At 39.9% G+C, this 288,358-nt stretch overlaps 4 protein-coding genes, 2 non-coding genes and 1 pseudogene across 9 annotated transcripts; 6 read left to right on the top strand and 1 right to left on the bottom strand.

The window, feature by feature from the left end:
* Window positions 1-29,259: 29,259 nt before the first annotated feature.
* STAC2 (SH3 and cysteine rich domain 2) lies at window positions 29,260-41,273 on the top strand. 2 transcript variants are annotated; one of them, XM_031966178.1, is made up of 11 exons: window positions 29,260-29,881; window positions 35,602-35,908; window positions 36,312-36,409; window positions 36,595-36,679; window positions 37,150-37,262; window positions 37,473-37,545; window positions 37,629-37,693; window positions 37,987-38,084; window positions 38,265-38,316; window positions 38,772-38,909; window positions 39,354-41,273. In XM_031966178.1, exons 1-11 carry the CDS (start codon window positions 29,792-29,794, stop codon window positions 39,456-39,458), a joined length of 1,224 nt encoding a protein of 407 aa, XP_031822038.1. In that variant the 5' UTR covers window positions 29,260-29,791; the 3' UTR covers window positions 39,459-41,273. The 2 variants fall into 2 exon arrangements, with proteins under 2 accessions (XP_031822038.1, XP_023358143.1); XM_023502375.2 differs by lacking the exon at window positions 29,260-29,881 and adding an exon at window positions 32,104-32,885.
* A 12,943-nt stretch (window positions 41,274-54,216) lies between these two features.
* Window positions 54,217-58,892, bottom strand: RPL19 (ribosomal protein L19). The gene is made up of 6 exons (XM_003768273.3): window positions 58,640-58,892; window positions 57,358-57,464; window positions 55,870-55,992; window positions 55,267-55,387; window positions 54,812-54,922; window positions 54,217-54,410 (listed from the first exon to the last, which is right to left on the bottom strand). The coding sequence occupies exons 1-6, from the start codon at window positions 58,642-58,644 to the stop codon at window positions 54,287-54,289; spliced, it is 591 nt and encodes a 196-aa protein (XP_003768321.1). The 5' UTR covers window positions 58,645-58,892; the 3' UTR covers window positions 54,217-54,286.
* Window positions 58,893-65,792: 6,900 nt separating this feature from the next.
* Window positions 65,793-87,432, top strand: CACNB1 (calcium voltage-gated channel auxiliary subunit beta 1). 2 transcript variants are annotated; one of them, XM_031966172.1, is made up of 14 exons: window positions 65,793-66,016; window positions 69,343-69,432; window positions 73,069-73,188; window positions 73,370-73,492; window positions 73,853-73,989; window positions 75,457-75,533; window positions 76,089-76,243; window positions 77,398-77,478; window positions 78,863-78,921; window positions 79,139-79,248; window positions 80,109-80,260; window positions 81,954-82,049; window positions 82,791-82,976; window positions 85,016-87,432. In XM_031966172.1, the coding sequence occupies exons 1-14, from the start codon at window positions 65,933-65,935 to the stop codon at window positions 85,484-85,486; spliced, it is 1,941 nt and encodes a 646-aa protein (XP_031822032.1). In that variant the 5' UTR covers window positions 65,793-65,932; the 3' UTR covers window positions 85,487-87,432. The 2 variants fall into 2 exon arrangements, with proteins under 2 accessions (XP_031822032.1, XP_031822031.1); XM_031966171.1 differs by lacking the exon at window positions 76,089-76,243 and adding an exon at window positions 77,080-77,099 and having other exon boundaries at window positions 65,795-66,016.
* A 23,253-nt stretch (window positions 87,433-110,685) lies between these two features.
* Window positions 110,686-110,757, top strand: TRNAC-GCA. Its single transcript has one exon. It is a non-coding gene; the product is annotated as a tRNA-Cys (tRNA).
* An 825-nt stretch (window positions 110,758-111,582) lies between these two features.
* On the top strand, window positions 111,583-111,654 carry TRNAC-GCA. The gene has a single exon. It is a non-coding gene; the product is annotated as a tRNA-Cys (tRNA).
* A 3,072-nt stretch (window positions 111,655-114,726) lies between these two features.
* PLXDC1 (plexin domain containing 1) lies at window positions 114,727-264,557 on the top strand. Of its 2 annotated transcripts, none has more exons than XM_031966170.1 (14): window positions 114,727-115,094; window positions 129,226-129,410; window positions 148,100-148,243; window positions 151,372-151,441; window positions 153,900-154,022; window positions 154,807-154,925; window positions 168,530-168,629; window positions 186,785-186,880; window positions 193,067-193,148; window positions 200,871-200,931; window positions 203,159-203,294; window positions 207,590-207,625; window positions 210,415-210,575; window positions 212,071-216,711. In XM_031966170.1, exons 1-14 carry the CDS (start codon window positions 115,019-115,021, stop codon window positions 212,188-212,190), a joined length of 1,509 nt encoding a protein of 502 aa, XP_031822030.1. In that variant the 5' UTR covers window positions 114,727-115,018; the 3' UTR covers window positions 212,191-216,711. The 2 variants fall into 2 exon arrangements, with proteins under 2 accessions (XP_031822030.1, XP_031822029.1); XM_031966169.1 differs by lacking the exon at window positions 212,071-216,711 and adding an exon at window positions 263,974-264,557 and having other exon boundaries at window positions 114,737-115,094.
* Window positions 264,558-276,355: 11,798 nt separating this feature from the next.
* On the top strand, window positions 276,356-281,694 carry LOC100917334 (annotated as a pseudogene).
* The last annotated feature ends 6,664 nt before the right edge of the window (window positions 281,695-288,358 follow it).

The following is a 288,358-nucleotide window of genomic DNA, read 5'->3' as shown; positions in this document are numbered from 1 at the left end:
CATTTCTTTAAGAACAATAATATTCCATTATATTCATATACCATAACTTAATTCAGCCATTCCCCAATTGATGGATGTCCACTCAGTTTCCAATTCTTTGCCACCACAAAAAGAAGGGCTACAAACATTTTTGCATATGAGGTTCTTTTTTCCCTCTCACCCCTGTCCTTCTGTCTGAAGGTTCAAGGTGCTTCTGCTTTGTGCTAAGGTGATGAGGAAGCGATGTCAAGATTCTCAACCTTTATTCTCCTAAGTCAACCAAATATTATGGAATGTCTTATTTTTAAAGGAAAAACTAGCCTAACCTGCATGGAGAAGAATTAGATTGTGGTCATACTCCAAGACTGTGGTCACACTCCACCATTGGGTGATTAAAGTGCTTAAGGACTTTTAAAGGACATTTCATCACTCAACTGACTGGATCTGTTATTGTTCTATCTTGACCTTTGGAATTCAAGAAACTGGTTATAAGTATCACTAAAAGAGAAAGAGAAAAACAAAAACAAATAGTTTGTAACTTCTCTAAAAAAAGTGATTGGAGGAAAGAAAGGAAGGACTGAATCCTGGGTCTAAACGATTAGATTACAAGTTATGATATATGAATGTAATGGAATATTATTGTTCTATACAAAATGATGAGCAGGCTGATTTTAGAAAAGCCTGGAAAGACTTAATTAACTGATGATAAGTGAAATGAGCAGAACCAAGAGAACATTGTACATGACAACAATAAGATTATGTGATGATCAACTGTGATGGACTTGGCTCTTTTCAACAATGAGATGATTTAAGGTAATTTCAATAGACTTGTGATGGAAATAGCTATCTGCATCAGAGGCAGAATTATGGAGACTGAATGTGGATAAAAATATAGTATTTTCATCTTTTTTGTTGTTGTTCTTATTTTTGCTTGCCTTTTTTTCTGTCTCATTGTTTTTGTTTTTTTTTTCCTAATGGTTTGATTTTTCTAATGGAGCACGACAAATGTGGAAATATGTTTAGAACTGCATGTGTTTAGCCTATTTGGATTACATGCTGTCTAGGAGGAGGGGAAGAAGAGGAAGGAGGAAGAAAAAAATTGGAACACAAGATTTGCAAAGATGAATGTTGAAAACTAAATTTGCATGTATTTTTTAAAAGCTATTATTATTATTATTATAAATAATTATACTATTTGGAGGGTGATAAGAGTTCTTTGCAGTTTAAAATGAGTCTCAATGTGAAAAAATAACCATAAGCAGGAACACAATCAGGAACATCAGGGCTATGACAAAGATGATTGATTCTTGCTTCATAGTTAATGATCATCACTAGGGGTCAGAAAAAATTGCCCTGTACTGTCACCCATTTAACAATCCCTGATCCACCACTCAGGACCTTCTTTTCCTTAGTACCCCACCTAGAAGGAATGAAATACAAATTTTTTGCCTATCAGAGGCTTTGAGAGACTGTCCCTTCCCACTTTTCTGCAGGGACTGGTTAGACATTTTCATCTCTCCCTTGTCACTATAAAGCAAACTACTTTTCCAACAATCTCATTTCTCAGATCCTTTAGTTTAATCCTTCCCTAGAGAGGAATTTGCAACACAACTAAAGAAATAATGAGGAAAAAGGAAATCAATTAATCTATCAACATTTATTAAGCACCTACTATCTTTAGATATTGTGCTAAGCTTTGGGGATAAAAAAAAGTTTACAATCCAATGGTTAGCTCACAACTATATGTATATACTACATGTATGCTTTTGTGTGAATATATACATACTGGCAAGATATTGGGAGATACTCTGTTTTCTAGAGTTAAGGTCCAGCAAGCAAATTTGTTGACTTTGGTATAACAACAATCCTTTGCATTTTTTTCCCTGATGATCTCAACCACAGCAAAACCCCAGAATTGTTTCTGGTCGTGAAGTTTGAATCAAGCTTGTCACATTGTTGCTGTTAACCCTCATTGTTAGGGCTACAGCTCACTATGTAACCATTGTTTAAAGTATTTGAGATCTCTTCACTCTGCTTTAGGTTCTCTTCTTCAACATCTCAAACACCCCTACACACATACACATACTCACGCACACACACTTATACACACATTTACACACTCATACACTCACAGACACACACATATGCTTACACACACTCACACTTATACACATACTTACACACGTTCACACACTCACTTATCCACTCCCTCATACCCACACACTTAAACACACTCACAATTATACACACTCACACACACACTTATCCACACTCACACCCACCTACTCACACTTACACACACACACACACACACACACACACACACACACACACACACAGAGGCTCAGGCACGTGTTCCTAGTTTACCCTCACTTTGAAATTAAATTTCAGTTTGATTCCTGACTCCTGTCTCCAGCCTGTTCAGCTCCTGCCACCCAGAGTTTAGAGGCTGGTTCTGATGCAGTTGATAATACATGGACATACATACATATATATTAGGAAATATAGGATAAATAGGAAATTATTAATGTGGGAAAGGCAGTAGAATTAAGAGGATTTGGGGAAGGCTTCCAGTGAAAGACGGGATTTTAGTTAGCAAGGCAGGGAGGCTAGTAGTATCAATAAGGGAGGAAGAACATTTCAGATATGGAAGATAGCCAGATAGAATGGAGCCCAGAGATGGAATGTTGTTGTTGTTGTTGTTGTTTTTGTGGAACAATCATGAAGTCATTGTCATTAAATATGAATCCACATCAGAGAGTAAAGTATAAGAAGGTAGGAGGGCGTGGACTTTAAATGAAAGATTTTGAATGCCAAATAGAGCATTTTATATTTGATCCCAAAAGTGATAGGGATCCATTGGAGTTTATTGAATAAACCGGTGACAAAGTTGGATTTCACCCTTTGGGTAATTGAATGGAAAATGAATTGGAGTAGGGAGAAACTCAAAGCTTGCAAATCCACACCAGCAGACTACTGCTATAATAGTAGATCTCAAGATTAGAATATGAAAAAAAAAATCACATAGAAGCACTTGGATAGAAAAAGTTGAGAGATTTTTTAAACCTCTTAGCACAACACCACTGCCTTTTCTCAGTTGATTAAATGGAGGTGGAATTGGCACATTTGATGATATCCCCAGTTCCAGAAATGTCTCTAGCTCCTGAGGAGAATTTAGCATTTTTTAAGCACCTCCCCCAATGGCTTGCACTAAAGAATCACAACAAAAAAAATTTTTTGGCAAAATTGGTATTGTCCTCTTAAATTCCAAATTTAAAAAAAAAAAAAAAGAAAAATTATATGTTTTCTTTAGCATAGTTGATAGATAATCCTAAAATTACAGGAATCTGCCTTGAGATTGCATTTTTTCACTTCTAAGGTTTCTCAATAACTGGCCCTGTTCTTGTGCATGTGGAAGTCATATCAGTAAGCATTTATTAAATACTTACTATATGTCAGGCTTGTTAAGTGTTAACTTGTTAACTTGTTAAGTGCCAGGATTGCAAATATCAGCAGAAAACCAGTTCTTGCCCTCAAGGAGATTATATTTTCTTTTTAAAAATTATTATAGCTTTTTATTTACAAAACATATGCATGGGTAAATTTTCAACATTGACCCTTGCAAAACCTTCTGTTCCAACTTTTCCCCTCCTGCCCCCAAGCCCCTCCCCTAACTAGTAGGTAGTCCAATACATGTTAAATATGTTAAAATATATGTCAAATACAATATATGTATACATATTTATACAGTTATCTTGCTGCACAAGAAAAATCGGATCTAGGAAAAAAAGAAAAAACCCGAGAAGGAAAACAAAAAAGCAAGCAAACAATAACAGAAAGAGTGGAAATGCTATGTTGTGGTCCACACTCATTTCCCATAGTTCTCTCTCTAGGTAGCTGGTTCTCTTCTTACTGAACAACTGGAACTCGTTTGCATCATCTCATTGTTGAAGAGAGCCACGTTCATCAGAATTGATCCTTGTAGTTTTGTTGTTGCCATATATAATAATCTCCTGGTTCTGCTCATTTCACTTAGTATCAGTTCCTGTAAATCTCTCCAAGCTTCTCTGAAATCATCCTGTTGGTCATTTCTTATAGAACAATAATATTCCATAACATTCATATACCACAATTTATTCAGCTATTCTCCAATTGATGGGCATCTGCTCAGTTTCCAGTTTCTGGCCACCACAAAAAGGGTTACCACAAATATTTTTGCACATTCAGGTCCCTTTCCTTCCTTTAAGATCTCTCTGGGTTATATCCTAGTAGTAATAACACTGCTGGATCAAAGGGTAAGTGCACTTTGATAACTTTTTGAGCATAGTTGCTCTCTAGAATGGCTGGATCCATTCACAATTCCACCAACAATGTATCAGTGTCCCAGTTTTTCCACATCCCCTCCAACATTCATTATCTTTTCCTGTCATCTTAGTCAATCTGAGAGGTGTGTAGTAGTATCTCAGGGTTGTCTTAATTTGCATTTCTTTGATCAATAGTGATTTGGAACACCTTTTCATATGACTAGAAATAGTTTCAATTTCTTCATCTGAAAATTGTCTATTCATTTTCTTTGACCATTTATCAATTGGAGAATGGCTTGATTTCTTATAAATTTGAGTCAATTCTCTATAAAATTTGGAAATGATTCCTTTATCAGAATCTTTGACTGTAAAAATGTTTTCCCAGTTTATTGCTTCCTTTCTAATCTTGTCTGTATTAGTTTTATTTGTACAAAACCTTTTTAATTTAATATAACCAAAATTATCTATTTTGTGATCAATAATAATTTCTAGTTCTTCTTTGGTCACAAATTCCTTTCAAGGAGATTATATTTTAATAAGAAAAGACAACACATAATGAGAATCTAAAGGAAGAGGAGAAGAGAGAAGCAAAGAAAAGGACATAATAGAGAAAGCAATGTAACCCAGAGAAGTATGAACATATGGCTGGCCTGGGTAGCCTTTTTTTTTTTTTTTTTTTTTTTTAAAGGCATGTCTAGGAGGAACCAGCCAATCAGAGGAAGATGCCACAAGGAAGGAAGGTACTTCTAGTAGGAGAGGACCAGGAATAAAATGAGTTTCTAGGTTGAAAAAGTTTCTGGAACATAAATAGAGAAAGCCCAGAGAATTAGAAGTTCAGCCTTGAGACTGAGGATGGCTGGTTCATCTACATGTCATTAAAAAAAAATTCAAAATCAAACAAGCTTACACAAAGATGATGGCTGCCTTAAGGCTGGGAAAGACCCTCATTTTCAGGAGACCCTCCTCACATCATTAGCAATACAAAAGTAAACATTCCCAGCAAAGTCTGAGCATTAGTTCTTCTTAATTTGTCTTTTTAAAAGGAGAGGAACATTTCTTTCACCATCCCCCCAAAAAAGTCAGTCTTTCTGGGGTGTTTTGAAGGTAAACTAAGGTCTGACGAGATTCCGTAGTAGAACTTGGAGGAGGCTTGGAACTCAGTCTGGAAGGCAATGAAGACTGAGGTCCTAAAATACAGTTTACCAGAATTATCTTCAAGGCATAGTTCTTAAGGGAAATAAAGCACACTCATATTATTCTTTTCCTGTTGAATGGGCAGAGGCATTTACTTTTTAATCTTTCCAGGAGTGGGATGTACTTCTCAACTAGGAGTCACTATTTCTAGAGGCAGTATCAAAAATAATGCCAGATGCATGAAGGCCAGTCTAGGTTCAGCTTCCTCAGCAGTAAACTAATTATATTCCAATCCTACAAGACTACAATTGTTCTGGGCTGGGCCTGTCTCAGGCCAGTCCTTGGTAATTTAAATGGTTTGATACTGGAACAAAATGAGATTCTTGTTATTTATCGGCTAACAAAAGATTTACTTAGTCACAGCAAGAGAAAGATTTTCAACAAGGACAAGCATTGAGAACATCTTGAGATGATTCAGCTGAGCAAAGTTCCCTGGACTTCCCTACTCATCTTGATTCATCAAGCTTCACCTCTTCTGAGACTCACCCTTCCCCCTTTCCACCTTCCATTCCCCCAAGTTTTCGTAGCTGCTTTATATTCAGTAATGAGGACATTGACAGCCTGAGCCAAACAATCCTTGAGTCAACCAAATCTCAAGGAATGTCTCAATAACTTGTTAAGGAAAAACTAACCTAACCTGAACTGCAGGGGAGAGGTTATAGATCCTCACATCCTGGGTTTAAAGGCTTCAGCAACCAAACCTCCACTTTATGGAACAAAGAACTCAGACTGAGTCTGGTATTCTTTTAAGAATTGAAAAAAAACTATGAAAAGATTTTACCAACCCTCCAACTTTCTCCACCAAAGTGCTTCAAGCAAGTATTCCTACATAATTTTTCGCTAATTATTATTGTATATTTGTTTTATTTTCCCTCTTTTCTTTTAGTTGTTTTTAGTTCCAAGTTTTGTTGCACTTAAAAAAAAAATCTATATCACAACTTGTATATTACTTCTGCTCCAGAGAGTTCAAAATGAAGGATGTTTCAATGACTAGCTAGAAATACAGAGAATTTAACTAAGTGAGAGACTTAAATGTTTTTTAAAGACAAAAATTTCAAGGAGTCTCTCTAGTAAAGATTCTACAAGCTACAGGTATAATGTGGGGGTGGATCTTATGGTGATGATTTCTAATTAACAACTTTTTATAAGCTTTTAACAAAGTAATGGGACTGATATTGATTCATCCCAGGCTTAAACTGGGTCATTTATGTTGTACCCAGGAAGGCACTTCAGACAAAATATTGTCTCTGAACATGGAAAACAGAGTAGGGATTAGATTCACACACTCTCTATGTGTGTCTTTCTCTCTCTGTTTCTGTCTCTGTCTCTGTTTCTCTCTCTTTCTTTTTCTGTCTCTGTCTTCCTCTCTCCCTCTCCCTCTCTCTCCCTCATCTCCCGTCCCTCCCCCTGTCTCTTTGGGAGGATGGAGTGAAGTCAGTGTCCAAATGAATCTTGCCCCATAGTGACACCTGCTGGTCATCCTTCCATAACTGGCAACTAAACCAAAATTATCTTGGCATATTATTATTAAAAGGATGAGTCTTCACAGGGAGCAAGAGCATTTGTGGGATAGCATGACTGGGGACCCTAGCCAAAAGCTGCAGAAGAGTGTCTGAGGTTGGGCCTCTGAACAGAGCTCAGAAAAAAATGAGGCTTGGGGCATCATTCCCCATAACCTGGACTTGAGCCAATTATGATATTACTGTTTAGAAATAAAATAAATCAAAATTAAAATGAGTAAGTAAAGGAGAAAGAACACAACTATTGACAGCTATTATGGGAATAGAAAAGATCTTCAGAGGAAGATAGTGAAGTATTTTTTAAAAGCCACTCTAACTCAATGAAAAATGTTAAATGGTCAAAAGTGCAAAAAGAGTTTTTGGAAGAACTTTTAAAGGACTTCAAAAGTCAGATAAGAGAAAATGAGGAAATATTAAAAAGAAAAAGAACAACTCAAGTCGAGAAAATTATGAGAAGTCAAAAAATTGGAAAAAGGGATCCAAAAACCCAAGGAAGAAAGTAACTCCTTGAAAACTAGAATTGAGCAAGAGGAGGCTAATAATGTTATAAGACACCAAGAAATAATAAAACAAAAAACAAAATCAAAAGAATGAAAAATAGAAGAAAATGTGAAACATCTTATTAGAAAAAACAATTGATCTGGAAAACAGATTGTAGAAAGACTATATAAGAATTGTTGGACAACCTGAATGTTATGACCAAAAAAAGTCTTGATACAATAGTACAAGAAATTATTAAGGAATATTGCCCTGAAATTTTAGAACAAGCCAACATAAACAAATGACAATTTTACCTAACAAGTCTATTTATTTAATGTGATCCCAATTAAATTACTAAAAAGAAAAGAGTATTTTGCTGAATTAGAAAAAACAATAAAATCCATTTAGAAGAACAAAAGGTCAAGAATTTCAAAGAAACTAATGAAAATAAATGTAAAGGAAGGAGGTTCAACAGTATCAAACATCAAACTATAAGGCAGTAAATATCAAAACTATCTGATACTGGCTAAGGAATAGAAAAGTAGATCAGTGGAACAGAACAGACATATAATATAATAAGATTATAGTAACTTTGTCATAAAGAGTTAAGTTTTGGGGATAAGAATCCATTATTTAGTTATATATATAAAGCTGGAAAGCAGTTTGGCAGAAAATGGGCATAGACAAATATCTTAAACCATGTCAAGATAAGGTCAAAATGGATACAGGACCTAGATGTAAAGGAAGATACAAGAAAATTAGAAAATAAAACATTATCTATCAAACTCATGGATAAGAGAACAACTTATGAATAACTAATGAGCACTGTGAGGTAAAAAACGGATAATTTCAATTATATTAAATTTAAAAGTTCTTGTACATATATAACCAATGTAGCCAAGAGTAGAAGGGAAGCAGACAATTGTGGGGAAGGGAGAATTTTTCACTCCCCAAATGATAAATCTTCAAAGGATATGAACAGGTAGTTTTTCAATGAAGAAATCAAAACTATATGAAAAAAGTCATGAAAAAATGCTCTAAATCATTATTGATGAAAAAAATGAAAATTAATACAACTTTGAGATATTATCTTACGCCTATCATTCTGGTTAAAATGATAAATGCCCTTCAATTGAGGAATGGCTAAACAAGTTGTGACATACAATTATGATGAAATACTATGGCCTTATAATAAATAATAAGCTGGTTGATTTTAGAAAAACACAGAAAGACTTGGACCCATGAAGGAAGATGCTATCCACCTCAAGAGAAAGAACTTATAATTAAACATATGTATGATGGGTTTTACATGTATGTGTATGTGTCTATATATATATATATGTACATAGGTATACATATATGTGTATATATATATGCATATATATATATATTTGGTTTAATTGTAGTCTTCTCTATGGCAAGGTAGGGAGGGAAGAAGTAAAACAATAAATACACAGCAGAGACCAAATGAAAACTTAGAAGGAAGAACAGAAAAGCTGGGTAACTGAAAAAAAGTGTATTTATTACATAATTTTTCCTAAAAATGTAAGTAGTCTAAAATGGAATTCCATGGTTTTATATTGAATTCTTTCTTTATATTCTGTTATGTACATGGAAATGTTATTTTTTTGTATTGAAATTTGAAATGAATAATTTAAAAATAAAATAAAATATTAAAAACTAAAAAGATGATTATTATAAAAAAGAATAAAAGGTATCAAGAAAAATTTTTTTAAAAATTGGTCTTAGTTTCAGAAAGAGGATTGAGATATTTAAGAACTTAATTTCCCAAAGGCAATCCAGCATGCTTTTCCCCCTCCTGTACTCAATCCATTCACTTGCAGAGTCTGTCCAAAATATATGTACTGATGGATGAGCTCTACAGGTTGTGCATTGAACTGCATGCCATAATCTGGGCAACAGACATTTTTTATCCTTGCCTTCTTCCCCCCTCACTGCACCATCAAAGGTAACATTTACATAATACTTTACAAATATTCTCTCATTTGGTCCTCACCAATAACAGCATGGTTAAATACAACAGATTATTTTTCGTCTTTTTAAAGATGAGAAAAATGAGAAAAAGAAAGATTAAGTCATTTTGCCCATGGTCACACAAATCATCAAGAACCAGAGCAAGGCTTTCTCCTCAGTCAGAGCCAACGCTCCTTCTCTTAAACCATTTTCATGGTGACCCAGAAAGTACTCAAAGTGAGACTTAATCCAAGTCTCTTGAGTTCATTCCCACCAATAATCTTACGTGAGCTCAAGGTAGGAAATGAGCTTAGAAGATGTGGAATAACAACACTGAGCTCTTACACTTGTAAGAAACCCCCTAAAATCTAGAGGATGGTATCCCATAAATGGAATAAGCTTAGACTAGGTCTGAATTATAATATACTCAAAATATATGTAGTATTTCCCTTTGGATTCCCATCCAACTCCACTTGTACTGGCAGGTTCAGTCCACTAGAGGGAGGCTGCCATGTTTAGCTTTTAGGGGTTCTGGGGTTACCCATTTCTACCATACAGCTTTTGAACCTCCGCCAGAATGTTAGCAAAGGCAGCATAGGAATAGTTGTAATAAAACATCCTTGCCCTTTCAAATGTGCTCTACATTTTCGCAAAATACACAGAGGATTAGCGAGACAAGTGGACTCAAACTCATATGGTACAAGACAAGTCACAGCTCCTGAACTGCAGGTCCCCAGCACCCTTTTTTCTTTTCAGGGAGTTCTCACAAAACTCCCCTTTCCAACTGCAATGTCTCAGATTGCCCACTCAAGTTCCCAGGGAGGCTATTGTGCTTCAAGACCGACTTTAGATTGCCAAGCTAGTCCTCTCTGGAACTCCCTTTTCTGCTGCTGGACCTCACACCCCTTTGAGCAGCTATTTCTGGGCTCAAGTGACTGTCTCTCTGTATCTATGTCTGTCTGGCAAGTATTTCTCTCTGCTTTTTCTACGGAATTGTGGATTCTTGAGCTGACTCTCTTAACAACTGAATAGGGTATCCCTTGGGTGAGTGAGTAACTCCTGCTAAAGAAACCTTTTGACTGATGGGGAATGAGGGAAATAAATCCTTTTCTCCCACCCAAGAGGGTGAAGATCTGGCTTCTTCCCCAGCTGCTAAATCCTTCCTGCAATTGGGCCAACTGACTGGACGGTGTGTTTTGAGGGTCACCTGGGGACAAATCCAATCATTGTTCATCCAATGGCATTTCACCACCTCTGATTCAATCATACTTCCAAAAGGGATAATAGGATACAAATGCAAATCTAGTTAGCATATTAGTTAACTCTGAAGGTTCAGGTGGTGGTTAGCATTTTTTTTTTTTTAGTAAAAAGGTATTTTTAATTACAGTATGTGCTTTGTTTTTTGACTTAAAACTATTGCATACTTAACAGATTATAGTATAGTGTAAACATCACTTTTATATGCACTAGAAAATTAAAAATTTAATTCACTTTATTATGATAGCTGCCTTATTGTGGTGGTCTGAAATTGAACTCTCAATATCTTTTGAGGTATGCTTGTAAATATTAAATAGCTAAGTCCTCGATTAGTGTGAATAATGAATTCTTTGAAGGTAACACAATATTATAATTCAAACTGCATATTTTCATTGGGCTAGAATCAATGACCATATTTTACATAATTAAAACTTCAAATAGTACGAATTTGAATACATGAATACAATCCCCTGCTTCAGGGGATTCATGAATCACACTCTCCAGGACGTGACTGGATTATTATTATTAATATATTCTTTTTAAAAATTTTCCATTTAAAGTTTTTTTTTATTCTGAACTTGACAAACAATTTTAAACTGTCCCTTTCAACACTGACACTTTATATTCTAAAGTTCCTTCTATCACTGATATTCTGCTTTCTAAGCTCCTTTATACTTCCAACATTCTGTTTTCTATTTAATTTGGGTTTTTTTCGGGAGTTGGGGAGGGGCTTGGTGAGGCAATTGGAATTAAGTGACTTGTCCAGGGTCACACAGTTAGTAAGTATTAAGTATCTGAGGTTGGTTTTGAATTCAGGTCCTCTTGACTCCCAGTGCTCTATCCATTGTACTATCTAGCTGCCCCATAATATTCTGTATTCTAAAGTCACTTTCAGATCTGATAGTTAATGTTCTAAAATCCTTCTAGCTCTAAAATTCTATATTCTATATAGACTATATATACTAAAACTATAAAACTATATATTGTGAATATCTATATCTATATTCTATATAAACTATCTTCTAGAACTAACATGTTATATCTAAAGTCTCTTCCATCACTAATATTCTATATTCTAAGCTCTGTTCTGGCTCTGATATTTTAATGTCTCTTTTGACTTTGATATTTTATATTCTAAACTCTTAAAGGTCTAACGTTCTATGTTTTAAAACCCATTCTATCACTTATAATCTATATTCTAAGCTCCATTCTAGCTCTGATATTCTATATTCTAAACTCTCTTCAAGACTGAACATTCTAGGTTCTAAGAACTCTTCCAGCTCTAATGTTCTATGTGCTAAGCTTTCTTCTAGTTTTAATATTCTATATTCTAAAATCCCTTTCAGCTCTCATATTCCATGTACTAAGGTTCCTCCTAGCTTTTTTGTTTTCCCATAAACTATCTAGTTCAGTAATAGGTATATGTATATATATATATATATATATATATATATATATATTTATATATATATTAGGATTTCAGTTTCAGGAATGATTAATTGATTTTTAAAAGGACAGCTTCATTCATTCTCCAGTGGCTTAAATTCCTGGCTATAATCCAAACTGCAAACAAATTATCCCCAATCACCCCTCTAAGAATCAGAGAAGGGAGAAGTAGAAAGAGAGGCTCTTGAGAAAGGTCCACATTTCTACAAGGATGGAGATTGTTGGACAGTAGCTACATGTTAAAGATATAGCTGGCAAATTGTTCAGAATATGACCAAGCAGAATTATTTCTAAATATCAACAAAAGAGATATATTTCTTTTAGTAATGAGGCTCTTCCTTCCCAAAGTGCAGTAGCAGGAAGGATACTTGGCAAAATCACAAAATCTCTGAATTAGATGGGACCTACTGGGTAGCTTACTTGAATAGGAATCCTCTATACATTATTCTCCACAACTGCTTAATCAAATTATATTTGAAGACAGGAAACTCTCAACATTTTGATGCAGTCCATTTAATTTTCGGATTGTAAGGAGGGCAGCTGGGTGGCTCCCTGAACAGATTACCAGGCCTAGATGCCCAAGTTCAAATCCAGCCTCAGACACTTACTAGCTGTATGATCCTAATCAAATCACTCAAACCTGTTTGTCTCAATTTCCTCATATGTAAAATGAGCTGGAGAAGGCAATGAATGGCAAATCATTTCAGTAGCTTTGTCAAGAAAACTCAAAATGGCATCACGAAGAGTTGGACATGACTGGGTAATAACAACACATTATTATTATTACTAACTGTTGTCTAGCCAAACTGTTGAAATTGGGAAGGAGGAACCCCAAAAGTTCACCAGACCAGTGTCATGAGGTGTTTCAAAAGAATTAGCAGGCTTGAACCCATCTCCTAGTCAAGGGACAAAGTTTATTGAAAGTAATGTGACAGCATTACAAAATGGACTGAATTCTGAGGGAATCCAGTAAAGAAACAGAACCAAGGAGAGTCATTTTAAGCAGCTTCTACCATAGATATACTAATTCTATGGCTCAAGGGCTAGGGAGTCTATCACTGGCATGTTAATTCTGCAGCCCAAGGATAGTAGGAAGTAATCTCCAGATTGAGGGGGTGATCTTCAAAATTTGATTATCATTAACCAGATCATCAGTCAGCAAGGAACTCAGAAATAGTCTATTCAGAATCAGACAGATTGAGCATAGGAGTTTCCTGAGACAGTCTTCAAAACCAAAAGTTTTAGGGTTTCATATTACATCAAAACCTACCCAACCCTATACTTATGCAATTGATTTCTTGAACCTCAAGGACATTTTGCATTTATCCCTAAAAATTCAAGAGGAAGCAGGGTAGAATGAAATGAATTCTAGATCCAAAATAAAGCAAATACAGGTTTACATCTCTGACTCTGACACTAAATACATGACTTTGGGCAGTCACTCAGTCAGATTTCTCTGAATCTCTGGTTCCTTATCTGTAAAATGGATACAGTAATACTTATACTACCGACTTTACAGGATTATTAGGAGATATAAGAGATAAAATATGTAAAATGCTTTGGATAATAACACATAATATCAAATAAATATCTCTGATAGTTAAATTTCATTTTAGGTTTAACCCATTATTCTAACCTCCAGACATATTTTTAGATTCTGATTGTTGCCTAGTCGTTTAGCTCTCCTTCCTAATTTTGTGGCATCTGGTAAATGTGCATCTGCCCTTTTATCTAAGTCATTAGTAAACATGATGAGTAGCACAAAACAAAGGAACAAAAAGCACAAAATTAAGAAGACTTCCCTTTGGATGGAAATCCATTCATAACCAGTTTTAGGTTGTCATTTAAGCAGTTTGAAACTTACCTAAATTGTAAATTGGATTTGCCATACCACACAGTAGATATTCCTTCAATAAGGGATATATTCCATCAGTATAGCCTATTCTACAGTTTTTAGCCTCCCCCACCCCCACCCTGGGGGAAAGGGGTTAATATCTGTTCACAAGATGAATGTCTTACTGAAATATCAGTAAATTACTAGCATTTCTTTCTCTACCCTGTTGTCTAGTAAGCCAGTCATAAAAGGAAATGAGGTTAATCTGTCATGACTTGCTCTTGAAGAAGCCATGCTGGTCTTAATGATTCCTGCTTCCCTTTCTAAATACTGATGTGGAGTCCCTCTGGGCTAACCCTTGATAATTGAGTCTCCTAGGGATAACTCCCCCAGGTGCAAGTAGTCCCAGGGTATGGGACAGATGTCCTGTTGCTCGTTCAAAAGATGCCTTTAAACTAATTGCTATAAGATTAAACGCACTGCAAGGTACAGTTTTAGGAGGATTAAAGTCTGGATAGATACAGATTCTCTGCAACACTTCCCCTCCCAAGACTTCAGGTCAAATATCTATACTCATTAAGATAGGGTCCTAAATGTCCTTTCCCAGAGGGCCATTCATGACACTCAGCATAGGGCTATCTCTAGGTGAGGAAGGATTTAAAAGCGTCTGAAAGATTATGCACACTGAACCAAATTTCTTCTGGGGCTAACATTCTATGTTTTAAAACCCATTCTATCACTTATAATCTATATTCTAAGCTCCATTCTAGCTCTAGTAATTTTATGACACCCACAATCAGTTACATGAACCCATATGGGCTCACGACCTACAGTTTTAGAAGCTGGGCAATAGAGTGATCAGTTTTCAAGTACTTATCTACTGTGTGCCAGCCATGCACCAGGAATATAAGTACAAATAATGAAACAATTCCAACTCCCAAGTGGCTTACATTTTGATGAGAGAGACAACAAGTACATATAAAAATACAAACAGCATAAATATAAAGTGAATAAATAGAAACATAGAGAGGAATTAAATGTGAGATTGTGTGGGAAGCAGGGCAATAGCAATTGGAGGAAAGTTTTCATAAAAATGCTGACTGAACTGCATCTTGAAAGAAGAGGGCTCCATTTATCAGAGAGAAGGAAGAAATCCATTTTTGGCACTTTCAAAGGCACAGAAATGGAAGGTAGAGGGGTATGGGTGAGTAACATAAAGAAGGCCAGTTAGACCACATCACAGAATATGGAAAAATATTCAATATGGCTGGAAAAAATGGGTTGAGACCAAAAGCTAAACAGAAAAGTTTCTATTTTATCCTAGAGACAATAGGAAACCAGTAGAGTCAATTCAGTAGGAAAGTCATGGTCAAATCTGCACTTGTAGAAAATTACTTAGCAGCAATGTGTAAGATGGAGGAGATTTCATAGAGACTTGAATCAGAGAGGACAATTAGAAAAGTGATGCAATCATCCAATCGACAGGTGATGAGTCAATGAGAGAGGACAGGGATTATTAGACTCTCTGCAGGGAAGTGACTGGGCAATTTACTGTGGAAATTTGTGGAAAAGTGTTTTCTGTTGTAAATGGATAGAACTTCCTGATTGTCTTGTCTTGATGAGTTAGTCAATTAAATGTCTTTTGCTTTGAACAGTATTTTCTGTTTTGTTTAGTAAAAGAAACATCAGTGGGGGCTCATAACAGCATTTATATGATGCTTTAAGGATGGTTAGGCACATGAGCAGGACCAGGAGATCATTATATACTTCAACAACAATACTAGATGATGACCAGTCCTGATGGATCAGGCCATCCTCAGCAACGAGATCAACCAAATCATTTCTAATGGAGCAGTAATGAACTGAACTAGCTATACCCAGAAAAAGAACTCTGGGAGATGACTAAAAACCACTACATTGAATTCCCAGTCCCTATATTTATGCACACCTGCATCTTTGATTTCCTTCACAAGCTAATTGTACAATAATTCAGAGTCTGATTCTTTTTGTACAGCAAAATAATGTTGTGGTCATGTATACTTATTGTGTATCTAAGTTATATTTTAATATATTTAACATCTACTGGTCATCCTGCCATTTAGGGGAGGGGGTGGGGGGGGTGGGGTAAGAGGTGAAAAATTGGAACAAGAGGTTTGGCAATTGTTAATGCTGTAAAGTTACCCATGTATATATATCCTGTAAATTAAAGGCTATTAAATAAAAAAAAAAAAAAAAAAAAAAAAAAAAAAAGGATGGTTAGGCACTTTGCATATATTATCTCATCTTATTCTCACCACAACTCTTGAGAGATAGGTGTTATCATTATCCACAATTTACAGATGAGATGCTATTATTATCCCCAATTTATAGATGCCCTGGGTCACATAGTAACTGTCTGAGATTGGGTTTTTCTGAATTCAGTGCTCCTTCCACTGTGCCTATGGTTTGCCCAAAAGCATGCTTTGACCTCGAGATTGCTTTCAGGGAACCTATTTAGTGGGACCTGGGCTGTAAATAACATATTCAGAAATTCTAAAATGACATTCACTAGCATGCGGTTTGCAAAACCCACTCTTCTTTTTTTTTTTTTGAAAACCAGAACAAATTGCCTATAATACACCTAGAATATGAGTGTATATATTATATCAAACACGTATCTAGAGTATTAAAGTTGACAAATCACTTTATATACATAGTCTCATAAAAACTCTCATCTTTCACAGTAGACCACTGTTATTGTGTATTCTTTTGGCTCTGTTCATTTCACTTTGCATCAGATCATATCATTCTTTTCAGCTTTTCTGAAAGCATTCCCTTCGTCATTTTTTAAGCACAATAGTATTCCATCACAATCATATGCCACAATTTGTTCAGTCATTCCCTAGGAAAACTTGTATGTATTGATGCAGAGGGAAGTGAGCAAAACTAGAACAATTTGTACATGAAAAACCATACCATAAAGACTTTTTATAACTTTGATCTGATACAGAGACCCCCCATAATTCCAGAGAATTGGTGATGAGACATTGAAACCCACCTCCTGGGACAAAGGTGACAGAATAGGAATAAGGATGATGATATAATTATAATAATAATAATAATAAAAGCTGCCCCCAAAGTAAAGGCAGTTTAGTGGCTTAAAATTACACTACGACTTTTAGTGACTGTATAATAATACACATAAACATATTCATTACATATTGAAAGAAAATCAATATGTACAAAATACAGATTTGCAGTTTAATTAACGATCCTCCTCTTCTGTTATACTACTAGGTGGCACCATAAGCGCCAGGCCTGGAGTCAGGAAGACCTGAGTTCAAATCCCACGTCAGACACATACTAGCTGTATGACTTTGGACAAGTCACTTAACCCTTTGGACAAGGACTTAACAAGTCTCAGTTTCCTCATCTGTAAAATGAGATGAAGAAGGAAATGACAAACCACTCCAGTACTTCTGCCGAGAAAACCCCAAATGGAGTCACCAAGAGTCAGATGCGACTGAAATAAATGAACAAGAGTTAAGAGTGCTTTAGCAATGTCTATTATTGTTGTTATTATTATTTTATAAGAGAGGCCACTAAAACTTTGGGTTTTTTATTTTTATTTTTTATTTAATAGCCTTTTATTTACAGGTTATATGTATGGGTAACTTTACAGCATTGACAATTGCCAAACCTCTTGTTTCAGTTTTTCCCCTCTTATCCTTCACCCCCTCCCCCAGATGGCAGGATGACCAGTAGATGTTAAATATATTAAAATATAAATTCCACTAAAACTTTGAAAGGAACAGTGCCTTCTTCAAGTTAGTTTGCAGCTAATTAGTGGCAGAAGAAAATAGAATAAACAGCTCTTTTTCCCAGTATAATTCTCTTTGTAAGATACAGTTCCTCCTCTGGATTATTGCAGATGAAAAAGAAAATAAAAGACAGCCAATGGTTAAGTGTTAAAGATGCATGAACCAGTTCCACTTGTTCAGTAAAAAAGAGAATCAGCTACACCTAGAGAGAGAACTATGGGAACTGAGTGTGGACCACAACATAGCATTTCTACTCTTTCTGTTGTTGTTTGCTTGCATTTTTGTTTTCCTTTTCAGGTTTTTTTCTTTCTTTCTAGATACAATTTTTCTTGTGCAGCAAGGTAACTGTATCAATATGTATACATATATTGGATTTAACATATAATTTAACATATTTAACATGTATTGGACTACCTGCCATCTAGGGGAGAGGAGGGGGGAAGTAAGGGAAAAGTTGGAACAGAAGTTTTTGTGAAGGTCAATGTTGAAATATCACCCATGTATGTGTTTTGTAAAGAAACAGCTATAATAATAATTTTTAAAAAGATGCTCATTGCAGGACCAGGAGATCATTATATACTTCAACAACAATACTAGATGATGACCAGTTCTGATGGATCAGGCCATCCTCAGCAACGAGATCAACCAAATCATTTCTAATGGAGCAGTAATGAACTGAACTAGCTATGCCCAGAAAAAGAACTCTGGGAGATGACTAGAAACCATTACATTAAATTCCCAATCCCTATATTTATGCACACATGCATTTTTGATTTCCTTCACAAGCTAATTGTACAATAATTCAGAGTCTGATTCTTTTTGTACAGCAAAATAATGTTTTGGTCATGTATACTTATTGTGTATCTAAGTTATATTTTAATATATTTAACATCTACTGGTCATCCTGCCATCTAGGGGAGGGGGTGGGGGGGGTAAGAGGTGAAAAATTGGAACAAGAGGTTTGGCAATTGTTAATGCTGTAAAGTTACCCATGTATATATCCTGTAAATAAAAGGCTATTAAATTAAAAAAAAAAAAAAAAAAAGATGCTCATTGCCTTAGAAACTGAGAGAAGGCTAAAATAATCAAGGACACTTCCTGGAGATGGCCAGCCTTGATCTAAGACTTGAAAGATGGGTAGTTTTAGATAGGTGAGTTATAACCTGAGTTATATCTTGGATGCAGGAGTAAACACTGGAGACCATGTTCATGGGCAGTGGGAAGAGCGGTCTAAATAGAGATAAAAGGATAGTTGGCAAAAAAAAAAAAAGTTGGAAATGAAAGAAGTCATATGGGAGGATGTCCTGAAAATCAGGTAGAAGAGGTTAAGTTTGGCCCAGCTGAAAAGAGAAAGGAAGTCAGAACAAGGAAACTAATAATTATAATGATTAGGATAATGAATATCTAGGTAATGTGATGGATGACCAGCTAGATTTGAAGTCAGGAAGACCAGTTTGGCATGTAATGTCCTTCACAACTTGGCCCTCCCTACCTTTTCAGTCTTTTTTATTTCACTCCATGCACTCTATGATCTAGCAACACCTGACTTCTTGTTCCTCCCACACTCCACCCCACCTCCAGACTCCAAGTCTTTGCTCAGGCTGTCCCCCATGCCTGGAATGCCCTCTCCTCACCTCTGCTTCCTGGATTCCCTGACTTCCTTTTAAATTTCAACTCAAATCCTACTTTCTATAGGAAATATTCCTCAGTATCATCCCCCTTTTCCCATGCTTCTTCCAGGTTATGTTCTACTTATTCTATCTCTCTGCCCCAGTCTCTCTTTCTCTCTCTGTCTCTTTGTCTTTCTCTCTGCCTCTGTCTCTGTCTCTGTGTGTATCTGCCATCTGTCTCTATCTCTATCTCTGTATGTATTCATACAAACATACATATACATATATACAATTAAGTGTCAGAGCTTTGCATCTGCTGCTCTGCCTGGTTTCCACTCCAGGAAACGAAATGCTCTCTGGTATTCCGTCCCCCACTACTTCCTCCTTTTCTGGATCCTTTTCTGAGTTGTCTCTCAGTTTAAATTGTAAGCTCTTTGAGGGCAGGAACTTTCTTTTTATAAATTATATCCTTAGCACTTAGCATAGTGCCTGACACATAGCAAGCATTTAATATATAGTATATAGTACATGGAATATTGGACTTAGAAGACTTTGGGCAAATCATAATTCTCTGAATCTTAGTTTCCTCATCTATAAAATGGGATATTGTACAAGATGTCATCCAGGATGCCTTTAAGCTCTAAATCTATGATCCTATGATCTTTTCAGTATAAAGGTGGGGGACTAAGGAAGCAGAATGAAGCATATACTGTCAGATTTGATGACAAAGTAAGTATCATTTTTTTGATAACAAAGTATCATTTTTTTTTCTTTTGTTACAAGGGACCTTTCTGTTGGGCTGGTGTATGTTGGGAAGTGATTGTGGTGTAAAAATAAAAAGTATCTTCCAAACATAAATAGAATTCTTTAAAATTTTAAGGAAAAGAAAATAGAGAGTCCTAAGCAGGGGGACAGTTATGACTTAATGAAATCAGCGTTAATAGAGGATGAAGCCAACTGTGAAATGCAGAGTGGATTAGAAAGGTAGAAATCAGACAGGAAACTATTGTTTCAATTGAAACTAGACACAATTGTTATAATTTCTTTTTGTTCAGGCTTTTAGATTTCACTGAAATGGGAAGTTCCTTATGAGAAAACATGGTCGACCAAAATTCAGATAATCCTCTGGGCATCAGCTTTGCAATTTATATTTTTAAGGAAAGCCATTGTGGGTGGTTAGGTGGTGCTTTGGAGAGAAAACAGGACTTCACTTACCTGAGCTCAAATCTTGGAGAGAGCAATCAGGAAACTATCACATCAATGTAGTCATGAGATGGTGAGACCTGGACTAAATTAATAATGATGGGAATGATGAGAAGGGGACAGATTTAATCCATAGAATCTAAGGAAAATCATAAATGAAGATGGGAAGGAACTTGATAATTTATTGTGTATAAAGGATGAATCAGAGGCATATCAAAAATGACACAGGTTTTATGGGAAGTCTTTTATGAATTGATGCAAAGTGAAATGAGCAGAACCTGAAGGACACTGTATATGGTAACACCAATACTATACTGATGTTCAAATTTGAAAGACTTGAAAGATCAAGACAGTTATCCAAGATAGTTGTCAAGGACTCCTGATAAAAAATGCCATCTACCTCTAAGAGAGAAAATGGGTGAACTCTGAAAGCAGAATGAAGTATACTTATTTCCCTTTGTTTTACTTGGGGATTTTTGTGGGTTTTCTTTTGCAACACAGCTAATGTGAAAATATATTTTGCATAACTTCCCATGTATAACTGATATTATATTGTTTGTCTTCTCAGGGGTGGGAGAAAAGTAGAAGTGAGATAATTTGGAACTAAATTTTTAAAAAAATAATAGCTTTTTATTTTCAAAATACATGCAAAGATAGTTTTCAACATTCACCCTTGCAAAATCTTGTTACAAATTTTTCTCCTTTCCTTCCCCTCCCGCCTGCCCTAGACAGCAAGTAATCCATTATATATTAAACATGTGCAATTCTTCCATGCATATTTCCACATTTATCATGCCTCATAAGAAAAACCAGATCAAAAAAGGAAAAAAATGAGAAAGAAAAAAAAAGCAAGCAAGCAAAAAAAAAAAAAAAAAAAGGTGAAAATACTATATTGTGATCTACACTCAGTCCCCACAATTCTGGGTACAGATGACTCTCTCCATGACAAGTCTATTAGAAGTGGCTTAAATCACTTTGCTATTGAAAAGAGCCACGTCCATTAGAGTTGATAATCACATAATGTTGTTGCTGTGTACAGTGTTCTCTTAGGAACTCAAAAATTTTTTAAATGTATGTTAATTTTTAAAAATGTAACTGAAAAATATTTAATGAATTAAAAACTCTTTTTGTTAATGACACAGATTTTACAACTCAGTGATGAGGAAAACAATGTTACTGACAGAGACAGAGAAATTGGAATGGGGAGCTGTTCTGAAAGGTAAGAGAAGTTCAACTTTGAATGTACAGAGTTTGAGGGGATGTTGAAGGAGCTAAATAGAAATATCCAACAGGATACTGAAAATTTGGGGTTGGACATTCTGGAGAGTAGTTTGGAACTATGCTCAAAAAGTTATCAAACTGTGCATACCCTTTGATCCAGCAGTGTTACTACTGGGCTTATATCCCAAAGAGATCATAAAGAAGGGAAAGGGACCTGTATGTGCACGAATGTTTGTGGCAGCCCTCTTTGTAGTGGCTAGAAACTGGAAACTGAGTGGATGCCCATCAGTTGGAGAATGGCTGAATAAATTGTGGTAAATGAATATTATGGAATATTATTGTTCTGTAAGAAATGACCAACAGGATGATTTCAGAAAGGCCTGGAGAGACTTACACGAACTGATGCTTTGTGAAATGAGCAGGACCAGGAGATCATTATGTACTTCAACAACAATACTATATGATGACCAGTTCTGATGGACCTGGCCATCCTCAGCAATGAGATCAACCAAATCATTTCCAGTGGAGCAGTAATGAACTGAACCAGCTATGCCCAGAAAAAGAACTCTGGGAGATGACTAAAAATCATTACATTGAATTCCCAATCCCTATATTTATGCCCACCTGCATTTTTTATTTCCTTCACAAGCTAGTTGTACAATATTTCAGAGTCTGATTTTTTTTGTACAGCAAAATAACGGTTTGGTCATGGATACTTATTGTGTATCTAATTTATATTTTAATATATTTAATAACTACTGGTCATCCTGCCATCTGGGGGAGGGAGTGGGGGGTAAGAGGTGAAAAATTGGAACAAGAGGTTTGGCAATTGTTAATGCTGTAAAGTTACCCATACATATAACCTGTAAATAAAAGGCTATTAAATTAAAAAAAAAAAAAAAAAGAAAAGAAAAGAAAAGAAAATTTGGGGTTGGAGCTCCTGATACATGGGAAGACCAGAGAGGTAAATTTGAGAGTTAGTTCCATATAGGAGATAATTGGAGCCATTGGAGCCAATGGGATTTCTTGGAAAGACATAGAGAGATCATAGAGTAGAGGCCTGAGCTTTAATGAATACTAACCTTTATGGGATAGGAAGAGGAAGAGGAATGGGACCCAGTGAAAGCACCAGAAAAATGATCAGAACAATAGAACCAAATGAGACATCAGTATATCCAGTAGAGCATGGTGTTTCTTTCTTTTTTAATATTAATTTACTTTTTCCCAATTACAAGTAAAGAAAATTTTTTAAAATTATTTTTTCTAAACGTTGAGTTTCAAATTTTCTCTCTCCTTCCTTTTCTCTCCCTTCCCTAAGATGGTAAACAACTTGATATGTTATATATGTGTAATCATGTAAAACATAATTCCATATTAGTCATGCTGTAAAAGAAGAACCAGACCAAAAGAACATATAAAAATAAAGAAAGTGAAAATTATATGCTTCAATCTGCATTCAGACTCTCAGTTCTTTCTCTGGATGAGGAGAGCATTTTTTCGTCATGAATCCTTTGGAATTGTCTTGGATCTTTATATTACTGAGAACAGTTTAGTCATTCAGAGTTGATCATCACACAATGTTGCTCTTACTATGTACAGTTCTCCTGGGTCTGATCACTTCTCTTTACATTAATTCATACAAGTCTTTCCAGGTTTTTCTGAAATCTGCCTGCTCCTCATTTTTTACAGCAGAATAGTATTATATTACATTCATATATCACAACTTGTTTAGTCATTCTCCAATTGATGGGCATACCCTCAATTTCCAATTCTTTGCCATCACAAAAAGAGCTATTAAAAATGTTTTTGTACAAATAGGTCCTTTCCCTTTTTAAAAAATCTCTTTGGGATTCAGACCAAGTAGTGTTATTACTGGATCAAAGGGTATGCAGAGTTTGATTTTTCTTTGGGCATAGTTCCAAATTGCACTCCAAAATGGTTGGATCAGTTCATAACTGAGAGGATAGAGTTTCAAAGAAAGGAAAACACATTCTGTATTCTTAAAAAAAAAATGATAGAAATGAGGAATCTAAAGAAGTATGGAAGGTCTTATGTGAACTGATGTTGAATAAAGTAAGCAGAAATGAGAAAACAAAAGACACAGTGGCTAAAATGATATAAATAGAAAGTATAAAAAAATAGAATTCTGTGTCTTGATAGTGATCCAGGCTGACTCCAAAAAGGAGATGAGAAAATGCACCAACTTTTCTTTATTGAAGGGGTGAGGAATTATGGGCATGGACCACATTGCATCAGCCTTGGTTGATGAGTTGGTTAGTTTTTCTGAAGTACTTTTTGCTCTATCTTTGGGAAAAGAGTCAAACTAGATTTTGAAAAAATTCTTTGTTTCTAGGAATGACTCACTGGTCAGGGAAGGAATGAAAGATATATTTAGTAATGAAAGTTCATGCAAAAGAAGAAGATATCAATGACATAAATCAATGAAAATGTTTCAAAAGAGGGAGCAGTTTCTGTGATTTATCACTTTGTAGGAACTGAGACCCAGAGAAAAATGCATCTTATCAAATGAGAATATTTATAATACATTTAGAACAGTACCTTTAGCATTTATAAAGCATTTAGAATAGCACCCAGTAGTTACTACATAAAAGCATATTCCTTCCCCTACCCCCAATTTCCCTTCTCTTATTCAAGATCACATAGGCATCAGTGGCTGAATTAAGACAGATTTAATTCCATTTCATTCAACAAGCATTATTAAGTACCTACTATACATAAGCCATTACAAGAATACAAATCTCCTGATTTTCAGTGGTTGACTAGTTCCTATGATTGGGCCATACCCTGTGTTCTTCTGTGAAACTGAGAGCTTCCTGAGAACAGGGATTGTCATTTACCTCACTTTATATGTCAAAGCTTAGCACAGTACCTGGCACACAATAGGAGCTTAATAAATGGATATCAACTGACAAGTTGGCAGTGGATCCTTGATGTGGGCATAGATATCTCTCCTTGGCTGGTCTCAGTGGGCACTCTTTCAAGATGGAAGGGTGGGATTGCTCAACTAACAAAGCTTCTTAAATAGAGACAGAGAAGAGTTAGGGACTGGACCTGTGATTCATTTATATAGGGAACTTCCAGATGATAAAACTCCCTCTATGATAACAGATTAGCATCCTCTCTATAATATATAGGCTTAAAGAATTGCCTAGAGCACCGAGAGGTTAATTTTCTTATCCAGAGTTAAATTTACCTAGTTTATTAGAAGCAGCACTTGAACTCAGATCTTCCTGACTATGAAACCAACTTTTCTCCTATGTTATAGAGTAGGAATATTGTGGTAAACTAGGTGATGCCATCATACACAGAGTGCTGAGGCTGGAGCCAGGAGACTTATCTTTTTGAGTTCAAATATGGCCTCAGACATTTACTAGCTATGTGACCTTGGGCAAGTCACTTAGCCCTGTTTGCCTCAGTTTCCTCGTCTGCAAAATAGGCTGAAGAAAAATGGCGAACCACTGTAGTGAGAAGACTTTTATCAGATTTTCCTGACTTCAGGAGTGCTGCTCTAGCTACTGTACCACCTGATTGCCCTCTTCTCCCCTGGCATCTCCCTGACACAGTAATCCTATGTGTGTGCATGTATACACACACACACACACACACACACACACACACAGAGCCTATGGCTACCGGGTCTGCATGTACTTCTCACACAGGGTCTTAGCCTAGCCCTTAACACTCCTAGCTCCCCTAGGTGCCTCAGGGCACTGGACGAGCTTAAATGGCATGAATAATAGAAGAATGAAGACCTTTCTCCTTCCATGCTGAGGAGATGGGGAAATTCAGTATTTGGCATAAATGTACTCTCCCAATCCAGTTTTATCCCCTCCAGCTGCCCAACCTCCCAAGTCACCCCTTTCCAAAACCGAACTAACAAAAAACAGGAGACAGACCCTCATATCGACATTCAGGGAAACAACCAATATCTTCCTTCTCTACTCCACGACAACCCTAGATCCAATCAGCATTTTTCTCCTTCACCCCAGAAAAACCAATCCTATGGCTCTTACCATGACAGCAGGTGCCTAGTAGGTAGGGTGAGGGGATGAGAGGAGACAGAAGACTTTAGGGACAGATCAGGACCAAGGAGGGACAGTCAGGCTACCATACTCATAGGGCTCTCCCCTCCATTTATACCCCATGTTTCCCACTCAATATCTGTTTTCTCAGCATCCGGCCTCTGTTTGCACAGGAGAAAGGGGGAAAGAGTATTTTCCTGGAAATTTGAAAGAAATCCCTTTTTTGAAACTGGGAGACATGGGGGTATCCCTCATATCATACTTCCTTTCATATAAGCCCCTTCTGCCAATAAAGGTATCCCACAAAAGTACTAGATTTGGAGTGAGAGAGGCAAGAAGCATTTATCCCCTCTTGGGAAAGGGAAGGAGAGAAACAAAGAAAAAAGAGACGAATACAACCGAAGATACGACACATGTGGAGACAGGCAGCCTTAGAAAACAGAACTGAATATCCATCTCTTTGCCAGTTACCTGAGGCTCCAGGAAGCTGATGATAAGGTAAGGGCCCATTGCTTGGCTTCTTGTCCGTTCTACCAGCCCCTGGGGACCTGGCTGTCCCAGATGCTGGGAGCTGGGAAGTGTGTCAGAGACTTGCGTAAGCTCTCTTCATATTTCCATAAAGTCATAATTACTGATGGCTGCTATGGCAGTTAGCTCATTAAAGTGGTGTCTGCCTCCAGGGGCCCAGGAGCACAAGTCCTGTCGGGATGCAGGAAAGGCTGAGACATGGGCTGGGTTCTTGGCCAACCCCAATGCCTTCCTTCCAGAGTCAGTGCCCCCACTTTGTGACCCCATTTGAGTAGAATTGCTGACTACCACTGCCCTTCTTCTCAGTACAGAGACCAAGAAAATCAGGAAAAATGAACCACTCAACCCCATTCCCATAGGATCTCAAAATTATTCCAGCCAAAGAATTTTCAGCCTGTTCAGAAGAGGTCAGAGACACTAGGAGGAAGTGTTTGGACTTAAAAATCTCTCCATCAAGGCCCAGATTTAAGATTATTTCATCCATCTCCCTAACTTGTTCAAATCAATCTCAGCATCTGTTCCCTCAGTTCTCCCCCAGGGGAAAAAAAAATCTTAGATAATTCTAATTCTCTCTTTTCTGGCAACCTTGGTCCTCTGGGGTCTGGAAGCATTAAAATTATGACAGAAGCAAGAGACCTGAACCCAATACTTGTTAGACTTGTGGTGTTGAGCAACTTCTTTTAGACTGTTTTCTCATCTTCAAAACGGAGATATTTGATCTACCTACTTCACAGGGGTGTTATGGGGAAAACCCTCTGTTGACCTGAAAGCACTCTGAAAATGTGAGCTGTTATCATTAACAGGGTCAGACACAAGATTGGGGAGTGGCCTGCCATTAGGCAGTAGCAGCACGGGCCATGACTCAGACGCTATTAAAGAAAGACTATTCTGGTCAGGAGCAGGGATGCTTCAGGAAGTCATCCAGTTCTCAAAGGACCTCCAGAGGTCATAGCCTCCAACCCCCTGCCTCAGCTAAGAAGGATACCTGGAGCCTGGGTGAGATCTGTTTTTAGAAGTCTCCAGAGATAGAAATCTCACAGCCTCTCCTTTGACCATCTGCCCCATCTCCATCTGAGAAGTTCATCATAAGATCTAAGTAGAATCTTCCTGAATGGCTAATAATCAACCCCATTTTCTCTCTTCCTCTCTTTAGTCACTGTCCCACTGGCAGTCCAGGAGATTCTAGGGAGATCTTTCTCCCTGTCTGGAGAAATAGGAGAGGCAGGAAATTTTTTTAGAAAAGAGAAAATGAGATAATAGAGTAACTATCCCTGACAAGAAAGCCATAACATCTTCCCAACTGATCACCAAACCCTGGACCACAATCTTACATTGCCCCTTTGTCTGGACCAAGATTTTGCCTCAAGCAGGTGGAACACATAAATGACCTGCCTGAGAATGTTCAAGTATCTGAAAATCTGGAACTGCAGAAGGGAACGTTAGTCTGGACAGGCAGAAAATCTCTTGGAGATATGGGAAAAGGGAGTGATTTTCAAGGATAAATAGCTTGAGGGTTGGGGGTAAGATTAAGTCCTGTTACCCATTCCCTGATTAATGTGTTTTAGAAAAACAGAAATGGAGGGTACAGTTCTAGATGAAGGGATGTGTGTGTGTGTGTGTGTGTGTGTGTAGTATAGGATTGTCTAGAGCCTCATAGATGTAATTCTCACGTCTGTCCTTGTTCTACTTCCACAGCTTGCAAATAAATCTCCTGGCCTGGAACTTGATAACCTGAGTGGGCTGATAGGATAAGCAATGAGATCATCATGGATTGGACAGGAAGGGTAGGGGGATGGCAAAGAAACCCTGAGAATGGGAGGGGAAAATAAGCATCCAGTGATCCCGTTACTGTATTGTCCTCAGTTGCCGCATGAAGATAAATAAAGGGCTCCCCTTTATCCTATACCTAATCAAGGGCTTCTCAACATCACATCACAAGATAGTGGGGAAGGAATTGGGTGAGAGCAACTGGAGTCCATCCTGCCTGGGGTTCTCTGCTCATTCAAAAGAGACTCTCCTCCCCACACCCCACCTAGGGAAAGGTCCAGGGTAAGGAACTAAGCAATGGGAGAAAGGGAGCTAGAGAATCTCCACTCTCAAGATGACAATGAAAGGGAAAATTGTGAGAGAAGGACTGGGGAAAACTGGTCTCTAGACAAGTGACAGTCACAGGAATCTGCAGACGTCAGACATCGCCATAGGAGGGAGCCCAGGAAAGTGCTGGCCCAATCCTTGCTTAATTCAACCTCCAGAAAAGACTTGGGATGAGGTTTTCCAGATGGATTTGGGGACGCTGCGGACAGGGGGCTAACAGAACTTGACTGCCCCGGCCCGAAGAGGCAACGTGAATTTCAAAATCACAAAACGACAAGCCGGACAGGAACCCAGGCTTCCTCTCTGTTCACAAGGCGTTTTGTGGCCTGGCAAGTTCTATTTCTCAGGGAAAGGACTCGTCTATCTAGTCCAGGAGTAGATGGAAGTGGCATAGGGTCTGTCTTGACCTTGAGATGAGGTAGCCCTAGAGATTCCCTACTTTTCAGTAATTCCCTCGCTTCTCTATGGGAAAGTCCTTCCTTCCGTCTAACCTTCATCTCTCCTGCTGTGTCTTCAACCCATCGTTGGTTAACTCTCCTCCCAATCCCTTACCCTCGAGCAGGTTGGAAGCCCCTACTCACCCCTTCCCTAGCCCTCCCTCTCTTTCCTCGAGGCCCCCCCAAATTCCCTCGCACTTTTTCTGGTCCCTTCAGGCCCCACCTATCCTACCCCCCCTTACACACCTCCGTCAGAAAGGCAGCCAATGGCTATTTGCCTAATTTGCATAGCGGAGCGGGGGAGCAGGGAAGAGAAGGGGGTGGGGCCAAGCGACCTCTTAAATCAAAGTTGGGAGGCGAGGACTGGGCAGAGGGGATGCCAAGTGCCCAGGCAGGGGCTGGGGGGAGGGGGTCGGGGGGCGGGCTCAGAGGACAGTGGGGCCCGACCGGACACGGCCCTGAGCTCTCTCCCTCCGTCCCTCCGTCCCTCCATTCCCTCATTCCTCCTTCCCTCTCTCTTCTGCACAGCATCCTCCGCAAGCCCTCCCTGCCCGGGGGTCCTCTCTCCCCAATCTGACTTTAATTACTCATTCATTTAATTGTCTCCCTCCTTGCGGGGCAGCCCCAGAACTTTCCCTTCCTGCAGAGCAAATTAGGGGATTTGCTCGGCGTTTTTAGGAAGGGGGGACAAGGGTTCTTCTTGGGTCGGTTGGGGGGGGGTCAGGAAGAAGAGACTATAGGACCCTCAGGGAGGGTCTCTTTCACGGCCTCGGCCTCCCTCGCCTCTACCCCGACCCTTCTGCCCGGCCTTTGCCCTCCGCCCCCGCGACCCCCTTCACGCAGCGCCCCAGCTGCGGGACCGCGACCATGACCGAAATGAGCGAGAAGGAAAATGAGCCCGAGGACGCTGCCACTCAGCCCTCCCCTGGGACTGCTTGCACGCTGCAGGAAACCAAGGTAACTTGGGGAGGGGTCCCGAGTTGCTCCTTTCCCGCCCTGCGGCTCTCCCCGCCTCAGCCCGCGGTCCCCGCCTCCGTCCTACCCTCTCCTTGGCCCGGGCTTGTCCGGTCCCCGCACTGCCGCGATACGGCCGACACGCACGGGCGGCCGGGGCCGGGAGCGGGTCGCGACGGCGCGCCCCCTCCCCCAGCCCCGTGAGGCGGGCGCTGTCCAGCACAATCTGGGAAGCTCTCCGCCTCGGGAGGACGGGGCTGGGAGCGGGCGGGGCGGGGAGGGAGTAACTGACCGCGCGCGCGCGCCCGCGCGCACACACACACACACACACACACACACACACACACACACGTGTGCGCGCGCTCCCGCGCAGACACACGGAGCCCGGGGCGGCCGCCGGGAGGCGGCAACTCCCCTTTGTCCGAGGGGACCGACGCAGAGCCGGGGGAGCGGCGGCGCGCGCGCGCGTTTGCGCAGCGCCGGGCGGCCGGGGTGGGGGTCGCCGCGTCCCCGGGCCTGAGTGCGGGGCCTGGGACCGCCCCCTCTCTGTCCGGCTGCAGTCCCGGGAGAGCGCGCCCCGGAGGGAGGCTGCGGGGGGTCCCGGGCTCGGGTCCCGCGGCCGGGCTCCGGGGGCTGCGGCAGCCGCTGTTCTCTGGGGGAGCGGGCAGGAAGGGTGAGGGGTACGGGGCCGCCGCTCCCGCCCGCCCCCCCTTTCCCCCTCGGGAGGGAGGCCGGGAAGGCGCGTAGTTAGCGCCGTGATTAACCCTCATGGTTCTGCGTTATTACTCGCGGGAATTGCCGGCCAGTTGAACAATGAGCGAGTCACGGCCCAGGGAAGGAGGGCGGGGTCCGCGGGAGCTGAGACTGGGTCCCGGGAGGTCGCTCCGCGTCGAAGCTCCCGGCCCAGAGCCGCGGAAATTTAGCCGCAGGGACGCCCTGACAGCGCTTGGACGGAAATCCCGAGCAGAGTAGCGATGCTCGGCTTAAGCGACTCCTCTGGCCCACGAGCCCCGCTTCTTTCCGCCTGCGTGTGTAAGCGTCTGGGCCCCCCAGCTTCAGTTCCCCCAGACTCCTCTTGGGGTCTGTCGGAGTACTGAGGGAAGGGAGGGAGAAAAGAAATCGGGGAAAGCGCCGGAGGAAAGAGGGGAGGGTGCCTGATGCCTTGGATCCCCGCCCTGGATCCTGAAGTCCACCCTGGGGGGGGGGGGTAACTCTTTACCTGAACATCTTATCGCCTCTCTTCAACCCCCCCTCTACACCGCCCCCCGAGAGGTTAATTCAAGGTCAAAGTCATCCAGAGCTAAGTGCACTTAGGGGAGGCAGGCAATGTCAGTTGGCTGAGAACGGAGAGACCCCCCCCAAGAACCAGGAGCACCCTAAATTAGTGAGCCAGGGGGACCTGTGTCCAGGCCTCCCAGCTCTTAGAGCCCCCCATATCTTTGCTTTCTTATCCATCTCCAAACCCCATCTCCAGGGGTGGAGATTGGTAACCCACCACTCTAACAAAGGGTTAACTCAGCCTGGGGAGAGATAGATGGCTATTAGATTGGAGATATTGGGAAAAGGGTCAATTCCGCTATTAAAATATTTGTGAGAGCATCTTAGAGATGAAGGGAATAAACCTGGGGAGGAGGGAGGAGGGATAGATAAATTCAATCAGAGGTAATACACCAGGGTACCAATCCTCTCCTCCAGCCCACCCCCCTCTCTCATTCTCCTCCCTAATCACCTGGGAGATACCCATTCACAGGTACTCTGTCTCACCAAATCTCAGAGTACTTCTTTGTGGCCATCACCCAGTTCCAGCCATTTTCCCTCATCTAGAATGTCTCCCCACTCCCCTCCTTTCTCTCAGCAACCCTGGGGCTGGGGTGGGCGGGGATGCTCCTGCAGTATCAGTGCTACCTCAGCAAGTTGGCTAACCTGCAAGCTCAGCTTAGGGGGAGGGGAGGGAGAAGAGTCAGCCGATTCAGGCTATTATCCTTCCCCCCCCTCCCATCCTAAGGATCCTTCCGAAAATAGTTCTGCCTCGGGATAGGGAGAAGGTCTAGAGGTCCGGTCCCGGCAATGTTCCCTTCCCCCATCTTGTCTCTGAGGCTGCCTCCTCCAGGCCCCTCCTCTCATCTCATTACTCTAGTGAAAGACCCTAGTGAAAGTCATGAGAAGATCGTGCTTATCATCACCTTTTACTATGATTGCCCAAGATAAATAATCCTTCTTCCTTAGTGGAAGTGGGCAAAGAGGATAGAGAAAATTACTAAAATTTGCCCTCCAAATATTTGTCCCAATCTAGCCTTGAGAGAGTGGGCGATGACTTGAGAGAGGACCATAAAAGGCTCATTTATGTCCCTAGGGGAAGAGGGTCTGGTTACTGCCCACGATGCTCTTTTTTCATGTCTGGTACTTGGAGTTATGCAGGTACAACAGAGGGGGCTGAGTAACTGGCAGACACTGATGCAAATATTTAAAGTCCTATTTGTCATCAATTCATGGTCCACATAGGTACAAAGTACCAACCTGGGCATCTTTTCCCTGGGCAATCCCCCAGATGATAGACCTAACCCATGGTGATTTCCCACCTACCCAGTTTGCCCTGTCAATCTGCCCACTTAGGGCTGGTGTGAGTTTCAGACATGTCTCCTCTTCTTATTCTCACTCCTAGAGCCACGCAGTTGAAAAAGGAACTTGCCTTCCACATGGGACATCCCCACCCCCTCACCCCACCATCCTTTGGCTCCATCCTTCTCAGGGAAAGGGGACCCTTCTATGCCAGCACACCATCTGAGTCAGCTGGCACCGGTGCCCACTGCCGCCTACCCCACAGCTGCTTCGTGCCCTTTCAGGAACTGGGGAAAGGGGAGGAGTGCCTCAGATGGTAAAAGAAAGAGATGGACAGGGAGATGTGAAAAAGGAAAGAGGTGGAAAGAGCCCTATGCTGGGATTTGGGAGGATGAGGCTCTTCCCTGAGCTGCATACTGAGTGATTTGAAGTAGTAATCAAAATGATGGTAAGCATCTATAATGATCAGCATCGAAGGTTTGCAAAGGGCTTTTTAGTTATGATCTCACTGATCTACTTCCCCATAATGAACCTCAGTTTCCTCCTCTGGGAAAAAAAAGTCTATATGATCTATAAGCTCTCTAAGAGGCAGCTTAGTATAGTGAAAAGAACATCTGGCTTTGAAGTCAAGGGACCTGGGCTCCAGTTCCAACTCTTACTATCTTGTGACGTTGACCAGTTAAATTAATCTCTCTCTAGGCTTGGTTACCTCATCTGTGAAAAGAAAGAACTGAATTATCCGGCAGCTGAAATCCCTTCAGCCTGAAGGTCTTTGCTCATGTCAAGTCTTAACATTTTACACTTCTCTTTTCTAAGATCTCTTCCAGCTCTCACAGTCTGTGATCTATGGCCAGTTCCAGCTCTCACATCTCTACTGGTCTCAGCCTGGAAGGGTGGAGTGGGTGGGCAGAAGAAGCAGACCAGCTATTTTCAGTCCTCTGGTCACTTGGTTGGAAAGAGCCTGGGAAATGCTTGAAAGGTTCCAAGATGCCTGATAGGCAGGTCTGCCAACTCCTTCAAAGTAGCCTCTCCCCCATGCTAGGGATCAGGTCCAAGGGGCAGTAAGGGGACAAAAGAAACAAGTTTTGACCTTATGCCTCTTGGCTGCCTTTACTCAAAGCTTCTACCCTCCTGCCTCTCCATGGTGAAAGGAAGAGAGGAGAAAGTGCTTTTATGGCAATAGGGATGTGGTGAGTCACATCCAGATATGTCATTCCCACCTAGACTGGACTGAAAATATGGGTCTTGCTTTGGAACCCAAAAAATGCCTGTTTGGGCAATGGGATCAGATGCTTCTGGAGCTGGCGGGCACTAGTCCAACTGACAGAGAGGCTGCCTCCTGCCCTCCAGCAAATCCACTCTGCATTGGGTTGCCATCAGTTCCTCCCTGAGAGTCATAAGGCATGAGCTGCCTCCTCATCTCAATGGCCCTTCTTCCTGCTCCCCCTGGGAGACGGTGCCAATGGTCTGGAATTGGGACAGTCCCTTCCAGAAAAGGAATATTTTGTTCAGGAAGCTTTCCTCCAGGGACCAGGAAGAAGCAACTTCTGACAGAATTGTCCTAGGGGCAGAAGGAGCTGGGCACAAGCGCCAGGGTTGGGAGTGACAAGTCACTTTCTCCCTCTTTGCCTCAGGGCTTAGCTTGACAAGCAAGACATATGGTGAAATTCCAGGATAATTCAGAACAATTATGGACATAAAAATTGGGTACACCAGTTCCTCCAAAAAATTCCAAGGCATGAGGAAGAGGGACTCTCAAGCATTCTTGGGCATCTCACCAGAAAAAGGTCCTAGGGCTTAAGATGATCTCAGATGGTTCCATATACTGCTACTACCCTATCCCATTTCCACCGGAACCTTGGGGACCCCAGACTCTATTATCTACCTTGTCTGAAACCTGTAGAGGGAGAGACCAACAGTGCTCTCCAGGAAGCCAGGATTTGGAAGATGTTTCCTTGATCCAGTAAAGCCGGCCACTGGGGAAGCCAGACATCCTGCCGAGCTCAGGCTCCACAGTTGGCAGACCTGGATCCATCATGTACATCTTCCTAGACCCCCACCTTTACTTCCTGTTGTTCTCCAGAGTCTGGGATGGCAGGAGAAGCTGTGTCTGTGTTCTCTGAACCAGCAGCTGCATCTACTCCTTCTCTGGCAGGGCTGGGAGGTTGGCAGCTGGGGTGCCTTATGCTGTCCAGCTCTTCATCTGGGAGCCTTGGCCAAGGGTTACACAGACTCTGTGCCCATTTCCTCAGTCTGCTGCTTCCTTCTCCATGAGCTCTCTGGACAGACTGAATCTGCAGAGCATTGCCAGGAATGGGACTGTGAGATAGATATAGGACAGTGAGGGTTCTGGACTTCTCACTAGGAGTGGGAGGGAAATAAAGGATAACTTTCTGGTTGTTGATGCTGGAAGGGAGGAATGTGTGGAATCGTGAGCTTTGAAAATCAACTGGGTTTAGAACGCCAGGTCCTGATCTAGAACCTACAACATCAGGTCCTGATCTAGAAGCTATCTGCCTTCTTTTCTTGGGACTTTATCAGCCTAGACAGGTGAGGAAACTGAGACAAATCAGGTTAAGTGACTTGCCCAGGGTCACACAGCTAGTACGTGTCTCAGTTCTTCCTGATTCCAAACCCTGTGCACTATCCACTGTGCTACCCTGTGACATTGATTGGGATTACCCATTTGGGTTTTGGTGCTTTTGGTTACGGAAAGTGTTACTAAATATAGTATATATATATATATATATATATATATATATATATATATATGTATATATGTGTGTATAGAGACAGAGACAGATAGAGATAAAGAAGCAGAGAGAGAGAGAAGAGAGAGGGAGAGGAGAGAGAAAGAGAGAGAGAGAGAGAAGGAGGAAGGGAAAAAGGGAAGGAGAGAGAGGGAGGGTGAGAGGGAGAAAATGAGAGAGAGAGACAGACAGAGAGAGAAGGAGGGAGGGTGGGAGGGAGAAAACGAGAGAGAATGAGAGAGAGAGAGAAGGAGGGAGGGAGAGAAAGGGAGAGTGGGAGGGTGAAAACGAGAGAATGAGAGAGAGAGACAGAGAGATAGAGGAGAAAGAGAAGGGGAGAGACAGAGACAGAGACAGAGACACTACTCTTCTATGGGCTTTAGTTCCCTATGACCATGGACTCCTCTCTTTCAGCTTCAACGTTTCAAGCGTTCCCTGTCCCTTAAGACCATCCTTCGAAGCAAAAGTGTGGAGAATTTCTTCCTTCGCTCAGGCACTGAACTCAAGTGCCCAACGGAGGTGCTGCTGACCCCCCCAACCCCATTACCACCCCCCTCACCTCCACCTGTGTCAACTGACCCAGGCCTACCCACCTCTGCCCGTTCCCCTTGTCCAGTCCCACGTTCTTTGGCACCTCTCAAGCCCTTGAGGACCCACAGCTTCCAAGATCATGTCTTCAAACGTGCCAGCCCCTGTGAGCTCTGCCACCAGGTTATTGTGGGTAGGTGTCTGAGCCCTGAGGTGGGCGTAGGTGGGAGTGCCAAGGTGACATGGGGGGGGAGGGGGCACAGCATGGATCTGTCTGTTTTTTTATACCCAATTCTCCCTGGCCCTCCAATGCCAACATTACCTGTATGGGACACTGGTGGGGAATTCTTTCCCTATTTTGCAGAGTTATTCTCTATAATGTTAACTTTGGTCCCAAGTAGCTCATAGATACGTTCCATCCACCTGGGAGGACAGACATGAAAAGAAGCTTCCTTTTGCCAATTCCTCGGAACTTTATTTCCATCTCCCTCCCAGCTCCCTGAACCCTTCCTCCACTCCCAACCGGTGTGTGCATGGAGGGAGAGGAGGGGGAGAGACCTTCTTCCTTGTCCTCCAGACTCCAAATTACTCTCTAGGCAACTCCAAGCAGGGCTTACGATGTAAGACATGCAAAGCCAGCGTCCACCTCTGGTGCTCTGAGGAAATCTCCCACCAGCAGTGCCCAGGCAAAACGGTGAGCCTCGCCCATCTAGATGTTTTCCAGGGGGCTGCTGCCACATGCCCGCCGGTGCCTTGGACAGTACTGCTTCTCCCCCCTCTGAAAAGAGCTGATTCCTTGCAGTAGCAGACACAAGGAGATCAGGCTCTCGGAAAGCCCTCGTTACGGCACTGACACCTCCCTGCTCTTTCCTCCCCTAGTCCACCTCTTTCCGACGTAACTTCAGCTCCCCTCTCCTGGTGCATGAGCCACCCCCAGCCTGTACCCGGGAGTCTCCACCAGCTGGTAAGGAAGCCTCCGATTCCCATCCCCCCCCGACATCAGTGAGCCAAGCTGCCTCAAACTCAGGTTGGGAGACTGGGGGCTGGCAGCTGTGGCACCTTATGCTGTCCAGCTCTTCATCCAGGATGTGGGGTCACTGCCTCGGGAACAGTGGCCGCTGGCACTGCCCACCCAGAGCACTGGGCCAGCTTTTTAAAAAGTGCCCATGGGTCTAGAGTTTAGGGGAGTGGTTCTCAAATTATGGTCCAGAGAATCCCAGGGGTTCTCTGAAATCCTTTCAGAGAGTCTACAAATTCAAAGTTATTTTTTATTTCTAATATGGTGAATTACTATTAAAATAATCCATAAAACAAAAACTCTTTGGGCAGATCCTAAATAATTGTTAACAGTATAAAGATACTGAGAACAAACGTTTGAAAATCACTGGTTTAGGGAATAAGATTCCCAGGTTTCTGAAGGTGCAGCCTTTGTAGGTGCCAGTGGGAAGGTGGATCCTGTTTATGAGACCCTCCGCTATGGTACCTCCTTGGCATTGATGAACCGGTCGAGCTTCAGCAGCACCTCGGAGTCCCCTACCCGAAGCCTGGTACAGACTTTGACCCAGGGATGGGGGGGAAGCCCGATGGGGAAGAGGGACGGGGGAGGAGGTCCACTGGGGGCTGGAAGGCACACGGAAAAGAGGGGGAGAGCGGGAGAACCTGGGGAAGGGATCGGGGTTGGGAGACTCTAGGGAAGGAAGGATAAGGACCCAGTGAGGGCCGGAGATTGCACCTCAGCTGAATTGTCTGTTTCCCAGAGTGAGCGTGATGAATTGGCAGAGGATGGAGAAGGTAGCATCCGTAGCTCAGAGGAGGGTACCAGTGACAGTGGTGAGTGTGAAGAGGGCACTCAGTGCCAGAGGTGGGCCTGCCCAACTCCCAAGCCCTTACACCCTCCCCTTCCACTCTTACAGTCTTCACATCACCGCCTGAGAATGAAGTGCCAGGCCCTGAGGAGAAAAGCCCCGGGCAGCAGCAGGTAAGGCCCCGTGCCCTTGGGGAGGGATAGGGGCAGGGAGCAGTGCCAGGGTAGGGACATCTGAAGGCCGAGGGGGTGGGACAGGTGATGTCTGATTCCTTTTTAACTCTAAAATGTCAGACCTTGGTCACTAATTCACTGCACGCCCCTAAGCAAGCACCTTCCCTTTTGGGGGCCTCTGCAAAATGGGTAGAGTCCCTTCTAGTTCTGACTCGGTGCAGTTCTAACAGATGTTCCCTGGGAAATGCCGGATCCCTGCTCTGAGGGTCCCTCTCTCTCCCATGACCCCCCAGGCTTCCAAGGGCACCATTCGGAAGGACGTGGGCCCCATGTATTCCTATGTCGCTCTCTACAAGTTCTTGCCTCAGGAGCATAATGACCTGGCCTTGCAGTAAGTGTCTTCCCCTTCCCGGCCCAGGACTGGCTTTCCCTGATTGGGGCCTGTTGCTCTTGGCGGTACCAAGGCACGGACAGTGCCTCCAGGAGGCCGAACAAGCTCCGTCCTTGGGGAGGGCGGGTGGGCCACAGCTGGGTCTGGGCAGGGACCGCCCTGAGTCTGTGCTTCCCCCAGGCCCGGAGATCGCATCATGCTGGTGGATGACTCCAACGAGGACTGGTGGAAGGTGAGTAGGCCCCTTGGCAGCGGGGAAGGGGATGTTGGAGGTGGGGAGATCGTTATGCTCTTCTCCAAGCCCAGCCTGGGGGGAATGGAACTGTCTCTGACAGAGCCCCCTGCAGCAGACACCCTCTGCTGGATCAGCTTCGGGCAGCGCCCGCCTGGCAGCCAGACCCAATTAGGCTCCACTCCCACCCACCCCCCAGCCTGGCGTCTCCCACCCTCCCAAGAACCAGCCACTTCTTCTCCCTTCTGGGAAGCCCTCCTGCCCACTCCTGCCTCAAGCACCAAAGCAGCCAAAGTTTATTTAGAAAATAAAAGGGAAGCGTGAGCTCCCCCGGAGCCCCGGGCTTGGTGCCCCGGGATGGAGACTCCCAAGGAGAGCTGGAGGCCGGCTGACCGGGCGGGAGCAGAGGGGGCTGAAGCTCTGCCCCCACCAACCTGGCCGAACTTGTCCCGCAGGGCAAGATCGGGGACCGCGTTGGCTTCTTCCCCGCCAATTTCGTGCAGCGCGTGAGGCCGGGAGAAAGTGTATGGCGGTGCTGCCAGCCCTTTTCTGGGAATAAGGAGCAGGGCTACATGAGCCTCAAGGAGAGCCAGGCAAGTGGTCTCCCCAGGCTGAAAAAGGGAGGGAGGGCAGGAGTGAGCTCAGGGGGCCAGCAAGGGAATTCTACCAGCCCAACACAAGAAGGGCACCTGGCGGGCCCACAACAGAACTCCTGCCTCAAAGACTGGGGGAGGGAGGAAGCAGAGGAAAACAGTGGCATTCTGGGAGCCAGGGCAGGGAGGGAAGAGGTAGCCCCAGAAGTAACCAGCAGGGGAAAGGGGGGGGTATCTATACTTATCCAGGCTCTGTCCCCGCCAGGGCCTTGCCAGTTCAGCGGTCAGTGCCCCCCCCCACCTGGCTGGTCCTGGACACTCAGCAGGAAAGGGGTGTCTATACTTATCTGGGCTCTGTCCCCACCAGGGCCTTGCCAGTGCAGTGGGCAGTGCTCCCCTGTGTGGCTGGTCCTGGACACTCAGCCCTACCCCTTTCTTGCTCAGATCTGTGTGGGCGTGGGCAGAAGCAAGGATGCTGAGGGCTACATTCGAGTCAGTAGCGGCAAGAAGAGGGGCCTGGTACCCGCCGACGCTCTGACCGAGATCTGAAATTGGGCATGGAAGGCACAGAAGAAATGAGTGCCCATGCCCCTGCCCCTGGAGATGGCCCAGACACCGGCTCTGCCCCCTTGTTCCCAGGGAATGGAGCAGGGTCTCCTTACCCGCCTCCTTGCTCACTTGCTGCCACGCTGCTGGGCACCCCCTGACAGACACGGAAGCTCCATGATGACGAAGGTGTTGTTTTTCCTCTGGGGACCCTCTGGAGGGCAAGTTAAGGGTGGGGATCAGCTACCACAGGCAGGTCTGGCCCATGCCGAGGTGCCAACTCCTGTGCCCACCAGTGCCCTGCTGCCACAATGAATCGAGCTCTGGGCAGATCTGCCTCCAGGGCTTGCCGTGGCTTCTCCCCAGAACTCTACCTTCCCAGTTGTTGCATGCCTTGTGCCGCCTTCTTCCTCAGCCCAGGCTATATATGTCTTTCTGTCTGTCCATTGGGCGTGGGGGAGGTCTCAAGGGAGGGAAAATGTCCCCTTTCCCCGAGGCCCTCTCAATGCCTGCTCCCCCTCAGGGTTTAAAAGGGGTGGGAGATATGGGAGGGCCTTTTCTGCTTCTGTGGTTCTGACTGCTGCCTCCCCAATATCACCATCCCTCTCTAGCTCAATTCTCAGGAAAGTTTCACTGGTCTCTCCCATAACTTGCAACCTGGGCTGGCAGAGGAGAGGAGGGATCAAGGAGAAAGGACAGGGATTGTTTTCTTATTTGGGGGGAGAGAGAATCATGGCCAGGACAACCACAATGGAGTCTTTCTCCATTCCACCCCTACCCCCCTTACAGTTGGGGAAAGAATAGTCCAACTGGGATGTGAACTCCATCCAGGGCCAGAGCATCCAAGAACTGTCCCCCTAAAGCCACAGCCACCCCAGTGAAAAGAAATCCCCCTGAAGTCAGGAGTTCAAATCTGCCCTCAGACACTTAACCCTTCCTGGCTGTGTGACCCTGGGCAAGTCACTTAACCCCGACTGCCTCAGCAAAAAAAAAGAAAGAAAAGAAATCCGGATGTAGCAAGAAGAGTGAGCCATGCAAGATTGTTCCTAACTGGGGATGTTTCTGGAGCAGTCAGGTCCATGTGAATCTACCTGTTGTCTGGGGCCTGACTTCCAGAAACTACCCAGGTCAGGAAGCTGACTCCAAGCAGTTTTGTTTTCCTGCCCCCTTTTGTTCTCGCCGCCCCCCCCCCCTTCCATGATCTGGACAGCCCTGGAAGAGCTGGAAAAATCCTCTCACTAGATTAAGCCCAGGTCACAGCAGGGGCAGACACAGAGAGCAGGACGGCACTTTAAAAATAGTCCTGTCCTAGGACCAGGTTTCAGGTTTTTCCACCCCTTTTCAAGACCCCTGTATTTCAGGAGCCATTCTCTGATTATCCCTGCTGAATCCTTTGCAGGCCCCTGGGGTAGGGATGGAGAACTGGAGACAAGTTGAAACCCCCGAGGAAGGGAGGGAGGGTGAACGTCCCAGCCTGGAGGAGACAGACTGTAAGGTCTCCCTTGGGAAGATGGCTCCTTGTTGGTCCAAACCCCCAGCCCCCACCATGCCAGCCAATGCCTCCCCTACTCTGGGCACAGACCCCCCCCCAGGCCCTTGCCTCCCCCTCTGCCGTTTCCACACTCGGGGTGGGCAGAGGCTGACACCACACTGCCCTGTCTGCTGCCACGAGGCTGCCCCAGCAGTACCCCTTGGGGCAGGCCCGATGCCCACTGTACATAGAGGCTGCATGACGGGTCAGGCTCGGCGCTGCCGGGCCCCTAGACCCACCAAATAAATGTTCCCCTGACCCAGAGGGGCCTCTGGTGTTTCTGATTGGTTGAGTGGGAGCGGAACTGGGATGGAAAGGAGGAGGTGGCATCTGAGGGAAGGTGGTCAGATATACAGTGAGAGGAGAAGCAGAGAGGCAGGGAGGAGGCGGAAGAAGAGGGGCTGGGTGCAGGAGCAGCACTGGGGCAGAGAGGTGGGATGGGGAGAGAAGGGGAGGGATAACACACCCGAGGGATGCTCTCTCATATCTTCCCCTGCCTGCCGGACCCTAACCTCTCCCAGAAAAAGAAGGACACAGAGTATTAGTGAGGACCTCGGGCAGGGGCCAGAGGCGGAGAATGGAGTGAGGGGGTATGGGAAAATGGGAATTTTGTCAGGCAGCTAGTCCGGCTGCTTCAGTGCTAATTAAATGCAATTATTGGGGGCACCTGTGAACTCGGCAGAAAGGGCAAAGTACGAAATGTCCCAGGCGGTGCCCAAGGCCAGCTCCCTGAAAAGGCAGGGCAGCTGCCCCCTAAGGCCTGTCATAGCTGACTCCTACTGCCCAGGTCGCTCTCATCCCTCTCTCAGCCCCTTACACTCTCCTCCCCACTGGCACTGGGCCAGTCCTGCCACTCAAACCCTACCTATGAATCATGAGGAAGAAGAGCCGGGAGAGGCTGACAGTGACGTGGGGCAGCTGGGCCCCAAGAGATGACTCAATCATGCCCATCATTAGGCCCCTGGCACAGCAGGGGGAAGGGTGCCCCCTCCCCCAGGCCTAGCCCGCCCACCAGCTCTGCAAAACTGACTCCCCTCCCGCCTTCCCGAGCCACGTCATCACTCAGGCGAGTGCAGGGAGCTATTTATAGTCTGGAGTTGTGGGGAGGGGGAAGGGCAAGCTGCCTGGGCTGGGGGCAGAAGTGGGGGACTGCCAGGATCCAAGCTGCCAAGGTTAGGGTTGGCAAGGGGTAACAACCACCCCTCCTCCCTTCCCCCACGTACCCCTTTGTCGCTGGTGCCAGTCTGACCCTGGGCTCTGGAGACCAGGCAGGGCCGGGGTGACCCCCGTCTGACCCTAGGACTAGTCCCCGAGGGACCCTTCATCCCTGAGAGTAACCCTTTTCCTCCTCAGGGAGGCACCCATTAGTCTGGCACCGAGCTCCCTTCTTTCATCCATCCCTCCCGCCTGCAGGCCATCACAACAGCTGCCCTGGAGTGTCTGTGGAAGGGGAGGAGAAGGGATACTCAGGGAAGGCCCCGGCAGGTGCCTATGGCTGTGAGCAGAGAAGGGCTGCCCTCTGGGACTGGGGGCTCATCCTGAGCCCATGTCTCCTCCTGCTGTGGGGCTGTGCCTGGAGAAAGGGGGTCCTTCAACCCAGTGAGGACCTTAAACACTCGGGATGTCCAAAGGTAACCAGGAGGCAAACGGACGTGCCCAAATACCGACAGGTAGGCAGACAGATAAAAGACAGTCACACCTGGACTGACAGACTCAGAGACAGTCCTGGACAGACAGACAGACACAGATGATCCTGTACAGACAGAAAAACAGACTCAGAGACAGTCCTGGACACATAGATAGACCTGGACAGACAGACACACAGATAATCTTGGATAGAAAGAGATGAGTTGAACAGACAGACCTAAACAGACAGACACAGAGACAGTCTTGGACAGACAGACAGACTCAGAGACAGTTCTGGACACACAGACATAGACGTGGACAGACAGGCACAAAGACAATCTTGGATAGAAAAAGACAGACTCGAACAGACAGACAGACAGATATACCTAGACAGACACAGAGACAATCCTGGATAGACAGACAAACAGAAAAACATAGACAATCCTGGACAGACAGACATAGACCTGGACAGACAGACAGACAGATTTAGACAGACAGACACAATCCTGGATAGAGACAGACCTGGACAGACAGACTGACTCAGAGACACAGAGATAGACCTGAATAGAAAGATAGACTTAAGACACAGACACACCTGGACAAATAGACCCAGAGACAATCCTGAACAGGGAGACAGACAGACTTGAACAGACAGACACAGAGCAACCCTGGATAGACAGAAAAACACAGTCCTGGATAGACAGCCAGACCAGAAATAGTCTTGGACAGGCAGTAGACAATGCTGGACAGTCAGATACAGAGACAGACCTGGACAGACAGACAGGCAGACAAATTGAGAGACAGATGGACGCAGATAGACAATCATCAGAGTGGTTTGGGGGCCTCCTGGGACTTCAGTTTCTCTCTTCATTCCTTCCACTATGTGGCATTCCTCCAGCTTAGCTTTAGGTGCATCTACTGCCCGGCTGCCTGCCCTGAAAGGCGGGGGAGGGGGAGGGCCAGCTGGACTCTCTGTCCCTTCTCCCTGCCTCCCCACCCCCAGCTTCCACCCCACTGAGCCCAGCAGTTTTTCCAAGAGGCTGAGCGGCTGACTTTGCTTTCCCAGCTGGTGGGAGGTAAGGACGCCAAGGGGGGAGGGAAGACAATCCTGGGCCCCATGTAAGGCCGTTCCTTCCCCTCAGGCCCTTTTGCCTAATCTTGGGCAGGTCCCGTGGGCAAGGAGAAGGGGATAAGCACCGTACCACGGAGACCAGTCTAGCATGGCATCCCCTCTCAGCTTCTCCTGCTTCCCTCTGCCGACTTAACCCAACAGGGACAGGGCTGCAGATAATAGACAGGTACACACAAGCAGAGGGAGACACATACAGAGAGGAACGGCCAAGCCCTGACATGGGCCCGGGGGGCCCAGACACCCTTCCCCGTCCCCAGGAAGGGCCCTGTGGGTGTATTCTTTAAGGAGAGGCAAAGAGGGAGGGGACAGAAGTGGAGACCAAGAGGAAGCAGGGGAAAAAGAGACAGGCAGGGATGTATGGGAAAGGCCAGAAGGAAGGAGACATGAAACAGTAGGAAGAGGGAGAGAGGAAGATGACAGACAGAATCAGAAACAGAAAGGTGTGGAGTGAGAAAGAGGCGGTGGGGGTGGGGAGGAGATACAGAGAGGTACCTGAGGGCTGCCCCATCCACTCCCCAATTGCCTTCTTTCTCCTTATTTTGCTTTTCTCTCCTCAGCTAGCTTCTCCATAGCCAGCCGTCCCCCTACTTTATCCCACGAGTTAGATTGACTTGGGTGGGGGGGCGCTGTACTGAGGTCAAACCTGATTGCCTAATGCCCCATTTCTCAGAGCGTTTGATCACTCTGTTGCTTTGGCATTGGGTAGTGGGCTGGAGTGGGTCTGGAGGCGTGAGAAGAAACTGTGGCCTGTAAATGAATCTGGCCTGGGAAGGAAATGAGCATTTATTAAGCACTTACTATGTGCTAAGCTCTTTACAAATATTATCTTATTTGATCTTCACAACAATCCTGGGAGATAAGTACTATTATTATTTCCATTTTACAGTAGAAGAAACTGAGGCAGATGGGGTTAAATGATCTCCCCAGGATTATACAAACTGCTCCAAATTGTGGCAGAGCTGGGAATAGACTCTTCAGCAATACTGGAGTAGTTAAATGTGGAAGTGGGTAGAGTATTAGATCTCAGGAAGATGTGAGTTCAAATTTAATAAATAGTGAAATGGATAAAGCACCAGTCTTGGAGATCCTGAGTTCAAATCCTGCATCAGACACCTAATACTCTGTAACTATGTGATGTTGGGCAAGTCACTTAACCCCAGTTGCCTTGCAAAAAACAACAACAACAACAACAAAAAAATTTTGGTCTCAGACACTAGCTGTGTGGCATTGGACAAGTCAGTTAATCCTGTCTGCCTCAGTTTCTTCATCTGTAAAACGAGCTCTAGAAGAAAATGCAAATTACTCTAGCATCTCTGCCAAGAAAACCTCAAATGGGTCACACTCTTTGTGAGCCTAAACACAACTGAAAACAGCTGAACAACCACAAAAATGAAGCCTCAGCCTCCTGGTCCAAATGAGGAGTTCTCTGACTGAGAGCGTCCTGCTTTGGACAGGGAAGTGGACGAAGGGAGATGTTAAGTTCGATCCCCATGGGGAAGACTTCAGATGGGGACAATAGTTATATAAAGTGAGGGTATGAAAGCTAAACCTACCCATCACGGGCATTGAATACTCTAAATATAATATACCACAAGATGGATTAAGACAGAGGTGGATGGGTGAAGAGAGACTTAAGATGAAATGTAATGGCAGAGCAAAAAGGGCATTGAATTTGGAGTCAGCAGACCCGGATTTTAGTCTAAATTCTAGCTATGTTATTTGCACCAGGATGATGTAGGAAAGTGATGTGATTTCTCTGCTGCTCAGTTTCCTTATCTGTTAAAAGAATGCAACCTCTGAGGTAATTTTCCTAGTTCTAACCTATGAATTCCCATGTCAACAGGACTAGTTAAAGAACAGAAAATAGGGGCAGCTAGGTGGTGCAGTGGATAGAGCACCAGCCCTGATGTCAGGAGGACCTGAGTTCAGATTTAACCTCAGGCACTTAACACTTCCTAGCTGTGTGGCCTTGGGCAAGTCACTTAACCCCAATTGCCTCAGCAAAAAAAGAAAAAAGAAAAAAAAAAAAAGAAAATCGAGGGCCAGCTGGGTGGCCAAATGCAGTGTTAGCCCTGAAATCAGCAGGACCTGAATTCAAATCAAACCCGAGACATTTACTCTGGGTGATCCTAAGCAAGACATTTAGCCACTCCTAGCCTCAGTTTCACTATCTGTAATACCGGGAGAAAATAGCATCTATACCCTATAGAGCCATTATGCAAAGGTGAGAAAATATGTTTAGTGTTTTGCTAACCATAAACTATTATATAAATGCTAGCTAATTATTAGGAGCAAGAGAACAAGGGTAGAAGTGGCCACTAGCATGGGCCAGTGAGGGAGCACTGCCACCTCCTGGCGTCAGTGGGAACCCCATTTCTGCATCTCCCTGCCCAGAATGAGAGGGGCGGGGGAAGGAGGCAATGAGCCCTGGCTTGGTGGTAGGTGTTCCTAGAAAGACATCTCCCCTCTATAGCTTATAGGAAGAAAGGGCAATAAGCCTTTAGTGAGGTGAGCATCTACCACTGTGCTCCATGCTTATTATAAATATTGGTTCTCAGAGGGAGGTGGGATTATTCTTCTCGTTTTTCCAGATGAGGAAACAAGGCAGAGATTAAGAGGCTTGCTCAAGGCCACACAGTGAGTGTCTAATAGCAGATTTGAACTCAGTTCTTCCCCACTCCAGGTCCATTGTTCCCCCAGCTGCTTCAAAGGGAAATGAGTTAACATAAAAGACAGAAAAAGACATTCCACTTACAGAATACATGAATGAGCTTTGGTATCACAATACAGATGTTTTCATTCATTTTCTTTTTTAAAGAGGTGAGAGAAAGGGAAAGACATAATTAAATAGTTGATAATGTCACTAGTGCTTAACAACCCAACTCTTCCCCTCAAAGACAGAGACCTCAAATATGGCAGAGACTTCTTCTATCCCAGACCCACCTTCCCACTTTTTTTAAAACAAGACTGGAAAAAATTTGATAAAGATAAATATGGTTAAAAGACACAAAGATAAAGAGAAATAAAGATGAAAATCAAAGATAAATGGAGGATTCTGGGAAGATGGTGGAGCAAGTAAATTTCAAGCTCTCCCTGATTTCTCCTACAAATAGAACAAATTTGTCTCTCAGGGCAAATATAGACTCATGGAAAATGTAGAAGACTTGGGGTAGAACTGGGGTCCTCCAGATACAATCCAAGAAGGTCCGAAGAAGGGCCCTGGGCTGGGGATTAACCTGTCTGAAGTGCAAATATCTCCAGACTAGCTCCAGAGAAAGATCCAGCCAGGATCCCTGGGAAAAGCTGGGTGTAGCTGAAGCTTCAGCAGGAGCCACAGACACTTTCACCTCCTGGGACAGTTTGTGGAGTCAGGAAAGATGGAATGAACTTCAGCTGATTGGGAATGCCAGGCCCAGGTCTGCTGCTGAGCCGAGGCCTTGGATGGAGGAACCAGCATCTCTGGGCACTTGGGGAAGGGGGGAGCTCTTAGTTTGGGGTTCGTGGTCCAAGTGGTGAGCTGAAGGGAAGCTCGAGGCACCATCCCCCAACCTCACTATTAAACATGATTAAAATACCTCTTATTTAAAAAAAAAAATGAACCACCAAATAACAAAGAACCCCACCATTGAAACATATTATGGGAACAGGGTTCATCTTCAAAGCAGGACACTTTAGATTAAAAAAAAAAAAACTTCTACCCCAAAATGTAATAGGAAATGGCTACCTACCCAAAGAAAATTTGTAGAAGAATTCAAAAAATAATTCAAAAATCAAATGAGAGATATTGAGGAAAAACTAAAGAAAAAAAATTAAAAACATCCAAGAAAAACAAAAAGTTTATTTAAAAAATAGTTAACCAACTAGAAAATGAGTTACAGTCTCAAAGATGAAAATAATGCTTCGAAAATTAGAATTTGGCAAGAAAAAGCTAGTGAAGCTATGAGAGAACAAGAAATAAGAAAAAGATTATAAAGAATGAGAAAATAGAACCGAATGTAAAACATTTTCTAATATCTGGAGAACAGATCAAGAAGAGAAAATATAAGAATAATTGAACTTCCAGAAAGTTCTGACCAAAAAGACATAGTGACACAGTAATACAAAAAATAATCCAAGAAAATTGTCCTGAAGTGATAGAACATGAAGGAAAAGTAGAAATAGAAAAAATCTAGTGATTAACACCTCAAGGAGAACCTGTGTGGAAAACACATAGGAATATTATTGCTAAATTTCAATTTAGCAGATCAAAGAGAAAATTTTGCAAAAAAACAAGAAAAAAATAATTCAAATATGTTGGAGCTAGAATTGTACAAGATTTATCAGCAGCTATGATAAAAGACCACTGGTCCTGGAATCATATCTATCAACAATCAAAAGAACTAGGCCTGCAGCCAAAAATATCATATTCAGCAAAATTATCTATAATCCTAAATGAGAAAAACGGAACATTCAATGCACTTGCAGATTTTCAGGACTTTCTATCAACCAAACCTGAACTTCATTTGAGAGCCAATATGAAAGATCAATTTTAAGAACCTTAATATGCACAAACTGTTTAAATATGGATAAATTATTTTTATATATGTGTATATATACATATATGTATACATATAAGATTCATATCAACAACAAGATAGATCAAAAAATAGCAGAGTTAAGGTAAAAATAACAATTATATTATACAAATGAGGTGCAGAGGAAAAATAGACACAGAATGGGGGAGGGATTGTAGTTCTGAAAACCTACTCAGGAATGGGTTCAATAGGCAACACTGCATATCTACTATGAAAGGTATATATAGCATGGTCCAAAATTTATAAAGAAATAAGCGGAAGAAAAAAAAAAAAAAAAGAAATAAGCGGGGAGGGATCGGTGGATGGGGAAGCAAAGGGTGAGGGAAGAAGACAAAAGATGGATCCTTGAGTGGGGGGAGGTTAAATAATAGCAAGGCAAGTTATGGAGCAGAATTTAATTAAAGAGGTAGCAATGATAGGAAAGATTGTGTGTATGTGGGTTATGCGTGTGAGTGTGTAAACACATCTACATATCTACATATGTATACATAAATATATCTTTTCTTAAATGTAGATTGCTTGGGAATCGTGGCGGGGAGGAGATGAAAGGGGGAAAAAAGAGTAAAATAAATAAGGTGTGCCGCAGAGAAGCAAAGAACAATTTGCAAGGAAATAAAAAAAAAGGTCATTCATGAATACAATTTCTTCTACTAATACACATATATACTTTCTTGATCTGGTAATTTGTTGTTATATAGTTTGAATCCTCTCTGATGTTCTGTTGGGAACATGACAATATTCTCTTTGGTTTTGCTTTATTTTGCTTTGTATTTCTTTTGTTTTCCTTTTTTTCTTACTGTTTCAAATTAATAAAAAAAAAAAAAAAGGAAAAGATAAAGAATGAAAACTCCAAAGTGAAACTCCTGTTTAGTCCAGTGCTTAAGAATTGGCTCACCCACTCAAGCTAAACCCTGTATGCTGTTGCAAAGATTTCTGTCCTTTCCATAAAAAGGCTGACAGCATTGGTATCCTGGGACAGGGAAGAGAGTCAAAGGGGAGATTTAAAGAACAGAGATATGCCAGCCTCACACCTTACCAGGAAAATGTCTTTTTTGGAGTACTTTTTGATTGGTAGTAGTGGCAAGGGTCAGGGAACATCTGGCATCTGAGGCAGCAAGAAATGTCAAGATATGGGAGAGTGAAGATAAGCGGTTAAACGTCTCCCATGCTGAGTAATGGAAATGAGGTTCTCTCTCTCTCTCTCTTCCCGCCAGCCGTCATTTCTCTTTCTCTGCAATCAATGCTTCTCTTTCTCTCCCTTTCCCTCTCTTCCCCTCCCTCCCTTCTCTTTCTCTCTTTGTCTCTCTTTCTGTCTTTGTTTCTCTCTTTCTCTCTCTCTCTCTCTCTCTCTCTCTCTCTCTCTCTCTCTCTCTCTCTCTCTCTCTTTTTCTGTCTCTGTCTCTCTGTCTCTCTGTCTCTCTCTCTCTCTCTCTCTTTCTCTTCCTCTCCCTCTCCCTCTCCTTCTCCCCTTACCCCTACCCCCCCTCTCTTTCCCCTCCCCCTTATCTCCTTCTCTTTCCCCTCCCCCATGTCTCCTTTGAGCTCTTAGAAAGGGCCAGATGCCAGGACTATGTCGACTCCAATGTACTCAGACTTCTTTTCTTAAGGCTGATCTGTTCACAGCCTGGTTACTCACCCTGGGTTGGGGAAAAGATGCTAGAATTCTTGTCATGTTCTGACCTTTCCTAGCTCCTGCAGCCCTATTCATAACTGTAGACACCTATATTTATCCTTTATTAAGGAGGGGGAATGGATAGTATCTCATTTTTTCCTTCCTTCTAATCCCTAATGTAATGTAATGGGGTGAAACTCAAATAGAAATATACATCAGGATCCCTGGAGGCATTTATAGACTTAGAAAAGCACATATTAACATCACCTATGTTTTATTGTATTTTTTTTATTTTGTTAAATATTTCCCTATTATATTTTAATTGGGGTCAGACCCCACCCAGGCCTGTTGACTCAAAGTGTTCGATACCTCAGGTGTATTGGATATAGCCCTAGACTTAAGAGTTAGGACAATGAAAATTTAAATCCTCCCTCAGCATTTCACATTATGATCCTGAGCAAGATGACCCATCTCTCAGAGCTTCACTGGTAAATGGGGAGAATAATAAAATCTTTTATATAGGATTGTGAGGATCAAATAAGATAATATGTGTAAGTGCTACATAGCAGATAGCTATTAGTACTAGGAGGTTCTGAGAGCCTTTTCCAATGGGAATCCTGAGGGACTGAGCTCCCTAGAGTGGGGAGAATTAGAAGGTAGAGAAGGGGAATAGGCTGATATTGGAATACAGATTTGAGGATATCTGAAAGGAATGGGGTGGATACATACTGAATCTTCAGTTTGTTTAGAATGGGACAATTCTAAAAGGTCTTTTTATAGACTTCTTTCCCTCACCATTTTTGCTGTAGTATTCCAGTATATCTCCATTTTGTCCATATTCTTTCCTACTGATGCTCTTAGCACATGACAACCTCTTCAAAGTGGGCTGGGGGAAGGGATAAGGAAGAATAATTGGTTGAATATGTGTCATTCTCCAAAAAGGGAAAGGCAATATGAATTCCCACCTTACTTGGACCAAGGGCTCCATCTCCTCCAGGAGGGTTGAGGAGCCCAGTAGAGATCTAGGCTAAGAAAAGTGGAATGATAAAGCCCTGGTTGACTGATGGCCTTCATCACTAAAAAAAAAAAACAGGCCTTTTTGCTCATCCTCCTCAAAACTGCTGTAAATCCATTACTTTTCATTGGTCCTGTTCACCATTTGACCCAACACCTCCACCTTCCTGCTTCCCTTAATGAAAGAGACAAACCATGTCTAGTTTGGGAAAACTTAGTTATCCCAAGATATAGAGCATCAGTATCCACAGGAAAGTGTTGAAAATAGAAGATAATATATGGGATGGCCCTTGAGGCTGTCACTATGTGATTTGGCATAAATCCAGGTGTGGGTCTACTTCCTCAAAGCAGAATAGATTTATAGCTAGAAAGGACCTTAGAGGTCAAGTCTAAATGCCTCATTTTATAAATAAGGAATTGTGGGTCATTCGTTTTCAGTGATGGCCAAGTCTTCATGACCCCGTTTGGGGTTTTCTTAGCAGAGATACAGGTTTGTCATTCTCTTTTCCAGCTCATTTTACAGATGAGGAAACTGAGGCAGGCAGCGTTAAGTGACTTGCACAGGATTAATAGCTATTGTGTCTGAGGCAGATTTGAATTCAGGAAAATGAGTTTTCCTGACTCCAGGCCCAGAACTCTATCCATTGTGCCCACCTAGTGGCACCATGGACAAGGAACCAAATAAGCTATATATCAGCTAGTATGATAGCAGAATTCAAACCCAGGCAATATTCTTGCCCTCGATTCTCTGATTAAAACAGAGATATGGATGGGAACTGAGGGATGCAGTGCACAGATCATAGCAGCAAAGGATCTGAAAGGCTACCTAGATCAGTGCCTTCATTTTCCAAATGAGATTATCCAGGTAGTAAACAACATAGGATTTAAAATCTTTCCATTCATCCATGTCTTATTCAAATTTTTCACCTACTCTAATTTAAGGTGGTTACTATATATTGATTTCCCCTTTATTCCATTCCTCTTGATCATTTCTCCTTTTTCCAAGTATTTCATCACTGGGTACACCCATCTTCCTTTCCCCCTGATCCCAAACTCCTGCCATTATTCTAGGAGCTGTACCAGAAATATAAGCCCATTGACCTCTCAATTCCTCAGCCTCCTTAAAAAAAAAAAAAAGGTATGACTTCACTCCATCTCAATCACATGTCATCATTAACCAGAAGCATTCCATTTCCCCAATTAGAAATTCTTGACGTTCCACTATCTGATCATAACCTGTCATTTCACTTCTCCCTGTTTTGTTGCCAAGTTGCTTCAGTTATGACTCTGTGACTTCATTTGAGATTTTTTTGGCAAAGATACTGATTTGCAATTTCCTCTCCAGCTCATTTTATAGAGAAAACCAGGTTAAGTGACTTGTCCAGGGTTATACAGCTAGTGTCTGAGATAAGATTTGAACTCATGAGGATGTCTGTTTCCAAGCTCTCTATTGTTTTTGCTTCACCCTTCCTAAACCACTTCTTTTGCTTTCAAATCCTCCATTCACTCCATTCTACTCTGGATTCTTCAACCTTTAACCCCTATTTTTTTCTTCTCCAATAAGCAACCCAAAAGTTAATCATTTCAACTCTACATAGTCCCCTGCTCTCAAAATCTCTTACCTAATCTAAGCCTGGATTACCCACTCCATTATCTATCCTCCCTGCTAATGAAGTTTTAAAATTGTGATAGTTGGTTATATTAAAATTCATGTTATTCAATTTGAAATGGAATGCAGCAAGGCAGTCCTTTCATTCCTTCCACCACAGAAGCTATTCCAAGTCTTCTTTCCTTGAGCTTCTCATAAATTTCTCCATGTTTTTTGAGGACCTTACTTCACTGAAAAAATTGAGGCTTTCTTCCATTCTCATTTCAAAACCTCTGAAATCTCCCACTTTTTTCTCAATCTGACATAGATTTTCAAGGACAACCTCCCTTCACCTGCACTCATTACTTTCCATAATCTCCCTAAGTTTGCATCCTGTCACTAACATCTTCAAACTCTGCTGGTCCTTCCCCATCTTTAAAAAGCTGATTTTTCTAATACTTAAAAATCTTTTATTAGACACTGTCCCCTTTAAGCTAGCATCTTAATTCTCTGCTCCCTTTCTGAGGCAAACTTCTTGAAACAACTGTCTCCATTCACTAACTCCTCTTCCTCTTTGACCCATCTGGCTTCCATCACTGAATTTAAACAGAAAGTTACTGATTGTCTTAATTGCCAGATCTATCTTTTTAGTAGTTGTCCTTACCTTTTCTGCTACATTTGACACTCAATCCTGACCTCTTGAGTTTTCATTACACTACTCTTAGTTTTCTTTTAGACTTTTCTCCTTTGCTGGTTTATCATCCCTATTGTCCCCCGAATTGTGGGTATTCCCCAAGTTTGTCCTAGGTCTGTTTTTTTTCCTCCCAATACACCTCTTAGTAACCTCAACGTTCCTCATTGTTTTAACATCTCCACGAACATTACTTGCATGTAGACCTCAGTTGATTACTTTAGCTTTACATCAACAGCCTGTTGGACATCTTAAGTGCATCATGTCCAAAATCAAACTAATTACTCTTTTCCCCAAAACTCTCACCATTAAAGGTATCACAATCCTAGTCACCCAGATTTGAATTCTTTCTGTCATCCTAGACTCATCACCCTACATATGGATTCAGTTGCCAGGTCTTAGCATTTTTAACTTATGCAATAGTTCAAATTCAACACTTTCCACTCAAAATACCATAGTTCAAACCCTTATCACCCCTTATCTAGGTTGTAACAACTTCTTAAATCTTCCCTTCCACCACTCTATTCTGAACATTGCTATTAAAATTATTTCCTTTTAGTACAGAACTGGAGAAAAAAAAATTCTTCTCAATCAACTTCTGTAGCATCCATTTGCTTCTAGGTTAAAATACAAATTCATCTAATTTTTAAAGCCTCTCACATGTTGGCCTCAATGAAAATTATTCTTCATCCTCCACTCTTTAATCAAATTTAATTGATCCTCACAAAACATTTTGCATTAGCAAAACAAAACAAAACCCTACAAAATGGTCTTTCTCTGTTCTAACACTTAAAGATTGGGACTGGCTCAAAAACAGATTGCTAAAACTGTCAGGCTATCACAGAAGCAAATATAAAAACATTGAAATTAAACACAAGGGGCAGTTAGGCGGCCCTTTGTTAAAAAACAACCCTACAAATACTATGGTTGTTCCCAACACTAAAATAAAATCAAGAGTCTTGGTCAAGATTAAGAGACAGGATCACCCAAGGCTGACAGTGTGTTAAATTTTATTGCATGAGCCAAATATAAGGGTACTATGTACAGAGGAGATAGGGGAGAATCATTTCTTAGTCTCCTCCTCCTTGGACAAAGTCTTGATGATCTCCTCTTTCTTAGCCTGTAGACGCTCTTCCCGACGCTTTCGTGCTTCCTTAGTCTTGGATCGGCGAGCTTCAGCCTGGTCACTGAAGTGAAAGGAAGAAAAAACAGTTAGTGGAAGGCATTTTGAGATACTAGAGATGCCCACTGACTCCAACCTTCCCTTTCCTGCAAATACAGGAGGCACTGCTCGGGTTATGCGAGGTCCAAACCATAGGCTCCATAGTTAGGCATTTAAGTATATGTAATTCATAAATAACCAACAGATGTTTCAAAAATTTCTTAAGCCTGGAGTGAATTTTTTTTTAAAAGCTCCAAGAGGTTCATTATAATTATCTGCTTGGATTAACAAATTCATAAGTCAAGTTACTTAAATATTTAAAAAACTCAAGAACCTGTGTGTTATACACAAGTGACTTTCAGCATTTAGAAATTCTATTCCAAAGGATGAGCAGGGCTCAGGAAGCCAAATCTGGAAGAAACTTACGCCAAAAGCTTCTTGCGGGCCTTGTCTGCCTTCAGTTTATGAATGTGCTCCATGAGGATCCGCTTATTCTTGAACACATTTCCCTTTACCTTCAAGTACAAGCTGTGGTACCTGAAAATAAAAAGAAGCAAGTAGATTCAGCAAGGCCGTCAGCCTACTTATTGCCCTGCATTTCCATTAACATTTATGAAGCTGCTACCCTGTGCAAGCACTGTCATACAAAGACAAAATAAAAATTAATTCTGGCCTAACTCGCCAGAACAAGGGTTTGGCTTCCTTCCTTTCCCTTCTCACTCATCTTGTGTTAAGAAAGAACACAGCTCATCCAATCAAGGGGAATTTACATGAACCAACTGTAATGGAAGGTATTGAATCAATCCAAGGCAAACTGGATGCAGACCTGGTTTTATGTACTTAGAACAAAAGTGGGACAAGATGAGGGCAGATATGCTTACATATGGCGGTCAATCTTTTTGGATTCACGGTATCTCCGGAGCAGACGGCGCAGAATCCTCATTCGCCTCATCCAGGTCACTTTCTCAGGCATACGAGCATTGGCAGTACCCTTTCTCTTACCTGGGAGAAAATTTAGAATGTCAGCCAGATTTTTGGAGAGTGCAATAATTTTCCCTTGGATCCACAATGATATTCTCCCAACCCAACAGAAAAAGAAAAAAAAAAGTATCTCAAGACACATAATTCAGACCAGTCGCTTATAAAAGGCAAGTGAGCAGGGTCCAGAATGAGAATGCTTCTGCTCAATTACCCTCAAATTCCCAAGAAAAAAAAAAAAAACTAGATTATTTCCTTATTCAGGAGACAGTGTAGTATATAATGGACAAGGAACCAACCTTGGAGTCAGGATGATTTAGATTTAAATCCTGCTCATGAGATTAGCTCATAAGATGGGCCAGTCACTCAACTGTGTCTCAATTTCCCCATGTCATAAAAAAGATTGGGTTAATACCCCGAGTCTTCCAATAAAAAAATTTAAGGCTCCAAGAGTTAGGATGACTTGTGTTCAAGATCCACCTAATTTGACACATCATAGTACTTACCAATGCCCATGTGCCTGCCCTTCCGTCGAGCAAGAGTATTTTTCCGACATCTGGCACGAGAATGCACAGTAACAGGCTTCCGGATGATCAGCCCATCTTTAATGAGCTTCCTGATCTGCTGACCTAAGGATACAATTAAAGATTAGAATTTGGGGAAGGGTACTAGAATGTGGGATATAGACAATGTTTTTTTTTTTTTTTTAAACAAATCCATCCCTTCCTCAACCACATATACATAGACCCCAGCTATGTTATCACAGATTAAAAAAAAAAAAAATCAGATACTTAAGGGTTTTTTGAGTATACTAGCACCACAAACTCCACTAGAAAAAAGTTCAGTTAAATAGCACCCAGGATCAAAGGCATCAATTTTACATTGAAACATTACTTTCCAATTCAGTATTCTTATTCTACTTGCTTTTCTGATTATCTTGAGCCAAAGAATTTGTGTAATGGCATATCTATGTCTTATATCCTCATTAGACTGGTTTCCCAAAGGTAGATATGTACTTGTAATGGTTATCTTCCCTATCTTTAGGCACTCTACAGTATAATCCCATTATATAATCTTTCTGACACGGAGCAATATTCCAGTAAGTATATACTAAAAATCCAAATTGCCCTGATTTTTCCTTACAGTTGGCACTTTTTAATTGCTTTAGTTACTATTTTCTTTTGCCTTTTCACCTGAACTCCTCAATACCCGCACCAAAGTATAGATTTTTCCAATTACCCAGTTTACTGAATCAACTAGAATTTATTAAACACATGCAAGGTTTCAAGGTACTGAAAACTTGGGGTGGGGAAAGAAGAGGTCCCAGATTGCTTTCTGTAAGAGATGCACACAAAATAAAAATATACAAGCTATTTGGATTAGGGGGAGAAAGAGATATCAGTTAAGGTCACTTTTAAGTAGTGTTTGAGGTTTATTTATGTTCCAGGCATAGTAAAGTAATTTATGTAAAGGATAGAAAAGGGAAATGGAATACTTGTGTACTAACAGCAAAAGCTGAATGAAGACAGAAAAGTCTAGTCCATAAAGGTAAAACAAGGCTATAAAGGGCTTCATAAGTCAAACATAGGTGTTTGTTATTTGGAGGAGCCACTGACATATGAACAGGAGAATGCCCATGGCAATTATATGGAGAATGAATTGGAAAATAAATGTAAGTTATGAAAACCAATTAAAAGACAAGATGAAGTTAATGCCTTGAATTTTACTTCTTTTCAATATTCACTATAAAATCCAGATTTCTTCTTGAACAAAGAATATCATGTACTTGATATCAGGCAGTTCCATTTTACACAGTAGAAGGAAATGAAGAGAGCCTAAGGATTCAATATTTTTGTTACATTCTTCTCCAATCCTAATTAAAACGAGCAATTCCAAGTCCTAAAGAAATGTCCAGGTTTGAAGATAGAGAATGTGGAACTAACTCAACCACTCTGAAAAATAATCAGTCCATCAATACCCAAAGGGTTACTTACGAGAATTGGCGTTGGCAATTTCATTGGTTTCATTGGGGTCAAGCCATACTTTCTTTTTTCCACATCGAAGGACACTAGAGGCAAGCCTCTTCTGAAGCCTGAGCATACTGAAAATTGGGTGGGAAGAAAGCATAAAAAGTCAAAAAAAGGACAATCCTATTTTTCATACTAAATCCCCTTCTCACAAGAGCAAACCAGCACACCTACCAGTCTTTATTCGGAAAGTATATCATTTAAACTACACTACAAATCCAGACACAATTTTCCTAACTAGAAAAAAATGGCACAGGCACTACCTAGGTAAAACTAATTATATAAAGGTCCCAAGAATCTCAGGTATGTTGTTACTTTTCTTTTTTCCAAGGAAAGCCAGCTTTGATCAGAGGGTTTTGGGGGAGAGCTAACAAGCTTTTCTGAATAATTCAGAAGACAAAAATAGCGCTTTAAAGAACTTAATATGTATGCTGCATTGTCAATCTGTTATCTAGAGATCTTTGGAACCCCTTCCTGCTACGAGATAGTTTACTAGGACTGAGTACCAGTGTCCCCATTTTAAAGAGATTTCTATTAAGGCAACTTGTTTATGGTCATTGGACTTGGAACTTTAAAATACAAAATAATCTCTAGGTATAATGCAAAGAACACTGGATTTGAAGTAAAAGGCTCTGAATTTTAATTCTATCTTTGCCACGGGCAAGAAAATGACTTTAAAAAGCTGCACCTCGGTTCCCAAATGTACTATGAGGCAAATAGATGGAATGCTTTTAAATCGATGACCACATGACCTAGGTCCATCCCCCTCAGCATGAGGACGAGCCCTTAGCAGGATTCAGGCTTGCGCCTGCACTCGAAAGTGCTCAGGGTTAGTTGCACATAGTTGGGTACGCTGCAGCAGCCTTGCGAAACTACCTCGTGGGGCGGAAAGGAAGCCACCGCATTACCCATAGCAGAGAGGTGAAGCCCGAGGATCGGGGAGAAAAAAAGTTCTAGAGACTCATTCAGGACTGGCCGGCAGCACGCAGCCCTCCCCGAGACCGTCCGCCCCTAGGATTCCCCCCTTTCCCTTTCAGGAGAGGCCTAGGCCTTGGCGGAGGCCTCCGCCAAGGCCTGCTCTATCTCCGCTCTTGGCGCCGCCCGACCCCGGTCCCGCACGTCCCGAGCCTCCCCCCGCGGCCAACCCCTCTTGGAGCAGAGCCCCAAGCCGGTGCTCCGAGCCCAGCCATCCTGGGCTAGGCGGGCAAAGGGGCTGGAAATCAGGGGCAGAACCGGGCGCGAAGCTCACCTCATGGCTGCAGCCGCAGCGCCGAGAAGGAAAGGAAAGAGAACGTTACCGCTCGGGCCCCTCCCATTTTCAGCGTAGGGGAGAGCCCATTCAACGCCCCTCCCAGCCTGCCAGCCTCGCCCCTCTCTCGCTGTTCTCGCAACCCAAGTACTATTTTTCCTTAGTATTCATCCGGAAACTGAGGCCTAGCTAAAATCAGTCTCTTTTTGATTGAAGAATAACAAAAATGTACTCCTCCCCGCTTAGGAAAATGGTACGGTCTAAATAGGGAGCGTAGTGCGCTTGCGCAAAAAGGGGACCATCTCTGCGTGTTGGAGTAGTGGGTGGCACGGAAGTGGCGTCAAAAACCGGAAGTAGGCGGAAATAAGATCTGGTGAACTGCGCAGGCGTCCCAGGGAGTGGGATAGAAGTGGGGGTAGGGATCGTTGAGGGCTTATACTACTCCCAGAAGCTGTTGAATTCAGTGGAAGGAAGTTCCAGGCGTCCCAGATTAAAACCTCCCCAATACTTTTAGGGCATTCTGGATAACGTCTGAGGCTCTTTGATGAAATGCTTATCTTTTCCAATTTCTACTCTTCTTTGTCTTAATTGCTACCCTTCTCCCCTCCCCCCTGACCCGGGATTTGCACTTAGCTGTATCAGAAGCTAGGTTCCTGAAACAGAAAAATGAAATAAACAGACCTTGTCCTCAAACGAGTTACATTCTATCAGTAGGGAACAAAACACATGCATCAAAGTAAACTCAGAAACAAAATACATGCATCAAAGTAAACTCAGAAACAAAATACATGCATCAAAGTAAACTCAGAAACAAAATACATGCATCAAAGTAAACTCAGAAACAAAACACATGCATCAAAGTAAACTCAGAAACAAAATACATGCATCAAAGTAAACTCAGAAACAAAATACATGCATCAAAGTAAATTCTAAACGAATTTCTGGAAAGAGGGAGGGTAATTTGCTAACAGAACATTGTTCCAGAGGATTCGAAGGAAGGTTGGGGAAGAGAGTTGGGATTTACAAGTGCCCGGGGAGCAAGGAAAGGAGCTTATCGTTAGAAACACAGGTGCTGAATGGAACCTTAGGGTAGTTTTTTAGAGCAGGAGCATGGGGGTTTTCAATTTCTGAGAAAACGCTAAAGACACAGATGGGCGCTCCCTGATTCCGCCTGAGAATCTAGGCGAAGGAATGGATGCTAGAGAGGGCTAGATGAGTTATAGTGGGGTAAGACATACTTTGACGATCGAATGACATATTTATAAATGGATTAATACAGTTCCTGACGCTAGATAGGTGCTTAATAAATGCTCCTTCCCTCCTTCCCCTCCCTACTCACCCTCAAGCACCTAATAGATTATCTTCTCAGAGAAGGAGGGGATTGTGAGTTCCTTGATTGATGGACAGTATGTTCTCTCATTAGAGGACAATGATCTATGTTTGTCAAAGGAATCATAGTGCTCTAAGGCAGCAACTCTCTAAGACTATAAAGAAAAGAAAACTACATTAACAGAGAGAGGTTCCATACTGGGAATTCACCCACATTGGTGAAATGACAGATCTTGACTATATCCTATCTTGAGAGCAGGAACTTTATTGGGGGTTTTTAATTGTTGTGTCCCCACAGTTCCAAAAGGCTTGTGATAGAAAATGCCATCCACATCCAAAGAAAGAACTATGAAGTTTGAATGTAATCCAACATATTTTACTATTTAGTATTTACTGTTTTTTTTACTATACTAGTATATACTAAATAGTATTTACTATTTTTCCCTCCTGGTTTTCTTTTTTTTTTTTTTTTTGTTCTGATAATTCTTTCACAACATGACTAATATGAAAATATATTTAATGTGATCGTAAATGTATAGTGTATAATGGATTGTTTCATGTCCTGAGAAGAGAGGAGAAAATTTTGGAACTCAAAATTTTACAAAAATGAATGTTGAAAACTATCTTTACATATTAGGTGGAAAAACCAAAAATATTAATAAGTGTAAAAAAAAAAAAAACTCAACCATGTTGTGTCCCCAGAGTGTAGCAGTGGAAACCTGGAGATACCAAGCTGAAAAATGACACAGAGTTTATCTTGTGATTCCAACAACTTGGGGAATTCTCAGTATGGAAACTCCCTCCATTGATGGAAATAGGCAGTTTGTCTATAAATATAGTCCTAGAGAATTACCTGGGGCACTTAGAGGTTAAGTACTTATATTGATATAAAGGATGTAGTCTTATCTCTTATTAGACTCTAAGGCAGCCTTCCTCTGCTTACTACTGCATACTATCCTTTTTATGAATTACATGAGGGCTGAGACCCAATGTTTTACCTGAAGTGTTCAAGATTTTTCTCTTCCCTATATCCTTTGTACATGACAAAAACTTAATAAATGTTTACTAAACTGAAGGGGAAGAATAAAATAATCCTTATCAGGAAGGAGCAACAAATAGCCAATTCTTGAAGCATGGAAATTAAATAAACAGAAATAATACCTATCTGACCTCTCTTTGGAGGCTACTGTGAAGATGACTTGAATCATTGTTAAAATTGTTTAAGATACAAAAGGACTAAAAATAAGCAACATACCAACAATGTAGAAGTACAGTAGAAAATGCAGGAGGGCTGGTTCCAATCCCAGATCTACCCTATGAAATCTAGGTAGGTTGCTTTTTTTTCTCTATCAGCTTCTTTACAGGTTATTTGACTTCATCTATCTCTCTCACTTCTAAATCTTTAATCATATGCTTTCTGGTTAAGAATCTGAAGCCTTTATTTGTTGTTTTTTTTTAAATTTTATTTTATTTTCAGATTCACATTCTCTTCCCCCTACCTACCTATTCCACCATCAAAAAATCAAAATGTTATTACAAACAAGAAGCATCAAACAAACAAAATTCCCACATTGGTCATATTCTATTCCTCTTACTTCCTTCCCTCCCAAAAAGGTCTTAATCTGTTCCTTCTATCAAGAGGTGGGTAACATATTTCATCTGGAATCCTCTGAGATTATGGTTGGTCATTGTACTGATGGAAGTATCTAAGGTTTTTCAAAGTTGTTTATCTTTACAATATTGCTGTAATTATAAAAATTGTTCTCCTGGTTCTGCTTACTTCACTCTATAGCACTTCATATAAGTCTTCCCAAGTTTCTTCAAAATTGTTCCCTTCATCATTTCTTATAGCATGACAGTAGTCTGACCACTTACATATGCCATAATCTCTTCAGCCATTCCACATTAGTTTCCAGTTCTTACTACCATACCAAAAAAAAGTCTCTATGCTTCCACTTGTGACAATAGTTCTTCCAAGTCATTCCCCTTAAATGTTTACTTGGCAAGAGTTCTCCAGTAGATTTATTGTTTAACTTTTTTAATGACTTAGATAAAGACATGAATGGCACATTCATCAGATTTACATATGACATGAAGCTGGGAATGAGGAATACTTTGGGTGATAAGAGTAAAAATCCAAAGAGATCTTGACAAGTTCTTTCACTTGGCTGAGTCTGATAAGATGATATTCATTAGGGATAAATGTAAAGTCTCATACTTTGGTTCAAAGAATCAATTTCACAGTAGAAAATAGAGTTAGGGAAGGCAGGGCTAGCCAGCAGTTTGGGAAAGATCTGGGAACTTTAATAGATTCTAAATTCAACCTGAGTTCAGTTTCAGGTGCCACGTTTTGAAAGAATATTAACAAACTGAAGAACCTTGAGTTCATGTCATTTAGCTAGCAATTGGGGATATTCAGCCTAGAGAAAAGAAGATTCCAGGAAAAGCTCCAGTTCAAGATCTGAAAAGGCTTTTGTGGAAGAATGAATGAAAAAACATTTATTCACTATTTACTAAGGGCTAAGCATTATTCTAGAAGACAGAATAGACATGTTGCGTTTGGCTTCAAAGGGATGAACCAGGATTAATGGGTAGAATTTGCAAAAAAAGTAAATTTAGGCTTGATAACTTTTCCCAATTGGTAAATTGTCAAAGGATATGAATTGACAGTTTTCAGATGAAGAAATTAAAGTGATCATCATAAGAAAAAATGTTCTAAATCACTATTGATTAGAAAAATGCAAATTAAAACAACTCTGAGGTATTACCTCATACCTATCAGATTGACTAATATAGCATATAAGGAAAATAATAAATGTTGAGGAAGATCTGGAAAAATTGGAAACACTAATGCATTATTGGTAGAGTTGTAAACTGACCCAACTATTCTACAGAGCAATGCCCAAAGGGCTATAAAACAGTACATACCCTTTTATCAGCAATACCACTTCAAGGTCTGTGTCCCAAAGAAATCATACACAAAAAGTGGGAAATGACCCACATGTACCAAAATATTTGTAGTAACTCTTTTTGTGGTGGCAAGGAATTGGAAAATGAAGAGATGCCCATCAATTTGGAAATGGCTGAACAAGTTGTAGTATATGAATGTAAGAGAATATTATTGTTCTGTTTAAAAAAAAAAAAAAAAAGATGAACAACCTGTTTATAGAAAGGCCTGGAAAGATTAACATGAACTGATGCTAAGACAAACAAGCAGAACCAGGAAAACATTGTACACAGCAATAGCGAGACTGTGAATTGATCAACTATGACAGACTTGGTCCTTCCTGCAGTGATCCAAGGCATCCCAATAAACTTTGGCTGAAAAACAACATCTGTATTCAGAGATAGAACTATGGAGATTGAATGTAAATCAACATATGCTATGTTCCCTTTTATTCTTTTTCTTCCATTTTTTTTTCTCTTGTGGTTTTTCAGATTTCAGAAAAACCTGAAAAGACTTAACATGAATTGATGCTAAGTGAAGTGAGCAGAACCAGGAAGACATTGGCCATGGTAACAGTAATATTGTGCATTGATCAACTATGATAGATTTAGCTCTTCTCAGCAATCCAATTATCTAAGATAATTTTTAAAAATCTCATGATGGAAAATGCTATCTACATCCAGAGAAAGAACTGTGGAGTCTGAATGCAGATTAAAGTATACTTTTTTTCACTTTTTTGGGCTGTTTTTAATTTCTTGTGTTTTTTCTCCCTTTGTTCTGATTCTTTTTTCACAACATGACTAATGTGGACATATGTTTAATATGATTGTAAATGAATAACCTATATGAGGTTGCTTTGAAGGGAAGAAGGGAAAATGGAAATCAGCCTTTTATTTTCAAAATACACACAAAGATAGTTTTCAACATTTACTCTTGTAAAACCTTGTGTTCCAGGTTTTTCTACCTCCCTCCCCACCACCCTCTTCCCCTAGACAGCAAGAAATCCAATATAAGTTAAATATGTGCGATTCTTCTAACTATATTTCCACGTTTATCATGCTGTACATGAAAAATCAGATCAAAAGGGGAAAAAATGAGTAAGAAAAAAACAACCAGGCAAAAAATAACAACAACAAAGGTGAAAATACTATGTTGTGATTCACATTCAGTTCCCCCAGTCCTCTCTCTGGATGCAGATGGCTCTCTCCATCACAAGTCAATTGGAATTGGCCTGAATCACTTCATTGTTGAAAAGAGCCACTTCATCAGAGTTGATCATCACATAATCTTGTTTCTGTGTACAATATTGTCTTGATTCTATTCATTTCGATTAGCTTCAGTTCATGTAAGACTCTCCAGGTCTTTCTGAAAATCATCCTGTGGATCATTTCTTATAGAACAATAACATTCCATAACATTCATATACCATAACTTAATCAGCCATTCTCCAGCTGATGGGCATCCATTCAGTTTCCAATTCCTTGCCACTACAAAAAGGGCTGTTACAAACATTTTTGCACGTGTGCGTCCTTTTCCCTTTGGAAATCAAAATCTCATAAAAATAAATGTTGAAAACTAATAAATGAAATTTTTTTAAAAAAGAAAAAAAATTTATATTCTCCAATTCCCTCCCCCCAACCCAACATAATTGAACCCTGTTTAGGGCAAAATGGTCCTTCAAACTACAACCTATCTTTCTCATCCCCTAGCCCTCTGGCCCCATATTCTATAATAACAATCCTTAATATGATTTTCACCTACATAAGACTTTAAAATTTATGAAACTTTCTGTGAGGCAGGTAGGCTATTGTTTCCCTTTCAACCTTATTTCAAGTGGAATGTAGGTTAGGCTGCTCTGAAATCTGTAGCCCATGTCAAAGATCCTCAGATCATAAGATTCAGAGCTGGAAAGGACCTTAGTAATCATTTAGTGTAACCCTCATTTTCAGTTATTCTCTTAGAGTCTTCCTCTCTCCTGCCATCATCTTCAAACCTCTCTCCCTCTCTTGTCCTCTACTCAGTCTTGAAGAGAACCTTGCTCTGCCCTCGCCTTGGTGCTTTCAGTTCAGTCCCAATAGGTTAAACCGGCTCAGTAGACAGGAGAGATGCCTGGATTTCAGGGGTTTGCCGTTTGCAGTCGAGGCAGTCATTCCTAAACCACCTCCAGCCCCTGCTTCTTTTAAGCTCAGTTCCGTTGCTTTCCCCATCCTCAGATCCTTCCAAAGGGAACTCCCCCCACAAACTCTTTCGCCTTCAGACTGCAGTCTGTTAGGGTAGAATCATTAACGCAGTATTTGTGGAAACTGAGGCCCCAGGAAGGAAAGTAAGATTAGAACTCAGATCTCTGGAGAGATTTGGAATTAACAGCCTTCCAATTCCTAATGTAAGGACTGGGTGAGAAAGTCGGGGGCTTAAAAACGGCAGCCGGGTGCAGGAGAGAGTACAGCGAAGGCGGGGCGAGGGCAGCGGCGTAGGTAGAGCTGCAGGGCATAACGTGAATCTGAAATTTCCCTGGGAGGCTCCGGGCTCAGATCTGAGCCTCTGCTTACCCTGAGCCCAGGCAGAAGGAGCGCCCCCCCACCCGCAGAGGCTACCCTAGCCTCCTTCCCACCTGCCCCTCCCCATCCTCCCCAGGCTGGACGCGGGGGAGGGGGGCGGACGGGAAGATTGGCCCGGGGCCCTCTTGGGGAGCTCGGCCCCGCCAGCGCCAGGAGGGGCGTGCCTGCCTCGGGCTGCCTGCTCATTGTCTGCGAGCCGAGCTGGGGGTGGAGGGGCGGAGGGGGGAGTCAAGGGGAGGGGCCAGGAAGGAGGAGCAAGCTGGGTTGGGGCGGGGGAGATGCTGAGGCTCCCGAGGCGGAGGAGAAGGAGGAGGCGTTGGAGGGAGGGAGGGAACGGGGCATCTGGAGGCTGGGTGTCTCTTCTCTCCCCTGGATTTCCCCCTGAGCTGTGAGTGAGCCGCCTCGGGCCGGGCCGGGCTAGGCTGAAGCTGGGGCTGGGGCGGGGTGGGGGGCCTCTCCATGGTACAAAAGACCAGTATGTCTCGGGCCTCTTATCCACCCACCCAGGACATCCCGATGGAGGTCTTCGACCCCAGCTTACAGGTGAGCTACGAGGTGGGGGGTGGCTGGCTGGCGCAGAACGGGGAGGGCGCGGGGCGGGGGGAGACGCCAAGAGAAAGGCAGGGAAGGTCCGAAGGGACCTCCGGCTTGAAAGGTCTCGGGAGCGCCGGCCAACCCCGGGGAGGGTGCCAGGGAGCAAGGAGTTAAGCCCTCGGTAGCTACGGGAGGGGGTGCTGTTTGCTGCCTCCCCCGGACTGATGGGTTAATGATTGATGGGTGATTGGCACTGAAGCAGATAGATGCAGAGGTGGGGAAGAAGACAGGGGGCCGGTGTCTGCGCCCCTTTTCTCCCGGTGCCCTGGCCATTCTGGATACAGGGTGTGTGTCCCTGGCCGTGCGGCCGTCTCTGTGCGGGGTGCTTCTTGCTATAGGGCCCCAAGAGCTGGTTTATAAATCTGAGGAATTGACTTTGGGGGTGGGGCGGAGTGGGGGCTTAGGAAGGGAGACTGGAGAAGCCGTTGGTGTGGAGGGAGGTAGCTTTCTGGCAGCATCTGGGGGAACCAGGCAGGGGGATGAAGAGGATGCTCTGAAGACGGCAGAAGCAGTGGGTAAGGTTTAAGAACTGAGGATGGCTATCACGGCCTGGGCACCAATTCTCTAGGGTGTTTCTAGCGTAGGGGCAGACTAGGGAATAAGTTGTTGTCAAGAGACAGGCTCTCAGGGTGATGGAGGCCCCAAACCTGGGCTCCGGGGTAGGAGTCACACTCCCAGGCCATTTCAGCTCCTGCCTAGGGATTGCTCTGGTCTTCCCATTACTTCCCAGGGCTCTGCCCCTACCTCCTTTCACCCCGCACCCTGCCCCTGGACATAGATTACTCCCATCTAGACTTAGGATTTCCTAGAGCCATGGAAGGCACCCCAAAGTTTGGAAAGTTGGGAAAATGCCAACCCGTTATGGGGACTAGGAGGAACAATGCCACCTGAGAGGGTTACTTCTGGTTCTCCCCATGGCACATACATGTGCATTTCCCAAGTTTGCTAGGCAAGTCGCCCCCCCCAAAGCAAGGCATTCCTCGGTGCGATGTAGCCCCACAAGCTGGACAGTGGGGCACAAGGGGCAGTGCCAACTGAGCAGCTACCAGGACTGGGAATTTCCATATTTCAACCCTGAATTCAGAGAGTCTCTTCCCATCTTTTCCCCCAGCTCCCCAAGTCTCTAAAACTGAACTGGGGGGAGGGGAAAGAGGTCACATTAACCTTTCCTTTGCTGATGGCCTGCAGGAAGCATTTTGTGGGAATGTGGCTCAATGGGTGTGAGACCTAAAAATATCCCCCACCTCCCACCCCAGGCCCCTCGGAGCCAGGAGGCAGCTGGCTGGGGCCTTCTCCTCAGCTGTCCCCTGTCTTTCCTCCTTGCCACTCCCTGCTTCCTTTGCCTGTGGTGGGGGTGGGGAATAAGTCCAGGAGAAGGTGAGGGCTCCCTCCTAGTAACTCACTGTGTGATCTTGGACACATCATTTTTCCTGTCTGGTCCTCATTTTCCTACCTGTCACATGATACTGTTTAAGGTTCCTTCCAATTCTGAAACTCCATGAGTATGATTCCTTCCACCTCCCTAGCTCTCTAGGCTTATCCCTGGAGAGAGACCTCATTGGACTGGTGGTGGTTGTTGGGGGTAGGGGAGGACTCTGAGTCCCAGGACTTACCTAGGGAGTGTCTCAAGGCTCCCTTCCCCCAAATGTCCACCCCCTTCCTTGGGACTTGCTATCTTGACACTTGGCCCTTCCCCTTTTAAATGCCAGAGTTAAGGTTATCATAGAATCCTAGATTTAAAGCCCAGGGGACCTTAGAGTTCAGTGAGCCCTATTTCAAAATTTTACTTATATAGAAATGGAGACCCAGAGATGACATGATGTACCCAGGGTATACATCTAGAGGGTTCCTGAGGTACCTCAGACCTGGTTCTTCCTGACTCCAGCTAAGTTTACACAACCTTAGACAGGTTCAGCTATAGGGGGTATTGTATGGTCTACTCTTTGGACAAGCCTTGCTGCCTTACCCACTGAAAATAGAGCAGGTATTGGTGTGGTTTTATTGAAGGTAGGTCAGGAGAAGATAGAGTAGTCCTGGTTTGGGAATCGGGGAGAGAGAAGCTCATCCTACCCAAAGGAGTCATGTCTCCCACACTAAGTTTGTGACTGTGGGGGAAAGTCTTAGCCCCCACTGGGCTATCTTGTGCCCTTCCACAGCAATGTAATGGGATTTGTTCTGTTTTCCAATTGGTCCAGATCTGGATAAAGGACCAAGGGGAAAGGGGACCTTTTGCATGACATGAGAGAGGATGACATATTAGACAAAATGAAAGGTGGAATGAAATATTATTTGGAATGATGGTATTAGAGGTGGTATGAGGTGTAGGGGGATTTTTTTCTTCTGGAAAGAGGTGAGTCCAGGTTATGGGTTAGAAATGGCTGGAATTGGACTGAGGACTTGTCATTGCCACTGGATGAAGGACCTGGCAAATGAGGATGAGGGAGGGGATAAGCTACCTATGGAGGGTGAAATCCCAGTTAACTTGTTTACATTCTCAGTAGCTTTAGCTTTCCTTTATCTCCTCTGCTTCTAGTCTCTTTTTTCAGTAGTGATTGGAACTTTCCATGTCCCCCCATTCCCTGTCTTCTTCCAGAATCAGATGCCTACTTCTCTCTTACCCCTTCCTCCCCAAGTCCCCAGTTGCATCTCTAAGGATTTCTTTAGGTCTGCTTCCCTCTTTCCTAAACCTTTCCTATCTGAGTCTCATCTTCCCAACTCTGGCTCCCAGGAAGAACTGGGAGAAGGGGATGGAGAGGAGCCTGGTGGTGAATCTGCACACTGGGTTTTTAATTTCTCCTTTCTCAGGGAGCGGGGGGGGGGGGACACTAATACAGAGCATTCCCACTGCACAGGGAATTGTGGGGGAGATCCCTATTCTCCATCTCTCTCCACTCCCCCATAACCACAGGCCAGAGTTCCCATCTTCCCAAAGGCTGCTGAAGTCTGCCCAGCATCTTAATTAGCTTTTTCAGCTAACTAGACACTGGCTCCAGCTCTGGAGAGTTGGGGCGGCTCCTCTGCTCCTTCCTCTTGATCTCCCCAGCATGCATGTGTTATGTTTCATTAGTATCCTTCATCCCTACCTCTATGTCCCAGCAAATGGCTGTGGCCTGGTCCATGCCTTTGGGAAGAAGGGGGACCCTCTTAGGCCATACCACCTGGGAAAGAGGATATGGGTGGGAAGTAGAGGGAATTTGCAATTTCAAATCTTGGTCAGGTCTAGGGGATAGGTGAGTGGACTCTCCTCTGACTTTGCCCTTATTGCCCTCCATTAGCAGGGCAAATACAGCAAAAGGAAGGGACGGTTTAAACGTTCGGATGGCAGCACCTCATCTGACACCACTTCTAACAGCTTTGTCCGCCAGGTAAGTGGGGGAGATGAGCGGATGGGAGTGGAGGGAGTCTGAGAGTCCTGGAGGAGAAATTTGGCTTTATATCAGGACTACCCCCAGTCCTGTGCTTCTAGAGATGCCATTTGTTACTAGTCTGGGAGCTTCTTCCTATCACCAACACTTTCCCTCTTCACTCAAGGTATACTATTGACTGTTCCTAGACTCTTGGGGTCACATTTGTGGCATTAATTTATAACCCCCCATCCGGAAGTCAGTTCCACTGATATCTACCCCTGGACATCCGGGTTTCCTAGATTTAGGGATATCTTGCCTGAACAAGCTTTTACCTCTGCCTCTTGCTGCCACCTCACTGGTAATTTTTTTAGATTAAGGGCAGATATAGGGGGTGAGGTCATTAGGGCTCCCTGAGACCAAGGGGAATAGGTGGCTCTCACCTTAGGACACCCAAGAAAACTCTGGTCTGAAAATATCAAGAGGATATCTGTTTACACTGCTTCTTTAAGAAGAGATTGATTGGGGCTGGGGGGAGACAGTGTTGAGATGGAAGAGAAACAGTGAAATTGGAGGCAGAGGGCTTTAAACCAGAAATCCTAGATATGGTGTGATGAGAAACATTAGGAAAGCTAGTTTATGGGTCTCCTTTTCACTTTGCTCCCCTTCCTCACACTCTACTTCATTCCACCCCCAACCCCAACCAACTAAACCCGGGCCCCAGTGAGAAGCAGTAAGAAAGGCGATGCAGTTGTCATAGCAACCATGCATCTTGACAAGGACCTGGTACCCAGAATAGATGGTGCTCCAATGGCAGAGTTCCTGGTGCTGGGGGTGGGGGGTGGGGGGCGGGGCACTGCTGGAGAACAGCGAGGGGGTGAATGGCCGGAAGGAACAGATAAGAAGGGGCGGGATATATTTCCAGAGGTCACTCCCTCCTGAATCCAGGAAAGGATTAAACCCAGTCAGGTTTACTCCTGTCATTATAACAAGTTGTCCTCTTGTGGACTCGGAACAAGAGAGACTAGATTGGGAAGTAAACCTTCATTCCAGGGTTTTCTATCTCCTCAGCAATGAGGAAGTCCTTTCGTTGATCTCTTTTGCTACTGCCAAGCTAGATCAGTGCTGAGATATAAGGTGAAGCTGTGCCCACTGCTGTGCCTTTTGATAGAAAAAGAACTCCCTGGTTTTACAGAATTTGCTAAACTAGGGGAATCAGGATTGTCTCTACACGCCCCCACACGCCTTATCCCCAGTTCTCCAGCTCCTCCCCATTCCCTGACCCCACTCATAGTAGGAGAGGGTGCCCAGTTCCTGCTGTGTCTCTGGGCTAAATATACCCCAGCAGTTTGCAAATGTAGCAACTCTGCCTGTAACTTGAGCCCCCTGGTGGGGAGCAGGCAGCTAGGGCAGCCCCTGCCCACCCTTGGGGATGGACACAGAGGGCGCCAACATGGAGACACCCGGCCGGACCAGACAGGCCGCGGTGGTGAGCACTGGGGTGTGTGGGTGCATGCAGCCCCTCTGAGGGGCTTGGAGGGAGATGAGGGATTGGTGTGGATGGCCTGCCTCCTTTAAGCCCATTCCTTTCACCCTGGTCTGCCCATTTTCTTTCCTCCCATCTGTCAGTTTCTAAGTGTGTCTTCCTATGTCTTTGCTCTCCCCTCAAAACTGGTTCTCTTTTTGTCTCTCTCCCATTTGGAGTAGACCCAGTCTGGAGGGGAGTGTTCAGGAAGAGGAGGGTGAAGGGAGCTATCTGGAATTACCCCTATCCTGTCTTCTTGTCTGCCTTTTCCCCTCCTTAGTCCTCCCCCTTACCCAGTTCCCTCCACTTTTGCTGTCTGTGTGGGAAGGGTTGATTGATGAAGTAGTTTATTGACTGGATGTGAAGAGAGGGGGTCTTTTTATTCCTTCCACTCTCTTCCTCTTTCATGCTTATCTCTTACATTCCCTCAGTTCCTGGACCCATTCTACTCCTCACTTAAGTTAATTCACTGCCTGAACCTCTTGTCTAGGACTGGCTTGGCTCTTTCCTCCTAGTCTCCTACTCCTACTCTCTCCTCTTCCCAGACCCATAAGTCTTCTCCAGAAAGACCAAAGGACCATCTTGGGCAGGTAGAACCTCTTCCTGCTTTCTGAGACAGACAGAAAAGGTTTCTTCCAGCTCTGACCACCTTCGCAGCAATATACCCAGCCTTGTTCAAACACCCCCTCACAGACGGGCACAAAACCAACCCTCCCTGCTCCCCTCACTTACACACCCACAAGCAGTAACACAATCGGGCACACACTGTCAAAGGCACACGCAGGCTGCAAGCATCCAGAGAGCTAACTCTCCCTCCTCCCCTTCCTCTTTCTCTCTTTCAGTCTTTCTCATTTTCTTTCATAATACATGTTCATATATGTATTCACACATGTATACATAGAATCATTCATTCAGTCACATTTATGCAAAGCTAAATCATCATGGGTACGCGCAGAAAAAATATGCTGATTTGGGCTGAGCATCCTAATCATTACCAACACCTAGTTGGGCACAGCCTCCAGGGCAGCTACATCTGAACTTGGACATCCTTGTGCCCTCAAACCTATCCTTAGGAGTGTTCAATGTTTTCCATCTTAGGCTCCAAGGCAAAAAGCAAGAAATCCTCCCATAAGTGGGAGGCTGCCACAGACATCTATTCCAGACTTGCTTCTTCAATGGGCATTTTCTAGGAAGCCCTCATGACTTTACAATGCTAATAAGGGGATGAGGGTTATGATGAAAGACCCAGTCTGTGAGGTCAGCACCTTCAAAGGAGGCCTTGGGTCTGTGGGACAGTACCTGACAATGCCAACCAGAAAAGTGACTTCAGGGTGCACAAGGGTCTGGTCATGGTGGGGGTGGCAAGTTGGGGAAGAGGGAGCAAGGAGGAACTCTGATTTTGCCCCTCAAATAAACAGGAAACAGTACAACTTTGCTTTTTGGCATCTGTTGCAACCAGGTTCCCCATGCCAGGCTGGGGCACCCACTTCCCACAGTGCAGAGCCCAATTCCAGAGATGGGCAAGCTGAAGTTGGCTGACAGGGATGCCATGGGTGGTATGAATCAGTCAGACGCAACTGAAGGGGAGATGTAGAGAAGGGAGGAGGTCTAAGAGGCTGCTGTGGCACTCATGTTGGCATTGCTCTCCTGAGCTTGTGTCCCTATCAAGTTCCCTTCCCCTCCCTTGGCCCCCAGAACAGCTGTTCCTCACCTTAATCTCGTCCAGGCGAGTACCACCCCTTTCCCTCAGTGACCCTGACCCCCCACACCCTTTCTCCCCATCTCTATCCCAGTCTTTGTTCCTTCTCCCCAAAGTGTTCAAAATTGCTGCCCTAGTGATTCCCTTCTGCCCTCACGTCACCCCAGCTTCTGGCCTTCTCTTGTGTCGTCAACTCTTCCCGACTTTCTCCCTATTCAGCTCCCTCCTTCTTGCCTCCCCACATGTTCCAGTAGAGCTCAGAAGGCTGTCCCCCCATCCTCAGCAGGCCCCCAGCCCCCATTTGGCCCCTTGGGCCCTCCCTCCCTCTGTTCTTGGACCTCTCTGTGTGGGCTGCTTGTGGTCTTCTTAGCCACTTCCAGTGCAGCTCTGACCCCGGCCAGAGGTGGGCCTGATGTCTTCCCTTCACTTGCAGGGCTCGGCAGAGTCCTACACCAGTCGGCCCTCTGACTCAGACGTGTCCCTGGAGGAGGACAGGGAAGCCCTGAGGAAGGAGGCTGAGCGCCAGGCCCTGGCCCAGCTTGAGAAAGCCAAGGTAGGCTCGGGGTGGAGGTGATGTTGACTGCTTTATGCTCACAGGTTTAACCTTCTCCTTGACTAAGCCCTGGCTCCCTCTAATCCTGCTCTCCCTTCAGCCTTCTCTCCAGAGTGGGGTGCTTCGGCCAGAGGAAGGGGGGCTCACGCTTTGCTTGTTGTGCTTTCTTCACTTTGCCCAGACCAAGCCAGTGGCATTTGCGGTGAGGACGAATGTGGGCTACAACCCATCACGGGCGGATGAGGCCCCTGTCCAGGGCCTGGCCATCACCTTTGAACCCAAGGACTTCCTGCACATCAAGGAGGTAGGGGCACACCTGCAGATGAGGCGGCCCCAGGTGGCATGGAGTCACAGGGAAGGGGGAAAGCTCTCCAAAACGGAGCGTTGGAGGGCAAAGGGGGAGCTCAGATTGACGCCCTGGTGGGACCGAGGGCAGAGCCCTCGGTATTAAACCAGAGAATCAGCTCCTCCGATACTCAGATGGGTCAGAGGTACTGAAGCTGGAAGTGGGAGTTGGAGAGATTTCCTAGCTCCATCTTTCCCCCTCATGCAGTGGGGAGGAGGGACAGGCAGGGGCTTTTCATCTGTCCGGGGAGGGCTCTTAGGTCAGTCTCTCCTCCCCATTCCTGCCTCAGCCTCCCCTGCTCTCCCCTTTCATGGACAGAAATACAACAATGACTGGTGGATAGGACGGCTGGTGAAGGAGGGCTGTGAGGTCGGCTTCATCCCCAGTCCAGTCAAACTGGACAGCCTGCGGATGGTACAAGAGCAGAAGATGCGGCAGAACCGGCTCAGCTCCAGGTACCTTCCCAGATTGGGGAGAACGTGGTGGTGGTTGTGCATCCGGGGGTCCTGCCCACAGCTTGGCCCCAGGGTAACATCCCAATGGCTGCTCCTTCCAGCTTGGATGTTATCCCGGGGTATTGGGCTCGGGGAACTGCAGGAGTAGCTGGAAACTAACCCCTGGACAGATAGATCCAAAATATGGAGGTTTAGTGTGCTCAAAACAGAGGGAACAATATGATATCATGGAGCTAGTCTAAGGCTCCTCGACGTTGGGCAGCTGTGACCATGGATGAGTCCCCACCTCTGTTTTCCAACAAATAAGCTAATGTCTGTAAATCAGTCTGCAGCCTTTCCGATGTCATACACCAGCTATTGAGAGGTAACGTAACTTACTGGTGAGAGGACTGGCCTAGAGAGTCAGACTCTTTGATACATGCGAGCTATGTGACTGTGCACAGGACCCTTCCTCTCTGAGTGCCCCAGGCAGTTCTCCAGGTCTGCGAGCTACTAATAAATTTCTGATCCATATCAATGGAGGTAGTTTTCTTCTTCTTTTTTTAATGGAGGTAGAAGGGTAGACCCTTCTACATCTTTAAAAATTATTAAGGACTTCAAAGAGCTACTGTTTATGCAGATTTTTATGATGACACATTAGTAATTAAAAGTGATACATTTAAAATATGTATTTATTGGTTCATTGAAACTAATAAAGCCATTACATATTAATATAATATATATAATATACTTTTATGAAAAATAATTATTTTTCCAAAACAAAAAATTTGGTGAGAATGAGTTTCACATATTTTTCAAATCTCTTTAGTATCTAACTTAATAGGAGACTACTATATCTTCTTGTCTACTTCTGCATGCAATTGAATTAGCAAAGGGAAGACTATTTTAATAGCCTATTTAATCAGCATCTTAAGTATTATTATAGTTTTGACCAAAATCATATTGGCCTGGCAGACCCTTTGAAAGGGTCTCAAGGGTCCCCAAGAGTTCACAGACTACTGCATCAGTGAAATCTCAAGTCCAGACTACCCAAAAATCAGCCATTCTTCTTCTCACTCTTGTCATAATAATAATTACTATTCCCATTCTTTTCATCTGTTACACTATCTAATCTTTTAGATGGGTTTAGAGAGAAACAGTTCTGAACAAAGTGACAGCCTGCTATTATTTCTTTTTTTTTCAAAGTCCCATCTGATAATTTAAAAGAACAATCATGGTATAGTGAAGAGAGAGCTGACCTTTAAGTCAGAAGGACCTAGATTCAGATCTTTCCACGCCACATGCTGCTCAAATTATTTAACCTCTCAGTGTTTGGGGTAACCCTGAAACCAAGAATTGTACAGAAGTTGCTGATCTGCATTGTTAGAGTTTATTGTATGAGTAAAACCCGCATTATTTATTATTAACAGATGGTTCCCTGAATTCTTTACTCATGAGTTCATTCCCTTCATCTCTCTTCCCTTGCAGCAAATCGGGTGACAACTCCAGCTCCAGTCTGGGCGATGTCGTGACTGGCACCCGAAGACCTACTCCGCCAGCCAGCGGTAAGAGTGCCTTCCCCTTCCTCCGGGCACCAGGGGTGACAGGGGGGAGCTTTCCTGGAGAGATGAATCTTAGTCTGGAGCTCCATAATATAATTCCCTTTCCTCATACCCACTCCACCCTTTGGCACCTAGACAATGGAAAGGCCAACCAGTGCCCTCTGGCCCTGCCCCCCATTCTCCTCATCCCCTTAAGGGTCTCCCCTTTCCATTAGCGGGTAAGACCCCAGCAGGCTGGGCATCTTAGCTCCCTCCCCCGCCTGCCCCCATCCCTCCCCCTTCATGTCTCTCCTCCCATTTCTTTGGTGGCTCCATTTCTCTCACCCTCCCCCCACCCCGTGTTCATTCTCCCTAGCACCTTTCATTCACCTCTTCTTTCTCTTTTTTTCCCCTTTCCCCATCCCTGTTTTCTGTTCTGTTCTGCCCATGACCTGCTGTGTCTGTGCGGGTGTGTGTGCGGGGTGTGCCCGGCGGCGCGGGTGGCCATGCTCCTGCTCCCGCCTCCCCCTCCTGTCTGTCCGTCTCCCCCTCTCCCCCTTTTCTCCTTCTCGGACCCAGGTAATGACATGACTAACTTAGCTTTTGAGTTAGATCCCCTAGACTTAGAGGAGGAAGAAGCCGAGTTCTGCGACCATACAGGCTCCCCTAAGCCTAGTGTTAGCAGTATCACCACCCCGTCTCCCCATGGAAAGCGAATCCCCTTCTTTAAGAAGGTAATCCTCCTGTTCATTTTCTGTGTTCATCCTGGGTCTTTTGGTGGAGAGTAGCAGAGCCTGGGAGGGAGTAGGAAACAGAGGTCTGGGGGAGGGCCGGCAGGAAAAGCTGCACTTGACTCTCCTGGGCCCCTGCCCAACGCTCTGCCAGCCTGACCCTTTGAGAGGACGAGGTAAGGAGTGAGGGGTGTGTGAGAAGGGGCCTCTGAAGGGGGGTGTAGTGAATTCAGGTCCATCTACACCTGTCATGTCCAGGAAGTAATTCCAAGCCCCTATTTCTGTGCATGGAACATTTTGAACCTTTGAGAGGATGGGACCATGATGTTGACAGTCCATAATTCTCTCCCCTCTCCTCAACTTTTGTGTGGCAATGAGACTTTCCAATTCCATTCCTTCCCCCCTGTAGTACAGAAGATAAAACATTCCCGTTTTTCCTAGGGACCCATTTCAGAGAACACTGATTGACTTTGCCTGATTACTAACCAGTAGCTCCCCAAAAGGATAGGAACATTTCCTTCCTCCTCATCTTCATTTCAGAGCCCCAGGTTGGGGAAAAAGGAGTGGAGTTGGTGGTAGGGGATGTTGAATCCTTCCACCATTCCCTGGGTCTCAGTTGGGGGCCAGTGGCAGGCAGGGCCTTGCCTTCATGTGGGGTCCCTGCCCCTCTCCCTCAGCTGCTTGTCACTAACACGCATGCCTTGTTATTTCTTCTCATCCACCCTGCTCTCTACAACCCTCCTGTTTCCCCTGGTTCCTTGTCCTTTGCCCCCTGTGCCTGGGTACTCTCCCTTTTCCCCTCCCTATTCCCACCCTATGCTGGCAATCACTGGACCCAGCCAAACAGAAGCAGAAATCGGTAAGTAATATGGCTTTCTGTGTCTCCTCCCACACTCCCTTACCCCCCCCCCCCCACTTCCCTGGCTGGGACAAAGCAAGGAGGGTGGGGCTCCTTAAACCCCTGATTCTCTCCTGTTCCATCCCAACCCATTCCAGTGGATGGGCACTCCTGCCTCCTTCTCCTCCCTTTGCAATATCTGGACCCTGGGACTAAGGGATGGGATTGGGAAAGGGAAAGATCACTGAGGGAGGCCCCTGAGGATGGTGGAGAAGGGGCTAATGCTGCCCCCCACCATAGGGCCTTTCCTTTTCCTTAGGCGGAACATGTTCCCCCTTATGATGTGGTACCTTCCATGAGGCCCATTATCCTGGTGGGACCATCACTCAAGGGTTATGAGGTGAGTGTCCCCTCTGTCCTGAACTTCAGACCAGGATCCTAGAAGTTGGAGCCCTATAGAGAGACAGATTTCCTATGAGATCTCACAGATGGGACCTCAGGAAAGACTGGACAGAGGATCCCCTTATCACCTGACATCACTTTGATTCAGGGAGTTCATCTTTCTTTAAAATTCAATTAATTAACATTTACTTTTTTTCTCCCTTCTACTTCCCTAATTGAAAACAAGAAAAGCCAAACCCTTGTAACAAATATGCATAGTTAAGCAAAACAAATTTCTACATTGAACTTGTCCAGAAATATGTCTGGTTCCGTGTGTTGAGTCTGTCGCCCCTCTATTGGAGATGGGGACAGGGATTGCTTCATTTAAAGGCCTCCAAAAGTGTGATTGGTCTTTGCATTGATTGGTCAGAAGTCAGAAGTCTTTAAAGTTGTTTCTCTTAACTGTGTTATTATTGTACAAATTGTTCTCCTGGTCTTTTCATTTTAAATCAATTTATGCAAGTTTTCTCAAGCTTCTCTGAGGGCAGCTAGGTAGCACAGTGAATAGGAAGGCAGGCCCAGAGTCAGGAAGGCTCATCTTCCTCAGTTTAAATCCAGCCTCAGACATTTACTGTGTGACCCTGAGCAAGTCACTTAACTCTGCTTGCCTCAGTCTCTTCATCTATCAAATGAGCTGGAGAAGGAAATGGCAAAGCTCTTCATTATCTCTGCCAAGAAAACCCCAAATGGGGTCACAGGGCATTTGAAACACCAGAACAACAAAAAAGCTTCTCTGAAGCCATCCTTTTCAACATGTATTATGAATACAATGTATTCTGTATTTACTATGTAATAATAAAATAAATAGTATTCTACTACTTCCCTAAACCGTAATTTGTTGTTCTACTCCCCAAGTGATGGGTACTCTTAGTTTAGTTCTTTGCTTTTATAAAAAGAGATGCTATAAACATTTTTGTATATGTGAGCCTTTTCTTTTTTCTTTGATCCTTTTAGGCTACAGTTAATAGTATATAATATAACTATAGTTAATAGTATATATGTTGTCAAAGGTGCACAAATATAGTGAGTTTGGGGGCATTGTTCCAAATTACTTTCCAGAGTAATTGGACCAATTCACAGCAGTATGTTTATGTGCAGCCCCTCCTACTTTGTTATTTTGCATTTTTATCATCTTTATCATCGTTGCCCATTTGGTATGGAACCTATGAGTTGGTTTCATTTTCATTTTTTCTAATTATTAGTGATTTGGAGCATTTGTTTTTCAAATGGGTGTCAAGCTTTTTTAAAAAGAATTGTCAGGAGCCAGGCAAGAGACAGTCAGAACAGCAGCTAAAATCCTCTCCCTTTCATTGCTCTTGTTCCCATTTCCTTCTCTTCCCCAGGTCACAGATATGATGCAGAAGGCTTTATTTGATTTCTTAAAGCATCGATTTGATGGCAGGTGAGACCTTGGATGTTCTTTCCCTATCCTCAAAGACCACCTGGTCTTCGCCGACTCTGGAGGGGGTTAGGTTAGAATTGCTGAGTAACCCAGTCCAGGAATGGAAGGTTAACCAGGGGAAGAGAAATGTGGTGGAAGGACCTAGAATTGGGGGGAGAGGAGGAAGAAGTAGAAAGGAGGGCCAGCTACTGACCACTTCCTCCTTCCCTGCTCCCAGGATCTCCATCACTCGAGTAACAGCTGACATCTCTCTTGCCAAACGTTCTGTCCTCAACAACCCTAGCAAACACATCATTGTTGAGCGCTCCAACACTCGCTCCAGTCTAGGTAAGGAGAGAGGGGTCGCCTGCCTAATGTAGACAGCAGGGTCTGGAAGGATTCATTCACAATAGCAGTGAAACAGGGCTTACAGTCTGGGTTGGGGTGGAGCTTGTTTCCCCCACTGTCCCTCCAGCATACTGATTTTTTGCCTGCTTTTAAGATGCTAGATGCCAGTTTTGCTACTCACTCACTGAGGTGGGTCAACAGCTCATCTTTCTATCTGTATCAGAGCTGCTTTCTACAACCAGTGTCTGGACACTTTCATCTGACCTCAATCTTTTTATTCCTCCCTCCCATCTTTGGTTTCTCAGCATATAATCCCTGAGCCCCTCCTCTGTTCACACACACCCCCCCCACCCCTCCCCTCGTCCCTCTTTGTTTCTCCTTTCTCTGTCTCTGTGTGCCTTTCTGTTTCTCTCTCCCTCCCTCCCTCCCTCTGTCTTGGTCTGTCTCTTTTTCTTTTTTTTCTTCTTTCCCTCCTACCTTCAAATTCCTTCCTCCAATTGTCTGTAAATAGTCTTCTATGATCTTTGTATACCTTTCTCCCATTAGGACATACTAGAAAGACCCTTGGGCTTGGAGTCAGAACTAAGTTTTGAGGATTTATGTCAGGGCTCATTTGCTATGGGCAAATCATTAGTTTCTTTGAGCTTAAGTTTCCCTCTGTATAAAATGGGAATAATAATATTGACATTACCTCTCATAGGGTTGTTTGGGGGAAAGAATTTTGTAAATTTTACATCACTACAAAAGGTGGCCCATTCCTTATCAAAGCCTGTGTCTCCCTTCCCCAGTGTCCTTGTCTTCTCACTCCCTGTACATAACCTTTAATTTTTTTTTTTTTTTCATGATCTCTCTGATCTCAGCTGAGGTACAGAGTGAGATTGAACGGATCTTTGAGCTGGCCCGGACACTGCAGCTGGTAGCCCTGGATGCTGATACCATCAACCATCCTGCCCAGCTGGCCAAGACATCATTGGCCCCCATCATCGTTTACATCAAGATTACCTCCCCCAAGGTGTGTTCCCCCTCATTCCAGCTGTACTCTCAGGTTTACTCTTAAACCAGCCCTGTTAGACAGGAAGTCTCTACTCATATCTCAGGCAGATGGGAGATTCTGGGGACAGACATCTTGGCCTCTCCTCCCTTCTGTGACCTTGCATAACCTTTTCTTGCTTAAATCCAATTTAGTTGTATGTCATAGCATCCTGTCCCTGAAGTCATGGTCCTCTTCATTTGCCCTTCAGAAGGCAAACAACAACTACAACAAGAATCCTAGAATCTCCCACTTGATTCTTGTTTATCTATCAGTAAAGAAGTAAAGGAGGAGGAATGTTGGTTTAGTTCCCCATCAACTCCTTTGCCTGTTTCTCATAGATGTTTTTAAAATTAAAAATCTATCTTCATTATATTTCTTCAGAGCATAGACTCAGGGCTTCTAAAAATGGCCAGTGAATACAAAATAAAAAATTTCTCAAAGTCTATATAGTTTCTAGTTATATCAGAGAAAAAGAAAGATGCAATCAGTCCAAAAAGGAAAAGTAAAAATTTGCATTTCAAAGATAATACTTGTAAGATTTACATTTCAAAGATTACAGAATTAGGTCAAGTTGTAAATTGATCAAGAAACCCAGAAAAAAAAAATTAAAAAAAAAAGAAACACAAAAGCTTCTAACAAATGATTATCTTAAAACAAGAGGATTATAATAATAATATCATTATAAAATAATAATATTCCTTTCTTTCTAAGAGGAAGGTAGAGAACCTTTATCAATCTTCCTGTCCTCTTATAATCCTTACCCCTTTCTACTACCCATCCTACTTTTTTGTTGGGTAACAGATTTCTATACCAAATTGAGTGTGCATTTTTCTCATTTTGATTCAGTTCATAATACAATAAGGATCCCCTTATTTTCCCTTCCACTTCTTAGAGGGATTTTGATATAGATAGATATATGTATCATAGTCTCCTGTTAAACTATAAATGCCATAAGGACCGGGATAATGTCTTTTCTGATCTTTGTATCTCCTCCAGAGTCTAGTGTAGTGATATGCACACAGTAAATGATCCATAATTCTGGAATTGAATTCAAAATGGCTGGCCTAGGGAAAAGGGGGAGTGGTAGAAATGAGACCTGTAGATCAGTGTTAAAGGAAGTGGATGCTTCATTCTGAAAGAGATGAAGTGAGAAGGTAGCGTAATTATATCCTGTAAGTCCTTGAAGGTTTGTCATCATCACAAGAAGATAAGGACTTTGCAGTTTCCCATTGCCATGGAGAATACCGCGGAGAAGAGGGTTATAGCCACAGTAAGAGAAATTGGTTAATCCCAAGCAGTTCCTGAGTTGCCCAAAAGATCCTGTGACTTCTTGAGTCTTTTCCAAATCTGATTAGAAGTTGGGAATGGAAGGGGGTGTTGAAAAAAAAAAAATCTCTTTTGCTTCCTCTCTATCATAAGTTTTAATGAGCATCTTTGTATTTGAAGAGCACTATTTGTAAGTACTTAACAACATTCCTAGCACATAGTAGGCATGATATAAATGCTTATTTCCTTCCTCTACCCTTCTACTCTTGTCCTAACTCTGGCCCCTCTCCCAAGTACCTGACATTCCTTCCAATCAGGGTACCTAACCCCCCAGGGATTTCCTCTCCTATGTCCTGCCTTATCTCCTGTTTCTCTTTCCCTGTTTTCCTCCCATCCCCAAATACAGGTACTCCAGCGCCTCATTAAATCCCGAGGGAAGTCTCAGTCCAAACACCTCAATGTTCAGATAGCAGCATCAGAAAAATTGGCACAATGCCCACCTGTGAGTATTACTTCTCTCCTCTTCCCTTTTCTCTCCCCCCCCCCACCGCCCAATGGAGGTAATAGATAGGAGGCAGAAGTTTGGATGGAAAGATTTGTCTCTCTGGGAGGTCACAGTAGCCCAGCTGGGCCAAGTATTTTGATATTTTTGGGGGATAGGTGCCAGTTAGATTGACTATGGCTCTACCTTCTGCAAGAATCCTTTTGGATTCCCTTTAATATCCATCCCTTTCCTCTGAGATTATCTCTGATTTATCTTGTATCCAGCTTATTTTTACATAGTTATTTGCATATTGTCTTCCTTGAAGGAAAGGGCTGTTTTTGCTTTTCATAATATCCACAGAGATTAGCTTAGTCCCTAGCACATAGTAGGCACTTAGTGACTTGTTGATGGGCACAGTATGCTTCTTCTGGTTCAGAATAGTCAGTCGATGCTCCCTTGGATTTCTCCTTCTGGGTTCACCATGGACCTTCTGTGTCCTTTCCCTTTCCTCTTTCCCCCTCCCTACCATATCCCATCCTTTGTCACATCAGTATGATTCACTTGGAAGAAGGGCTTGGGCTCCAATCCAAGTTTTGTTATTTACTCTCTGTGTGACCTTAGGTAAGGAATTTGATCTCTCTTGGAGCCTCCGTTTCCTCACCTGTAAAGTGATGGGTTTTGGTGAGCCCTATTTCTAAGCTTTTTCCTTCTTGGCTCTACTCCCAACTAACCCTAGCCAACTCCTCCTCTTATCTACAGGAAATGTTTGACATCATCTTGGATGAGAACCAATTGGAGGATGCTTGTGAGCATCTGGCAGAGTACCTGGAGGCCTACTGGAAAGCTACCCACCCACCTAGTAGCACACCACCCAACCCGCTGCTTAACCGTACCATGGCCACTGCAGCCCTGGCCGCCAGCCCTGCCCCAGTCTCCAACCTCCAGGTACAAGTGCTCACCTCCCTCAAGCGCAACCTCAGCTTCTGGGGTGGGCAGGATGCCTCCCAACCAAGCACTGGTGCATCCCCACTGCAAGAGCATGCTCTCTAGTGGGATTCATTGCCCAGCTACCCACCCATTCCAGCAGCAGCAGCAATATGGGATCTGAGAGCAGTGGACATGGGGACAGGGAGGATTTTGTTTTGTAAAAAAGTGGTAAGCAGCTGATATTGTCTTTGTGGTCTTTGTTAGTCATGGCCCACCAAGTAAGCTAATTCTTGGGCTATATTCCTGACCTTGGTACCTACTCCTAGGCTACTTTGGAGCATGGAACCATCCAAAGCCAGAAAAGGACTATAGAGTTTATTAGATCGTAAAGTTTAGAGTTGGAAAGGACTTTAAAGATCATTTAATCCAACCATCTAATTTTATCAATGAGAAACCCAGTGCTGTTGTGTCTTACCCAAGGAAATGAGTAACAGCTCAAATCCAGGCTCTCTTTTACTTTGAATCCATGCTTTTTTCCATTATATCATTGGCCCTCACCCCTTGTAGAGATAGACATTGAATCCTAGAGAGGGAATATGACTTGATTTAGATGCCCAATTCTACTGTCTGGCACCAACACCAAGTAGAGAAAGGTTTCATCTAGGAATCTCATTGGAAAGACCCTTCTGAGAAATATTAAATCAAGAGTCTTCCATATTGGCTTCTCAAGATCCAGAGAGGTTGTACAATAGGATCCTCAGAGACACCACAGAGCAGGAGTTCTTAACCTGGGATCTATAGATCTCCAAAAGGTCCATGGATAGATTTCAAGATGTTTCTGAATTTGGAAGAGGGAAAATGCATCATTATTTCTACATCCATAGACTTCAACAGACCAAAAGGGGGATGTCCATGACACAAAAAAGTTAAGAACCCTTGCAGTAGAGATTTCCTGGGCTCCCTGAGTGGATGAATTACATGAACTGATACTACTCCATCTCTTTCTCCCCTCAATTGCATTCCTCACCTTCAGCTCTCCCATGCATTAACACCCAGCTCCTCAGATTATGAAAGCTCTCTCTCCATGGGATCTCTCCAGTGGATCTCCTTGTTAGGGTCATACCTTTCTCAGACACAGCACTGGATCTTCATTCCTTTCCATTTGGGGAAGAAGCATGAGAACTTTCCCAACCTCATGTTCTGAGGTCTTTGGGTGGAGTTGGCTTTAGTATTAACTTGTGTCCCTTAACCCTGGCATGTGAATGGATGGATGTGATCCGATGTGATGTGAACAGAGCATGGGGACTCTGATGGGGAGGGGACTGTTGGGAATGTGATGTAGGCCTGATAGAAGGGGACTTGTAGCCCAGGGGTGGGTGGGAGGTAAAGGAGTCCAGATTACTCTTTAGTCCCTTAAGAGGAAACAAGCATTTCTAAATAAGAAGCTCATTAGGCTGTAGTTGTAAAGATGGAGCAATTAGTCACTCTAAATGGAGCAATTATTAACCCCGACTAAGTATTAATGAGTGGTGATTCTAATGAGATTTTTTTTAATGATTACTAACATAAGTGGGGCATTAATGCTGGGTAATGCTAAGAGAGAATTAATGATTATTCATGGTCACCAAGCTTGATGTCTCTAGCTCACTGGCTATGCCCATGAATGCCCAATAATTTATACGTGACATTGATGAACAAGTTTTAAACACCTCAGGTTGGACACCTCCCCTTTCTTATCTAGCAAAAGGCCCAAATCTCTAGGAACATCCCCTAGACCTTCCGGAGGTCTGGATCTTGGGCTTTTGCTTTGCCTATTTTATATAGAGCATATAGAGGACCTCCTGCCGCTAGCCGGCGAGCCAGTGCCCCACAGATGTGCCCACCTTTCCTGGAGGCCTTCCAGGCTCCCTCGATGCAGTCACCACTCCGTCCCTGCTGGTGAGGAGCCCCTCTGCCAGTCTGGGTGCTTTGGCGGGGCCACTAACTTTGCCTTGCTTTTGTGTTTCTCTCACCCCTTGCCTGTTCTGCATGGTGTGTGCCGACTTACTGCTAACCAGGGAGCGTACCGAATGCCTGGGGACCAAGCGCCTGAGCGGGCAGCGGGGGAGCGAGCCAGCTTACATGAGTACCAGGGGGAGCTGGGCCCGGCGCAGGGCCTCCACGCCGGCGGCCACCCTCCGGCCCGGGCAGGCACCCTCCGGGCGCTGTCCCGCCAGGACACTTTCGATGCTGACGCCTCGGGCAACCGTAACTCTGCCTACATTGAGCTTGGGGACTCTTGTGTGGACATGGAGACTGACCCCTCGGAGGGCCCCGGGCCCGGAGACCCTGCGGGGAGCAGCTCGCCTCCGGCCCGACAAGGCTCCTGGGAGGAGGAAGACGAAGAGGAGGAGCTGCCCGACAACCGCAATCGGGCCACGCCCCGGGGCCCGGCCAAAGCCCAGTACTGTCCGGAGGGGGGTGGGGCCGTGCTGGGCCGGAACAAGAACGAGCTGGAGGGCTGGGGCAGGGCCGTCTACAACCGCTGAGGTTGCAGGGCCGGGCCAGGGAGGAAAGAGGTTTTAGGGTAAGGAAAGAGGGCGAATACTGACCAACCTGAGGAGCTAGGAGAAGCGCGGGTGTCTCATCTCCTGGGGCATTTCGTCACCCCCACATAAGGAGTCACCTCACCTAAGGAGCAATAGCTTCCCCTCTGGGGGAGGGTACCTCACCCTTCTGTGGGAGGTTACCGCACCTGGGGGGCTAGCTCACCCTTGGGGGCCTATCTCACCCCTCTGGGATGCCTTTACTTCACTCTTTTTTAGAAGAGTATAGGTATAGAGTATTCTCCAACTACTCTCTGGGGTGTGGTCTCACTCCCCAAAGGGGGAAATGACCCTTCTGTGGGTGGGGTCTCATTTCTAGGGGATAGTCCTGCCCTTCTTGGATGCCTTTGCTCACTCTTGTGGGATATCATCTCACCTCCTGGGAAGTGGGGGGAGGGGTTTAGCGCCCCCCTGCAGAGTGTTATCCTTCTTGGGGGGCAGATAGATCACCTGAGGGAATGAGGTAATTGCCCTTCTCCATCTAGGCTATTTACCTTCTTCTCTTTAGGGCGTTTTCTCCCCAAAGTTCGTTAACCTTTTCAGCCCCAGGTCCTAAGCAAAAGTCCTAATAGGGTTGGCCTCTCCCCCTCCTACTCTTGGGGAACTGGGAAGGGTAGAGAAGAAGGATTCTTCCTGGATTGAGACTTGCACAGAACATCCTTTCCATGAGACCTATCTCCTCCCTTGAGCCGTAGACCCAGCTCCCTCCTCATTCTCCAGTTTCTTGGCAGCTTTGTTAGGAGTGGGGGGGTAAAGGGCTGAGCCTTTAGCTCTGTCCCATTCACATTGGTGGGGAGGGGGGTTCCAGGTGTGAGTGAGTAACCACCATCAAGTTCATGATCACAGATCCCAAGGGAGGGGTCTGGGCCCAGTGCCTCAATCGCTTGAGGGAGGAGGAAGATGGGAACCTCCCCCTTTGTTGGGGTCCGCCTGTCCACCCCCACGCTTCAGCCCCTGTCCCTGCTCCCCTGACCTTTGCTTCCAATCGCCACTACACTGTACTCTTGCCAAGCCTAAACAGGAGGAGTCTTTCTCCTCTTCTCACACCCTTAACTCCATGCCTCTGTGGTAGGGTACCCATCGTAGGCTGTTCCCTGTCTCTTTTGGAAACCAAAAATTGTTTTCCCTGTTCTTGCCCTGGAGACCAGTCCCTGCCCAGGCTTAGCAAGGAAAGAGGCCAGGGCCTTGGCTGGCATTGGGGCAGTGCCCTCACCCGGTGGGCACCGTCCGTACTGACCTCAGTTTCTCCCTTTGGAATCCCTGCTCGCTGCTGCTGTGTCTGCCTCTCGTGTTATGAACTCCATCTCCGGATCCCCAGTGCTCTGAGGAGAGGCTGCCGGCCTCCCTGAGACCACCCTCCTCTCCCATCCCACTTAGGGTTGCCATCTTGACTTGGTGTTTGTAATCCCCCCAGCTCTCTCCGGGGAAGAGAACCATTTGTGCCAATGAGGTCTGGGCCCTGCCTGCCTCAGGGATGGGCCATCATGCCTGTCTCACCACCTCCTGTGCCAACTTCACCCCCGACCCCTCACTCACTTTGGGGGGGATAGGTGACAACTCACTGGTCGGAAGACACCACTGCCCGGCCTCCGTCCCACCTCCCCCTTCTGTCTCCTCCTGGACGGCTTTCCCTCCCATCTCTCGGTTGAGTACTTTGCCAGATAGATAGTAAAAAAAAAAAAAAAAAGCCCCCTTCCCCCCTCCCCCCCAGTCCTTTCCCCAAGCCTGGTCCTTTCCCCCGCCATGCATGTAGGAGCAGGTGCGCGCATGGACATACTCGTGAGCTGACATGCATGGGAGAGGGAGGGGTGCGGGGGAACAGCGTTGGCAGGGGGAGGGGGGAGCTATGAATAAAAAGTGCCGGAGCTGTTGACTCAGAGAGAAAGTCACCTCATTTACATCTTGTTGTGCAACTCGGTTCCCCCAGGTTTTCTCCTAGAAGTCCAGAAACCGCATGGGCCTGAAGGCTCCATTTGCCTGCGATCCCTATTTTTCTCCCAAGTCTGTGGGCACCCAGGGAGGAAAAACAGTGGGGGGGGGGGGGGAGCGGTGCCACACGCGGAGGAAACCAGACTCGTCTTTGCCATTCTGAAACGGCCCTCTGGTTTTTCCCCCTCCTGGGAACACAGTCGGATCTTGCTGCTCCCTCTGAATTATCTGACTTAGGTCCAAATCCTTGACCACTGCCATCCCTCACTGACTGACTAAACTCTATGCTTTATTTTCTCATCTCCTTCCTCTTCCCCAGTTGTAAAATATTGTTGGGGGAAAAGGGCTCAGTTCTGGCTATGGGAGTTCTAGGGAGCACAACTGGGTGTTCGATCACATTTTATAATGTTTGGAAATATAGGGACACCCTTCCCCATGAGAACTAGCAAGATGACAGCTGCCTGTTCAGTCCCTGCCTCACTGTCCGTACCTGACAAAATGGGGCAGGAGGTGAAAGCTTTTGACACGTGTTACCACAGGACCTCCCCTTCATTTCCCCCCATCCCAACACACACGTTCTCTTTTCTGCTCCCAAGTCCCTGTTAGGTTGAATGCCTGGGCTTTCCTCTATTAAGAATGGGAAATATATATTATTTTTTAAAAATCTAGTTACTGAACCCAGGGTGTTTATATTCTATTGGGGGGTGGAAAGAGGGGGAATCCAATATGTACCCAGAAAAGTAAATCTAAAATAACTTCAGGCAGGTGAGACTGCTAAGAGCATGTCAGATCTGGTGTCTAAACTTAGTCTTGAAAGAAACTAAGGATTGATCCTAAAAGATAAGACAGAAAAATATCCCCCCATATGTAGGAAAGCCTGTAAAAGAACAGAATTAGGACAGGGAATGTTTGAAGAGTAATTAGTGGACCAGTTGGATTGAAAGAAGTATATGAAGGAGAGTAATGTGAAGTATCTAGAAAGGTAGATCTGGTGGGATCCAGATTTTGAAGGGCTTTAAATGCCAGGCTGATTAATTTGCATTTTAATCCTAGAGGTAATAGGGAGCCACTGAAGATTTTTGAGCTGGAAAGTGAAGAAAAAAGACATTTCAATAAAACTAGTTTTATAGGTGTATGGAAGATGACAGCACAGTGTGTATCATATTGTAGAGGCTTAATAAATGTTTATTGACAATAATTGGAAATAAGAAGGTAAATTAAGACTATACTGCAGTAGTCCAGACAAGAAATGATGAGAATCTGAACTAGTATAACATTTATGTGAATTTGGGAAAAGGTTAATAATTTAGATTTAGAAATTGTATAATAGGAAAAAAATTGAATCCATAAGAGTGGATGAGACCATCAAAAAGGTAAAGGAAGAGAAGAGATGGAGCCTTAGAGGACATAGTGAATGGGACATAGATCATAATTCCACACATTAGGCTGACAAAGCATTGTCAGACAGTAAGAGAAGAACAAAACAGAACACATCTTGGAAGCCAAGGGAGAAGAATATCCTACAGGAGTTGGTGCTGAAAGGTGCAAAGAGGTCAAGGAGAAGACTGATAAAAAGCCATTGGACATAACAATTAAGAGAGCATTGATACCTTTAGAGAGAGCAGTGCTGATTGAGTGGCAAAGTCAGGAGCTAGAAGAGTGAGAAAATGGAGTTCACTGTAGTCAGCTTATTCTAGAAGTTTAGCTGTGAGATGGAGAAGACATGTAGGATGATGGGGGGAAAACTTTAAGAATTGAAGAGACCTAAATGTATCTGTAGACAGTAGGAAAGAAGTTGTTGAGTTAGGAGAGTTGGAAAAGGAGAGGATGAGAGAATAATGTGCTCCTGCATGAGACAGGATGGTTTGGAATCATGGGCTCAAATGGAAGGGTTCATTTTGGCAAGAAGGGTCTCTCCTTTCTCATAGACCAGAGCAAAGGAAAGAAGAGGTACTAACTAAGGCAGAGGGATTTTGAAGTGGAATGGGAAGAAGGAGCTCACATCATTGTTCTTGATTTTCTCAGTAAAGGAGATAAAGTATTCTCAGGGGGAATCGAATGAGATATAGGAACCAGAAAAAAAAAAAAATGGTTTAGAATGGTCACTGGATAGGGTATGATAGAAAATCAATTAAGGGGGAATAAAAAAATAGCCAGACATCATTTTAGCAGTGAAAATCGATTGAAAAGAGATAACATACATTATAATGGGCCTTGTCACCACTATTGTGTTCAGTAACACAAACAGTTATAAAGAAGGCAAATAATGAGGATAACAGAGGTTTGGATTTTGACAAGGTAGGACTGGTTATGTGACAAGGAGGATAGGGAATTCAAGGATAGATGACTGAACTGGTAATCATTGGGATCAAAACTGAAAAGAAAGGAAAGAGATAAGAGCAGGAATGATGAATGAGGGGCAGTAGAGGAATGGAGCCTCATGATGAAGAAAAGGCAGAAGTGGAATAAGGAAGAAGACAAGATAAAAGGATTTGACGCTGCTTTGGTAGTTCAAATTCTAGATTATAATGAAATAATAAATTCACCAATAGGATAGTTAATAAAAAGAAATTCATTTAACCATGTCAGAAAAGTGTTCAACAAGGTTATGACATTGATGCAGTTTGAATTCTTCAGAAGATGTAGGAAAGGCCATAGATTATTACTTTTACCACAAAAGTTCTTAGAGAGTGGAATCCTAAGAATTATAGATCATAGAATTAGTACAATAATAGGGGATAGGGAAATCCATCTCTATAGAGATGATCATATTCTACAGGGATGAGTCTCACTGTCTAGATGACCAGAATGGAATGAAGAAGTTGGTAAGGGGAATCAAGGAAGCTGATGAACTGGGAAGGCAGAATCTTTGAAGGTATTTGAGTTGTTTTCTACATACAGTTGCCTTCTATTGGAGACTGGGATGGAGATAGAGAAGTCTGTGAGCCAGTCACTGAAATCATTGAGAAAGAGAGGAAATGGCTTGAGGAATAGTAGATAATTTATTTTCTTTTTTTTTTTTTTAGTTTATTTATTTTTAATACACATTGTTTTACGAAGTGTATTGGGAGAGAAAAATCAGAGCAAAAGGGAAAAACCATGGGAGAAATTAAAAAACAGAAGAAAGAAGTGAACATAGAATATGTTGATTTACATTCAGTCTCCTTAGTTCTTTTTGTGGATGCAGATGGCATTTTCTGTCCAAAGTCTATTGGCATTGCTTTAGATCACTGATCTACTATTTTTTGTGATCTTTAGATCACCAAACTACTGAGAAGAGGCAAGCCTTTCGTAGTTGATCATAGCACATTTTTGCTATTATTATATACAATGTATTCCTGCTTCTACTTGTTTTTCTCATCATCAGTTCATGTAAATATTTCCATATGTTTCATAGTCAGCTTGTTCATTATTTTTTAATAGAACAATAATATTCCATTACCTTCATGTACCACAATTTGTTCAGCCATTACCCAATTAATGGGCATCCACTCCTTTTGAGAAATGGCAGATGATTTTAATAAGGATCTGAATTGGGTAATGGAGAAAGATGGAATGAACTTCAGAGGAGGAAAGAAAATAATGTATGATGATAGGACCTTTAAATGCCAGCCTGATGCATTGCTCTTCCTTTCAGCCCAATGTGTCAGGGAACATGAAAGACGTAGTATCCACTTCTACATGACTTGCCAAGGATGGGTAAGGATGCAATGTCTTCCAGAAAGAGCCAGATTTCTATTAGCACCAGAAGATAGGAAGAGGAGGAGGAGGTGAAGAAATCTAGAACTAAGGGAAGTTTAATAATAGTGAGATAGGGGAAAGGGTTCAGTGCTATGTGAAATACAAAGCAGAGGAGGACTTGGGAGGGATAAGGCTGAAATGGGTAGAAAAGAGAGTACTAGAAGAGGAGGCAAGCTATTACAACCTTTTATCCATCTATCCCTTCCTCTGCCTCACTCCTCCTCAATTTTATTCAGCCGATTCAACTTTGAATAACAAGAATAAGAGTTGGCATTAACTTCCATGTCTGATCTCTCTAAGTACAGGAAAGTTAAGGATGTAGGTGGTAGGTGCAGCAGCAGGGATTTCTGCCTTAAATGCCTGTGTCAATAAATAGCAAGTGATAGGTTCTCCTAAGCCAGACTGAAAACACATTTATCCTCATTCTAAACTGTTTGAGGATATAGCATGTCTACGAGATGCCCTAAATGTAGACCAAAAACTCGGTTCCCAATCTCTACATCCCCAGAAGCCTTGGCTTCCTGATTTCTCTGGTAGCCTGAGTCCTGGGACAGATGATGATCATGGATATAAGAGACACTTTTGGAAGAAATTTTCAAATGCTTCTGGCTCCAGAAGGCTCCTATAGTTCTGAGACCCTTGAACTCAGCAGGGTCTATTGTGCTATGGGTTCCTAAGAGCAGATTTGAATTCAATTCAAGTCAATTCAGCAAACATGGTGTCTACTATATGCTGAGCACTAAAGATATAAAAATTAAAAAGTTTCTTTAGAATTGTATTTTTCCAAATATATGTAAAGATAGCTTCCAACATTCATTTTTATGAGTTTTTGCATTCCAGATTTTTTTCTTTTCCTCCTTTCCTTCCCCTCTCCTCAAGACAGCAAGCAATCTGATATAGATAATACATTCCTTTTAAACATATGTCCCTATTTGTCATGTTGCACAAGAAAAATCAAACCAAAAGAGAGGAAAAAAACCATGAGAAAGCAAAGGCAAGGAAGCAAACAAAAAAAGGCCAAAGTACTATGCTGTGATCCTCATTCCATCTTCACAGTTCTTTCTCTGGATATGGATGGCATTTTCTATCCCAGCTCTATGGGAATTGTCTTGATCACTGCATTGCTTAGAAGAGCCAAGTCCATCATAGTTGATCATCACATAATCTTGTTGTTACTGTGTACAATGTTCTTTGGTTCTGCTCATTTCACTCAGCATTAGTTCATATAAGTCTTTGAAGACTTTTTGAAATCGGCCTGCTCATCTTGAAATTCCAAGAGTGTTGCAAGAAATAAAGTTGGCTTTCCTATGTGGCCACAATATGTTAAGTATTTTTTTTTTTTTTTTTGTGAATATGACAGAATATTGACCAGGAAAGGAGAGTTTTCAGTGTTGGATGGGGGCTCTAGATTTTTGGGAAAACTGAAGATTTCCACATTGCCTTTCTGTTAAGTTTAAGGAAGTCAGCAAATGAGCTTTCAGTACTGACAATATTACTAAGTGACCTGAAGTCCCATGACATACATAGAAAGTGTCACAGACAGTCTACAGGTATTACTCTTGTTTGTTCAGTTAATGATCTTTGATATAGACAAAGGATATTTACCTTCACTTCTGCTGCTGAGGAGAGTAGGTCAAGGTGAGCACAGATGATCCTCTCCCATCAGGAAACTGATGCCCAAATAGTTTGATCTTTTTTCTCTTAGTGGTTTCCTTCCCTTTCCTCTCCCATCCAGCTCACTTTCTTCTTAGACTCAAATGGGATCAGTTCTATTGATTGAAATTTGTAATTTCATCTATTCTTCTGTCCTCTCATCTAATCAGTTATAATGAAGAAACATTTAAAGAAAATATTCCTTCATTTTAAAAATGTTTCTACAATTAAGGCAACCCCCCAATTCCTACAACTGCCTTTGATCCCAACCCCCATCTTCACTGTGTTAGAATCACAAACCTATAGAATACCAGAGCTGAAAAGAACCTGTAAATTTTCCTGGGCTCAGTTCTTCCTTCCGACATTTTACAGATGTAACCTTAATTTCACAAGCCCCCTTCTTGGAAAATATTGCTATAAAATGAAGATGCAAAAGCAAGACACTATCCCAATGATCACTAGTTGGTAATGTTTTTGAACTTGGATTTCTGGGACTGTGCTTTTGGAGGTTTTTTTGGGAGAAAGGAGCCAGTGGACCAAGTAGCAACTATTTTTGTTCACCACTTCAAGGGACAACTCCTTTGTCCCTTTTTCCTTGATGACAAGAAGTTGAAGAAAACTGGAGGAGTGAGCTGGATGAGAGTATAGAAAAAAGCAGAAGCAATTCCACATTTCCCCTCATTTAGCTGTTTAAAAAAAAAAAAAAAAAAGATTAGCTCTAAATTCCAGCTTCCTTTAAACTGGGAAAGTTACCTGTCCCTTTAGGAATGCAAGAGAAGCCAATGCTACACTGGCATCTCCAGCCCCTGTGTTCTTCCTTTGTGAAAGAATGTTTCCCCCATTATTCACTGTTCTTTCCTTTTAGCTATCATTTTATTCCCTCATTAAATAAGAAAAAATCTGCTGCCACTAAATCCTTGTTTGCTGTGATTAATACTGGTATGGCTTGAGATTTGGGAAGAAGTCTATATTCTATGACTACTATGAGAAGTAATTCATTTGAACCTTTATTCTATTTCAATCAGTGTAGAATCACATCAAAATTCTGTATATGACGCACCAGAGCTATGAGCTAGTTTCCAAGTCAAAAACTTAACTGTAGGAGGATAACTAAAGACCCTCCACCGTTGTTTTGCCTTGTCATGGTGACCAAGCCCCATGTGACAGAGATCACAACTCCATGGAAAGTCCCCCAAAATGTTTATGCATCTCTGGACCAATCACTTGTCCAATAGTAGCAGATGACCATCTTATGACCACTTAGGTCACTAACTGTGATAGCTAGTACCATTTCCTCCTGTCAAACCTAAGGAGAAGACTGTCCATCTTGGGTGGAGATATTTTTTACTTCATCCAACTTGTGACCTGTTGAGATATTTTTTTCCTTATTTTAGCTTATGCATCACAAGTCAATCAATTATATATGTTGTTATTATATATGCTGTTCCAGAATTACTGCACATCTAGCCCCATAAAAAGTAGGACCCTGGAAGAAGGAGGCATCTCAGATTGGGAGGAAGATCTCAAGTCCACTTCATTAGGGAGTATCATTGACCCTTTAATAAAGTGCCATTGGCTCAGAGCTCTGCTTCAGTCTTTTTTTTTTTTTTTTTTTTTTTTTTTTTTTTTTTGTAGGGATAATGTTTTTCTAAAGTCAACCTGTTTATTATTTCTTATAGCACAGTAGAATGCTTTCAAAACTGTACACCATAACTTAATCAATCATTGCTCACTTGATGGGCATCCTCTCTCCGGCTCTTTGCCACCACAGAGTTGCTATAAATATTTTAGAACATATACATTCTTTTTTTTTTTTTTTTTCATTCAAAAAACATTTATTTAGACTTTACACAGAGAGCTGGTCTGGATGGGAGACACAAAGTTTCACTCCCCCCCCACTATTCAGACTACTGATTGTTTACAAAACATATGCATGGGTAATTTTTCAACACTGACCTTTGCAAAGCCTTCTGTTCAAAATTATCCCCTCCTTCCCCCACCCCCTCCTCCCGATGGTAGGTAGTCCAATACATGTTAAATATGTTAAAATATATATTAAATACAATATATGTACACATATTTATACAGTTATCTTGTTGCAAAAGAAAAATCGGATCAAGAAAGAAGAAAACAAAACAGAAAGAAAACAAAATGCAAGCAAACAACAACAGAAAGAGAGAATGCTAGAAACATAATCTTTATCTGAAAAACTGACTTTAAACATTTTCCCACAATTTTCTGCTTTTCTTCTGACCTTGGCTACATTAGTTTTATTCATATAAAACCTTTTTAATTTAATGTAACAAAAATTATCCATTTTATATTTCACAATGTATTCTATCTCTTATTTATTCATAAATTCTTCTCTTATCCTTAAATCTAATGGGTAATATATTCCATGCTCTTCTAATTTATTTAAGCTATTTCCTTTATATCTAGGTCAAGTATTTATTTTGACCTTAGCTTGTTATATGATGTATGATATTGGTCTGTACCTAATTTTTGCCCAACTGCTTTTTAGTTTTTCCTGTAATTTTTTACCAAATAGTGAATTTTTATTCCAAAAGTTTAGATTTTTGTGTTATCAAACTACTCTGTTTCACTGATTCAATGTTTTATTGCTTAGCTAGTACCAGATAGTTTTGAAAATTATTGCCTTTTGATAATTATCATTTAGATCGCCTTTCTTTATATTTTTCATTAATTCCTTTGATATTATTGAACTTTTGTTTTCCCAAATTAATTTTGTTATTATTTTTCTAGCTCAATAAAAAGTGTTGTTGTTGTTGTTTTGTTTTGTTTTTTGGTGATTTAATGAGGATGGCATTAAATAAGTAAATTAGTTTAGGTAAAATTGTCATTTTTCTTATGTTGTTATGCCCATCCACGGGCAACTAATAGTTCTCCAATTATTTAAAAATGATTTTATTTGTATATTTTATAATTATTTTCATACAATTCCTGGGTTTGTCAAGTATATTCCCAGGTATTTTATATTGTCTATAATTATTTTAAATGAAATATCTCATACTTATCTCTTCTTGCAGGAGTTTGTTGGTGACATATAGAAATGCTGATGACTTATATGGATTTATTTTATATCCTGCTACTTTGCTAAAATTGTTTCAGTTAACTTTTTAGTTGCATCGCTAGGATTTTCCAAGTATATCATTATATCATCTGCAAAAAGAAATAGTGTTTTTTTTTTATCTCATAGCTTATTCTGATTCTTTTAATTTTTTTCTTCTCATTTCTATTGCTTGCATTTCTAATACAATATTGAATAATATTAATGGTAATGGGTATTTTTGCTTAACTCCTGATCTTATTGGAAATTCTTCTAGCTTATTCCTGTTATGAATAATGCTTGCTGATGGTTTTAAGTAAATGCATTTTATCACATTAAGGAAAATTCACTTATACAAGTGTGTGTGTGTTTTAATAGGAATGAGTATTCTCAAAACTTCTTTCTGAATCTATTGATATAATAAATTATATTAATAGTTACCCTTATATTGAATCAGTTCTGCATTCCTGGTATAAATCCCACTTGGTCACCATGTTTAATCACTGCAATATATTACTGTAGTCTCCTAGCTAGTATTTTGTTTAGGATTTTTGCATCAATATTCATTAGTTAAATTAGTCTATAATTTCTTTTCTCTGTTTTTACTCCTCCTAGTTTAGATATCAACACCATATTTGTTTCATTAAAAGATCATGCTAGAAATTTCTCATTATCTATTTTTCCAAATAATTTTGGAGTTGATCTTTAAATGTTTGGTAGAATTCACTTAGAAATTCATCTGGTTCTGATTTTTTTTTTTACCCTTAGGAAATTCATTTATGGCCTGTTCAATTTCCTTTTTCTAAATAGGTCTATTTAAATATTCAATTTCCTCTTTTGTTAATCTGGGCAGTCTATATTTTATAAGTGTTCTTCCACTTCATTTGAATTGTTAAATTTATTGACTTGTGTCATCCTTATGTCTAAATCATATATCTATTTTGACCTTACCTTGCTGTAAGATGTTGATCTATATCTAATTTGGTCATTTAGTTTCTAATCAATTTTAAATCTATATTTCCATAAGCTTTTATTGATTATAATTTTATTGCATTGAGATCTAAAAAGATAAAAAGACATTTTCACTTTTCTGAATTTGACTATAAAGTTTTTATGCTTTAATATATATTCAGTTTTTGTATGGGTACCATGTACCACTTAGAAAAAAGATACATTCCTTTCTATTTACATTCAGTTCTCTCTAGATGTCTATCATATCTAGTTTATCTAAGGTTCTATTTATCGCCTTGACTTTTTTCTCATATATTTATTTTTGCTAGATTTATCTAATTCTAAGGAAGGAAAATTGAAGTCCCCTACTATAATAGTTTCGCTATCTATTTCCAATTGCAATTCATTAACCTTTTCCTTTAAAATCTGAATGCTAAAACATTTGGTGCATATGTTTCGAATTGATATTACTTCATTGTCTATGATGCCAATTGATGTAGTTTCTCTGCTTATCTCTTTTAATCAATTCATTAATTAAATCTATTTTGGCCTTAACTTTGTCTGAGATCATGATTACTATACCTGCTTTTTTTTTTAAATGTAAGCTAGAGTGTAATTAATTTTACTCCTGTCTGTTATTTTTACTCTATGTATGTCTCTCATTTTGAAATTTATTTCTTGTAAACAACATATTGTAAGGGTCTGGTTTTTGATCCATTCTGCTATCTGTTTGTGTTTTATGAATGAATTCATCCCATTCACATTCAAAGTTATAATTACTGGTTGTATATTTCCCTACATCCTATTCCCTCCCCCTGTTTTTTCTTCTCTTTGTCTCTGTCTCTGTCTCTGATTTATTTTCCTCAGTAAGTTTTTGGAAATTTTTTTCTAATTGGTTGACTTTCTTCTCACAACATCCTTGATTTTCTTGCATTACTATTATTTCTTTCCCCAGTTTTCTTCTATCTCTCTTATTTGATTTTTTAAAGTTTTTTTTTTAAACTCTTCTAATAATTCTTTTGGGGCTTGTAATCATTTTACATTTTTCCTTTGAAGCTTTACAAGTAGCTGTTTTGGCTTCACTGTCTTCTTCTGAATTTAATCCCTGATCTTTGCTATCACCATAGCAATTATCTACTGGCACTGAAATTAAAAAAAAGAAAAAAAAATACACTTATTTCTCAATACCACGTGGAACTTTTATACAAATTGACCATTTAGTAGGGCACAAAGATATTGCAAACATGCAAAAACGGCAGAAATTAATATATCCTTTAATGTCCATAATGCAATAAAAATAGTCCTCAGTTCAGGTACTACCCCCTCCCCACACACACACACACAATGTCCTATATTGCCGGGCCCTCTTCCCTCTGTTTTTCAGTTCCCTGGCCAGGTACCCTCAGTTCAGGATTCTAGCCACATTGATTGTAATTGCCTAGTCAGACTTCTCCAGTAGCCAGGTTCTCCATGGTTGCTGGAAGGAGGAAGAGAGAACCAAGGTGTAGAGTCGGGAGTTTTGTTGTAAACTTGTGTGTCAAGGTCCTTGGGTCTCTAAGTACAGCTTTGCTGCTGGTAACATGGGAAGTAGATTAGGGATACTAAGTCAGTTCAAAATTAGTGAGCATTCGTTCCTTTCAAAAAATCTTTTTAAGCTATTGGCTTCTGGGTGTCTTACATCATGGAAATAACTGAAGTTGCTTTGTCTTTGGCACATAATTTTTGTTTTGGAGAGATTTGAGAGATTATGGAGATCAGAGACAATGTCCAGTAGTTTCCATCTTGTTGTTCATGTGATCTAGATTTTTCTTCTTATCTTTATATCTCAGCCAGTCCCTCATAAAGAGCTTTGCATATATGTTCAAAACATTTATTTAATGAATGAATATGTAGTGGGATTATTGGTGGCCTGCAGTACTTCCCATGGAACTGGGTATTTGCTTGACCCCATTCAGTGGGGACTCTTTTTTATAGGGCATGTGTCTCAGAAACTCCTGATTTGTTCTTTGACTCATACGACTGGGGTGTTTTAAAAATGATTGGCCTCAGTCGGGAGCCATAAGATATGAGGTAAAAACCATTTATAAGGACGTGCATGACTGGAGCAGGAAGTGGACTGGCTATGTATCAATAAATTAAATCAGTCCATTAGTAAGCCTGAATCAAATTCCTATTATATGCTTAATACTACGCTAGGAGCTGACCTAAATGAAATAAAGCCTATCTTAAATTCTATAGGGGAATATAGCAGTTACACATTAAAATGTATGTAGCCCCATCTCCGGGATACCCCCTCCCAGCTTGCACTCACAGATCGGAAGTGACCCCAAGCTATTCCTAAAGCAAAGCTCACCCAGAAATTCCAGAGGGCTGGTGATAAAGAATGCTACAGACTGCCTGACAGGGAGGTGATGGACTAAATGTGCGTGACCAATATGGGGGTTTGTTTTGCTGACTATTCCTATTTGCCATCGGGATTTATTTTTCTTATTTCCTGTGGAATGGGTGGGACGAAGAAAAAGAAAAAAAAATACTTGTTAATTGAAATAAACGTTAATTCATTTAAAAAATAACCCAGCCCTTGATTGACCCTTTCTAGAGGGTTTACGGAAGGGTGAGAAGGTGCAGATAAGTTGACAAGGGCGTCAGGGGAGGGAGCGGGATTCAATCACGGTTCCATTCACGCATCAAATCACCACATATAAATGGAAATTATGGTAATAAGGGAGACAGCGCGTTCTTATTGGGTTCAGTTTAAATCACCCCGAAGGCTGGAGGAGCATCAGGGCTCTGCAGACGGCTCAGGTAGCTTTCTAGGTGTAGGAGGGGAGCGAGTGGGTGTTAGCACCGCAGGAGGCAAGGAGCTCGGAGTTACCATGCAACCCAAACGTACATCAGGCAAGCGACAGACGTCTCTATGAGGTCATAGCGCGGATCGGGGCGCGAGGGACGGAACATCCAGGGAATATCAACTCTAGATTTAGCTATACTTGCCTTAGCAAGGAGAACTCAGTGCCTCCGGGCTCTAACCCTCCAAACTGCGTGACGCAGGTAACTGTAACGGAGGCTAGGCTGCGCCCCCAGCCCCTCTTAGGAGCGGTAAACACGCCCGGCCAAGCTTGGAGCTGGGAGCCCCCCAACCCCATCCCGGGGCTCCCCGTAGTCTGGGTCCCTGCCCGCAGCAGGGCAACCCATTGTCACGTTAATGTCTTTGGAAGTCCCGTAGCCGCAGTCCCCATTGCTTCCCCTCTACCCCTATAGCTTTAATCTGGGGTGGGGGCTCCACTTCTCCGTGCCCTCCCACCCCGGCGCTCCCCTCTCCCGGGCATTGCCCCGGAGCCCCGCTGTAGCTTCCTACCACACGGTTATCGTATTTTCCCCAATGATTCCCCACCTCCCCATCCGCGCCCTGCAGGCGGGTTCTGACAGCTCGGACAAATTCTTTCCTTCCTCCCCGACAGGGAAGGGGCTGATGTTGGCTGATTTCCTCTGATGGTGATTTTTAGCTTTCCCGGAACACCTCTTCCCCCCACTTCCTCTATTTCCCCAACATCCAAACTCTGCTTTCCCTGAGGCCAGAGAGCTGGGCTACCGTGTGGGAGAGTCCGGGCCTGGAATGGGAAGGGGATAATAACCTTTTGGGACACTGGGGTTCCAGCGTGGAGCAGGGCAGTGAGAAAAGACTTGAGAGCTGTTGGGCTCCTGAAAAGACAGCGTGTTCCCAATCCTAAGCTTCTTGAGACTTCCAGCACACCTTATCCTTCCCCTCACTGACCCCAGAACACAAGGTGATCATCATAGGACTGAACAATGCAGAAAGTTACTCATTGGCTGTCAGTGATGAGTGAGGGGGAGAGATTTGGGGTGCCCTCCAGGACCTTCTACCTTGGGCCACTACCTGTCTGTCCTATCCAGCTGGTCTCTAGTAAAGAAATTTCAGGTGGCAGCAGCAGCAACAACTGGTTACATTTTGGGATAAAGCAGTAAATGAGATGGGTGGTCCTAAAGGCCTATAGTTTGAATAGTTCTAAGGGTTAGACTGTTTTGTTTTTTTTTCTCTTTAAATTCATCCTAAATTTACCTCACTGCATCTCTACTTGAGATCATTACATCATTACTACTTGAGAACAAAAGATAAACAACAACCTTTGCTTAGAAGTTTCTCCACTGAGGATCAAGTAATAGCTTTCTTTTTGCTTTCCTTCTTCCTTCTTTCCAAATCTCCCTCCCTTTCTTCTTCCTTTCCTTCCTCCCTCTCTCTCTCCCCTGATTGACTCAGGGAAAATATAATTAGAAATTGTTTCTGTATTGTCCAGAACCTCTGAGGGTCCCCTCCCAGGTTGATTTTTTCCCCCTAAAGCAATTGTGGTAAAGTGACTTGCCCAGAGTCACACAGCTAAGAAGTATTAAATGTCTGAGACCAGATTTGAACTCCTCCTGACTTCAGGGCTGGTGCTTTTTCCACTGCAGTATGTGCTACCTAGCTGCCCCCTCCAGGTTGATTTTTTAAAAATTTTGGATTTGGCATTCTTTGCCTCAGATCTTACCTAGGCTTAATCACTGAATGGGCAATTGTCTTCAAATTGAAACTTGTTAAAGACTTTAACTTAAAAAAGGTCAAGATTTCCCACTGTATCAGAGTCATCTCCAATTATTCTGATCTATATCTGGCCACTGGACCCAGATGGCTCTGGAGGAGAAAATGAGACTGGTGACCTTGTACAGCCCTTCCTCATCAAATCCATTTCACTCGCTTGTCATGGTGTTGCCTCCCTGTTGTAAGAGTCTTTTTTGAGAGTGAAGGACAAATAACAACTACTTGTGCCCTTTGGGGCTGATGGTGTGGGATTCAGAGTCACTAAATCCCCAAAATATATTGGGATTTTAGGTAAAGTCCCTGTAAAGTTCACCAAACTTTGGGGAGAGGGGTTTTGAACCCCAAAAGTATATTGGGGTTTCAGCAAGGTATCACAAAAGAATTTGTAGGCTTAGATCAGGGGTGGGGAACATCTGGCCAGCGGGCCCATATGAGGGCCTGGAAATCATTTGATCTAGCCCTGTCTAAGCAACTTCAGGTTGTGATAAGCTGAAAGCTAAGTACCACAACCTCCCATTGCTTGAGTTTAAATTGAAAATTTTGTATGTCCTTCAAATGATGTTGTAATTATCTAGATGGCCTTTGGCAGAAAAAAGATTCCCCATGTAATGCTGGAGAAATTGAGGCAAAACAGGGATTAGAGTTTTTAATATTTTATTAGTGAAGGACTTTGACTACTCGGCTGGATAGAACTTTTGTTTCAAAGCACCCAGCCTCTAGTAATTAATTCCAGATTTTTATAGAGCTCCAACTTTCAGGGAAACAAAGGCAAAGGAGGAGAAACATCTAGTAAGTTATAATTTCAGAAAGGACTATAAATTCTGATAAGTTGGGAGTGAAGAAGGTGGTCAAGAAGGAGACAGGAAGTCTGAATAAGGAGAGATAGAGTTTGTCATCTAGGTATTTGAGATAAATCATGTGGAGTTTTATGACTTTGGAATGCCAAAGTAGCCAGAGCTCTGAAGCCCTAATTATCCTAATGACCAGGAGGGGAGGGGACATTGAGATATTATAGTTTAGGGAAACAGATATTACAATTCAGGGAAACTGAGGCATTTCACTCATTCCTGACTTAGACCATCTCCAAATCAAAAAGCAAAGTTTTTTTATTATTTCACCATTGACTGGTATGCTAAATTCTGAAGGGGAGTTTTTTGGATTAATTAGGGGAAATTCAGGAACTAAACCCTCTAGCCCTAAGGGGAAGATGGCTTTAGGCAGACTAATCCTAAGGAACTTGCTGCCCTAAGGCAGGTTCAAAGAATTGAGGCATTATTCCACTGACTGATGGGTTAATAGGTTAAGGGATATTGAGTTACTGGTAGAGAAATAACTTCAGGGATTAACATCATAACTTGGCCTTCTAATTGGATATAGTAATTGTAGGATTTGTCAATGCAAAAAATTGAACAAGGAATTCAAACAGGACCTACAGCAATAAAGACCTTCTTAGGATAACAAAAAGCCTAATAAAATATCAAAAGGTTCACTTAAAGAGATAATAGTGTCAGTGCTCTTCCCTGCTTGCCTCAGGGAGTAGCTTAGTTTCTAAATTGTTTACAGTAATTTAGTCTCTCAGTCAGTGCCCATCTAGGTACCAAGGGTACCAAGGACCTCTTGAAATCTAAATCCTCTTCTAAGAGTTCTTCAGACACTTGAAACCTCCTCTCCCGCCTAACTCTTCACTTCTTTTCCTGGTGTGTGGGACAGGGGATAATAACCTCGACCACAAAAAACAATCAAAGACTCTTGGAGTAAGAAAAAGCAAAAAGGAGTTTATTATGATTTCATGAGAAAGGGCATCTCCCATCTGACAAGATGTTTGCCAGTAAAAAGGAGTGCAAAGAAAAACTGTAAAACACAAGATTAAATACCCTGAGTGCAGAAGCCCCCACTCTGGCCTGGTCTTTTCTCCTGTTGCTAGGGAGAGTCTGGGCTTACATTCTAATGGAGGAAATCTAATCCCAGAAACAAAAGAATAAATTGCCATTAACAGAGGTATTTAAATGCTCATTAATAAGAGGTGGTGGGAAACCAGAGGGAACAAATACCTGCAACTTTTTTAGCTATAGCTCTATTTGGTATTATAAAGTCTCAAGTCACAATTTCAAGTAGGGCATTCTCTCATCATTCTGGATACAACTTTTGATCACTCTGAGACTGGCTCTCAATATCCCTGCTAAAATATGATAGCAAGAATTGACAACAATATTTGTGGTGAGCCCCTCTCCTCTCTCATTGTAGATATTCTGCTTTTTTTTTTTTTTTTTTTTTTTTAACACAGGCTAATATTGAATTAGATTTTGTCTGCTAGTAGAATTGTTGCATCATATTGAGCTTGTAGACCACTAAAACACTCAGATCTTTTCGTAATTGTTGTTTAGTGACAACTTACCCATTTGAATTTATTAAACTAAAAGCTTATTTTGGTGTGAAGTGTGACCTGAGTCAGTTCCCTATCTGGAATGCTATAATTGATTCAATTCTCCCTCCCTCTCCACCTACCCCCAACTTGAATGCAGTCAGGGAGGAAAATAATGGATACTTTTAGTGTTGAATTTTGCTCAATTTTTTCCTTGCCAATTATTTGATTGATGTCCAAGGTATGATGTTCCCTACGTTTATGGGAGCTCTACTTTCTTACCTTCTTTGAACAGGGTTTGGGATACTACTGATGAGGTGCAAATGATGAGGTTAGTGGTAGTTGTGATGAGGTGTGAGAACTGGGGTGGGATATCCTCTCTGGTCAGAGCCACAGGTCCTATGTAAAAGAATTCACAAACCCGAAATCTGTGTGGCAAAAAGGGATTTATTGGCACTGAAAAGCCAGCTTGCTAGGAAGAAAGAAGGTGCTGTTAGGAAGACAGCAAGGGTTACACTGAGAAGAGAATAATTTCACCAGTGGGCATGATCTGTTAAGACATCTGCAAAAGCTATCTGGGCATGTAGTCCTAGATATATTGGGGCTTGCATTGATCTTTGGCCCAGAGACAGGTGTGTGTGTGTGTGGAAACTCCTGAGAATCTGATTTTCAATTCAATTTAAAATTTAATGAGATTACTAAACTGGGAATTTGAGCCACTGAAAGTTGTTTGTGGCAATTCAATAGAGGGTAATTGACCAAGATCTCCGATTGAATGAAACCACTTAACTGGGAATTTTTAGGCTTTTCCCAGGTCTGGGAGCTCCCTGAAGGGGATCTGGCCCCCCAAAAGATCTTAGTTTATGTCATTCCCCCTTTAGATCTCTTTCAGAGGAGAGTTTGGACAGTTTGAAGGTTCACCTCCATTATTTCCCCCTTCAAGCAGTCCAGACCCAAATTCTTTTGAGGAAACGGGATGAAGGTCTTATCTTCTGTAATTGCTTCAAGCTGACAAAGGTTGTAGAGTTGTCCATAAGTTCACTGGGGGTTCAGGCCAGGAGGGGAAGTGGGAGATCTGAAGATTGCAGCAGCTCAGGCCAGGAAATGTGGAGTGTTTTAAGATCTTCAGGATGAAGGAGTAACTAGAAGTTTGTAGCTTGGAGCCTGGAGGAAACAAATCTCAGGAGCAGATCAAAAGTGGGGTGTCATCCAGAGTGGAGATGTTTGGGGATGGGGCCTTTTGCAAGAATGCATCAAGTCCCATTTGTGGGCTGCCTTAAGGATGCTCATGGCCCACCCAACAATCCTGAACACCCCCACTGCCCGCAGAGCTTCCTAGCTGAAGGCTAAGAAGGAGTTAACTATTGGCAGGGACCTCAAGGAAAGTTGAAGAGAAAATTGTAGGAGCAAAGTTCTCATCCTTGGAGTGAGAAAAAGTCATGTAGAAGAAAGAGTGAGAGAAAGAAGATGAAGACAATTTCACTCTTCTTTCTCCAGTGTGCCCCCAAAAGATTTCAGTTTATGTCATTCCTCCCGGGGTCTCTTTCAGAGGAGAGTTTGGATAGTTTGGATAGTTTCAGGGTTTACCCCCATCACTACTACCCATGGTATTTATTGGGTAGAGGAGATTCTTATATCCTTGTGATGTTTAAACCATTTGAAAGAAATAGTTTCTGGGTAGTCATTTTTATTTAAAATGCTAGAATATGGCCAACAAAATGGGTCAGTGACACTCTGGAATGCCAAAGATCCCTCATGCAGTGAGATCACAGTTTATATATCCTTGGAAAGTGGGTGTTTCTGAGGGTGGCAATCAACTCTGCATGGTTAACAATGAGAGAATGAATATTATGAGAGAGAATGAATGTTATAACAGAGGTGAACCTATTCTGATGGGGGTTGGGAATGAAATTTTGATTGTATTTTTTACTTCCAAATCACCCAGCCTGGGGAAATCTAAACAAAGTCTGAGTAGAACGAATTTGATTAAATTCCTTGTGAAGTTTGGTGGGGAAGCAGTACTAGATTTAGGAGAATGTTAATCCTCTCTATCATTATCCTGTCCTTCAGAGGATGAGCCTTGAGGACTTTAGAAAAGGGGAGAGAATTCTGGATATCCCAGGTTATTAATAATAATTTCTCTCACTCCAGATTTATAGAAGAGAATTTTAAAAGTTGGAAATAGAGATAAGGACCAAAACATTTTTGAGGGACCAGCACAAGTAAAGTGTGCAAGTGTCATAGATCACAGTTGGTTTGAAATTATTTAGGGAGATTCTTTTGTAGTCATAAAAGACTTTATTATGCCCAAACTTACAGATTATTCTCTAGGAGAGTCTAGCCATTAGAAAACGTTTGGGAGAGTTTTACATAGAAAAATTTGGGGCTTAAGCTAGTAGATTAACAGTTTACAAGGGTGCAAAATGTAAAGAGAGATAAGGAAGGAGTCAGGAAGGTATTGTTATTTAGGGAAGGAGACAGGGAAGTCAGGATGTAACTTTTACAAAAAGACAAATAAGTCAGGATGGGGATTTTACAGGAGACAAATAAGGAATGACAGATAAAAGGTTTTACTGCTCCACATTTCTTGAGTAGAGGCTGGCCTCTGGCCCATGATCTTCCCTCTTTCTGTCTTTTGGGGAGAGGAATTTTGGGGAACTCATCATAAAGGCAGTGATACCTCCAGAGAACGTCTTAAGTGTCTTCTCCAAGCATCACTAATTTATAAAATTGATAAAGGGGAAAAGGGAGCAAGTAGGCTCAGGGAAAGCCCATTCTAGGGATACCAGCCATTAAACCTCTTGCTACATGTGAAACATTCCTTAAATTATTGTCGTGCCTTGCAAATAAGGGGCCCCTATGCCTTGAGGGCATATACCTTAGGGCCAGTTAGGTGGTGTAGTGAGTAGAGTGCTGAACCTGGAGTCAGGAATTTGAAACAATTTGAACAATCACACTCTATGTTATCTTATTGTACTTATTGCTCTATGCTCCTTTCACATTCTTTATATAATGGATGGATAATTTTTAACCCCTATTTTACAGTAAAAGCTATGGGCCACCAATGATATTGAAGTTATGAGTACACTGATTATAAAGATCTCACATTTGATTCATACATGGTTCCAACTCAAGACCTTTTACCTGACCAATTTTGATTCCCAGAAGTTGATAATCTTCCTCATAAAACTCCCAATTTGAATATGTAACCTTAACTCCCTTTTGCTTCCCAATTCATCATCCTAGTGCCTATTAGCACAAACAGAATGTTTGCAATTGAGATGATGGTATGGATGGAGCACCATAATGTTCAACTGATCAAGAGCTTTCTTGGAAAGTGAATGATCTACTCCCCTGCCCAGTCTGGGACCTTTTAAAGTTAATTCCAATTTCTGAACTAAGCACTGTCCACCAGAACACCCATCCATGAAAAGCTTCGATTGATCTCTACAAAATGGCAGTCGTACCTATGTCCATCACTTTGTTTATGTTGGTACCAGCAAGATCGTCAATCTCACTTGCAGCTCCAGGCTTGGTGCCCACTCTACTGGCACTGGATAGACCACTCTTTAGATCTGAGCATTTAAAAAGACCTAAGGTTGTCTGGTGCTGGTCATAAGGGTGAGGATGGGAACTGAATCGTGACCTTGGGTTGGAGAGGGGGAAATCAGTGGGTAATGAGGATGTGTATTTGGATGGATTCATTTATATATATAATTCACAGATTTATAGAAGAGAATTTTAAAAGTTGGAAATAGAGATAAAGACCAAAACATTTTTGAGGGACCAGCACAAGTAAAGTGTGCAAGTGTCATAGGTCACAGTTGGTTTGAAATTATTCAGGGAGATTCTTTTGTAGTCATAAAAAACTTTATTATGCCCAAACTTACAGATTATTCTCTAGGAGAGTCTAGCCATTAGAAAAAGTTTGGGAGAGTTTGGGGAGAGTTTTACATAGAAAAATTTGGGAATAACAAATTCCTTTCTAAAATCATATTATATATAAAATATGATTTTAGAAAGGAATTTGTTTGGCAAGATATTCCAGATGTATAAGGGCTTATCCTTCTGAGTTTAAATCTGGCTTCAGATACTTACTAGCTGGGTGACCCTGGGCAAGTCACTTCACCCTGTTTGCTTCATTTTTCTCATATATAAAATGAGCTGGAGAAAGAAATGGCAAATCATTTCAATATTTTTGCCAAGTAAACCCCAAATATGGTCATGTAAGGACAGGCTGCCTAAAACTAATTGGAGTCAGCAGGAGAGAAGTAGGCCTGGTGGAAGAAGCCTACCTGAAAATTTAGGTTATTGAGGTAGTCTTTTGGAGATGACCACAATCACTCTGGGGATAGCATTTAACCTCCATCCTTTGACCATTTCTACAGGCTTCCAACAAGGCTAGAGAGAACGAAATCTGGAGTAACTGCCAACTGCTGTCTAGTTAGCAGCCGTTCTCTTGCTTTCAGCCCTCAGGTTAAACAGTGAGTTAGAGTATTCTCTTTTTCTAGGGACAAAGTGGGAGAAAAAGTAGCAAAGTTATTTTTTTCCCCTACATTTCTGAGAGAGGATGTTGGGGGCAGATGGTAGAGTCTGGCTGTTGGACAGTGAGACAGTAAACCTTCTGGGAGTTAGCTGTCAGCCCACCTGCCTGCCTGACCATCCTCAGAATCTGAGAGAGAGGAAGGGGAGGGAAGCTGCACATCTCTCTCCAAAAGAATTACATGCCTTTCTCAGAGGCACTGGGCAAGCCAGGGATGGGGATAGGGAGGGGGAGAATGAGAATTGAACTACACACACACACACACACACACACACACCCTTTACATCTCTATTTTGGATGAAGAAAGGAAGAAAAAAAAGAGGCAGAGGTTTTGATGTGTTTGAGGTACAGTACCCTAAATAATGAGACTGAGAAGAGCAATTGGCACACTAAATGTTGGGGTTCAGTCATTTGAAGAATTCACAGTGGCCTTTCTCTTTGGTAAAAGGTATCTTTGAGAAGAGGTTACAAACAAAATGAAGAGGTACAATAGGTACTAGGAATGGTAAATATGAAATAGACTTGGGAGAGCATATAGTTACCAAGAAAAGTGGTTTTAACAATTAACAATGGAAAAGAAAAGTTCCCTAGTGGTACTCAATAACCAGGAGAAAGGAAATGTAACTGGAGATGGAAGGATTCCTTTAACTGGCAGGCTAAATAGATAAAGGAGTTTATCACCCTATAAAAATTACCTAGCTATAAGGAAGGAGAAAGACACCAGAAGGACTGGGTGGGGGATGAGAGGAAAAATACACCATGAGGGATGGGAAAATGGGAAGAAAGACTCCATGAGCAAAACAAGGGGTGGCTAAACCAAAAGAGATTCAGCAAAGATAGCATAGACATGGGCAGATTCATAGGGGAAATTTAACCTTGGGAGTTTGATATAACTTGACTTTCTGATTGTATACAATATCCAATCAGATCCCCACTACTCCCACTTGTCTTTTTAGTATCTATGTGTTCATTTTAAAATTGTGTTGCTTATTAAAACCCAACCATATCCTGGGGGTAATAAATGCCTGGCTAAGGTGTCCACTTCCTTATACCATACCCTTGCCTTTCCTGATATTTCCTGGCTCCTAAACAAGAAGCATTCCAGGCTGAGATGCCGGTAAATCCTACATTTTGAGCCTGAATAGACAAGCTTCAGGAAATGAAGAGGCAGGATAGGCTGGGGTTACTTGCCAGTCTTCATTTAGGATGGCCATCAGTTCGTCTTAGCTTAGTGTAATGTCATCAGAAGAACTAAACTTGTCATGTTTTTTGAGACATTATCTGTGTGATTTTGAGCAAATCGCTTTTCAAGCCTCAGTTTTCTCATCCATAAAATGGGGTCTTAATACGTTCCCTACCCACTTCAGTCATTCCATAAGCATTTATTAAGCACCTAAGATATGCCAGACACTGTGCTAAAATGTGGGGATACAAGGAGAGTCAACCCCTCAATGATTTTGTGAAATACTTTGTGGTAAGTTTCTGGCTAGCCAAAATTCAGCTGCTGCCAGATATGCATAATAAAGACAGGAATGTGGCTAAGTGGGTGCAGAACAATTACTTTGACTCTTTAGCTTACCTTAGGTTTTCCTTGAAATGCAATTACATGCAATGTCAAGAGTTTGGGGAGTATCTAACTCTAAGTTAGATAGTTATCTGCGACCAAGGGCTTGGATCTCTGCCTAGATTTGTAAACTTAAAAGGGATAGAGAAATAGGAACAATATGTATCCCTGGGCTTATTGTAGCTGTTTTCCAGGTTTTTGCCAGCTTGGCTTGGCTAAGTGGCTGGGGTGTCGCTGCTTGGAAGTTTTGGCTCAGAGTCCACCTAAGGAGACACTCTTGGGGGCATGGGGAAGAAGCAGAAGAAGGCTAGCTTGGTTTGAACTTGTCTTCTCCCTGAGGGAAGGAGAGTGTAGGGTTTGTTCTCAGGCAATATACACCCACAGTCTAGACAAGAACGGGAAGGGAGGCAGGGACTGCCCCAGGAGGGCTATTGGTCCCCACATAAACTCTGAGAGCTCTGGGGTTCTTAATCCCCATTTCTCTACAGGACAAGGTCAATTTGGGAGAACCATGAAGGAACTGATCTTTTTCATCCCCAGAGTGGTGGTTTTCCAGTAAATTTGTGAATGAGTTTTGACATCTAAACTGGTTCCTTTTACTTTAGTCCTGTGTTTTACTCGGTTTACCCTTTTTTGTGTTTATCCCTTCCCAACTCTCAGCGACCAATGATCAGTAGATTGCCGCACCTTTGGTTTACAAAGGTGAATGCGTACGAGACCAAGGTGTATGTGTGAGGGGGTATAGCTCAGTGGTAGAGCATTTGACTGCAGATCAAGAGGTCCCCGGTTCAAATCCGGGTGCCCCCTGCTACGAACTATTTTACTCTCTTCAACCCTTGTATTTGAAGGTGATTTAGGGTTAGAAACACGCTCTTCTGATGGACGGAAACCGGTACTCAGACCTTCTTCTGATCATTGCGTTGTCAAATCCTTCTTTCACCAATCCATCCCATGTTGGTATAGAATAGGCTGGGGAAAGAATTTTTTTTTCCCTTTGCTGGGAAAATTGGTGTGAGGGGGAGGGGAAGGGGAAGGGGGGAAGGGGAGGAGAGGGGAGGGGTTGAATGACCTCCATTGTGTTCAGAAAAAGTAACGCCATCCTTTGCTCCTGCTTTCACCATCCGCGTGCTGAGGGTGAAGGAGATTATTCCCAGAGTCCTCTGGGCCTGAGAAGCATGAGCACCAGCGCTGAGATAGGACCAGGATCAGGAAAATCTTCGGGGAGAACAAAGGCCATCCCTAGAATGTGGGAGTTGGGGAATCTCCTTTTTCTGCAAGGATCCCCCTCCCGCAGCTTTCCCCATAACATGAGTTCCCTGCTTGGGTCCTGTAGGAAGGGGACGCCTCTGAATGAGATCAACAGAAATCCCGAGCTTGCAGCTTCCTCCCTGATATCTGATATTTACATATTTATGAACTCATTGTATCCATTAGTTTTAGGTAAGCTCCGGGAGGGCCGGGATTCTCAGTCTTCAGCTGCATCCGTCGTTCCTAACACAGTGCCTGCCTCCCAGTCTTTTCCTATTCTGGGCTGGGTATAATCGAAACCCGATTCCACTCAATTCTACGCCCATGGCGCCTGCGCGAAAATAGTCTCTAAGAGTTCTCCCTACGCCAGGTTCGTCCGGCAGAGGGGGTATAGCTCAGTGGTAGAGCATTTGACTGCAGATCAAGAGGTCCCCGGTTCAAATCCGGGTGCCCCCTTCTTTGCTTCTCTCCTTTTTTTTTTTTTTAAAGATTTAACAAATTTCGCTAGCGATGACAGAGGAAATTCTCTTTTAAATTGAGCTCACTCGCTTCTTGGCCTAAGCGTTGATCCTTCCTGCGCCCAAACACTCCAAAGAGGGAGGAAATGACCCAACTCCTCGTCGCCTTCAGGGCTTCACATTTCCCTCTATCCCGCTCAGCACGTTTCTGGGTGGGGGGGCGAACGGAAACTTTCTTTGCCAGACTCCCGTCCCCAAACCGCCGAAAGGCCAGACCCCGGGCCAGAGCCTGGATTCCGCCCTCGGGGCTTCCACTCCGAGCCTCTCTCTCCCTGCGGAGGGCAACGAGAAGGGTCCCCGGGCTGGAGGATGCATGCACTCAAGTGCCTGGTAACCCAGGACTGTCCCGTCCTCGATGGGGCTTCCCCCGAGCAGCCACTAGAGGGCGGCAGGAGGCCGCGTTGGGAACCATCGCCCCCCCCCCCCCCCCGGAGAGGAGGGGATTTGTCGGTGAGACGCCAGGAGCGTCGGAGGGAGGCTTGTGCCAGGGCAAAACTCACACGAGGGTTCTGCAGCTGGCACCTATCGAACAGCCAACCTTTATCCGATAAGTGCCTGGTAAAGGCCGGCTCCGCGTTAAGGAGCCGGGGACATAAATAAAAACGGGCAAGCAAACGGGAGTCCCGGCCCTCAGGGAGCTTACCATCTGCTCACGGAGTACCGCAGATTAACCGGGAAACCTGAGCCAGCAGCTGCAGCGCTGCGGGGGGCGCTACTAGGGAGCCAGGGAAGGCCTTTTAGAAGCGTGAGACTAGGGGGCCCTGGAGGACCGCGTGGGAGCAAAAAGGAGAGGATGCGGGGACTGGGAGGAAGCCGGGGAGAAGAAGATGATTGACGTGTGGTTTGTGTTTTAACTTGTAAATTACACATTTCGTGTAAAACGCGAGCAAGTCCTGGATCCCTCCTCTCCAACAACCCCGCCCCCCCCTCAGTGCCTCCCAGAATCTTTCCAGCTCTTTCTGCAGATGGCCCCACCCCGCCCCCACCCTGCAGTCTCTCCGTCCCATTCTCCTTTTGTCTCCCCGTACCCCTTCCTCCGGGACCTGTCCTGCGTGGGGACCTGTCCTGCGTGAGAACCGGCCGCAGTACCCAAGGCTTCTCCAGCTCCTTCCTCACGGCTTTTAAGTAGGCCGGGGAAAGAAAGAGGCCCTTCAGTGTCCTGACCTGATTCCCTGCTGTCTCTTAAGTCTCCTAAATTGTGGATATTTTTACTCTTGTCCTGAAAGGGGAAAAGATGATTTATCACTTGAGTCTATTATAAGGTAGTGACAGGTGGGGAGGGGAGTAGAGGACAGGGAAAGAGAGAATGCGGAAAGAACACCTTCTCTCTCTCTGGGCTTCAGCCTTGGATACTGGGTCAGAACTAAAAATAGACCTGGTTGCCCCCGTCCGGCCAGAGTTCCGGCATGGAAAGATAGCACCTTGACTAGTTGTGGCTTTGGGGGGTGGGAGCTATCCCAGAGGACTTAGATGTAGTCAAGGTCTTCCCACGGCCACCATCCCCCTTCTCCTCCCTGTTCCCGTCTCCTCCTCTTGGTCTTGCTGGCCTGGGTGGTCCAAAAGAGGAAGATGGGGAACAGACACCATGAATGATATTTCAGAGCCAGGAGAATCAGTTTGGTTACCTCCTGATTTACTGTAAGCTGGGGGAAGATTCCTGTGCCGGGAGGAAGGTGAAAAAAAGACCTCCGAGGCAAGGGCAGAATTTCAGGGAGCAATATTGTAACTTAGGAAGGCAGAGTTTAGTGAAAGGAGATCCAAATAAGATCCAACAGTGGGAGTAGGGGCTGAACGATAAATTAACATTCAGAGCTCTTCCCCCCTCCTGCCTCAGTTTCCCCTCAGGGAAGCGGCTCGGGGAGAGGGTAGTTAACAAAGATATTCAGCAAAACTGGACTCCAGAGGACAGAAGATGGGGGAGGGGGTTGGGTGGCACGGCATACTCGGCCTTCCCACAGAGGCAATGGACTCAAATTACAGAATGAGACATAGAGTTTTGGATATGGCGGATAAGGGAATTTGCTTCACTCGACTATGAATATTTGTTAGGAAGGTTTAATTTTTAATTTCTTTTTGTCGTTCAATAAGGGGATAGAGTGGGGAGGAGAGAAAATCAATTCTTGTCAACTGAAAAAGTAAAATTAAATACAATTATTTTCTAACAACAGAGTAAAAAATTGGTCCCTCACTAAGCATTTATTAAGCACCTACTAAGTGCCGGGTACTGTGCTAAACCCTGAGGAGGGCAAAGGGAAGTAAAAGCGAGTGAGTCCCGAGCTCCAGGAGCTTACATTACAACAGAGGAGAGAACATCAAACAACTTTATGTGTCTATGGCATGTGTGTAGGTATCTATATATGTGTGTTTGTGTGTGTGAGAGAGATATATACAGAGTAGGTGGGAGGTGCTCATGTCAGAGAGAAGGCTCTAAGCAATAAGGATTCGGGGGTGTGGAGTGGGTACAAAATTCTCTGGGACTGCTGCCAACCAACTGTTACTCCATTCCCCCGGAGAAAGGTTGGCGCTGGTGTCTTTAATTCTAAAAACACAGGCAAGTAATGGGCAAAAAAAGGATTATAGATTGAGAACCCCCTTTACTTCGCTAACGGACAAGTAAGCCGATAGCCAGAGACGTGAAGTGATTTGCCCAATGTCAAGTAGCTGGTAAGATGCGCGGGACAAGATTCGAACCTAGGTGCATATCCGCTGAACTAAGTTAGTACTCTCCGAACTTCAATTTTCTCATCTGTAAAATGGGCACAAGAGCGGACCTCCTAGTTTCTGGATAGTCCTTTGATCGTTATAGAAATGGGAGGGGGAGGGTTGCTGCTCCCTCTGTCTCGGGGGAGTGACCCAGTCGGCGGCCGCCAGCCGCATCCCCCGGGAGGCCACGAGAGGGCACGCCGCCCACGGGCTCCCGGCCCCTTTGCCAGCAGCAGTCCCACTCCCTGCAGGCGGGCAGCGGGCGGGCGGGCAGGCCCGAGCTCCTCCTCCACCCCCTCCCCCGCCCCGCTCTCCGCCCCCTCCCCTTGGCTCCCAGCTGCCGCGGTTCTCCCTCCCTCCTCGCTCCCTTGCCGCTTTGCTCCCTCGCTCCCAGCCCACAGCAGGCAGCTCCTGGCTGGCCGGCCCTCTCTCCGTGCTCCCGTCCTCCTGCCCCTAGCCCGGGAAGGGGACCTCGCAGCCGGCGCCCCCTGCATCTGCCTCCAGTCCAGCCATCCTCTCCCTCCCTCTCTCCTTGTCCCGGCCAGACGCCAGGGACTGGGGGGCCAAGGTCCCGGGGCCCCAGGCCCCCGAACTCCACCATGAGGGGGGGCTTCTGGCTCCTGCTGGCGGTCCTCAGGGAGGCGGCCGGTGGGCTGAGCCCGGATCCGGGCGCAGGTAGGAGGAGGGGACAAAGTTGGCATGGCCGGGGGCAGGTGGGGAGGGGGTCCCTGCTAGGAGATCCGTGAGCTGCCTAAGGCGCGCAGGTGTGTGTGTGTGTGTGTGTGTGTGTGCTCCTGGTGGCCACATGCATGTGCAAACGTGCTAGCGGATGAATGCATTTGTGAGCATCCAGGCTCCGGAGGGTGCATGAGGGCATGCAGAGGTAGGATGGGTGAGGGGGAGGGACACAATTCGTTTCTCTTCCTGGAGCTCGAGGTTTCCCAGAGAAGGGGAGTAACATGTCCTGGTTCTGTGACTCTGGTGCGGATAGGGGAGCACCTATGTGAGCACCTGGGCACAGGACGCCTGGGGCTCCCTGCGGTAAGGCAGTCCTGTATCCAGAGCTGGAGTCTCCCGGAGAAATCTCAGGATCATCTTCCATAGGTGGTGTGGAGAAATCCTTGTGGGTGAGGGAATAGCGTGGGGACTCTGTGAGACACGAGCGTCAGACTGAACCGAGGGAACTGAAGTTGAGGGGTCCTGCACCCCTCAGCACTGGAGTCTGGGATTAGGTGAGGGGAAGGGTCTCCCGGGTCTGGGCTAAATCAGGAGGGCTTCCTCTCACCAAGCTTGTGCTTTGCCCCTTCCACAGCTGCTATCTTTCTACTTTAGTGTGGGTACGTGGTGCAAGGGGAGAAAATCCGAGACCCGTATCCCTTTGAAGCGCAGGATTTGGGGACCGGGTGGCAAGAACCCACGGGAAAGGCAGAAGGGCTCTGGTTCAGCCACGGCTGCTGGTAGAGTGTGTTCTAGCCAGCTAAGGCAGCTCTGCCTTGGGTTAGGTAGTAAAGATCGCCTTGGTAGTGCTTCTGCTGCCACCCTATCCTCCCCTTCCCAGGAGGCAGCTCAAAGTGTCTTTGGGTGGAAGGGAAGAACACTAAGTCAAGCCTTGCTCTCCACTACCCTTCCCCCCTAAGAACATTCAAGACATTTTATCCTTTTCCCCAAATTAGGTTAAAGCTAAAGAGGATTTTCCAACCATAAGGAAAGGACTGGAGTAGAATTGACAGTTTCCTTGTGGTAATAGGGGTGAGGGTAGGGTCAGGAAGGGGAGGACAGGAAGATCTCAAAGGGAAATTCTCCTGTGGTTGGGGGGAGGCACAAAATAGCGTAGGCAGATTTTGTTATTGTTGTTATTGATCCATATCTTAATTACCTGTCCAGTCATCTCAGTGAGGATACTTATGTTCTCTGTTCCTCTCCCCCAGTGGGACAAATTACAAGCTGTAACTTACACATTTCACTTTCTCCTCTTCCTTTATTCCACTTTTTCTAAAAGCTTTCAAACCTTTAATGAGGTTCTCTTCTCATCCTTTCCACCTTCAGGAGCCTCTGGGCTAAATAGTAACAACATATTTTAATAGTGCTTTAAGGTTTTCAAAAAACTCTCCTCAAGACCACCCAGTGAGAAAGGTGTTGTTGCTCCAGATTGTGCAGAGGAGAAGACTGAGGCCAGAGCTTCAATCAGAGATGCAATGGCAGAGGCAGGATTCAAGGCCAGTTCTCCTAAATCAAAGTTCTGGCACACTAGTCACTTTGTCAGACTTCCCTTGGGACCTACTACACCCTTAGAATCTGGGCTGCTTGGAAATTCTAGAAAGATAAATTTGCTATGATCCTTGATTTTAGTCTGCTCTATCCTCCCCATCACCACTCCCCAAGCTTTGGAAAGACTTGGTCTGCAGGGTTCCTGCTCTTTGATTTCTGGCACAAGGAAATCTCAGTGGAGGAGTCTGTGTGAGCCAGAAGAGGTTATACCCAGAGAACTCAGTTCTGTTCTTTTATAAAGGCACAAAAGCATTTTAGTTAGAGCTGCAACTAGGGAAAGGCTTCCATTAGGAAGGTCAGTAGGATGTCTGGAGATCGAGAAGAAATGAGCATATCCTCTTGTTCTTCACACAATTCTGTACATTATCACTTCTTGCCTGGATTGCTGCAGTAGCCTTTTAATTAATCTTCTTGTCTCCAGTCTCTCCCAACATAATTTTCCTAAGATGAAACATCATTCTTCTGCTCAGGAACATTCAGTAGCTCCTGATTGCCTCTAAGATTTATATTAGTCTGGTTTACAAGGCCTTTCACATTTTTATTCTAATTTGCCTTTCCAGTCTTATTTCAATTTCAATTTTTTCCCTTTAGGTTGTCTATAGTCTAGTCCAGGGGTCCTCAATAGGGGGCTAATTCACTGTCCCTCAGACTGTTGGAGGGCTGGACTATAGTAAAAACAAAAACTTTATTTTATGGGCTTTTAAATAAAGAAACTTCATAGCCCTGGATGAGGGGGATAATCATCCTCAGCTGCCGCATCTGGCCCACAGGACGGAGTTTGAGGATCCCTGGACGACTCTAGTCAATTTAGATCACCAACTGTTTCTGAAGTTGACACACATTTCTCACCTCCATACATTCTTAGAAGCCTTTGCTCATCCCTAGAATGCACTACCACCTGATCCCTGAATTCAGAACCTTTAAGTTCCTTCAAGGCTTATTTTAAATCCTAGCTCTTCCTGCTCCCTCCAGTGGCTAGTAATCTCTCCTTGCACCAGTCATCTCTAGTTGTCTTAATATTGCCACTGGACCGAGATGACTCTGAAGGGAAAAGTGAGGCAGGTGACTTTGCACAGGCTTCCGTCACTCAAATCCAGTTCACTTGCATGTCATGACATCACCTCCCTGATATCACGGTCCTCTTTGAGAACAAAAGACAAACAACAATAACAACCTTGCATTTTGCTTAACTTATCTGGCCATAGGGTAGAAAGAAAAGTTCCTTGAGGGCAGGAACCATTTTGATTTCTCTTTAAACCTTTATGCCTTGTACATAGTAGGTATTTTAAATTAAAAAAAAATTATTGTTCCTTTTTTCTCCTTTGGGGAGTGGTCCCCACTCTCCTCCTCTCATTTCCCTCTCCACTGCATCCCTATGTAGAACCATCCTTTGAAAATAAATACAAGGTATTCCCAAAGTCTTAATGATTACTCTGTATAGTTAGGCAAAAACAAACCAACCCGTTGGCCATATGAGAAAATGCATGCTTCCTGAAAAGACTTAAGTGAACTGATGTTGAGTGAAGTGAGCAGAACCAGGAGAACTTTATATATAGTAATAGCAAGATTATGTGATGATCAACTATGATAGATGTGGCTCTTCTAACATCAATCCAAGACAATTCCAATAGACTTGGAATGATAAATACCATCTGTATCCAGAGAGAGAACTATGGAGTTTGAATGCAGATAGAAGCATACTTTTTTTGTTTGTTTGTTTGCTTGCTTTTTCTTTCTCGTGATTTTCTCCTTTTGTTCTCATTTTTCTTTTGCAAAATGACTAATATGGAAATAATGTTTAAAATTATTGTACATGCATAATCTGTATCAGATTGCTTGCTATTATGAATGGGGGGATAAAGGAGACAGAAAACAATTTGAAACTCAAAATCTTACAAAAATAAATGTCGAAAACTATCTTTACATGTAATTGGAAAAATAAAATACTTTTGAATTAAAAAAAAAAAAAGGAAAAGGAAAAAAAGAAAATGCTGGCTTTATTCTGAAATTCTAGTCCACTGCTTCTATCTCAAAAGGAAGAATACCTGCCTCTCCAGCAGTTTTCAGAAAACATAGGCTCGTTGATTTTTTTCGAATTCATGTTATTTTGGTCACCTTATTGGAGAGCAACAATTTACTCTTTGACCTTTTTTTTGGTATCCACAGAACTTAATACAGTGCCTGACTCATAGTAGGAGTTAGTTGTTATTCAGTCATTTCATCTCTTCAGAAGTCCATCTGGGATTTTCTTGGCCAAAATACTGGAGTAATTTGTCATTTCCTTCTCCAAATGAGGAAATTGAGGCAAACGAGATTAAGTAACTTGCATAGGGTCACATAGCTAGGGAGTATCTGAAGCTAGATTTGAACTCAGGAAGATTTTGTTGTTGTTGTTGTTGAGGCAATTGGGTTTAAGTGACTTGCCCAGGGTCACACAGCAAGGAAGTAGTAAGTGTCTGAGGTCAGATTTGAGCTCAGGTCTTCCTGACTTCAGGGCTTGCACTCTATCCACTGCACCATCTAAATGAGGAATAAGAAGATAGACAGATGGAGAAGCATTGTAGTAGAGGTATGGTAGCAAGAGTAGTAGTCAAAAGACCAGGATATGAAATTATTGTTTTTTTGATGATCTATTATTTTGGTGATCTATTATTGCTATTTAACTGATATATAACACGGCAGGTGCTTTATATATGTTTGACTGACTTATCTTGGTTCTGCTTTTATCACTCTGCATCAAGCTTCATAAAATTATGTAATTTCTTTATATTTGTCACTTCATATGGTGTAATTATACTTCCTTACATTCATATGTCACAGTTTGTTCAGACATTTCCTAGATGATGGGCACCTATTTTATTTCCAGTTGCTTGCCACTACAAATAATGCTGTGAAGGTCTCTTGACTTTTTAAAAGTATATGTTTAGAAGTTGTATTGCTGTGTCAAAGAGTATGTATAGTTTAGTGACTTGTTAAATATGGTTCTAAATTATGAAAAGGGTTGGGCTAATTAATGTTCTACCAACAGTGAATGACTGTTCTTGTCTTCTCATAGCCCTTTTAACATTGACTGTTGCCTTCTTTGTCAAACTGATATATGTGAAGTAAAATCAAAAAGTTGTTTTTATTTACATTTTCTTGTAATGATTGATTTGGAGCATTCTTTTTTTTTTTTTTTAAACTACCTGTTCATATCTTTTGGCTATTTATTTATTACAGAATGACTCTTATTCTTATATAATCACATCAATTCCTTATATATCTTGGATATCAGACCCTTACCAGGGAAACTTGGTAAAAAAAGTTTTATTCAATTACCCATTTATCTTCTAATTATAGCTGACATTTTTGTGTAAAAGTTTTTCAGCTCTATGTAATAGACATTGTTCATTCTATCTCCTGTGGTTAATTCTATCCTCTTTTTTAATTAAGAATTTGCCTTCTGAAAAAAAAAAAAACAATTTGCCTTCTGGTCATGAGTATAATATCTAATACCATTCTCTCGTTTTTTTTTTATATTAGATATTTTATATGACTTTTTATATTTATATATTTTATTCCCATTTGGAGCACATTGTAGTATATGGTATAAATTATTGGTCTAAATTTAATTTCTGCCCAATTGCTTTCCAGTTTTGACAATAGCTTTCATTTAAGCTTTTTATTTAAGTTTTGTTTAAGAGTTTTTGCCCCACATAGTAGAGACTAAATAATAAGTATTTGTTAAATTGAAGTTTCCCTTTATCTTTTTCTGAATATTCCATTTCTTTCATGAAAGCATTATGGACCTTCCCCCTCAGATCTCATATTACATCCTTGCTTGAGAGGTGGGCCTCCAGTGGGGAGAGCATCTGGAGCTAAGGAAATGATTCAGATCCTGACACTTATTTTAACAAAAAATAATACTCCATTAGAAATAACATTTCTACTTGCTTAGTAACTATTTACATTTAAATTAATTTCAGTGCATAAAAATAATATACTTTTTCACCAGCTTCCTCAGTCCACATTAAGTTGTATATTTTCATTCACTTTGCATGAGAGCATTATAGTATTAGAGTGTCCTTCATTTCTGTTTTTTTTTTTAAGTACATTATTTCATAAAGATGTTTCTATAGTTCTTTCTGTTCTTCCTTGTGTTGCTACTTTTAACTTCTATCTCCTTTACTTTTTACTTCTGTCCCCTGGAGAAAGAATTTCTTAGCTACTCAGTTTTTTCATCTGTAAAATGAATTGATTGAACTAAACGATTAGTAAGATCCCTTTTAACTCTAAATTTCAATTTGTTCAGATCCTTTCAGGCCAAAAACCTTTTCTTGTTGTAGCTGGCTGATGACCCCCTCAGCCCCCAACACCTCCCACTCTCCACCCCCTGCCATCAATTTAGCTAGGCTTTATGGACAAGACTACAAAAGGTTTTTATGCTGGAGGCTACCAATGAGGGTCATTAAGATGTTCTTTCCTTCTTCCACAAATCTATCTAGATACTCTTTTGGGTAGGAAAAGATAAGAGATGTGTTTTCTAAGCTGTGATTCTTTAAAAAAAAATTCTCTGACAAACATTGACCAATATGAACATTTCCATATATACAAAGCAGGAAAAGAGGATTATAAATGAAACCCTGAATCTCTATTATGAACAGCTTGCATTTAAAAAAAGAATACAACAAATTCAATATATAAGAACAAGAGGAATCCTCTAATAAATAAGTGGCCGAAGGATATGATCAAGTAGTTTTCAAAGAAGAAATGTAAGCTATCAACAACCTTATAAAAGAACTATCTGAATCATTAATTTTAGAAGAAATACAAACCCCCCCTCTATTTTGCTTTTAAAACATTATACTTTTTTGTGTCTCCCTCTGAAACCCTTTCTGTTCCCTTTTATGCATTTAAAAATTTTATTAAAAATTCCTGTCACCAGTTCCCTGTTTGCTCCCAAATCCCCCTTTCCTTGTCATCAGAGCTGACTGTTCATTATCATTGAAGTATTTGAGTCTATGGATATTCTGTCCTCAAATAGAGCTTTGGGATAATGGACAAAGGTGAGGATGAAATCAGAGAACAAAACTACCTCACCCCCCCTCCTATGTACACACACACAATATCTCAGGCCCAAGGGGTTGATTCCCTTCTAGATGAAAATATGTAATGGGGAGGATGAGAAGGTCCAATGATTGATGTTTGAAGGTTTTGTGGGTAATAACTTGAGCCAAGAGATGACTGAGTCTGAAAAAGGCCAAAGGTTATTAGATCACACTTATATAGAGAAAGGGGACCCTGCAATTCTATTATAGCATTAAGGATTCTAGCCAATGGGAATAAATGGGAAGGACTATGGTTAGATCTAAATGGGAGGGAGACACCTCCCTGTCAGTGTCAGGGATGGCAGTACTGTATTCTGTCTAGGATCAGGACTCAGTTTCAAGGATGTCATCTCGGACCTTCTTGAGTCAGTTAAAACAGGGTGTATTTGTAAACAGAAGAGATTCCCCTTTAGAAACATGGTTTGAGATAGGAAAGGTAGAGGGGAAGAGGATTTCTACTTTGGAAACATTTGTGAGTTGAGGGAAAATTTGTGTGTGTGAATGGGACAAGTGGTTATAGGAAGGATTATGGAGGAAAGGAGATGTGTGGGAACTAAACACTAGACTTCTTAGCAGGTGAGCCTTCCTTATCTCTCCCTCCCCAATTTGTTAAAGGTATAATTAGAAGATCAGAGGGGTAGAGATTGAGATGTATCACTCTGGAGGAGGTGGAGGAGAAGAAAGAGGAAGAAAATTGAGAGGAGGGTAGCTCTGGTCTTTCATCTCTGTGAAAAATCCCCTCCCTATTTCCCTGAGTGGAGGGGACATTTTGCTTGGAGGTGAGGACAAGATGACTTCTGTCAGAGGTATCTCTCTGGAAGGGAACTCAGGAGAAGAGATTCCCTACCTGCACTTCTCCCCTCTAGTTTTCTCTTAGAAAGCTGGGGTCAGATTTTTCTCCATCTTTGATCTATTGGTTTGGTGGAGATTAGAAACTTTATTTTCTATGAAGATCAGGCAAGAGTGGGAAAGAGAGAGAGAGAGAAGAGGAGAGAGAGAAAAAGGAGGGGGAGAAAGAGGGGGGGAGAGAGGGGAAGAAAGAGAGGGAGAGGGAGAGGGAGGGAGGGAGAGGAGAGAGAGAGGAAGAGGGAGGGAGAGGGAGAGGGAGAGGGAGAGAGGGAGAGAAAAGAGAGAGAGAGAGAAAGAAAAGAGAGAAAGAGGGAGGAAGGGAGAAAGAGAGAGAGAAAGAACATGAGACAGAAGCAACAAGAGGAGAGAGGGTGAGGGTTAGGAAGACAGACAGATGGAGAAGGATTGTTGTAGAGGAATGTTGGCAAGAGGACTGAATTTGGAGTCAGGAGACCTGAATTTGAATCCCAAAGCTTCCATTTACTTGTCACTTTCTCTCTCTAAGTCTGTTTGGACAAGAAAATTTTGAGGTGCCTTCTATTTTCTAATGTTTTATCTTTCAAATAGAAACAAAGATAAGGAGAGAAACAGGATGTGTGAGAGAGAAGTAGAGACAGGGTGATGGATGCATACAGATGACTGGCTGGTGAGGATGGGCAAGGAGTATAGGAGGTGAGAAGGGACATGACTGAGTGCTTTATGCTTCTAGTAACTTGAACTAGAGTAGCTGTCCAAAACAGGAAGGTCTGATGCCTCTTCTGTTCCCACCATTGCTTTCCAAATCTTTTATCTATCTGGGAAATGACCTGAGAGGGGGCCACAGATCTCAGAAAAGACTTTAAAACATCAAATCTCTCTCTTTGCCCTTTCTCTTTGTGTCTCATTTTTTACTTCCCAGTTTTTCTTTGCAGTTTTCCTGTGTGTGTGTGTGTGTGTGTGTGTGTGTGTGTATTTCTTCTATACATATTTCCATGTTTATCATGCTGCATAAGAAAAATCAGATCAAAAAAGAAAAAAAATGAGAAAGAAAAAAAGCAAACCAACAACAACAAAAAAGATGAAAATACTATGTTGTGATCCACGTTCAGTCTCCATAGTTCTCTCTCTAGATGTAGATGGTTCTCTCCCTAACCTTTGCCCTGAGCACAGTGGAGGAGGTATGGGTAAAATGTCAGTGCTGGAACGATCACAGGAGCTAGATTTTCAAGGAAGCTTTGGGGGTCATCTTACCCCAAGCTTCTTTTTTTTTTTAATTAACTTTTTATTGACAGAACCCATGCCAGGGTAATTTTTTACAACATTATCCCTTGCACTCACTTCTGTTCCTATTTTTTCCCCTCCCTCCCTCCACCCTCTTCCCCAGATGGCAAGCAATCCTATACATGTTAAATATGGCACAGTATATCCTAGATACAATATATGTGTGCAGTTCTCTTGTTGCACAGGAAGAATTGGATTCAGAAGGTATAAATAACCCGGGAAGAAAAACCAAAATGCAAACAGTTTACACTCATTTCCCAGAGTTCCTTCTCTGGGTGTAGCTGCTTCTGTCCATCCTTGATCAATTAAAACTGAGTTAGATCTTCTCTTTGTCGAAGAAATCCACTTCTGTCAGAATACATTCTCATACAATATCATTGTTGAAGTAAATAATGATCTCCTGGTTCTGGTCATTTCACTCAGCATCAGTTCATATAAGTCTCTCCAAGCCTCTCTGTATTCATCCTGCTGGTCATTTCTTACAGAACAATAATATTCCATAATATTCATATACCACAATTTACCCAACCATTCCCCAATTGATGAGCATCCATTCATTTTCCAGCTTCTAGCCACTACAAACAGGGCTGCCACAAACATTCTGGCACATACAGGTCCCTTTCCCTTCTTTAGTATCTCTTTGGGGTATAAGCTCAGTAGTAGCACTGCTGGATCAAAGAGTATGCACAATTTCATAACTCTTTGGGCATAATTCCAGATTGCTCTCCAGAATGGTTGGATTCGTTCACAACTCCACCAACAATGCATCAGTGTCCCAGTTTTCCCACATCCCCTCCAGCATTTATCATTATTTTTTTCCTGTCATCTTAGCTAATCTGACAGGTGTGTAGTGGTATCTCAGAGTTGTCTTAATTTGCATTTCTCTGATCAATAGTGATTTGGAACACTTTCATATAAGTAGAAATAGTTTCAATTTCATTATCTGAAAATGGCCAAGCTTCTTAAACTGTGAGTTTTGGCCCCATGTGGGGTCTTGTAACTGAATGGGGTGGTGGTGGTGAAATTATTTGTTATCATTGATTTTTTTATCAGTAAATGTTTGATTTGTATACCTATTTTATATACTTATATACCCAGGGTCACATAAAAATTTCTTGGGTGAAAAGGTCATAAGTGGAAAAAAATTTAGGAAGCCCTGATTTAGTCCAATCCCCCCAATTATTTTTTATTGGCACAGAGAGTGCCAAGGTAGTGGCAAAGATGGCCCTAGAACCCTGATTTCCTAATTCAAAGGTTCAGAGAACTTGGACCACAAGGTAAACACAGAAGGAAGAGCCTTCTTCAGCTTTTGATCTATTCTGGGTCCAGTTGAGACTATATGTGAAGACAGAGCTGAGTGGAGAATTGTGCTGAAGGTGAAGAAAAGGGCTGTTGACAGATTTTAGGCTTCAGATGACATGGTATGAGCCTATTTCCAAACTTTTCTTACATCCAGGAAACAGGGATGGGTGGGTGGTACTGTCATCAGGGTGGGGACGCCATTCCCCGGAGCCAGTTGGACGCACTTCTGGGATGCCAGCCCTCGGGACATGGTGGCCCCTCTCTCAAGCTCCTCAGAAAAGGACACACAAGGTGGCCCTCCCCTTTGCAAACAAGCCCCACGGGGTGTTGGAGCGGGCCCACCTCGGGATCTCGGTCCAGGGGAAACATGCTGGTGGCTGATGGTGGAAGCCATGGTGCTGGATGCTTCTCCATCCTGAATCTCAGCCCCTTCCATGGCGTCTACTTTGGGGTGATAGTATAAGAGTTAAGAATGAGAGAAGATACGGAGGAATGACATATGGAGAGTGGCGTGTTCGGGAGAGCAGAGAGACCATGGGTTGTGTCCATGTGTTAATGGTTTGAAAAGCCTGGCTGGGTCTCTGTACACTTGCCAGGCATACGTGCCCACAGATGTCCTCTGGCACTCACGTTTGAGTTTTGACCTATTCGAGTGAGATTTTGGCCAAAGTCATTTTGTGTTTCTGAGTCTCAGTTTCCTTATCTATAAAAAGGGAATTGACCTAGATAATTAAAAAAAAAATTTATCACATACTTAACACATATGATAGGATACTGGCCAATGAGGCTGGACCCTGGGAGTCTAAGCGGGCTCTCCAAACATCCACATGGGTCTCCTGGGCTTGTTCCCAGAACTGAGCCCTTAAGGGTCAGTTCCCTATTACATAAACATCAACAATCATGAATGTTTCAATATGCAAGAAAAAAGCCATAAAAGAAGATTATATATGAAACTATGAATGTCTATTACATGCAGTTGTGGGTTTTAAAAAAAAGTATATATTAAATGTAACATGAGAGTACCAATACCAGTTTGCTTGTTCCCTTTTTAAATTTCCTCCCTAGATGATTCCTAAGGTTTCTCCTAATCCCAGTATAATTTTAAGGCCCACGATTAAATCCTGGTTTGGCCATTTATTAACTGTGTTATCTTGGGTAAGTCCTTTAACACTCTTTGAGCTAAATGGATAAAAATGAAAGTAAATGATTTATTTCCATAAATAAATAAATGATTTATCTCCATAAATCAACCTACCCCTATTTTTTTTGTAAAGAAAGCTCTGTGCCAGGAGTGAGCATTTATTCCTTTCATTCAGCACTTAATATTTCCCTCACCCTCTTCCCTCCTCTTCAGTCCCTTCAGCTGTTAGCCCATCTCTGCCCATACTGGCTGTGTCTGGGTTACTCTGTTTGGGTTTGGCTAAATGATACCTTCAGAGTCCTCTCCCCATTCCACCATCATCCAGCCTAAGCGATATGCCTTCCTCTGGTGCTCTGCACATGCTCCCCTTCTGCTCTGGCTAACACCCAAGTTTTAGAGCTAAATCCCATTACTAAGCAAGGGAGCCCAGCCAGCTCCTTAGCACAAACAGTCCTAGTTGGGAGGAGCAAAGGGGCAGGGCTGATCCGGAGCTTAATAGGCAGTTCCATGGCTCAACCCCAGCCCAGAGGGAAGGCACAAAGCCAGAGTCCCTTCTAATGTCTGTGAGACCTTTGAAGAGAGCCTTGGGGAAACTGGGAAAGGATAAAGACTCAGTCTTTCCAGGGTTGGTCCCTAGCTCATCCATGGGTGGCCCCTCAGCATCTTAGGAGAAAGGGATCTCAGATCTCCTCTCTCCCTTCTCCCAGAGTGGTCTTGTCCTTTCCCGGGGAGCATCTGGTACCGATTACAGGCAGAGAAGTGAGAACCAGCAGGCAGGGGCCCAGCACGCACCAGTCGCCAAGAATGACTTAATTGAATAAAATGTCTAATGATGAACCATGTTCCCCACAGTGGGAAGCACTATCTCCTCCCTACCAGGCTGTGTCTCCAACCCTGTCCGCATCCCTGGCTCCTGGATATCCATCCTCATCACCTTTTAAGAGATGGCACTGTACCTACTCCAGTCCCCAGGCTGTTGTTCCCCACCCACTGAGGGGAATAAGAAAAGAAATCATATTGTGGTCACATAAGACTCTCAAGGAAGCCCAGGATTCCTTAATTTCAAGGCAAAATTTCTTAGACTGATTAGAGGCACCTGAGCACTTATTATCACAGTTCTGATCCACCTGCCTGGTACTTAAGTTTATCTGCAACAGACAGACCCATTAAAGAGTCATTGAGAGGCACATCTGTGGTGGTGAGATGTGCCATGAGACCAAGTAGGATGGAAGCCTTGTTTTAATTGGAAAGATACAGAAGTTGGATGGTTTATACACAATTCATTCATTTGTTTATTTTTGAGACAAATTTTCCCTATCTCTTCCAGTCTAGAAAGGCAGTAGATAGGCAAGGAAGCTTTGACCAGCTTCATTTCAGTGTTTGTTTATGGTCACTAGGTTGCCCCAAGCCTGGAGTCAGGGAGACATCAAATTTGGTTTCAGATACTTCCTAGCTGGTTGACTTTGGGCAAGTCATTTAACTCTGTTTGCCTCAGGTTCCTCCTCTGTAAAATGAGCTGGAAAAGGAAATCTTTGCAGTATCTTTGCCAAACACACACACACACACACACACACACACGCCAACCCAACAAAACCAAGCCCAAATGGGGTCATAAAGAGTCAAGTAAGACTTAATAACAAAATTTCCAACCTGAGTAGTTCACCCTCAAGCAATCTGGTGGCCCCCATTTTATGAGGCTCTATATTGATGAGGATTGGTATCTTAGTGGATTTTAGCCATTTCAGCTCAGAATTCCCAGTCCACCAGTCTGAGTCTCTAACAGCAGGAATTATAGGTATGTACTGTCACATCTAGAGTAAATGTTGAATTTGGAAAGAACCTTTGAGTGAAGAACTCAGAAAGAGGAGAGGATGAGGAGGAGGAGGAAGAAGAGGATGGTTATCATCATCATCATCACTTTGCTCATATAACAGGCTGAAGTAGTCAGGTAGTCATCTCACTACATTGTCAGGATTCTGTGTTCTATGACATAGAAATATCTAAGAGGGTAGGCGAGAGTTTGAGAAGTGCTGTCAAAGACATAGCCCTCCTTATGGCTGTCATCATGAGTCCATAGCATAAACTTTAAAGAGCAGACTATGTTAGCACAGTCTGGGAACAAGATGGCAGCAACTCTTACCAAAAGCACTGTTGTGGACATCAGTTTCTCTCTTCACTCTGAAGTCTCCTGCACTAAGAGATAAAAAAGCAGGAATTGCCAGATCTGAAACTATCCTTTGTACTATGATATTGCCAGAAGGCTGAGCAAGAAAACCATGTGAAGCCTTTTTTTCTTCCTATCCCATAGCAGTTATGGTTTCAGAAACTCTGGTATACCTTCAGTGGCTTTTCCCATAAACCCATGCATTTTATTCCCCTATATTATGCATGGTCTTACTAAATGTTGGAAGTTCCCTGAAGACTCTTTTTTGTCAGCCTAAGCTGTAAATTGCCCGAAGTTTGGGGCACAGAGAACATGGAAACATTTGGTTCATGATGATGGTCACAAGGATTTTTCCTATCTTTTTGGATATCTCTGTGTTAGATAACCCCAGATCCTGACAATTTAGTGAGATAAAAGATTGCCCCACCTTCATTTTATGAGTCAAATGATGCTGAGAGAAGTGATCCGTTTCTTCTTTTTACGGCTAATTAGTGACAGTGACTAGAGTTCAGGTCCCTTGGTACCCAGTTCACAGCTCTTTCCACTGTGTCACAGTGAGATGAGGAAGTAGGTTGGCTTTTTATAGGCTTAGCTTCTTTAGTTGCATCTTCTGTAAAGGAGCAGGACAATGTATCTTTTTAAAAAGAGTCTATTTCCTCTCTGCCCTCTTCTTGTTCAAGCACAGTTTGGAGACGAGGAGGGACTGATATGATTGTTTTTTCCCCTCATCCCCAGGTCAGGGACCAGGCAGAGGTCCAGAATGGGATGCATGGAATGCAGAGAGGATGCTGGGCTGGAGGAGGAGGGTTCGAGAGAGCACCGGCCGGGCACCTGAGCCAAATAGGAAACGACTGAGCCAAGATCAGGGTGGGGGCACCCTGGCTATCGATACATTCCCTGATAATGAAACAAAGATTGTGGTAAGTGAATCACTGAACATCAGAAAAGTCTTCCCAGAAGATTTTGCCCCTCTTCCTTTCCAGACTATCAAGGATGCTTGATGAGATGAAGGGCTGGGGGGAAGGCAATGAGAAAAGGAAAAAAAAACCTTACAGATCTTAGAATTAGTTGGAGACACAAACCACAACCTTTAGAATAATGCATTTATGTAATGCCTTTTGTAATATAGTACCTGCTTTTCGGTCTCCTTTATCTGTGGAAATTCCATGAAATAGGTTCTTTGTCTTTTTTAATTGAATCTTGTATCTCTCTCAGTGCTTACTTAACAGTGCTCTGCTGTACACAGGAGGCAAAGTAGGCATTTTACCCACTCTACCTTTTTTATAGTTGACCAGTGTTTGTACAGTCAGGAAGGCACATCACTTCATCTTTGAGGAGGGAAGACTTAAAAAACAATTTAATATTTTTATTTTCCCTAGTGACATGTAAAATCATTTTTACATTTTTTTTTAAATTTTAAGTTCCAGATTTACTCCCTTCCTCTCCACCCCCAGCCTCCATTAAGAAGGCACATGTGAAGTTATGGAAAACATTTCCATAAAAGTCATGTTGTGAAAGAAAACATAGATCTCCCCTCCCCTCAAGAAAAATAAAGTTAAAAAAAAAGTGTGCTTCATTCTGTATTCAGACACAATCAGTTCTTTCTTTGGGCACAGATAGTATTTTTCATCCTAAGTCAGAAGGAAGAATTTTAATGACAGCATCAATATTATCTCACTCACTCTTTTATCTACAGCGCTGTATACTGTAGATAAAAATTTGGGGCAAGCCTGAATCTCTGGTTTGATGTTAGGTTGATTAGCCACACTAGGAATCCTTGAGTTGTGTGTTTATGCTATGTATAATAAATATTTAATTGTTGTTGTTGATGTTCAGTCATATCCAATTCTTCTCAATCCCATTGGGGGTTTTCTTGGAAATGATACAAGAATGGCTTTCCATCTCCTTATCTAATTCATTTTACAGATGAGGAACCAAGGCAAACTGGGTTTAAGTGACTTGCCAAGGCCACACAGCTAGTAAGTGTCTGAGGTCACATTTGAACTCAGGTCTTCCTGACTCCAGCCTGGGCCCTCTATCCACTGTACCACCCAGCTTCCCTAATAACTATTTATTGAACTTCTAATGTCTGAAGAGCACTTATGGTCCCTTTCCCTCATGGAACTTCTAGTTTGGCAGAGGATGAGACACAAATAAAAATAACTATTATTTGCAACATTACATAAGTGCATCAGAAAGCTACAAAAACAAATTTTAAAACAAAATGTCAAAATTAGAAGTAATTGCATAGAGGGGTATCATGGAAAGAGGGAGGCCATTGAGGGAAGGAAGGTTTCATTGAGGAAGTAGTATTTGAATTGAGGTTTAAGGTAGGAATTCAACAAGTGAAGTTGGAGAGGGAGGATATATATCTATATTTTTATTACTTTATGTTATATATATTCCTAGGATAAGTCTTGGGCTGAGCTGCAGAATAACTGAGGTTTGAAGGCTGACTAGACAGTGATGGCTTTCTCTCTCTTTCTTTCTCTCTCTCTCTCTTTCTCTCTCTCTCTCTCTCTCTCTCTCTCTCTCTCTCTCTCTCTCTCTCTCTCTCTCTCTCTCTCTCTCTCTCTCTCTCTCTCTCTCTCTCTCTCTCTCTCTTTTCCTTTCTCTTGCTTGCTTGCTATTTCATAAGGCTGTTGGTAGCTGTGGCTTTGACATACCTTCTGAACCTTTCCCCTTTCTCTCAGAATTGCCTGAATCAGTGGTTCTGCATCCCTGGTAGTTAGCAGTAATAAGACTGATCTACTCAGTTTCAGGAGGCAGCAAGTAACAATCTGAGTCCTGAACATGTATCTAATTGCCTCAAGACTGTTTTTTTTTTTTGTTTTTTTTTAACCTATGACAGTATTTCAGGGCTAGAGAAAACATTGGTATCCTTTCCTTTTCTTCTATTCTTCCCTGATGCTAACAAGAACAAGAGCTTGTTCTGTCTCTGACAATTCTGAAGAGATTGTTATATTCCTAAAGCTGAATCTGATGAAGTCAAAACAATTTTGGTCATATTTAAAAAATGCTGTAAATCATTAGGGATCATGATTTTTTCAAAGATCTCCCTTCTTTCACTCAAAGGGTATGGGGAACATGCTAAGAATTTTTTTTTTTTTTGTGAAGGAGAGAAAAATATTACTATGGAGGTTTCCATGGCATGGCTCTGAGATCTCTCTTTTGAGAGAACAGGACAGAGACCCAGGTCTCTATTTCTCCCAGCTTTGATACTCTCCCTTAAGTCCTGTCCTTCTCTCCATTCTGTACAGTCTGGTATTATATTTACATAGTGGTAGGGTAAGGGCACCTGGTACCCTTCAGTTAGATAGATACCCTACTATGCCAATCTTTCCTGGATACTTAACTAACAGCCTCATGGAAAGGAGGTAGGAATGGAAAGAGAGACTGTTTTGGCCATAGGGGACACAGACCCAGAGGCAGGCTTGATGTTTGATAAGAAAAGAACCTAATTAGGTCTGATGTTGCAGGAAAAAAGCCCAGTCCTCCGAGGTACTGCTCCGGAGCTGAAGAATGAGGAGGAAAAGGATTGGAGGGGATTAGAGAGGCAGGGAGTGAAGTCAGTGCAGCTGAGCTCAGCCCTGGTATGCTGTCTCACCAACAGGATCCTTCTAACCTCAGTCACCTATGGCAGCCGTCCCACTGGGAAACTGATGGAGTGGTGTGTGTGTGTGTGTGTGTGTGTGTGTGTGTGTGTGTGTGTGTGTGTGTGTAGGATTTCATGGTGGGGAATGAAGTGAATGCTCTGAATTCTCAAACTCTGCTAAAATACATCTGCATTAAGAAGCATGATTTAAACCCGTAACACATGAGTACACTTGGCTCAAATTTTTACATGTTCATGAATATTTGTGTTTTTGGTTTTCAGAGAGAATTCTCATGAAACATCCAGGTTTAAATTCCCATCAGTTGTTCAGTAATTTTTCAATTCTGTCCTGCTCTTCATGATCCCATTTGGGGTTTTCTCAGAAAAGTGGTTTGCCATTTCCTTCTCCAGATCATTTTACAGCTGAGGAAACTGAGGCAAACAGGATTAAGTGATTTGCCCCCGATTACCTAGCTAGTAAATGTCTGAAGGCAGACTTGAACTCAGGGAGATGAGCCTTCCTGACTCCAGACCTGGTTCTCTGTGCATTGTGGTGCCATCTAGTTGCCTTTCTCATCAGTGCACAGAAGCTTTATGAAGATTTTCTATAGATTCTCAGAAGACAAAGACCACGTCTTACATTTGCTGTATTCCCAGAGGTGTACAAATAAAGAGATCTTGAAAATCACCTAATCCAACTCCATTCTGGGGATCTTGAAAATCACCTAATCCAACTCCATTCTGGGGAAGCTGAAACTCAGGATCCAATTATTTACCCACAGTCACTTGACTAGTAAGGAAATTTTATCCTAGATAGTCTAGTTTGGGAACCATCAATTTTTTAAAATTGTTTTTTTTCCTGGTTATACATGCACATTAATTTTTTAAAATACACATTTCTTTATGAATCATATTGGGAGGGAAAAACACAAAAGAAAAAAAAACAAGAAAAATAAAAAGAAGTGAATATAGCATGTATTGATTTACATTCAGTCTCCATAGTTCTTTTTCTGGAGGCAAATGGCATTTTCTATGCCAGGTTTGTTGGGATTGCCTTGGATCACTGGACTGCTGAGAAGAACCAAGTCTTTCATAGTTGAGCATCACATATTCTTGCTGTTATTTTGTACAATGTATCCCTGGTTCTGCTTGCTTCATTCAACATCATTTCATGTAAATCTTTCCAGGCCTTTCTAAAATCCACTTCTTCATCCTTTTTTTTAGAGCAATAATATTCCATTACGTTCATATACCACATCTTGTTCAGCCATTCCCCAATTGATGGACATCCATTTATTTTCCAATTCTTTGCTACCACAAAAAGAGCAGCTAGAAACATTTTTGCACATATGGGTCCTTTTTCCTCCTTTATGATTTCCTTGGAATATAGACCCCGTAGTGATATTGCTGGGTCAAAGATTATGCAGCGTGATCAGTACAAATCAGAGGCAGTTAGGTGGTACCAGAGTGTACAGAGAGTCAGGCCTGGAGTCAAAAAGTGTGACCTCAGATACATCCTAGCTGAGTGACTCTGGGCAAGTTACTTAACCCCACTTGCCTCAGTTTCCTCATCTGTAAAATGGGATGAAGAAGCGAATGGCAAACTACTCCTTTACCTTTGCCAAGAAAACCCCAAAATGGCATCACAAAGAATCAGATATGACTGAAAAAGACTGAACAACAAACAAATCAGTGCTTGATTTATGGTTTTGTTGATTATCTGGACTTTAGAAAGTGTCGGGGAAAATGTTAATAATGCAGATTGAATTTAAAAGGGATATCTTACCCCCTCCTCTGAGCTGATTGTTAAACATTTAACAGGACATCCTACTAGCTCTCTCCTCACCTAAGTCCAGCTTCTCTCACAAGGCTTTTTGCCTCCCCTTCTCTCTTATTCTTTCCCTCTCCTTCTCTTCCTTCACCCCTCCTCTCCCCCCGAAAGAATCCACAAACCCACCTCCTCCTCCCCATGAGTATCAGATTCTTTGGAGAACAAAGACACAAATTTTGCATCTTTTCTATTGTGCAACTCTTCTGGCCTGTGAAACCTAATGTAGACAACAGCACGGACTGTGTTTGTGAGAGCAGGACTAGAACTGGGCAGGGGAGGGCAGAGATGGAATCTGGGAAATATAAGAGATCTCAGACATGGGGTGAGGGAAGGATTGGGGTAGTGCCCTTTTGGGAAAGTTTTTCTTATTCTCACAAATAACTCATTCCTATTCCAGGTTCCCCCAGGAGGAAATGGAACACACAGGCATTTTGCCTGGGAGCTTGGCTAGGGAAGACATCAATCTCTACCCCAGCCAGTGCCCTTTCTTCTCTCTCCCCACATCCCACCCTGCCATTTGTATTCATTCATTCCCCTCAAACCACCCCTTAGTTAGAGGGAGAGGGAAAAAATGAGGCACAGAGGAACAAACTACGTACACTTAATGTACTTCAGTTCATGAATTCAGTAAGTTAGGCTCTGGGGCAAATATAAATGTAAACCCCATACAGAACTGCCCTCGAGCTCATCAGGGCTTGGGGAGAAGATGGGGACTAACTTCTTTCTTACCACTAATGGGCTGCTATCAGCTTTGGATCTATGCATGCAATTTAGCTTCAGTCCTGGGGGAATCTAAAGAAAGGATTCAGACTGCTTGAACTTACTGGCTCTTTATACCCTATCCCTATTTTTACCCTGGAGCCTTGGGAAGACTCATTTAAAATTTGGATTTGACTTGTGTCTAGGGTCTTCTCCAAAAGAGAAAAAGGAGAAAGATACAATGTGGATCAAGTATAGGACAGCTATTTATTTTCTCTGTGAAAAAGAAATATTAAACACAGAAGACTCACAAGAATACATTGACAAGACTTATGATAGCCGTCAATTATCACTACTGTTATACTGTCTGCAGGAATATAACATTAAAACATGAAGCATTTTGCAATAGACTTCATGCAAATAATTCCCCCCAAGTCCTTGTGCTCTTGTGAGCTAGACAAAAGCTGAGTTCCTTCTCTTGCTGAAATGCTAATAAAGGTACCAGGAGTGTTCACTGGAAGAGCAGAATTGTAAAAAGAATATTACAAAAATATAGACTAGAGATTTGGCTCATGGCATAAAGAAATTATGTGATAGGCATCCATCACAGGTTACAAAACTTTGCTATTTTATTTTACGTGAAATAGCTTCATGAGCTCAAACAAATATAACTGGGCAAATATACGAATGATAAATGAATGAGCAATTTGCTTTTGGGGAGACATGCTTTTTTATAGCTCAGGAGGGACAGAACAGTGGAGGGCAGGATCTAGGGAGTAAGGTGATAGAGCTAGATCTGATTTGAGTAGATTGAGATTAGCAGAGATGGAGTCACTTCCTTTAAAGTACATCGAGTGCACCATTTTGGCTCAATAGCCAAACCTCCTGGTTTGCTGCCATCACAGACACAAGACATCAATAAGGCAATTAATTATTTCATCATTCCAAAACTCCCAAGACTTTAACATTGAGGCAGCTGGAGGGAACCAAGACAATCCAACACATACTTCATGGGATGGTTCCTGAAAACTCAATCCCAGACACACAAAGGTCACATCTGACAAAGGCCCTGCTTTTACAACATTTGTAATGCTCTAAACCTAAATCACTTGGGCTATCACAGATTGGCCAACAATAGGTCCCAGGCCAACTCCCTGGGCCCTGATTGACTCAGAGTAAATGTAAATAGCAATTGTTTTTGTTTGGGCCAGAAATTCAGAAGGTCTACCCGTCCCCCACCTCCACCTCCCACCCACCCTCAGACTGATTTTTTTTTTAACTAGGTAAAAGAGACCATTCTTTGTCTCAAATCTTACCTAGCTTTAAACACTGAATGGGTGGTTATTTTGGTCAAACTGAAACCTGCCAAAGATCTTAGCTTAAAAAGCCTAAGGTCTCTCATTGCATCCAGGGCCATCCCCAAGTCCTTCACTGGACCTAGATGGCTCTGGAGGGGAAAGGGAGGCTCGTGTCTTTGCAGACCTTACATCCAACTCACTTGTGTATCATGGCATCACCTCCCTGATGTCATGGTCCTTTTCAAGAATGAAGGACAAACCATAACCATGTGCTCAGGAAATATAACACATATACACGAATAATCATGCTACAAAACAATGTAGTCTAATTGCTTTTAAAATACTTAAAACAAAATTAAGAGTTTCTTGAAGAAAGGATTTAATTGAGCTTCAGAGTAGCGGTAAGACTAGAGCAGAGAGTAGGAGCAGATCTCCAACTAGCACCAGGTAAACCGGTCTTTGTTCCAAGGTACAGGCACGTTGGGGGCAGCTCCCTTCTTGATACAGTATCCTTTTATACTTTCCACATTATCAGCCTATTTCGTTGATTTAGGAATAAAATCATCCCTGGGGAACAATCTGGGCTATGATCATACCTAGTGGAATGATCTTCAGCATTTCTATCCTTATAATTCCATCCCACTGTTTTCTATGCTTCCAGATCCCTTTGTCTCCTTCCCTTCCCTGACAACTAAATTCATTCCAGGTGCAGTTTCAGTTAATAACAGCTCTGATCTGAGCCATTTTAATTTGTATTCTAATTATCTGTATTTTTGTCTAATAATATATAGTTGACATTTGTTATGCCTTAGAGACTACATCATGTTTTACATACATTATTTCATTTGAACTTCAGAAAATCTCTCTGTGATAGCTAATGCAGGTGTTATCATTCTCATTTTACTAATGAGAAAATGGAGGTGCACAAATTTTATGTGACTGGTCTACAGCCAGTCAATACCAGTGGTGATGATGTCCTGGGTAACTAGGTGCAGTTGTCAGAATAAGACTGATTTACTGATGGGATAACTCCCTGAGGCAAACAGGGAAGGGCACTAATGGGGATCAGTTTAACCTCATAGTCCCCACTCTGTGAAGGTCATTGGTAATCCCAACTTGCTATGTCTGGTCAGAAATCTAAGTTATGTCAACCCCCTGAGGTTAAATTTCCCATATAAATTTATCCATGATGTGGCTTTTTTTTTTTTTTTTAAAACAATGAGATGATTCAGACCAGTTCCAATGATCTTGTGATGAAGAGAGCCAGCTACACCCAGAGAGAGGACTGTGGGAACTAAGTGTGATTTACAACATAATATTTTCACTCTTTTTGTTGTTGTTTGGTTGCATTTTGGTTTTTTTTTCTCATTTTTTTCAATTTTGATTTGATTTTTCTTGTGCAGCAAGATGATTGTATAAATATGTTTACATGTATTGTATTTAACATATATATTTTACCATGTTTAACATATGTTGGATTACTTGCCATCTGGGGGAGGGGGTAGCAGGAAGGGAGGGGGAAATTGGAACTCAAGGTTTTTCAAGGGTTAATGTTGAAAAATTATCCATGCATATGTTTTGAAAATAAAAAAAAATACACAATTAAATTTGTCCATGGCTCATGCCATCTTTGCTGAGCCCCTTTGGGTTATGGCCATCATGACATTCTGCCTTCTGGTCTTTCCCCTCACCCATGCCATGTGGTATCTCTCCTCTCATTCCCCTAATCATGCCTTATGATGTCTCTCCTCTTATCTCCCACCATGCTTCTATTCTTTTTCCTTCTTATATCTAACTAATTCTTTTAGGGTGCTAAATCCCTTTTAGCCAAGGGCATACTCCACCCTCATGGGATGTTGCTTTTCTACTGGTTGATTGTGAGTTCCATTAGGGAACTTTCTTTTCCATCATTAATTGTTAAAAACCTTTTCCTTACCAACTATATGCTCTTCCAACTCTGTTTCATAGTTATTATTCCTGGTTTATGGTACCTCTTCATTTTGTCTGTAACTTCTCCTAAATAAACCTATCTTTTGCCAAAGAGAATATCCATTGTGAATTCTTCATATGACTGAAGCCCAACATTTAGTGCCTGAGCATCAGTCTTATTATTTGGGTCTAGAAATTGCTCTCCTAAATCACATCAGTGGGAGGATTTGAACTCTGATCTTTCTCATTCCAAGTTCAATACCCTGTCCAGTAGACTATACTTTCTTGTATTTACTAGCCTACAAATTCCTGAAGGGCAGAGATTATGCTTCCTGGTCTTTGTTTTCTCTCCAACAGCATAGCATAGAACTTTGTACACTGTAGGTGCTTAAGTGAGTGTTAGAATGAGTGAAAACAATCTGATTTCCTGGTTTCAGTTAAAGCAGTGGGCAAAATGATTCCCATCAAGACAAGGGATATATTCTTGTTGGAGCAGGCTACTTAAGAGATTGTTTAAAAAAAAAAAAAAAAAAAGGGAAATTTCTGGGACTACTCCACGAACAGTTTAACGTGATAGAAAGAACACTGGATTTATGGACAGAAGACTAAATTTCAATCTTAGCTCTGCTACTTGTTATCTTTGTGATCTTGGACAGATGTCTTAATCTCCCTTGGTTTCAGTTTCCTCTTCTGTAAAACATGGGCATTTGGATTGGATGATCTTTAGGGAAGGTCATCCTTATGTCCAACCCCAAATCTTATGATGCTAGCTCATCCCTCAAGATTGTCTATGATCTCTGAACCCAACTCCCTGTGTGTTAGAATCTTTTTCTTGTCGAAAGGCAGAGTATCTTTAGAATACCTTTCAAAGATATGTCATGTTTTGTGCTAGAATCACAGATTTTGTGTTAAAAGGGCACTTCAGGTTATCCGCTTATTTTACAGATGAGAAAATTGGGGCCAAGAATTTAAATGGCTTGACCAAGATTACACGGGTAGAATGAATGTCCTAGAGTTGGAATTTAAAGCTCTGTCATCTAACTCCCAAGCTAATATGCTTCCTCTGTCTGGTGTGGGACTTGAGAGCTAGTAGTCACTTTCTCCCTCTCTCTGGTTACCTCTTGTCCTTAAACTTCCTAGTGCCCCATATACTACCCCCCCCCCTCACCTCTCTCTCTCTCTCCCTCTTTCTCTCTCTCTCTCTCACACACACACACACACACACACACACGAATCCCAATCAGCCCCAACAACATCCTTAGCTCCTTCTTTCCCAAAGATTAACCACAGTTTTGAGTCATTCCTAGAACAGAATCTATTTCCCAGGATTTTGTTCCCTCCTATCCGCCCACCTACCCCTAACAACATCCCGAGTGGAAACCAGAAACTCCTGCTTTGACTCATGCTTTCCATGCTTTTTTTCAGCTGAGACTAATTCTGATGACTTGAGAGACATTGTGTGTGTGTGTGTGTGCGTGCGTGTGCGCGTGTGTGCGTGCGTACGCATGCCCCTGCTGATATGGCAACTTAATAAGAGAGTTGACTTTATGCCAAATCAACTCTATTCCCAAAGATCTATTAAGCACTTACTATGTGCAGGGCATTATTCTGAGTTCCAAAAACACAAAACAGAAATGAAGGAAAAGATTTTGCCTATGGGAAGGGATGAGAGATACTCAAACAGACTTTGGTCTATCTTTGCTGGGGTAAAAGGGGAAAGGAGCAAGAAGAGAGAATCACTAAATCAAGAAAGAATCTTTTCTGTCCAGAGCAATTTTAGTGAGGATGGACAAAATTCAATTCAACTCAGATTTGGAGTGAAAGGATCTGGGTTTGAATGTTGACTTTGATATCCTTCTTCCTCTCCTCCTCCTTCCTGCTCTCTCCCTCCCCTTTTTACCCTCTTCTTCTCTCTCTTCATACTCTGTCATCCTTCCAACCATTTCCTTCCACCTTCTCTCTTTTTCTCTTCTCTTCCCTTTCCTTCTCTTTCCCTTCTCTCTAATTCCCTCTGTCCCCCTTCTTGCCACACCTTTTCTATTTCTCTTCTCTCACTCCCTTTCTCTGTCTTCCTCCTTCCCTCTTTCCTTCCTTCTTTCTCTCTCTTCCTCCATCTCTCTCTTTCTCCCCACCTCTCTGGATCCTTCCATCTCTATCATCCTCCTCTCTCTCTCCCTTTCTTCTCTGCCTCTGTCTCTTTCTCTCTTCTCTCTTTCCCCATACACATTTCCACCTCTCATAGCTTTACTCATTTTGCTTCTCTGGGCTTCAGTCCCCTTTTCCATAAAATGAAGACATTGGATTATGTAAGTGGGGACCGGATAATGCAAAGGCTCAGAAATGGGAAACAAAGTAGGTCAGTTTGTTTGGATCAGAGAGTGTATGAAAGAGAATAATGTATGAATCTGAAAAGGTAGGTTGGACTAGATTGCAAAAGGCTTTGAATTTAACATGAAGGAGTTTGAAATTTATCCAGAGGAAAGGTGGGACCATGAAAGCTTCTTGAGCAAAAGGATTGATATGGTCAAATAGTTCTTTAGGAATATTGGTTTGACAACTGTGTGGAGAATGAACAGGCAGGAAGAACAACTAGGAGATTATTCTAATAATCCAGGTAAGAGGTAATAATGACAGGATTGTTGTTGGTCCTTCATTCTCAAAGAGGACCATGGCATCAGAAAGGTGATGTGCTGATCAGAAAGGTGCCCATGGGCTCTGGGGGAGAGAAGAAGAAACATGGATGACGAATCAGTAAAGGAGAATCAGTAAAAGAGCCAGGAGAAAATAGTGTCATAAAACTCAAGGATGAGAGAATATCTAAAAGAAGCTCATCAACAGGGTCATATTAAGGACCTTAGCTTAAGGATCTTAGATCCAGGATCTCCCACTGCATCCAGGGCCATCTCCAGTCTTCCTAAAAGATCTATATCTTGCTACTAGATTCAGATGACTCTAGAGATGACCTTGGTGACTTTGCATAGCCTTCCCTCACTTAAATCCAACTCACTTGCATGTGATAGCATTACCTCTCTGATGTCTTGATCATGGAGGCTGAGTATGAGAAGAGAAAAGGGAAGAGAGGCAGGATAAGCACCTTTCTGCAACAAAAGAGTTATGGGCATCATGTCCCCATGATCTAGAAAATCAGAGTAAAATTATTGCCAGAGAAGACTTTGAATTTTTTCTTTTTCTTTTATGAGATGTTAACAGTAACTTTTTGTAAAATTCGGGTTGATATTATACAATAATATACATATATTTTATGCATTTCTGAGTTTCTAGACTTTTTTGTGTTGTTTGCTGGCCTTTTCATGTCAGCATGTGTGTTCCACAAAACTCCCCCAAAATCGCATTTTATTTCTTATGTCAACCTGTGATATATTAAACTATTATGGTGAAAGTTGCAATGTGGAAGGAATAACTGTAATAGTACCAGAATCATTAAAATTTGGCTACTAATTGGAAATCTGGAGTTAGGGAGAGGAAACAGTTGAGGATGATTCCATGGTTGTGGGTGACTAGGAGAATTATCATACTAACAACAGAAATAGCAAAGAGAGGAAGAGATGTGGATTTGGGGAGAAGATAGTGAGTTTTATTTTGGAAGTATTGAGCTTGACATACCTACAGGACACCCATTTGGAAACAGGCATTTGGTGATGTAGGGGTGGAATTTAGGAGAGATTAGGATATATAGATCTGGGAACCATTTGCTCAGAAAGAATAGAATCTGTGAGATTTGGTGAGATCATCAAGAGATGGGCTGCAGCTGAGTTAGATTAAAGACAATGGAGTGAAGTAGTGATCAGAATTGGATGAGGGTAATCTTGGAAGATTTTCCTGGGAGGAAATAGGGGGAACTACTGGCTAGCTTTAGGAAAGAAGAAAAGGAGACAAATTGGCAAAGGAAGGAAGGTGTCTTGGTTGGGGATATAAAGCTGGTAAAAACCAAAGCAGAACTGTAACTAGCAATTTTTAGATTAGAAAAAGGAACATAAAACTCTTTTCACGTCAAATCCCATGAAATAGTGACCTCAAATGTTTTGCTGAGGAGGCTTCTGGAGTGGGCAGGAAAGGGATGGGGTAGAGCAGATGAAGAAGAGCTCACAGCCCTCATAACTTTTCCTGTGAGCTACTTTGTTTTCCCAACTAGATGCTAAGCTCATTTGTTTCTATATTGCTGAAGGACTGAAGGCACCATTAATATTCCTTAAATTTTGGTCCTAAATTTTGGACAAAGCCCCAGCTGTCTCATTCTAGTTATGATCCTGGTCATGAATGACTGATTAGGTAGAGGTAGTCCATTCCTAGTAGCAGAGTCAAAGGGGAAAGGTGTAAAGTTTGAGGTGTCCTATGATCAGACAATAGGTGTAGTAGCAAGAATGCTGTATTTGGAATCAGAAACACTTGAATCCCACTTGAAGATCCGGAGTAACAACAACAAAAAGATCACAGTATTTTAAATATTGCTTCCAGTGGCCTCAGGCCTCTACTATTTTTTCCTGCTTTAGAAAAGGGCAAATAGTGCTGGTTATTTCCTTAGACAGTGGGTAGAGTGGCTTCCTAGAGCTAATTCACCTCCAGTACTTAGCACCATGTATCTACCACATAGTGTTTTTCTTTTCCTTCCTTCCTTCTCTCCTTCCTTCCTTTTGTCTTCTTTCTTTTTCTTTCTTCCCTCCTTCTTTTCTTTGTCTTTCCTTCCTCCCTCCCTTAATTTCTTTTTTCCTTACTTCATTTATTTCTTCCTTTTCTTTCTTTTTTCCTTTCTTCTCTTCCTCCCTTTCTCTCCTTCCCTTGATTTCTCTCTCTTCCTTCCTTCCTCCCTCCCTCTCCTTTTCCCTTCCTCCTTCCCTCCTTTTTTCCATCCCTCCCTTTTTCCTTCCTTCCTCCCTCCCTTTTTCCATCCTTCCTCCCTCCCTCCCTCCCTTTCCTTCCTTCCTTCCTTCCTTCCTTCCTTCCTTCCTTCCTTCCTTCCTTCCTTCTTTCCTTCCTTCCTTCCTTCCCTCCAAAGGGAACAAAAGTCTGGCCCCTTCCTGGCTGATGGAGAGGGGCAAAGAAAGGATTCTTTTCTTCAGAACTTATTCTTGCTACCATGGCTAGGGAAGGCCCAGCCTTCCACAGGGATCTAACAAGGTTGGAATTACACTGATGAAAGTTGGCAGTGAGAACATTGCCTCTCTGGGGAGAGGCTTGCCCAGGTTCAACTTTCTTGCCTTGCTGGCCCAGCAACAGCCACCTCCTGGCAGCCTGATTAATGACCCATATTGGAAAGTTTATCCTAAACACCCCATTCATCAGTTATGAGGCTATTTTCTTTCTGCTTCCTGCATCCATGTAAATCTGGTCCCTCTCATCTGCACACAGTTTGTGTCATTGTCCAACTTAATCCTCCCATGCTCTCCTTCATGGGTTTCCATTCCTTTCTTTTAGCTCACTTGTATCTTCTCACCTTTCGATCTGGTTTTGAGATTGTTGTCTTCCCAGAAGACTTCTCAGATTAACCCCAATCTTTTTTGCTTATTCCTTTCTTCTTCGTTCCTTTGGCATTCATGCCTGCAGTCTGTACTCAGTGTTCCTTGGTCTGAATGACTTTATATTTGTGTCTAGAGCATGTGTTAATCTCCGCCTTAGACAAGGAGTTCCCTGAAGATAAGCAAATATTGTGTCTCTCCTCAGACCCTGGGTGATTTCTCTTAGGTCAGGGGCTGTAATTCCTCTGTCAAAGTGGAAACTTCATTAGAACAAGAAGTCTAAGAAGTCAAAGACTATGTTGCTTTCTCTGGAATTCCAGCTCCTTTAAACAGTGCTCAGACGGGATACTGGAGGCTGGATGAGGAATATGTGTCTATACTTTTCTAGAATGCCAGAACTAGAAAGAAACTTAGTGGTCAATTGGTCCAACCTATTAATCTTCCAAAGGGGAAGACTAACGCCAAGAGAGAAGTGACTTGTTCAAGATCCTATAGCGAATTAGCAGCAGAGTTGAGGCAATAGCTCAGCTCTCCTGTGTTGCAGTTCAGAAGTCCTTACAAAAGTCTTTCTATATTTCTTCTACCTAACACTCAGTGGCAGAGTTATGCTGACGCCAAGAAATGACTTGGACCGAGGACAAATTCCCCTTGCCCCAGGAAATGATTGGGTGGAATTTTCAGATCAGATGCGAAGTATTATAAAACTTAACAAAGCAAGATCTGCCCTATGACTTCTGGCTTCAGTGATGGTAAGAGGTAACAGGAAGGAGGTGAGGAGAGAGTTTGAGATTCACTAGGTATGGTGAATGGTGTACTAAGTACTATAGTATGGTGTCCTAAGCATCCAAATTTGGGAGAAACCTGCCTATTTGGTCTTCTCCATCAATAGAAGGGGCAGAGACTTTCTTACAAAGACCTGAACTCCTAGTAACCTAGTATCTTGGGATACCAGCATGCTATGGGTATTTGGTGGGAAGTTAGTATTATTCCTCACTGGGCCAAATCTAATAAGAGGAAATATATGGTCTTATAATAGGATTCAAAGAATCCTAAATATAAAATGGGTAAACTCAGTTAATAAGAAGCAAAAAGATCCCATTTTCAAGACGTTCTCAGTCTAACATATGGGAGAGACAACATGCAAATGATTATTTACTAACAAGCTACAGGCAAGATAAATTGGAAATGTAGCTACATTGTAGTTCCTGAAAATCATCTAAAATGTTAGTGGATTGAATGAGGAGTGTTATGGCAGCCAAGAATGTGAATATGATATTAGACTGCAGGAACAAAGAAATATTATTCAGGAATCCAGTCCTGGTCTCTCTTGAACTCCAGTCTCACATCACCATTTTTCCTATTGGCTATTTTCAATTGGATGCCCAGTAGGCATCTCAAATTCAATCTGTCAAAACAGACTTCACTTTATTTTTTTTTTTTAAATTTAATAGCCTTTTATTTACAGGATATATACATGGGTAACTTTACAGCATTAACAATTGCCAAACCTCTTGTTCCAATTTTTCACCTCTTACCCCCCCCCCCAACCCCCTCCCCTAGATGGCAGGATGACCAGTAGATGTTAAATATATTAAAATATAACTTAGATACACAATAAGTATACATGACCAAAACATTATTTTGCTGTACAAAAAGAATCAGACTCTGAATTATTGTACAATTAGCTTGTGAAGGAAATCAAAAATGCAGGTGGGCATAAATATAGGGATTGGGAATTTAATGTAATGGTTTTTAGTCATCGCCCAGAGTTATTTTTCTGGGCATAGCTAGTTCAGTTCATTACTGCTCCATTAGAAATGATTTGGTTGATCTTGTTGTTGAGGATGGCCTGATCCATCAGAACTGGTCATCATCTAGTATTGTTGTTGAAGTATATAATGATCTCCTGGTCCTGCTCATTTCACTCAGCATCAGATGGTGTAAGTCTCTCCAGGCCTTTCTGAAATCATCCTGTTGGTCATTTCTTACAGAACAGTAATATTCCATTATTTTCATATACCACAATTTATTCAGCCATTCTCCAACTGATGGACATCCATTCAGTTTCCAGTTTCTAGCCACTACAAAAAGGGCTGCCACAAACATTCGTGCACATACAGGTCCCTTTCCCTTCTTTATAATCTCTTTGGGATATAATCCCAGTAGTAACACTGCTGGATCAAAGGGTATGCACAGTTTGATAACTTTTGACTTCACTTTATTTTGTTTCAATTCTTACTTTCCTTTTTTTTGGGAGGGAGGCAATTGATGTTAATGAGTTGCTAAGATCACACTAGTATGTATCTGAGGGTGGATTGAACTCAAGTCCTCCAGATCCCCTCTTTTTACTTTTCCTATTTCTCTTATATCAGTATCCTTTCAGTCACCCAATATCTATCTTTAAAGTTATTTCTTGTTCTTCACTTGTCCTCACCTACCAAGTCCAACGTACCTCAATAAAATTCCTCAAATCTGTCCTCTTTGCTCCCCTCATATAGCCATTATTCTAGTTCAAATCCTTATCATTTCTCTCCTATGCTATTGCAAGAGACTCCTAATAGCTCTCTGCATTAAGTCTCTTCTCTCTCAAGCTTATCCTCCATATAACTGCCAATGTAACATTTTTAAAGCATGGGTTTTACCAAGTTAGTCCCCTTCACAATTAGTTTCAATAGTTCTCTATTGCCTTGGGGATCACATACAATCTCCTCTATTTGTTACCTTGTTCCTGCTTACCTCCATCCCTCCTCCTATTATAATTCCCAGCTTCCACCAAATCCCAGGCTACTGGGTGGTACAGTGGATAAAATGCTGAGCCTGGAGTCAGGAAAACCTAATCCAGAAAGAGGGAGCAGTGAAGTGGCTCCATAGTGTACAAGTGCTGGTTGAGGAGTTAGAAACTTATCTTTTAAAATTCAAATATTAAGCTGTGTGACTTCACATCTGTGTGTCTCAGGTTCCTCATCTATAAAATGAGCTGGAGAAGAAATGGCAAAACACTCCAGTACCTTTGCCAAGAAAACTCCACAAAGAGTCAGACACAAATAAACTTAAGTTTATTATAAACTCAGCTTAAGTGCCTTTTCTTGATGTCTTTTCTCCCTTCCCCTAGATGCTAGTACCTTCTCTGAAATTACTTTGTATTTGTGAGGAGGTTAATGACAGTCAGAAAGTTGTTAAAATCCCCTTTTAGTCAGTGCAGGTTTTTTCATGAAAGAATTCATGAAACCCTGAATTATTAATTGGCAAAAATGAAAGTTTATTGTTGGATAGAAACCAGTTTGCTAAGAGACTGACTTCTATAAGTGGCAAACTCCTATTAGGGAAATGGAGTCTGGCACTGAGAAGAAAATGTCTTCTCGGTAGTCAGGGTCCTGGCAAGCTGCTTGGGCATTCTGCAAAGAGTAAGTTTAGAAACTGCCCTTTAAAAGGAGTCTTGAGGCTTCAGGAAGCCAAGGTTCCCAGGCCTAGATGCTTATCAGTATCCAGCCCACATCTCCTATTGGAATTAACAACACTTCAAAGGGATGCTTTTTGACCAGGATTTTTAATTGAATCAAAGGCTCTGGCATCCCTGAAAGATAACTTATCTGGGGGGATATGCCTTCTCTAGGAGGGGCTGAGATTCCAAAAGGGATCACAGATCAAAAAGGAACACAATTTCAGAGTGATAATCTTAAAGGTAACATAGTTTCAGTAAAGGAACAGTTTCCCTCCCCCTTCATTTGGAGGGATGAGCTTATATACTTATTCAGTGTCCCTGAAGTCCTATCCCTCCCCTTTTGGAACTTTTGGGGCAATCTGTGTCTATACATGTTATCTTTCCCAATGGGACTTAAATTTTTTTAGGGTTCAGATTGTCTCATTTTCATTTTTGTGTCCCCAATACATAATATAGAACCTGACACATAGTTGGGATTTGATATATTCTTGCTGATTGATTGAATAAAGAGTTTATTAAGAAGAATCCAATTAGACTCTGCCATAGACAGGCCACATTTGAAGTATTGTGTTTTGCTTTGAATGTCACATTCTAGGAAGGAGAAGGGAAAGAGGAAGAGAGAAAGAGGAGGGATAAAGAAAGAGAAGGGAAGTGAGAGGGAGGGAGTAAAGAAGGAAGAAAAGGTAGGAAGGAAGATTAGAGGAAGGGAAGGAAGACATGAAGGAAGAAAGTAAGAAAGAAATAAAAGAAGGAAAGAGGCAGGAAAAAGAGAGATAAAGAAGGAAGAAGGAAGTGAAGAAGACAGGGAGGTGAGAAAAGAAGAAAGAAAGGAGAGAGGAAAGGAAGGAAGGGAGAGAGAGAGGGAGGGGAGGAAAGGAAAGGAGGCAGGAAGAGAAGAAAAGAAGGGAAGGAAGGAAGGAACAAAGGGAAGGAAAAAAAGATCTGAGAAGGCAATAAAGCATATAAGTTTATGTTTATCTCAGAAATCTCGAATGAGACATATCTTTTACCCTGTTGTTTGGGGATCACCTCTTATTGTTACTTGCTCCTCACTAACACCTGTGTTGCTTTTCTCTTGTTCTTAATTTCCTTAACCTAATGACCGTAGAATCAAAAATTTAAAACTGGAAGGAACCTTAGAAGTCATCTATTCCAAACTCCTCATTTTACATATGATTATTTGTAAATATATGAGCCTTAAAGGGCTTTAATGAAACCCTTTGTGACTTGCTTACAGTCATATAAGCTATAAATTGGCAAAAAAAAAAAGTACTGGAAACTTGGTTCTTTGATTGTAAATCCAGAATGCTTTTGTCCTGCTGTCTTTTGGATTGTTGACAGGAAGACAACCACAGCTACTACATTTCTCGAATGTATGGCCCCAGTGAGCCTCGGACTCGAGAGTTGTGGGTAGATGTGATGGAAGCCAACAGAAGTCAAGTCACAGTCCATGGTATTCTTTCCAATACCCACCGGCAAGCTTCGGTGAGTGCCTCTGAGGCATCTTCTTTTTTCCTAATTCTCACTCCTGCACTGGGGGCACATCAGAATAGTCTCTCCACCTTTCCTCCCCTCTTCTCTGATCCCCCTTCCTCAGGCCATAGGATTTAAAACCATAAAACAGAGGAGAGTACATTTAGAAAGATTCTTAGAGGTAACCTAGTCCAACCCTCTCATTTTATACCAGACCCCAAAAAAAGAATGAGTTGCCCCAAGGTCCTGTATTTAGAAATAAAATTAGGATTACTTCTGATTCCCAGTGCAATAGATCTGTACTAGCTAGGTGACACAGTAGAAAGAGTTTTAGATCTGAAATTAGGAAAACTCATCTTCCTGAGTTCAAAACCAGCCTCACACACTTTCTAGCTGTGTGACCCTAGGCAAGTCACTTAACCTTGTTTGCCTCAGTTTCCCAATCTGTAAAATCAGCTGGAGAAGGAAAAGGCAAAAGCACTCCTGTATCTTTGACAAGAAAACACCAAATAAGATCATGAAAAGGCAGACATAACTGAACAAAAACAACAATAATAGATCTAGACCTTCAGCAATTCCCAGACTGCAGCACATGCCACCTTCTATTCTTGGCTTTATCATAATTCAGACAACTATCTCTGTAGTCAAAACTCAAAATAATAGTAAATTACAGTCCCTAAAATTTTTACCTTAAATAGTAAAATTTCACTAGTCACAAATTAGGGTTTAAATATGTTTTATGATGTTTCTTTAACAGTTAACATTTCATTTATCCTCTACATATAAATTAAAACTACCTATGTTTTAGAGATTTCAACATACAGCAAATATCTGATAATTGACTCATTCTTAATATGCTAAAACTACATCTTTATGCCACCCTATGCAGTTTGATAAAAGTCAAGAATTTCAAATGAAAATTTGCTGCCAAACTTATCATTATCTGCTTTATAAAATATACTTTGTTAAATATTTAAGTTTACAAATATCTAATTCTTTTTATCACTTTCTTGCAAAAGTCCAATTCATACTCTAACAGCATCCAGATCAAAAGAAAAGTTGTTTTGTCTAATAGCAGTTCTATTATAGGATCTCTCAAATTTTACAATATAAGAAATTTTAGAAATATAATAACACCAAAAAATCATTTACTTAAAATATAAAACAAAACTTTAGGTGATCTCAATTGCATTTCCAAATTATCACATATAAGTATCATAATATCTTTGGCATTTTAAATCCATTTTAGAGTTATTCTGGAATGGAATAATTATATTCAATTAAAGAACTAATACTAATATATTACTTTTTTTAGTTATTACTATTATTAGTATCAATATTAATTAGTATTAGCTTAGCATATGCCAATCACTGTTAAACACTTTACAATCATTATATTATTTTGATACAAACAACAACTCTGGGAGGTGGGTGCCAGTATTATTTTTCATTTTACAAATCAGGAAATTGGGGCCAACAGAGATAAGATAATTTATAAGATAAAGATAAGATTTATAAGATAAAGAGATAAGATAAGGTTATAAAGCTAATGTCTTGGGGAGTCAGAAGGGAAGTGAGAGAAAGAGAAAAGAAAATTTGGATTTCAAAATCTTACAAAAATGAATGTTGAAAACTTTTTACATATAATTGGAAAAATAAAATACTATTGAATAAAAAAAAAAGATTACACATCTAATAAATTTCTGCCACCATAATGTAATTCAAATTTCCCTGAATTTTTCCACATATATAACCAGGCCTAGTTTATTGAACAACTTGTTTGAATAATACACATATTCAGTTTTATAATATAGTAATGAAATTGCCCAATTTCTTATCCTCTTCTGAACTTCTTTGTTTCCTTCCATGTGACTTTTAAAAGATGAAACCCATTTTTCAATCCCCAGTGGCTGAGCAGCATATAATTAATACTGATCATTATAATAACCAATATAATGGCCTTGGAGATGGGGGAGAAACAGGCAACACTATAATCTCTGTAACTGTGGGCAGGTTACTGAACCTCCATGAAACTCATGTTCCTCATCTGTAAAATGGAAATCATAAGGTCATAGCCTTGGAATTGGAAAAGGTCAAAGAAGCTCTTTAGTTTAATCCCCTTATTTTACTTTTGAGGAAACCAATGCACAAGGAAATTAAGTGACTTGACCAATGTGTCATAAAGGTAATATATCAATGATAGAATTTGATCCCAGATCCTCTGATTTTAGAGCTATACTTTCTTTTCTCCCAAGTATATTGCCTCCCAAGTATGTCACAGGGTTTCAGAGGAAATAAAGAAAATCCAAAGTAATAAAGAATAAAACTAAAACACTGTGCCAACTTTATTCTGTAAACATGATAGTGACAACAGGGCGTGACAAAGCACTTTCCTCATAACAACCTCACCTTCACCCCCTAATTCAGCTCAGTTGCACAGGCATTGTTATCCCCATTTTACAGACTGAAAAGGAAAAATGATAAAATGACTTAGCCAAGGTACCTAGCAAGTTAAGAAGCAACATTTGAGTACCTTGCTCAGGATTTAACAATTACTCAGTGGATCCTGTTTATCTTTCTTTACCACTGGGTAGTAGAGAGAACAGTGTTTCCATCAGCAAATTAGGGAGCTAAGATAGACTCTGGTAGTCTGATTCTTTTTGTACAGCAAAATAACGTTTTGGTCATGTATACTTATTGTGTATCTAATTTATATTTTAATATATTTAACATCTACTGGTCATCCTGCCATCTAGGGGAGGGGGTGAGGGGTAAGAGGTGAAACTTTGGAACAAGAGGTTTGGCAATTGTTAATGCTGTAAAGTTACCCATGCATATATCCTGTAAATAAAAGGCTATTAAATAAAAAAAAAAAAAAAAAAAAAAAAAAGATAGACTCTGGTGCTATTTGGTCTGTCACAGAGGGACAATAATGGCTTGAATATTCCTTCCTCTCCCCCGCCAATAGCCAGGCAACCCAAGGGTGTTCCTGCCCAACTCTTGAGAGGCTGGAGTCCCTGCCTCTGAAGGTTAGATGGGATTTGGAGCAGTTGGAATCTTTTGATCTTTTTCTTTGTTCAGAGTATCCATGCTGGTTTTCTCTCTGTGTTTTTCTCTCCCCCATCCCCCATCCCCCACAGAGAGTGGTCCTGTCCTTTGATTTCCCATTCTATGGCCATCATCTGCGACAGATCACCATAGCAACCGGAGGTAAGGCTGTGACTGGGAGCAGCCAGGAGATGGGTGGACTATGGGGACTGGGGTTCTTTAACCTATCCCTAGGGACTTCCCCTGAAGAGGCACTATAATAGGTCTTGAGAGGAGGGGAGGGTGCAAGCTTGGTTCCTTTAGTGACTTGATTCTCCATAGAGAATGAGGGACAGAAAGAAAAGGAATGAGAGAGGGAGGGAGGGATAAAGAGAGGGAGGTGGATTCTCAGAGTAGCACTCTGATGTTCAGAGTTTTGAGAAAGAGTTGCTTTTTGCATGTTTCTCTGTTTGGATATTAGTGTTCATGTCTTGCTATATTTTTTGTTTTGTTGTTCAGTTCTATCTAACTCTTTGTGACCCCCATGTACCGTAGCACACTAAGTCTTTCTATTCTCCAGTACCACTTGAAGTCTGAACAAGTTCATGTTTATAGTTTCCATGACAATATTTATCCATCTCCTTTTCTGCCATCCCTTTTTCCTTTTGCTTTCAAACCAATCAACCAACATCAGGGTCTTTTCTAGTGAATCCCGTCCTCTCATTATGTGGCCCAAGTATTTAAGTTTCAGCTTCAGTATTTGACCTTCCAGTGTATAGCTTAATTATTTTCTTTTAAGTACAGACTGATTGGATCTCTTTGCAGTTCATACATATATGTGTATACATATGGTGGGAAGTGTTGAGAGGATGGGAATGAGGAGAGAGGGAACATGTATAATCTACGGAGCAGTTTATTTCTCTGGAACCTTGACTCTTGAACTTCTGCCCTCTATTGTGTTAGAAATGGGATTAAAAATAAGAAACCCACATTCTGCTTTTTTCCCTGGAGTCTTCCCCACATATCATCTGAGTGGAGGGAATAGAATCTTACCTGTGCCCTATGCTCCATTCCAGTTCTGTCAGGAATAGAAAGTTGGGATTTACTCAGAGACAGACTCTTAGAGATCCTTTTCTTCCTTCCCTCCCTCCCTCCCTCCCTTCCTTCCTTCCTTCCTTCCTTCCTTCCTTCCTTCTTTCCTTCCTTCTTTCCTTCCTTCCTCCCTCCCTCCTTCTTTTTCTTTCTTGCATGAAAATTTACCTTCTTTCTTTTTCATCTCCTTTTCCCTATTGAAAAAGAAAAAAGAAAACCATTATACCAAATATGCATAGACGAGCAAAATAAATTCCCCCAATGATCATGTAAAAAAATATGTTTTAATCTGCCTTCAGAGACCTTTTTTTTTCTATAAGATCCAGATTCAGGGCAGGAGGCCACCTTGTAAGCATTTTTCTGACCATATAACAAGGCAACTCTAGAAGCCACCCTACCTCCAATTATAGGCTTTGGACCAGCAGAGATGGGGCTACATATGACTTACATATCTAGGAGGAGGAAAGTAGGAAAGTAATACTAACAGCTATAACACAAATAAGTAGTTACCTAAAGAAAAAAAAAAAAGAGTGGTTATGGCTACTAAAAAGTCAGGTGAATTGCAATGAGTCAAGTCTGTCTCTTGGAAAGCCCCCCTCATCTCTGCCCCTTGACTTCCTTGGCTTCTTTTGAGTCCCATCTTAAAGCCCACCTGGGCAGGTAGCCAGGTGATGCCATAGTGCACAAGCACCAGGTCTGAGATCAATTAGACTCATCTTCCTGAATTCAAATCTGACCTAATATAGGTCAGTTGTATGTAAATAGGTACTAGTTGTATGATCCTGGAAAAGTCACTTGACCCAATTTGCCTCAGTTTCCTCATCTGTAAAATGAACTGGAAAAGGAAATGACAAATCACTTCAGTATCTTTACAAAGAAAATCCCGAATAGAATTACAAAGAGTGACACACAACTAAAACTACTGAACAGTAAATCCAACCTTCATATTGGAAGCCTTTATCAATTTCTTAATTCTATCACCTTCCCCCTGTTGATTATTTCTTATTTATCCTGTATTATAAGTTGTTTGTATGCAGTTGTTTATTTGCACTTTATCTCTACCAGTTGACAGTTATTCTGTGAGGAGTATTTCTTTGTATTCTCAGTGTTTGGCACAGTGTTTGACACAAAGCAGAGGCTTAATAAATGTTTTGGGTTTTTTTTTGTTTTTGTTTTTGTTTTTTACCAAAAAGTGCACTATTTCCCATGATACAAATACAAATTGTTTTATGTTGTTAACTCCATAATCAAAGCAAATTAGGGATTTATTTCAAAATTACAAAATAATATTTCTCCCAATAGCCAGTTCTGGTTGATTTATTTGTGCTTGGCACATAGTACAGGCTTAATAAATGTTTTGTTTTGTTTTTATCAAAAAGTACACTGAGTATTTTCCATGATACAATTACAAATTGTTTTTTCTTGGTAACTTCATAATCAAACCAAATTATGGATTTATTTCGAAATTACAAAATAATATTTCTCACAATAGCCAGCTCTGGTTGATCTATTTCTGACTCCTCTTTCTCCTTTCCTTTCCCTCCCATAGGCTTCATCTTCATGGGGGATGTCATCCATCGGATGCTCACAGCCACCCAATATGTGGCACCTCTGATGGCCAACTTCAACCCTGGATACTCTCCAAACTCCACAGTCACATACTTTGACAATGGTGAGACATGCAAATTCCCTACTTGGCCTCCCCAGTTGCCTAGATTTTCCCTGAAAATTATAAAGCATTTCAAGGTGGGGAGCACTGTGGGACCCATCACCATTCCCTACTCCTTTTCAAGCTATCTCATCCATCCCTTTGCCTCTATTCCCACAACTACAGAGAATTATTTTCTTCCCCAGAATATTTCCTGGGCATCTTTCCAAGGAGAATAAAGTTTTTTTTTTTCTTTTCATGTCAGTGGGTGGGAATAGGTGTGAAAAAAAAAGACATGGCAGGATGTGCTGGTAAATGTTTAATACCAGTTCTATATATGACACACTTTTAAGTTTAATCTGATTTAACATTGTCTCCATCACTTTCTTAAAAATGTATAATCAACAAAATCATCAATGAGGCCTTGATTTATAGCATTTGTCAATTTCCAAGGTACAAATGGAAAATTTAACAATAGATTCTCACAAGGTCAGCTTAGTACCAATATATTCCTAACTCACTCCTTGGGGACCCAATTTGCAGCCAGCAGTGTGGTATAATTTTTTAAAAAGTGTCAGATTTGGTATCTGAAACCAGGATTTAATCATAGCTTTGCCACTTTTCATCTGTGTAATCTCAGGCAAATATCTTAGTCTGTTTCTTCATCTGTTACAAAGAGGGTCCATTGGCTCTGAAATCTGTGTCCTCAGTATACGTTGGCCATACCCTCTACAGGATCCCTCTCTCAGCCTCCCCACCCCCATCTGTCCTTCCCTTTTCAGCTGGGGTGTCTGCTCCTCTCCCTCAGGGACAGTTTTTGTGGTCCAGTGGGATCACGTCTACCTCCAGGGCCATGAAAATACAGGGAGCTTCACCTTCCAGGCAGCTCTGCACATCGACGGCAGGATTGTCTTTGGCTACAAGGAGGTAAGTAAAGGGATTGACAGGCTGCCCGTCTGAGAAGCAATAGAGTGTAATAGAACACTGGACCTGGAGTTAAGAGAGAGATGGGTTCAAATGCCGTCTCTTGACTCTTACTGGATATGTGTCAATAGGCAACTTTAAGCCACAGTATCCTCTTTTATAAAATGGGAATAAGAATCAACAATAATAATAATACACATAATATCTTCTTCTTTCAACACAATCTCCAGTGTGCTTCATGAGGAAATAGAAATGGCACTAAAGAAAATAAAATTGAGAAGAATAGCTGGGCCAGATCAAATATACACAGAGATCTAGGTGGGAGATGATATAATTTTAAAATCATTGAAACATCTTCTCAGATATATTAATGATGCTGAATAATTAGGGAAATAATGGGTGTTAATACTGCCCCCATAGGATATGAAAGAGGTATCAATAACAACTGACCCATTTCATCTCTGTAGAATCCTTTTTGTGAATAAAAGCAAAAGAAAATAAAGGGAAAATTATACTTCAATTTATGCTCAGATTTCATCAGTTTTTCTATGGAGGGAGACAGTATTTTTCCTCATAAATCCTTTGGATTCATCTTGGATCATTTTATTGATCAAATATTCAAGTCTTTCACAGTTGATCATTACAAAATTGCTTTTACTGTACACATGATCTATCAGGTCTTTTCACTTCACTTTGCATCAGTTTATGTAGATCTGATCATGTTTTTCTGAAGCTAACTCACTCATCATTTCTTGTAGCACAATAGTACTCCACCACAATCACATATTACCACTTATTCAGCACTTCCCCATTCCATGAGTTTCCCCTCAACTTCCTTTTTTTTTGTCACCGCAAAAAGCTGCTGTCAATATTTTTGTATGTATGATTCCTTTTGGTTTATCTTTGATTTCTTTGGGATACAGCTCTAGTAGGGGTATTGCTGAATCAAAGGGTATGTACAGTTTTATAGCCATCTAATTCCAAATTGTTCTCCAGAATGTATCAATTTTTGGTTTTGCTTTGTCTGAGATCATAGCTGCTACCCCTGCTTTTCTTGCTTTTTTTTTTCTTTTTTACTTTAGCTGAAGCATATTAGATTCTGTTCTAGTTCTTTATTTTTATCTCTGTGTATCTTTCTGCTTCATGTGTCTCCTGTAAACAACATAGTGTTGGATTCTGTTTTTTAATCCATTCTGTTATCCACTTCCGTTTTATGAGTTAGCTCATCCCATTCACATCCCCAGGTGTGATGACTGTGTATTTACCTCCATTTCATTTTCTTCTATTTCTTCTTCTTCTTCTTTCTCTTTTCATCCTGTTCCTTCTCAAAAGTCTGTTTTGCTTTTGACCACTGCCTCTGTGGGGACATTAAATGGGGATTCATTTTTGTCATCTACCTAATCCCTCAGCTGAAGACCATGAACTTCTGAAATTCTAATCTACCATATTAACAAATCTAGCATTGAAACACTAAAATATTTCATTATAATTAGAAGAAATTTTTAAAGAAGCAAATATGATTCAAGTAACAAAGACAGTATCACTGACATTCATCAGCAAGTATTTTAATCTTAGCCTTTTCCCCCTGAGTAGTTTGGTAAACATGATCCTCTAAATTCATTACTCTCCTAGTGAAAGCAATTATGAAGAATGAAGAATAGGGACAGAATTTACCTTGCAGCCTCTGAATTTTCACCAAGATTGTCAGCTAGTGTCTGTTACTGTACTTCCACCCCGATGTCTGTGAAGCTTTAGGGACCTTATGGCAGTCCTGGGTTCTTAATACTATCACTGTGGTCTTGGGTCTTTTCCCCTGGTTTAAATTTTCATTTAAAGCCTATCCTCTTAAGGTTAGAGAAAAATTAAATAATTAGGGGCACAAGTAGAAATCAATATATAAAAAAGAGGAAGTCGGGGAGGGAGTAGTTTAAGCCTAAGTCTCATTCTCATCTCCGGTGGTCAAAAGAGGATCCACACACAGAGTTGGTTATGAAAAAAACATTTCACTCAACAGGGAAATAGAAGAGAAAGAGGAATAAGGAGAAGGAAAAATTAGAGAGAGAGCAAATTAAGAGTTTAATCTTGAGGAACTAAATTCTGAGAATGTACAGAAATATTTATAGTAGCTCTTTTTGCATTGGCAAAGAATTGGAACCTGAGGAGATGGCCAGAAGTTGAGAAATGGCTGAACAAGTTATGGCATAAAATGTGGTAAAATTCTGTTGTGCTGTAAATTATTTAGGTTTCAGAAAAACCTGGGAGCTGATACAGAGTGAAAAGAGCAGTACCAGTAAAATAATATATACACAGACAACAATAGTATAAAGAAAAATAACTGTGAAAGACTTAGGAATTTTGCTCAGTATAATTACCAACCCTGTTTCTAGGGAATTAATAACCTAACAGAGAGATGAAAGATAACAAAATGCAGAATGAACATATTTTTTTGGACGTGGCCAATGCAGAAATTTGTCTTGCTTGACTATACACCCTTATAACAAGAGTTTGGTTGTTGTTTTTTCCTTTATCAATTGGTAGGAGGGGATAAAATGTGAATTTTTGCTAATTGATCAAAAAATAAATAAAAATTTAAACTCACTAATTTTTTTAGAAGTTCTTTTCTCTCATCTGAATAATTCTTGCCACTATTACCCTAATTCCTAGCTGTGTACATTGCCTCGTGGGACATGGAGTCCTGAACATTTCTCCAAGTGATTATGCTCAGCCATTCTGGGGAATATATTATTATTCAGTTGTACTTGTATATAATTTCTTCTTATTTAAAAAATTAAAGTTTCTGCAGATTATACTGAATACAAGTTCTAGTTACATTACATGAAATGAAATAACATCTATATTAAAATTACACACTATAGACCAAAGAGATCACATGCAATACATAAAACATTATAATATCAGGACTGCATATCAGACAAAATACATAGGTTGGATGCAGGTCCATGGTACATAGTTTTGTATTAGCCAGGTTGGATATGGTAATTACAAACAGGATCCCATTTCCAACAAATATAGAGAAGAGGGAGAATCCTGTACTGAGTGTGTAGTAGTTTCAGTGCTGCTATAGCCAAGTATCTGCTATCTATGCTTAAAATGAATGCTGATTTCCATTCTAGAAGAGAAAGTAAAAAGGCTTGAGAAATAGCTCTGTTCTCCAGGTTATTCCCCAAAATAGAAAAATCAAAAAATTACAGAAGAAAGGCTTCGATGTGAGAGAAAAAAAAAGGAGAAAAGATCTTTAAAGTTACAGGGGAGCCCTGCTATGTGTTAGAGGAGATTGGAGGAGGGAATGCCATTAACTAAAAAGAAAAGGGAGCTAATACCTGGAGCTAAGAAATAAAGCTGAGGCTCTGCCTAAAAAAGTAAAAAGCTGTAAAAAGAAAGCAACTACTTCAAAAAACAGTGCAGATGCATAAGTGATCTCAGGTGAGCAATCACTCATAGGGTTCAGAGGAAGGAAACAAGTAGTAATGATTAGTAAATTCTTGCTGAAGGGTACCTAATTGATTATTTGTTAACTTAATAACAATAGGTCTTCTGCCTAGGGCAAGTGTCCAAGTCATAACAGAGAACCTAATTTGTTAAACCTGGTGATTATTACTCATTTCTAATAATTCAAATGGGCACAAATTATAAAGCCAAAAGGTAGCTTAGATAGCAATGATTACAATTACAGATTCTAGTGGAGGAACCTAACGACCTTCACAGGTCTTTATTATCAGTGCTGCCCACTTAAGTCAAAGAGTTTAAAAAAGACATTCAGATTTGGGGATGAATTTTAAATTAATTAAGAAGATAATGTCTGAGAATGGGTTTTGGATTTTTGAACTATGGCTTATAATTAAGGAATGACAGGCTGTTGGTTAGGTATGAAAAATATATCTTTCTGGAAAGACTGGGAAGAATAGATTTGTCTCTTTTCTTGCAAGTTTAATCAAAAGGACTTTACACTGAAAAGTAAAGATGATGGAAAAAAGTAGTTATGTATATCCACCATCTAGATACTATAGAGAAACTGCTATGTAAAAAGAAGAATGGCAGTGGAGATACCTAGGAATTCATAGGAGACTAAATCAAGTAAAGGAGCCAGTAATAAGAAGCAAAGATCTCAGATGCCTGTACACAGATGTACCAAATACAGTTTTTACATTTTGTTGACAAGAAGAATTAAGGATTTGTATGTATATCTTGTTAGCAAGATGAGCTGGGGACTTCAAGATAAGGAGACAAACTTGAAATCATAGATTTCAGAGACTTGGTGGGATGAGATCCGTTACTGGAATATGACTCTGGAATGGCATCCATATTTAGAACAAAACAAAAACAAGCTAGATAAAATGAGTAAGTTGAATAATATTATATAGTAACCCTGTGGGCTACTTCCCCATCTCTTGGTTGTAGGTTGGGCACCTAGAGAGTGCTACTATCTCAAGTTCTAGTAGTGTCTTGTGGGTATTAAGCCTCTAAAAATATAGCCCATGAGTCCCCACAAGTGTCCTCGTTAACAATCAGCTGATAAGACACAATTAACTCTTAGCAAAGGCTTTTACTAAAATTGCATGGCAAAAAATTGTAGCTATATAATACTCCCCTTCCCAGTTACCTGGGATACATTCTCCCACACCTATATGTGCCATCTTTGAGAAAGAATGGTCATAAGCTTAAAGTATAATAATAATGAAGTGTAATGTAGTAAACATGTATTGCAGAAACTCTGATTCTAGAACTTTGCTCTAGTCCATCTGAGTGGCTGATAAATCTTTGACTGGAATTTCCATATTGAAGAAGGTCCAGCCATACTGCTTATTTTCTACTATTAATTCATCTTTAGGCTTATCCTACCTCCATGATGGTTGCCTATCTCCTTTTCTGCCTTTATTAATCACTTGTTAAGGAACAGAAGACATATCAAATTATATGATAAGCCAAAAAATTGAACATTTGGCTTAACAATCTGGATGACAGGATTTAAAAATATTTTAACAGGATAGAACATTGGACCAATTGAGTAAAATGAAACTTAATGGGGATAAACTTCCACATGAGTTCAAGAAATCAATTTCCAAAATATTTAACGAGAAAAACATTGCTAGATAGCAGTTCATGTGACAAAAGATCTAGGGGTTTAGTGGATTTTCAGCTCAATATAAGGCAATAGCCAAGAAAGTGAATGTGATCTTATGTTGCATTAAAAGAGGCTTATTGTCCTGAAAGAGGGAGGTAATAATTTTAAGATCAAGATTTAGAATTGGAAGAGACCTCTGAGATTATTTAGTTCAACTCCTCCATTTTATAATTGAGAAAATAAAAGCCCGGAGAGATTTAAATGACTTAACCAAGATCACCCAGGTAATAAACTTACTATCCACATACCACTTCTGTAGTATTGTCTTCAAATCAAGGAATCATATTTTTGTAAGAATATAGGAAGACAACCATGATAGAAGTCCATAAATTCATTCACGTGAAGACTGGTTGAAGAAATTGGCTATGTTTAGCCTTAAGAAGAAAAGACTTTTGGAGGAGGAAGGAAGGAATAAAAGTGTATTTTAGATATTTAAATGGTTTTCATGTGAAGGAAGGCCATAAGATCAGAAATTTACATCCAGAAAAGACTCCAGAGGTCATCTGATATAAGCCCTTCATTTTACAGATGAAGAAACTGAAGTCATAGAACTTAAGTGATTTGCTTCTTTTAATGCAACAAAGGCCCACATTCATTTTCTTTACGTCATATCACACTATTGACTTATATCAAGCTGACAATCCATTAAATCCTATATCTTTTGCACATGAAGTACTATCTAGCAATAATTTCTTCTCTAATTACTTTGGAAGTTGATTCCTTGAACCCATGTGGAAGTCTTTACATTTATTCCTATTAAATTTCATTTTATTGGTCCAATTGTTGGTCCAATGTTTTACCCTGTCAAGATGTTTTTGAGTCCTATCATCCAGACTGATCTGGATTTTTGTAATTCTCCAATTTTTGTATTAGTTTATTAACTTGATAATCAAGATATCTGTTCCTTAATCCAGGTGGTTAATAAAGCTAGAGAAAGAGATAGGCAGTCATTGTGGAAATGGGACAGAATTGAGATTTGAACTTAGGTCCACTAATTCTAAAGCTCTTTCAACCATAAAGGGCTATCTCCCATATGGGATTAACCTTGTTTTGTTTCATCCCAGATAGAAATAGGAACAACGGGGAAGAGTTTCAAAAAGGTAAATTTAGGCTTGAAATACATACTAATATAATAACAACAGACATTTATTTGAAACCTCAAAGTTTGCAAAAAGTTTTTTGCATATAATCATATTTAGGCCCCACAGCAACCCTATGAGGTTAGTACCACTGAAGAAACAGACCCAAAGTTTAAGTGATTTGCTCATAGTCACACAGCTAGGGTCAGAGGTGGGATGCAAAGCCAGTTCTTCCTGACTCTATATCTGTTTTCTATTCACCATAACACACTAGAAAATCTTCCTAACAATTAAAGCTCTCCTAAAGTGGAGTGAGCTGCCTCAGGAAGTATTGAGTTTCTTCAGCAAAAGATAGATGACCAGCTGCATCAGAGATCCTTGTTGGGTATGAACTAGATCCTGAGATCTTTTCCTCAAAGGCATCAGAGATCCTTTCTAACCTTGAGAACCTGTAAGACTCAACACACAGATCATATGCAAATACATATACATAACATCACATACCAGGTTGCAAACTCTGGACTAAATATCACTATATAGTGCATGGGTAGGCACATTTGTTATAAGGAAAAGACCAAAGAACCAAGAAACTGCCTTTGCGGAGAATATGGTGCCCAAGGGCAACAGCAGTTAAGAATATAAATTAATTTGTAAAAACTTATGCAAGATGATGGAAAATTACAAACCATATAAAAGTAATGAGAAGTAGTAGAAGAAGAAGTAGATTTAAAGGAAGTTTGGTGAGATACTCAGTTAACCAAAATCAATCCCCAAAGTATTTAGTGATGAAACTGGAAGGACAACAGACAAACATTAGAAAATATCAGCAAAAATTTTATTTTTTTAAAAGTAGCTCAGATTTGCATCTTAGTGATGATTTTCAAAAATTCTATTTTATTATATTTTTAGAATAGATTTTTTATTTTACTTTTCTCTCTTTTATTTTATTTTTTTTTTATTTTAAAAAAATAAAATAAGAGAAAAAAAGAAAACCAGAAAGGAATACAAAATAAAAAAGAACATTGTCATGTGCCCAGCAGAACATCAGGGAGGATTCAAAATATATAATACCAAATTACCAGTTCAAGAAAATATATATATATATATTAATAGAAGAAATTATATTCATGAGTATCCATTTTTACTTTCTTGTAAATCATTCTTTTGTTCTCTGATGCACAACTTTTTTACTTTATTTTTCCCCTTTTCATCTCTGCCACCACTCTCAAGCAGTCTGTAGTTAAAAAAGGATATATTTATGTATACATATGCAGATATATACATACACCCACCCACACACACATCTTTCCTATCCCTGTTGACTCTTTGCATAATTCTGTTCCTTTACTTGCCCTGCTATTAACCTCCCCACCCCACCCTCAACGGATTCCTTCTTTGTCTTCTTCCAATACTCTTTTCAGCAAAGATTTTATTAAAAAAAACAAAAAAACAAAACAAAAAAAAAACCTCTTTTTACCATCAAACAGTGAAGTCACCACATTTGTTCTGTTCCAGCACAGTCCTGATTATGCAGCCTGAGGGAACAGAAATGGCACTGAAAGAAAGACAGAAAAATAGCCAGGACCTTCCCAAACTGAAACATTCCTTCTTGGCCATCACTTCTCTATTGTATTGCCTCCCCCTATTTGAATGTAAGCTTCTGGAAGGCAGGGACTGTCTCATTTTTATAATTGTAGCCCCAGCATTTAGTAGATTGCTTGTCACATAATAAGCATTTTAATTCATTCTTTCTACAAAAAAGAAGTTTGGGCTGAAGGGGACACAATTTTGACAGCACCAAGGAATAAATCCTTTAGTTATTTGAAAAGGAAAGGGCACTTTCATCCTCCACATACATTATGCCAGATTGATATTCCTGAAGCACAAAGCTAATCATTTCACTTCCCTATTTGAGAAACTCCAGTGGTTCCTAATTGTTTCTAGAATCCAATCCTCTGCTTGGCTTTTGAAACCTTGGATAACCTTTCTAACTTACCTTTCCAAGAAAATTGAAATGTAATTTGAAAAAAACTGAAAAATAAAATTTCAAAAGAAAAAAAAGAGAATGGTAACATTACTCTCCTTCACATACTCTGTGGTCCAGCCTTTTTGCTATTCCTATAGCACAGTTCTCACATATTCTCATTCAGGAAGCTTCAGCAGCTTCCTGTTAATCCTAGGATCAAATATTGTTTCAGCTTTTTTTTTTTTTTTTGCATCTTTTTTTTAATTTTTAATTTTTTGTGTGTAAGTTGTATAATGAACATAATGACATTATAATAAACTATGTATTTAGAAGCTCCCATCTCCTGTCACCCTGTCTTTGAACAAGCTATCCCCTTGTGTCTGTAATGCCCTGCCTCCTCCTCTTCACTGCTAAAAAACCCTAGCTTCCTTCAAAGTTCAGCTCAAATTCACCTCCTATATGAAGCTACTACTAGCTATTAATGCCCCCCATTGCTTTGAATTTATTTTATATATCCTTGTCCAGTACTGAGAAACCACATTGTACCCACAAGGGCTGCAGTTCCACAGCTATTCTATACCTAGACATTTGGTTACTGGACTGAGTTCAATACTAATGAAGCCTGACTTTTAATTAAAGGAATTAGGTTGTCTATTCTAAAATTTATTTTTCTGCTAATAAACCCTTTCATTTAGGGACAATAGTATGTATAGTAAAGTTATGGCTTTCAAACCTAAGAGATTCCCCAAAGGTGGAGAAGGGGGAATTAAAAGAAGTACTCAAAACATACTATTTATCAATTCTAAAACAAGAAATTTATTTCTACACAGAAAGATCTGCTAATCGTGGAAAAATTACAGTGCACATTAATAAAATTACCCAGATTCAGTAACCATGGTAACGATAGATTGGGTGGATAATGTTTAAACATCTTAGAATATAAAACAGTTTGTAGCACTGCTAATTAGCCATTTTACATTTCATCTGGGTTAGGTACTGTTCAACTACATAACTAAATTCTATCTTCTTTCCTTCTCCAACCTCTCTGATAACAGGATTTTAGCACAGATTTTTATAACAAATTTGTTTGCCATTAGGGACAGGGAAACTAACATATTTCTCTTCTCACTGCCAAAGCCACTGCCACTTCAGGAACATTTTGAAGGTCTCTCAGGAACCTTTAGAATTTATAAAGTTATTTACCAGTAAGAAGACATCTATGGCATTTGCTTAAGATCTGGAACAAATAATTCAAAGGTAAAGGGAGCCAATGACTCTTGACACAAACCCATCTAGTTGAATCCATATTCTACCTTCCCTCTCTCCCACTGATCAGAGAAACAGGATGCTACTATGGCCGAAAGAGCACTGGCTGGAAACTCTCTTTGAATAGATCTGGCATCAGGCTTCCTTGCTGCTTTCATAATAACACCTAATGCTGCGGGGGAACCTAAACCCCACTTTGACTGAGGTGCTCAGCATTGTGGGTGACCAGGGAAGTAAAAGGGAAGTATTCAGGGAGAAGATAATTTGCCTTCAAGGCTCTTCAGGAATGGGCCCCCGAGAGCACAAGAGTACCAGATCAGATCCGTCTGACCTCGATGGAGAAGGCTGGGTCAAGCCAGCTGGGAGCTGGGCCAGGGGGCAGAGGCAAAGAAGTTTGGGCTGCACTAGTGCCCTGGAATCCTTAGCAGATTTAGAACGTCAGAGAACCCGAAGAAGGGTCCCCAGCATGGTGGGTGGACTCCTTCTGGAGGATTCCTAGGAGGGCATGAATTAGGGTCAAACAGGATGAGAGGGGCAGGTAAAGGTATTGATCTGCTGGGATGGGATGGGATGTCCGTATCAATGGGATCACACGTCCACTGTAGCCTCACGGGGTTGTTATAAGATCCAAGGAATTAGAACTTGAGTTAGGGTTAATATATGTAACAAGAAGATTTGAAGACAAAAAATTATAGAAATGTCAGCTATAATACTATTATATGACCTTATGATATGATATATATTAAAATATTATTATATATAATTAATATCATCAATGAAGCAACTGAACTGAGGTGAGGATGAGGGGGGCAGGGATGGGTAGGAAATAGAGACGACACATATAACTTCCAATTACCCACACACGTGGAGGAAAACCCCGGCATGATTAATCTAAGAACGCAGTCTAATTTAGCTCTGGAATTCATTCAATGCTTTTTGAGAGAAGGGTGTAACTTTATCTTCCAAATTACTTTTGGCACAGGATGACATGGAAAGAGTCGTGCATTCTGTAGGCACATAACAGCTGGCCTCTAAACTGTGTTGTTTGGCAGAAAGGATGAAAGATTCATCATAGACAGTTCACAAAACAGATAAGCGAGAATTGACATACAATTGGTATAACTTGTCAGGCAGTGAAATCTAAACAACATGATAATTCCAATTTATAAAGTGCTTTAAAGTTTAAAAAAATCGACTCCTCCTAATCCTGAAGGATAAATAATGCAAGCCAATGATATCCCCCTTTTACAGATGAGGAAACTGAGAGGCTAAATGAACATGTTATGATTGTTGTTGTTCAATCACATTCCACTCTTTATGATGCTATCTGGGGTTTTCTTGGCAAAGGTACTTGAGCTCATTTTACAGATGAGAAAACTGAGCAAACAGGGGTAAGTGACTTGCCCAGGGTCATATAGCCAGTAAGTGTCCGAGGCTGGATTTGAACTCAGGACTCAGAACTCTATCCACCTGGCTGCCTCAATGCTCACACAGTGGTTAAGAGCCTGAAAGCAGAATTCAAACTTAGTTCTGCAAATGTCAAGTCCACCATATTAGCCATTACGAGGTATTCCCTGCCAAAGACTAAAACACCATACATTGTATGATAACAATGGCACTGGTTTAAAAGTAAAGAGACCCACTGTCATAATCCTGTCACAGACTACTTTAGGCAAGTCCCTGGGTCTCAGTTTCTTCAAACCTAAAATATAGGAATTTGACTAGGTCTACTCCAAGGTTCTTCCCAGCTCTGATAGTCTCCAATCTTCTGCAATTCTTTAGCTGGGGAAGCCAAGGAAATATAATCAACTAATAGCATTTGATCAGTCCCTAGAAAATTTGTTGAACTTGCTGAACCCTGCTGGGGACACTGAAGTGTAACATAAGACAAGGCTTCTGCTTTCAAACTTATACATGCACATACCCTCATGTGCAAATTAATTCCAACAAATTAAATGCAAAAATAATTTGGGATAAAGGCAGCTAGGCGGATAGAGTACTAGCCCTGGAGACAGGATGATTTTAGTTAAAATATAGCCTCATACATTTACTAGCTATGTGACTCTGGGCAAGTCACTTAACCCCGCTTGCCTCCCCCCCAAAAATATTATTTTGGAGGTCTGAGGTGATTCAGAGTAAAGAAGTGATCAATGTAATGGAGTTAATCAGGGAGGGCTTTCTGGAAGAAGAAATTGTTAAACAGGACTATTTTGGGAAGTCATAAGATCATAAGATCAAAGGAAACTGAACTCAGTTACCTCAATTATAAAAGAAAGAGATGAGATTAGATGATTGTTGCTAAGAGACTTTTCAGTTTTGAGACTAAGGGAAAGAGGAGATTCTTTGCCTCAATGGGTGCTGCCCCAGTCAAATTGAGACCTGTTGAAAACCTTAGCTTAAAAAAAGACCAAAGTCTCCCATGGGATCTAGGGCCATCTGTAGTCATCCTGAGCTATATCTTCCCACTAGACTCAGAGGGCTCTGGAGGAGAAAGTGAGGAAGGTGACCTTGTACAGCCCTCCCGCAGTTAAATCCAATTCACTTGCATGCCATAACATCATCTCCCTCATGTCATAGTCCTCTTGAAGGACAAACAATAACTGAGATAGTAATATGAATAATAGAATCAAAACTTTAATAATAATAATAATGTTGGCTGGTATTTATGTAGTGCTTGAGGTTTACAAAGGGCTTTAAATGTACTCTCTCATTTGATCCTCACAACAACCCCTATGAGATAGGTATTCTTGTAATCTCTATTTTACAGTTATGGAAACTAGGCTGAAGGAGGTTTGCCCAGGTCACACAGCTAATAAGTGTCAAAGTTAGGACTTGAACTTGAGTCTTTCTGGCTCTAAGTCAACCATCTTTGCCTTGAATCATATAGTGAACACAACTGATGATAGATACTGAAAGGTTAGAAAATCAGGGTGAAACTAAGGAGATGAAATTTAATTGGGGGTCACTCTAAAGTCTTACACTTGGGTTAAAGAAATCAACATCAGAAGAACAAGTTGCAAGAAATATGGCTAAAAAAAATCTCTGAAAAAGATCTGGGAATTTTTCTGTAATGCAAATTCAATATGAGTTCACAGTGTATTATGGCAGTCCCCAACGCTAATGCAAAGTAGGATTGTAAATAAGAGAGGTCTCACTCCCAAAATAGGCAGGTGATGCTCCCTCTCAGTCTTGCCCTACTCAGATTTTATGTGAATAAGTTAACTTCTGGACATCCCATTAAAATATTAATAAGTATGTAAGTCTCCAGAAAGGGATAAACTGAATGATAAAATGGCCTTGAGTCCAGGCTATTTGACAATTGGTTGAAAAAATTGGGGATGGTTAACCTGGAGAAAGAAGAAGGCAACCTGCAGTTGCCTTCTAATATTTTTGAGACTAGATAGAAGAAGAACTAGACTGTTTTCCTTGACTCTGAAGGCAGAAGCAGGATCAATAGGTCAAAGACTCAGAGTCAAATTTCAGCTTAATATAAGGAAAATTTCCCCAAAGTCCCAAAGATGAATGGTCTGCCTTGGGAGGCAGTGGGATCCTTCTCACTGGAGGTCTTTGAGTCAAGCTTGGTTTATTAAATATATATAATGGGAACTCTTTGTCAAGTTTGGGTTGGATTGAATGATTGCTCAAATCCCCTTTAACTCAAAAATTAGGTTATTCTGTGAGTTCTCCAAAGCTAGAGATCTTTCAGCATGTGCAAAATAAACATGCTCTTGGTATGACAAATGGAGAGGTTTCAGGGCTGAGCAAAGACATAAAAGGGGGTCCAGTATGGTGGATGATGAACAAATTGATCAAAGTAAGAGTCATGAGTTGAGGGGTGAAAGAATGAGCTAGTTTTGGAGTAATTCTTGAAGGTTAAGATGAGGAATTTAGATTTGATCCACCAGACACTAAGGGGTCACCGTAGGAACTCAGTCTAAAACCTTCTCTGCATATGTTAAGGTCTAGAGGGAATTACCTAAGTGAAGTAGGGTGGGTTAGTTTTTGGGCACAGGGGAGGAACAGCTCTTTAGGGCTAGGCAAAAGTTCATAGTCATTGGGATGTAAAGTTCATGGTCATTCTGCCTGCCCTTGTCTCCCCTAAGTGATGTGTCCAACCAGACCAGGTCTCTTCAGGATCTTCTCCCCCTTTCAGATCCCAATGTCTGTCCTGGACATCAATTCCACCCAGCACCCTGTGAAAGCCGGCCTCTCTGATGCCTTCATGATTCTCAGTCCAGCCTCTGACATGTCAGGTGAGTCTTCAGGACCCAAAGGGGAGGGTACAACCAGGTGGGCTTGGTCTCCCCCTCACCTCCCACGGTGGGTCTATGATTACTGGTTCAAATGGTGGGGACTGGATGGGACTGGGGAACCACCTTGCCATGTCCAGTCATTTCTTGGGCTCAGGGTCACAATATATGATTATTAGTTTGTTTTCCATTTCCCAAGAGATATGATTGGATAATTTATCCATTGTATTCATCCAGATATCTATGGATGGCTCTTTCTCAGGCAACCCAGGTCTCTTAGCTCTTAGATGTCTAGATGTTTTCACTTATTTTATTGTGCTAGAACATAGTGTGTTAAGATGTATTATAAAATGGAGACTCCTCATTCAATAGGCAGGGGAAAGTCTTAATGAGATACAGTATGTGCATTTAATCTATCAACAAGTATTTGCTAAGTATTTATTATGTGCCAGTCAGGATGATGGTCTCTGAGGATACAATGGAGAGTTTATAATCTACTGGAAAGGAGTATGAGAAATACAACACATTCATGAAAAAGCAAATAGAACATTTATACAAAATAAGTATGATGGGGAAGCAGTAATTATAATTTGCAGAATCAGAAAGAGTCTCTTGAGGAAAGTGACATTTGAATTGGACCTTGAACAGAATGTGGGGTTTTTAGAAGCAGAGCTGTAATAGTGAGAGCCTCTTAGGCATGAGTCATAGCTTGGAGGTGGAAGATAGCAAGTAGGATATTTTGGTTAAAGTGTAGAGTGTGGAAGGACAAGTACCAAGTAAGAAGACGGGAAAGATGAATTAGTAGGAAGGCAAGAGCACCCCACTGGAAGCCAAGGAAATCGGTTCCAGTTTTGCCACTTTCTTATGGCAGGTCTATGCAAAAAAGTATTTTTTAAGCACTCCTTGTGGTCGTTCAATCATGTCCAATATGGACACCAGGTCCTTCAATCCACCACTTGAAATCTGTTCCTATTCTTGTTTATTGTCGCCATACCACCACCGTCTAAACATCTCACCCTTTGCCATCACCTTTTCATTTTGCCTTCAGTCTTTCCCAGTATCAGGGTCTTTCCCAATGACTCCTGCCTTTTCATTATATGACCAGGATATTTAAGTTTTAGCTTCAGTTTTTAATCTTCCAGTGAATAGCCTGAATTAATTTCTTTAAGTATTGACTGATTTGACCTCCTTGCTATTCAAGAAATTTTCAGGAGTCTCCAGTATCACAATTGGAAAGCGTCGTTTCTGCAGTGCTCAGCTTTCCTTATGGTCCAGCTCTCACAGGTATACATGAAAAAAAATGGCTTTGACAATATAGATCTTTGTCAGCAAAGTGATGTTATTAAATACCTATTATGCACCAAGTTCTGTGGTAGATGATGGGGGAGCAAAGGAAAAAACTAAAACAAGCCTTGCCCCCAACAAGCTAATATTTTCCTTATCTGTATACACAAATAAACAAATACAAAAGCATATCAACAGGGAGCAGGTAGGTGGGGCAGTGGATAGAGCACCATATATACATATGGTATTCAGCTATATATACCATATATACATATGGTATTCAGCTATATATACCATATATATATATGGTATTCAGCTATATATACCATATATATGTGTGTATATATATATATATATATATATATATATATATATATGTGTGTGTGTGTGTGTGTAGTATTCAGGGCAATCAATCATTAAGTGGTTATTAAGTATTTACTATGTGCCAGTGACATAGTTCTGGGTATCAGAGATACAGTCACCAGGAATGAAATAATCCCTTATTCTCTTTCCCTTTCCTTCCCTCCCTTTTATTTAAAATTTTCATTTTTTTCTGGTTAAATATGTACACTAATTTTTTTCTTTTCTTTTTTTCCCCTGAGGCAAAGTGACTTGCCTTGGGTCACACAGCTTGGAAGTATTAAGTGTCTGAGGCCAGATTTGAACTCACTCAGGTCCTTCTGACTTCAGGGCTAATGCTCTATCCACTGCACCACTAGCTGCCTCAATAATCCCTTATTCTCAAAGAGTTTACACTCTAAGAAGGAAGACAACAGGTACAATGAGGTCCTGATTAGTGTGAACAATGAATTCCATGGAGTAGTCACATGTAGTTGAATTTTTACTATTATAGTTAAAATTATATTAAAAATTATGATTATATAAAATATGATCATTGGCTCCAGCCCATATACAGTGTAAATCTGAATAATGCAACTGCTTTGCAGATTCATCATTCGCACTACTAAGCAGAATTTAGCTGTATATTTATAAATCTCTAAAGCATAAATATAAATTCTTGTTGTTTGTCCTTTATTCTTGAAGAGGACCATGATGTCAGAAAGGTGATGTCATGATAGGCAAGTTAATTGGATTTAAGGGAGGGAAGGTTGTGCAAGGTTACCTGCCTCATTTTCTCCTGCAGAGTCATCTGGGTGCATTGCAAAGTATAGATCAGCAATAGGATGATTTCAGAAAGGTCTGGAGAAACTTACATGAACTGATGCTCAGTGAAATGAGTAGAACCAAGAGAACGTTGTGCCCAGCAACAAGATTATGCGATGATCAAGTGATAAACATCCCTTTTCAACAATGAGGTGATTCGGGCCAATTCCATTAGACTTGAGATGAAGAGAGCCATCTACACCCAGAGAGAGGGCTATGGGGACTTAATATGGATCACAACATAGTATTTTCACCTTTTTGTTGTTGTTTGCTTGCTTTTTTTTTTCTTTCTAATTTTTTTTCCTTTTTGATCTGATTTTTTTTGTGCAGCATGATAAATATGGAAATATATTTACAAGAATTGCACATGTTTAACCTATACCTAGACATTGCTGTCTAGGGGAGGAGAGAAGGGTAAGGGAAGGACAAAAAATGGAATACAATGTTTTGCAAGGTTGAAAACTATCTTTCTCGTCTTTTGAAAATAAAAAGCTATTATTTCTTTTAAAAAGAAATATTTTTTAAATATAGAAAGAGATAGCTGGGGATAGTTCTCCTCTATACACTATATGGCAAATCTGGACAGCATACTAAAAGGTAAAGACATCACCTTGCTGACAAAAGTCTATATAGTCAGAGTTATATTTTTTCCTAACCATGTATGGCTGTGAAAGTTAGAGTATAAGAAAAGCCAAATGCTTCGGAATTGATGCTTTTAAATTGTGGTGTGGGAGAAGGCTTTGGGGAGTCCCTTGGACAGCAATGAAGTCAAATCAGTCAATACTATATTAATTTAGGATAGTAGGTCAAATACTGAAGCTGAAGTTAAATACTTTGACCACATAATGAGAAGATAAGACTCATTGGAAAAGATCCTAATGTTAGGAAAGATTGAAGGCAAAAGAAGGGGACAGCAGTGGATGAAGTAGATGAGTAGCTTGGATATATATATATATATATATATATATACATATATATGTATGTATGTATATAGATAAATATCTATATAGATATAATAATTATACATGTATATAGAATAATGGGAAAGGGGGGTTATGCCAGTTGGGCAATCCCTGGACATCATTGCCTTCCCCTAAAAATGAAGCTAGTGGATTCGATAGCACCCAGCTTTGATATTCACTAGTTGTTGGATCATAGATGGATAAATCGTTCAATCTCTCTGAAACTGTTTCCATGTGTGTAAATTGGGGATAATCACATTTGCTTTTTCTACCAGGTGGGATTGTTGTGAAGGAAATGCTTTGTAAATATGAAAGTGTTATAGAAACATGAGCTTTTTATTGTCATATTTATATTAGGAAGTGAGAACTATTATTTTTTATTTCTAAAAAGGATCATGGAGTCACAACCAGTGTGCTGGTACCATGGTCCTAAGTCCTTTTGACAACCCATGGAGTTGAGGGCAGAGAATGACCCCTCTTGAGTGGTAATATCATTCCCCACCCCTCCTTTCTTTCTCACTTCTTTCCTTATGCTATATTCCTCTTTCCCGGGCTTATTTTTCCTTCCCAACACTCATGTTGGTCCTGTGCCAGCCCTGTCCATGAACAATGCTCAACCTCATCCCAGACAAAAAGTAGTTCGTGAGCCGTAGTCTGGGACATTCGCAAGAGGCTGAGAAAACACTGAAAATCATCTTTCTCTTTTAGAAACTCCCTTGCTCCTTCTACACTGATATCAATTCTAGGATATTTCAATTCTTTCCAATCTCCTGCCATTTCTTCCTTCTCAGTGTCCCCTCTTGACTTCTCCAGTTCCTTTCAAGCTCTGGCTCTCACCTTCTACATAAAATGTTTTCTTGGTCCCTTGGAATGCTAGTGCCTTTTCTCTATTGATTACTTCCAATTTATCTTGTTTGTACATAGTTATTTGTATGCTGACTTCTTTCCCCACCAGCTCTATCTCCATTAGTCTGAGTTCTTTTAACTTGTATTCCCAACACTTGGCACAGTGCTTGGCAAACAGTAGCCACTTAATAATGTTCTCAACTTGATGTGTTGACTTGAACACCACAAGGTACAGATATTATCAGACAAATACATTAACTGTGAATTAAGCTTGCTTCATGACAAATACCACTTGTTCACATTGCCTGCTGAAAAATGGAAACTTTTGAGGTGGGCAAAGTCAGAAAGAGGCAGCTGATTTTCATAGGCGCCTGTGTGCTGCTGGATTTCCTTTAGGGAGAACACATGGATAGGATTAGGCCCCCAAATTGTCCCTTCCAACAATTGAAGGGGCTTTGTCATCATGATTGATTCAGTTCTCTTCTAGCTGGGAAGGAAGGAAGCTGAGTGGGAGGGCAACCTGGGGTTGATTTGTTCAGGATTGCCTGCTTTAGGAAAACATTGGGCCAGCGTCTGAAACTGAAAGAGAAAATTTTTCTTTTAAGTTTGCAAGCAGACTACTCATCAGGCAAGGTCCCTGAACCTAAAGGCCATTGGACTCTGGAAAGTCGGCTGATCTTAGGAAATACTGAGGTGAGGGTTTGATCCCAACACCTTAAAACACACCTATTCTGTGTTCTATCTTCTGTCCTCTTGGATTTCCCAGCCTCCATAGGGGAGTGTTCCTTCCTCTCCCTTATTAAAACTAATTCACAAAAGGGATTCCCCCATTTGCACTTCATTATGTGTAAGTTCTTACATTAATGTCCTTGCATGGAGATAGCCTTGGATTTTCAAAGGCTAAACCAGAGAATTTAAACTGTTATTTTCTGCTAAGCTGAAAAGGATTTGATCTCCTCCAAGAAGTCTTCCTTGATTCCAACCATCAACAAGTCATGGTTGACCACCTCTCTTAGACCTGGAATCATGACACTTTTTTTTTAAATCTATGTGTAATTAACCTTCTCTTGTATCTTTTCCTCCTTTTTAATTATATGTTCTCTGAGGAGAAAGATCATGCTATGTCTACATAGCAAGATGGAACACACAATTGACCAGAACCGACTCTGAACAACACTAAGTGTGATCTATGGGATGGTCCTAGTAAACCAGCATAATCTCTGCTTCATCTAAATTTTCCATCTCCCACCTCCAAAGGCAGCCCTCTGCTGCCTTGTTTGTCAGTCCTGTCACCTTCCCTTTGTTTTACATTTAACTTTCCTTTATTCCCATTCAATATGAAAGAAGATAAACTCTAGAATTTGCCCTCTAACAAAGAAAGTAGATTAATTTCAATAGTTATTTGCCAAACATTCACTATACCTGGTGAATATTGGCAATCTTCTTAGTTTGTCCTCAGGACATATATATCTTAAGGTAAGATCTATTCAGTAGATGCTTTTAATGATTTTTAACCTCTCAACTAACTAATAAGCATTTATGAAGTACTTACTGTGTACTTTCATTTTGGTCAGTGTTTTTTTTTTTTACCTCCTTTCCTCCTGGAAAGCCCCAAAACCCTACCCATGTAGCCACCCTTTACATGTCTTTCCCAAGTAGGATAAGCTCAATTCAGTGTAATGGGAGGAAGCTGAAAGGGGAGTCAAATGATCAAGGAAAGCTTCACATAAGAGATAACATTTGAGCTGACTTTGAAGAAAACTAGGAATTTTTCCCCCCTGAGGCAACTGGGGTTAAGTGACTTGCCGGGAGTCACACAGCTAGGAAGTGTTAAGTGTCTGAGGTTAGATTTGAACTCTGGTCCTCCTGACTTCAGGGATGGGGCTCTATCCACTGCATCACCTAACTGCCCCCAAATATAGGGATTTTTAAGAGACCAAGGTGAGGAAAGAATGGATTCCAGACATGGAGAAGATGTGCATGCAGACAAAAGAACTTCATCCAAATTCATGGGACATCATGAAGGAAGGAAGAGTTGTCATGGGAGGTTCACGCCTAACTGGATCACTACCAGGTCAGTAGTGCAGTGTTTAGAGCTCTGGGCTGGAGTCAGGAAGACCTGAGTTCAAATTCAGCCTCAGATACTTTCTGGATGATGTTGGCCATGGCACTTAACCTCTTTTTGCTTGTTTCCTCAATTGTAAAATGGTGATGGTAACACATCTACTTCTCATGATTGTTTTAAGGAGCAAATGTATAAGATGCATGGTACACTCCCCAGAACATACTGGGTGCTTAATAAATGCATAATTCCTTGCTTCTAGATGAGAAATTTTATGATTATTTTTTAACCACAAAAGAGGCAGGTAGCTGAATGTATCAGATGGATAAGTAGCTTTGGAAACAGGAAGACCTGGATTCTAATCATGTCTCAAAGATATTCTAGTTATGTGACCAGGATCAAGTCCCTCAACTTCTCAATATATCAGCTTGGACACCACTGAAAAGGAAGGTTGGCAGCCTGGGTCTGTCTGTTGTACTTCAGGTCCAATTGTAACTGTCTCTTTATTTAGCTAAGCTGATTTCACTTTGTCCAACTTTGCAGGAAGGCCCATCAAAATTAGTAAAAGTTTTCAAATGTCACCACAAGGTGCTCTAGGGGAACTTGTTTGTCTTTCATTCTCCAAGGGGATCGATGACATTTGGAGGGTGATATATTGACTTGTAAACGAATTGGATTTAAGTGAGGCAGAACTGTACAAAGTCATCAGCGACACTCTGTCCTCCAGAGTCATCTGGGTCCATTGGCAAGATATAGGTCAGGCAACTGGTGATGGCCCAGGATGGCTCCAGATGCAGTGGGAGACCTTGGCCTTTTTAAGCTAAGACCTTTAACTTGTCTCAGTTTGACTGAGGCAATGCCCAATGGGTGATCCAAGTTAGGTAAGAAATGAAGCAAAAGATGACCTTGTCTGCCTTCTCAGAATCAATCCAGAAGGGGAAGAACCTCAGAGTTGCTGGCCAGAACAGAAACAGTTGCTATTTATACTCACTCTGAGTCTTTTAAACCCAAACTATGAGCAAATGAGACTTGGACTAGGACCTATTATTGGCCAATCAGGGAGAGCCAGAGTGATTTGGGTTTAAAAGCATAACCAAGTAACTCTCTTTGAATCCCAATGAGTTTTTATCAAAGCCAAGTTTTCCCCAGCTATATTTCAAAAAGTCCTAAATGAAAAGGATATGTGACAAAGGAATAAATTTTTGGGGGGATGACAGAATTAATAAAGAAGAAAAAAATCTAGTCTGCAAAACCCAATATATCTTGCAAAATGTAAGTGACCAAATTTATATTCCTTTGGACAGAACACCCATATATAAGGGTATGACTCCTCATGTGGACAGAGGGAGAGACAGAGAAGGAGGAAGAAAAAAAAGTAGGAAGGGAGAGAGAAAGGAAGGAAGGAGGAAGGAAGGAAGGAGGAAGGAAGGAAGGAGGAAAGAAGGAAGGAAAGGAAGAAGGAAGGAAAGAAGAAAGGAAGGAAGGAAGGTCAGCTGAGGCTTCAAGGTTTAATTGTCAGGCAGGGTAAAAGGACAAGGGAATTTTACAAGCACAGACAAGCATTTAAGGTTCTCAGAAACTGTTGTAGGCTCATAGGAAGGTATATTTGGAGATGAAATGGGCTATAGAGGCCAACCTCTTCATTTTATAGATAAAGAAAATGAGACAAGCAGAAATAAAGTATCTTGTCCAGAATCACACAGTTACTAAGTGTTTCAGGCAGGATTTGAACTTGGCTCTTCCTGCTGCCAAGTCCAGTGCTCCACCCTCTGAGTCACTTTTCCTGCCTGTTCTTTTCTAATCTGTGTATCAGAGCTTCACTGAAATGGGAGAGCCAATGATCCGAGACACAGATATAACAGGAGGTCCTGTGAGAAACTAGTGTTTGTGGAAGACATCGATGGAACAATCAAAAGGAAATACATTGAGCAAGTGGGGGGTCAGGGAAGGAAGCTGAAATGTCAAATTGAATGGAACAGATGGAAACAGAAACAACTTGAGCCAAGTTAACCGGAATAGAATACCAAGAAAATTAAACTAAGTCTAGGGTGGAAAATCGGAAAAAGAAAAAAAAAAACAAAAAACAGAATGGAGAAGAATGAAGTCCTGCCTTTCCCTAGATGTGGTAGAAACAGAGAAGCCTCAAAGTCATATTCTAGGATGAAATATGAGTCTGACTAATCTACAGCTAATTTTCTTTAGCCTCTCCTTTTCCTTGCCATCTGACTCAGATAAGGAATTATTTTATCCAAATTGTAATTAATTCTCTTATATTAATTACAATATAATTATTAGCTTTGGAGTTGACAGTCAGGGGTTCAGATCTCATTTCTGATCATTATTGTTTGTGTAACCTTAAGCAAATCAATTAATCTGAGAGCTAGTTTCTTCAAGTGTTACTTATACTAAATATTGGAGATTAAAGAAAGGTTAAAAAAGAAGCACAAACAGTCCCTGCCCTCAAAGTGCTTCCTGAAAGGACCTCCTACAAGTGCTGAGCTTAGTCTTGAAAGAAGTCAGCTATGTCTAGAAGGGTTGGTGAGAAGACAAGGGAAAGAGACAGTAAAAAGGAATGGAGATGGGAAATAGAGAATAAAACTCTATGTATGAGGCACAGCAAATAAATTGGTATTTCTGGATTGTATGGTGTATAGAAGGAAGAAAAATATGGAAGGACATAAGACATAGGAAGGGGCCAGTTTTTAAAGAGCCTTAAAAGCCAAAGGTGATTGTTCAGTTCTGTCTGATTCTTCATGACCCCACTTGGAGTTTTTTGGACTGGAGTGGTTTGCTATTTCCTTTTCCAGCTCATTTGACAGATAAGGAAACTGAGACAAATAGGGATAAGTGACTTGACCAGGGTCACCCAACTAGTAAGTGTCTGGGACCAGATTTGAACTCCTGACTCCCAGCAACTGTGTCACTATATCAGAGATCAGTATGACACAGTGTATAGTTTAGAAAATCTTAGTTTTCTATCTCTCAGGGTTATTATGAGACTAATATGATAATGTAAAGTACTTTGCAAGCCGTGAAGTGCTATATAAATTTCAGCTATCATCCTCATCATCTATCATTATCTTTCATTGTCTTGTTGTTGCCTCTTTTTATCCTTACAACAGTCCAGGGAGGTAGACAGGATAGGAGATATTCTCCCCATTTTATAAGCAAAAGAACTGAGTCTTAGAGAAGGAAAGTTATTTACCCAAAGGCAGCACTTAGCACAGCCCTTGGAGTATAGCAAGGCTTAATCAATGTTTATTGATTGGTTGATTAGCTACCTGGTGAGAGGCTGAGCTGGCACTAGAACTGAAGTCTCTGATTCCTCATTTAGGACTCTCATTATTGAGCAGAAGCATAATAAAACTGAGAGAAGGCTGGATTTGAATTCACAGAATTTAGGTTTAAATCCCAGCTCTTATCTCTGTGTGACTTTGGGCAAGTCATTTAACCAAATCTCTGTTCTTCAATTTTCTCATCTGTAAAATAAGGAAGATCTTTTCAGTTCTAAACTTGTGGCTCTGTGACCACCATTTTTATCTTATATTCTCTTGCCTGTTGCCATCACCATCATGACTAAAATAAGGGGAGAAGGCATTGTAAATATGGCAGGAGAGGGAGGATTTAATGAAAAAATAAAACCCCCAGACTTAGGGAGCAGAAGCCACTTGTGCCTGATCATGTTGCAGAATTGAAAAGGAAAAAAAAAACTCCCTTTTATCTTCTCCATTCTGCAACAATGGAACAGATCCTATTAATAAGAACTTTTAGAGGAAGAATGAAAGGCATATTGAGAGGCAGTCTGGGGTGGTGGATAGAATACTGCACTTGTAATCATGAGGACATGGGCTGAATCCTACTTCAGGCACACATTAACTGTGTGAATCTGGATTAGTCACCTTACCTCTGAGGACTGCATCTTTAAAATTAGGAGGGCCAGATTTGATAGGTTATAGTGTCCCTTTCAATTCTCAATCTGTGGTTTTCTAAATCATGGCCTGATTAATGGACCCATTAATTTTCTCTTTAACTCTTTTAATTCATTAACTTAAGGTGAAGCTTCCATCATATCTCACCGATGTATACCAATTACCCTGTCAGCTGGGATCCCATAATCCCCTGAAGAGTTAATGTAGCTGGGTAAGGTAACATGGAGGAAAATTACCAAGGCAAGAAAGGAAACTGGGAATAAGAGAAAACTGAAGGTCCACAGAGAATTAGAGTTAGAGGGCTGGTCTCTGGAGCTCTAGAAGTTTAAGTCGGTGACTGACAGGGAAAGAGGGCAGCCAATTAGCCAAGATAGCCGAAGGCTGTTTGAATGACTGGCTGAGGGTCTTTCCTCATTCCTACAGCTCCCTTAGGAGTTATGAAAGCCACTAAGAGACCTACTTAGTGATTCAATAAGAAGTCTTGTGTTCATGTTTATAAACATTTGACAAGGACAGAGATTTTGAGTTGCTGGGAGAGACCAAATTGAAATAATTGCTTCTGAAATATCCTATTCTCGTTTCCTAAATATCCCATGCTTGTCTTCTAAATACTCTAGGCTCATCTCTGAGGCAAAAACAGTAATGGAAGAGCCATTTTTATGTATTTTTAAAATGTATTTTGCCATCAAAGTTTTTTTAATTATTTATTGTTCTCATTATTCTCTTGTTTCCATTTTTACCTTCATTTTTGAATATTCTCTTACTGTAACCAGTGAGCCATCTCTTATAACAATGAATTTTATTTTTTTCCAAACCATTTTATTTTTTACAAATACATTCAAAGATAGTTTTCAACATTCACCTTTGCAAAACCTTGTGTTCCTCCCTCTCCTCTCCCCAAGACAGCAGGCAATCTAATATGGGTTAAACATGTGCAATTCTTCTAAACATTTCCATATTCGTCATGGTATGCAAGAAAAATCAGATCGGAAAGGGAAAAAAAATACCTGAGAGAAAAAACAAAACAAAAACAAACAACAACAATAAAAAAGTGAAAATACTACACTTTGATCCACATTCAGTCTCCATAGTTCTCTCTCTGGATGCAAATTGCTATTTCCATTACAAGTCTATTGGAATTACCTTGAATTATTGTTGAAAAGAGCCAGTTCCATCATAGTTGGTAACAGTGAATTTTAAAGGATTTGAAAAAGCAGTTCAGCAAAACTACTCAATAATCAACTAAATCTGTTGGTATATTTGTCTCACAAAACTCTGACCTAGGTTCTCATTTCTTCCCCTCTACTATTTTGCTTGGTGATTTCATCAGTTCCTTTGGATCCAGTTATTAATCTGCTGATGCTTCTCAGATCTACTGGCTAGTCATGATCTCTCTATTTCAAATCTGACTGCAGACACTTACTAATTGTGTGACCCTGGACAAGTTACCCAATCCTTTTTGCCTCAGTTTCCTCATCTGTCAAATGATCTGGAGAAGGAAATGGCAAAACCACTCCAATGTCTTTGCCAAGAAAACCCTAAATGGATCACAGAGTCAGACATGATTGAAATGACTAAACGCCAACATTCAATCTGTAAAAACTGAGGCAGTCTTGAATATTCAACTACTTACTGGGCAGCTTGAACTAGGATGTCACATAGATCAGGGCTTCTTAAACTTCTTCCACTCGTGACCCCTTTTGCCTGAGAAAGTTTTGTGCAACTCTGGGTATATTGGTATATAAATAGGTATACAAATCAAACATTTACTGGTAATACATAATAATTTTATAATCCCCACATTCAGTTACACAATCCCATATGGAGTTGCTAACCACAGTTTAAGAAGCTTTGACATAGATATCTTGAACAGGTGTCATATGTGTCCAAAACTGAACTCATGAGCTTTCTCACAAACTCTCTTCCTTCCAAGTTTTTCTTTCATTATAGAGAGCATACCCTCTCAGTTCCCCAGGCTCAATCTTGATGTCACCTTGACTCCTCACTATCTCTCATCTTTTATTTCTAATCTGTTTCCAAGGCCTGTCAATGTCAACTTTGCAGCATCTCTTGAATATACTCCTTTCTTCAGATATTGCCATCACCCTGGTACAAGCCCTCATCACTTTGTGCCTGAACTATTAAAATAGCCTCTTAATTCCTTTTCTTTCCTCAAATCTCTCCCTACTCTAATCCATCATCTACTCAAATGTCAAATTAATCTTCCCAAAGAAGATCTGACTATATTGCACACAAACCCCCACCATCATTCAATAAATCCCATTGGCTCCCTGCCACTTCAAGGATCAAATATAATCAAGTATATCAAATCTATTTGGTGTTCAAATTTCTTTACAACCTGGCTCCCTCCAACCTTTCCATTCATCTTACACCTCAAGCCTGCTCTTCCCCATATAATCTACAATCCAGTGACTACAGTTGCTTTGTTTTTCCTTATATAGGATACTCCATTTTCACTAATTGTGTCCTGTGTTTGGATTTCTCTCTCTCTTCATTTTTTTCTCTTGTCAAGTCTCAGATAAAATCCTATCCTTTACAAGAAGTCTTTTATAATTCCCTTCGATGTTAGTGCTTTCCCTTTGAAATTGCCCAGTTATCCTATATATATTTTGTTCATATATAATTATGTGCATGTTGTATACTTCATTAGATTATACATTTCTTGAGGACGTTTTTTGTATATTTTTTGTATATTGAGCACTTAGCATAATACCTGTCACATAGCACATGTTTAATAAATGTTTGTTGACTTAGTTCAGGAAATGTTGAGAGTAAATGCATGTATATTAGATCCATAAAGTTCCAGGGCTAATAGGACTCTTAGAGAGTCTAATTACATCATGTAATAGAGAAGAAAACAAACTTAGAGAGGGGAAGTGACCCTGCCACATGAGTTAATGGTATAGTTTGAAATATAAGAAACAATAACCAAGATATAAATGAATTATCATTTAGTACACTGTTGTTGTTTGTCCTTAGTATTGGAAAAGAACCAACAACTTCATAGGTGACGTCTTGCTTTTTGTATGAATTGGATTTAAGTGAAGCAGAGCTGTACAAAGTCATCAGCTTCACTCTTTGTTCCTGAGTCATCAAAGTCCAGTGACAGGACAAAACCCAAGATGACTGGCAGTGACCCAGGATGCAGTGGATAACCTTGGCATTTTTGATGCCTGACCAATCTCTGAGCACTCTGCAGTGACTGCTTCAGTCTCCTTTATGGCTATTAGAACAAATTGTTTTCATCTACCCATTCCCGTGAGGAAAGTCGGCACATGCTTGGAGATGCCCTCCTAACTCACTGACATAGAAGGTCAGGTTTGAAGCCTGTAAATCACCCTCAACCTGGTTTAGTCTGTCTGCCAAGTTAGTTTGCCAGGTTTTGACTGCTGTACCTGCTACAGTTTCTTGGAGCCATCGATGAGAGTTAGGTAAATCAGTGGACATTAAAAGTGGATGAGCAATCCTAAAAAGAGCTCTGCAAGCCCTCACACCAGAGGTGCTCGTCCTTCTGAACACTCTAGCATAGGTGCTTAATAAATGCTTATTGACTGACTATGAGACTTGATAAATTCTCATTTGAACTCAACTTACTACGACAGGGATAGAATGTGACACAGGAAAATTCATTTTTTCTAATGATGGAGCAAAAGCTGATGTGACCCTTATAGAATGGATCAGTCTTGTAGTGAGTTTCTAGCATTTTAAAAGGTTTATCTTGTGATTATATTAGATGTAGGTCAATTGAATCAGAATAGTCCCATCAACACATATTCCTTGAGATGGTCTCAGTTTCATCCTTTGACATTTTGTTGTATTAAATACTGCTACAGTAAGTGGGCAATTGGCCTATTAGCTTGTAACTGTTTTTAGTTACATAGGGATTTTGTTGTAACAGGATTCAAACAGTATAAATTGAAGATAAACATCCCAAGATAGAACAGGGATGAGGAAGGCCAAGTTTAATACTGAAAAAAAAAATCAGGATTCAAGGCAAGTCCAATGGACTTATGATGAAAAATGCCATCCACGTCCAGAGAGATAACTATAGAAACTGAATGTGGATCAAAGCATAGTGTTTTCACTTTTTTTGTTGTTTGTTTACCTGTTTTTTTTCCTTTTTTGTATTTTTTCCCTTTTGATTTAATTTTTCTTGTGCAGCATGAGGAATATGGAAATATGTTTAGAAAAATTGCACATGTTTAATCTGTAGTGTATGGCTTGCTATCTTGGGGAGAGGAGAGAGAGTAGGAAAGGAAGAGAAATTTGAAACAAAAGATTTTGCAAAGGTGAAAACTATCTCTGCATGTATTTGGAAAAATAAAATACTATTAAACTCAAAAAAGAAAGAAAAAAGAAACCAGGAAAGTTGGCAAGAGAATGAGCTGCACAAAGACACAGCCCATGTGGTGATTTATCAGTAAGCCTCTCTTCACTTAGACACTAAGGGGTGCTTTGGAGGGAACTCTGACTTTGTCCATTTAAACGCTAGTCCTGCTATCTCAGGATAGCATAGACTTGGATTTAGAACAGAAAAAGGACCTCAAGAGAGCCTTGAGTTCAACCTCCCATTTTAGAAATGTAGAAACTGAGGCAAAAATAGATGGATGTTTATTCAAGGTCATACAGGGATCAAGTATCTGAGCTGGAATTGAAACCTAAGTACCCTAATTTTAAATCCAGTCTTTCATCAATTCTGCTGCCATCTTGGTATAGGCCATTTTCATCCATCACCTCACACCTAGACTATTATAGCAGCCTCCTAATTGTCCTCCCTGCCTCAAGTCTCCTTCAACTCCAATGTATCTTCCACTCAGCTGCCAAAGTGATTTTCCTGACATGTAGACCTGACTAAAAATGCTGCTACTCAGTCAACTTCAGTAGCTCCTTGCTCAAACAGAAAATGCTTTCATTTTTTTAAAGTCCTTTATTACCTGGCCACTTCCTGCCTTCCCAAGCTTCTTAACACTTTACTCACCTTCACATACTGTCCAGTACAGCTACCCTGGCTGTTCTTCATTTAGAATGCTTAGTGCAGTTTAAAATTTTGTTAAGCAATTAAATGGCACAGTAGCTAGAGTCTTGCACCTAGGATCAGGAAGACCCGAGTTAAATCTGGCCTCAGAAATAGTAGAAATAATAATTTGTGTAACTCTTAGTAAATTACTTAATCTATCTCGGTTTCTTCATTTGTAAAATAGGGATAATAATAGTACCTCTCTCTAGGTACCCCTATGAGGTAGGATCAAGTGAGATGATAGTTATTAAGTATTTTATAAACCATAAAACAGTATATATTATCGTTCAATCATATATATGTGTGTATATGTGTGTACAATATATATTATGTTTATATACACATATGTATATATATATGTATGTACATATATACATGTTTGTTACTGTTTTCAATCATGTCCAATTCTTTGTGTCCCTATTTGGGGTTTTGTTGGCAAAATAGTGGAGTGGTTTGTCATTTCCTTCTCTGGCTCCAAGCCCATCATTTATCTGCTGCACCACCTAGAGTGAAACACTTTCTAGCAATTAGTTATCCCAAAATGGAATGGACTTTCTTGGAATGTGTGGGTTCCCCCTCCACTGAGTCAGGGGATGACAAGACTGTTATCTAACATTATATTGTTAACTTATTGGGGAAATCTTAGAGAGGATTAGTTGGTAGGGGTCAGACTAGATGTTCTCTGAAGTCCCTTTCAAGTCTGGAATTCTGTTTGTCATCCCTTTCAAATTCCGGGACAGAGTTTGGGTCAGGGCCTGAGGCTGAAGACCTCACCATTTAGTCCTAGGACTCCAAGAAGGCAGAGCAAGTTGGAGACCAGCCTGACCAAGGTATCATATATGGGTAGTAGCTGAAGAACAAAAACAATATGTGTTTATATATACATACACATATATATGTATATATTCCTGGTGGGAAAGTCTAGGAGTAACAGTGTTGTAAAACTATACTAGGATTTCTGGGATACCCTTTATTTTGTTTATCTGGATTTTCTCCTCCTAATAAACCAAGGACTCTTAACCAGAGGTCCATGAACCTTAAAAAAAAAAAAAAAAAAAAAAAAAAAAAAAAAAACTGTTGTGATAACTGTACTTCAATATAATTAGGGTTTCTTCTGTGATTTTATTTTTTGAATTTTTTTTTGAATTTTTAATTTTAAAACATTCTTATGAGGAATCTATCCATCTTATTCAAGATTCAATTTTTATTGACTATTCAGTCAATAAAAATTTATTAAGCATTACTATGTTCCAGGCACTGTGCTAAATGCTACAGAAAAAGAGGCAAAAGATAGTCCTTGTTCTCCAGGAACTTATAGTCTAAAAGAGGAAATGACAAGCAAGCAAATAGGTACAAACAAGTTATATGCAGGATAAATAGGAAATATTTAAAAGAGGGGGCATTCAAATTAAGATGGTTGCAAAAGCCTTCCTGTTGAAGATGGGATTTTAGTTAAGACCAAGGAAACAAGTAGGCAGAGATGAAGAGAGAAAAGCATTTCATACATGAGGAATAGCCAGAATAAACTCCTGGAACCAAGGAATAGAATATCTTGTTCATGAAACAGCCAGGAGGTCTGTAACACTGGGTTGAAGACTTCACTAGGCTGACAAAGGGACCCAGTTAAGAACCTCTGTACTTGTGATATCATTTGACACCTACCAGATTGACTAAAATGATGGAAGGGAAAAATTACAAATATTGAAAAGGATATGGAAAAATGGAAACCCCCTAATTCATTGTTGGAATTGTAAAATGATGCAACCATTTTGGAGAGCAATTTGGAATTATGCCCAAAGAGTCATTAAACTACTTATACCCTTTGACTCAGCAATATCACTGCTTTGTCTATTAGCAAAGATGATTAGGAAAAAGGAAAAGATCTATATGTTCTAAAATGTTTACAACAGCTTTCTTTTTGGTGGCAAAGAAATGGAAATTGCAGAGATGCCCATCAGTTGGGGAATGGCTGAACAAGTTGTAGTACATGGTTATGATGGAATACTACTGTGCTATAAAAAATAGTGGACTCAATGATTTTAGAAGATTATGGAAAGACTTGCACAAAATAATGAAGAACAAATTGAGCAGAACCAAGAGAATATTGTATAACATTATATAACATCTAGTTACAGTAATATTGTTTTAAGAATGACTTTGAGTGAATAAGTTATTTTATCTATTATAAACACCTGAATTAACTACAAAGGACATATGGGGAAAGATACTATCTGCATCCAGAGAAAGAATTGATAAATATAAATATGTATAGAATAATTTTACAGATATATACGTATCTGTGCCTAATGGTAGTCATCTCTAGGATGGGGAGAGGGAAGGTGGAAAATATGTGATAATTTTGTTGTATATTTGAAAAGAATAGCAGATTGTGTATTATAAATTTGCAGTTTCATGTACAATAATCTTTTTTATTGTACTATGTTATGGGAATGGTTGTTTTATTCCATAAAATTTTTTAAAGAACTTCTGTAATAGACTATGAGCTTCATAAGAATCAGAAATGTGTTATTGAAACTTTATATCTCTCCTTGCTCCTAGGCTGATGTTTGTTGAATACATTTTTAAAAGGTACAAATTATGTAGCCTACCTATTACTGTGGGCATAGTATATCTTTATTTGACCATAGAAGCATAGAAAGAGTTTGAAGAGACCTTAAAATCAGTTTATGGAATACTTTCATTTTATAAATAAGGAAACTGAGGCACAGAAATAAAGTACCAGAAGCAATGTGGTTATGCTGGTGACAGAAATGTGACTAGAAAGAGGGATGGTACTAGAATGAAGAGAATTTGCCCAGTTAGAAACTTCTTCCCTCCCTTCCCTGCACTGATCAATCCTGTGTTTGTTTCAGAATCTCGTCGCAGGACAATTTATGAATATCACCGAGTTGAACTGGATACCAGCAAGGTCACCAGCACATCAGCTGTAGAGTTTACCCCACTGCCAAGTGAGTAAAAATTTTGCCAGGATTTGTGTCATCTCTGAGTTCACTACCATAGGACATTTCTGTTCGAATAAGATGTGGAAGATACTGCTTTTGAGAACTCTGGGGCTGAGCAACCAAGGTTGGGAATCCAGGAAGACAACTGAGCCATAACATCCCTTTACTTTGGGGAGATATAATTTGGGAGTTCATGAGTAAGAAGGAAAAACTGAGAGTCAGTCTCAAAGCATAGACAAATTCTGGGCCAATGGCCTTTTCTTCCACCCCCACACCCCCTCCTTCTCAGTTGTCTTTGAACTTCTGCTAAATGGTATTATCACAAATAGTTATAATCTGTGGTAGCCTGGCCCCATCTCAAACAAGACCAAACTGTGGGATGGTTAGTCATGGAAAGTCAGGACTGGAGCTGGGACAAAGGAAGGAAAAGCATCATTCCTATTTGGAAATGGCTTTTAATTTCATCATAATTCTGAATGGATAGAAAGTACTTGTGAATACCCACAACAGTTTCTCCTTATCTCTTTAACTTCTGTTCGCCTCTTTTTTTTTTTTTTTAACCTCTTCTCTTAAATGCCTCCTTTTCTAGTCTTTCCCTTCCTTTTCTCTCTTCTCTTCCTTTCTTCTCTAAAAAAGAGAATTATGACTAACATAGGGTAAGCAGGTCTTTGCCTCAGGATGCCAAAACTTAAAGAACACTGATAGTTCTTATGTTTCCCTATAGAAGCATAGAAACAACTGAGCTTAGTATCTAGTTAGCAGGAACAATTAAATAATATAAGAATTTGATGCTTCCTGAGTAATTTCTCCCTCTGGATGCTGCACCCAAAGAAAGCTCCTCTCTTCTCCCCCTCAGTGTTACTATCTCATCAAGTTCCAGGAGTTTTGTCTCCCTAACACAACTACATTTATCTTTTAAATTGGATTTGAAGGTGCTTTTCACATCATTTATTTTAGGCACTAGGCTCTACCTGGAAGGGTGGGGTTAGGGAAGGAGAAGGAAGAACAGGAAGAAAAGAGGAGGAATTGGAGGAAAGGGGAAAGGAAGAAGAAGAGGAAAAGAAGGAGAAAAGGAAGGAAGAGAAGGAAAACAAAAAGGAGGAAGAGATGAAAAGGGAAAAAGAAAAGAAGGAAAAAGAGAAGAAAGAAAAGAAGGAAGAAGGAGAGGAAAAAGAGGATGAGGGGAAGTGAAGGAGCAGGTAAAAGGTGAAAGGGAAGAAAGAGGAATGGGAGGAGAGGAAAGAAAGGGGGAAAAGGAGAAGAAGGAGGAGGGGGAGAAGGAAGAGAAGGAGAGAAAGATGGAGAGAAAGGAGAAGAAAAGAAAGGAGGAAGAGGAGAAGAAAAGAAGAATAGAAGAAAGGAGAAAAAGAGGAGAAGGAAGAGTAAAGAGAGAGGAGAATGGGGAAGAGGAGGAGAGAATGTTCCAACTTCATTTTGGTTCCAATCTCAAATCCTTCAGAAAGCATATGCCGACGCCCACTAGACTCAGAGCACATGTACCATCCTTCCTATGATGGTCCCTCTGTCTTGCAAAGTAGGACAAAACCACTAACAGGTGCATCAGCTCCAGATCTGCTGAAAGTGCTGACTTAATCAGACTCCTGGCCAAAGGATTGCAGAAATCCAAAAGGATCTCCAAAACATTTCAGAACTGGGGATATATTAAGAAACAATCAAAACAAAAGAAAAAGAGGGGAAAGAAAACATTCTGGTGCTGATAGAAACCCTGAGAAACAGGCCTGAGATCCTTGGCATGTGAATGCAGAAATGGCATCAATTCATAGAATTTCTTTACTTTGGGGAAATGTAGTTTAGGAATTTATGGGTAGAAAGAAAAAAGAGGGAGTCAACCATCATCATACAAAGCCTATCCTCTCAAAAAAAAAATTTTTTTTTGGTGGCAAGGCCTATTTTTTTCAAAGAAAAAAAAAAGCAGCAATTGGTAGCAAGGCATAGATAGATGTGCAAGGCTAATTTCCATACCCAAGTACTAAGGAATAAATCAAATTCTCTTGGGACTATATTTCTGGGACATTCTCTCTGTACATTTAAATCATCCCCTTCCCCAGGGAATTAAGTGAGCTTTTAACAGCAAACAAGATACCTGAAACCCATAGCAGAAATAAAGATCAGTTGATTTTATTAAATCCATGTGATGCTTTTATTATTATAGGAATATATATTTAGAACTGAAAGAGATTTTAGAAGTCAGCAAATCCAACTCACCTAATTTTAACTGATGAGGAACCAAGGCCCATTGAGGTGACCCAGCTGGCCCAAGTTAAACAGATAGTAAGCAGACATCAAGAATGCCCTCTCATTCCAAAGTGATCTTCTCCATTACTGAATGAGATAAATGCAAAGTATTATGTAAAGGGTAGCTTCTATTATTATCTTATATATGATTTGACCACAGAGTTGCAACCTATGTCCAATGTAGCCCTGCTTTCTTCCACAGTTTCTCTCCCCATTCCCATCCAGCCTAAAGGGGACAGTAGGAAGGCTGACCATCCCCCTCTCCTGTTCCATAGCCTCCACCTTGCTGAGAGGAAAAAGCATCAACATTAACTAACCAAGGCTCAACATTCTTTTCTGCTCCCTACTCTTTGTCTAGTCTACAAGGAATCAGTGGTGTTGCTGACAAATATCTATAATGTTCTGAACAATTCTCTCTCCCTAACCCATCCCACAGGGGGCCAGCTAGGTGACCAAGACCCAGAAGACCCTCTTTCTATTCTGTAATACTCCTTCCCACACCTTGCTCACCCTTACTCAGTCCACAGGAAACATCTGATGACCAAAGCCCAGGGCTTTTAATCTTTAACCTGTAACATGTTTTATGGACCCTATGAACAATTCATATTATACTTCCAGTTAAGATGATAATGTGAAAGGTTGTAGGGGAGCCAAGATCTTCCCTGAGAGAAATGACTATGTCTTTCTTATATTAATAACTAATTACTGAATCAAGACTAATGTTTTTTTTTCCCCTTTTCTGCTTTCTCCTCCGGAAATCAACCAATGTGGGAAATCTTTTTTTTTTTTTTCAAAGACTTACCCAAATAAGATGGCTGAGATCTAATGAAAGACAGTAAAAGAAATTCTAAGTTTAAGCTGAGGGTGGATTCCTGCTCATTGTGTTTACTCAGATTAGTTTGAAAAATGTGGATTCTCCCTTTTGTCAGACAGGTGATATGGAAATTGATGAGTATCTTTGACCAAAATTTAGGTGACCCAAGTCACATACTCTCATGACCCTCACTGTAATAAAGCTCAGCTCTCATTATAACATAATTCTCATTTTTCATTAATTGCTCACCAATTAGAATTGATTAACATCTTCAGGAACACTTGTTCTTCCAAGGACATATAAACTATTAGCCTACCACCATGAGGGAAGAAATTATATCCCTTAAACTTTTTAAATGCCACATCCTCATTCTCAAGCAAATATCCCAAAAGAAATAGAGTTTTTTTTTTAATCCAAAGAATTCCTCTGAAATGGCACAAAAAGTAATCAGAAATCAGTGGAAACTGGAAGAGAGATTACACTGGACAATTCCATATAAGCATTAGTGAGTGTAGACCTGAAGCTTTTGAGTAATGGGAGAAAGGCCCTATTGGGAAGAGAAGAGAAGAAAGTAAACACAAAACCAATGGATACTATGGGTTAAGAGAATTTCAAATGATAAAAATAGATGAAGAGTGATTCCACACACAATAGATACAAGCAGAATCTCAGAGAAAAAAAAAAAAGCAGAGTGAGTATGTAACTTTAAACACTACAGGAATGGCTAAAAGCAATGAAGAGATTAACAAATTAAATTAATGGGGGGAAATCTTACCCAAGTGCTGAACTCCCTGAAAAAAAATAGAATGGAGTATTCAGAATTCAATGACTTCCTGAGATAATAAAAATATTAAAACCAAGTGAAAGGATTGGAAAAATAAAAGAAAAGAAAAGCTATCTATGATCAAAAATGTGTGGGACGGATGCTAGACCCTCTTACCCCAATTGATTACTCAGAGCTTTCTTCAGATACAAACAGGAAGCATTTATTCAGTTCTTGCAAGGAGAGGTCCAAACACACCAGCTGACCAGACACAGAGCCTTTCAGCTCCCATCTCTCAGCATGGTGTACTTGGCTTGCTGAGTCTGAAATAATGAATTGGTTAAATAACAAAAAACTTGGGTTCATTGGATGGACTGAAAAGGAAGTAACCATTGACCAATGGTCAGCAATGCTGTCTATTTTCTGAAGCTTAGACCTAAGTTCTGAGCTTTCCTGCCCTACAAACCTCTGAGAATAGGGATCATGTGACTTCCTGAAACTTAGGCCTAGGATTTGACCCACTCCATCACAATAGACTTTTTGAGTAATCTTTACCTGGTTTTAATGAGTCTAGATTTTGGGGTTCCCCGTTAGGGAAACAAATGATGAGATTAGGGTTCCTGGTGGTCAGGGAGTTAGATGATGAGGTTAGTGGCAGGTTCGGGGTTCAGGGAACCAAGTGAAGAGGTTAGGCTCCCCTAAATCCCCTTAGGATTTGGCGTAGGGTAGAGAGTTGTGGGAACTCCCTTCTGGTGGCAGAGATCCTTCATAAGGGAATTTACAAACCCAAAAAGCTGGACTGTAAAAAGAAGTTTATTATTGGCATTGGGAAATCAGCCTTTGCTATGCATGAATAGAATGGCTGAATTCCTTGGTGGCAAGGTCCTACAGAGAAGTAAAGTTTCGAGTAGAGAAGTCCCAATAGAGAGATATAAAGTCTTGTAGGGAAATAGATGAAAGTTAAGAGAGGGTAATGCTGAAAGAGAATATCATTTCATCAGGCAGAACTTGTTCCTATGCCAGGGATGGCATATTAGGTCCTCTGCAAGGACTGAGCCCCAGTTGGCTTATTTTATAAGCCTTGACTATAAGCTGGGGCTCATTCTTGATGGAGGCTGGTTAGTGCAGCTTGAGCTGGAATTTGAATAGAATTGAATGAGTGTCTCTAGATTTGATCTTTAATTCAATGGGAAGCTTAATCAGTAATGAGTGTTATCAATGAGGGTGGTGCCCATCTCTCAGGATAACAATGAAGCTGTTTATCCTGTTTTCCTCCAGCAGGGTCTTTTACCGAGGCCAGGATTCAAGGAGAATCTGTCTTTCAAGGAGTTTTAGAGAGTTTCAGAATCTCCCCTTGTCATTTTCATTCAAAAATAACTCTTCTGGAAAATAGACTAAGAAAAAATAATTTAATTAACAATAAGTGATTATTAATAATTAAGTTAATTTTAAATTAATTGTCAGCCTCTCTAAAAATCATGATTAAAAAAAATATAAACATATTTCAAGAAATCATTTTAAAAATTGCCCAAATCTATTAGAATCAGGTGGCAAAGTGAAAATAGAAACAATCTAATGATAACTCTCTCAAAGAAACCCTCAGTTGAAAACACCCAGGAATATCATAGTCAAAATCCAGAGCTTCCAAGTCAAAGAAAACAGTACTGAAAACAGTCACAAAAGAAAGCATTTCTCCTGCAAAAAAAAAAGAGTGTTATCCTACAGGAATAGACAAATGCACCTTAAATAGAAAAAGGAAACCTGGAAAGATAATTGCTTTTGAACAACTGAAAGGAGTAAATGATGATGAAATTCTTAGCATATAAAAGGAAAAGAGGAAAGAGTCCCTTCAGTAATTGCTGAGGGGGTAAAGCTGCATATAAACACTGGAATTGGTTTTATTCTATTTTGTTGATCTTAAGAGAAAAAGAAAGGAGATAGAGAAATGGAGTACAATAGGAAAGAAAAAGGAGAAAGTAGGGGAGTGATTGATTTACTTAACCTAATTAGGGTATCTACAAACATGGAGGAAGGAACATCTCATGAACCTTACTTTTATCTAATTCAAAGGAGAGTTAAAGAGATATACAGAGAATTTAATATAGAAATGTTTAAATACAATTTGAATTTGGTATAGAAATATAATAAACAGGAGGAGTACAAAAAGTTATTTAAAAGGAATAACAGATATGAAAATAATGGGTCAGTTTCATGGCACTATGACCCCAGCTTCATTATTAAAGGCATTTTTTTTCTTAAATAGCCCCAATTCTTGATATCTCTGTCTGCCTGCCGGATTGTTTACCTTCTTGGAAACTCCCATCCAAGGGGACTGATGTCTCTGCTTTCTCTCTTTCAGCCTGTTTGCAACACCAGAGCTGTGAAGTCTGCGTCTCCTCAGACTTGACCTTCAACTGCAGCTGGTGTCACGTCCTCCAGAGGTAGCGTGGACAGGTTGACCCTGATGTCTTCCTTGTGCAGGCAGTAGGGGTAAGGGGAGAGGAAAATGGTTTGCCCACCACCTCCTCTATGACCTTAACATTCCCCTGCCTCTTCCTTTTGTCCAGTTACTTGACATCATGGGAATGTGCATCCGACTGGATGTGGTGTGCCCTGATTCAAATCCGGATCAGCTCTTACTTTCCCATCTAGGAAACAAGTCACATTATTCAAGAACCTGGAGCAGGATCTGAATCTGGGCTCCTATTGGTCTTTAAGAGAGGTTCCTAGAGTACCCCGGGTCACCAATGCCATGAAATAGATTGTCTTGGATATGCCATCCTTGGGACATCAGGGATACTATATCCAAAACTATGAATAGGAAAGTTAAGAAGACAGTTTACAGAGAGGAAACCAGAATAATTCTTTTCCCCAGACTAGACTGGGGAGGAAGAGAGTAGGAATGTATGTATTGGGGTGATGATTGCTGAGAATATTTACTTTTTTTTTCTTTTTTATTGATATCTCTTGTTTTGACCTCACTTTTATTTCCATATATATATATATATATATATATATATATATATATATATATCCCTCTCCTTTGCCCCAGCTAGGTGGCACAGTGGATAGAACACTAGGCTTGGAATCAGGCTCAGCTTTATCAGTTCAAATCTCCTCTCAGACTCTTACTAGCTGTGTGATCCTGGGCAAATCACTTAATGTTGTTTGCCTCAGTTTCCTCATTTATAAAATGAGCTGGAGAAAGAAATGGAAAACCACTACAGTATCTTTGCCAAGAAAACCCAAAATGGGGTCATAATGAATGAGACATAACTTAAAGTGACTGAACAACTACCCCAGCCAGAGAGATTCCCTTTATGACAAAGAATAAAAAAAGGGAAAAAAAAGAGTTTAGCAAAGCTAACCAATTCATCACTCGAGTCTGACAGTATGTGCTGTTATATTTCCATAGTCCTCCCCACCTCTCCAAAGAGAGGGAAGTCATCATTGAGAATATTTCTACTGTTTATTTTATTACTTTTTTTGTTTCAATTAAATGATTTTGGCGGCTCTCAAAAAGTTAGTGAAAAAGTGCAGACTTTGGTTGGTTTGTTTTTGGAAACAGAAAGTTTTGGGTTTCATTCAAGTTTGGGAATGAAAAGTGTTGAAATCAAACTCATTTTCACATTCAAACCCAGTTCTTCATGGAGCAGATTGGGAATCCCTGCTCTGGTTTCCTGACCAGGAATTTACTTTGATAAATAAGGAACAGGAGAAAAACACTGTTTTTTGGATAACAAACTCTTACAAGCCTGTAAAGCAATAGAAACTTAAAAAAAACCTTTAGGCAACTTGAAAATTATAGTGTCACGGTTCCCATAAAGCTGTCATATCTTCAGTCACCATTTCCTTTCCTCCTTTCCAAAATCTTGATGCCTAATTAGAAACTGACTCCTATATAAACAACTCTCTTTGCACAATACTGACACTGTCCTTAGTCCAGAGGTGAAAAGCGGGGTGGGGGGGTTTGCAAGTTAGGATGCTTGCATTCCTTTCCCAATAGAAGCACTTTTACTTTTCCTCATTAAACATCAGTTTGCCTGCCTGCCAAATGGGTTAGGGTCTTGTGGTTTGGGGAAGAGATTACAGTAACTTTAAAAAACAATAGATGAATAGTACCACATGTGGAAAAAACATGGATGAGTTATTATCTGCAACCACAGGGAGCACCCACACAGATGAGATCATAAATCCACCCAAGTATCCAAATTAATACTAGTACTTCTGGTGAGAGAGCTTGCTGAACTTTTTCAGGGCCGCTTATCCTTGAAATCCACCTAATTCACCCAACTCTTGCCTGTGAGTCCAAAAAGCTGTAGTATCTCTAGTGGCCATATCCCAGCATATCATTTCAGCAGATGGGTTAAACCCCATCCCTCAAATCCATCAGTGAGTCAGGGAGAATTAACTCCACAATTCATAAAGACATCAGAATGGGTGGATGAGAATAATTTGTTCCAATGAGTTGGTCAGGCGTTACAGATGCCAAGGTCATCCCTTGCATCCCAAACCATCAGCAGTCATTTTGACTTTTGTCCTGCCATTAACCTCAATGACTCTGGAAGAGAAAAGGAGGCTGATGACTTGGTGCAATTCTGTCTCACCTAAATCCAAGCCATGCGTAAGTCAGGACATCATCCACAATATCACTGGTCCTCTTCAAAAACAAAGGACTAAAACTAGCTAACATATCTTTAAAAATGAGAAAACAGTTGAGCTTCTATGTACAAGCATAGGAAAGCTAGGATGTGCAGTGGGTAGAAAGCTGGGACTGAAGTTGGAAAGATCTGAATTCAAATATGGCTTCAGACACCTACTAGCTGTGTGACTTGGGCAAGTGGAGATAAAGCCAATAGTGTCCAAACTAAGTCCAGCACCCCCATGGTGGAGCAAAGGGCCACCAGGCTGAACAAGGTCCAGGTCAGAAAAATGAAACAGGTCAACGCTTTGGTGCCCATCATTCTTGGGATTAGTCCATGGATGCTGCGCTTCCAACTTGGGCGAGATGAGGGGCCCAGTCTTCTCCCTTAGAGCACTCCTCCAGAAAAGAAGTATAGGATTCTCTGAGGGGAATATGAGGAGGAAGTGGGTCCCAGGTGTGGGGACAACCACATTGTACAGAGTCAGCGATGGAATATGATATATGGGGAATAGCTATGATATCAGTATTTATTGTACTGTATATTCCTTCTGTGGAACTGTAGTCAAGTCTTCCAGCCCTGATTTCTTCACATTATTTCATTTAAGTTTTCCATAATTTTTTACATTCTTTACATTTGTTTTTCCTAATTGTGTTGTAGCATTCCATTCTGTTGACATATGGCAATGTGTTAAGGCATTTTCCCTACTATTGAGCAATTGTTTCTAGTTTGGAGTGTTTTGTTTTGTTTTTCAATTAAAAATAATGGTGCCATAGGTATATTTGAAGAAATCCCTTTATTCTCTCTCCCTGACCTCTGTCCCCCTGTTTTTGATGAATAGGGGTTAGTCCTATAACAGAATGACTAGATCAAAGAATACAATCATTTTTACTCCTCAGAGGCAAGAATAACATTTTGTAAAGTATCATACTGTTACTTGAAGGCAAATAAATGTTGAACTGGGACCACTCAGAGAGTGGTGGGTAGTGACAGATTTATACAGTATTATAAAAGCAAAATGCTTATTTACACTGAACATATATTTCTATTTCACATGTAAGTCTGGTCCCAGACTAAGACTTGAAAAAGGGAGAAGGGAGAGGTAAGGGAGAGTGAGTGAGGAAGAGAGGGAGAAGAGAAAGCCGCCCAGAGAACACAATGGTTTAATGATGTTTGGTTCTGTCTCAACTTTGAGAGAAATTGATCAAGACACCGTTGGGGAAAGGGTTATGCAAAGCCTATATTTTCAACTAGAGTACTATACAATATAATTACAGAATAATTCACTCAGAAGAAATGCAAGAATATAACTTCACTATTAAGTGGGAAAATATGTTGACACCATACTTTCTCTTGGAACACCTCCTTGGGTTCTCATATCCCCTCTTGTGACTCTCAAGTCTATAACTTTTAATAAGATGTAGGAAATCCTCTTATCTAAAAACCAAGGGAGGGCCAGGTATATAGCACAGTGGATAGGACACAGGTCTAGAGTCAGGAGGACCAGCTCAGACACTTATTAGCTGTGTGACCCTGGAAAAGAAAAACAGAAAACCAAGGGAAAGACAAAGCAGCTGGCATGGGTGAGAGATTCAACATGGTGTCTCCTAACATCTATTTGTTAGAATATCCCATGGAATCACTCTAATGGTTTCTCTTTTTTCTCCCCCTCTCATCTTCATCCACCATCTGCTTCAGATTCCAAGCTTTTTCCCCTTTTTTTTTTTTTCTTTTCCCCCTTTCAAGATGGGAATCATGGGCTCATGGTTTTAAAGGGGGAAAGTCATCTGATTCATTTTACAGATGAGAAAATTGGAGATATGAAGGGTCTTTCCCAAGTGACATATGTAAAATACAAACACAGGTGCTCCAACTCTAAATCTGTTATTTTCTCTACCATGCTGTGGGGACAGACGGTGGTATCTGATTTTCAGCTAGTTTAGTAACTATGTGAGATATCTTCCTTTTATCCCTTCACTGAAACTTGCTTCTTCTACTTTGGGTCAGTGTGATATAATGTCAGAAGGTCAAAATGGCAAGTTTGGTCCTTGTCAGAGCACTGATAACTTTATGCAGAGGAAGAATCCCAGCTCTTCAAACACTGACAATGGACAAGACCAGCCAACCATCCCCAAAACGGGTACCATTAGTCATAGGATGGACCAGCATAGCGCAGTAGAGAGAACACTGAGCAAGAATCGGGAGCAGAGCCATAACTATAAAGGGATAACTAGGACTTTGTCCTATGGTTTAAAATGTAGAGAGCTCTGACTGACTGCAGTCCTTCGGCACCATAGAAACAACAGAGCTTAGTACCTAAAATAATTAGTCAGAATAGGAAACTACAAGATAGTGGACTGGGGTGAAATTTCTTTCCATCAGGTACCTTGCCTTCAACTGAATTTCCTCAGGTGCAAAAATTCACATGTACAGCTCCAAACAGAGCCTAGGGTTGCAGCTTTAGTTTCATCACAAACTGGCTGTGTAACCTTGGATTGACTTCATTTTTTCTGGCAAATGAGGAGGTTTGACAGTATCACTTCTAAAGGTCCTTCCAACAGTGATAGAAGGGGCTCTGAACTGAAGGGATTGTAAGAATGACTTAAAAAGCCATTGCTACTGAAAAAAGCGTCTCAAAGCAAACATCCCAGTGATGTTGAGCCAGCATCAGACAGCAAAGTCATAATACTTCTCTTGAGAGAGAATATCTTGGAGCTCTGTACAGCAGAGTTTATGTCAAGTTTTCTTCCTTAGTTCTCTTTCGTTTTTCCTGTTATTTTTCCCTGCAGATGTTGTTGGACCCAAACACAGACTTGTGGATTTCCCTGGCATCAAAGACTAGAGAACAGAAATTTTAACCATCATGATTTTGAGAATTTTTTTTCTCATTTAGCCCCATCTTCTTCTTTACTTTTCCATCTTCCCCATAGGAAACTGGTGCCTTCCAGCACAGCTGGACTAAGGAATGGTCTCCATGGGGACTTCTGACTTCCAGCTTTTTTATCCTTCCCAGCAGGAATCTTATTTCTGATCATTAATGGTAAAAAATTGGGGAGAAGTGTGAGCTAATCCCCTGAGTTACTAATAAGTGATGGCACATTCCCTCTTTTTGGCAGGATTGTTCTTAGTGTAGGGAAGGTATGAAAAACTCACCAAGTTCCTGCAGCCTTCTTGGGATTCTGCCTCCAAAGAAAAGTAAAGTGTGTGGCCATTTTTACAATCTTTCAGTGATTTCATTTTTCTGGTTGTCCCTTCAGATTTGAGATCATGAGGCTCATTTGGGAACTTGAATTTCCCAGAACTATAACTAGGGCAGGTCAACTGGGACTTTGTCCCAGGGTGCTGAATTTAGCGGGTTGCACATTTATTACTTTAGTAATGGGGAAACAGTTGAGTTTAGAGCCAAATTCACAAGAATACTAGTTAAAATGGAAAGCTATCAAATAATCTGCCAGAGAAAGTTAAAATCTCCCCTCGTACCTGCTGCCTCCCCCACCCACCTTGTATTCTTGCACACATACTTCATGCTGTTTGCCATGGGCATGGCTTGTCATATTTACCCTAAGTGCAAAAATACCTAGTTACAGCTCTGAAATTACTTATCCATGAATAGCTGCTCTTGATGGAAATTGTAAACAGATATCCCCAGGGAAGCAATCTCATATTTTGTATTTAACCTACACGGTGCTTCAGTGAACCAGAGGGGGGAGAGACCATTTACCTTGAGTTATAGCCCTGAGCTGGGTTTGAAAGGTATAAAATGCAGTCCTGGGCACAGAGCCCTAATATCTTTGTTTTCTCGCTTTCAAACCTTACCTGAATTTAAAGCTTCCTGGGGAACTCATACCTTGGTGTGGATTTCCAGCACTTCTTGGCAACCTGCTATCTTGTCTCAACTGATTCTTCAATGACACTAGGCAAAAATTGGTTTGGGCAATCAACTCCAACCCACTCCAGTACCCATTACCAGCGGGGCCAAGCCCACACATTGCATCCCTTAGGATAAAGGAAGTTTTATTCCCTTTCCATCACTCCTTCTTCTTCCCTATGGCTACAGCTTAAGTTTCCCTCCCTAGTCAGGTTCCCTGCAGATATGCCATTGGTCACCAGTATGCCTAAGAAAAAGAATGTGGATAGTTCATATAACCCACTCCCATACTCAGAAAAAGAATTCAAAGGCTACCATCCATTGCCAGTGGAAGAAATATATTCTAGGTAGCATTTAGTTAGTATTTTAACATTCACAATACACTTTTACATGAATTATTTCACAACAATTCTGGAGGTCAGTGCTATTATTAACTATTTTATAGATGAAGAAATGGAGGCTGAGAGAAGTTAAGTGACTTACCCAATATCACAGAGAGACAGAGACAGAAACAGAATTGGATATAGACATATTTATGTATCTTTCTATTTATTCTTAAACTTAGAGCATCTCTTAAGTAATTCTTCTAGCCAACTTAAATTAGCAATAAATTTGCTTCTCCCCTAAATTGTCCAACAAGGGTAAAGCATCCAGGTTAGATCCTCTGTGAAGGATTGCTAGTCAGCTCAGATTTATAAGACTAAGATGGACTTTAGAGACCATCAAGTCTAAGTTCCTCATTTTACAGATGAGGAAACTGAGGAACAGAGAAATTAAGTGACTTGTCCAGAGTGATATAGCTAGTAAGGTATCTGTGGTGGGATTTGAAGCCAAGTGTCTTGCCACCAAATCCAATGCCCTCGCCATTATGCCATCTGCCTTTCGAAGAACCCTGCCTGTCTCAGTCTCCAGCTCAGATCCTTCAGGTTATAGCCCTAACATCCTCATGGCAATGCACTTCAATTAAGCTTCAGGCCCCAGAATCTGGGTCTGCTGATTATTTAAGTGCCCTGACAAGCTCCCTCACTGCTCTGCTTACATCTTTCAACAAAGTAGAAGCCTTTGGTCTTTTAATAAATAAATAAGTCTTCTGCAAATAGATAAATATTTATTTAAACAAAAAATAAATGAATGGATAAGTGAATAAATGAATAGGAACGTAAGTATTCATCTATTCATTTACTTATATTTGTTACTATAATTTATTCATTACTTTTTCATATTACTATTATTCCCAATGAGTCCTGCCACGTGCAAACAACAGCTTTATCTGTAGTAGAACTTTTGTAGCATCAAAGAACTAGAAACAAAGCAGCTGTGGGGGCTCCTAATTTGGAGAAAAGCTAAACAATTTGTATATTAGGAATAGGAACTAGAGCATTTCTAAATAGGAGCAGAGGGACAAGGAATACAATAACTGCTTTTTTGCCTTCTTTCATAGGGGAAAGGAGGTAAGGCTGTATCACTGGCTTGAGTCCCTGTGCCTGGCCAGTAGCCTGGTACCGTGGGAATGTGCCCCAGCTTCCTTTGGGAAGGTCTCACCATCCTCCCTGTAGTTGGTCTGTGTCCGCCTCGAGTGAAATGAATGAGGAGCTCCTTCACTCTAGGATCAGACAAGCGACAACCTTTCTGTGGTATCTCCTTCCCTGCAGGTGTTCCAGTGGCTTTGACCGCTATCGGGAGGAGTGGTTGGCCTACGGCTGCGCCCAAGAGGTGAGAGAGAGATGATTTGCTTCTGGCCATCTGGGTTGAAATGTGGGGAAAACAGAGGTCTGTTGGCAGCTGGCTCAGCCATGTGGTTAATTCTGTTGGCTGCTATAAAGTCAACATCTCCACCTGTGATAGTTCAAAGGCTGTCCTGGAGCCGATCAGATTAGGACTGGGAGACCGAAATGTCTATGATTTCATTGTTCCGCAGAACAAAGAAATAGCATCAGTAATGTTCCATGATATAGTCCAACGCTGGAAATTTACCCAGAGCCTCGAAGGAGAGAGAACAGGGGCTCTGAATCATATTTGGCAGGGCTGGGCAGAGGCCACAACATGGCTAGACCTGACTGGTCTTCTGGTGAATTGGGCACTCGGCTGGTTAAAGGGATACTGTGTTCAGGAATCAGAGATCATGGGATCAATCATCCTATGAACCACTCAGGTTTAGAAGGGGGAGGTAAAGATTTCTGTATACATAATGAACCTCAGACTCCAATCAGTATAATTACTCTAGTATTGGGAATGAGTTGGATAGAATTATTCACATTTCTTTTATATTATAGGATTATAAAGATTTCTGTATACATATTGGAACTCAGACTCCAATCAATATAATCACTCTAGTATTGGGAATGAGTTGGATAGAATTATTCACATTTCTTTTATATTATAGGATTATAAAGATTTCTGTATACGTATTGAAACTCAGACTCCAATCAATATAATCACTCTAGTATTGGGAATGAGTTGGGTAGAATTATCCACATTTCTTTTATATTATAGGATTACAAAGATTTCTGTATACATATTGGAACTCAGACTCCAATCAATATAGTCATTCAAGTACTGGGAATGAGTTGGACAGAATTATCCACGTTTCTTTTATATTATAGCATTAAAAGGTCCTCTTCCTCTGCTATCATGGGATTATCAGGTTAGAGCTGGAAGGGACCTTGGAGCCCATCAGATGTCCAGCTCCCTCATTTTACAGATGAGGGAACTGAGATAGTGATTAAGCTCATATTAGTCAGGCTCACATAGGAAATAAAAGATCTGAGGCAAAATTGGACCTCTGATCTTCCTGACCTCAAACCCAGCACTTGATCTAACCTTGCTCTACCTCACCCCCTGCCTTCTACCAAGATGGATTGAGGGACATTGTGGTAAAACAGGTGGCATTGAGTCAGGAAAACCTGAGTTCAAATTTTGAGTCAACATTTATAATTAAGCTTCTTGAGAGCAGGGATTATTTCATTGTCTGGATTTGTGTCCCCAGTATTTAGGGCATAGCAGCCCTGTATGATTCCAAGGACAAAACACTTAACCTTTTTGGAACTCAGTGATCTCATCTATAAAATGGACCAGGGGTGGGAGGTGGGAGGAAGAGGTGGCTAGACTAATAGCTCCTCAAGTCTTTTCCATCTCTATGATCCTATGGAGACCTGGGTTCTAATTTTGATCCTGGCACTCACTAACTTTGAGACTTAACCCCTGAGCCTCAGTTTCCTCATCTGTAAAATGGGAACAGTAATGCCTGCATCATCTATCTCTTAAGGTTGTGGTGAGGTTTGAAGTGCTATATAAATAGCATCAGGTCAAGGATATTTCTAAGAAAGACTATAGCTGTTCGTATTTTAAATTTGTTCTATTAATATTTTGACCCTTATTTTCTAAAGAACTTGAAGCAGATTAAATTGTGCCAAATGAGACATAGAAGAATAAAACTGTAGAGAGTCTATCTGAGAAAGGGGGAAGGAGTAAATGCCTTTAGACACAAGAGTCATATCCTTCTAAACACCTCCTAAGTTATTGATCAGTCATTTCAGTCCAGTCCTGCTCTTTGTGACCCCATTGGAGGTTTTCTTGCAGAGATATTAGAGTGGTTTGCCATTCTGTTCTCCAGTTTATTTTACAGAACAGGAAACTGAGGCAAACAGGGTTAATGACTTGCCCAGGGTTACACAACTAGTAAGTGTCTGAGACCGAATTTGAACTCATGAAGAGGAGTGTTCCTGATTTCAAGCCTGGCCCTCACTCCCTGGCCACCTCATCAGCTTCCTAATTAGTAAAAATGAGGTGATGGTATTGAACAAGATGCTCTCAGGGATCCTTTTCTATGATCGCTTATCCTATGATCCCTAAGGCCCCTTCTAGCTCCAAAACCTTAGTCTTAAACAGAACTGAGACCACTGTGCAAAGGAAAATCCTCAGAGATGGCTCTCTTTTTCAGGCAGAGGGCAGGACATGTGAGGATTTGCAGGAAGAAGAACATTATGCTTCATCCCCTGAGACCTTCTTCACCCCTGTTGATGGAGAATTCACCACTTCTGCCTCTTCCCTCTTCATTGACCACCTCACCACAGAAGGTACATCCAGGCAGAGCCGTAACTAGGATAGACAAGTGGGGCTTTGGTCTAGGCCACCAAAATTTAGAGGACGTTATAGCTTTCACATTCCATCCTTATAAAAAAATAAAACAGAGCTCAGTACCTAGTTAGCCAGAACAATTAGTTAAAATAAGAATCTGCCAGATGGCATACTTTCTGTTCTTTAATCTAACTTCGTCCTCAGTCCCAGCCTTCTCCATGAAGCTGTGACTAGAGTTTCTCTTCCTGTGCAGCCTTGCTCCTGGAATCTTTACCAATACTCTCCCTGACTAAATTTGTCCTTGAAAGTTGCTTTAAAAGCTTGTTTCATGCCAGTTGCCCTAGGCACAGTTTTGTAAAGTTTTCCTTGGGTAGCAAAACTGACCTGCATACAGAATATTGGAAAGGGCAAGAGAGGATAGAATCATTGAGTTGATATCTGAGTCATGGATTCATCACTGGATCCTGAAAAACATCAGGGTGATGTATACTCCAGAAACTTTCCTTCAAATGTCTATCTGAGGGACACTTTCACAAGTCCTGGGGATCAGTCTATCAATTGGGACAATATTGATACACAAGAAAAAGATAAGAAGGTAACTAGGGCAGGGCAATCAGGGCTTCATTCTAGTGCTTTGAAACTTAAAGGGCATCAATAGCACTTATATTCCTCTATATAGAAACATAGAATTCTATATATTTCTATATTCTACATCCATACACATACATACCCACATATACATAATATGGCATATGGAAATAACTTTGCACCTAATTAGCTAGAGTAATTATAATTCTTTCCCCTCCTTCTCTGGTCTCCAAAGCAGTAGTACCCCATGAAAGCCCCTGCTTGGCCCAGCCCAGCCCAATCCTGCCCCCTCTTCTTCATCCAACAATAACCATGTCCTGACGTCTCTCATCCTAAGAGAAGAATCTGAGGTCCAAAGACTTTTCATAGCTTTCCCCAGCTGAATTTGTCTTTTAAAAAAAGTAAATTTAAGAATGCCTTTCCTGTTGTTTACCTCCAGCTCCCTCACCTTTATTTTTCTGCCTTAATCTGTCCTGGGCACCAGAATTACTGGTTAATTGTTCTGGAAATAATCCTTACTCTGAGGAATTAGCAAAATAATGGAGTTTTCACTTGAGTGAAGAAATCAGTCAGTCCAGTCAAGTAACAGATAATTACTGAGGGCTTCCCAGAGCACTGGGCTAGGCACTCTGGGGGATACAAAAGAAGTCTATGACATGGCCCCCTCCCTGTAAATAACTTGCAAGCCAGGTGACGATCACACTTTAACCAACTAGTATATAATCTTTGCTAAGCTGTGTACTACTGACTTTGAGTCCAGTAAAGGAAGGGAAGAGGCTTGGAATACTCAGACACTGGCTTTTGAAGGAGGTGGATGTGGAAATGGGCTATGAAGGGTAGGGAGGATTTCAGTACATAGGGGAGAAGAGGAATGGCATTCCAAGGAAGGGGATGAATCTGACTCCAGCTTTAGAATGTAGAAAGGTAGAAGATTGGGCTGGACTTGAGTTCTTTTCTCTGGCTCTACCACCAATGAATTGTATGACTTTGAGCAAGTCACTTTTTCTATTTGTGCCTCAGTTTATTCCTCTGTAAAATGGCAGTATGAACCAGTTAATCTCTAAATTTCCTTCCAGCTCAAAATCCTAGGAAACACATGTGCAAAATAGAGATTCCCATATAAGAAGGGAGGGAGAAGGAAAGAGAATATAGAAGGGTGGGGGGATGAGGGGAGAGAAAGACAGATAGAGAGAGAAGTGGGGGAGAGATAGAGAAAGACAGAGAGACAAAGAAAGACACAGAGAGAGACAGAGACAGGGTGGGAGGAAGAAAGGGGATGAGGAAGGGAGGAGAGATGAGGCAAAGGAGGGAGAGAAGAAGAGGGAGAGAGGAAGGGAGAGAGAAAGAGAGAGAGCGAGCTTTTATTTGTTTGTAATTTAAGGGAAAAAATTTACAAAGAGGCCAGAACCATAGTTTTTACTATTATATGAACTGAGTAGTTTTATCTTTTGTGCATAACCAAGGACTATACCACAACCCCAAACAACCACCTTGAAAATGGGTACAAAAGAGAAAGTGTGGGTAAATTATTATAAACTTACTCTTAACATTGGACAAATAAAAGGCTTGTTCTGCTGGCAGTGTATCAGTAGAGTCATCTTCCCTAGCAGAGGATAGTACATTTCACTTTTAATTTGTACTCTTAACATACTATTTCTTCTGAACCCAGGAACCGGGGTCCCTACTCCCATTTCATTACTAAAGACCCCTAACAATAGTTACTTATTGTAATAATGAATATCAATCCATATTCTTCCTGCAAAGGAAATAACATAGCTGACCATATTACTTTTTAACTATGTTATTCCCCCACCCCAATTTTTAAGGAGTCTTGGTCAGTGAATAAATATTTAGTTAACCTCCCATGTATTATGAATGGGACAAAAAGTTAGGTTTGGAGCAAGTGTTCTACACTCTACCCAGGACCCCCTACCACGGGTGTAGGAGCTACCAAATTTTCAGTTTGAAGGAACTCAGCTTGGAAAGGCTGCAGAGAGGGAGAGTACATAAGTGGAAAGATACATGATTAGATGGATGCAATTGGAAGGACACAGACACCTGCCTTGTCATTTGATCACTCAAAGGGGCAAAAGGGTTGCTTGGTAGTTGCGGGAAAAGTCTCTTTCCAAAATGTTGACTTTCTCAAGATCACTTCTCTGAGAAACAACAAGGAATATCCCATTAAGTGAGCTAGAAAAAGCCAAACAGGGATTTCTGAATGAATGGCAAATAGTTGGAAGCTGGTCTTTGCTTTCAGGAGAGACTGAAAAATCTGGGTGCAAAAAAAAATGAAGCAACATATTAAAAGCGGCGGCGGGATAAATTACATTGGATAATAGTAAGAACTGATGATTTACTGGGGGAGGAGAACCTAAAATCATCAGCATTAAAAGAGTAGCAGTCATTTATTGTAGGGAGAGACATACATGTGTATGTGTGTAAGTGTATACATGTACACATAAATATATTATATACAAATATATGAATAAACAGAAATATGTATGTCTATGCATAAATATGTAGATATGTGCGTGCATATATAAAATACAGGTATATATTTATGTATATACCTGTATTTTGTGTATATGCTTAAATGTGTATATATACATACATGTAAAGATAAATATTGTGTGCAATTTACATGCATAAATATGTATACATTTATGCACAAATATATGTATATGTATGATATAGAAATGTGTGGTGCATGTATATATAAATATACATAAATACACATGCATATACATGCATGCAAACACACCTCAAAAGCTGCTGTCAGGATCCTACAGGTTCTGACATTGAAGTCCCTTTTACTTCTGACACAGGTAGATACAATATAACAGGGGGCTCAAGTAAGTTATGATTGAGATCACAGCTGCTATTGACCTTGCAAGGCAAAGTCATCCTACATTTTTGTGTTCTCAAGCCCTCCAGTTATCTGCCGCCAGATATTTGGCACATAAGACTTCTCCAGAGACATCAGCTCCCTCAAACATTGTGTTTCTTTCCCATGCAAGGTCTTGTCTGGTTGCTCTCCTGTTCTTGTTTCTTTCAACTACCGGGGCTGTGCAGCTGCAATTTTGGGGCCAGCTGAAACACCATCCCCAGGTTTTGGCTCTCCTGCTCTTTTGCCCGTAGGCAGCCCCAGAATGGAAGAGGGACTGATAGCCTCATTAGACTATTAGCAGCAGCTGTTGACTTCCAGCCCCATAGCTCAGCTGCCTGGTCCCCCCTGTTTATGGCAATATCTGTAGGACATCATTGCATTGTAGTGGTCAGTCTTGTACAATCTATATAACATGCAGTGTTCATGATGATGACCCTATAAAAACTAAATTAAATTATATTCAGCAATCGCTAACTTAAAAACAAGAGAATATATATGAACATATATATACATACACATATATACATATATACACATATTTATTTATACATATGAGAAATCATTTTAGAAAAGTGTCCTAAATAGTTACTTTTTTGTTTTTTTAGTTTATGTTTAGAGGAATAAATTTCAATTAACTAGAAAATGCATTTATGTGAATCTCTTATATTTCTGAAAAATCAAGAACTAAATCTAAAACAGTTTTTAAAAATTCATCTTTTTGCGAGTAGGGAGCAAGAAATTGACTTTTTTAAAAGTATAGAATAAAACAATAATGTTCTTGTCCCCTTATTTCTTCTTATTTCTTCTTGCCTCTTTAAGATGATACAAAGTTGAATCCATATGAGGGAAAAGATGGTAAGTATTATATTTTCTATGTACCTGCAAAAATTTTTTTCTCTCAATTTAATGTAATTTCCTTAGAGATAAAGGCTTTAAAATTTTTTGTCTTTATATCCCCAAGAATCTAAGGCTGTGAAGGCACTTAATTAATGCTTGTTACTGGATTGGTTGATTCCTCTATATTCTGCTAGCACTTGGATTTAACCCTCCTCAGACTTTGGGCACCTTTTGCCTTTTCCCCCAAAGCTTGGGGAAGGCTAAATCCCCTGGGCACCTTCTGTGTTCCTGAGGCTATGTCCCCAGGGGCTTTGAGGAGATTTCTCCATTCTGGTCATTTCTAATTTCTCTACTCTAAATTTCATTTTTAATTCTGCTTTCTTGACACTCTGTGTGATTGAATATGTATAGCTGCAGAATGAAAAGAAGGCAGCTTGAATAAGACAGGATGAGATTGCCTCATGGCAGCTCTAAGCAGATGGCTAATGGGTTTTCATCAGCACCAACATCCCAATCAATGAAGGATATAGATTTAGCTCTTTAGAGGAGGTAAGACTTCCCTCAGTTCCCAATCTGTGTTGGCAATAAACACAAAAAACTTGGTACCTACAAGGGTATTTGAAGGGTGAGTGTCCAGAACCCCAAGATGTCTCCTTCCTCTCCCTCCCAGCACCCATGTACCCACTAATAATTATCTGGAAAGTTAGCATCTTAATTCCCTAAATGGGAGTTGCACCTGAGTGGGACAGGACTCTGTTCCAGGCTGCTTGCCACCTCTTTAATGGAGTCTCTCAGTGCACACAGAGCCTGATTGACATCCAGCAGCCAACCGCCACAAATGAGGGACTGTTATCTGGGAATCCCAAAATTGAGAAGGGAGCCGTTAATGCAGCACCATTTAACCGGGTCTCCAGGAACATAAGGGAGAGCAAAGGCAATTAAGCAGGTCCTCTCCTCAGCCAGATACTCTGGTTAGAATATAATCATCAGAGGCTGTATCGCATCATGAAAATCACTGCAGACAATGTCTGATTTCTAGCCAAGTCAAGGGAAAATAGAAAGTTGGCTTAAAAATTCCCCTCAGTTGCTAATCAGAAACTAACTTCAGAGAGGTGGGGACTGTAGATTATGAGAAGCAGAGCAGAGCTGGGTTCTGGGATTTCCTTATTATTTGCATTATACCTGACAGTGGATAGAAGACATTGGGGAGGCAGCCATGAACTGGAGAAGAATATGAGATTTGCAGTCAGAAAGTCTGAGCCTGAATCTCACTGAATTTACTAAACTTTGTATGATGTCTTCCTTACACAGGAATTCCTAATTCTAGATCTGTATATAGATTTTAGGGAAAACCATGAACTTGAATGAGAAAAAAATTAAAATTTTTACTTTCACTAACTTATGATTTTTTTTATAATCCTAAGCATTTATTAAAATTAAAATTTGAATTAAAAACAATATTCTGAGAAAGAATCCATAGGTTTCACCAGACCATACAAGGGGTCCAGGACATACCAAAAAGTTAAAAAAAAAAAACAACCCTGTTCTAGAAAATAATATCTTTTCCCAAATGTGATATGACTCTGTGTTTCTGCCCTTAGGATTAGTTTATGAAAGCTCAAAGGGGTCATTCCAGAAGCTCTAATATTTTCAGTCCTTGCTTAGCTGTATAGTTGGTAATAGTACTATGGGCTAAGACTTTCTTTTGTTTAAAATGTAGAACATAAAAATCCAATTAAAAATACTTGAATAATTGAAGTTTAAAAGATATAAACTTATACTAGATCATATAAACTTATACCAGATTGCTTGCTATCTTGGGGAGGGAAGAAAAAAAACCTGGAAATCAAACTCATAAAAGCGAATGTTAAAAACTATCTTTACATGCAATTGGAAAAAAATATATATAATTACATGGAAGGGGGAGAACACCAACATATAAAAGTATGAAAAGAATATAAAACACAACTTCCCCCTCCACAACCAGGAATTGAAGGGAAAATCCTACAGTCAGTAGGAACACTGGAGAATACTTCTGACAGTTTTCTTCCCCACCCCTCATCTTTTAATAATTCAAATTACCAGGCTTGTGGAACACAAGATATAGCTGAGCCAAGAGACAGATGGGGGCATTGACTACAATAGCTGCCATGCCCACCCAAATTCCCACTTTAGCTGGGCTGGTGAGATTGAATTGTCCCTTCTTTTTTTTTTTACTGACCCTCCCTGTATGAGGTGGCCAGTCCTATCCCAGCCACTTACTCTTTCATAACTATTCCCTAACCACCTCCTCTTGGGTATGGCTTTCATTGTAGCTTCTCCCTCAACTCTACTCTTCCCAAAGAAGGAGAGAAGTAGAGAGGTAGAAAGGGAGGGAGGGAGAGAGGGGGAGGGAGGGAGGGAGGGAGAGAGAGAGAGAGAGAGAGAGAGAGACACAGAGAGAGAGAGAAATAGAGACAAAGAGTGAGACAGAGACACACAGAGACAGAGACAAAGACAAAGTCAGAGAGAGACAGAGAGAGAGAAACAGAGAGAGAGAGAGAGAGAGAGAGAGAGAGAGAGAGAGAGAAAAGAGAGAGAAAGGAGAGAGACAGAAAGAGAGACAGAGAAGGGAGGGAGGGAAGGAGAGAAGGAGAGGGAGGAAAGGAGAGAGACAGAAAGAGAGAGAGAGAGAAGGAGAGGGAGAGAGAAGAGAGAGAAGGGAGAGAGACAGAGACAGAGACAGAGAAAGAGAGAATTGTTAGAGTTGAGGGTATTGGTACGTATCCACCATTTTATAAGCCTTCTCTATTCTGCTTTCTTGGTAGATCTACAAGATAATCTTTCTCCTAAAAAGAAGGGTCCTCCAGTTCATGCAAGGACCATTGTGGGTATTGTACTGGCTGTCCTACTAGTTGCAGTCATCATCCTGGCTGGGATCTACATCAACACTCATCCCACTTCAAATGCTGCCTTATTCTTCATTGAGGTGAGTCTAGGATTTAACAGCAGGTTTTAAAAAAAGGTGAAAAAGCAGGTATCCATATTCTGTTTGGGGACCAGAGCAGATAATATCATTCACACCTGATTTCTAGGCCCCAAAACATCATATTGTTGTTAAAACAAAAATAAAAAACTCATTAAATTTGACATAGCACTGCATTGATTGTCAAACTAGATACCTAGACCCTTTATGCTCTCGGGATTTATCTTTTAAGAATAATCAGTGTGGTCAGCTCTTGCCATTTAGTAGGGTACTAAGAGGAGGAAGTAGAAAGTAGGAAATTGTTTTTCCCTTTAAGTATGCAGCTTATTTTGTGGCTCAAAAACAAGTTTTGCTCGATTTGGAAGCATCAGCTGGGTAAGCAGCCGTGGTATGATGGACTTGGAGCTAGGAAGACATGCTTCTTAGACTTAATACTTATGAGCTGTAGGAATTCTGGACAAATCACTTAATCTCTCAGCTTTAGTTTCTTCACCTGTAGAATGGGGCTTATAATAGCATCTACCTCCCAGGGTTATCTTCCTTATTCCAGGTCTACTGCTCTATCCACCATGCCATCTGGAACTAGTACTTAAGTCCTATTGAAACAATAGATGAATTAAAGAGTGATTTATGTAAGAGTCAAGTTGCATTAGAATTTGAACTCAGATCTTCTTGCCTTTAAGCTAACACTGATCTCCTATATCAGGTATAATAATACATCCATAATAATACTGGCGATTATACTGTTTTGTCATTCCAATAAACCTATGTATAATGTAAGATATTGCTCTGAAAAGTAATGTTCTATTCTTCATAACTTTGAACTACATAATGAATTTTTCTCTCTTTAGCTTTCTTTATCCAACCTAGACTTTCTTGTTGCTCAAAACAGCAAATGTGTAGACTTTAACCTCCAACAAACCCCTAAAAAGTAGTCAACTCTCTCCATTACTCAAAAACCTGGTTATTTCCCTCATGAACCTCTTTCTAGTTCTTATAAGTTGCCATTCTAATTTATTGAAGTAGCATGGCAAAATGGATAGAGCTCTGGGATCTGGATTCAGGAAGACCTAAGTTCAAATTCTGCCTCAGACACTTATATGTATGACTGGGGGCATAATAATATTTTTCTCATATACTTTTCAGAGTTTCTTAACCTAGTGTCTGTTAATTTTTTATTTTAATATTTAGATAACTATTTCAATTATATTTCCTTTGCAGTGGAAACCTATGTATTTTATTTTTATGCATTTAAAAATATTAGTCTGAAAAAGAATACATAAGTTTCATCACACTGCCCCAGGGAATAAGAACTCCTGTTGTAATAGGATAGTTCTCTTTGGTATTTCCAGACATTCCCAATTTTTGTCTCATTTCTATGAGTCAATCTTTGCTCTTCCCACTATGACTGGATTTCCATATTCCATACCCAGACTTTGAATTTGTGTGTGTGTGTGTGTGTGTGTGTGTGTGTGTGTGTGTGTGTTTGACTCTACAGCGGAGACCTCATCATTGGCCAGCCATGAAATTTCGCAACCGAACCAGCCATGGGACCTACACAGAAGTTGAGCCCTCAGGGCAAGAAAAAGAGGGATTCATGGAGGCCGAGCAGTGTTGAAAGCAGTGTTTCCTCCACTTCTTTTCTCCTCTTCCTACCAAAAACAAAGTTCCCAGACTCCAAACCATTGGTCTTGATTGCGGAGTCTTTTCCATTTGTTAAGCTCCATTCTCTTGAGGATGGGAAGAAAGACCAATGAAACCTCAAAGTCAAGGTCAATATTGCTCCTCTTTATTGAACTCCTCAATATATCCTGGGACATGAAGGCAGGGCCAGGAAGGATTTGGCAGATCCACTGCATGATAGTCGAGCCATAGAGGCTGAAAAGGAAAGGATGCACTCCAGTCAATCTTGTGGGAGAATAATAATGGCCTGCCCTCGTTTTCCCTTGGTATCAGTGATGTATAGCAGTTCCCCCATCTGAGCCTTGAAGTATGTCAGTCTGCATCCATTCCTCCAGCTTTTTCCTGCATAGGAATGGAAAAGGGTTGGGGACTCTGCAGAACCTCTTGCATTTGCCACAATATTACTAGGACTAACAGGTGCGGGGTTTCTACAGTCCATAGACTTGAGAGCCGGTCCTCACAGCTATGGATCCAGCACCTAATGAGTTTCTTTGGATCAGCCTGCCAGAAACCAGCACGCTCTCCTTCTGCTAAATCCAATCATTGCTGCACTTCGATGCTCTTACCAGAACCCTGGAAATAGAGTACAATGTCAAACGAGAGCAAAATGATGAGGGAGGGCAAGACTTCTCTTAGAATTCCCATCTTGCCTGCCTGATTACCCCTTTCCAGAAAATTAGTTTGGAAAAGTTGGAAAGAGAAACATCTCAGGCCATGACCTGTTTGTTTTTACAACGCAACCCTTCCCACCTGCCCACTCTCTCCCCTGAAAAATCTACTTTTTGAGAGTGTGATGTGGCAGATGGAGAACAATTAAGTTTAATGCCATCTCAATTGCTTCCTAGTTTTGTGAACCTGAGGGAAATCATTTCAACTTTTTGGGCCTCAAATGAGGCCCAAATTATAAAATGAGGACTGGATTTAATGACCTCTGTGGTCCCTCTGTGGCTACGATCCTCTGATCTTATCCAACTCAGTAAGCATTTTATTAACTTCTCATTGGGGCAGGAGAATGGAGATATAAAAGCCAAGTAAAAAACAGGTAAGCTCTGAGGGAACTTACCTTTTACTTGAGCAGGATAAAACAAATAAGTATATACAGTTATCTCTTCTACATCACCCATCAAGATTTCCATATATCTTTGCTCAGCATTAGAAATTAAATGGGAATTTGGGGGGAGTTGTGTGGAAGCTGCAGACACCGGGAAGGCCAGCAGATGACACCAAAAAAGTTCAGGAACGCAGAAACGCATAAAATATATGTATAGTATTATATAATATCAACATATTTTACCCTTTAATACCATCATAAGTCATATTTCTTTTCTGGCATAGAAGACCAAAAAATTTTATGCAGATTTTCCAGACTAACCCTATGATGTGGAAGGGATAACTGTACATGACAATTTGAGAAGGAAGAAGGCAGTAATGAAGAGGATGATTAAGAGAGGTTTTCTGCAGAAGATGGAGCATGAGCTTAAGTTTGAAGTTTAGGGATGCTAAGAGATAGAACCCAAGGGCATATTTTCCTGTTAGGGGCTATTTATGCTGATGCAAATTTTATCCACTGACTTGCTTGGTTGCTGTTGCCAGGGATTCTGTCCAAAAGCAGGGTCTAACTGATGTTTTCTTTCTCCTTGGTTGGATTCATGGAGCCATTAAAGATAAATATGGTGGCTAGATGTCCAGCCCCACCCCTACCTTCCTCCTTTTGCTTGCTTATTGAAATAAACTCACCAGGGAATCTCTGCTGAATTCTTTTCAGATACTAAGATACTGACGTGGCTAGGGCCAAGGAGGCAGAATAAGCTATGTTGAGATAATAGGGCACCATAGCTTGGTCTTTATCTCAGCAGGGGCAATTAGAGGCTCAATTGCTGACTCACTTAGGAAGACTTTTCCCTCCTTTTCTATGAATGTCTTACTAATGCTTTTTACTTCCAGTAATTGCCTATTTTTCCAAACCTGACCCTAATATCCCCTTTGTAAGGAAACCCTTTAAGCAAAACAAACCAACACATTGGTCATGACTGGCAACTTACGTATACCTCATTCTACATCTACATTCCTCCACCTCTTTGCTAAGAGAAAAGGATAATGTCTCACCATGAATCCTCTGCAGTCATGATTTGTCATTCTTTCAATTAGATATAATATTGTTTTCTTTTTACCTTATTGCAGTCGTTATATTCTTGTTTCTGCTTAGTTTAATGTGCATCAGTTCATATGAGTCTTTCCAAGTTTTTTTTAAGGAACTTTTCTAAAATTAACTTGATCTAAAAAACTGATATAACTTTCCTGAGATCAGTGCATTTTGACAGAAGATGTTGGGACAGTAATTCAGGCCCCAATTCAATCTGAAAGATAGTCTTAATTGAGGTGGTAATTCTCTCCTTGGAGTGTTCAAAATTATACTCACTATTCACCCATATTCAAAGACAAGAAAAAGTTGTCCAATTAATATCAGTCTTCAACGTCCTTATGCTTTGTTTTCTCATGGTATCATAAAGGAAACAGTAAGAGCACCCTCATTCAGCTATGAATATGTGATCTTAACAATATGGCTACTTCCTCTAACGATAAAGATCCACTCCCATTCATATTTACTTATTGTTTGGACTCTTCCTAGAACTTTCCTATAAGTTTATCATTGGTAATATACCCAATGCATCCAGTCTTCCTTATTTTCTGTTGAAGTTGTGAGAACATCATGGGGTTCTGTAGTCTATCCTCAGGATATGTCTCCCCCCTAACACATAACTGGTTATCTTTTTCAATTATATATTTTTTCAGGGACATTATTTTTACAATTTCTTCTTATACCTGATTTGTGATGTACTACAACTAACATCCACCATGACCCTCTCTGTTGCCTCTTGGGTAATCTTCAAATCTAGTTTTGAGACTGTGGTGTTCCTTGATCAGCAGCCATAGAATATTATTGGAAGAAATAGGTTTTTAAATAAGATAGATAACTTTTTTCAGGGTCAGCCTTAGAGACATTAAAAGAATTTTTCAATTTAACAAAAAAAAGAGAATTTTGCAATTTTCAGAAGGCAACCTTGCCCAGTCTCCCACTTTTCATTTCTGATCCTAGTTCATTATCCATTTGCAGAATCTTCTAAGATGTATGGGAGATGGGGACAAACCCAAACAACCATCCAAAACAAAAACCTTATTGATATTTTTTTCTAGCCACTACATGATTTATTCTCAGTAAGGAAGCAATTAACAATTAAAAGAGGAAATGTGGCAGACTTTTGGTACTAGTGCTTAATAAACAGACCAGTAGAAAGGGCAGAACTAGCTTACAAAAAAAAAAAAATCAAGGAAAAAAGGCAACAAAGAAAGTTGGATGATTTTCAAGCTTCTAAAGAAGATAAAAAAAAAAAAAAGTAATGTCATTATTCATGAAAGGAACCACTGAAGCATTTCAAGTGATCTAGTAGGAGGGCAGGATTCCCCAAACTATTAAGTGATTTTCCCCCCTAATGTCATACTAGCAAGGCATCTGTGGCTGCCCTGGAAGGTATGGAGACAGAAAAGTGACTTGTGATTTCTGCTGGAATCCTTGTATGATCCTTTTGGTCCATACATCCTCCAGTAAACCTTTCCCCAATGTGAGTCCTCCCACTCTGGATTCTGTAAAGGTAAGAGCCTCAAGCTTTGGATTAATGAGTTGGGAGAGGCACTCGGCCAAATATACGGCTCCACAGTGGAATCAGGTGTTTGACACCATCCACTACAGGTTATGCAAAGCATCTGCCATGCATATGGTCAGAGAAAGCTGAGGTGTCAGGCAGCACGCCAGTCCCATCCATCTGCATTCATTAAAGAGAGGACAGAGGACATATTCATTCATGAAACCTATCGCTGGGTGCCCAGCACAAAGGACTGGGTGACCTGCCCCTTCTCCAAACTCTATCTTTAACAGGACCATTTTCCAAACCACCTCTTCTCAGAGTTTGGCTTGGAGTGAGCCAGATGAACCAGGTACAGGGAGTGATTCAAGGGGAGAATCCCTGGCAATGTAGAAATTTGGGTTTTTAATCCTTAATCTCAGAATTCTGATCCTTGACGATCAGAAATGGCCAAAAATGCAAGTCACTCTGAGGAAAGCAACCTGCAGCAGCTAGCTACTTGCACTACAAAGGGAAGGGCTCTCTCTGGCTCCAGTGAGAGGATTTCTTTCAAATTCTGCCTTTGATATGATCCGTGCAACCTTAAATCACTACTCTTTCCTAGCCCTTGGTCTCCTTATCTGTAAAATGGGGGGAGGAGGAAACTCTAAAGTCTCTTCTAATAGCATAATTTTATGAACTAACAACACCTTATTGAAGACATTGTAATTCTGCTTTTTTGGATGGTAACCAAAAGGTTCCCAGCTTTTTTCTTTGTGGCTTTGTTCTATGTTTAAGCTTTCTCAGCGTGATTTTCATAAGACACAATCCCCCAAGTGTGTGAAACAAAGGAAATAAGATCATAGATTTAGAGCTAGAAGGAATGTCAGAGATCATCTAGTCCAATACTTTCATTTTATAGATATGGAAAGAGAGATTCCAAAAAGGCAGGCAGGCAGGCAGACAAGCATTTATTAAACATTAGCTATCAAAGAGCCAAGTAATGGAGATATAAATACATGCTAAAAAAAGAAAAAAAGAAAAATACAGCTCAAGAAAACACAGATAGTAAGTAGCAGACAGAGCCTGGGTCCTCTGGTACCAAATCAAGTGTTCAATATGCACCATATCATAAATTGCCATAAATAGACAGGATTTAAGGGAATAGCTGGATTTGGTTGAGAGTGGTCAGAGAAGGGCAGGGGCTTTTTTCTCAGAGGTCAAATGAATTTATTTCCCTCTTTATAAAGAATATTGGTTGAGTTACTTTCCCAAGGGGTCCAATAGGTATTCTCATGCTGGCCCCAGACTACAGGGTATTAAGTCAGTCACAGGAAATAAAGCTCCAAGAATGAGAATTTTTTCTGTTACACAATAACCTGCTGCCCATAAGACCAAGAAATCCCAGGGAAACCTCTAATAGGAACTTATCTTCAGAAAGGCCCTCCATACTCAGAAACCCTTAAGAAATGAAGGTCAGTGCAGAGATAAAATCAGGTTATAAGCATATTAGTCTCCTCTTAAAGGAAAAGGAGTAATTCATTCCCAAAGATTGATATCCCATTATGAATTGTGAGCTGAGAACTAAAGTTTCATAAACAAAATGAATTTAGAAAGAAGCTTATTAATTCATCCTTTATAGAGGAGAGTCAAAATAGGTGATTTGCTCCCTCTCCCCCAACAACTTCTAAAAGTTGCACATTATGTAGGATTCAAAGAAAGAAGCAAAGAAACAGTAGTTGGTTGGCTAACACACAGTAAGTTTTCCAAATAAGGCTCTATAGATTAATCAAATGTCTTATGAGTTAATTAAAATGTACCTCTCAGGAAACTAGAAATTAACTGGAACTATCAAACATCAATCTTTGGGTCCCCTGGAATTTTCTAGGATTGGTACAGTCATGGTTCAAAGTATTAAACTAGTCTGATTTTTAAGCAATACATATCTGGTTTCTTATCATCCAAGGTTAGATTCAAATGATAAATTTGATAATATTTCCTACAATTCAATATTTAATAATTTTACCTAAAAAAATCAGTTTATCTGCGGGATACATCCAAAAATAACCTGGACTTCTGAGGTCAAATCATGGGCTTGAGTAAATGAGTGACTGACTGTAGCATTTCTACTATAATTAAGCACTTCCTCAGCTTTCCATTAAGGGCAGCTGTGATTTCAGTTTTGATATCTTCAAAGCCTGATCTAAAGATTAAGCATCTTTTTCCAGGGGCATTTGGAGACACCTTTGTAAATTGGCTTATTTTTTTGTTTGTTTTGGGATTTGTTTTTTAAGTCCTGTTTAAAGGGACTCTGTAATATACATGTATATACTGTATAGTTCCAAGCATTGGACTGGCCAAGGCTGTTAGCTGTGCTCAGATCCCTGTATTGCCTGCTTCTTTAAACCAAGATAATGGAGAAATCTCTAGCCATCAGTCTTCGTAAGAACTGGGCCTCCTCCACTTGGCCATTGATTCAATTATTATTGGTGGGGAAAAGAACTTGAACTTCCAGAACTGGAAGGATCTGAGATTGGAAGATCTGTTGTCATGAAGTGTCCTGGTTCACCATGAATGGAATCTAGTGTTAACACTAAAAGAAATCATTGCCCTTGGACAGCCTTCTTTTCCAAATAAAAATGTAAATGATTATGGATGTCCTTCTGCTATTCTGTGAACTCTGAGTCATTTCTAATCTCCTGTATCCTTTCATTATCAAGTATTGAGCTTTGGGAAAAATTTAAGTCAACTTCTGGCTATTGATTACATATGGTTTATGCTAAACCCCCCGGACAGCAGCCTGGAAATGTACTGCAGCAATTTATGGAGGGGGAAGGAGGGAGATGACTTATTGTTTCCTAGAAGTAATTTATGAATCCTGCACTATTATTAAGAGATAAAATAAATCTGATTAAGTCCATGCTATTACTTTTTTTTTTTTTAACTTTCTGCTACCTTCACTCTAAGAACTCCCCTCACAGAAAAGGGGAGCTACTATTCTGGACTTAACATTTACCAGGTAAAATCCTTAGAGAGTCTGATTCCAAAAAGAGAAGTCAATCTTTCACTATGACTCTGGCTCATTATGCCCCAAGTCCAGAATTTTAGGGACAATCTCTTACAACAAAGTTAGATATGGCTTATATCTAGAGTCTCCCCCAAAATAAGTTAACAGAATAGCTTGTAGAAAGGTACTGTACAAAGTGGTACATATCAGCAAAAGGACAGCTATTTTTTTCTCCACAAAAGACTTGGTAAAGAAAGGTCTCATAGGTGGGTATTAACATTAAAAACAGGAAATAATAATCCATTATTTCTATTATATTCTCTCCTAAGGTAGAACTATTAAACTAATATTGTATATTCATTATGGATCTAGACTGTCTGAGCAACTCACAAAAGTAGTCTGTCTCATTGAACCAGCTAGTCTAGAAGCATCTAGCTAATTCGATGTGTATTTTCAGCTACAGCATCATCCAGATGGTGGATATCTCTTCTGAAAAAAGTATTCTTGCAGTAAATACCTTCTGTTAGGCAGCCAGCTCCCAACATCTTAAACTTCCAAGGTTAGTTTGGGAACCTGGGAGAGTGAGTCTAGAAATATCTGGTTCTGAGAATTAGTATTCACTGACCTAGGAAAGAAAATCAAAATAGAAAACCCAAGTTCTGTTTCTGGATGGCCTAGCTAAGTTCATATTCTTTCCACCGTGTGCATGCAATCATTGTTCCTTGGAGTAGGGGGAAGGCAGAAAAACCTTCTCCTTGACTTCTGGAAAACCAAAGGAGGGCTAGTGTTAACCATATCTTAATAAAAAAACTGCATTAAAAGAGACCAGAACCCATCTCTCTTCAATTTTTTATAACCTTAAAAATGAACAACTCTTCCAGGATCAGTCACCGGTCATCTTTGACACAATTCCCCTTCCCATCCCTATCATGGGAACCAAAGGACCATCCAGAAGTTGCTTCCATGACCATCACAAGAGACTTGAGAATATTACTTGGAACCTGAACTCATGATGAGATTCTGAGAAGTACTCCAGACCAACCATTTCCATTATATTTATATTTTATAACAATTCAGTTCAGTTCAATAAGCACTGGTTAAGCAAGTATTGTGTGCCAGTCATTGGGTATACAAAGAGAAACAATATCCTTCCTATCTTCAGGGAACTTACAATCTTTGGGAGAAAAGTGCCCACAAATAAGAAAATATAAAATAAATACAATAAAATCTTGTAGGGTGGGACTTTACTACAAATGGAAGAATCAGGAAAAGTTAAAAGACCTTAACTTGAGCCCTGAGGAGGTTCATTGGAAGCAAATACAGAGAAGGAAGATAGAAATGCTGGGTACTAGGAATAGTAAGTAAGCCAATTTGGCTGGAACATAAAATCCCTAGAGTATGTGAAAAAGAATATTGTATAATCAGTCTGGAAAGATAGACTGGCACAACTAAACAGTATTTGGGTTAATCTGCTTCTTTGTTCAAGAAAATCTAGTTAAACAAACCCAAAGTAAGAGAAAAGTTTGCACTCTCCCGAGTCAAAATTATCTATTGCCAAATATCAGCCTTGGAACCAGTTGTAAAATGGATATACTGCCTGCCACATAAAGAAATGAGAATTTATTGAAGAATTAAGTATCTTTCTTAGATATCACAGGAGAGACATATAACTACAATTAATAATACTAAATACCAAATTGGCTTGGAATTACCACCAAGAGGCATCTAGGCTCCAATGACCTTAGACTCTAGCTTTTGGTTAATTATACTCTAAGCTCATTACATAGCTCCACCAGAGGTGTAACAAGAATTTTTCCCGTTGCACAAAAACATTTGTAGGAGGGAACAGCAATAACTGGGCAGAGGACAGTTTGATGAAGCAGGAGGTCAGTAGAGATGACAAAACAATTGACACTCCACCTATAAGTGTGAGATTGACCTTGTGCCCGTGAGGGGAATGAAGGAGAAAGAGGTCCCTGGGAGAGGAACACCTTAGCAATAGGACCCTATGCAGAACCCCCCGTATCCTGGTTGTTTGATGTAGGCTGGTTAAGGGCCACAGGAATGAGAATGGCAGCCTCTGGAGGAAACATGTCCCATCCCAAATGCAAGTGCCCTAAGAAACAGGTAAAGTCATCACATACTGTTTACAGTTCTGATGTCCATCTCAAGGACAAGAAACTTGACCAACAATCATGTCTTTATCATCTCATTTCACTGCACCAGCCACCACAGAAAAACTCAAAAAATGTTTCCGTAAAACCTCACACACAAAAAGAAATTATGTCAGTATGTTATTAATCTTGGATGAAAGACAATGAATTCATTTACAATGTGGTCAGAGTGGAGAAAGCAACACAATTTAAATGATAGGATCCTAGATAAAGAGTTGAATTTGACCTAGTAGAATTCCTCAAAATTATATGTGTGACAATTTTACCAATATTCATAACACATTTTTATATTTTGTATAGAGAAATAGTAGATTTATGTCTTATTTCAGGACAAAATTAAATGTTGTAGATGGACAAAAACACAGAGAAATGAGCCATTGAACTTCCTTCTTAGAATCCTAATATCTTGAAGATGAACTCATTCTCCTAGAGTCTTTATATTCATAAATTCCTATTACTTCAAGAAGCTGCATGATGTAATGAAAAAAGAGTTAGCTTTAAAGTCAGGTAAACCTGGATTCAAGTCCTGTCTCAGACTCAGACTGTGTGAGCTTGGACAAGTGACTTGACCTCTCAGGGCCCTAGATGACTCTCTAAGGCTATAGCAGAAAAGAGATCGATCATCTTGCACCGATAGCAAAGGTTCCCTAACTTAATGAAATCCCAGGTCTAGTCCATAACTGCATCAGCTTTGTTTAGTTTCATTTGCTTGCAAGATCCATCTGTGAAGGATCTCTCTAGAAAGAGAGAAAGAAAGAGAGGGAGAGAGATGGAGAGAGAGACATAGAGAGAGAAAAGAGAAAGACAGAGACAGAGACACAGAAAGGGAGAAAGAGAGATGGAGAGAGAGAGGGAGGAAATAGAGAGAAAGAAGAGGAGGGAGAGAGAGACATAGAGAAAAGAGAAAAACAGAGACAGAGACACAGAAAGGGAGAAAGAGAGATGGAGAGAGAGAGGGAGGAAATAGAGAGAAAGAAGAGGAGGGAGAGAGATGGAGAGAGAGACAGAGAGAGGGAAAAGAGAAAGACAGAGACAGAGACACAGAAAGGGAGAGAGATGGGGAGAGAGGGGGAGGAAATAGAGAGAAAGAAGAGGAGGGAGAGAGATGGAGAGAGACACAGAGAAAAGAGAAAGAGACAGAGGCACAGAAAGGGAGAAAGAGAGAGAGAGATGGGAGAGGGAGAAAATAGAAAGAAAGAAGAGGAGGGAGAGAGATGGAGAGAGACACAGAGAGAAAAGAGAAAAACAGAGATAGAGACTGAGAGGCAGAAAGGGAGAAAGAGAGAGAGATGAGGGGAGAGAGGGAGGAAATAGAGAGAAAGAAGAGGAGGGAGAGAAAGGAGAGACACACAGAGAAAAGAGAGACAGAGACAGAGATACAGAAAGGCAGAGAGTAAGAGAAATGGACAGAGACAGAGATTTTGACTAGTAAGAGACCATTCTCTGCCTTATTTCTTACCTAACCTTAAGCACTGATTGGACATTATGTCAGTCAAATTGAGATTTGTTAAAGACCTTACTTAAAAAGACCAAGATCTCCCATTTCAAACCAGGCCAGCTCTAGATGTCCTGATCTATATCTGGCCACTGGACTCGGATAGCTCTGAAGGGGACAGTGATGCAGGGGAGCTTGCTCAGCCCTCCCTCACTTAAATCCAACTCACTCGCACCTCATAGCATCACCTCCCTGATGTCATGGTCCACTCGAGAACAAAGGATCTTAAAGGCCATTTTGTCCTCATTTTGTAGTGAAACTGATGCGATAGGACCTTAACAAAACTAATACTCAGAGAGTTTATGACTTGCCTAATGTTCACAATCTAATAAACTTCAGAGGAAACTTATTAGACTGTTTGAATCCAGTTTGTCTCCAGAGTCTTGTACCCAGTTTTAAAAATTTAATTAACCAGAGAAACTTTGCTTCCCCCTAAACTTTTGTTCTTGTTTCTTCTATATGCCACATTCTCCAGTCACCTACTTCCCACTGATGCTCACTACCTTCAGAGCTAGAAGGGATCTTGGATATCATTTTATAACTTTTAGCATAGTTGCATAAAGGAGGAACTTGAGCTCAGAGAATCAAAGCAATTTATCCAAAATTTCACAACAAATCATAGCCAAGATAAGATTAGCACTTGTGGGATTTCTCCCTCCTACCAGTCCAAAGCTTTCCCTCTGTCCCCATCTCTTCCCCTCATCACTCTGTAGCCTCTTAACTAATCCAGCAAAGGTTTTTTTCTTTCTAAATCATGGACTATTTCAATAGTGTGCTAGTGAATAATTTAAAACTTTAGGGGAAAATATATGTAGGAGATACTTTAAATTTAATCTGTATAATTTGCATTTTCTCTGTCATATCCTTAAGTCTAGACAATCAACAAAACAATAAATCAAGCTCTAATTTGTATTGTGCTGCCAATCTCTCATTTCCAAAGTGCAAATACTCACTCTGAAAATTCAATAACAGATTCAACAAGAGCAAGTTTCAACCGGCATACCCCTGGCCAATTGCTTTCACCATCAGGAGAAACACTATTAGGCTTTTCTTGGCTTAAAATAATTATTCTTCCAATAATAAATTTTTTTTAACTTTCAAAGATCTTATATTCCATCAGGGAAGACCATATCTACATGTATAAGTATTTAATGAATAAATAAATATGAGTAACCTGAGGCAGGAAGAGAAATGATCCTTTCTATCACTACATGGGGTGCAGTGGATGGAAAACTGAACTGAGAGTCAGGAAGACCTGAATTTGCATCTGTCCTTAGATAATTCTTAACTATGTGACCTTATGCAGGCCACTGAACCTCTGTCTCAATTTCTTCAACTATAAAAAAGATTATAATAGCACCTATCTCTCAGGATTGTTGTGAGAATCAAATGAGTTAATATTTGTAAAGTGTTTAGCACAGTGCCTTGCCCATAGTAGATACTATAAATGCTTGTTCTCTACCCCCCTTCCCTACTGATTAATTTACCTGATTCATTCTCAAATTCTAAGGTAATCAAGGAGTATGTTCTGAGATCTCAACATTAACTGCTAAAATTACATCTTTTCCATTAATTAAACAGCTCTAAACCCTCACCCTAGTTTATTATTTTAGTAAACTGGAAAAACATATTACTCAACTTTGTTTATTAACCCCCCTAATCTCCAAGATTTAAATAAATACTAAAGTTACTATCTACACTGTTTATTAAAAGTGTGACAAACAATAAAACAAAGACAAATAATTATTTACAATACATCCACTGCGAGAAAGATCGTACCACAAGTTACTCTTAAAAATTGCAGCTACTTTCATGTCAATTCTGGAAACACAGCACTACAATTCTGTTATCTCAGGATACCAATTGTCAAGAATCCTCTTCATGTTTCTTAATAAGATGAGGTTCGATTTAATTCTTTCAAGAAATAATTTCTTAGTCCTTTGTCTCTATCCTCTCTTCAGTCATCACCAGCAGAGATGTGTTGGTAAATGTTGAACAATCAGTTCTCTGGGAGAAAATGTATGCACTACACACTTTTAAGTTTAATCTTCATTCTTAACCTTTCCTCCATTATTTTCTTAAATCTGGATAATCAACAGAACAATAAATCAAGCACTGATGTGTAGCATTTGCCAATTTCCAAAATGTAAATGCTCACATGGAAAACTTAATAATCAGCTCTCATGAACCAGCTTGAACTGGCTCCAGAACATCCCTGAACAATCTCTCCAGAATGGCAATTAAACTCCTAATCTCCATCAGGAATGACAGTTAGACCATCTCTCCACTATTTCATTTCCTTTAAACAACTCAGTAATGGTCTTTAGAGTCTGTGGGAAAAACGATTGAAGTTGGTGCTCTAGTTTGCTTGTTATGTTTGTTTTTTGAGGTAATTGGGATTAAATGACTTGCCCACAGCCACACAGTTAGATTTGAATTTAGGTTCTTCTGACTTTAGGACCATTACTCTATCCACTCTACCATCTAACTGCCCTTGATTTATTTACAATAAATATAAAGCAGTTAAATACAAATGAGAGATGGCACTAGCAATTGAGGGAAGGCGAATAAGGAAAGGATTCATGTAAATCTTTCCGATTTATTAAACAATTAGTTCTAAGCACTCACCCCACTTTATTAATTTAATAAATTAGAGAAACAGTTTTTCCTAACATTTGCTCATCTCTGTTTGTAACAAACTTTAGTGCACAGTACTATTGTTGAGGAGAATAGATCTATGTTTATGGAAAATCTGGTAACTGCAGAGGATGTTCCAGAGTAAAGAGAGATTTGAGACAGAGAGACCAATCAAGAGGCCATTGAAAGAACCAAGACAAGAGGTAATGAGGGCCTGTATTAAGGTGGTGACTTTGTATAGAGAAAGGCCCAGATGAAAGGGATGGTATGGAAATTAGCAATTGATTAAATGTGTAAGGTAAGGAAGAGTGAGGAATTAATGCTAATGCTGTTATGAACCTGGAAGAGTGGCAGAATGATGGTGCCTTCAATAGAAATGTGAAAATGAGGTGAGTTTGAGAGGAAAGAGAATTTTGCTTTATATATATTGAATTTTAAATGCCAATAGGCAGTTGATAGTGTGGTATTGGAGCTCAAGAGAGTAACTGAAGCTGGATATAGAAATCACTGATCCATTTGCATAAAGATGATCATTAAACCCATGGGAATTAATAAAGTCATCAAGAAAGATAGTGTAGAAAGATAAGAGGGCCCATGATGGAGCCTTAAGGAATAATAAGTCAAGGACCATGATATGGAGGATGAACCCAGCAAAGGAGTAATTAGGTAGAGGAGACTTTAGTATGACAAAAACCTAATATGAACATTCAGAACTATTTGCAATAAAATTAAACTTAAACAACTAACAGGTTCCTCATGGTCAAAGCCAAGATAGCAGACCCAAGACTCTCCTGAACTCTCACAAATTTCCATCCAAAAAATAAGAGGAAAAAATGGAAAAAGAAATGAGTGATGCAAAAAAATAATGAAAAGAGTCAACAACTTGGTAAAGTTGGTACAAAACAACACTAAATAATTTATACCTTAAAAGGCAGAATTGTTAAATGGGGAAGAAGAAGAAAGATATACAAAAGTTCACTAAAGAAACCAGTTCTTAAATTGGACAAGTGGCCACTAATGATTATAAGATATCAATGAACAATAAAACAAAATCAAAAAAATGAAAAAAATAAAAGAAAATGTGAGCTATTTCATTGGGGGAAAAACTGACCTGGAAAATAGATTCAGGAGAGAAAATTTAAGAATATTTGGAATACCTGAAAGTTATGATGAGAAAAGAGTCTAGACATTTCTATATTAAGGAAAACTGCCCTGATATCCTAGAACCAGAAGGCAAAATAGACATTAAAAGAATCCACTCATCATCTCCTGAAAAAGGCCTCCAAATAAAAACTCCCGGAAATAATAGAGACAAATTCCAAACTTCCTGGGTCAAGGAGAAATCTTGCAAGCTGCCAGAAGGAAACAATTCAAATATTATAAAACCACAGATTTAGTAGTTTCTATATTAAAGAAGCAGAGAGTTTGGAATTTGATATTCTGGAAGGCAAAGGAGCTAGAAATACAACCATGAATCACTACTCAGAATAAGTGAGTATAATGTTACAGGAGTGAAATGGATATTTAATGAAAGAGAGTTTTCAAACACTCCTGATGAAAAGATGAAAGCTGAATGGAAAATTTGACTTTCAAAAACAAGACTAAAGAAAAGCATAAAAGGGCAATCAGGAAAGAGAAATCACAAAAGAATTCAATAAGGTTAAACTATACATATTTCTGCATGGGAAGATGATACTTATAACTCCTAAGAACTTTCTCATTATTAAGGCAGTTAGAAGGAGTATACATAGACAGAAGTTATAAGTATGAGTTGATTATGAGGGGACAATATCCCAAAAAAATCCAAAATTAAGGGGTAATAAAAAAGGGGGAGAGAGGTAGAATATTATAAATTATCTATTTAAAAGAGGCATTAATGAGCTTTTACAATACAGGGAGGAAAAGAGGTGGATGGACACACTTGAACCTTACTCATAACTGGCTTTAAAAGGGAATAATATGCACACTTGGTTGAGTATTAAAATCTAGTTTATACTACAAGGAAGTAGAATGGGAGAGGGATAAGAGAATGGGGGCTGATAGAACAGAGGACAGATGGGGGAGGCAGTGGTCAGAAGCAAACACTTATGAGGAGGGACAAGGTAAAAGAAGAAAGTATATGGGGAATAGAGGTGGACAAAACAGAATAGATGGAAATACAGTTAGAAATCATAACTGTGAGTGTGAAAGGGATAAACTTACCCATAGCACAACAGATATCAGAGTAAATTAAAAACCATATCCCTACAATATGTTGTTTATAAGAAACACACTTGAAGCAGAGAAACACACAAAGTAAAGGTAAGAGAATGAAGCAGAATCTATTATGTTTCAGCTTAAATTTTTTTTTAAAGGTAGCAATAATGATCTCAGACAAAGCAAAAACAAAAATAGGCCCAATTAAAAGAGGAAAAAAAACCTTGGAAATTACATTTTGCTGAAGGATCCTATAGACAATGAAGTAATGTCAATGCTAAACATATATGCGTCAAATGGTAGAGCATCCAATTTTTTAAAGGAAAAGTTAAATAAGTTACAAGAGGAAATAGACAATAAAATTATATTAGTGGGAAATGTCAACTTTCCCCATGCAGAACTAGATGAATTTAATAATAATAATAAAACAAAAAAGAAGTTAAAAAAAGTGAATAGAATTTTAGGAAGGTTAAAAATAATAACTCTAACTGTTATCCTAGACAAGTCACTTAACCCTGTTGCTCAATTTCCTCATCTCTAAAATGAGCTGAAGGAAATGGCAAACCATTTCAGTATCCTTGCCAAGAAAAGTTCAAAAAGAGTCACACAAGACTGGAAGGATTGAATAGTAAGTAACAATCAAGTCGAAGGCAAGAAAGATCTGTCTGATCATGTTACTTTGCCCCACCCCTGATCAATTCCAATGGCTCCATGTTGCCTTCAGGATCAAATATTTGCTTTTTAAAGCACAACCTGACTACAATTTTAAAGCTACCTGGCTATCCCCCCTACCTGGAATTCTCTCCCTTCTCACCTTTGCTTCTTAGCTTCCTTCAGGTTTTAGCTAAAGTCTCACCTTCTGCGAAGTTTTCCCTGCTCCCCATTAATGGTAGTACCTTTCCTCTGGGATTATCCCTTAATTATTTTATCTATACTTCATATACACATAGTTGTTGCCATATTTTCTCCCCTATTAAACAATAAGCCTTTGAGAGCAGGAACGTTTTTTACCTTTCCTTGTGTCCTTAGCATTTTATACTAGCATATGGTAGGTGCTTAATAAATGCTTATCAACTCACTGACAAATGGTGGGGGAAAGGAGGAAAGGAAAAAGGGCCAAGAAAGCATCTGGATATATTTAGGAAATAGAATATAGAGCTGGAAAGTTTGCTACACCTTAATGATCATAAAATGTGAAGCTGAAAATTATTTTGTAGAAACTAGCTAATTTAACCTCACTTATAAATGAAGACATTTAAGACCAAAGAAGGGAAGTGACTATGATAAAGCTATAAAATCAGAATTCAAACCAATTTTAATTCAAACTTAAGCTAGCATTTATTATATATATATATGTATGCATATATACATATATATAAACATATATGTGATATTATATATTGTTAATATAATAATATTATATATGATCTCATTTTATCCTCACAATAACCTTTGAAGGTAGGTGCATTAATTGTTGCTCTACTATTTTGAAAAAGAATAAGTTAAGGGATAACAAAAGGCAGGTGGTTTTAGTGTTTATAAAAATCTGGGCAACAGTAAGCTCTGAAAAACTCTTCTTCATGATGTGTGAGGTCAAATCTCAACACAGCATTCCAGATCTAATGTTCTATTTATTTACTGCACCACCTTAGCTACCAATGACTCCAAATCCAGGGCTTTTTATCTCTAAATTCAGAACCCTTGCCATAAATACTGGGCTGCAATTCATTGTTCTGAAGGAGAGAAACACTAAATATAGTGCCTTACTCACTTTTATCTTTCAGCATTCCTTTGTTAAAAACAAAAAATAAACACTAACTCATTCTTATATTTCTTAGCACTTGGAGTACAAGGGAAGGCTTTTCCAGAATTTATTCTCCAAAAATCAAACTGTGGAGAATTTCCCAATGACTCATTTTAAAAGAGAAAGGTTTCAGTATCACATGTTGATTGTCTTGTAAGTAGGTCAGGCCAGAAATTAGATTTTTTCCCCCTTTTTCTTAAGCTCGATTACATTAATTGTTGTTCTACTGTTTTGAAAAAGAATATGTTAAGGGATAACAAAAGGCAGGTGGTTTGGGTGTTATAAAAATCTGGGCAGCAGTAAGCCCTGAAAAACTCTTCTCCATGATGTTTTTATACAAGTCTCTCCCCCAAAAAGGGGATAAAAAACTTATCTTTTCCCCAAAATCCATTCTTTTTCTGAAATTTTCTGTTACTGTGGAAGACATTACAACCTTCCAGTCATTTGGGTGTCAAACCTTAATGACACCCTCAAATTGTTCATTCTCACCTCATCTTCCTCTTCTTCCTCTCCACTCACATCACTACCCCCCCCACCCCCCAGTTTAGGTCCTAATCACCTCTTGCTTCAGTTATTGAAATAGTATTCTTATCATTCCTCCTGTGTCTCCATTCCAAACCACATACCACACAGCTGCCAAAATGATTTGTCTAAAGCATAAGTGTGATCATGACTGTCCCCCAATAAATTCCAGGGACTCTTTAGAGCTTCTATGATCAAATATAAAGTCTTCCACTTTACATTTCAATCTCTTCACAGCCTTTTTCCTTCTTTCTTTCCCATTCTTCTTATACAATACTCAGGGGTATTCAGGAGCCCCCTAAAACCAATTCCAAAGAAAGCTGATTGTTAAATTTTCAATGTGAACAATTACATCTTGGAAATCAGCAAATGCTACAAATAAGGATTTGACTTTTTGTTTTGTTACTTATCTAAACTTAAAAGTGCTGGAGAAAATATTAATTAAATTTAACTTAAAAGTGTTTTATAGGTACATCTCCCCTCCTATCCCAATCTAAAACCATATTACAGAGCTGGTTGTTAAACATTTACTCTGGCACACCCCTGATATCCCTTTTTGAATAATGAAATCCAGCTATACTGGTCTATTCATTGAATTCATTGTACTGGTCTATTCATGGTGTTCTCTCTCCCATCTTTGTACATTTGCATTGACTATATACCCTATACCTGAAACGAATGCCCTCCTGAAATGTGTGCCTCTTGGAATCTATGGTTTCCTTGATTGAATCTTGAAAGACTTGACTCAAGAACTATAAAGTTTTTTCTTGATCCCTGATTCCCTTTCAAAGCCACTTTATGTATTAATTTTGTAGATGTTACAAATATATTTATATACAAGATAGTTTAAAAGCCTCAATTCAATTTTAAGTTATCCAAGCTTAATAAGTTTAAGTTATCAAAGTGCTGTAAGGAAAATTCTTCATTTGGGCTTTCACCTTGATTAATGAGGCAAAATTCAGGACAAAGAAAATTAAAAGGATTTTATTGTAAGTACATCAAGGTAGCAATTCCTTGACAGACTAATCATTGGAAATCAGTAATTGCCTCAGTGGGAATAACTTGTATAGGTAACTTTAAAATAATCCAGATAGGTCCATCTCAGCAAGAGAGGCAGGATCCTTGTGATGTGGTTGTGTTGAGGTTGAGAAGGGGGACCCCAAAAGTCCCAGACAGGTGTTGAGCGGTCTCTCAAAAGAATTTGCAGGCTTGAACCCATCTCCTAGTCAAGGGGCAAAGTTTTATTGAAAGTAATTGTCATTACTAAGTGGACTGAATTCTAAGGGAATCCAGTAAAGAAACTGAAGCAAGGAGATACACTTAAACAGCTTTCAATCACAGATATGTTAATTCTATGGCCCGAGGGTAAGACTAGGGAGTAATCTCCAGAGTAATTGAAGGTGGTCTTCAAAATTTGGTTCTCACTGACAAGATTAGCAGTCAGTAATGAAGTGAGGAGTGTCTCATTCACTATGGTCTCAGGAGTTGGATCTGTGGGAGTTTCCTGAGGTAGACTCCAAAACCAGAAGTTTTTAGGGTTTCATATTACATCAGTTGATGTAGACATCAAATGATGGCAGACACCAAAAGTTGGGGTTCAGTCATGTGGAGCATTCACAATGGCCATTCTCTTTGGCAAAAGGTAGATTTATTTAAAGGAATCAGTTATAGACAACATAAGATACAATAGACACCAGAAATAATAAATATGAAATAGGCTTGGGAGAGCATATAAAGGGGTTTTAATAATTAATAATTAATGATAGAAAGGGCAAGAGAAAGGAAACACCCCATTAGGTTAGAGCAGGTCCTTAGCTAGCAGGCCAAATCCTGAAAGGGACTTTAGCACTCCAAAAGAACTAGCTATAAGAAGTGGGGTCAAGTACATGGTGAGATTAGGAGAGATAGCCTTGACATGGGGGAGAGGTAAGGGGAAAGACCCCATGAGGCAGTGATGGACTGATCCAAAAGTAGTAGCAAAGCTGTGGTCCATAAGTTGTTTTATAGGAAAAATTTAACCTCAGGGACTTGATATAATTTAGATTTATGATTGGATTATTTTCAGAGGGTGGAACCACAACAGAACTAAATTGATCTCAATTATTAGAGTTTCTTCCTGTCTGTCCCAGGGAATAATTTTTTTATCAATTCTTCATTTTCTCTCTGCCAACTACACCTACTACTCAGGACCTCATCATTTGTATCTCAGTTCTTCCCCAAGGTGGCAAGAATTTGCCAATTATCTGCTCTTTGTCAGAGCAGATAAGAAAAAGCTACAGACTTGTGTCTCCTTCCCCACCACTGTTTGATAAGCAGAGCTGGAAATAATAGGTAACTGAGTCAACATAGCTTTCAACAAAAGCTTAAAACTACATTAAGGTTTTTGAAACACACTGATGTTTCTGATGTTGCCCCATTAGAACCTAAATTCCTTGAGGATAGAGCCTGGTTCATTTTCTTTTTTGTATCCTTAATGCTTAATGCAGTGTTTAGCACATAGTAAGTACTTATTAAATGCCTATTGGGTGATAGATATTCTTCCAAAGGCATGAAATACAAAGAAAAAATAAAGATAACAGGCTACATATATACTGGCTCCTTCCTCCCATCTGATCATGGAAAATAACTTTAATCACTCTGTGAAAGACTGACAAAGGACCTCTAATCCTGACTACCTATAGAGAGTCCCCATCCTGCTTTAGGAAAAGAAAAAGGAAAACATAACCTCTAACCTATACTCTAGTAGTAAACTCTAGAGTATTTTCTACTGACACAGGATTCCCCCACCCCACCCCCCAAAAAAAAATGTCCTCCCACTATTTAACAAAACACCATGAATTAACTCAACCCTCAACATTCAAATAGATAGCTCAGAGACCCCTGTATTGCAAGAAAAGCACACATGATGAAATGGAAGCCAAGAGCCAGAGGATGGCTTTTTAAAAAGGAAATCAGCTCTGATTATTCTTTATAACCTGGATTCTTCACTTTGATCATAACTCAAGATCATTAAACAGGAACGTAAATGCAGACTAAAGAGTGTGATAAATAGGAGCACAATTTAATTAAGTGATAAAAAAAGTTCAGGGAGTTTTTCACTTTCCTTTTTTTAGAAAGACTCTTCTAATCTCCTTTATAAAATCTCTGTAAAACTCTAAGGAAATTTGTAAGACCTTCTTTAAAAACAAGATTTTTTTCCCCAGTTCTACCACTGGCAAACTTAGTTAGTAACCCTCCTCCCCCTCCTCTAATCTCTTTATCCATGGAGCAGCTGCTTCTTATATATTCAGGGAACACTTTAGGTAAGCATATCCAAAATTAAAGTTCCCATTGGTGAACTTCTTTACAGTCATCTGCTAAATACAATTAGCTGAAAGCAATGGCCTTTACTAAAATGATATAATAAAAGCAATAGTTAGTAAACCTTCTCCCTATAAACTTGTAACTTATTCTCCCATAAGTTCATACTATTGGTAGGAAAACTGATCACAAGCTTAGAGAACAATCATAGTAAGGCAAATATATAGGGAAAATATGTGGTCAAGAAAAATCAAATCTCATATTGCAGTATCTATGTCCTTTTTTTCCTTGTAGAGTCTTTAAGCTCAATTTTCACTTACCAGAGCTAATTTTCCTTTGAACTCCCAGTCTGGTCTTTCTATGCAGTTAGGCTTTATATTATTTGAAGCTGCAGTCTACTTTGAGTGATTGTTTCTCTGTGTCCATGTCTGTCTGGAGAGTATGCATCTCTGTTTCCTGCTAGCTGCATCTCAACTCTTTCTTAATTTCTCTTAATTAATTCTTGAAATTCTAGATGAAGCATCTTCTACCAGACAAGTAGATTTGCTAACTAAAGGTCATGTCTAATGAAAATATGAGAGAAAAAAAATTCCTTTCCCTTTTATTATCCTCTAGCATTGGCCCAGGGGCCTCCTTTAGAAATATGTTCCTGACTAAAACTCATCAGAAATGAATCCAGAACTGTTTGATTATCATTTAAGGATCCTCTGGGAGGTGTAGACAATCTTTTCTTGTCAATAATGTGTCCTTTCCAATTCAATCAAGGAAAATTTGTTCACACTCTGTAAGGAGATTACTTGTCATATTTATAATTAGTTTAACCTCTCATTGTTGGCACTTTTCTTTCTCTGATTAGATCCTCAGCTGGAGTGTTGGATAGAAACCAACTTCCTTACCCTAGAAATGCCTAATACCATATAGAATAGTTCTCTTCCTTCCAAGTAAGAACATGGATTGACAAGTAAATTAGAAGAGCTTAAATTTCTACAGGTTTTTGCATTAATCACATTTGCTTCTTAAAAGTAATTCAAAGACCTTAGTATCAGTTTGACTAATCCTTAAAATCCTTAAAATCCTTAAAATAAAACTCTAGAATAGGACCATAGAGATGATAAAGCCCAACCCCATTTCACAGAAAAGAAAATTGAGCCCTAGAGAGGAAGTCTCTTGGTCAAGGTCACACAGTGAGTTAGCAGTAGAAACAGGATTTTTGAACCCAGATCTCCTGAACCTCACATGAAGGACAATGTTATAGTTATAGCGACATCAAATCACTTTTGGAAAAAAAAAAAAACAACTATACCTATTAAAAAGCTATGAACTCTGGTCAATATTTTAAGCTGAAGAATGGACTCAAAAGTGGAAAAAGTAAAGACTTTCTAAAGAACATTTAAAGGAAGTGAAATATCCTCATCCACCCTTATCGGGACTTTGCAGCCATCCATCAGTTTACCCAGCAAGTCTTTACCAAGCACCTACTCTGTATTCAACATTGTATTAGATATTGTGGGGACTAAAGAGACATACTTACTCTTAATGATTTATAATCTAGTTATAATGATTTATAATGACAAGACTAAAAACATTGAAATAATTAGAGAACAAGTCAGTATCTCCACGATAAATTGGGTTATAAACAACAAGGACACCTCCCATAACATCATTAATAACTTCTACAAAAACACAAAATTGAATGAAACTTTATAAGGGCAATTAGTTCAGATAATTAGACCAATGCCATTTACAGCAGAGTTTTGTAATGTTGTCATGGTTTTTGGTTAAAATGTATTAAGGCATGAGCAGAAACAGGAAAACACTACATGAGGAAAACAACAGTATAATGAAAAATCATTTTCAAAGATTTAACAACTCTGATCAATTCAATGAATCACATGATTCCAAAAGACTGATAATGAAGTATATGTTAACCACTTCCTTACAGAGAGATAATAGACATAAGATGATGAGAAATGGACATACAATTTTGGATTTGGCCATTCTGGACTATCTATATATGTTGTAAAGCATTCTTTCTTTTCCTTTCTTCCTTCCTTTCTCCTTTCCTTTTCTCCCTCTTTCATTTTCTTTCTTCCTTCCTTCTTTCTTTTCTTTCAATTTTTAGTGGAGAAGGGAGAGATGGAGGGAGCAAGGTTAGGAATAATGATTCCAAAAAGAGAGAATAGTTTTTTTTTAAATGTGCAGAGGGAAACAAGAAAGTTTAGAAGGAAGCACAGGTAAGCAGTACAGTGTCAAAAGTAACATATAGAATTTATTACACACTTAAAAAAAATCAAACAACACAAAATGGAGATTCACAGTTTTATATATAATACTTTTTTGTGTGTTGCATTGTATAATGGAATGTTCTTTTTTGGTATTTAAATTCAGTATGTTTTTAATTAAAAGGCATTAAGACAATGTGAAAGTGGAAAGTGGAAAGAATGCTTGATTTGGACTCAGAGAATCTGGGTTTTAATGCCTTCTCTACTATTTAATACCTGTGTGACAACTCACTTGCCCTCTCTCGGCCTTGATTTACTCATCTATAAAAAGAGATAGGTGGTATGTCAGATTGCTTTTTGTCTTGAGGAAGGAAGAGATGAAGGAGAGAGGGAGAAAAAAAATTGGAACTCAAAATTTTATAAAGATGAATTTTGAAAACTATCTTTATTTTTTTGGGGGGGTTCATGGGTAGTTTTATTTATTTTTATTTATTTAATAGCCTTTTATTTACAGGTTATATGCATGGGTAACTTTACAGCATTAACAATTGCCAAACCTCTTGTTCCAATTTTTCACCTCTTATCCCCCCACCCCCTCCCCTAGATGGCAGGATGACCAGTAGATGTGAAAACTATCTTTACATATAATTGAAAAAATAAAATATTATTGAGGAAAAAATTGAAAAAGGAGGAGAGGGAAAAAGGGACAGATAGACAGATAGCCACAGACACAGACACAGAGAGAGAAGTGGACCAGATAATGTCTAAATCCTTCCCAACTCTAAATCTTAGGATTTTCAGATATTTTAGCCAAATATTTGTTTGAGATCACATCATGTAATGTCTGAGCACTTTTTAGAAAGAACATAAGGTTCCTTTTAGTACTAAAAAAGTACTAAAAGGAACCTTAGAGATAATCAAAAATTATTTTCTAAAAAAAGAAATTTGAAGCTCAGAGAGATGAAATGATGCATAGAAACAGAATTTGAAAGTTTGCCCTCTGATTCCTTATGAAGTACACTTTCCACTGGTCCATTTTGTGGTTTGTAGCAATAATTTCTAAACTATTTTGAGTATTCACTCTGTCAGTGAAAAAAAAATTGAGGAGGCAAATCAATATATGTACATTTACATATCCACATATGTACCGCTGTATCATTAATTATTCAAATTATACAAAACAATATGTTTTAAAAGGATGGACAAAATATGAAGCAATCTTTGATTCTTGACTCAATAGGGAGTCACTGGAGCTTATCGAATGGAGGAACGACATCGTCATACCTAAACATTGGGAAAATCACTTGGCAGCTATGTAAGGAGACTAACTGGTAAGGAGAGAAATTTGAGGCAGGGAGAGCAATTAGGAGGCTATTGCAGTAGACCAGGTCAGAACTAATGAGGGTCTGCAGTAAGATGGTGGCTGTGTGAGTAGAAAAGGGAGGGGATACAACAGATGAAGAGGTGGTGTAAGAAAGCATAAGAAGGCAAAGATGAGCCAGAGATTGTGAACCTGGGTGAATGGAAGGATGATGGGAGTCTGGAGAGAAAAGAGGAATAGAACAAGGAAAGATTTGGGGAAGAAAAGACCATGAGGAGATTTTCATCTGCCCAGGCTTTTTCACCCTGTATGACTCGCTCTGTCTCACCCAGAATAAAAAAGGCTTTTTTCTTATAGGGCACTTTCCTGGAAAGCAGAGGCCACTCTGTATCCCAACGAGATCTTAAAAAAGGTAAAAGGACCCACATGTGCAGAAATGTTTGTGGCAGTCCTCTTTGTAGTGGCCAAAAACTGGAAACTGAGTGGATGCCCATCAGTGGGGGAATGGATGAATAAATTGTGGTATATGAATGTTATGGAATATTATTGTTCTGTAAGAAATGACCAGCAGGATGAATACAGAGAGGCTTAGAGAGACTTACATGAACTGATGCTGAGTGAAATGAGCAGAACCAGGAGATCATTGCATACGACAACATCAATATTATACGATGATCAATTCTGATGAACATGACTCTTTCCAACAATGAGATGATTCAGGCCAGTTCCAATGATCTTGTGATGGAGAGAGCCATCTGCACCCAGAGAGAGAACTGTGAGAACTGAGTGTGGATCACAACATAGCATTTTCAGTTTTTTTTGTTGTTGTTGTTTGCTTGCATTTTGTTTTCTTTCTCATTTTTTTTTCCATTTTGATCTGATTTTTCTTGTCACCATGATAATTGTAGAAATATGTATAGAAGAATTGTACATGTTTAACATATATTGGATTATTTGTCGTCTAGGGAGGGGATAAGAGGAAAGGAGGGAAAAATTTGGAACTCAAAGTTTTGTAAGGGTGAATGTTGAAAATTATCTATGCATGTGTTTTGAAAATAAAAAGTTTTAATAAAAATATTTTAAAGATTTTTTTTTGTAAAAAAAAAAAAAGAAAAGAAAAGAAAACAGAGCTCATCCTCTGAGGGACTTAGGCATAAGGCAATCATAGGGTCAAATAGTGTTTCCAACTAGTATGTTGGAAAGGACAGAATTTTCACAATGGTACATGCCCAGCTAACGTTATGGACTTGGGTTGTAGGTTAGGTTATAACTGCCCTGACAGCCAAAGACCTGGCCCAGAAGGGAGATGTTTTATAACTTGCCTACTGAGGGGAAAGGACAGAATTGGAGTGGGATCTGGAAGGAACGTGAGCAGTTAAGTGACCCAATGAATAGAGCAGTGGAACTGGAGTGAAGAAGACCTGAATTCAAATTTGACCTCAGAAACTTCCTGGCTGAGTGATGCTGGCCAAAACACTTACCCTTATCTGCCTTCGTTTCCTAATCTGTAAAATAAGCAGGAGAAGGAAACAGCAAACTACATCAGCATCTCTGCCAGAAAACCACAAATGGAGTCACAAAGAGTGAACATGACTGAAATAATTGAATGACAACTGGAAAGAAAGGGTAGCTATGATTGTGTTAGAGAGAAACCTCATGATTGGGGATTGAGCAGAGGATGCAATATGATTCATCTTCTGGTCCTCTGAATAGTTGGCTAGACCTTGGAGAATAGGCGAGACTTAGTAAGGAGGAGAGAGAAGGGCATTACAGAGGAAGGGGACAGCATCAGTATTTACACCATTTTGGGGGGGGGATATAAAAACTTTGATAAGAGTTTGTATCTAATTTGAAGGACAGAAGCACTGGCAATGCAAACACTGAGCAGAGCCTCCAGATCTAGCAAACCCCAGCATCTTGTCTCTGAGTCGCTTAGGGTTGGATTGATTGTCTTCTATCAATGTATGAACCAGGTACGTCTTGCATGCCTAGTGTGAGCTGACGAGATTACAAGGCTTTGCTGATGCAGCTGCAGGAAAGTGCCTAAATTCCCATTCATCAAGAAGCCTCCCACCGTTTGAAAGGATAATTATCTCCGTGCTGCTCTGACAGGTTCCCATCTGTTTAAGGCTGAACACTGTTTTTAAAAGCTCCAGAAAAGGAGATTCGCTAGTGACGCTTTGATGGGCTCACTCAGTTACAGAGGGGAAGAGATGGAGATAAAAATTAGATAAAGAGGTGGAGAGGAGAGGAGAGAGACCGAGGCAGAAAAAGATGTGAGAGTGGGAAACAGAAGGAAGAAAGAAGTGGAGAGATAGTGAGAGAAGAGAAAAGGGAGGGAGAGCCAAGGGAGAATGAGGGGGGAGACAAAGAGAAAGAAAGAGAGAGAGATAAGAAAGAGGGAGGAGAGAGAGAGAGGGAGGAAAGACAGAGACAGGTGGGGAGAGAAGGAGAGGTAGAAGAAGAAAGGAAAGGGTAAGAGAAAGGGAGGAAAGAGAAGAGAGAGGAGATTGAGAAAGGGAAGGGAGGGAAAAGAGAGGAATAGACAGAAGGAAGAAGAAGGGAGAGAAGAAAGGGGGAAAAGGGAGAAGGGGAGCAGAAATGGAAAGATGGGAAAAAGGAGGGAGAAAGAGGAAGAATTTCTTGTTAATAAATTCTTGTGATCTTACTCTGCTCCATTACAACCCATACTTCTCTGTGAAAGTGGTGGGGTTTTCTTGACTGCTGAAGACTGAAAATATTCCCAGGTATGCTACCTCTTGTTCTGAAACATCCTATGAAATGTTATTTGTCTGTAAAAGGAGAGTGGGAATTCCTAGAGGGAGAATGGTGAGGGAAGAGATTTAAGAAACACACACCTCCTTTATAGTTTGCTTTAGTTGACCAGCTCTGTGTCTTTCCCTTTCTGTCATAACTCACAATGCAATGACAACAGAGCCTGAAAAACAGAAACTGTCCCCTCACAGGGATCAAAAACTTTCTAATTCTCTGCTTCTACTCTTCTCTCTACCCCTACCCATTTTGCTGTGTTTTTTTTTTTTAAACAAAGTGAGATGTCCTACAAAAATCCAAATAAATGCATATTGAGAAAAAAAAAGAATGAATGAAGTATTTATAACTAGTTTGAAGCTCTAGTTCATTTTCAGATACTTACATGATTGCTAACACACTATGAATTACTAATTCCCATACCAGTTGTTCACCATGGTATTCTTTTAAGATATCTCCCAGCACTCTGAAGTCTTACATTTAGTCTAACTTTGCATTTCAGGATAGAGGACAAAACCATAAATTTAGAGCTACAAGAGAATTTAGTGGCTAGTATTTTGAGAGGCTGTGAGCTCATAACCACAGGAACCTTGTGAAAAGAGAACTGGATTTGAAGTCAGAGGACCTGGGTTCTTTTGATATCTTCTCTGTTTATTAGCTTGTGTAACCCTGGGCCAGGGTTTGTCCCATATGACCTTTGTTGCTGTTCAGCTGTTTTCAGTTGTGAACAAATCTTCATGATGTGTGGTTTTCTTGGCACAGATACTGGAGGGATTTACGATTTCCTTCTACAGCTCATTTTATAGACGGGAAAATTGAGGCAAATGACTTAATGTCATTAAGAGGCAAATAGGGTTAAGTGACTTGCCCAGGAGTGTCTGAGGCCAGATTTTAATTGAGGAAGATGAGTCTTCCTGACTCCAAGCTGGTGCTCTAGCTTCACTAATATGACCCTAATTACCCTTTTTCTTCAACTCTCCCATTCCACCCTCTTTCTGCACTAAACAAGCTCCAACCTCCCCCTTTCTGATCCAACTCTTATCATGTCTGGATAGTTATATAACTAATGGGAGGCACTCACAGTATCAGTGCACAGGTACCCTTGGGGAAATATCCCTTCCCCCAGCATACTCATTCCCTGCCCCTCAAATCTCTCCCTGGCTGTTATTTGCTCCAGGCAATGACCAGCAAATAAGAGCCCTGCTGTCTCTGCCTCCCTTTCCTTTGGGGTAGAACCGAGTGAATCACACAAAATAAACAGTATTCCCGGATATAGAATTCACCAATTATCTTCCTTCTTTTTTCACATCCCTCCATCCTCTAGTCCCCCTGATTCCCAACATCAATGTTAACTTCAACTCCTCATCCATTTATCCAATCAGCTGCCAGATATCTTGTCCTTTCTACCCCCAAAACACCTCCTGCATCTCTCTATTCATACCTTCTCCACCCAAATTCAGATCCTCATCTACTTTCTCCCGGACTACTGGCAATAGCCTCCTAATTGTCACCTCAGCCTCAAGTCTCTTGCCTCCCACATACAGATGCTAAAGTGGTTTTCCTAACATATGAGTCCATTCGTAACTGGGTGAATTCTAGTGGCTTCCTATTGAATCTAGGATCAAATATTACTTCATATTTAACTTATTCTTTTTTTATATTTCCCCTTTTTAATATGATTTGTAAAGTAGATGGTGATTAGTACTAGAACACATGCATATAATTTTTAAACAAGTAAATATATTTATAGGGAGTATGAGTGCTTAGTAATTAGGTGACGGTAGATGGAATGCCAAGTTTGGAGTCAAAAAGACTCATCTTCCTGAGTTCAAATCCAGTCTCAGATAACTTTCTAACTATGGGACCTTAGGTAATTTTCTCATCTGTAAAATGAGCAGGAGAAGGAAAAAGCAAACCATTCTAGTGTCTTTATCACCAAAATCCCAAATGAGTTCAGGAAGAGTCAGGAATGATTGAAAAATGACTAAATGAGAATAGAAGTATCTAGGAAGTCTGCACAGAGGAGTTGACCCTAAATTTGTGCTGAATCTCAAAGGAAAAGGACACTTTTAACCAGCAGAAATAAGAGATATGAAAGACAATCTGAGCTAGGGCACAAAAGTACAAAATCAGAAATCAAGGTAGTTCAGTTTGGTTAGAAAATAGAATGTTCTAAGGGACATAGAGATAGCTGGGATGTTAGAGAGAGTCCTGGATTTGCCATCAGGAAGATTTGAGTCTAAATCCCAGTTCAGCTTAGAAGTGTGATCCATGGGCAAATTCACTTGATATATCAGGACCTCAGTTTCCTTATTTGTAAAATGAGGGCATTGGACTGGACTCTAAGGTCCTTTCTCACTCTCATTCTAGGGGCCCAGATAAGATGGGAGGGTCAAATTGGAGATGAAATGTGGCTCTTGAATGTTCCTACTGAGGGGCTTGTTCTCAGCTCAGCAGGAAACTGCTGAAGGCTAATTTCTGAGAATTAGATCAGCCTGCTTTGAGGAATGACCCACCCTTCCAGGCTACCCATGCTAACAGCTACCAGCTCATGTGGGAAACCCAGGGGAAATGCCTTGTGCTGATCATATGGATATTCTCATCAGAGCCAGAACACCACACCCTGTGTTTTCACTTGCTGCCATGGAAGCCTACAGTTTAGTTTCTACAGTTCAGGTTCCAATCTTCTGAAAAGCCCATTCTGTACTAAGGGCATGAGGAGGAGGGACTGTTTTTCAGGGTGTATCACAAAATCAGCACAAGCTCTGAAGACTTTGCCCAACTGGGAAGACTTTCAATCCTGGTTCAGTGTGTTTATTGTTCTAGGATAAGCCTAGCTAATTTGGAGACACCGATCACCAGACTGGCCACAGTGTGATAAATTTTCAGCCACAGCAATTTCCCCCTTCCCCCCTCACAAGTCATTAGAAAACTGATTTATCCAGTAGAAGAAGCCTCTATACCAAATAAATCACAAAGGAAGGAAGGAAGGAAGGAAGGAAGGAAGGAAGGAAGGAAGGAAGGAAGGAAGGAAGGAAGGGAGAGAGGGAGGAAGACAGGGAGGGAGGGAAGGGAAAGGAAGGGAGGGAAGAAATGGAGGGAGGGAAGGAAGGAAGGGAAGGGAAGGGAAGGAGAGAGGAAGAAAGGGAAGGAGGGAAGGAGGGAAGGAGAAAAGGAGGAAAGGAGGGAAGGAGGGAAGAAGGGAGGGAGGGAGAGAAGGAAGGAGGGAAGGAAAGAAGGAGGGAGGAGGAAGAGAAAGAAAAAGGAGAGAGGAAGGAAGAAAAGATGGAGACTGAATGTAAATCAACAGGTCACCTCTCCACCCATCTTCTTGCCCTTCTTCAGATACCATATTGTATCTCCTATCTTTTTCATTGACTACGCTCCCCCTTTTCCTCCTACCCCACTCCCCATCCCAGAATGTTCTTCCTCCTATCTGGCTCCTAACTCTTCTGGCTTCCTTCAAGACCCAGCTCAAATCCCACTTTTGCAAGCTTTTCTCAGCCTCCTCCTGCCCCCCACTCCTGTGTCTCTATCCCTTTGTATGTCTGACTCTCTCTTTCTCTGTCTCTCTGTCTCTGTCTCTCTGTCTCTCTCTCTCTGTCTCTCTCTTTTTCTCTCTCTCTGTCTCTCTCTGTCACCTTCATGTCAAGTCCAACTACAGAAGAACCAAAATATCAACCAAAGCATGAAATCTGACTCTGACGTCTCATTGCAATGGGAAGGCAGTCCTGGATCCTCAAAGACTACGTCCACTGAACCACAAGCTCTGATCCTACTGAAGGTGGAAAAGCTCTGAAGAGAGGCCCAGTATTCTGGGAGTCTACGTTCTCCAAGGCCGGACCTGCCCAAATGCAAAGAAGTTTCAACCCAGAAGGTCAATGGCTGAATGATGGATGACTCACGTGGTCCATCTGCCAAGAAATGGAGCGTTAGCCATGTAGGTGAAGGGTAAATCAGCACTACTGGAAGCCTAGATCCTTCAAATATCAGTCATCCCCAAAGCATCTGCTAAAGTTTTGTACAAAGCACTGTGGCGGATCCTTTCAGAAAAGACGAAGAAGTATAAAAACTCGTGTTTGCCCTTTGGGAACTTACAGTCTGCCTGGAGAATTTGACCTCTCAACATTAAAAAAGAATACTCCAAGGCTGCCAATTGAGTGGTACTGACAATACACTATTGTTCAACTTCAACGGAGAGAAGAATGGGCTCCAGCTGAAGGGGTCAGGGAAACTTTCATAGAAGAGACAAAGTGAAGCTGATTCTTTAAAAAATGGGCAGAATTTTAACAGACTCTGAGGAAAGAGGGCATTACAGGTCTGGGAAATAGTTTTGATTGTTGCCCCCTAACATCAACTATTACATGCAAAGAAAATCATGGAATTGTATGAAATTCAAGGTAGAGAATAAGATGTTCCAAATATATTTATTTTATTTCAAAAGTAGATGTGATAAACAATCATAACAACTAGCATTTACATAGTGCTTCAAGGTTTGCAATGAGTTTTACAAATATTTCATTTGATCTTCACAATCCTGGGATGGAGGTGCTATTACTTTCCCCATTTTATAGATAAGGAAACTGAGGCAGTTAGAAGCAAAATGCCACAAAATTATTATATAATGAAGTTTAGATTTGAACTCAGGTTTTCCTGTCTCCAGCTCCAGCTTTCTATCTACCCAAGTGTTAAGAAAGTGTTAAAGAATGGAACCGGCTAAGAATCAGAAATTGAGGGGATGCCCATTAAATGGTAAATGGCTAAATAAGCTGTAGTATATGATTGTGATGGAATATAATTGTGCTATAAGAAATGATAAGCTGGATGATGTCAGAAAAACCTGGAATTACATCATCAACAATCCATACTGATGCAAAGTGAAGTGAACAAACCAGGAGACTGTTATACATAGTAAATTAATTTACCAAATTATTTAATTAGCAAATTCATGATTAGCATATCTCAGCATTATCTTGACAATCCCAGAAGATTCATAATGAAACACACTATCCACCTTCAGAGAAAGAACTGGTCCTGTCTGAATACAGACTGAAACCTGCTATTACCTCTTTCTTTCTTTCTTTTTTCTTTCTTTCTTCCTCTCTTTCTTTGTCTTTCTTTCTCTTTTTCTTTCTTTCTTCCTCTCTTTCTTTCTCTTTTTCTTCCTCTCTTTCTTTCTTTCTTTCTTTTTCTTTCCTTCTTCCTCTCTACCTTTCTTTCTTTTTAAAAGCTCTCTCTCAAGCTAATCTGAGATAGCAAACACTAGTGTCATCTATATACCACATGCTAAGATTCTGTTATAATACATCTGGAGTAAAGATTGTCTTAATTTATAAAAAAAAAAAAAATTCCAGTCAAAAGAAAAGGATAGATATTCCCAAGTTATTTTAAAAATGTTTTATTTATGTTTTTTTTAAAATCTTGCTATCACTTCCTAATCTTTAAAAACCCTCCTCACTATCACCACTATAGATTTCTCCCTCATAACAAGGTCCAGGTAAACTAACAGACCTACATATTGTCCATGTATGAAAGAGTATGCCCCATCCTATACCTATAACCTGTCACCTCTCTGTGCAGAGGCAGGTGAAGTCAAGATTCTTTACTGAATTGATCAGATCTTAAGTATCTCCAAAACCATTTCAGATCTCTGAAAATGGTTTAGTTATAAAAAGGATTTTTGCAGTATAGCTTAAAAGGCACATACTCTTGGTTTGTAAGAGACCTCTAGTGGTTTCTTTAGTTGTTTTGCTTTTTGCTTTTTGGACTGGTTTGTTTTTGCTGTGCAAGTTCCATTGTCCTTTTATAAGAGAATAAATTTAAATTCTGGAGTCCCAAATGAAAATTTAGCCAAAACCCTCTAACCCTTTGTCATTTGAAAAATAAATATATCTCTAATGGAAAATTCCCTGCTTCATGCAAGGACCATTTGGGTGGTAATCCTACCTGTGTTCATTAATTAGAGCCAAAGATACTCTATTGAGTCTTGTTCTTGAGTAACACGACTGAAGGAGTTGCACAACTTCCTCTGGCAATATGTTCTTTTTTTCTACACTTGACAGTTGGGGATTTGTTTCCCTGTACTATTTAACTTAATTTGTTCAGAATGTAGCTGAGAATGAATACCAGTCACTTTCAAATTAGAAACCATTTATTATACTCCAGGTCATAATTAGCTCTTCTGGTGTCTGGGACAAGCATTGAAAAATGTACTTGGGAAGCATCAAGCAAGACACATTCAGAACAACTTTTAAAAATAAATTCAGGAAGGAAATTCTGCTTTTCACTGTTGCCTGCCCCAGTGCCCATGTCCATGTTCTGTCCTGTGTCATCCCCCATGAATTCCACTGGTTGCTAATGTTGTGGCTTGGCAGGTCAGACAGCCTCGTATTGCTTGGAGATGAGACTGAAATCTTCCCCTGAAGGCCCTGGTAAAGCCCTTTGAGACCTGCCCTGAGCCCACTGCCTCTGGAGAGAAGCTTCACGTGGACTCCATGGGCAGCCTGGAAGATGGTCAAGTCCTGGCCCCTCTCTCCATTATCAGAGACCTCGGTTACAAAGCCTGAGCAAAAGCAAATCATCTGAGACCTGGAGCAGAGCCTGCTGGATGTTGGGGTGGGGGTGGGGTGGGGGGAGAGAAGTGAAGAACAATCAATCTTCCTCACCAGCCTATGGAAAACATGGACTTTCTCTTTCCCTTTACTCTTGGCCCACCCCTTCTATCCCAGGGGATGCAATCCTGCAGTTTGAGGAAAAATCGATTGTGTTAATACAACTCAGCTACTGGCAAAAGCTGGTGAAAATCATTATGTGAGCATGGGCATGGTACCAGCCTTGCTGGATCTCCTTGGTTATAGTACAGCAAAATCAGAATCTCTTCTTTATGATAAGAAATTTAAAGAAAAAAGGGAAAGAGAAAGAGAAAGAAAGAAAGAAAGAAAGAAAGAAAGAAAAAGAAAGAAAGAAAGAAAGAGAAAGGAAGGAAGGAAGGAAGGAAGGAAGGAAGGAAGGAAGAAAGAAAGAAAGAAAGAAAGAAAGAAAGAAAGAAAGAAAGAAAGAAAGAAAAGAAAGAAAGAAAGAAAGAAAAGAAAGAAAGAAAGAAAGAAAAAAAGAAAGAAAGAAAGAAAAAGAAAGAAAGAAAAAGAAAGGAAGGAAGGAAGGAAGGAAGGAAGGAAGGAAGGAAGAAAGAAAGAAAGAAAGAAAGAAAGAAAGAAAGAAAGAAAGAAAGAAAGAAAGAAAGAAAAAGAAAGAAAGAAAGAAAGAGAAAGGAAGGAAGGAAGGAAGGAAGGAAGGAAGGAAGGAAAACATCTTCCCTTAAAAAAAAAAAAAGCAAATTAAATTGAACAGGGAATTGGTAGAAAGGAGGGATTGGAGAAATCTCAAACTCCACAACACAGGGTCCCATGAGCAGAGATCCAAAACACTATGAAACCACTAATAAGGTGGTCACTGCTAGATCAGCCCAAGCCAAAGAGTAATTCATCCGGGATGCTCTCATCTAGAATGCAAGTGCATGGGATTGGGAGGGTTAGGCTAGGCACGCATAATTTACATAGGATACTGTCACAGATGTTGCATTTATCTGTAAGGAGAGGGAAACAATGAGAGAGTATCATCTAATAACATCCTATTTTAAATAATTGTCTTTCTTCCATGCTAAGATCAATTATTTCTACCTCTGAATTACCTCTAGACTAAGAAGTAGGAAAAGTAGAACATTAACTTTTTCAGAACATTATCAACAGCATCTTTGAAAGGGGCTCCAGTGACTCCAAGGCCCATTCACTTAGAGTTAAATAATCCAACCCAAAACTGTATCTTCTGGAAACATTTGGTCCTAGTGAAAGCAGTTTTCAAAAATAGTTGCTTAATATGTTTTTTGTTTATTTACCAAAATCCAATGTGTCGGCCAGAATCTGTTTAGTATTGGCCTGTGGGTAGATAGATATGTAGTTTTTTGTTTGTTTTTAACTTTTTGGCATGGAATCTATTCATTCAGGCCCAGCTGGTCACTGCTATGCTTCTGTAGCTGCTAAAACATGCATATATTCCCAAAAAATTTTTCAAAAGAATTTGCCAAATTCTTACCCACCCACCAACGTTAGGAAAGCTCATTTGCTTTAAAAAATTAAAATAAAATAAAAATTCTAGCCTGCAGTTCTTGGGTATTGTCTTCCCAGGCTACTAATAGGACTGAATGACTCTATACCTTTTCTCTTAGCATAATCAGGTAAATAAAAAAAGAGCTCATCCTAATGTTCCAGGAGTACAGATGAATCCCAAATAAGTTTGGAAAACACAATTCCCAAGGCCTACCATCAGCCTTTCTACTTAATAATAATAGCACCTATCTCACAGCCCTAACTGTGAGAGTTAAATGAAATAATGCAAGCACAAAGCGTTTTGCAACCCTCGTGTTATATAAATGACAGTTCTTATTATTGCTGTATAAATGTTTTATATTACTATCACCACTAGTGTTATTGGACATATGGATTACTACTACAAATTAAGGGCATCATTAATCTTTGCTTGATTTTTTAAAAAAACTACACAACTTACCCTCCCTGTTAGGAGAACTCATTTGCAAATGAGAAGATTTTGGGGAAGCTAAATGACTTGCCTCAGAGTGTACTAAATTAGTATAGCTTAACTGAGATACTTTGATTTTCCTTTTTTTTTTTTTTTTTTTTTAGTACTTCTGGATTTTTTCCTAGTACAGAATGAGCCAGAACAGCTCAGAAGAAACTCCTTCTAGAAACTCCACATGCCTATTTTTGGGGCTTGTTTTTTGGGAGGAAAGCTTAGTTTTGTTTTTTCTTGTCTTTTTTTTTCCCAGAGGAAGAGGGTTATTTTAAATTTTACTTTTTTAATTGATTATTTTATTTTTACTTTCCATATTATGTTATTCTTACTGTTCAACTTATTGAATTGCTGAAGATGTCTTATACAGGATGGTCAGGAAGCTAATATTGGACAGGCAACCTAATTTCTCTGTACCTAGGTTTTCTCACTACTTATTAGCGAAAAGGCCTTCAAAGCTCAGCAAATCTCTCATTTTATAGATAAGGAAACTGAACCCTAAAGAGATTAAATGATCTTGCCATATCTAACTCACAGGATTATTGTGAGGATAAAATGGCATAAATTATATAAGGCTTTACCTTATAAACAGAAAAAAATTTTTTAAAGAATGATCTTAATGATGTATTTTCAGATTACCATTATCATTATTAGATACATTAGCCTTGGACCTCAGGGAGCTTACAAAATTTAAGTATGACATTTAAAAAGTTTCAAGTAATGCAATTTCTGGATAATTAATTTTATTAATAATGCTGACACTTTAATAAAAGAATGGTCATTTAGTGGTTCTCTCTCAGAAGAAAGGCAGTCATGGCTCTAGGCTCACAATTTTTACATCTTTGAAGAGTAGGTGTTCCTTGGGTTGGCAATCAACTCTGGTTACAATTAATGAGAGAATGAATATTATAGGGAGGGGCTGGACCCGAACTTTGATTATGTCATCTACTTCTAAATTAACCCCAGCCTTAAACAATCTATTCAAAGAATTTATCCTCCCCCCACCAAATCTGAGTGGAACACAATGGCTGCCCCATCTATGTGGAGTAGATTTCCAAGTTAGGGAATTTGAATTTTATTTGAATTATTTAGGGAGCTCTGGCATGACTCCAAGAAGCATGTGATCAACCATTTCTCAATTCAGGAAGGAGAGCTAGAAATATAAACAAAAGAAATCCATGAAAAATCAATTTTATAGATCCACAGATATCCGAGATACAAGCATAGAGGTAGGAAATAATTCCACAGCCACTATGGGCAGAGTCTCAGAAAAGAAAAGAAAGATATGGTTTATTAGAACTCCTGGAAGAGATGAAAGAAAAGATTGAAAAGGATGTCATATGATGAAGGGAATGTTTTCAGAGAAATCATCTGATTCAAAATGAGCAAGCAGGACCTGGAGAACAATTTATACAATAATAATAATATTGTAAAGACATTCAATTTTGCATCACTCATGATGAAACATGCAGATAGAGAACTGATGTACTCAGAATACAATTGAGGCTTTTCCCTTCCTAAACAGGGTGGAGGGGTGGGGGAGACATATGAAGATGTAACATATGAAACAAAGATATTATAAAGGAAAGAAATGAAAGACAAATAGTACAAGAGATACAAAATCTCCCTCAAGTAATGGTTGGTCAGTCAGTCAATAAACATTTATGAAACACCTACTATATACCAGGCACTGTGCTAAGGACTGGGGATAAAAAGAAAATAAAAAACATGATCCTCCTAAAGTCTTCACGAATGTCCATAGTTAATGTGCATGACCTGAATGAAAATTCAACAAAGAAGACTGAAAAAGTCATACAGAGGAAGAATCAGGATGAAAATCTAGATAGGAGAAAATTTCCAGGAAAAGAGAGTGATCTTCAGTGTCAAAAACTTCACAGAGGTCAAAATGGACGAAAACTGAGAAAAGATCATTAGAGATGACAATTAAGAGACTATTGTTGATTTTGGAGAAAGTAATTTGAATTGAATGATGAGGTCAAAGGATGGGAAAAGTTTAGAAATCAATAAGAGGAAAGAGAATAGAGGCGTCTGGAGTAGACAGTTTTCTCATAGACTTTAGCTGGGGGAAGGGGGAATGATATAGTCACAGAATATAATAATACATCAAGAGATTTTAATTCGTAAACAAGATGATTCTGTTCCCAGCCATGCCTTTATGAGGTACATACTCCTTTCATTGGGTCAAAAAGAGAAAGGTCAGTTAGTTGAAATAATAAATCCACTATGCCTTTGAGGGTTGTAAATACCTGAATGAATTTCAACAGTTATAGTTTGAATTAGATTCCTTTATGGAAAAAGATCCATGTACAAGAAGGCAGTGAACTGGGGAAAGAGGATTTTCTCTCCTCCTTCCCTTCCCCATCCCCACCATTAGTCTTGTCATTAGAATCACTAAACCAGTAGAAGATTTTGCATCCAGTGGGGAAGAGAAACCCACAATCCAAACAGACATGGAAATAGTGACCCAACCAACCATGTGAAAAAAAAATAACTTCAAAGAGCTAACCTTGACAATCAAGAATCAATTATGGAGAAGGCCCGATTCTAGGAGCCCAGCTGGACAATAAGCCTAACAAAAATGTTATATACAATGGGAGCTATAGGAAAACTCTATAATGAGAAAAAAGATTTCTAGGCCCCAAAATTTTATTCTTAAAAGTTGACTTTGCCATATTTGAATAGTATATTTGGAACTCACTACCATTTACTCTAACTTTGAGCTTAATATTCTCTTCAAGACTGCATATATTTGTCAGAAAATGTATTCAAATTCATAGTGTGGTTTTGTACTCACTGTTATTATTATACCATTTTTTTAAAAAAAATGAAAGTTATTATAATAGCATCTTAGTAAATGTTTTTGCCAAGAGCTACTGGATTCTACTAGCCAGAAAGCACACAGGTAGGGGCTCATGAGTTATAGTATTAGAAGTTCGACCTCATAGAGTTATCACTAAAACCTCCTGAAGATCCAATCTGAAAATATAAATACAATTTGGGGAAAAGAGCTCAAAAAAGTGCTACAAATCTTTATTTCATCTTTTTCTTAATTTCTACTTTTTGTTTTATAATCTACATAAAATCTTGGTATAGAATACTACACATACATAATTCAAAATATACACATAGTGGGGCATTTGCTCAAAAAAATTTTATTGTAGGGGTTTGTGACCAAAAAAGTTTAAGAGACCATTTCTGTAGATGATAAGGAATCATTGAAAAGTTTTGAGTGAGTGAGTGCATGATAATGAAAATTGATAACTTAATATTTCTGTAACATTTTACCAATAACAAAGCATTTTCCTTACAATGAGCAAGTGAGACTATTAGTAAAAAATGCGCAAGTGCTATAACTCTTGCAGGAAAGAATAGAGAGCTTGTCTCCATACACAAGGCTAGTTAGTGGCATATTTAGGTTTTGAAGCAGGGTCAGCTGGTTTAAAATTATGTGTACATTCCCCTATATAGAACATATGAAATCTGCACATTTTCAATATATATTACCATATGATTTGCCACTGTACCCTAAGGACCATGGGACTTTTCCATCTATCTTGCATCTGAAACCTCCTTATCTCTTTTTTTTTTTTTTTTTTATTTAATAGCCTTTTATTTACAGGATTTATACATGGGTAACTTTACAGCATTAACAATTGCCAAACCTCTTGTTCCAATTTTTCACCTCTTACCCCCCCCCCACCCCCTCCCTTAGATGGCCTCCTTATCTCTTTAATCTTATTAATATATATTATCTTTCCTTCCTGAGAGCAGGAACCATCACTATTATATTTGTATAGTCAGTGCTCTGCACACAGTAAACACTTATTAAATATTTTGTTCATTTATTCCTTTTCTGGAAAAAAGAATTACTTATGCTACATAGCTACAAAGGACAGAACTAGGACCAATAGGTAGAAGTCAGAGGAAGGCAAAATTTAGCTCAAAATAAGGAAAACTTACTCTTTAATAATGAAAGCTACTCAGTATGAAATAAGCTGTCTTATAAGGTATCTTCTGCTCACTGAAAGGCTTTAAGTAGAGGTTAGGTGACCATCATAAAGGAGATTCCTGAATGGAGGGGAAGATGAACCCAGATGAACCATTAAGTCTCTTCCTATCTCAAGATTATAAAATTAAAAACTACAATGTTTTACACATTCTAAAGTTATAAAGCAGTGGTTCTCAAACTTTTGTTCTCAGTATCTTCATGTTGTTAAAAAACTATCGAGGATCTGTTCAAAGAGTTTTTGTTCACATGGGTTATATTTATAGCTATTTACTATATTAGAAATAAAAACTAATTTTGAATTTGTAGACCCTCTGAAAGGGTTTCAGAGACGCCAACAATTCTTTGGACTACACTTTGAGGACCACTGTTATAAAGTTTAGTAATCTAATTTGCCATACTGTGAATTTTCTTTTATATGCCTACAAATTACAGTGCAACCAACAAAAATTTTTAAAATTTCAGATAAGAAATTTTAGTTATAGAACATGTTCAAAATATTTGAGACCATGCATGAGACAAGTCATTAAATTTTTTTCGAATGAATTATTAATGCCTTCTTTAAAAACTCTCTGTCAGACCAGTTCCAATGATCTTGTGATGAAGAAAGACATCTATACTCAGAGAGAGGACTGTGGGAATTGAGTATGGATCACAACATAGCATTTTCACTCTTTGTGTTGTTTGCTTCCATTTTATTCTCTTTCTCATTTTTCCTTTTTGATTTAATTTTTCTTGTAAAGCAAGATAATTGTATAAATATGTATGCATAACATATGTTTTTTGCCATATCTAGCATATATTGGATTACTTGCTAAGAGAGGGGATGGGGGAAAGGGGGGAAATTGGAACACAAGGTTTTACAAGGCTTAATGTTGAAAAATTATCCATGCATATCTTTTGAAAATTAAAAAGCTTTAATTAAAAAAAGAAATTTTAAAATAACCAAAAAAACCCTTTCTGTCACATCATTATTTTTTATGGATTCCCAAATCCTTTGATATGAGAAGGCTGTAGATGCTAAATCTTTATTTTGTCAGTTATGGGAAATTGCAATAATCAGTTAATCAAATTTGTTAACATTTAATATTAAATTTCACGTATTACATACATGATAGAGCTAGCTTCCAGGTTATGAAAGTAATTTTGTAACACATTTGCATATTGCCAAGAGTTCATAAATTACAAGATATTACTGAAATTTGAGAAAACTATTTAAGCTGCTGCAGCCCTCTGCTGCCACCTGTTGGACAATGGCCAAGGTGAAAAAAACCCACCAAATTGTCTCATAGTAACTATAAGGGGAAATCACCAAACAGTGTGATATAGTTATTTAACTAGAATTTTCATCCCCCCAAAGGGAATTGCTATGCAGTGTTTGGTTTTTTCTCAATATATAAAATATAGTCAACTGACAAAAAACTATCACTTGGAGTTCTTAGCAACTCAAAGTTTAACATAGTTCCTGGAACATAGTAATCATTTAAGAAATGCTTGTTGATTTGTTGAATAAGAACCAATATACATAAGAAGATATTAGTTATGGAACATATTTCAGCTATTTGAGGCCATGAATGAGATGTGTTACTACTTTTTTCAAATTAATTCTTAATGTTTCCTTTGAAAACTCAAAGCATGTGACTGGTTTTCAAAAGAAGAAATACAAGCCATCAAAGACCGTATGAAAAATTGTTCCAAATCATTAAAAATAAGGGAAATATAAATTAAAACAACTCTAAGGTTTCCTCAGCCCTATAAATTGGCAAAGATAGTAAAAGGCAGAAATCATCTAGAAAGTCTTTGGAAGGTAAGTAGGCTAAAATATAAGAACTTTGTCAATAGTGTTGTAAAATGATTCAACAATTCAGGAAAATAATCTGAAATTATGTTAAAGTCATCTTACTTGACTTAGTTGTCCCATTATTGGATAAATACTTTAAGTAAGAGATAGAAAGATCTTAGAGATACCAAAATATTCGTAGTAGCACTTTTCGTAGTAGGAAAAATTGGAAACAAAATGGGTACCAATTATTTGGGATGAAACTGTGGTATATAAATACAATCGGGAGACATCTAGGTGGTCCAGTGGTTAGAGCGCCAGCCTGAAATCAGGAGAAAGTTAGTTCAAATCTGGTCTCAAACAATTAACATTTCCCATGTGACCCCTAGGCAAGTCACCTAACCCCAATTGCCTCAGCAAAAAAATAAAATAAATAAAAATAAATAAATACAATGGAATATCATTGCATTGTAAGTAACGATAGATTTGGGTGATTCAGAGAAACAGGGGAAAACTTAAATGAATTGATGCAATACATTTTCAGGAGTCCCTGAAACATGCAGAGCACCTTACTTTTATCCAGTGGGTATCCTATCATGTGTAGGGCAACCCAAAAGGAGGTCTGAAATTATTTAGGGATAGAATAAACAAGATTCATTTTAAAAGAAAGGTAACAAACTCAGATGAGCTCTAAACACATGTGGGGATCCCCAAAGGGGATTAACTCCTTGGAATGAATCAGATAAATCCCTCATATTCTAGGTGAGATCCACAAATGTAACAACACAGAACTATTATAGAATCCTGAGTGACTGGAGCATTCATTTGTCTTCTCATCATAAGTAACCCTCAGCTTCTTCTGTCCTGGGTCCTTTTCTTTTCTCCCTCTATGCTACTTCACTTGGTGAAGAGCTTCACCAGCTCCCAAGTTGATTACCATCTCCATGCTGATAATTCTCAAATCTACTTATCCTGCCCTCTCTGATCATCCTCTCTGATGATCTCCAGTCTCACATTTCCTATTACCTTTCAAGACATCTTGAATTGGATAACTAGTAGAAACCTTAAACTTAATATATCCAAAGCAGTACTCATTATCTTCCCCCCAAACTCTCCTTTTCCTCCTCTGACCTTCCCTATGTATACTTGTAAATATACAAATATATATATACAAATATCCTCCTCCTTTGATCTTCCCTATGCCTATTTGTAAATGGCAGATACCATCCTTCCAGGTTCAAAACCTAGGAATTATCCTTGACTGCTAACTAATTCTTACCTCCATGTCCAAGCTATTGCCAAGGTCTGTCACTATAATCTTACAACATCTCTCCAATAAGCTTCTTTCTCACCTTTGACACTTCCAGCACCCTGGTGCAAGTTCTCCTCACCTGGGCTTTGCAAATACCTATTGAGGGTTCTGCCAACCTCAAGTCCCTCCCTGCTCCAATCCATTCTACATTTGGGTACCAAAGTGATTTTCCTAAAGTGCAGATCTGACCAACTTGTCATCACTCAACAAACTCTAGTGGCTTTTTATTACCTCCAGGATCAAATACAAAATGCTCTGTTTGGCATTCAAAGTCCTTTATAACTTACACTACTTCTACCTTTCCAGTCTTCTAGTACTTTACTTCCCAACACATGTTCTTCCATTCAGTGACAATGGTTTTCTGACTATTCCACAAAAAATTATTCTCCATCTCTCAGCTCTAGTTATTTTCTCTGGCTGTCCCTCTCCCCTGGGATGCTCTCTCTCTTCAATTCCACCTACTGGCTTCCTCTGCTTCCTTTGTTGTTTAGTCATTTCTAACTTTTTGTTACCCCATTTGGGGGTTTTCTTGGCAGAGATACAGGAGTGGTTTTGCCATTTCTTTCTCCAGCTCATTTTACAGATGAAGAAACTGAGGTAAATAGAATTAAGTGCATTGCCCAGGGTCACCCCATATCTGAGGCTGGATTTGAATTTAGTAAGCCCAGTGCTCTATCTAGGTGACTTCCTTTAATTCCTAATTAAAATTAGGAAGACTTTCCCAACCCCTCTTAATTCTAGTGCGTTCTCTCTGTTAATTATTTTCTATTTATCCTATATATAGTTTGTGCTATGTCTCTGTCTCTCTCTCCCTGTCTTTGTCTTTTTGTCCCTCTGTCTCTGACTTTATAGATAGATATGGAAAGGGAGAGAGACAGAGAAAGAGAAAGAGAGAGACAGAGACAGAGAGAAACAAAGAGAGACAGAGACTGAAACAGACAAACAGACATGTTTGCATGCTTCTCTCAGAGATGGAGAGACAGAGGCAGAGACATGGATATAGATATAGATGTGTTTGTATGTTTTTTTTCTTTCATTGGATTTCAAGCTCCAATGGTAGGGTACTATTGAGGGTAGGGACTATTCCCCCCCCCCTTTTTGGATCCCCAGTGCCTATTATAGTGCCTGGCACTTAGTAGATACTTAATAAATGCTTTTTAATTATTATTACTGATGGATTTCTAAAGAAACTTCAAGCTTTGGATTTACGCATGTGTACTTGATTCCAACCTGTCTGAAGAGTGGATAGAGGGTCCCTTCCTTCAATGGGAAATCCCACTGAGATAGTTACGTGCCACACATTCAAAGCGTATGAGTAAGAGAGAACATCAGTGGCCAGAGTCACTCCTTTAAATATTTTTTCTGTGGGTGACTTTTCTGACATCAATAGGTATTCTCTTTGATGCAGCCCCTTTTTATAGCTGCTGCCATGGGAACCAAAGGATACTGCATCATCCCAAAGCTCCAGATCTTTGAGCACCTGTAAATGTAAGACCAGCCTCAAGGCAGCACATGTGGAATGTTACCTTAAGAAACCCCACTGCAGGCAGATGAACTTTAGCCAGAGCCAACGGTGATGGAGAGAAGAGAAATAGATGTTATTCTATCAATTATACCCAGAAAATAGAACCAGGAAAAGAGCATACTCAGTTACGTTTAATAATGTAAATGAAAATTGCAAAAGGCAGCTGAATAACTTATGAGTAATGACAAATCATGATTTCATAAGTCAGATGATGAAATATATAGATAAAGTAGAGATATTTGAGAGTAAAATGTTGTCATTCCATATACAGTCCGATAGATAGTGCAAGTTTTGCTTAACTGTATTTATTCATTAGAGCTGTATTGAGGAAGAAAAAGATCATATATACAAAGCTTCAAAGTAATTGCTTCACATTTTAATAAACTGAAGTTCAAACCAGTACATCTTTGACCATCTGGACTTTAAAAAAAAAATCTTTTCCACCAGGGAGTACTTTTCTTTCTTGTTTAGACCTTTGTAATAAGTCCACTGCCAGGTCTATTGGGACATTTTTTGTTTTAGTTACAATCTGAATGTTAGGCCTGTAGTTATGATGTTTTTGGAAAGGTATTTTATAAGACAATGGAACAATTGAATTATTATTATTATTATTATCATTCCTGAAAAAGACTCTTGCAAATTTCATAAAATTTATGTTAGATAAGTTACAAATAAAATGATACTCTTGCTGCTTCTTCCCCTCCCCCCAAAAAAAGATATAATTTTTTTTCTAAATAGATGATTTATCTTTGCTGGCCCAACTCTGTTAAAACTAACTTTAAAAAATAACTCATACATATTTTAAAAATTAAAAATTTCTATCTGCATAGCCTTTCCAAAACTTTAAAAATAAATAGTATCTGCACAGTGAGGACACAGAATTCATCTTGCTGAGTTCAAATCCAGTCTCAGACACTTTTACTAGGTGTGTGACCCTGGGCAAGTTACTTAATCCTGTTTACCTCAGTTTCATCATCTATAAAATTAGCTGGCGAAGGAAATGGTAAAGCACTTCAATACCTCTGCTTCTAAAGCTCAAATAGGATCATGAAAAATAAGATACAACTGAAAAATAACTGAACAATAACAACAAATAGTGTTCAAGAACATATTTCTTGCTTATAATTTGATGCATCTTCTGGATTTAAAATTTTAGCCAAAAGAGGTCAAGGGAAATTTGATAGAGCTGATCCTTTTCTTGATGAAGTCTAAGAAAAATATTTGGGAGACAGGTCCACAAACAAATAAGGTCGACAATCTTTTATTTGGGATATATCACAATTTCCTAGAGTATTAGACAATTTTATTAAATTTAATTAAACTCTGCTATTTTGTAATACTTGTAGGATCATAAATTTTGAGACAGGAAAGAATTTTAAAAGATTTATTAAAATTAAAATTAAATTTAATTTAAATTTAAAAATTTTTAAAAAAGAATTTTAAAATATCAGTTAGTTCATGCCCTTCAATTAATAGAAAGCCCCAGATTCAGTGATCTGCCCAACAGGTTTAATTGCCAAGAAGCAAACACAGGGTTTCAGGCTCCAAATCAAATATCTTTTCTGCCCTATGCTAGGGTTAAAACAAATGTATGTTTTTCTAATGCTATGATATATCTAGCTAGATGATGCAGTGGATAGCAATGCAGGGCCTGCAGTCAGGAAAACTCATTATCCTGAGTTCAAATCCAACCTCAGACACTTATTAGCTGTGTAACTCTGGGCAAGTCATTTAACTCTGAGTGCCCCATTTCTTCACCTTAAAAGGAGTTGGAAAAGAAAATGGCAAAAATCTCCAGTATTTTTGCCAAGAAAACACCAAATGTGGTCATGAAGAGTCAGAAAGGACTGAACAACATAAAAGATGGAAAGTTAGTGAAAGGGAGTAGTTAACCCCTTTTAGATGGACTCCACCCTGCTGGGGCTACACCACTTATTCTCAAATCTATTCCCTCCCTCTTTGTGAACCATAAACTCATTTGTTCACCTAGTGTCCGTAACTGAGGAGGTCTCTGGAGATTTAAAAAAAAAAATCCCTCCCACTCTCTCTGGATGTGCCTGTGTGAGTTTTCTCTAGGTATGGACATGTCTATGTGTTTCTCTGGTTAATATATATTTATCACAGTAAAAAAAAAAATTCTAATTTTTTCTCCTGTGTGCTTTATCATCCATCACCCCTTTCTTGGTTGCAATTATATCAGCTTCCCCTCCCACTCAGATTCCACATGGGATCTTAGGGACACTAATTGCTTTGAAAACAAATGGTGACAGGGCAGCTAGTGCATAGAGCACTGGTCCTGAAGTCAGAAGGACCTGAGTTCAAATATCATCTCAGACACTTAACACTTACTAGCTGTGTGACCCTAAGCAAATCATTTAACCCTAACTGTCTTACAAAGAAAGGAAAGAAAGCAAGAAAGCAAGAAAACAAGAAAGAAAGAAAGAAAGAAAGAAAGAAAGAAAGAAAGAAAGAAAGAAAGAAAGAAAGAAAGAAAGAAAGAAAGGGAAAGAGGGAGGAAGGAAGTGAGGGAGGGAGGAAGGGAGGGAGGAAGGAAGGAAAGAAGGAAGGAAGGAAGAAAGGAAGGAAGGAAGGAAGGAAGGAAGGAAGAAAAAGAAAGAAAGAAAGAAAAGAAAAAAGAAAGAAAGGAAGGAAGGAAGGAAGGAAGGAAGGAAGAAAAAGAAAGAAAGAATGAAAGAAAGAAAGAAAAGAAAAGAGAAAGAAAGAAAAGAAAAAAAGAAAGGAAGGAAGGAAGGAAGAAAAGAAAATGATGAAAGCACAGAGACAAGATGGACATACCTTTGCTATCCCAAATTTCCCTCCAAACAACTCTAAAATAATACCTCAAAATAAATTCTGGAGTTGGCAAAACCAGCAAAAGAACAGAGTGAGACAATTTTCCAACTTAAGACAACTTAGAAAAGATCTGCCTCACTGGGGTAAGAATGGATCATAGTTTTCAGAAAAATCTGCAAAGACTTACATGAACAGATGCTGAATGACGTGAACAGAACCAAGAGAAATACGGTAACAATAAGATTGTGTGATAATCAACTATAATAGACTTAGCTCTTCTCAGCAATGCAAGTGATCCAAGACAATTTGATAGACTTGGGATAGAAAATGCCATTCATGTTCAGAGAGAGAACTATGGAGATAGAATGTAGATTAAAGCATAGTAATTTCATCTTTGTTTGTTCGCTTTTTCTTTTTCATGTTTTTCCCCTTTTGTTCTGATTTTTCTTTCACAACATGATTCATATGGAAATATATTTAAAAGGATTGAACGTGCATAACCTATATCAGATTATTTGCTGTTTTGGGGAGAAGAGAGGTAAGGGAAGAAGGGAGAAAATTTTGGAACTCAAAATCTTACAAAAATGAATGTTGAAAACTATCTTTATATGTAATTGAAAAAAATAAAATACTATTGAGGGAGAAAATAAAACAAAGAATAGAAAATTAATAAAATGAATAAATGCTTTGGAAAAATCTGGAGAAAAAAAAAAAGAAAGAATGGACCATAGTCCAGCTCAGGACAAGCCAGCTCAGAACTTGGAGTTATTCCTGATGTTCTCAATTGGAAAGAAAAAGATTGCCAGGGACCCTTTGCTGTCACGAGATGCAAAGTTATCTGTTGTACTATATACTTGGTTCCAGGTCACAGTTCTAGAGTACACTACAGCTAGTGTCACTGGATTAAAGAGCCTGTGATAGAGTAAAGCAAGAAGACTGTTATGAAGGAGGAGGCTAGTTATGCAGGGTTTTGAATGCTAAACAGAGCCAAATAGAGGTGATATGGAGTAAGTGGAGTTTATTGAATAGGGGAGCCACACAATCAAACCTGCACTGTTGGAATATCACTTTGGTGGCTGAATGGAGGCTAGATTGGAATGGGAAGAGACTTACAATAGTACAGGTGATGATGGCTTACATTAGGGTTGTGCTAGTATCTGAGGAGAGAAAGAGGCTTATTGGAAAGATGTTAAAGTGATATTGACAGGCCTTGATAATTGATTGAATATGAGGGAGGCCAATCAGAGATATTGAGAACTCAAGGATGGTATCTAGATTAAATTGATTTTTATATAATTTTTATTGATTCTATTTACAATTAATTGGTTTTGTTCTGTAACTGCCTAAGTCATTGTTTTTCATCTCTGAACTTAGTGCAAAAAATCAGCTAGTCTGTAATGAGTTAAGTTTAGAAGTCAGTTCTCTTTTTTATTTCTTTTTTTTTTAGCTTTTTATTTTTCAAAATGCATACAAAAATAGTTTTCACCATTCATCCTTGCAAAAACTTGTGTTCCAAATTTTTCTCCTTCCCTCCCCAACTCTTCCCTCACTTAGACAAGCCATCCAATATAGTTTAAACATGTGCAATTCTTCTAAACTTATTTTCACATTTATCATGTCGCATAAGAAAAATCAGATCAAAAGGGGCAAAAAATGAGAAAGAAAAAAAAACAAGCAAACAAACAACAACAATAAAGGTGAAAATTCTATGTTGTGATCCACATTCAGTCTCTTTAATGCTCTCTGGATGCAGATAGCTCTCTCCATCACAAATCCATTGGAATTGGGCTGAGTCACCTCAGTGTTGAAAAGAGCCATATCCATCAGAACTGAACAAAATATAATTTTGTTGTTGCTGTGTATAACATTCTCTTGGTTCTACTAACTTCACTTAACATCAGTTCATGTAAATTTGAAATGTCTGCTGTTTCAATAATTTCCATAACATTCATATATCACAACTTATTCAGCCATTCTCCATCCACTCAGTTTCTAGTTCTTTGTCATTAAAAAAGGATTGCTACAAACATTTTTGCACATGTGGTTCTTTCCCTCTTTTTTATGATCTCTTTAGAATACAGATTCAGTAAAGACACTACTTTATAGACCGTTGGGCATAGTTTCAAATTGCTTTTCAAAATGTTTGGATCAGTTCACAATTTCACCAACAATGTATTAGTGTCCCAGTTTTCCCACATCTCCTCCAATATTTATCATTATCTTTTCCTATCATCTTAACTGATTTGAGAGGTAAAGTGATATCTCAGAGTTGTCTTAATTTGCATTTCTAAAATCAATAGTGATTTAGGGCATTTTTTAATATGAATAGAAATGGCTTTAATTTTCTCATCTGAAAATTGTCTGTTCACATCCTTTCACCATTTATCATTTGGGGAATGGCTTGTATTCTTATAAGTTTGATTGAATTCTTTACATATTTTAGAAATTAGGCTTTCATCAGAACCCTTGGATGTAATTTTTTTTTTTTTTTACAGTTTTTTGCTTCCCTTCTAATCTTGGCTGCATTGGTTTTGTTTGCATAACTTTTTAAATTTAATATAATAAAAATTATCTACTTTTCATTTCATAATGTTCTCTAATTCTTCTTTGGCCATAAATTTCTTTTTTTTTAATTGCTTTTTATAAGGGTACAATAAAGACTAGAGCAGGGTATCTTTGCTCTAATCTTATAAAAATGTATTAAGTCTTCATCTCCCAGTCTTTGGCATAAATCAGTGCAAGTTATTGACCCTTTATTAATAGATTTCCACTCTGTTAATAAACTATTATCTTGCTTCAAGAGAACATGCCTAGTTTAATGTGGTTAAATTTCATTTGTGATAGTTTTGAATGAGATGAATTGGGAGAAGAGTGTTGCCTTCACAATAATGGGAAAGATAGAAAGGGTGAAGGGGTAAGGGCAAAAGAAAAGGAGCTCAGTTTTAACATGTTGAATTTAAAATATAATTCAAAATTGTCTTCCATAGTGGTTCAATCAATTTACAGAACCAGCAATAATCCATTAGTGTTCCAATCTTCTCACAGGCCCTCCTCTATTGAATATTTCTGTCTAAGCCTTGAATTTTTAGAGTATATATGTTAAAGATCTCAAAGTTATTTTAATTTGCATTTTTCTTATCACTGCAATTTGGAATAATCTTCTATATGTTAATTGGTAATTTGAAATTCTTTTGAGAACTATTTGTCTCTATCCTTTGGTCATTTTTAAATTGGGGGATGACTCTTAGTCTTTGCATTAATCTCCTCTATATCGTGATTTTCAGATCTTTATCAAAGATATTTAATATAGGGGCAGCTACTTGGTGCAGTGGATAGAGCACTAGCCCTGAAGTCAGAATTTCAGGACTTGAATTCAAATCTGTCCTTAGACACTTAATCTTCCTTGCTGTGTGACCCTGGGCAAGTCACTTAACTCCAATTGCCTCAGCAAAAATAAAATAAAAAGATATTTAATATAAAAGTGGTTTCTTTCCCCTCCCATCAAAACTTTGCCTTCTTATCCTAATTGATTTTGTCTATGCAAAAACTTTTCAATTTTATGTCATTGGAAATATCTAGTTTATTTTTTGTGATCTCTTCTATCCCTGGCTTTTTAAAAAATTCTCCTCCAAACTATAGCTGCAAAGATACTGCCCTTCATTTTCTTTCAATTTTAAAAAAATGTAACAGTAAATCTATCTGAAACTTTTTTGATATATGGTATAAGATGTTTTTCTAAACTATTTTCTGTCAAAGTGCTTTCCAGTTTTCCCAGCAGTGCTAATTGAAAAGGAAATCTTTCAACAAGTCATTCATTAGATTTATCAAACACTGGGTTTTTAAGTTTGTATATTCTTAAATTTTTTTAATTCAATTGACATTTTTTAAAACAACCAAATAGTTTGGATAATTACTATTTTATAAAGTATTTTGAAGCCACAAAATGTTATTCTTCCTTAATTATTATTGCTCCCTTTGTTTAACTTGAGATTCTTGACTTTTTGTTGCTCCAGATGAATTTTATCATTACCAATTCTACAAAGAAACACCTTAGTACTTTGATTGATACAGCACTAAAATCTACAATTTAGGTAGTATCACTGATATAATTGCAATGAATATACCTTCACCTTACTCTCACAGACCAATCCTAACTACATGTTCTCCTGTTAGCTCTGGTGTACCTCGAGAGACTGAGGATGTCTTTTCTCTAATGACATAGACTTGAACCCTATTTTCCTCCATTGTTAAATGCCACTGGATATTTTGAACAAAGAAGTCAAAAAGATCCTCCATGATTGTGCCTCTGAATAGATGTCCTCACTCCCCACCAACTTTGGACTTATTTAATGTTTTGACCTCTTTTATATTCATGGGTCTAGAATGAACAGGGGAAAGGGGAGTTTAGTGGAAAAGGCAAAAAGTGAAGTGTCCCACTTTATCCCAGAAAGGAATGTGACTCCAAGGCAAGTGAGTTTGGTTTCTTACCTAAGAGTAAGGGTGACTTTTAGTAAACTCCACATTTTAAATCCATCAGGGGAGACTGTATGTGACCCGGGAAGCTCCGTAGGGGGCAGATTTCATTTTGAGATCAGAAACTAATTTTCTTTTATCTTTTTTATTGCCCTTAGGTTGTGAAAGGCTATTCAAGACAAGCATTTGTTTCCTACTAAGCAAGTAGTCATCTTTGGTAATCTCTGTGAAATGTCCCTTGTTTGTTAAAACTGATTTTTTTGTGTGTGATTTTTATAGAACTGTATAAAATGTTGCTACATTGATTGTTTTGAGAGTCTTTCCCATATGATGCCAAAGAAGCAACTTTTTCAGAGGGAGAATGTAATTGGGACTGGAGCATTCACAGTTTATCAGTGTATTGGACTGAGACAAATTTCCCTGTGGAGAGGAAAGAACCTACTTCCAGAAGAGGTGACCTGTGATAAAACTGCCTTGAAGAAATTGAACCACATAATCAGGAGGAGTCTAATTTGATTGGCCGCATATCTAAAATTAGGGATATGTTCAAAAAACACCTGACTTAACATTAAATAAGTGTCTTCTCCTCATTTTCTTTAGCTGTTTTATGATGATATGATTCCTTTATTAATGGTGCCAGACAGCTGTTGAAGCAGTAGACTTGAAGTCAGGAATTTTTGAGTTCAAATCCTAAGTCAGAAACCTACTAGCTACAGGACCTAGACAAGTCACTTTATCCTGTTTGCTTCAATTTGCTCAACTCTAAAATGGGGACAATAATAGCACACACACACACACCCAGGATTGTTGTAAAGATCAAATGATTTTAAAAAAATTTTTTTGGTAAAGATCAAATGAGAAAATATTTGGGTTTTTTTTTCAAATTTCTTTTCTTTTTTTCCCCTAGTAAATTTATTTATTTTTAATACACATTGCTTCATGAATCATGTTGGGAGAGAAAAATCAGAGCAAAAGGGAAAAACCATGGGAGAGATTAAAAGAAAAAAAACAGAAAAAAAGATGTGAACATAGCATGTGTTGATTTACATTCAGTTTCCTTAGTTCTTTTTCTGGTTGTAAATGGTATTTTTCTGTCCAAATTTTATTGGGATTGCTTTGGATCACTGAACCACTGAGAAGAATCAAGTCTTTCATAGTTGATAATTGCACATTCTTTCTGTTATTGAATATAATGTATTCCTGGTTCGTGTTTTGCTCAGCATCAGTTTGTGTAAATCTTTTCAGACCTTTCTAAAATCAGTTTGTTCATCATTTTTATAGAACAATAATATTCTATTGCCTTCACATATTACAACTTGTTCAACTATTCCCCAGTTGATGGGCATTTACTCATTTTCTAATTCTTTGCTACCACAAAAGGGCTGCTACAAACATTTTTGCACATGTGGGTCCTTTTCCCTCCTTTATGATTTCCTTGAGATAGAAACCCAGTTATGGCACTGCTGGGTCAAAGGGTATGCATTTGAGAAAATATTTGTTAAAAAAAAATGCTTAACAGAGTATCTGTCACTATATAAATGCTTATTCTTTTCTCTAATGGAGTCCAGTAAGAGACAAAATTGCTCTGAGGCTATGTGGTCCCAAGAAATAGGCTTCAGCTTATGGATTCCACTTTTATAACTAGATATTGACTAGTATGAATAATAAATCTAAATCTCATGAAGTTGTTGCATTATGTCCTTGTATTGAAATGAATTACCATATCTTATATTTTTGTAACTTCAAATACTGCGAATTAGAATATTTGTGACCATTTCATTTCATTGTTCACACATATATTTTTTTATAGTGAACTATATGTTTTTTGAACGTATTGGAACTTCCAATCTTTTGAATTTTAAAAGGTCAGAAGAACAAACAATCAAGCTCCAGGGTATACTGGTACCCTAGTTTCCTGACATCCCTACAGTTAACTCAGTATCAGTATCCCCAAGAGTGACCATCAGAACCAAGACCACTGTTAACTAAGACCAGGACTCATCAGACAACAATGCTGCCTTTGGTCATGAGCTTGGTAGTTATGCTATGCTATGTTATATATGAAGTTGTGCTATGGAATAATTATTCCATAGTGTGCCCGCTCTCCCCATAAATAATAGGGAACAGTGTGTTCCTAAGGTATAAGGGAAAGAAAATTAATATTAAATGTTTAAATGGAAATAGGGTGCTATCCATTGGCACCCAAAAGTGGAAGTAACATAGTCAGTGGGGGGTTGAGCTTATAGCATCATAGCATTAGAGAAGGGACAACCTTCAAATCTCTAAGGCATCCTAAAATAAATTCTGAAGGTAGTAAACTTTGTTCTGGGGGAAAAAGCTAGAGCATACTTGCTACATTATGACATTGGTATGGCTAACCATAAGCTATAATGTCACTTCAATTATATCTTCCCTTATATGAAAGCATATAGCCCTATTGTATTAGAAAATAATATCATGACCAAGTTTCAAAGCCCCAATCCACTCTCCTTAAGTAGAAGGATTAATCAACTTCAAGGAGGGACTTTGTTGAGTCCCTGAAACTAAGATTCTTTGAATTTGATTTGTTTATGTTGATGAAACTAAGAGTGGAAACATCTTTTGATCAATCCAATTAGGAGATTGATCACTTTACACCTATTTGACCAGACTGAAAAGGGAATTCTTTAAAGGAATCGTTAAAAAGAAAGTAATTAGTTTCAGAAAGCTATTTCCTCCCATGATGCCCAGCAGTCACATTGCTATCATTTTGTCTGGTGATTCAACTGGTCATAAACTTCAACTATGAATTTTGTTTTACTTTGCTGTGTTAATTTATTTTGTTTCACTATTAATATAAAAAATAAATTGGAAATTTCTTGGATCAGTTAAGACTTGCTCCAAGACATATGCTTCTATATTAAATTGTATCTGACAGACTCTTCTACAATTACTTCTATAAAGAGTAGGCACCAAGCTGAATTTGGATCTCTGGTCATAGTTTGCCGATGCTACATTAAGAAATAGATCTCAGGTAACATTCATATTTAGGTCATTATATTTACAACATTTGAGACATTATATTTAATTAAACTAAATAAAATATTTTTAAAAGTATTTCATAACTATATTTAACTAGGAGTTGAGTGCATTTTGATAGACTGATGTGGACTATATCTTGCAAAGACTAGTCTTCTGGTAGTTTATCCTTGGTTTCAACTCCACAAAACAAGATTTTCCCCTCCTCATCCCACAATTTTCCAGCTTCCTTTTCTATGTTTCTCCCCATTCAATTGGAAGTTCCTTGAAGCTAGACACTGCTTTTCTTTTTCACTTATTTTCCAGCACAATGTCTGATACCTAGTAGGCACTTAACAAATATTTATTAAATTGAACATTTAACAAAGGATGATTTACTTAGGCAGGGCAGAAGAAGACTATTCCATAAGGCTAAGTACTGAAGATACCATGAGTTGATTCAGCTGAGCAAAGTTCCCTTCCTGAGTTATCCATATAGTCCACCAGCATCAGAGAGTATCTGGAGCTCCTTGTGGTTGTTCCATACTCAAGCAACCAAGAAGTGATATCAGCAATACAACCTGAGACTTTAATCCTCTGTGCCAATAAAATCTTGAGAATGTTTTTAATACTTTTTAAAGGAAAAACTAGAAATGCCTCAGTCCCTCAAGTTATCTCTAGAATTCTGAAGGGGAAACGTAGTAGCTTGATTCTGGGATGGTGAGCTAGAGCTTCTTATTTAAGATAGCTCTGAGAGACAGTAATTACCAAGAAGAAAAAGAAAAGGAATAAAAGAAGGTTATTAAAACATTTAAAATGCACAGAAAAGATCAGAAAGAAGTTTATAAGGAAACAATGACAAGGACACCTTTTTTTTTTTAATGTTGCTTTTCCCCTTTTTAAAAGCTTTTTATTTTCAAAACATATGCATAAATAACTTTCAACATTCATCCTTGTGAAACCTTGTGTTCCAAATTTTTTCCCTCCTTTCCCCCTCACCTTCTCCCCAGATGGCAAGTAATCCAATATATGTTAAACATGTGCAATTCTTCTATACATATTTTTATAATTATCAAGCTGCATGAGAAAAGGAAAAAATTATAAAGAAAACAAAATGTAAGCAAACAACAAAAAAAGTGAAAATACTATGTTGTAATGTTCAGGCTAGCTTTCTGGAGGTCCTCCTGGAGGGGCCTTCGTCTCAGCAGGATAGACACCACAAGAATGGACAAGAATAGAGTCCAAAGTCTTTATTGTCTCTTACATAGTCTGTGTCTGTCATAGTCTGACCCGAGTCTCAGTCTGACCCAGTCTCTTCCAGCAGTCTGACAGTCTCATCCAGTCTCCCTCTGAGTCTGACTTTGTCCCCAGTTTAAATACCCTATTACAATTACATTACTACAGTATACTGTAGTATACTGTAATACATAACCATACTAAATACTAAGTATATATGTGAACTAGAGAATCATTATCTCATCAATTCCACTGAATTAACACCTTGTTTCAAGTATACTTCTCCAGAGTTCCATTCTCTACACTATGTTGTGATCCACACTCAATTCCCACAGTCCTCTCTTTGGATGCAGATGGTTCCCTTCATCACAAGACTAGTCTTGATCTCCTGGTTCTGCTCATATTACTTAGCATCAGTTCATGAAAGTCTCTCCAGACCTCTCTGAGATCCTCCTGCTGATCATTTCCTATAGATTAATAATATTCCATAACATTCATATACCACAATTTACTCAGCCATTCTCCAACTGATGGGCATTCACTCAGCTTCCAGTTCCTTGCCACTACAAAGAGGACTGCCACAAACATTTTGGCACATGTGGACCCCTTTCCCTTTTGTATGATCTCTTTGTGATACAAGCCCAGTAGAAACACTGCTAGATCAAAGGTGTGTAGTTTTACACCCTTTGGGCATAGTTCCAAATTGCACTCCAGAATGGTTGGATCATTTTACAACTCCACCAACAATGTATTAGTGTCCCAGTTTTCCCATATCCCCTTTAATATTTTTCATTATTTTTTCCTGTCATCTTAGCCAATCTGAGATGTGTGTAGTAGTGTTTCAGAGTTGTTTTAATTTGCATTTCTCTGATCAATAGTGATACACAGCACCTTTTCATATGAGTAGAAATGGTTTAATTTCTTCATCTGAAAATTGTCTGTTCATATCTTTTGATTATTTTGATTGGAGAATGGCTTGAATTTTTATAAATTTGTGTCAGTTCTCTATATATTGTAGGAATGAAGTCTTTATCAGAACCCTTGGATGTAAAAAATTTTTCCCAGTTTATTACTTTCAAGGACAGCTTTGAAAGTAACATGTTTTGTATTGATCTACCTGCCATCTGGGGGAGGGGGTGGGGGGAAGGAGGGGAAAAGTTGGAACAGAAGGTTTTGCAAGGGTCAATGCTGAAAAATTACCCATGTATATATCTTGTAAATAAAAAGCTATAATAAAAATAAATAAAGAAGAGTAAAAAAGAAAAAGTAACATGTTTAACTTATTTTTTTAAAAAACAGAAAAAAATTTTGAATTCAAAAATTTTTAAATAAAAATGAGTTGTATATAATAGAAATTTATAGTTTCACAATAATCCTCTTTTTTAATAGATTTTGACTAATTTATTTTTCTTTTACATCTCCTAGATTTCCCCATTTCTCTCTCTCCCTTCTCCCAGAAAGGAATACTGTATAGCAAAGAATTTTAATTTAAAAAAAAAGGAATGAAAAAAAATTCAGCAAAACCAATCAACAATAAAAACAAAATCCAATATTATATGCAATGTTCAACACTCCTATATTCCAACCTTCACAAAGTAGAAGAAACTAGCTATTTTCTTGTATCTCTTCTTTGGGACCAAGCTATTCTTTATAATTTTGCAACATTAAGCTTTTATTGTTTCACAATACTACTTTCTGTTGGGGTTTTTTTTTTGTATAAATAAATATTCTGGGGAATAGTAATAACACTTTTTAAGTTAAATGGAAGCTGGAGTCAAAAAGACTTATTTTAAAGAGCCATATGTGGAAAAATATTTGTAGCAGTTCTTTTTGTGCTGACAATGAACTGGAATTCAAGGGGATGCCCATCAACTGGGGAATGAGTGAACAAGTTGTGCTATATGAATGTAATGGAACATTATTGGTCTAATAAGAAATGATGAGCAGAGACACTGGGGATACAGAAACTGATATGAAATATTCCCTGTCCTCAAAAAAATCAGGTTCTAATACAAAGAGACACATACAAGCAGATATGGCTGCAATGTAAAAACAAACAAAAATGATAGCATTTCAAAAATTAAAAAAGAAATGATGAGCAGGTCGATTTCAGAAAAGCCTGGAAAGACTTACTTAAATTGATGCTGAATGAAGTGAGTAGAACTAAGAGAACATTGTGCACAGTACAACAAGATTTTGTGATGATCAACTGTGATGGACTTGGCTTTTTTCAACAATTAGATGATTCATTGCTATTCTTAAATAGACTTGTGATACAAAATGCCATCCACATCCAGAGATAGAACTATGGGGATTGGATGTAGATCAAAGCATAGTATTTTCCCTTTTTATTGTTGTTCCTGTTTGTTTGGTTGGTTTTTTTTCTTTCTCATATTTTTTTCCTGTTTGATCTGATTTTTTTTTTTTTTGTACAACATGACAAACAGGGAAATATGTTTAGAAGAATTGCTTATGTTTAACCTATCATCACATTGCTTGGGTGGGGAGGGAAAGGAGAGGGAGAAAAATTTGGAATACAAGATTTTGCAAAGGTGAATGTTGAAAACTATCTTTGCATGCATTTAGAAAAAATCATGTGTGTGTATGTGTGAATGTGTGTATGAGAGAGAGAAAGAGAGATAGAGAAAGAGAGAGAGAGAGAGAGAGAGAGAGAGAGAGAGAGAGAGAGAGAGAGAGAGAAGAGTGACTCAGTGCTACTCCCATTGAGATCCAATCAAAAATTTGTGAGGAATGTGTGTGTGTTTGTGTGTGTGTGTGTGTGTGTGTGTGTGAGAGAGAGAGAGAGAGAGAGAGAGAGAGAGAGAGAGAGAGAGAATGTGAATTTCAGAACAACTTGGAAAGACTTACTTAGCATTTTTCATCTTGGGTCTTTTGGAATTATCTGTATTATTGAATTGTTGAGAAGTCTGACATAATTGATCACACAATATTAATATTATTGTGTGCAATGTTCTGGTTCTGCTCATTTCACTCAGCATCAGTTCATATAAGTTTTTCCAGGTTTTTTTAAGTTGCATATTCTTAGGAACAAAGATTTAGAATTAGAAGGAAACTAAGAAGCCTTCAAGTTTATTTCTCAACACAATTCACACCCATTTTATAGGATGAGGAAACTGCGACACAGATCATTTAAGACACATACCTTGAGTCACACAATTAATATCTGAGGCAAGATTTGAGCAAAGGACCACTGGACTCCAACTCCAGTGTCCTATCCAGTATGCATGCTGCATCTCTTTTTCTGTTTTGTAAACATATATTTTCAAAATTTTAACTGCTTCTCTGAGGACTGCTTTAGCTGCATCCAAAAATTTTGTTATGTTATCTAAACATTATCCTTTGGTTTGACATAGTTGTTAATTGTTTCCATGATTTGTCTCAGTTGTTATTCAGAATATCATCTTTAAATCTCCATTTAGATCTGTTTTTTCCTCTTGAGTTCCCTATATCAATTTTTATTATATTGAACCGTGGTTGGTAAAGGATATGTTTAATATTTCAGCCTCTTAATATTTATTTATAATTCCTTTACATACACAGCCTATGTCCTAGAGTACAGAGAAAATGTAAATATTAGAAGATGAAAAGATTAAACATCCTTTACCAACCACAATTCAATAAAATAGAAAATAATATAAGGAATATAAACAAAATCTATAGATCTCAATGGAAATTTCATGATCATATTAAATGTCATATATTCTTTTAACCCTCTCCCTGATTATAGTTCAAAATCTTCCCACATATGACCCTGTACAACCTCTTGGATTAAATGACATTATTTTGTCTCATCCTTTTCCAGGAAGTTTGTATTCTTCATATCTTTCTCTTTCTAATCTAATTTGAATTCTTTTTTTTCCACTCATGGACTATATTCCCACATATTCTTTCTTTAGTTAGATATCTCATGAGAGAAAGTATTAACAAGAGAATTTAAAACTGATGATTGATTAATAGTTAAAAGTTTTATTAATCACAGCAATGCCAATTGTAACTAATTTCTAAAAGCTTAGATTTAGAATTATTTTGTTTAGGGCTTGGCAGTATAATACTTGATAGGAGATATTGCAAGCCACTCTAAGCAAACCAACTATTTGAAGGACATAAAGAAAATGAATGAAGGATGATTCAACCTGGTCATGGGATGTTTTTCCTAGCACTGGATATCTGTAGTACAGAGGAGTGTGGGATTGGGGACTTTCCAAGGATGCTGACTAATTCTGTGTTCCTGTTTCCATGGGATCTGAAAGACCTCTTTTGCAAGTCAGCATAATTATGGACCAATCACAGTCCTAGTTTAGTTGTCTCTAGTTGACATTATGTAATGGATTTATGTAACCAGACTACATAAAAGGATACTCTGATTGTAAGGTATGCTTTACTATTGCTAGCCTTACCAATAAATTGATTATGTCCACATTTTTGTACCTCAGTTTCCCTTAATTATAGAATTATCATAATAAGAATTAAATCTGAGCTCCCTCCTTTGTTGCGTTTCTGTATTATTGCATTTGTAGATCTTACTCAGTCCTTGATTTTTATTCATTTATTTATGTTTCTTTTTTTTTTTTTTGTGAGATCATCTTCTCTAGTGTCTCTTTTCTAAAAATATCAGTTCATGAAAGAAGCAGTGATATGTGGTAACTGTCATTCTGACTCCTGAGTCAGTTCTGGTTTCACTCTTTGCCTTTAACATTACCATTCACCTATACTAAAGCTACTGCATCCTTTCTTTGGATCTATGTTTCTCCCTTTCATCCTGGGTGCTAGGCAACACTGGGATAAGATTCATCTTAAGAAGAATAACCCACACTCAAGAAAGGTAGCCTCCAATCAACCCTAATACACACAAAAGCTGCATCCTGAAAGTACAGATTAACTATGTACCTTACCAGTATTTTTATATTACCTCACTGACTAGCTGCTAGCTGTGTCCATAGTATTTAGTTCATCTTTTGGCTTATTGGTGTAGTTGGATGGTACAATGGATATAGAGTGATGGACATGAAGGCAGAAAGACTCAACTTCCTGAGTTTAAATATGGCCTCAGACATTTAATAGTTGTGTGACCCTGAACAAGTCACTTAAGCCTATCTTCTGCCTCAGTTTCCTCATCTGTAATATAAACTAGAAAAGGAAATGGCAAGCCATTCCAGTATCTTTGCCAAGAAAACCCCAAATGGTACCACAGAAAGTCAGACATGACCAAAACAACTCAACAACACAACTAGGATAATAGCAAATGTTATTACTATAATAAGTAATGAAAAGTAATGTGACATGTAGATAGAGGGCTGGCTTTGGAGTCAAGAAGACCTCCATTCAAATCCTGTCTCTGATATATAGTGGCTCTGATATATAGTGGATATCTCTATCTATATATATATCATGAGAAAATAACTTAATCTCTCAATGAACACAGAGAACACTTGAAGATGAGTTGTATATTTGCTTTGATAAGGAGCTTACATACTTGGAAGTCTGAGCAGTCAATGAAATTGCAAAACAAGATCTGATAATGATGATCTCATAGCCTCCTCCCTAGTTCAGGTTCTCATCTGAAGGAAACTAGGAATCAGATTTGAAGATGGAGAGAGTTCCTCACGTGGGGGACACTCGGTAAAAATTCCTAGAGTTTCAAAGATGGAATGTCTAAATCAAGGAACAGCAAAGAGACTACTGTATCACAGAGTAGATAGCAGTTTACAAATAGATAAAACCTAGCACTCTACTAAGCCAAAAGAAAATAAGAAGTTTAAGATGTGATTTCTGATTTAACTGAGCTTATGATCTAGTCGAGGAAACACAAAACCTGGTAGAAGGATTCATGATAGTAGGATTTGAGCTAGTTTTTGAATTTGAAAAACTAAAGCACTGAAGATAGAGGAAATTAAGTGAGCTACATCTATGCAGAAAGAAAAACTTTTGTAAAAAACCTTGTCATGTAACATTGTATAATATAGCAATCAGTTACAGCTTTCACATCAGTATCTGTTAACAGGGATCAGAGAGAAATTCTACAAAGCATTTGATAAGATCCTTCAGATTAAATCAATATATAATTTGATACTAAGTGACTTCATTGTAAAAGTTTTAAAAGGAAAAAAAAGATGAAAAATGAACCAAGAACAAGAAATGTGATGTCTCAATATTATTATTTTCTTTGAGGAAAAAAAAGGAAAATTTTGTATATGAGACTGACTGACGTAACAAAAATAAAATTGATTATGTTTTGACAAAAAACAATTTGTTACCGATGCTAAAATTACTCCTGAAACATAATCATGTAAGTCAGACCAGCAACTTGTTAATGTAAAAAACAAGATTAACATAAAGCTGGGGGGTGGAGGGGAACCTTTAGCCATCACTAATCAATAAATGATCAAAGAATATAAACAAATAAGTCTTGAAAGAACTGCAAACAACCATAGGAAAAAATGCTCCAAATCAATAACAATAAGACAAATGTATATCAAACAGTCCTGAATTTTTACTACACACTTAGCAAAAGTTAAGAACAGTAATAATTCATGTTGGAGGAGTTGTAAAGAGATAGGCACAATAATGTATTGTTGGTGGAGCTATAAATTGATTCAACCATTCTGGAAAACAATTTGGAATTAATGCAAATAAAGTGATTAAAACAGCCATATCCCTTGACTCAGAGATTCTACTGCTAGGCATAAGCCCCAAAGAGGTTATTGACAAAAATATCACTAAAATATTTTTAGCAGCCCCTTTTGTGGTAACAAAGAATTGGTGATAAAGCAGATGCCCACCAATTGGTCAATGGCTAAATAAATTGTGATAGGTGAATATAATGGAAATGATAAATTCAGACAAGCCTGGAACGATGGATATGAAGTAATACAAAATTTAATATGCAGAGTCAAGAAAGCAATATATCCAATGATTACAAAAAATGTAAATGTAAACAAAGACCATAGAACAATTGAAACTGGATGTGGCAAAAATCATAAAGTACAAATTTGGCCCCAAAAAATAAAGATGAGAAGCCACCTCCTTATTTGTGGAAAGCAGAGTTCAGAAGTGTGGCACATTGCATAAGAGGGAATGAAGACAGTAAGTTGTTGTGGGAATTGAATGAGTCACGTTGACTCCATTTTGTGACTCAATTCTAGAGTTGTCAGTTGCCTTTCTATTCAGTTATTAATTTAGTCCAATTTCTCTCTTGTGAGAAAACTTTATTCAATTGTGGGAACTGTAAAAAAAAAAATTACATTATTGAGATTTATCCCCTCATGGCTGGGAAGCTAGACCATCTCTACCTGCTGTTTAGAGAACTTTGACTGGGAACCTTAGATTATACTGGCCGATAAACCCAGTCAGATCTGAAAATTGATACAAGGAGTTTTCTCACAATTATACATCTCAAGCAACTTGTATGTCTTATCTGAAAATTGGTCCTATATTATTTAAGCAATTATTGTATCCATGTTCCTTTGAACATGGATACAAGAACACTTGGAGGGAGAGGAATGAAACATCTCTTTTTTTTGATTTCAGGGAATTATACCTCTTTGCTTTTCCCCACCCCAATTTAGAAATTCCTCCAATTAGAAATCAGATTATCTAATTTCATATCCTGCTTAATTATTTTCTTTTAATTAACTGTTTTCTTTAATTGTTTTCAATGATGAAAATCTCTAAACCCCTGTATTCTAATTCCGTGCTAAAGCTGAAGAGGCCTAGTTTTTTGAATAAGTAGCATGAATGCATTGTTTAATAAATTGATCTCCTTGGAAGTTTGAACCTTTGTTTACTTGCTTCATCTTCCACACACATAACTTGAGATATTTTATAGTATATTGATAAGTTTTTCTGAATTTTCCCCCTTTAAAATATCTTTAATATTTTATTTTTCCCCTAATTACATGTAAAAGTAATTTTAACATTTGTTCTAAAAAAATTTTGAATTTCAAATTCTCTCTTTTCCTCTTTTCTCCCCTCTCATTAAGAAGGCAAGCAATTTGATATAGGCTATACATATGCAGTCACGCAAAACATTTTCATATTGTTCATGTTAGAAAAGAAAAAACAGACCATGTCTCCAGATATTTGAATCATGCTTCCACCATCTTTCCATTGTTCAGTCAGGCGGTTATGGAGACACTTCTGGAAGAACCATCATGATGACCACCCAAGGAGAACCCCACATGTAGTTCATTAATTGGTGACAGACGTACTAGAAAAACCACATTTGTAAAATGTCATTTGACTGGTGAATTTGAGAAGAAGTAGGTAGCTACCTTGTGTGTGGAGGTCCATTCTCCATATTAACAGAGGTCCTATTAAATTCAATGTATGGGATACAACTGGCCAAGAGAAATTTAGTGGTCTGAGAAACATCCAAGCTCAGTGTGCCATTATGATGTTTAATGTAACATCAAGAGTTACTTACAAGAATGTACTTAACTGACATAGAGATCTGGTATGAGTATGTGAAAATATCTCTATAGTGTTGTGTGGCCACAAAGTGGATATTAAGGACAGAAAAGTCAAGGCAAAATCAACTGTCTTCCAGAGGAAGAAAAATCTCCACTACTATGACATTTCAGCCAAAAATAGATGCAACTTTAAGAAGTCCTTCTTTTGTCTTGCTAGAAAACTTATTGGAGATCCTAATCTGGAGTTTGTTGCTATGCTTGCTCTTGCACTCCAGAGGCTGTCATGGACCCAGCACTAGCAATATAGTATAAGCAGGACTTATAGATTGCTCGAACAACTGCATTCCTTTTTATTTTTTTATTTTTATTATAACTTTTTATTGACAGAACCCATGCCTGGGTAATTTTTGACAACACATTATCCCTTACACTCACTTCTATTTGGACTTTTCCCCTCCCTCCCTCCACCCTCTCCCCTAGATGGCAAGCAGTCCTATACATGTTAAATATGATATAGTATATCCTAGATACAATACATGTGTGCAGAACTGAACAGTTCTCTTGTTGCACAGGAAGAATTGGATTCAGAAAGTAAAAATAACCCGGGAAGAAAAACAAAAATGCAAGCAGTTTACATTCATTTCCCAGTGTTCTTTCTTTGGGTGTAGCTGCTTCTGTCCATCATTGAGCAATTGAAAATGAGTTAGATCTTCTCTTTGTCGAAGAAATCCACTTCCATCAGAATACATTCTCATACATTATCGTTGTTGAGGTATATAATGATCTCCTGGTTCTGCTCATTTCACTCAGCATCAGTTCATGTAAGTCTTTCCAACTCTCTCTGTATTCATCCTGCTAGTCATTTCTTACAGAACAATAATATTCCATCACATTCATATACCACAATTTACCCAATCATTCTCCATCCATGGCCCTCCATTCATTTTCCAGTTTCTGGTCACTACAAACAGGGCTGCCACAAACATTTTGGCACATACAGGTCCCTTTCCCTTTAACATCTCTTTGGGGTTCACAACTCCACCAACAATGCATCAGTGTCCCAGTTTTCCCACATCCCCTCCAACATCCATCATTACTTTTTCCAAACAACTGCATTCCTTGATGAAAATCATGACCTGTAAGGAAATGAAGCTGGAGCCCAGCGTCAGAGGTCTAGTTTGATAGGCAACTGTCTTAGTTTTATGGGATGCTGAAGGAGATAAATGGGCTTTGGGAGGGAATGTGGCAGTTTAAAAAATAGAATTCATATTTTAGGTCTGTATATTTAGCTGTTTTGGACCACAGTTATGTCCCCTTGAGTTTCAAGTATAAGACTGCTGCAGTCCCAGAACAATATTCAGTAGTGAATCTTGTTCATTAGGTCATTCCTATTCCTTTTTCATTTAGTATATAATAAAGTTGTATTTCAAATATCTAAGCAAGTGAGCTTTATATCCCTTGTTTACAATAAGCATTCTAAAATCTGTTTATAAGGTCTGTGGTAGATGTGAACCATGTTACTATTTAAATGGCCTTCACATTTTTATGACTAGTTGTTTTTCAGTAGGATACATCTGAGTCATACACTTCACAAAGCAAAAATAAGAGCTGGACAGGTTAAAAACTTTGTGCTACTGTTAGGCGAATGATCACAACTTGGTAATAAAGTTTAACAATGTTGCTGTATAATTTAGACAGTTAAAATGAGTTTTCACACTAGCTGAATATAATGTCCCCAAGGTGGCTTGTGGAAAAAGGGTAAAGTTGAAGAATAAAATAATCACATAAGTATTGTACATTTTTCCTGTGTGTGAGCTGTCAATAGAATAGAATTTTAATTTATGTGAATTGAGTATCAATCGAAAGCAGCTTTTTAAATATTGCTTAACATAATGGGAATAATAACTATGCTTTAAAAGTGTGGCTTTGAGGTGATTATGAAAACAAGCTAGACTGTTAACTTCAACTTTGATAAGCTTTAAATGCACTGTAGGCAAAGTATTCTTGTTGGGAAGGAAGCATATCAAGACAAAAGTCACAAATCAGGTAATGCTGTGGTGACCACCATTGGAATAGTGAGAAAATGTAACATATTCAGTGATGTCAATCTAAATTGAAGCCTTGGAATGAGTTTTGTATTTTGAGTTCTATAATAAAAGTGCAGCATTTAATTTAAAAGAAAAAGAAAAAAACAGACCAAAGGAAGAAAAAAGAAAGAAAAGGAAAGAGGTTAAAAAAAAAAAAGCATGCTTTAGTCTGCATTCATAAGCCTTTTAGAATTGTCTTGGATCGTTGTATTGCTGAAAATAACTAAGTCATTCACAAAATGTTGATCATTGTACACTGTTGTGGTTGCTATGTACAATGTTCTCCTGGTTCTATTCCTTTCCCTTTGCATCAGTTCATGTATGTATTTCCAAGTTTTTCTGAAAGCATTATACTCATCATTTTTTATAGCATAATAATATTCCATCACAATCTTATGCCACAACTTGTTCAACCATTACCCATCCTCTCAATTTTCAATTTTTTGCTACCAGTAAAAGCTGCTATAAATATTTGTGTACATATAGGTCCTTTCTCCTTTTCTTTAATCTCTTTGTACTGTAAATCTAGTAGCAATATTGTTGGGTCAAAAGCTATATATGATTATGTAGCACTTTGGGTATAGTTTCAATTTGCTTTCCAGAATGTCTGAATCAGTTCACAATTCTACTGACAATTCATTAGTGTTTCAATTTTTCCACATCTCCTCCAACATTTGTCATTTTTCTTTTCTGTTGAATTAGCCAATCTGATAATTATGAGGTAGTACTTTAGAGTTGTTTTAATTTGCATTTCTCTAATTAGTAGTGATTTAGAGAATTGTTTTACATGATTTTAGATAGCTTTGATACTTTTATCTGAAAACTGCCTGATATTATCATTTGACTATTTATCAGTTGGAGAATGGTTCTTAATTTTATCAATCTGACTCAATTCTCAATATATTTGAGAAATGAGGCCTTTATCAGAGAAACTTACTGTAAAAAATTTTTTTCAGTTCTGATTACTAACTCAATATTTTCCTCCATCTTATTTTACCCTCTTTTTATCCTATTTCCTCTCTCCTTTCAACCCATCCATCCTCAAGTGTTTTGTTTCTGTCTACTACCTTCCCCAATCCTCCCTGTCTTCTATCAATCCTTCATCCCTTCTCTTATCTTCTTTCCCTCCTATTTTCCCTTCTAGGATGAGACCGATTTTATACCCAATTAAGTCTTTGTATTATTACTTTTTTGAAATATTTTAAATTAGTAAAGTTCAAATACTCTGGCCCCCTTCCACATCTCTCATCTTCCTTTCCATTGTAAGAGATCTTTCATGCCTTTTTGTGTGTGAGATAATTTACTTCATTCTACATTTCCTTTTCCTCTTTCCCCAATGCATTCCTCTTTCTCATCTCTTAATTTTGTTTTTTTAGATATCATTATATCCTATTCAACTCACATCTGTGTCCTCTGTCTGTATATACTCCTTCCAACTGTCCTAAAAATGAGAAAAGTTTTAGGAGTCAAAAAGTATCATTTTCCCATGTAGGAATATAAATAATTTAACTTTTTTGAATCCCTTGTGACTTCTCTTTTCTGTTTACCTATTTATGCCTTTCTAGTCTTGTGTTTGAAAGTCAGATTTTCTATTCAACTCTGTTCTTCTCATCAAGAATGCCTAAAAGTCCTCTATTTCACTGAATATCAATTTTTCCCCTGAAGAATTATACTTAGTTTTGCTAGGCAGGTGATTCTTGGTTATAATCCTAGCTGCTTTGCACTCTGGAATATCATGTTCTAAGCCCTTTTATCCTTTAATGTAGAAGCTGCTAAATCTTGTATTATTCTGAGTGGCTCCACAATATTTGAATGGTTTCTTTCTGGTTGCTTGAAATATTTCTCCTTGATTTGGGAATTCTGAAATTTGTCTATAATATTCCTGGGAGTTTTCATTTTGGGATCTCTCTCAAAAGGTAGCCCATGGATTCTTTCAATTTCTATTTCACTCTCTGGTTTTAAAATAGCATAGCAATTTTTCTTGATAATTTCTTGAAAGATGATATCTAGGTTCTATTTTTAATCATGGATTTCAGGAAATCCTTTAATATTTAAATTCTCTCTTCTGGATCTATTTTCCATGTCAGTTGTTTTTCCAATGAAATATTTCACATTCTCACCTATTTTTCATTCTTTTAATTGTTTTATTATTTCTTGATGTTTCATAAAGTTATTAACTTTCACCTGCCCAATTATAATTTTCAATGAATTATTTTCTTCAGTGAACTATTGTACTTCTTTTTCTATTTGGCCAATTCTACTTTTTAAGGAGTTCTTTTCTTTAGTGAAGTTTTTACCTCTTTTTCCATTTGAACATTTCTGCTTTTTAAGGAGTTCTTCTCTTTAATGGGTTTTTGTGCCTCTTCTGCCATTTGATCTATTCTGATTTTTTAAAGTGATATTTTTCCTTGCATCAATCCCATTACTTTCCCCAATTTTTCTTCTACTTCTCTTATTTGATTTTAAAAATTCCTTTTGAACTCCTCTAGGAATTTGGAGCAAGGGAGAGACTTGAGGAAAATTCATATTTTTCTTTGAGGATTTGTATGGAGCAGTTTTGACTTTGTTGTCTTCTTTTATGTTAATGTTTTGATTTTATCTATCACTATATCCATCACTATATTAACAGGTTTTTTTTTTTATTTGTTTGCTCATTTTCCCAGCCTATTTCTTGACTTTTAACTCTATGTTAAAGTAGAGCTCTATTCCTAGGCTGGAAAGGGTATTGTCTTAAGCTTCAAACTTTTCTTGCTATTGATCTCAAAACTATTTCTAGGATTCTATTAAATCTGGGATTTAATTCCCTCAAGATGGCATGATCTAAGGAAAGGTGTGGTTACTGTTCTCCTGGCTTATGCTCTGGTCTTTTGGGATACAAGCACAGTTTTCCACTCTGGAACTCTGACCAAGGTCCTTTCTCCCCTGCAGCCTCAAGCTCTCCCCAGCTAGTGCTCCTCTTCATCTTGATACTGACAGAATGGGACCCAAATAAACTCATGGGCAATGTGATAATGTCCTGCAGTCAATGCCAGCAAAGGCACTCCTGCAACCTCCTTCTGTTCTGACTGCCCTCTCTCATCACCAGAAGCTGATGTTGCCAGATTTTGTTGCCCTCAAGGCCTGCTGCTAGTTTCCTGGGGTGTAGTCTGTTCTGACACAGCGTGCACTGAGCTATGCACCATTCTCCTGCAGGTAAAACAGACCTTTCCTGTTGACCTTTTAAGTTGTCTTGGGCTGGAAAATTGTTTTACCCATTCTTTTATGGAATCTGCCTCTCCAGGATTCATTTTAAAGTGTTAAAATTTTTTGGAGAGGAATTTGGAAGAGCTCAGATAAGTCCCTTTCTTTTTTCTGCTATTTTGGCTCCACCTCCTTTTTCCTTTTTAAAAATCTTTTTTTTAAATAACGGATGACTCTCTGGAAGAGAAATAAGAGGGATATAAAGAGAAATTTAAGCAAAATGTGTTAATAAAAATCTTTTTTAAAAGTTGGAATAAAGTATAATTTTTTAAAAATATGGCATGCAGTTAAAATACCTGAAACATGACCAATCTAAACAAACTATTGACATTGAAAAATGGGTTATGAACAAACAAATGGATCTCAGTGCTGATTAAAGAGATTTCATACAGTAGTTTAACCACTATAAATTTACATAAAGCCAAAAGAGTCTCAAAGACTCCTTATTCAGCAAACATTCGACTTTTTTTTTTTTTTTGCAAAGTGGAGAAATGTGACAATAAAGAGCAATACCAATTTAAAATATAAACTCATTTATAAAATCTAATGGAGAAATATTGTAAAACATTATGAGCGTTATCATCCATAAAACAGAGAAGCTATGGAGGATAAGTCCAAGTGAAGAAAGTTTAGCAAGTGATTCAATTAAATAAAGGCATTTTAGGATAAAACTGGAACGAGAACAAGACATAGACAAAAGATGAGTGTTCAATTTTTAAAAAATTCAACAAGCATATATTAAATACCAACCATCAGGCCTCAAGGCACTATATAAATGAAAGGTTGTCTTGTTTTGTTATGTTTTAGCTTTATTAATGCATTTTTTATATCACAATCATGGCTACTTATACCCAATAAACCTTCCCTTATGATGACATACCCAAAAGCATATATGACATTCTATATTTATACTAGCCAATCTTAAAAAAAAAAAAAAAAAAGCAGGAATGAACATTTCATCATGTACTGTACCTCCTAGAGCTGAACACTGTTCATTATAATTACCCAGCATTTGGCTTCATTATATTGATCTGTTTATTTAACAGTATACTTTGTAATTGAATTACCATAAAATCAACATTGGAAAGGAGCAAGATGTGTTAATGACAAAGAAAGGATGGAAGGATTAGAGGTTGTGATGAGAGCCAAGAATTGGTTTAAGAAGGATAAGGCATGCTGAAAGGCATAGGGAGAGAGAGAATGAAAAGAGATATGATCAGATATGTCTCAGAGTTTCAAAGATAAGGAATACTTGTTCTTAGTAATGAGGTCCAAAGTGTGACCAATCATTCCTTCAAATGGCTGAGGTAGAATAGAAAAATAAGTCATGGAGACTGAGGAAAATTAGGATGTTAGGGGGAATCATCAGTCTAAATGTTAAAATCCCCTAGCTTAAGAACATTAGATATTAGTGATTTGGAACTTGGTTGCACATGGCTATTGATAGCTTGTGATTCTTTTGAAAACTATTTGCTCATATCCTTTGGTAAAATATTTATTGAACATACAAGGATTCTTATAATAAACTTGATCCAATGGGGTTATACTTAGACTCAATATTTCACCTCATGACATGCTTATAGAGGAGGGGGAAAAAATAGCACTGAAGTGAACAGAGATGGAAAAAGCAGCTGGACTAGATCAAGTGTTGACAGAGGAGGTCTATGCTGGAGGTGGAAGAATTTGGGGAGCTTTGAAGAATATTCTCAAGGTAGTTGAAGAAAGAGAAAGCACTAAATTGATGGAAAATCTGGAACTATTATTACCGGCTCAGAAAAAGGGGTAACAGAGAGTAGATAATTCTCATCTACATAAAATTTTATGGCAATAATCTACACATGCATCAAGGTCATCCTTTATAAGGGTATTAGAAAGGAATTGGCAATTTTCCACTAATTATATTCCATGGTATTAGAATCATACATCTTTACCAACACATAACTGACTGAAAAATACAGAAAAAAACAAGATCCTATTGTATTTAATTTCTGACTATAAAAAAAGCTTTTAATTAGGTAAGGTTGGGACTGCAATTGAATAATGAAGAGAGTTGACTCTATTGCCTTTGGGAAAACTTTGAAGTTCTATTAATGACCCCAAACTTTTACTTGAAATAAAGGCCTATGTTTTCCTATCCCATTTAAATACAATTTTGATATGGGTTATATATATGCAGTCGTGTGAAATATACTTCCGTATTAACCATGTTGAAGAAGAAAACATAGACAAGAAAAAAAGAAAAAGAAAGAAAATAAAAAATATAAAGTACGCTTTGATCTGCATTCAGATTCCATCAGTTCTTTCTCTGGAAGTAGAAAGCATTTTTTGGGAGTGAATCTATCTCTGAGTCCGAGGGCTTATGCTCCAGCCTCCAGCCACTACAAAGGTGGGAAATGGAATGAATGTGTCTCTGAGTCTGCCCTGGCTGAGTTTGTCCCAGTTTATATAGATCATTTGTTGTAATTAGATCATTTACAGTATTCTGAGTATAAACCAATAATTATATCACTAGGGAACCATTATTTGTTGTAAAATCAAATCAATCATACTGAACTAGAGAATTACTAATCACCATACTAAATTAGATAACCATTGTCTTATCAATTCCACTTAGTTACCTTGTAAGAATCCTTGTTTCAAGTACAGAGTTCTGGCCCATAACAGCTAAGTCATTCATAGTTGATCATTTTACAATATTGTTGTTACTGTGTACAATGTTGTGCTCATTTCATTTTGTATCAGTCCATGTAAGTCTTTCCATGTTCTTCTGAAAATACCTTGCTCATCATTTCTAACACAATAGTATTCCATCACAATCATATACCAGAACTTGTTCAACCATTCCCCAATTGATGGTCATTCCCTCATTTCTAATTCTTTATTACCTCTAAAAGAGGAACTATAGGTCCTTTTCCTTTTTTTTTTTTTTTTTTTTTTTTTTAATTGTATTATTGGATCAAAGCTTGTGCACAGTTTTAAAGCTCTTTGGGCATAGAAAGTTCATCTTTTTAATAATAAGTTTCTTCTGTGTTACTTAGTTGTTAGTCACAGAATCTTCAAAGAATTGAAAAGCAGATCTTACAGAGGGCATTGGAAAGGTATTAGAGTATTTTGTAAATCCTTTCAATAGAGTGTGACAATTTATGACCCCATTTGGAGTTTTCTTGCCAAAGACACTCAAGTGGTTTGTCAACTTTCAGCTTATTTTACAGATGAGGAACTGAGTTTAATAGGGTTAAAGTGAGTTGCCTAAACACATAGCTAGTATCTGATGTTGGATTTAAACTCAAAAAGATGCCTTTCTGATTCCAAGCCCAGTGTGCTATCCGTTGCGTTACATACAGTGATGCAGAGTAAAGACTGCCATCAAAATATTTTAGATGCAGATATTTACTAAGTATGTGACCTTCAGCAAATCATTTAACTTCTGCCTGCCTCAGTTTCCTCACCTGTAAAATGAAGATAAGAAAGGACTAAGGTAAGAGTGGCAAAAGATAAGCAAGCATGGTTAGGTTACAATCTGTATCATTGCATGGAATATCCATTTTGATAAGATCACAAATTAAATTGAGTTTTTGAAAATTCTTGTCTCATTCTTGTTAAAAAGTCAGACAATCCCAAGAGAGCAGGCAAAGATGTTTTTCTTTGAAACGTTGTATAATTCTGCCAATATCTATCCTAGAGTACTGCCTTAATAGGTGCTTAATAAATGGTGAAATGAAATGAGGACAGGATGACACGAATTAAGGTTTTCTTCCTTTGGGGAACAATTACATGGATAAGTGAGGTTTTGAAAATAGCAGGCAGAAGAATCCCAGTATCTGGATGCTGGAGTGGACTTCCCTCACATCTCTACTAGTACAATCCATACTTGAACAGGCATTCTCAAAAAAATGGTCATTTAGAAATTGCTTCAAGACCTGTTGGCTTCCGAGTTTTCCACATTAATTATTCTCGAGCAGAAGTGGGTGCGACCCTCACAATAACCGGAGGTAAGTGGTCCCAGTTCTCCACTTTGAATAATTATATTATTCTAAGCCCACAGCGTCTTCCTGAATGATACAGGAAGAGAGACCTGGATGAGGTGAGTGAAACAAAGTTTAAAGAATTAATTTCTGATTTCCTCTTAGGAAAGTTCATTGGAAACCTCTGTGTCTTTTAGGTGTGGGTCCCTAATTGCTTTTAGAGGAAATGTTTTGAAGAGGAAGAGTGAGGAGGGGAAAGAGGGTTTTGTTTTGTTTTGTTAAATATTATTTTAGAAAGCTTTATGTGTGATTCAAAATTCAGCATCATCCAGAACTGATTTTCTATCTCAGCCTCTTTGTGATCTTGAACAGATTATTTTATTTCTGGACCATAGTTTCCTCATCTATAAAATGAAGGTAAAGGAGTAGCTCATCTCTTAGATGTCTTCCCATCTCCAAAATCTATGAACAATTTTGCGACTAATTCCATTGGCCTAAAACGAGGTATGTGCAAAGTGGAGGTGCTGGAGAAGCAGGCGTCCCCCTATCATCTGAAGCACGAGCGTTCACGCACAGCTAAAGTCCCAGTCACTTCTCTGTCTTCCACCTTAACCACTCGGGAGGGCCATCGGAGGGGGGGAAAGAAGGGGAAAGCTGTTGGGAGAAGAGGGGAAGTAGACGCTCTCCTGCCTGCTCCTTCCTGAGCAGAAATGGGAGCAAATGACTTTCCTGCGCCATCTCCTATGTTAATTATTCATGAGCAGAAGAGGGCGATTCTAACTCTTAACCTTAACCAGGGGGTCCAATTCTCCCATAGTATTCATTTAGGACCTGGAAGTGGTCAGGTCCAATCCCCTCATTACATTAATTAGACATAAATGGGTGTGGCTCTCCATATTAATTATTCACGAGTAGAAGAGGACGGAGTCCAACTGCCTTATTTACCATTCACCTCACCATAGAGGAGAACGGACACCGCCCTTTTATATTAATTATTCATGAGAACTGGATGGGTCCAATCCCAGTTCTCTATGTTAATTATTCTCGACAGAAAGGAAAGGCTGGGGGAGGGAGATATCCAACCTTCTCCTCTTAATCCGAGGTAAATGGGTCCAGAGCTACATATTAATTATTCCCGAAGAAATGGGCGAATTCAGTCCCTCTATTTAACCAAGGTAAGCGAATCCATCTTGACAGATTAATTATTCAGGAAGTGGGCGGATCCTTGATATTAATTATTCAGAAGTGGGTGAGTCCAACATTTATTTACCATTTATAAGCTGAAGTGAGTAGGCTCAACCCCGTTACTTAAATTCGAGGCAAGTGGTACCAGTTTTCTATGTTAATAATTCATGAGTAGAAGGAGAGTTCGACCTTTTTACAATAGCCCGAGGTAAGTGGCTCCAATTCTCCACATTGAATAATTATATTTATGAACACAATTATGTAAATAATTATTATAGATAATTATATCCATGATTGAAGTGGTAGAGTACAACTTTCACTTAAACACGAGTTGTGTCCTTAAACCTGCTTAATGATTATTCATGACCCTAAAGTGGGCGGTTCCAACCCTTCCTTATTAAATTTTTGTGGACCCAGGTCTCCACAATGAATAATTATATTGACAAACACAATTAGAATAATTATATTCTATATACAATATTATATATAAAATATATAATAGAATAATTATATTCATGACAGAGATGAGCTCCAGTCAAACCCGAGGTAACTGACTCCGGTTCTCTATCTTAATTATTCATGAACCGAAAGAGGGGGAGAGCCCGACACTCTCCATTTAACCATTCATGAGGGGAGGTAAGTTAATTTCATAAGCAGAAGGAGGAAGTGAGGGCGGGTCTCAAAGTGTGAAGGAATGGCGGGAAGCAATCTTCGGCTTCACGTGCTGAGGGGAGGGGCCTTGGGTGGAAGGCAGGGCGGAAGAGTGGCGAGGGAGGTGGAAAAGTTTAAAAGTCGGTTATTTATTATTCATGAGGGGGTGGGGGCAGGGGCGCCGGGCTCGCCCCACTCCTGGGCGGGTTCTAAATTGATTATTCATGAGGGCGCGCGGGCGATCGTGGAGGAGGCTGTAGCGGAGGAGACTGGGAGGGCGGGAAGACAGCGGAAGCGCCTCTAGGTCACGAGCCTCCCCACCCTTCTGCCTTCCCCACTTCCTCCCACGCGGGGAGAACTTGAGGGGGACTATATTTTTTTAGAAAAAAATTTATTTTTTTTAAAGATTTAGGCTTCAAGCGGAGGGTTAAGGGGCGAAAAATCGACCCTTCCTCGTTTTCCTGTGACAGCCCGGGGAGGGAAGGAACTGTCTAATCCTGTGGTAAAAAGTGAGCTCCAGGGCGCTTTCCTTGAGGAGAGGCTCGCAGCTGCTCGGATGGAGCTCAAATGGGGGAGGAGGGGAAGTCACCTCGGGACCCCAATCCTGGAGAGCCCTCGCCCTTGTCCCCTTCCTCTCCTCCTTCCTTTCCCGGAGGTCCTCTCAGAACTCCTCCCCAGGGGCTGGACCAGAGAGGCTCCTCAGCCACGGCCTGGCCCAGCCGCAGAGCCTGGGGGAGGGAGGGGGGAGGGAGG

Source organism: Sarcophilus harrisii, chromosome 4, assembly GCF_902635505.1.
Source record: "Sarcophilus harrisii chromosome 4, mSarHar1.11, whole genome shotgun sequence".
NCBI classification, from domain to species: Eukaryota; Metazoa; Chordata; class Mammalia; order Dasyuromorphia; family Dasyuridae; genus Sarcophilus; species Sarcophilus harrisii.
Note: the sequence above shows the minus strand (reverse complement) of the source record. Positions and strands in the feature narration are given on the sequence as shown.

Bases quoted from the DNA above. Each gene is read 5' to 3' on its own strand.
- STAC2 (XM_031966178.1), top strand. From the start codon at position 29,792: ATGACCGAAATGAGCGAGAAGGAAAATGAGCCCGAGGACGCTGCCACT. The intron at 37,546-37,628 runs GTGAGTGTGAAG...CCACTCTTACAG, and splicing joins GGAGGGTACCAGTGACAGTG to TCTTCACATCACCGCCTGAG. The intron at 38,317-38,771 runs GTGAGTAGGCCC...CTTGTCCCGCAG, and splicing joins CCAACGAGGACTGGTGGAAG to GGCAAGATCGGGGACCGCGT.
- RPL19 (XM_003768273.3), bottom strand. The intron at 55,993-57,357 runs GTAAGTAACCCT...TTGTATCCTTAG, and splicing joins AATTGCCAACGCCAATTCTC to GTCAGCAGATCAGGAAGCTC. The intron at 55,388-55,869 runs GTAAGTACTATG...ATTTTCTCCCAG, and splicing joins GGGCAGGCACATGGGCATTG to GTAAGAGAAAGGGTACTGCC.
- CACNB1 (XM_031966172.1), top strand. From the start codon at position 65,933: ATGGTACAAAAGACCAGTATGTCTCGGGCCTCTTATCCACCCACCCAG. The intron at 75,534-76,088 runs GTAAGAGTGCCT...TCTCGGACCCAG, and splicing joins ACCTACTCCGCCAGCCAGCG to GTAATGACATGACTAACTTA. The intron at 79,249-80,108 runs GTAAGGAGAGAG...CTCTGATCTCAG, and splicing joins CAACACTCGCTCCAGTCTAG to CTGAGGTACAGAGTGAGATT.
- PLXDC1 (XM_031966170.1), top strand. From the start codon at position 115,019: ATGAGGGGGGGCTTCTGGCTCCTGCTGGCGGTCCTCAGGGAGGCGGCC. The intron at 154,926-168,529 runs GTAAGTAAAGGG...TCCCCCTTTCAG, and splicing joins TTGTCTTTGGCTACAAGGAG to ATCCCAATGTCTGTCCTGGA. The intron at 200,932-203,158 runs GTGAGAGAGAGA...TCTCTTTTTCAG, and splicing joins CCTACGGCTGCGCCCAAGAG to GCAGAGGGCAGGACATGTGA.